Source organism: Rhamphochromis longiceps, linkage group LG6 (genome assembly GCF_057381845.1).
Source record: "Rhamphochromis longiceps isolate RC_006_pf linkage group LG6, R_longiceps_female_GT1.1, whole genome shotgun sequence".
Taxonomy (NCBI): Eukaryota; Metazoa; Chordata; class Actinopteri; order Cichliformes; family Cichlidae; genus Rhamphochromis; species Rhamphochromis longiceps.
In genome coordinates this window covers 27706428-27918043 of record NC_140562.1, presented here as the reverse complement: position 1 = coordinate 27918043, position 211616 = coordinate 27706428, and the positions used below count along the sequence as shown (strand labels likewise).

At 40.7% G+C, this 211616-nt stretch overlaps 3 protein-coding genes and 1 long non-coding RNA gene across 5 annotated transcripts; 3 read left to right on the top strand and 1 right to left on the bottom strand.

Annotated features, from left to right (window-relative positions):
- Positions 1–32322: 32322 nt before the first annotated feature.
- adgrl3.1 (adhesion G protein-coupled receptor L3.1) lies at positions 32323–119217 on the top strand. The gene is made up of 24 exons (XM_085410017.1): positions 32323–32467; positions 38991–39204; positions 56136–56245; positions 62779–62793; positions 64608–65396; positions 76343–76756; positions 77082–77185; positions 77921–78106; positions 79691–79729; positions 86537–86720; positions 90782–90904; positions 91070–91275; positions 93986–94162; positions 95114–95323; positions 98749–98969; positions 101566–101632; positions 102693–102784; positions 106757–106925; positions 108297–108476; positions 109591–109684; positions 115342–115470; positions 116085–116102; positions 116593–116895; positions 117886–119217. Exons 1-24 carry the CDS (start codon positions 32413–32415, stop codon positions 118527–118529), a joined length of 4743 nt encoding a protein of 1580 aa, XP_085266143.1. The 5' UTR covers positions 32323–32412; the 3' UTR covers positions 118530–119217.
- Positions 119218–135800: 16583 nt separating this feature from the next.
- On the bottom strand, positions 135801–153924 carry LOC146668168 (uncharacterized). 2 transcript variants are annotated; one of them, XR_014912129.1, is made up of 4 exons: positions 153657–153924; positions 151901–151933; positions 137137–137297; positions 135801–136917 (listed from the first exon to the last, which is right to left on the bottom strand). It is a non-coding gene; the product is annotated as an uncharacterized LOC146668168 (long non-coding RNA). The 2 variants fall into 2 exon arrangements; XR_014912130.1 differs by lacking the exons at positions 151901–151933; positions 153657–153924 and adding an exon at positions 139142–139318.
- On the top strand, positions 140035–142125 carry LOC146668170 (uncharacterized). Its single transcript, XM_085408343.1, has one exon. The coding sequence runs from the start codon at positions 140035–140037 to the stop codon at positions 142123–142125; it is 2091 nt and encodes a 696-aa protein (XP_085264469.1).
- On the top strand, positions 142144–146902 carry LOC146668169 (uncharacterized). The gene is made up of 5 exons (XM_085408609.1): positions 142144–142360; positions 142696–142783; positions 142862–143291; positions 146411–146570; positions 146763–146902. The coding sequence occupies exons 1-5, from the start codon at positions 142144–142146 to the stop codon at positions 146900–146902; spliced, it is 1035 nt and encodes a 344-aa protein (XP_085264735.1).
- Positions 153925–211616: the final 57692 nt, after the last annotated feature.

Below are 211616 nucleotides of genomic sequence, written 5' to 3'. Positions count from 1 at the left end.
TAAAACAGCCTTAATAGTCATTTGCGTTCTGTGTCTGCTTGGGTAGCTGTAGGCTCGCCCTTTTGACTTTCAGCACCCAAATGGCCATCAGCAAAGAGATTCAGTGTAAACTCTTTGTGTGGATCTCAGTGTTTAAACAAAGGGTGGATAAAATGTAGGTTGCTGGTTGACGTTGTGTTGAGTCAGTGCTGCGGCTGAGATAGGTGTCTCAACAGAATCCACCAAGCAGGTGAGCAATAGTCAGCGTTGGATGATGTGCATCTGTCTACAGTGAAGACATTTTTGCCATTCTATCTGTTAAAGGACAGCTCTGTCTCCAGGACGCTCAAGGACTGTGAATGTTGTGGATATCATTAATATTTCTGCTTATATCAAAGTGTTACCATAGTTCTTTGCTTTGCTTTTACAGACTAAAACGATTATTCGTTTTACAGTAAATATTCATCAAACTGTTGTAAGAATATAGCTTTCTCTTCAAATATTGCAGTTTATTGTCGGTGTCTGCTAAGCTTTCGTTGTTTGTTTTCAGATTAGTTGTAAAACAGTGAAGAAAGATGGGGACTCAGTAGTGTTTACCTGTCCAAAATCACACCTGCTGCGGGGGATGTTTTTGGTTTACTTTTCTGACGGTCTCAGTCTGCCTCTCTGGAGAGAGAGCCACATCACACTGTGAATGCGAGATGTGTCAAAGAGCATCTTAGGTCACGTTCAGTAATGGCACTCACGCAGCACTGATGTTGTGAAGCACCTGAAGCTGTTTAATGTGCAACCGCAGCAATCAAGCATTCTGCTGACTGTGGGTCTATCTGTCTTCTTTTAATTAGGTCACAGATTCCTTTCTGTTTAGATGCACAAGACATACTAAGCTCCTTGCTGGGGAAAACATGGAACGAATTAGGAGGGTTGTGCTAATTTGGTTTGTTCTGCTTGAATGACCAGGGCCTCACTTTCTTTGTTTGGCACTGTTACCGTAACACAATATTTGATTTAGATTTGGAAGGCTCCAATAACAGTGTCTCACCCTGCAATGGAAGCAGCCTGTAATTTAAATAAGGGATCGTATGTTAAGCATCTTCTGCTCACATGGAAACCTCGAGAAATGAAAACACAACTTGGCAGAGAATATAATCTGTTGCAGACAGACAACAAGACACACAAATACACATGGGATTATTAAGACAAGCAGGCATATAATCAGTTTTGTAATAAGTGTTAGCATGCTTGCTTACTAAAGTCTCTATTTATATTGTCAAGGGTTAATAGAGAGTCTAACTTAAGCACTTGTGCAATTAATTCCATTTAGTAGGCATGCAGAATAAAATACAGATTTCCCCAGAAGCATTTTAACAAGTGATTCTGCAAAAAAAGAATCAGGTTCTTGGATTCGGCTCTCTATTTAGTTAAATTATGCATGGCAAAGTAAAGGTTTGTGTTAGAGAGCCTTGTAGATAGAAGGTGATGTTTATTATGCTCAGCGAGGTTGACAGCCAGCCTTCCTGCAGAAATAAACTGTCTGGCTTGAGCTGTAAAAAAATAACAACAAATCCTAGCGCTGTAATAATAAAACATTATTTTCAATGATAACAGAAGCATAGACTTTCAGTGCTCTGTTTCATAAAGTGATGATGATTCACATTCCTGGTTTCAGCCCCACTTTGTGTGCTGAGCTTAACCTAATTCAAAAGCCCTTTCCTGCACTATACGACATCTCCCATTTTAAAACAATGAGACTAGGTCCTTGCTTGCCTTCCTCTGCCATCTAAACCTCTGGCCATGTGTTAACACATCCTTCCTCCTACCCTTTCCTTCCCTCAAACAATAACTCTAGTTTTCTGCATTTTGCACCAGACTACCAGCTCTCTTAATATGTGAAACATACCTCACATAACATCGAACCCTAACAGAGTTTCACCATGAGACGGGCCCACAGTTACTTTGAGCTCTGATTAGATATGTGCTCGGAAAACGGGAAAGCTAATAGCAGACATAGCAGATGATAGTCAGATCTCAGAGCATTCACAGACTCGGTGCTGCTATGATCTCCTAGAATAGTCCCGCAGACATAGATGTCTTATTTTACCTAAAAAAAACCTCTTGAAATATGTTCTGTTTGAACCACCACAGCTTATTATCTGCCTGTACCTTCAGGCTGAAAAAAGGCACACTGTTGGCCTGCTTGCTTATACAGTGTGCTATGGGGCTGTTAGTATGGTGCTGAAAGTGATACATTTTGTCATTCTGCTCAGTGGTTTTTGCATTGTTGAGCACTCTATTATAATCATACCATTAAACCGCATCAGCACTATGATACAGAATCATCTAGTGATTGTAAAGCGCAGGCTTAAAACAGATGATGCACATGGTTCACTGTAACTCACTAGGATGAGGATATAGTGATAATTCAGATATAGAGGATATATTTGTAAAGTTTGTGAAGAAAACCAGAATTAAATTAGAATTAATATGTATTATTTTTGGTTTAGATTTTTTATTGAACAAAAATAATTAAAAAAATAGCTGCACATTTAGGTTTCTTTTTGCTGATTTGATAGTGAAATAATGAATTTGGGCTTTTTGTAATGTCTGGTCAGTTGAAATAAGGTGAGTGAATGGATACTTGGAAATAATACATGAAATAAATAATATCAGTGGGCTCACTAGATAGATAACTTGGATAAAGATTCCTAAGTATAAAATGAGACTAAAACATGTACAATAAACAAGTGTGATCCATGGTCATGAGAAAAATTCACCTTATGTTATCACTTTTGTTTACTTTTGAAAAGTTTTTTTTTTTTACTTTTCAAGAGAACTCTATTTTTGATTTAATTAGGAGCTTTCAAAGACAAAGGAGGGTCTATAGCAGAATAGACAACATGTTCCTTGAAGCACCCCTGAACTATTTTAAAGGCTTGATTACTTAGTTTTCAATCAAAGATTTTTCAAACAGACAAATCAAACAAGATCAAGGGACTTAGGTTGTGAAACGTCTTACGTGGAATGAAAGTAGTTGAGAAATCAGTCGGTGCAAATCCGTTTTGAGAATGATTACACCTCCGTACGGGAAAAATTATTAAGCAATATTTTGATTGACTTATTATGAAAATAAAATGCCAAACATTATTTAGATCTAGCTGTAAAAAATAAATTCAGATTTTTATTAAGTTCCAGTCAGCCGAAATAACGTCAGTGAATACTTGGAAATAATACATGAAAGAAGAAATATTGATGGAATCATTTGGCAATATGTTTTATGGATGTTGCAGAGAAAGTGAGACCAGAACATATTGACAGGGAGAAAGTGTGATCTATGTTCAGGAGAAAATTTTCACCCAATGTTAATTCTTTTGTTTTCCTTTTTTAAATAAAACAACAAAGCAAAAAAAAATTTTTTATTGAGGGCTTTCACAGGACCATCAGTAGTAGACACCCGGATATTCGTCAGGGATTCAGGCACGATTCTTCGAAGCATCTCTTAAAGCTTTGATTACATTTTTAATTTTAATCAACAGCTTTTTTTTTTATTTTTTGATAACAGACAAACAAGCCCAAGGACCTTAGGTTGTGAAATGCCTCACATGGGTTAAAAGTAATTGAGTCAGTGTAAATCAGTTTTGAGAATGATTGCCCCTCAGTAAATGAAAATTAATAAGCATTATTTTGATTGTTTTGATTGACTTATTACGTGAGAGATTTATCGAGAAAAATGCCCCAAATTACCGAGTTCTAGCTTTTAAAATTCAGTTTCCCTTTGATTCTCTTTGCTAATATGATAGTGAATTAATAAATGTGGGTTTCCAGTATGTGGCGGTCACTTAAAATCAGGTCAGTGAACATCAGGAAACCAGAATCAGTGTTTTCTTGCAGTTTCCAGTCTCTATTTTCATACATAAAATATGTAACTTTGGTGGAATCATTAGTGAGGAAGCTTTAAGCTGCATATAAAATGAGACCCCAGCGTGTTGCAAAAGAGCCAGTTTGATTTATGTTCCAGGGTAAAAAAAAAATCACCTGATATTATTGCTTTTATTATTTCAATTTTCATTGAGTTAGCAACTTTCAGAGACAGAGGAGGGTCAGTAGACACATGGATTAAAAAAAATGATGTTCTCTGATGCACCTCTGAACCAATTTAAAGGTTTGATTGCATTTTGTTTTTAATCAAAGTTTCTTTTTAACAGACAAACAAGCCCAAGGACCATAGACTATGAAATGTCTCACACGGGATAAATTACTGAGAAATCAATTAGTGTAAATCAGTTTTGAGAAAGGCTGCCCCTCAGTAAAGGAAAATTAACGTATTATCTAAGATATTTTTCAAGAAAAATGCCAAACATTGATATTTTGACTATTTTCTGGCAGTTTCAAGCTATTTTCGTACATTAAATATGCATTATGCTAGAATCGTTAGTTAGGAAGCTTTATGGGTGTTTCCATTTAAAATGAGACTAGAATATGTTGAAAAACATCCAGTATGATTCATGTTCAAGAACCATGATGTTGCTGCTTTTCTTTTAATTTTCAATTTTTATTAAGTTGATAGCGTTCAGAGACACAGCAGGGTCCCTCGTCGACATATGGATAAAAAGTGATATGTTCTTTGATGCACCCCTGAACCAGCCTTAAGGTTTGATTGCATTTTGTTTTTAATCAACAATTTTATAACAGACAAACAAGCCCAAGGACCTTGGGTTGTGAAAAGGCTCAAGTGGGATAAAAATAATTGAGAAATCAATCAGTGTAAATCAATTTTAAGAATGATCACCCCTCAGCCATTTATTATGATAATATAAATATGTGTTGTGGTGATGTTTTCTGGCTCTTCCCTACCTTCCAAACATAAAAACTCCTAAAGAGATTGAACATTACATAAAATAGCCTACGCTTTCCATCATCGTTATAATAATGTAAACAGGCTGATGGCTTGCACTGCACCATCTTTCCTTTTAAGCAATCAATTTCAGGTGCTTAAGTGGGGAAAATCAATGTCAGATTTTACAGTTATGTTTTTTCAAAGCCAGATGTGTATACGTTTTTCTGACCAGTTGACTTTTTTTGTCTTGTTTGTTGAGTCAGTGTAAAATCTATTTGAGACCCAACTTTTATGTTGTCACAATTGAGTTTTATTTAACATGGTTTTATTGGTTGCACACTATAGTGCTGTCTTGAAGAGGAGAGAGGAGGCTGTTCATGGTACATTTATTCAGTTTGTGCACCGTTATTATGGGTAACAGTCTGAAAAGTGTGTTTACAATGACTGGAAATTTAGTAACTCAAAGAAGAATAAAGAGAATTAATGTTTGTGTTTATGTCTTTGGGCTTTTTCTGCTTTACTCTCCAAATTTGATATAAGCCAGCAAACTACAGTTCTTTGAAAAGATGCGCACAGCCCTTGAAAGTTGTTGACCTTGTGAACGTATTTAGACAAACAAACACTTGAAACAGTATTAATGCATAAAATAATATGAAGATGATGCTTTCAGACAAATTAAACATAAACTTGACATCTAGATTCATCACACAAGGTTCAGGATGAGAATCAAGATTTCAGCTTGGATCCCAATTTGGCCGACCTCTAACATGTAGAGTCTTTGTTATAGTGTCATCACTCAAACTCATCTATAGCTGGCTCAGAGTTGTTAGAGTTTGTCCTGTATACTGCAGCCCTAACAAACAGATCCCAGCAGTGGAGTGTTCATGCAGAAAGAAGCTTCCAAGAAGGCCAAACATTCATCTTATAGGCTCCACAAGTAACTATTGATGTCAAAGAGGGTGTGTTGCTAATCATATTTCATGGTTTTCCCAAACTAGAAAGGCAGTTTGCAACTATGTTTTCTGGACAGATAGAATTGTTTGGCATTATTAGATTGCAGTAAGTAATTCAACTATGAATTCTGCATTATATCAAAGACTGAAGATATGTCTGAAAGTTGAAGTTGAACAGGACAATAGAGAAATCACCATGGCTTGCAAAGATGAAATTGAGTTTTATAGGATATTTATGGTGTAATCAAACCCTTAAACATATTTCAACTGAAGGGGGCAATAGTAGGATCTGAAGACATGGATATAGTTACTTTTTCCATGTAATGATATCTGTTGTGTGGTAAAATATTGAAAAAAACAGTATCGACATTATCTGGAAGAACTGAGTGAAAGATGCTGAAACCTTTGGTCATGTCAAACAAGTCAATAGCTTGCAATAAATGTCTATGACTAAGCTGTTACTTTTTAAATGTGTCCACAGCCCACCAATTTTTAAAAGCTTGCATTCACTATGAAGTTGTTATTATTATTCTACAAAGCGAGAGCTTGTCCTTCCAGTCTACGTATCTTCACACATTTCCTCTGTGTGTTTCACCTCCCCGTGCACCACTCAGAGCTGTCACCACTCAACAGAAATGCACACATACACATGAATTTCTTCCTGCAGATACTCTGAACACACATTAATAATGTACACATCAGCTCCGACCACTTTCTCTGGTTCTCTTAAACACACGTACATTTGTATGCAAACACACGCATGCATAAGCTCACACACTCACACAGAGACGTCCATAGACATTGCCTGCAGCTGTATATTTAGTGACACACACAGTGCCATTAGGGAGCCGAGCGGAGAATCAGTGTACAAGGCCAGAGTGATTGTAAGAAGCCCACTCAAAGGTCTGCCGATTATTTTGGTCTCTGCAGGAAATCATTTACATCACCCATCAGTTCATTTAAACATTGTTTGCTGTTGTGTGCGTTAAGTGTCAAGCCAGTCGCCACAGTATTGATGGGAACTTCTCTGAACTTCTCTGCTTCTCTGCTTTGTTGTTTGAGTGGTTGACTATAGCGTGCTGAGGAGGCCGTGGTTGTTTAGAGAATAGGTTGCATGGAAATGAGTCATACACAATGTGATGCAACACAGCGGATAGATTTGAATTATGGGGCAATGAACAATGAGGTCATCACAATGCTGGGGGCCTAAATCTCTCAGCGCCATCGTATAACACAGCATTTCTTATCAATGGAGGAAACTACAGCAAGTAGGATTGTTTAAAGGCTTATTCATTGGTGTAAATAAAGGACTGGTTGGTTCCCTTCATTGACTCAGGTGCTAAGACAATAGAAGGGGAATTCTGCTTTCATTGTTTTTTGAGCACTGTTTACTGTTACAAGTAACATTTACACTTTATTGCACATTTAAATGATTTCATATTGTTAAATAGTTTCAGTTCATCCTTTTCGAGAGGTGCGAGTCTCTTATATCTACAATACTGCATGCAGTGATATTTTCCATATCTTTTCCTTCTTCAGCAGATTGTCCACAATCAGCGTCTGCTGTAATACCATCATCCCCAGGCCCCTCTTAAATTTCCTGCTTACTGAGCTTTTACTTTAACTGCATTACATAGATCTTCCACTCCCTGTTCATCTGGTTCCTTTCAGCATAAACCAGGCTGAAAGATCTGACTTGAAGCACTTTGATGGGACTGGTCATCTGATGGTAAATAAGAAAAAGGGACAAGGAAAGACAAAACCGTCATTTCTTGTGCTTGTTCATTGGGACAGTTGTGATCATGATTGATATCGAATAGCATATTCATTCCAAGTCTTTGGGAGTGTGAATGAAAGGGAGTATTGATCTGGAGCTTAGCTGCTGGTGTAGTATGATAGGCTGAAGAAGGGCAAGGATGACTAGATAGTCATTCTTGATGGAACAAAGATATTAGCAGATGTAGCAATGATCAATGCCTTGATAATATATGTTTACATTATTTGCGGCATTTTGTCTCAGTCCCAGTGTTATTGAGCGGGCGGAATGTGAATATAGCCTTTTACTCTGTCCAAGGTTGAAGAAGAAAAAGAAAATAATCAAGAACTGAGCTTAAACCTACTAGGTTACTTTCACACATCGTATATGAGCCTAAAATAATCTATCCAGTTCAGTGCTACTCATCTGACATATAACCACCACGCTTTTTTTGCCATGTCTCAGTTTTACATGATACATGGTAGTGTCGCGAAAGACAGATGACTACCACTACGACTTACTGGCCTGGAGCAATAGCTTCCATGCACCGCATGTCTATTTTCTAACCATGTGAGACATTGTACTCTTAGTCTCTTTAAGTGTGCTTACATGCATTTTGAACCCTCTGATTGGTTCTCACTCAGACTGTATGTGTGATAAATGAGATGACATTCAGTACATGGACCTAGAAGAGTGTAAGAGGATATTTAGAGTAAAGGAAGTGTTTGATAAATTATATTTGGTCTTTTAAAACCAATCTCTGCGTGAAAACATATGTCTGGGAATTACTCTAAGCTATGTATAATGGTTAAAATGATATATGTGGTGCATGCAAGTCCTGAAATGTCTGAATGTGTCTGTGCAATCATGCATTGAAATATCTCATTGTCCAGACTTAAGCAAAGTTGATTACAGTTCAGCGGTTCACAGTATCTGGACAAATCAACCAGTTTTATTTATCATGTACACCTACGTTCCTGATTCCCTTTTTTTCTTTCCCTCCCTCTTTCAAAGATTTATGTGGGCCACATAGAGAAGAGTCTTTAATTTTACGCCTGGGTAAACCATATACACTATTGCTCCACATTCCCCGTGCTTATAGAGAGTCTGCTGAAGGACAGGAAGAGAATTGCGGTTTTAAAATGAATATATAGGGGACTCCGCCCTTTAAAGAAAGGCCTTGGATGGCTTGGATTTGCCATAAATCTCCGCCAACAGGCATCAGCACAATTTCCATTGTGTTATGATGCAATTGGTCGCTTAAAGCATAATTACAGAGCGTAATACATGAAAAAAATCATCATGAAAGCATACTGTAGCATCATCCTAATTACATACGGAGAGCTGATGAATAATGGGGATGACACTGGACATCAATACAGCCACTACCTCTCATAATAGAAAACACAATTCAATTGTTTTACTGTGGGAAAATGGGGATCATCTATCATGTAGAATCTACTCTGTTTTTTTTTTTTAGAAAGACATTGAGCCTTGAGACCTTAAAAAAACCCTCATCCACCCATTGTTCATTCACCCCCTCCCCAGAGTCCTCTTGATCAGTCCCCCTGCTTAGCCTGAAGCTATAGCTACAACTGTTCTCTATCTGAGGCCCCTCTTACATTCATTTGATCAAAGTCCTGCATTGATCACCGTAAGTGTACTCAGACTGTTTTAAATCTTTTCCCTTTCCCTCTTTTCTTGAAACACTCACCAGCAACTAAAGAGAGAAACTAGAAATTTTTCAACTGCCCTATATTGTTACCCTGAGGTATAAAGTTAGCATCATTACATTAGCTTAAACATTTGAAGTTAGCTAGCACTTAGCCTTTGGAACATGTTTGACTTTAGGGTGATGCCAGCTTTCTCTCCTTCTCTCTCTCTCTCAAAAAAAAAAGATGAAATAAAAGAGCTATTTCAGGATTGCGTAAGAAAGATGAACTGATTCCTAGTCTGATTCAATTCTTTGGTTGCTTCCCCAATTTTCAATTTACGTGCTTCCCTAAAGTGGAATCATTTCTTCCCTTGGTTTGAAAAGCACAATAGTATTGTTTGTACAGTTCTTTTTGTGAATGAATTAGCTTATCACACCTTGGTCATTTTCTTGAACCCAAAGCACTTCCATACTCAATTCTTGATGGAGCTATCACAATAGCTGCATTAGTCTCAGTCTTCTATGTCGTTTTTCCTCTGCTATCTGCAGTTTTTCTTGTCCTTGTGGCAGCCCTTCTTATTCAGCATACAACGATAGAATACAATGCTTGTAGCCATATGCTGTCACCATTAGTTTTGTAACAATACAGCCTCTGTACTTACGTTGCCTAAGGTAACTACTACAGAAAGCAACTGTTATATTTTTTGAATTTTGGTATAGTTATCCTACGTGTTGATTCAGGTACCAGCTCTATTATGGGCCCATCAGCAAACACATACTAAACATACCTACTTTCCAAATTAAATAAGGGAACATTACTTCTTATAATGGCACTGGAAATAGGAAGTGAATTACATTTAGTGTGAATGTAATTCCAGTGTTTACAGGGTTAGTGATTGCAAGGAAAAAATATACCAAAAATATACTTTATCTAGTTGTAGTTTTCCCTGTGTGTTTCATGGAAACTTAAATTAGACTTTATTTAAGACTTCCTCTGTAGGGATGCAACAAATTGGTGGTGTACCAGTGTTGTGTGCTCTCACTATTGCGCTGGCTATATCTTTGTTTCTTTTTCCTCTTTTGCACTTGCTACTGTTTATGAGTTGTAATGAAAAAATCCCTTCCCCTGTTTTGCTTACACAAACATGGTCTTTCACCACTTCACATTTACATTCAATCCCATTTCTTTTCGATCCCTCTTCCAACACTCCTTACTTGCTGATTCCACCATTCTTGATCATCTCTGTGTGACTAAACATGTTAAGGGAGATACGAATGAGGGTGATGGATAGTCGAAGGAGCTTAAAACCAAACGTAATTTCACTAGTTCTCTGTTGTCTGTAGCACTATTCCTGCACTTTAGTCACATGAATACATAGAGACACATGCAACTACATTAACAGAGAACAGTGAATCCATCTTTTGTTGTCTTTGCCCACCCAACCATAGAGACATTGCTCATGGCCTGCTTTACTGGCTGATAGACCCAGTTCCACAGCCCTGCCTGAGCGCTCCACAGAGGTTTCACACGTTGCATGGATGTGTGTTAATGCGGCTGACAAATGTCTTGCATGACAGTGAAAATGCACACAGATAAAGACTGTCTAAAAGAAAATTCAAGTCAAAACAGTATATACACTGTTGCTTTTCGTTTTATCAGCCTCCCCATAAATAAACCATGTGCGATTTCAGACACTGTACACAGAGTAATAACACAAACACACAAATACACACACACACACACACTGAGGTTGGTTATATTGGTACAAAGTTTATCTCGAAAGAAGTTGGGATTATAGGTGGAAATGAAGGTGGAGAGCAAGAGAAAGAGAGAGAGAAAAGGGAAAAAGAAAAAAGGTTTTTCTAATCTTAATAATAATAACAAAAGAGAGAGTGTGCGAGAGAAAGATGTGAAAACAAAAATACAAACAAAGATGCATTGACAAATACAAAAAAGAACAAAAAACAAATTAAAAAAAGATATGTAACACTAACCATGCATAACTGCCTCTCTGAATTCTGGAAACAGAGCTAACAATTTCCCTTTCTGAAAAGTGTCTCTGGCATTTGGCTGTGAAATGCCACCCATATAAACCAGTTATCATGGCATGAGAGAGCTTTTTAGCTGTAAACTGCCAGCGAGTGCATAGACAGACCATTATAGACTTTGATACCCTGACACTTAAGAGGTCATTATGAGACAGAGCACACACGCACACACACGTGTGCACGTGTATGCACATACAAGAACACACGAATGCTAAACAAGCAATCAGAAGTAAAAGTGGCTTGTGAACTGTCTGGTTCTTGTGTAGAGTGGGTTATGGCTATTCACACAATCTGGAGGGGGGGGCATTATTCACATTGCACCCCACATTCACCACATATTATAGCTATCTGTCTCTATTGTAAAAAATGACAGGGATTTCAGTTCACTGAGCTCGAATAACCCCCACCGTTTTCTCTCTCTCTCTCTCTCTTCCTCTCTCCTCCTTTCTCCCTTTGTGTCCCTCCCTCTTCTCTCCCCCGTGTCTGCAGAACTGGAACATCCGGCTGGCACTGAGATGTGATTCTCACCAGTTTCATTTCACTTTGACAAAGCAAAGTACACCAGTAACAGGTAAGAAAATGCCACGCGTGTCTGTATTTGTGCATCAAGATTAAATGCACACTATTTCACACTGTAACAATTTTTAAACAGTGGTTAACCAGGGATGTTGACTCAGAATTCGTTCTTATTTACAGCAGGCTTTTTTAAGTCACGGGTATAGTCACGCATATGTACACACACCTGGTGCGTTGTTTTTGCCGACTCTACAGTATACATTATGCTTTTTTAAAATCCAAATATGACCCAGTGTTCTCCCCTGAGGTCTCATGGTTCCATCTGTGCCAGGAAGTGCTCTAATTGGCCCAACAAATGCGTCCTCTGAAACTGCTAATCCAATCAGATTTAATCAGAATCAGAATCAGAATCAGAATACTTTATTGATCCCTGGGGGAAATTATTTTTTGTTACAGTGCTCCATTTTAAACCAACATTAAGACAAGACAGACAATACGCTAACTAAGAATAGTACAATATATACATATATATACATACATACATACATAAGTCACTTATAAATAAATATTTGGAAAAGAAACATGTGTAGTTGTAGCAGCAAACAGTGTGTTAAGTGGATGCGTTGTACAGGGAGATGGCCACAGGCAGGAATGATTTCCTGTGTCGTTCAGTGGTGCTTTTTGGTAATCTCAGTCTCTCACTGAACGAGCTCCTGTGACTGACCAACATGTCATGGAGTGGGTGGGAGGTGTTATCCAACATTGTCTTTATCTTGGACAGCATCTGCCTCTCCGACACCACCTTGAGGGAGTCCAGCTCCATCCCCACAACATTGCTGGCCTTACGGATCAGTTTATTAAGTCTGTTGGCATCTGCGACCCTCAGCCTGCTCCCCCAGCATGCAACAGCATAGAGGATCGCACTGGCCACAACAGACTCATAGAAAATCCTCAGCATTTTCTGGCAGATGTTGAAGGACCTCAGTCGCCTCAAAAAATAGAGACGACTCTGGCCCTTCCTGTAAAGTGCTGTGGTGTTTTTAGCCCAGTCCAGTTTATTGTCAATGTGTACTCCAAGGTATTTATAGTCCTCCACAATGTCAACACTGACCCCCTGGATTGAAACAGGGGTCAAGTGTTTCCTGGTCTTCCTGAAGTCCACGATCAGTTCCTTGGTCTTTGCCACGTTGAGCTGCAGATGATTCTGCTCACACCACGTGACAAAGGAGTCGACCACAGCCCGGTACTCTGTCTCATCATCCCTGCTGATGCATCCAACCACCGCAGAGTCATCAGAAAACTTCTGAAGATGGCAGGTCTCTGTGCAGTGGCTGAAGTCTGTGGTGTAGAGGGTGAAGAGGAAGGGGGAGAGGACAGTCCCCTGTGGTGCCCCTGTGTTGCTAATCACCTTGTCAGACACACACTGTGGGAGACGTACATATTGTGGTCTTCCTGTCAGGTAATCAACAATCCAGGACACCAGAGAAGCATCCACCTGCATCGCTGCTAACTTATCACCCAGGAGGGTCGGCCTGATGGTGTTGAAAGCACTGGAAAAGTCAAAAAACATGACCCTCACAGTGCTCGCCGGCTGGTCCAGATGGGTGTAGACACGATTGAGCAGGTAGATGATGGCGTCCTCTGTTCCGAGACGAGGCTGATAAGCGAACTGAAGGGGATCCAGATGTGGTCTTACTATGGGTCGCAGCTGGTCCAGGATGAGCCTTTCCAGGGTCTTCATGATGTGGGAGGTCAGTGCCACGGGCCTGTAATCCTGGGGGCCACTGGGACGAGGCGTCTTTGGTACAGGGACGAGGCATGATGTCTTCCACATCACCGGGACCCTCTGCAGACTCAGACTCAGCATAAACAGTTTATGAAAGACTCCACACAGCTGGGGGGCACAGGTCTTGAGGACAAGGGGACTCACTCCGTCTGGTCCAGCAGACTTGCCTGAGTGAAGTCTCCTCATTTGCATCTCAACCTGGTATTGAGTGAAGGTGATGGGTGGGGGAGGGGTGTCAGGAATCTCACAGGAGGCAACATGTGAAGAGAGAGGCTGGCACAGTGGTGTGGCTCTGGATTCCAGGCTGACTGCAGGTGAGGTTGTGGGGGTGGGAGCAGACACTGTGGTGTCGAATCTATTGAAAAACTAAGCTTTAAAAAGAATACAGAACAACACGCAATATGCAGTGAATGCAACAGGAATAGAATTAGATATGTAAAGATAGTGGGTTCCGTTAGCCCATTGGGAATAAAAGTGAATTTGAATTAATTGCAATCAGCCTGGTGTTCATTGAAGGCATCAGCTGGAGTTTGCCACAAATCCAGACCTTCATCTGCCCATGAAGCCACTCAGCATGGGTTATTTACAGTGTATTTACAAGCTGAGCAGGACCTGTAAAATGTCGAATTTACGAGCTTCCTTTTAATTAGAAATACTGTCTCCTAGAGTTGGGCTGATGAATTGCACATTCAGTTTATTGGTAATCGAGGAGGGTGCAGTTCCTGGGTACTGACAGCTTATCAGAGAATCCTGGTTGCCATCAGTTTTTACATTTTGTTTTTTTTTACTCAGGGAAAAAATATATTGCATCCTTGCTGTAAAAAAGCCCTGAGGTCATGTTTACATGTGGGATCCTATTTGTTATTGATCGAATTGATGAGAATGAGGCTAGTCTCTCTCTCTCAAACTCCTTCTGCTTCCCTTATTTTAGGGTCACATTGTTAAGTTTAATCTGTCATTTCACTGAAGTTTCCGACTGCATGGATATGAAATAAAAGACAAGCCATGATAACATTTGTGTAATTAAGAATGTTATTGTGTGCACGCCCGTTTGAGTTTTGATTGTGTAGGCAGCATATGTGAGTGTGACCACCTCAATGCCCTTCCTGTCTGGTCTTTGTGACTCTGCATGCCTTCCTTGACTCTCACATGGCTCTGAATGCTTGCTTTGAAATCTAATTCTGTGACAGCAAGGCCGCATTTTGTCTTTATTTCACTGAGACAATAAGTAAAAAAGAAAGAACAACAGGAAATGGGATACATCATTGTTCGTATGGGGGATGTGTTTTTTTTTCTCTGCGTCAAACAGGTGTTTCCTGGTCCACACGAACAAACACACAACCTTCAATCACCACATTTCTAATGAGAGTGCAGACTGAAAACATATCCGTGAAGTGTCATTGGTTAAACAGTCATTACATGTATACTGAGTAACACATCAAAGCAGTACACAAACAGAATGCTTGGATAAACAAGCAGATGAATGCGAGATACGGTGCGGTCATGCACAATATAGTCACTCATTACAAAGTTAACAAAAATTAAATATCAAGTGTGAAACTGAATTTAAGAAAAGTGACAGTCTTGACAAGCTTTGCACCTGGAAACCTGACACAGAAAATATATTGTGGAAAGTTTATGATTGAAGAAAAAAACAAATTTGAGAAAAATACAAAGATAATTCAAATTCCAGCTGTAACACCACTTACACAAATCAGTCTCTGTTCTCTGTTTTTCTCTCAATCTCTCTTACACAGATCCATATGCACGCACACACACACACACACACACACACACACACACACACACACACACACACACACACACACACACACACACACACACACACACACACTGTCTCTCTCTCCTCTCCCTTGCTGCCACCCAGTGAGTGCAGGCTCATTGTCTTATAACGTGACCTTTGCCTTGTGTTGAGAGGCCTTTATTCGAAGACAATAGGGCCCATATTGTAAACCATGCCAGTCAATGCGGTCCACACAGCTGCCATAAAATGGGTGCAAATTATCCAGGGTCCAAGTTGAGGCTTTGAGACAGGCACTTGTGGCACGCGCGCATGTGTGTTGTCTTTGCTTGTGTGTTTTTGTCTGTACCATTTGTGTCTGTTAGATAGAGGCCATGTTTCCAAAATCAGCAGATGGACTTGCGCAATTAGACTCAGCCTTGTTCTGTGTACACATTGCACACAAACAGACACACGAAAACCCACGCATCCAATGCATACTCGGAAAAATATGCACAGGGCTGGATGTGACACAGATGTTTCTGAAGTTCCAGACCTGGGAGATGAGGATGGAGTTCTTTCTCTCTAATGGGGCTATATAATATATATTATTGAATTTCATCAAGATTAAGTAAGATTAGATAAACACATTTTTGTTTTCTTCATTGAATTACTAAAAATGCTAAAACAAGCAAAATTAAATCTAATTATTATTTGTAAATGGATCAAATGAGCAAATCATCAAATAATTAGGCATATTTTTTGTTTCGTTTTGCACGTATGAAGTGTTTTCGTCGAATGCAATGAATTACTCAGCATTATTCAGCATATATTTTCATACTGTGAGAAATTACAAATCTGCTTTTCTTTAACAGATAACGTATTGTAAATAATTGATAATGAATCATCATTAGTTGCAGTTCCATTCATCTATTAACAAAGAATAAAATGTTAAAAAATATGATAAAAGACTGCGTGACCATGTCTACACCATCTCTGCATTTATCCTCACCAGCCACGTATTGACCCGCAGTGACAGATAGGCTCAGAGGAAATGAGCTTGTGACTGAAAGGTCACGGTTTAAAATCTGTATGGGTACAGTAGCTGGAAAAATCCCGGCAGTTTAAATCCCTCAACAACTACCATCAGGGCTGCGACCTATGGGCATTAACCTTTAACTGTTTCGGTGGAGCAGCTCCGACTTCGGTAGTGTGAGACTGTGCGGCTGTGCTGAACGAGCTCCCAGGTGTGACTGAGTTAATGCGTGGATGTGGTCCACCCTTCTTTCCTGCTCAGCCATTGAGGCAAACATGAACGAGTTCTTTCCCAGTCAACGAGCCAGGCTAAATGAAGCGCATGACTTGATAGCTTACAAACGTGCTACATTTTCAGCCATTATTTCAGCTTTGATTGTTTACAGTTTCTTTGCTGATTTGGTGTATTCACACCTGACAGTCTGGAGAAATTCTGTTGGACTTAGTGTTTGCTGTCTGATATTTGCCGCTGTCTGGTGGCTCTGCATCCTGTTTACTGTGCTTAAAGTATCATTCTTTCCTTTATGCACTCTTTCATCCCTCCTAAGATCAAGCGAGTGCACCTGGGGAGCAAACACACACACACCTACAGAATAATCAAATACACATGCGGTTTTGACGTAAATGCACAAAGACCCACATGTATACCCCTCACAAGCACAAATACATTGCCACCTGAGTGGATTGGTACAACCCCCAGCAACACAGAAGTACATGCACACACACACACACACTTGACAACAGGGAATAGCCCACAGAGATGCTCTCAGTCAACAACTTGGAAAAAAAAGGCAGCTATTTAAGGCCACCGTATTCCAGGAAGGATAAGCCGTCTTATTTGTGCGAAGAAACAAAACAAGTTATGGCAGTTACTATCACTGTTTCTTCCCTACTGTGTCTTCTCCTATTTGGGATGTTTTGCTTATGAGTCAGTGCTAATTGTATAAAGTAGACTATATTGAGAATGCAGATTTCCAACGGGCTTGGTATGATGATGAGCAGATGCACTCGCAGATGTTTTCCTTCCATGTGTGTGTTTACCAGTTCAATTATCCCTATCGTATACTGTAGAGATTTGTTGTTCTATTTGGATGCATCAGCATGGATTCCAACAAAAACCACGAGTTATTGTAACTCTGTTCGTGCAAGCAGACTTGTTTGATACCTTTGGGAGCGCGACAACGGTTAAACACACACACAGACATCTAAACCATAAAATATGCTTTATTTCACTCTAATGCGTTTTGAAAGCAACAGCTGGAAAAGACGCATTGGTCAGAGATTAAAATCTTACTGTTCTAGTTAATAGTTTAAAAGCAGACCTGTTGCTGCGTGCCAGTGTTTCACATTTCAAATCTACATATATATCCATTATCATAGAGGATTAAATGCTGTGAATGTGCTGTGTGTATTCAGTTATTGTAAAGAAAGTCGCAGACCTCACAAGGATCCAAATGTAATCCTCACATTCAGTTCATGTTTTAGGAACGTGGATCTGTCCAGAATGACTACAGTTATGAAAGGGAATCGATGCTGAAGACTTCTAGCTACAACCGGAATATAAGATCTGAGCAGCATAAGATTAATTTTTGATCATATATTTCTTACTGGCACAATAAAGCATTGATGAAACAAGTGAGAATAGTTTTGCAGACCCTGGGTTTCTTTTATTTGAACTTTGTAACTCTATAAAAATAACTTATTCTGTCAATTTGTACTTACTAATGTGTAATTTTTTTTTAACACAAATGGGCATTACATTGTTATTACACATACTCAAATGTGTCGATTATATTGCAGCGATAACAAATAAAGTATATGTACATGTAGATTTGCATATTGCATGTGTTTCAACAATGCCGACTGAAAATAATAGACATTTATTTCAGACATTGTGAACCACCCACCAGCCTCATTGAATCATTCTATTTTAAATGCATCTGCTTGCTCTGGTTTGTTGATTGGAATATATCAGCACACCAGGGATATGAAACTGCAATAAGATCCAGACCTCTACCCTGCGTGATTTGAATATGAAATGATTAGATTATTGATTTTGGTTATTTGGGTCTCCCGCCCGAGGTGATATTGTGGCAGCGCAATCACCATAGCTGACATTTAGCACTGTGTTTACCTTTGCTGTCCCCATTGATTGCTTCAAAATCACCACCCATACATCCTGCTGGAGCTCATTGTATCATCAGTTTTATGCTATTTTGGAGAAGTGATGGATGCAGCTTATCAAAAATGCAACAGCTGTGGTTTGAGTCAGTGCAAAAAATATCCACGTCGCCCTGCAATCACGAAACACTGGTTGCATTTCATTGAATCGAATCTCATTGTAAAAATGGCAGATGCAATTCACGTGGGTGCAGGTTTACTCCAGAATAAGTCCTTAACATATGTTGATAACATGAAGGATTATTATAGCTTCCTCTGTGAAACTGATGAGGGTTAGGATTCAAACCATTTTGCCCTGCAAACTGAAAACTAAAGCTCAGCCTCAGTCCTGCAGAGAACAGTAATAAGTCTTGATTTTTATGTAATAATGTTCCAGGTAATGTTCTAGCACTGAATAACCACCACTGTGCTTCCTCAATCCCAGTAAACTTTGAAGAGAATCTCTTCCTCAGTTTAGATTTTTTTTGTTTCCAGGGAGAAGTGAAAATGTAATATCTAACAAAAGTGTTTGCTGACAAATACTCCCATATCAGTGTGGACATCTGTCATGAGACATTTTATACGCATCACGGCTCTGAGCAGCATTGCAGTCATAGTGACTCAAAAAGACTGTAATGTTTAATGTGTTCCGTGATATGTGAAGGGAGAAATTTCTATCTGTGTCCACCAGCGCATTTTCCTACACATAAGTCAAGGTGACAGTCTGCAAACGGATGTACTTTTTCTCTTAGGTAGATCTTTCTGTGCTTCCGATGCCATTTTCTCAGCAGTCAGACAATCCAACATTAAGTGCCTCCTTTTATATTTATACACCAGTGTTGGTGCTTATGCATTTTTAATTTATGAACAGCACTGTAAGCACCCCAGAAAGGCCTTTTTGAATAAATATTTCAAGACTCTGATATACACAGTTCATATCTGCTCTATAATGCAAGAGCAAAGGTTTGGTCCTAATGTCTTATGCAAAAATCCCTTTTTTCCCCTCCTAACTGAATCAGTGGAAACCACAGAGTTTTGAAGTTTGCTGATTCTGAACAAATCTTTGAAATACTTGAATGCACGTGTTTCTGAAAGAGTATTGGGATCTAAAATTAGAGTAGCAGGAGTCTCATTATTTTGGTCCTACCAGTCTCTTTCATGTGAGCTTATGGTAGTTTAAAATGGAAAAAAGTGGGTGTAGAGCACCTGAGCATGATGAGAATATTAAATGTTCATAGAGCAACATGGCGAAGTGGATGGCAGAGGATAGAAAGGACATGCAAGCATGTGAGAAAGAAGAAAAAAAAGCATAGAGACAGAGTGCACGCAAAGAAGTAAACAAGGCTGGATGGAGGATAGCAGTCGGCCATGAAAATAAATGGATGGAGAGAACAGAATTGAAGAAAAGTAATTGACAAATGGATAATAAAGCTCAAATGTAAGATGAGGTTTTGAGCATTTTCTCTTGCTAACCAAGCCCAGCTCGTTCACGGGGGTTTAAATCTAGGTCACGAGAGTCGTTTGCTCCCTGTTTGTCTGCCTCCGCTTTAATGCAGCATCACTCACTGCTGAGGTGGCTGTTCTCTGTACTGTACAGGACAACTTTCTCCCTTTCCCTCTCTCTCTTCTTCACCCGCGAACACAATCACACGCATACACAAACTCTGCCGCGCGCTGCCTCTGGCTTTAAGGCATGCCTTTGATGGATCCGTTGTGACAGTACTGGGTTTAGAGCAGTGACAGGGAGTAGGAGAGGGAGACGGCAATGGGGGAGCAAAAAAAGGTAGTATGAAGGAGAAGACAGATGAATCAAAGGGAGGAAAACAACATCAGTGGCGCCGGAATCAGCATCACTGTGTCTGTAGTTGACATAATTGATTGTATCAGAGGAAGTTTTGTACACTATTAACTCCGCTCTTATGGGGGAACTCAGCTGTAATGCCATGCAGAATTGAATGGCTACATGCGCGTGTGTGCACAGGACTGTGTGCTTGTTATCTGGATATTTGCATGGGGCACAGCCATTTTTGGGGTATGGATTCATTTTTTGTTTGTTTTTTTCATTAGCTAAGCCTAAAAGTAGGCCAACCATAAACCGGACTTCTGCTCTATGCATTGAGTACTTTGATATATTTTGAGTGTTTTGAGTATTTCAGTGAACTAACCTAATTTGCTTGTATGAGGTGGGAGTCAAAATAGTATTCCTCATTATTCCACATTAATCTGTGGGTTGTATAAAGCAGATAAGTTATGAAATCAGTTTTCACTGATAATTGTGTTGATTCTGCGTATTCTTAGCATTGAATTAGCAAAACTCTAACTCATCTGCAAGCTAAAGTATTGCGTCAAGAGCGTAAATGATGAGTGAAAAAGCTATAAATTTTTTTTTCTTGTAAATGAAAACTAACAGGCGCTAAAAGCTGTCGAGAACTGAGTAAACTGGCTCTTCATGACTAATCTGGTGAATCTCGACACCGCCAAGTGGGCTGTTTAATACTTCTCAGCATACGAGCTGCAGTTCCACATATGTGAGAATATACTAGTTTGAAGGGGTTAGCAGTTCCCATACTCAGCGGTCATAATAGAGTGATCACTTACAGTGATGGCAAGCCCACAGATTGCCTGTAAATGATGGATATCGCCATTGTGATTTAACCCATTGGTTTGTGAAATCCTTTTCTGGAGCCTCAAGCTGAGCATTTTTTGCCATTGCGATGTTATTTTTTAAACCACATCTGGATCTGACTGGGAAGCCCAGGATGCTATGTGTCCAACTTATCCCAACCTAAACCCCCGATCTGTTCTACCCTATGTTTTTCTTACAAGGAAAGTGCTTCATGGTGCTCTGACGTCCCTTTTTTAAGGTTATGTGGACATGTGAACACTAACCATGTGACCTTAACTTGTCTGTTATTTTAGATGTGTGACAATCATGGTGACAATGTAGGGTCAAGTGAATAAGACTCCAGTCATTTAGGCCTAGAGAGTGGTGAGCATCCAACTGACAACCACCAATCGTTCGGGAAAAATGAGTTTTCCCCGAATGGCTGAGAGTGGTGGCAAGAGGTTGATGGGAGTCACTGGGAAAACAATTGCTAAAGCCCTCCAGTCATACAGGCCTACAGATTGATCAGTGGCCCTCTGGAAACCACCTATTGCTAAGGAAAAATGTGTATTCCCCCCTACGGTAAGACGAAATCCTCCTTGTGACTGCTGAAATCGTGGTTTGAAAGGAAGTGATGGACTTGTCTATAAACACCATCCATCTGCAGACAGTATATGGGTAGATTTTATCTCATTGGAACATATCATGACCTAGCTATTTACTGTACAATTGTTACTCAATTATGAAACTTTAAATAGCTTTTACAGTAAGAGAAAATCTGTAAAGCGCATATCTCCCAGACACATTATAAACAAATCTTATACAGCCTGGGTGTGAAACTCTGAAACCAGAATCGCCTCGAGGGTTTTGGCAAAGACTAAAATCTGGCCAATGGGTGGCATTGGAAAATGTGAAGGATAGAGGATAAATTTAGTACTTTTAAATGTATTTTCATAAGTTTTATAACTTTTCCTGCTCATAAAGACCTTCCCCAATAGCTATTCTTATTACACCAAAGTAATTAAGTAATAAATAAATGATTAGATGACAGAAAAGTTTCTTTCACTATATTCAATAGAAATGTCTGTTTTGTACAGTGGGTAGTTAATGTGTAGTTAAACACTGTTAGACTGATGTAAAAGCGAGTTTCTTCAGTTCAGCCCACTTAACATCCAAATAGCTTGTATTTGACCCCCGATTAGAGCAGGGCGATATGGCCAAAAATATTTATCACAATATATATATTTGAAAATTTGCGATAGCGATATAACTGACGATATAATTGATGAGAGACAAAATACAACTCCACAACATTACTAGCGCAAAAAGACAACCTTCCATTTATTTTCACTTAAACAAGAAGCTGGTTATGTACATTAAAGCTTTATAAAAATGTAACAGTGCAAATGCAAATTCCTTGCTGAAAGTTTAACCAAAAGGCATTTCCAGTAGAAATGGGCTGACATATCCTGAGCATAACCATGTATAATATCCACTGAAGTTAAAAAGAGGTGCTTTGCAACATTAAACTGCAGTGTGCAGTACGCATTTTTCGGACCATAAGTTGCACGGGATTATAAGGCACATTAAGCGAAACAAAGCAGTCAGATAAATCAAACTTTATTAAACTCATTCTTCTTGCTTCCTCCACTTCTGTACCATTGATTCATTAATGTTGAATTCTCTGGCAGCTGCTCTATTCCCATGTTGCTGCAGTATATTAATGACTAACCTCGTATTGTGGATGGATTATCTCAGTTGTTCTCCTGACTGAAGTTTGGTCCGTTTACAGCATCCTGCCATGCGATTGCATTTGTCTCTAACCATAAGGAACCTTCATGTTAACTTTTATAAGTGGAAAAGTGTTAGTGTTCGTCCAGCTTCACTGTTTATGTTATGCTAACATAGCTGTGTCGCTAGCGATCACGTAGCACATCATTATATACCAGCTAGCCCAACTTCAGTAACCCTACAAACGTCACTGCTGTTTAGTTTCCTGTCTTCATTTATGTTGGAAGTGATAGCAGAGCTGTACGTTTGAATTTTTTCAGAAATCTCTCAGTCAGAACATGCTAGATCATGCTTAGGTAACTAGCGAAACTAGCGAGCTAACTTCCGCTAGCTTCCTGCTAACTTTTAACTCCGTTAAATGTAATAACTTTTGTTTTCATGGATGCCTGGAAGTTAAACTTTGTAGTTACACCTGGTAAAGCAGCAATGCTGATCGTTTTATTAAAGATGAAAGAATTTAGACAGTTTTTAACTCTCAGTGATGCTGCAGTGTTCGTTTGACCTGAAGAGGGGGTTTAGGACCCAGATTACTCCCAGATTTAAGAGCATCTTAGTCCGACAAATACGACAATAACAACGGCCGCTTGCATGTTCTGCAAAAAAAATGTGCTTTGTCGTGTATCTGACGGACAAACACCAAACCAGTTCCACATCACGGAAGTTGCATCATTTTTACAAACCAATTCTGGTTCATCTGTTTCACTCAACAATCGGCCATGTGCGTATGAAAACAAAGGCACTGCGCATGCGCGTTTTACTCCCATTCTATCGCGATATTTCATTTTCCTATTGTTGCCTAACATTATACCGGTATTACCGTGAAAGGTATAATATGGCCCAGCCCTACCCCGATGTAAGATGAGTTTGACATGTTCTCGAGAGTCTTTCCAAAAAGACTTTGTTGTAGCCAGGCTAGCTAGTTACCTTTCCCCCTGTAACATTATAGATAGTAACAGCATCAGTATCTGTCTCATAATAAATTAAATATTTTAAAGTGATTAAGCATGTCAAAAAAGTCTACTTTGTCTTAGCTAGCCTTAATTTGCTACTGTAATTGATTTGATTTAGCCTGCTTATTTTTCCATGGCATGATATTGTGTTTCTTTGAAATTCTTTGAAAAGCTGGTCTTAAAAAAGTGATTTTATTGTGTTATATTTAGTTTTCACCCATAGTTATTGTGTTTTGTCTTAAAAAAGTGATTTTATTGTGTTATATTTAGTTTTCACCCATAGTTATTGTGTTTTTTCTTTCAGAACTGGTGCTGTTTTATGTCTCTTTTCACATTTGACAGTTGAACTTTTTATATCACTATCTAGTGTCAGAGAGCTGTGTTTTATGAAACCCGAATCTTTTAGGGCAGAGTCCAAGGAGGAGAAAAAAGATAAATGCCTTATGTTATTAACTTGCTTTAATATTCTGCTCAAATCGCTATGATCGCTTTTGGCACTCCCTCTCTCTCACTGCCTCCTGCCATCCTCTCTGTCTCCATCCCTGTGTCACTCCCGCTTTATCCCATCTTTCTATCTCTATTTCTCTTAGCCATTTTCCTTTCCGACCTTCTTCACGAATCTCCTCCTCCATCTTTTTCCCTCCTCTTTAATCCTTCGTCTTTTTCCTCTCTCCACCCCTCCCCACTTCTCCACTTCTCCTCCTATCTCAATTCTTGCTTGCACGTCTCCACCTTAGCCCGTCTTGTCTCATGAGGGAGGGAGGGCATATAGAGTTGATTAGATTGGAGCATTAGAAAGTTCAGAGCAAAGCAGAGCAGAACAGAGTGTGGTATCTAGCTGCCAGGCAGACAGAATCAAAACGCCTGTGCCTTACAGACGAGGTCATTGGTGGTGGATTTTCAGGCTGGTTTTGGTGCATCAGATTTCTGTGAGCGTTCTCAGAGCAGCCAGAGGCAGCCATGCGGAAACTGCAGTGGTCCGGTCAAAGCCAGAGACTCCCTAGACGCAATTTTCTGACGGGCATAGCATGTCTAACATGGATGGAGAGGATGAGGTGCTTAGCCCAAAGCTTTGAACTCTTATGAGTGAAAATAATTTGAAAAGAAAATGTAGCTTTTAAAAAATAAAAATGTACTTGTGGGAAAAATCTTGAATCTTCTTTGAACAGCAACAGAGGAAACTAGTCTGTCAGGGCGGCCCAGCCTTCTTTGCATGTTTTTTTCTCATGCAAAATATAAAGGTGGCTTGAATTAGCCATGATCTGCTCTGCCACAGGCCTTTATCCCTGATCATGACATGTTAAAACAGAGTAAATGTTGCAGTTAAATTAACAGACTTCCCTGCTGCTATAAAAAAAGAAAAAAAATGAGCAAAAAAAAAAAAAAAATCATACTAAACAGCTGTTGTTCAACTTCACTAAGGATGTCAAATTGAGACCACAGTGACCCATACTGATGTAGGGGTGACCTATACCTTTAAGGCGACGCTGAAGCACTCTGCAGCTCTTTGCTACTGACATACAAAGGATTTACAACTGGCACTGTATAAATTGCTAGCTAGGCCACTTGTCTTCGGGGCACTGGTGACAATTGTGCACATTCCTACAGTGAAGCTGCCCTTCATCCGAGTACTGACATGTGTGCACTCGACTGCATGTATGTACTGTGCATGCTAAAAACAAATGTCCAGTGGTATTAACCATACTGCATCTGGCTGCAGTGACCAAATGTATAGATTTAAAATAAGAGACATGAGCTGACATGACTGTTTGTCACATGTTAGTAGTGGCCAGATCTAAACTCAACGAGACACTGACTTAATTTTAATTGTGATTTTAATGTGGTGCGAGGGGGCTTGTATGTGAACTCCCCCTTTCTCTAAACATGCATACACATGCAACAGTAGGAATACATGTTGTGGTTGACACGTCAAGACATTCACATTATTGGGAGTTGACAGTATGTTTTTCCCGAGCCTCTGGTCACACTGAGGGGCCACTCGCTGCTAATCAGTATCTTAGGCTTCATCAGCACCAAGCAATTATGAGGGAGGACCTTCTATTCACAATCACTCATGCTGGTCTGTGTTTGAATGCGTGCGTGCCTGCTGCATGTGAATGTCTTTAGTCTGTTTGCACAGTGCATAATTGCTATGAGTGTGTATACACGCGCCTGTTGCTTGAATGTGTGTGCTTGTTTCTTATGTCTCTCATTATAGGCCACAGGCCAGACTCCCACCAGGTTCTATCCTGATTAGTCATCTCTTCAGCTCCACACCGCCAAATTAGCTACCTAAATGTGTGTGTGTGTGTCTGTGTCTGTGTGTGCATGGTCACTCTAATCAAAATTCTCCCAGCCTGTCTACCTGTGCTCATGATAATTTGAAACACTACCTATACCGACTCACACTCTATCACCCACACAACCTTATTCCAACCCTTTCCATCACACGCACAGACACACACACGTAGAAATGGTCCATGGTGGTTACCCTAGCAAGCCAACTGGAGGTAATTTACCGTAGCTTGGCGGACACATGCCATTTTACTGAACATGGTGCATAGCCCCCTGAGCTTTGTTCCGCTCAGACTTCTCTCCAACAGAGCAAAGAATGAACAAATGAAGAAACTAAAAAGAGGAAAGAAAAGAACAGGTGAACAAAAACTAAGTGAAGAAAAAAGGAGAAAAAAACCACAAGATGTCCTCTTCCTCTGCTGTCATAGCACACCAAATATATGTATCTATAGATAGATAGATAGATAGATAGATAGATAGATAGATAGATAAGTACAAGAAGAAAAACTCAGCAGGTTATGCATGCATTTACATTTCTCTCCTATTCTTTCTTTCTTTATTTTTGAACCATTTTCTTTCATTATAATTATGGTGAATGCAAAACTACAGGCAAAGATAGATTACAAAATACTGATTTTAGTACAGTATCTAAACGGGTATTCATTTGCTCTCTATGGTTTGTTTTTTTATAACTACTGCAATCCATCTGTTATCTGCTAGCCTAATATGATGCACATATACTCATACTTCAACACGGTATTCTTTAAGGCATGCTCACAGGATAAGTGCAACATGGACACATTTGAGACTCTGCCTGGAGGCTGAGGGAGTAGGGCATCTGGTCTCCTAGTGATAAGCATGTGTGTGTGTGAAAATGTGTGTATGAAGGCACGTGCATGTGCGTGTGACGCGTGTTGACAAGGTAGCCCAGTCCGGTCAGCATTCATTAGTGATAGAGAGAATCCCCGAATGAGGAGTGCTGTGACAGGCAGGACTCGTTAGGGAACTTAACACACACACACACACACACACACACACAGACACACTCAGTAGGGTCAGGCTGCCTTGTGCACAGAATCAGCCCAACATCAATTAGTTCATGGATGCATGCATTATAGACTGTGTGAGTGTGGCGGCTTTGGCGACAGCTATGTTAATGCCGACCCTGTAGGAAATGAAGATTCAGGGCAGAAAAACATGGGACATCGAGGCCACGTCACACATACATGTAAGACTAATGTGGAGAAGATTGTCTTATTGATACAGTAAATAATACAGTGTTGTTGAGACTGTTAACTGCATTAACGGTGCAGTTATAACATTATATATTTATTTTTTTCTTCAAGATGTTGGGAAAACTGCGGTGGCAAAATAGCCAAGGTTGAAAAATGTAGTGTGTGTTTATATTTGTAGCATAATTAGCAGGTGTCTGCTGAGCGGATATGACTAAGCAGAGATGGATAGAAACGGCAGGTACATCCAAAGACTTGGATCCAGTCTGATCTTGTTTCTTTGTTGATGTTTTGCTCAGTTTTATGCAGATGCTGTTTATCTTCTAGAGAGCATCTCCAGTGAGATAGAACTAGTTCAGGATTGGAAATATTGAGCTCATTAAAAAGAAAAAAAAGATTTGATTATTTTCATAATTTTAGCAGTGAGCAGGTTCAGGTGGGGCCTGTGATGTTTGCAAAACCTTATGTGCTCTGATGAATACAGAGTGTAAACGCTTCACATATGTCCTGATAATTAGCACCATTACTGTCTGTTTACTCATTATATATTAACCAATCAACACATTAGGATAATTAAAGGAAGCAGGTTAGGAAAACAGGGCAATGCTTTGGGCAATCATTATTGTCTATGCTCTTGTCAGACTTTGTAGAGGGAACAGTTTTTTTGTCATTATCTGAACATATGGGAGCATGCAGCCCTGTTGAATTATGAACATAACTTGACTGACACGCAGCCATTGTCTGTGTAGCCACCGTGTGCTTGGAGGAAATGAGAGGGTTAATTAACTGATGGGTGAGATGCTGGTGGAGCATACGGGGTGATGGAATAGCTTTTGAATTATGAAACAGCGGAATGCTGTGGCTGGTGGCGTCCGGCCATATGTCAGTGTATGCCTTCTCTGTCTAGCTGGGGACAGCTGGTCAGATTGCTCATGTTCAACTGAGTTAGGGGCCAATCAATCAAAATGGGGCAGTTTGTTAGGTCGTTTAAGTGGAGGAAAGAATAACACAGAGGAGTCTATTGTGAGTCTATCACTTTAGTGCCATTAGGGATTTGTCAAGAACTGTTAACAGATATGCAATCACACTCCAATGAAATCAGTTGCACCGCTTGGTATTTAGAAAGCTGAATAGGTTTGTAGATTAAAAATAAAAATTGAAGGATTTTTGTAAGTAGAAGGATTAAGTCGATTATAACAGACAGTTTTGAGAAATCAAAATTATTCAAACTTTGACTTTTCTTACTTAAATTAGTTGTTTTGCCACCTATTGTCAGCTGACCAATACATTTTATATACTTTTAAAATGATTTTTTTGTAGTAAACTAGAAATCACAAAAAAAACAACAACAGTTTCTTACAGTTAACAATTAGTTTCTTCTGAATGCAAAAGAAAAAAACAGTTTGTAGTTAAGTGCGTCTGTTAAGTTTTTACAGACTTATCAAAGGAAAACTTAAAGTCTCTGCCATTATCCAGAGCTAAAGAATTATGCTCCATAAAAGTAATCTGATTGGATAAAATGCTTGACTACTTTATGCTGGAATGCAAATTGAATTTTCTACAACTTTTCAGACTTCACTAAATTAGGTTTGGCTTGTGTTTTTATCATTAGTTTTAGTGAATTTTCAATTTAAAGGATTTATTTAGACATACAAAAAAGAACAGAACCAATAAAATGCCAGATGACTACACAGGCCTCATCGTCTGTGTGTTTCTGCAGTGTGCATGTGCCTCTGGGTGGCTGTCTGTCCCATTTGCAGGTCTGCGATGAGGCTTTTTATCTGAAGATACGTTATACATATGTTGTGTGATTCTGGTATAAAAAAGGGCCTGTGTGATTCTGGCATTTTCTATAAATTAAAAGGCTTTTGATAACATCAGTTATAAGAAATATCAAAGGCAGAGGATTGTGCCAAAGCAGATATTGCCTTCACAGCATGACATGATGGAAATAGCTGGCTATTGTCTCAGTCTCTGCTGGACAAAAATGATATGGTCACACTGATCAATAGTCTCTGTTACACATGATGTATCTCCCATGGCTGTGGCTGTCTGCTTTGCTCCATCTGTCCCCGGCTGTTGCATATTTCTCCAGCCCCTCTCGCTCCCACTTACAAACTTGATGTGCTTGTTTTTCCGGAGCTGAGTATGAGTTCCCTTGAGAACGGTGAACATTTAAGCACAAAGATGGCTTTTGCTACCTTAGAACTACTCCCCTGATGAAATTGATGTTTGTTTGAAAAGGATGATTGTGTGAAGATTTTATTATCCTTTATGTCATGCACACTTTAAACTTGACATACACACATAATTCTGCAAATTAAATGTAAATGTTGCAGCTTTTCCTATTTAAAACGTGAATTTTGCAGCGCAAAAAAACAAAGAGAGCCACTGAGTTGAGATAAGAGTGAGTGGGCGGTGAGCAAGTGATTGAACAGTGCTGGTCTTTTTAATCTGCTCAGAAAAAAGACGGAGAAACGATGCTTACCAGTCTGTCACTGCTATAACTTATCTCAGAGACCATCCCTGTATTAATTGTTTGTTGCTGATGGACCATGAAATGAACAATTAGGTTGGGACATCAATACATTTCACACTTTGATGCTGATGTGTAATACTAAGTGAAGTGAATCCTAATAAAAGCATCATTATGCAAACATTAAGCACCATTGTATTATTTTACTATTTCTTTTAGACAAGGTCTGCATATAACATTAGTCTTGCATTTTCCAGGCAGATTTGTGTTGTGTATGGATTAATCGGGATATGGTTTGTTGCCATGTGAAATATGGATTTGCACAAATTATTCTGTTCTTGTTGTGTTTAACACACTATCATGGCTTTTTTTTAGCTTAAAAATGTGATTTTAATTCCTTTAGAATCTTTTAAAGCAGATGAGATATTTAGTATGACCTAATGAAGAATATATTAATTTGCAGATCTTAAAAATAATCACAAATTGGACAGAAGTTTTTAACTCCCTAAGCTATTTAATTTAATTGAATTCAATTCAGTCTAATTATACAGCACCAAATCACAACAACAGTTGCCGCAAGCCACTTTCCATTGTAATTTTTTTGACTTTTCCAGTGCTTTCAACACCATCAGGCTGACCCTCCTGGGTGATAAGTTAGCAGCGATGCAGGTGGATGCTTCTCTGGTGTCCTGGATTGTTGATTACCTGACAGGAAGACCACAATATGTACGTCTCCCACAGTGTGTGTCTGACAAGGTGATCAGCAACACAGGGGCACCACAGGGGACTGTCCTCTCCCCCTTCCTCTTCACCCTCTACACCACAGACTTCAGCCACTGCACAGAGACCTGCCATCTTCAGAAGTTTTCTGATGACTCTGCGGTGGTTGGATGCATCAGCAGGGATGATGAGACAGAGTACCGGGCTGTGGTCGACTCCTTTGTCATGTGGTGTGAGCAGAATCATCTGCAGCTCAACGTGGCAAAGACCAAGGAACTGATCGTGGACTTCAGGAAGACCAGGAAACACTTGACCCCTGTTTCAATCCAGGGGGTCAGTGTTGACATTGTGGAGGACTATAAATACCTTGGAGTACACATTGACAATAAACTGGACTGGGCTAAAAACACCACAGCACTTTACAGGAAGGGCCAGAGTCGTCTCTATTTTTTGAGGCGACTGAGGTCCTTCAACATCTGCCAGAAAATGCTGAGGATTTTCTATGAGTCTGTGGTGGCCAGTGCGATCCTCTATGCTGTTGCATGCTGGGGGAGCAGGCTGAGGGTCGCAGATGCCAACAGACTTAATAAACTGATCCGTAAGGCCAGCAATGTTGTGGGGATGGAGCTGGACTCCCTCAAGGTGGTGTCGGAGAGGCGGATGCTGTCCAAGATAAAGACAATGTTGGATAACACCTCCCACCCACTCCATGACATGTTGGTCAGTCACAGGAGCTCGTTCAGTGAGAGACTGAGATTACCGAAAAGCACCACTGAACGACACAGGAAATCATTCCTGCCTGTGGCCATCTCCCTGTACAACGCATCCACTTAACACACTGTTTGCTGCTACAACTACACATGTTTCTTTTCCAAATATTTATTTATAAGTGACTTATGTATGTATGTATGTATATATATGTATATATTGTACTATTCTTAGTTAGCGTATTGTCTGTCTTGTCTTAATGTTGGTTTAAAATGGAGCACTGTAACAAAAAATAATTTCCCCCAGGGATCAATAAAGTATTCTGATTCTGATTCTGATTCTGATTCTAATAAAATAATAAAGAGAAAATCCCAACAATCATATGACCCTGTATGAGCAAACGCTTTGGAGACAGTGGGAAGGAAAAACTCAATTTTATAAGGAAGAAATTGGTTTGCAGAACAAGGCTCATCTCTGTGACCAGTTGGGGGTGAGGGGAGGATGACAGGACAAAGACATGCCGTGGAAGAGAGACAGAGATTAATAATAAAAAACTATACAATAAATGTTATCAAAGTGTTTTTATACATTCATAATCCATAATCTTGTAGTTTTATGTGCTTGTAGGTCCTCTCTGTGTGTCTGCAGAATATCATTTACTTACCTAGCAGGCAAATCCACTTAAAATTGGTCTTCTTTGACTTTTTTTTTTTAATTTTCTGAAAATATGATTGAGGTACAAGTGTTGGTCATTTAGTCCTCTCTTTCTTTCTCTCATTATTGTTTAAGGAAATGATTTTTGTTATTTTGAAGTTTGTTAAAATGTCCATCCACTATAAATCAGTTAAATGTTTTGAGGAAAATCTGCTTCTTTGCTGGATAAACTTTGTCAGTTGTTGTTTACTTGTTTATTTGTTGTTAGAAAGAAAAAAAAATAAGAAAAAGATCATATTTTGGAATAGTTAGTAAATCTGTGTATTGCGGCCTACATAAAGCATCCTAATGTGTATACGTATGGCAAACCAAGTGAGCAGATTCTCTCTGTGTATCAATTCCCAGGTCTGTATGGTGACAGGAAGACTGAGCTGTGACATATAAACAGCTCGCCACAAGACCGTCTGGGCTCAGCAGGAAGTACCTCCATATCTACTTCCAGGTCATCCTCAGACGTCATGTGGACCAGATGCCTGCTCTTGATCTCAACCTTCTTTTCCCCCATAGCCATTGGTAAGGGACACACTACTCATTGCACTGCCCTAACCAAAAAAGGAGAAAAAAAACTACATTTAATTTGTTAATTGAAATGTGTTGTATTGCTCAATTATTACTATTGCTACATTAAAGATTTTCAGTCAAATATCTATGTGACTAAAGTCCATTTGGCAAAAGCAAGAAAAACGTTTTGGTCATAAAACAGCTGTTGATTATTTTAAGCTATAGTCTGCGTTTTTAATAACTGTATTGATAAGAGCAATAGGTAATGTTAGTTAATTTTATAACAGTCACAATTGTCTGCTAAAATAAAGGCTTATTGCTGGACTTCTTTCAAAAAACAAATAGCATTTGTTGCAAAGAGCTGTTACTCAGCAGGCACAAAAAAGCAAGGATACAAATGAGTCTTGAAACAACACAGATGGGATAAAGGAGGCCGACACACAGCGGATAAACAGACAAACCAACAAAGGGATGCACAAGACTACATACAGCATGGGCTGATTACAAAGCAAGGTGGCAACTGTTCAATTCAAGTTTACTTATAAAGCACCACATGACAGCAAGAGATGGCTCAAGGCACTTTATATTATAAGGTAAAGACCTTGCAGTATTCATGAGAGAACCTTAACAATCAAAGGACCCCATATGAGCAATTAGTTTGCAATGGTGGGAATGAGAAACTCCCTCTTAACTGGAAGAAACCTCCAGCAGAACCGTGCTATAAGCTTATCAAAAATGAACGTGATGAGTAGAGTAGAAAGAGCGTAGGTCTCCCCAATCCAAACTGGGAGTTAGTTTGACAGGAGAGGGACCTGATAGCTGAAGGCTCTGCCTCCCATTCTACTTTTAAAATGTCTAGGAACCAGAAGTAAGCACCGTCTGAGAGTGAAGCACTCTGTTAGGATAATATGATACTATGAGTCTTTAACATATGATGGGGTCTGATTATTCGAGAGTTTGTGTGTGAGGAGAAAGATTTTAAATTCAGTTCTGGATTTAACAGGGAGCAAATGAAGAGATGCTAATACAGAGGAAACGTGGTCTCTCTGTCTATTCCCTGACACCTGATAATAATGAATTAAGATTGTCCAGACTTGAAATAATGAATGCATGAAAAATAGACAAGTAAAGATATATAAAACAAGAGTGAAACTAATCAGGATAGCGCAGACAATCATAAAGGAGTGAAGAGGCAAAGGCACAGGAGACACACAAGAAAAAGCAATTACCAAAATAAGACAGTAAGTGGAAACCAGTAGGACAAATGTGTAAACACATAGACCAGACAGAGATGGGCAAGATGGGGAGACAATGAGGACACCATGAAAATATGAGCATAAGAAAGAATAACAATAAAACCAAAAATAAGAATCAAAACTCAGGGCACCATTTTATTGCACACACAGAAATTTTTCACACGTACAAAATGTTCAGTGCAGATGCAGTCCAGTAGGTCAACTTTATATTTCCTCCTTTCCTACATGACTATAGGTTTAAAAGACTCTGAGAGGGAGCTCTGGCCCATTTGAACTCGGTCCTATTAATAGCTCCTGTCACTCACATTGTGTAACTTTGTAACATGCACTCACGCACAAACACTCATATGTATCCACATTTTAAATAGATGTAGGTCTCTACAGCAAGTGATTCCTGGACCACACACACAAACACACCATCAAGCATGTACTTGCACCAACGTTGCCAGAAATCCCACCTAAACACTAATGGATGCAATTAAAAGGCACACAGGGAGTGCTTATAGTCAGGCATATAAACACCAAGGGCTTAGTTTTGCAGGAAGAGATGAGTTTCAGTTAAATATATTTGCATCGATGTCTAAAGAATGAGTTGATGTATGCAAAGTATGTTCCTTTTGCTTTGTGAGGAAACCTGTACAGCTGAAACAAGGACACCAGCTTGAGGGCACACAACAGCAACCACTCAGTCTTCTCCACAGACCCATATTATTTTAGGATTGTTCAAACAAAAAGACATTTAAACGTGAATCTGGGAATTATTTTGGTTGTTTTTTTTTGTTTGTTTGTTTTTTGGATTTTTTTTTTTGGCAGGGTTTTACGGGTTTTTTATACGCTCTATTGGGTGGAGGTGACTGACTGAAGAACATCCAGTTTATTTCCTTTAAGGAACTTGTGTGTGAAGCATTTGCACTGTGAAGCTCTGTCTAATCAGTTTTGCAGAATTTGGCTTATTCTGAGCAGAGGGTCTAGGCCTGTACACTTCAGAATTCACCCTGCTACTTCTATAAGCTATCACACTATCAGTAAACAGTAGTGACCCAATTCCACTGGCAGTCATACATGCTCATGCCTAACCCTCCACCATATTTGACAGATGATGCAGTATGCTTCGAATCATTAGCTGCAACATCATCAACATCTGCAAAAAGCAACTGCTGTTGCAACTAGAGACTGAGGTACAACACATTGAGTGACCTACAACACAAAGACGTCAGGTCTGAGGGGGAATGTCATCATCCCCACTCTCCAAGACTGGGCACCAAGTCCTGAAAACAACTGGTAGATTAAATGCAAGGGCAGCTGACCTGAAACAGAAGACCATGGCTAAGCTGGGAACCTATAACTCTATAAGATTAACAACAGCCACAAGGAGCGGTATCTTCCATGGAGAAAAAGACTTGTGGCCAAGATCAAGGCAGAACAAAGGGACGTTAGCCAACTATCTGCAGGAAGGAGTGATGAAGTGTGATGGCTTCTGGTATACCTTTTAAAGCAATTAGCTTGAACAGTTATACCAGAAGCTGGGAGAATAAACCAAGTGTTCTCCACTGAACCATCCAAGTTATACTCTTGTGCTTCACAGGTAAAGGTGTGGCTGGTTGGGATTAGCTGAGTATGAATTATTGGCAGTCCGCGGCAGTGTCATCATTTATGTCATCTCCATTTAGGTAACCAATCTGTGTCTGTCGGTCTTCTGGGTTCACTAGTCACCATCCAAGAAAAATAAACAGCACCAGACTCTGGCATGATCCACACCTACTGGCTCAAGGATTTACTTCATTTTGTGAGCCCCTGGAAGCACAAATTAACCAGTTGCTAATGGATGAGGTGTACCCGGAATGGCTAACCGGAGGCTAAAAAGGCCTGATCGCCATGGAACCCCAGAAGAGTACACTAAGCGGAAAGAAGGAGGCTGAGGACTAGTGAGTGTCAGAAACACTATCCAGGAAAGAAAGAACAAAGATCCATTAGCACACAGACAGATGGCCACAACTGATCATGTGCTTAGTAAATACCTCAGGCAGCAGAAACCCAAGAAAGAAGAGGCATAAGAAGAGGAAGCATCATGGCTGGACATGCTACTGCATGCCATGGTCTCACTGGCAGGTAGAAGAAGGGTGTGATATTAAAAAATCCTAAATGGCTAGACAAAGCTGGACTGAAAGACAGCATGGAGGCACTAATTGTGGCAGCACAGACACAAGCTCCAAGCGCAAGATTGATGGAGGCTGGGGTCTACCACACCAGGCAAGATCCCAGGTGCAGGCTGTGCAAAGATGCCCCGAGATAATCCAGCACATAACAGGGTGTGAGATGCTAGCAGGCAGGACATACATGGGACCCCATAACCAAGCGGCTGACATAGTATACAGGAACATCTGTGCCAAATATGGCTGGAGGTTACTGAGGTCAAAATGGGATACACCCCCTGGTGGTTGACAATGATCAAGCTAAGATATAGATATATATAGATAGATATATGAATATATCTATATATATATTGATAAAACAATGAGGGTACTGCTAGCCTTAACCTTTAGAATATCTTATGCACTTAAAATAAGTTGTTTTCCCTGTAACTCAAAGCACCCCACATTTAAGACATCAGCATTGGCCAAAAGCTTTGGCAATTCAAGTGAGAGATCACCTTTTAAATCTCTCTCCTCTTTCCTTTCACCCATTCCTTCTTTCCATCTATCCACCTCTTTCGCCACTCTCTTGTTCTTGGCCCAAATGTAAAAATCAATATCCTTTTGTTTCAGCCCCCCGAGGCAATAAGAGTGTCTGAATAAGACTGTCCATACTGTCTGTTGCTGCCAAGTTTCTGTCACCACTTACACAACTAATGACAGACACATTAACATGGACTTGCCAGCTCACACATTATTACATGTAGTCAAAGACAGACAGCTAAATATGTGCGCATAGTGTGTGTGTGCGAGTGAATGCATGTGTATCAGGTGACAGAAATATGTGTAGAGGGTCCTTTGGAGATGGGTTAAGCACAGCAGCTTTATAGGTGAGGCAGCTGATATAATAAGATAAATTAAAATGTGACAGACGAGACAGGATGGCATGTACGAGTCAGTTCATTTACTCCTGCTTACAAAGGCAGAGTGGCTTTTAATGGGAATACAGATAGACCCCTCATTTGAATAGTGTGTGTGTGAGTTTGTGTCATAATGCTTGCTTCATACCCAAAGGGGACCCTGTAAGGCAACACTGTAAGACATCTGATCCAATGCTAGTCTAGACAGCTGCCTTACGATGCTGTTTATTGATCCCCGCATGCTCCAATTAACCCTCACTTCAGAATTTATATTCATGCTCACAGAGTCATGATGCAGCCATTGAAAAACTAATAAACTGACACTTACTTTCACACAGTAATGACCCAGTGCACTAAGACCCCCTGCTTACACAGACAAAACTGCATGATGCCCTGTTAAATCCTCAGCTACTTTGGAGACACACATCCTGTCTGAATGTGTGCTTAAGGTCTAATCATAGCCTGCAGTGGTATACATACGTGTGTGTGCATGTGTCTGTTCATTAGAGAAGACATTTTCAGTAAATGCCACTTATATATCAGTCTTATCTCTAAGCTACCTCCTGCCATTATCAATGTTTTTCCCTCAGGTACCAACACCACACTGATATTGGCTGGCTGTGAATTTCCACCTCTACATTCCATCACTCCGAGCATTTGTATGCATGAGTGTGTGCGTGTATGTGTGTGTGTGTGTGTGTGTGTGTGTGTGTGTGTGTGTGTGTGTGTGTGTGTGTGTGTGTGCGTGTGCTTCCGTGCTTGTGTGTCTGTGATGTGGTGAAGGGCAGTATTAAGTTGAGCCCGGGCACAGTGTCATTGAGCTCATTCAGATTCTTTGCTGCATTTGTGTAACCATGACGCTTCTCTAACCAATGAGAGAGCCAAGGGAGGGTGGACGGGGTTACTATGGTTACCATGACAGGGAGCGTTGCCTCACTTTACACAGATGTTGTATGTCTGTGTCTTTTTAATTGCTTTTGTGTCCGTACATTCATGTGTGTATACATGTGCTTGTTTCTCTGCTTTTAAGAAATGATTTGACAGGATATGTTCTTCCAAAAAGAGCGCTGGGTCTGGCAAGCTTCCACATTAGTTTTGTGTAGATTTAATAAATGTTATTAGTTTATTCAAGTGGGAAATGCATAATATGTATATTGCACCCTGTATAGCAAAAATTCTCAGATGGTCTAGATGGGCAGTGCTATATATATATGTGTGTGTGTGTGTGTGTGTGTGTGTGTGTGTGTGTGTGTGTGTGTGTGTGTAATAAAATCTGCATTATTATTATGGAAAGGTTAGGTGGATTCAGACATGGGCAATACAATTGAGCACCTCAGAAGAATAATCCATGCGACACAAACACCCAGAACCACACCATTATTGTCACTGCACTTCTATGTAATAGCTTCAGTCACATGGAGGTATGTATAAGGTGTTTTGGCAGGACATGAAAATAAAGAATGAGAGAAAGGGGAGAAAAGTCCAAATGCTTATGAGCAAGGAGAAAACTTTTTTTAAACTATTTGTGTGGCATTGGGGGGCTGGCTGGCGGGGACTAACTGGAATCCACAGGAAGCAAGGATTAAAATAAAAGAAGTGATGGAATCGCGATAACAAGAAGAATCCAAAATCATGACACTGTTAAGAATACTTTTGATGAGAAGAGTTTGCCTTTCTTCTGATTTTTGCTCATTTTGTTTTTAGATGAAAGGGAGTTGTGTGGCACAAAAGCGTCCGCCAGTGAAGTAAAAAAAATATCAGGAATGTTCAGTAACTTCAGACTCATTGAAATTAATGACATGTTCCCTATTACAGTACAGTCGTAGTGGATGTTTGCATCACATTTGCAACTTGTGAGAATAATTAGGCATTGCCATCTTTGAATATTATCTGCAGCACTAAATATCTGTTGAAATTGCCAGGCAATTACTCTCTATCTAGAATGATGTCCAATACTGCTAACTGCAAAGCACTAATTACCAAGTCAGTTCACTCGCGACAGTGGACGTGCCCTTATAAGAAGTCTTTTGTTATGCTATTGTTTTCATATAGTCTGAATAATTACGTCTATATGAGAAGGGTACAAATGCAATTTCAGTTGAACACAGCCTATTCTTGAATAATTCAGGCCTTGCAGTCCAAGTAAATTAAAGATGGCTCTACCAAAACGTCTGGAGTATTTCACCAAACAAAGACTTAATATCAATACATATGTCTTTCTGTCCAGTTTATGGCCGTGCCCCCATCCCCATGGCAGTAGTCCGCAGGGAGCTGTCCTGTGAGTCCTACCCCATTGAGTTACGCTGCCCAGGCACAGATGTCATCATGATTGAAAGTGCCAACTACGGCCGCACTGATGACAAGATCTGCGACTCGGACCCCGTCCAGATGGAAAACACGCGGTGCTACCTGCCTGATGCATACAAGATCATGTCACTCAGGTCAGTTTGTATGTACGTGTTTGAGTGAATGTGTGATGTGTCATTTTCTAAGAACTGTAAAACCAAAACTGACAACCACAGTGAACATAATTAATTCTTTGTGTTGCTTTGTTAATTAAGTTTGTCCCATGGTATCCTTTTGGTGCGTGTTGAAGGCTGACTCATGGCACAAAGACAGAGCCAAGACAGGAACAGTCTGAATTGCTTTACTTACTCTAAACCCCAGAGATCCTATCTTTAGTAGGTGTATTGATCCTCATTAAGTACAGTGGTATGAAAAAGTCTTTGCCCCCTTCCTGATTTTCGATTTTTTATATGTTTGTCACACTTAAATGTTTCAGATCATCAGATCAACAAATGTAAATATTACACAAAGATAGGGATGGGTATCGTTTAGGTTTTATCCGATACCGGTGCCAAACCGGTACTTTTGAAACGGTGCCGGTGCTTAAACGGTGCTCAAACCGGTGCTCAAACCGGTGCTTAAAGAATGGAGAACACAAAATTGGTCTGAAAACCTCTCATGTTCAGCTGTTTTTTTTTGTAAAAAGATAACAATGTTAGCCTTTTCTGCAGCTATAGGGCATATATGGTATCACTCTTGGCTGGAAGCAGTGCTTAAACAATGGAAAAAACACAAACTTTGTCCAAAAACCTCTCATGTTTAACTGTTTTCCACTTATTCTTTGGTCATTTTAGCCTTTTTGGCCAGGTTGAAGGGAGTATCTGCCATCAAACAAGAAGGCAGCCGCATGTAACTACGACGGTGTTTGCTAGTTCACCTTACATGCATTAATGTAATAACGTGGTTAGCCTACTCAACGTAAATTACACACGAACAACATTAAGCTACTCACGCAGAGAAGAACGGCTGCTGCTGCTGCCATCATCATCCGTCATCATTTCTGCTACACTGGCAGGGCTAGGGGCCAGCACTCTCCTCTTCGGGTTCTTGGGGGATGTTGCTAACTCCAGGTCCGATAACAGGCAACCCACCCGCAGTAGATGTGCTCGATGTGAGGTCTCGCAGCAAGCTATCAAATATGGCGCATTTCTCGGCTTTAAAAAACCCCCGCTATGCGTCGCCAGGTGTTTCATCGGATTTCAGGTGTTACCTCCTTTGACAGTATCACAGTATCAGCTTAAAGCACTTGTTGCAGGCTGCTGAGTTTGCATATTTTGCTGTAAAGTACAGCCAGACTTTTGACCGCTTTGCCTTGGGCATTTTTAATCTGTAGCTCTGCTCTAAAAGAACGTACATACCTGGACCCGCCTACTATCCTCGGAAACGTAAAATGATTGGCTAGAATTCAAAGTGTATGTCATCTCAGGAAAAAAAAGCACCGAAATAAAGCACCAAAATGTGCGCTGCTTTTCGGTCTGGTTACTACCGTTTATGTCAGAACCGGTACCCATCCCTACACAAAGATAACAAAAGTAAACACAAAATGCAGTTTTTAAATCAAGGGCTTTATCATTAGGGGTATGGCCCTGTGTGAAAACTTGATTGCCCCCACCTTGTTAAATCATGAATAAACTGTGATTAACCATGTCTTTTACAACGCTAAGTTTCCCTCCCACTTTAAGGCCTGATTACTGCCTGTAATCACTTAAACAGAACCTGTCTGACAAACTGAAGCAGACTGAGAAATGCAGCACAACATGTCACAATTGAAAGAGATGAGAAACAAAGTCACTGACATCTATCAATCTGGAAAGGGTTACCAAGCAATTTTGAAGGCTTTGGGACTCCAGCAAACCACAGTGAGAGCCATTATCCACAAATGGCGAAAATATGGAACAGTGGTTCCCAGGAGTCGCTGGTCAACCAAAAAGACCCCCAAAGCGCAGCGACGACTCATCCAAGAGGTCACAAAAGGTCAGAGTTTATTATTCAACAATAAGAAAGTTACTGGGAAAAATACCCCCCATTGGAGAGTTCAAGGAGAAAACAGTCACACAAAGACTTGTCTCACATTTGCCAGAAAAAATCTTAATGATCCCCAAGACATCTTTGAAAATACTCTGTGGACTGAAGAGAGAAACGCGGAACTTTTTTGGGAGGTTTGAGTCCCGTTACATGTGGCATAAAACTAACACAGCATGTCAGAAAAGGAAGTTCGCACCAACAGTAGGGCTCCCACAAACGATTATCTAGTCACCGATTATTTTTACGATTAGTCGACTAATCAGATCGTGCATCCATTGGACGTAAAATGTACAGCTTATTGCACCAGCCTGCATCTGCTCTTGTATAACTATCATTAGCTTACAGCTTGAAGTGTTTAAGGTATGTGCTAACTAAAAATAAAGCTAAGATGATAGTTTATTAAATTTTAATGAAATTTGCAGATTGTTTCGGTGAAGTTTAATAAACTCCTTGCTATCTAAAATATAACAGGACACCGGAGTATATTCTCCAGCATCTCACACTTCTGATAATCAGTTGTCTGCTTGACGTTTATTCAGCTGTGTAAAAACTATAACTTTAATCTCAGCCAAACCGATTTACTCAGGAACAAATAAAATACTAAAAAAAGCCAAACAATAACATTTTTAAGTTATCTAAGTGACTTATATATGTTTAACCTGAGTAGCGAAAGACGGCGGTGGGTTTGAAAACGATTTGCCGGGAGTCCGGTGTTCTCACGGGCTCTAGTGAGCCTTGCCCCCGGCTAGCTATCGAGCTAGTGGGTAACAGACGTCTCCGAAAACGTCGAAGCGCTTTTGAAAATATGTGGTGTCTTGATAAACTGAGCAGATATTTGAGGTTTACACAGCTACATTCTCGCCTGAAAATATGTTAAACGTTTATTTTGTGACCCAGAAAGAATAATAAGAGTAATATTAAAACTAACTAGCTCCTGCCGTTATTGGAAACTGAGCTGGGCTGCGCTATGAATTCTGGGACAGAGCTACTTCTTCTTCGGGGTTTAACGGCAGCTGGCATCCTTGTACATGCAGTGCTGCCATCTTCTGTTTCAGTCCGTTATTACACTCTTAAATCCTACTACTTATTCCTGCGTCTTTTGGGATCTTACAAAGCTTCAAACGACGCGTCGACTATTAAATCAGTCGTCGACGATTTTGATAGTCGACGTAATCGTGACTAGTCGACTAATCGTGGCAGCCCTAACCAACAGTAAAATATGGTGGTGGTAGTGCGGACCTGGAAAATTTGTTGCAGTTAATGGAAGCATGAATTCTGCTTCTACCAAAACATCCTGAAGGAGAATGTCCGGCAATCTGCTGTTGACCTCAAGCTTAAGCGCACTTGGGTTCTGCAGCAGGAAAATGATCCACCACACCATGCTCGAAATCCCCCCTTGTGTTTTTTTTCCCACAATACACTATATATACATCAAGTTCTGAATTAACTATGAATTTACCCACTTTCAAGAAGTTTACACCAAACAACAGAGGCATAAAATGACAGAACTGCTAAACTGTAATGGGGGAAAAGGACAATTGTGACGGATTATTTATAGAAACCAGTGTAGTCTTATCAGACAATGGAAGTGACTCAGGTGACACTTCTCCTGCACATCTCTCTGGTGTGCCTGCCTCCTCCTCTGAGGGTGCTGAAAGGAACACAGCAATCTCAGCGTCTGCTCCATGGAAAATTATCATTGAACAATAGGCTGTAATATATGGATCGTTTAAAAAAAACATTATAATGATATATTATGCCATACAGCATTTTATGTCATAATACATGGAGCTCACAAATTAAGGCTTCAGCAAATTTTCTTTACTTTGTAAATTTTAACAACTGATTTTTCCACTTTTTCTGTGTTTGTGAAAAATACAATATTTTATATTTGGGCTGCAAAATAATAATAATAATAGATTTTCATATCTCCTTTCCTCACTTGAGTCTATACTTAACACGAGTGAGTGCTGTTTTAGTTAACATCTAACATGTTCAGGTACTTTGCTCTGATTATCCTAACATTTATTTGGTGAGTAGCAGAATAGAAAAGAGAACCCAGCTTGTGATTTATTTTACCGGAAATGGTTTTTAATGCTGTTGTGGTCTCTGCACTTTACATATATTTTGTATTTGGCAGGTAGTTAGTTAAAGCTAGTTGGCAAATGATAGCATGACAAAAATAGCAATAAAGGGAAAGCACCGTGCTCTGTAATGAGAATGTCTGGCTATAAATAATTCATTAATGTCACCATTAGTATCTGGATTTTCCAGGTCCTGTGTTAATCTCACTTTCAGTTCTCTTTCTTGCTGTCCTATTATTTTCTCTCATCTTTTTTCCATCTCAATATTGCTGTCATCTTTCCCCGTCCGTCTCCCTGCTCTGTTTCTCTATCAAACCACCTGTCTGTGTCATGTGGTGGTGCTCTCATTGCGACTGCTTTGGCCTAGCTTGGTCTCTCTTCTCGCTCTGGCAGCTGAAGCTTGTGTGGCCACTTTCCTACAGCCCTTTCCATCCATAATTTATACGGAAGCGCGCTCACACACACATGGCTTCTACCACACACAGCATACACTGCCCAGGGGCTACACCAGACTTTAAGCTCCAATTAGCAGAGCCAGAGGCCATACTTAATCTTGAGGGATTCTCTGTGGAGGTGACTCAGACCGGAAACAACTGTTTATCACATATATTTGTGGTGAACGGTTTGCGAGTTCCAAGATGCCGCGAGTCAGCCTTTGTGTCTACGTGCACAATACTCTGCAAAGCTCGGATATGCTCTTGCATACAGTGTGTCCATGTTTGGCATAAATGCTGACAGTGAATCTTTTAATGTGTGCTCATGCACATGTTCGTTGTATGTGTTTTTGCATGTTAACGGGCATTGAAGGCTTCAATTTCGAGTTTGACCGGGGATGTGTGTATGTATATACTTTCAACTCTTCCCATACTCTCACATCCATTTTCTTCAGTCTGTTTCAGCCTGTCTTGTTTCCACTCTCTCATTGCCTCTATGTCTGTATCGTCTCTGGCTTTCAAGCTCTGCTCAACTGGCTGATAAAATCAGAGCATGTTCCGCCTGCCCAGTGTTTCCTCAGTATCACATTCTCTCTTTGTTTTCCTCTCCACCACTCTCCAAGGCCAATGAGTGTGTATGTATGAGTGTGTGTATGTGTTTGTGAATGTGTGCATGTGTGTGTGTGTGTGCTAATGTTTGTGTGCGTGGATGTGTGCGCCTATACCACATAATTGGTCTTGATATCAAAGCCTCATATCTCCAGAGGGTCTCACAAGGCTTCTCAGGCAACCTAGAAAGGACCTGATACCGCTGCATTTCCCAGATTATCTCCCCATTGGGATACACTGGGTTGAAGGGGAAACGAAGCCGTGGCCATGAAAGTTACGCTTAATCTGTTTTAGTGATACAGTGGCCTCAGTTCAGTGACTCACTCTGTTTTATCAGGGTTTGAACAGAGGCACCTTTATTTGAAAACGACTACTGAAAATCCTTTGTTTTAAGGTCTCTGCAGCTTAATTATTTCTTTTTTTAGGTTTTACCTTTGATATTAAATTAAGGCATTGTGAGTATAATTCAATTTTTCATTCTTTGTTAGACTCACCCCACTGGCACTGCACTTCATACTTATTTTCCTAAATGTCAGGATGAATTTCACAGTACCGGTTAGTGCTAGGGTGTGGCTGGGTTGCATGCATATGTGTCACAAGTGACTTATATGAGGAGACATTTGATGGTTGAGTGTGCAGTTCTACACCGGGAGAGAGCTGCGAGCCAAAATGCCGAAGTGCCTTCAGGGATAGTGATTTATTCACATAAAAATGACTTGATGAGTTCTCTGGAGATGCTACAGAATTGGACCAAGTACCTTTCAGCACATTCTCTCAGATTTTCCCTCTTAATCTCACACACATGCATTCGCGCACTTGAGGCTGCAAGTGTCGATAGTGTGAAGAATGTGTGGACGTTACACACGGCCACACAAACTCTGTTTTGTTGCCTCTGCCACAGCTATCGTGATAGAAAATTACTTCTGGACTTCAAACAGGCTTTCCCTCGATACCTCCATACCACCTTTCCCACCTTGTCACCTTGTTGGCCCTTCAGCCTTTTTTTCCCGCTCTCACCTCTCTTTTTCTCGATTGCTCTCGTTTTCTCTCCCTTTCCATGCCTATTGAAGACGCCTCTCAACACAAAGGGAAGGCACTTTGACAAGAGAGACAAGGGTGGGGAGTTGTTCTCCCTTCTCCTCTGTTCCCCGTCTCTTTTGGATGTGTTAAATAACAACATGCTTCATTTATTATTCTCCCATCTGTCACCCTCTTGATATCTCAATTTTTGTCACTTCATTCTTGGTATTTCCTCATTCCTCAAATTGCTTCTCACCCCCTGTTTCCCACCCTCACTGTCACTCTTCCTTTCTCACTTACCATCTGTTTTAGCTTTCATTGGCTTTCCTGTTTTTCCATTTGCTTTTTTCTTTCCTCAACTCTGGGGAGAGATGAGGTTGAGGCTAAAATGCAAAGCCTTATAGGTTACATGTTTCCTGTCTTTTATAGTGAATTCTATATTTTGTCCCTGTTTTGAACCAGGATGCTAGGGGTTGACGGCCAGAGTGACAACCCAGGTCTCCAGATGAATCCTTCAGTGTGTCCCCAAAGATTCTAGGTGCACTATGGCTGTAAAAACACATATTAACACCACCACTGCGTACTAACATGCAGATGAAGGCACGCACATGCATATGTGAAAGCACGTGGCAGCTGTTAAATGCATACTCACACTCTCTCTTGCCCACACACATACTGCGCTCAGAAAGAAATAGAGAGTTTCTTCTTAGTTCTTAAGCCTGCTCAACTTCTCCTTCTCTTTAGAACTGCATCTAAGCCTTCAAAGCTCCAGGCTAGTAGTGTAGCATGTGAATGTATTTGTGTGCATATGTACTGAATATGTGGTTGTGTGTGAACATGTCTGAGTGTGTTCATCTTTAGCTGTATGCATTTGCATACGAGTCCGTATGTGTTATTGAGCATGCACTAGCAAGCTTGAACTACACACGTGGGAGACTCTAAAGCAGCCTCTGAAGTTCTTTTCCTTTGACTCTCTGAATTATAGAAAACCACTTGAATCGCAGACTGCAGTCTAGTGTTAGCTGTGTGCTGCAGTCTCAGACTCTCTAACCAGCAAACTATGCCATGCAGTCTGGCACTTTTTTCCAGGCATACCTGCACGTCATGTTACTTCTCCATTTGAATATAATCCATCTCTGTAAAAGCTGAAGGATAAGAAGAGAGAGCTGGAACAGATAGTGACAGAGGGGCAGATAAATAAATGCTCCAAACATTACATTAATCTAAAGCCCAGTGATTCCAACTCCAAAAACAATATGCTAAATTGAAGTTTTTCACCACAGAAACTGAGACTGTGACTGTGTTTCTTCTCTGGGTGTGAGATTTCTTGCAGAGGTGGACTCACCAGGATATTAACAATTATATCTTGTTATGATATCTATCTCTGACTTGCTCTGTCTCAATCTGTTCACTCTTCTTCTCTCCTCCCTCCATTAACTGTACCCTGCTTCCCACTGAATGAGGTCATATCTGGAAATGTCCTACTTAATGTGTATGTGTGTGTGTGCATGTTGGTGTATGAAAGTGTCTGTGCTTGTGCTACCACCCTAACATAGTCGCCACGGCTACAGGAGATGCCCTGCGGCACCCTGGGGGCCCAACTGTCACCCTTGCTCAGTGTGGTAATTAGGACCCACACACATACGTACGCACACGCAAACACAGATAGACGAATAGGAAAAGTCGTACTTAAAGACTGACTGATTCTGGCACACTGAAACACTGACAGAAACTTTCCCTCAGATATGTGACAGGAATGAACACACGGGGTCTTTTATAATCTTAACAATGATCTTGTTCTTTCTATTGTTCTTTATATATTCCTCTCCGTCTACCCTCGCAAATATACTTTCACCCAAACTGACAACTGTTCTCTTTTCCCAAAACCTCTGTATTTCCACATGTCAAAGTCTCCACCATCTGACCCTGTTCTCCTTTCACCATAGCTCTGCTAACCTTCGTTATCATGCTTCACTGAGCACCAAAGCTGCATGGCTGCCTGAGAACGGCCTGAGACACCACACGCTTTCTCTTTTTCTCTCTTCCACACATGCACACAAAGTCTGACACATCCAGAGAGTAGCATGGCACGTGAATCAGTGCCTCAGACATGCTGGCGTGCTGTAGACATTGACTGACTACCTGACTGACTCGATACTTTGACGCTGACAGTGAAGCACAAATCCAAACCAGGACACAAGGAACAGCCCTCGTCTCCCCTGCACAAGCACAGCATCCCATATTTTTTTATGAGGTGAGGCTGACTAAATTATACTAGTCAGTTACTTGATGTAGCATTGCTCGGTCGTCTTGATGGTGATGGTGTCTTGCACGCTCCTCTGCGTCTCACCAATCAAGAAGACAGCACATCTGTCTGAAACACGCTCATCTTTTAGCTTTTAGGAGGATTTGGGGTTCGTGTAAGCAGGTGGTTTGGATTAAAATGTGTTGGAGTTGGAGGTGTCACATTTAAATTTAGAGAGATGCAAGGTTGGGAGAGACATAGGGATATCAGCTAAGGAATGTTACTAGGTGGAATCAGGAGAAAGACTCTCCGAGTGTGTCCTGGAATCGGACGACGTGGAAGTTGCCATGGCTACCGGTGGAAGAGGAAAGGAGAGACGGTGGAGCTCAAAAACTATACTTGGCAGGCAGCCTGCTCAGAAGCTAGAAGGGTAAAAGGGTTTGTTTGCCTCTGTTTATGATAAGACATACATTGTCATCATTACTATTATTATTAAACAGTCTTTTAGTTGTAATAATCATTAGTTATCCACACACATAACATATATCATACACTCCCAAACTAGGCCACTTCTAAACAATGAATTAACATGCATTACACATTCGGTCTCGTTCCACTTGGAATTATACTCATTTCTTTTTTTCTGACATATAAGAAATTTTAAAATTACTTGTCAGATAGAACACAGTAGGCCCACTTTGCTGGATCTTCTTCCTCTTTTCTTCCCGTATCAAAGAGGCGTGTCCCAGGGGTCGATGTTAGGACCACTGCTCTTCTTGATCTTTGTGATACTTATCAAATGCTGCATTTATTTTTTATGCAAACAACACAGTTATCTGCTTTCATTCTCCTTAAGTGGTACAAAAAACTCAAATTTGCAAATCCAAGTGCATGCTGTTTTTAAATGGCAGAGTTAATATCTAATCTTCCTAAGATCATAACTGCTCAAGGGGCGTAAATTAAAACGGTACTAAGTGAGCTGAAATTTAAATTAGGTTTAATTTTTAGGAACAAAACCTGTTTCTAAGATAAGAAGAGGTTTATCTGGTGGAAGTATATAATATTATGTGTAAATAAAGTCTATAATACTTAAAATTAGATTATCATTTTTTATCAGGATACATTTCATATTATATCTTATTGTGCATGGATGAGAATGACAGGTAAACGAGCCGGTGCTTTGCATTTACAGGAGCTACACACATACAGCATACAGTAATAACAACATCCCATATTATACTGTGCATTGAATATTGTAAAGTTAAAAATATCACATGACACACAGATATAGGAGAAAACAGGAGAGAGTGGCATCCTCCAACCAAATATTAATAATGTAGCACATTTCAAAGTTTTTTCCCAGTAGGGAAAACAACGTAATTTTACCTGTGGCTTGTTTGACAGGCTGTTCGAGAGCTGACAGAAACACATTCGGGGACTGCCGAGGAATGTTTGTGTCTATGTGTGTGGGAGAGAGACAAAGAGAGAGGCAGATCTGTCATTTCTTCATAAGTGTGGTGTGGTGGGGCTGGCAGAGGATGTGCTGCATCTGCTTCACGATACCCCATGGTACACATGTGCTCAGGCTTGCACTAACACATATATAGGCGCCTTCTTTTGCTCCCTTACCTCTGTCACTCACCACACTAGCATCATTTTTCAATTATATATTAAATCACATTTCCTGTGCACCCCTCCACACGTCCTGCCTTTTGTGTTTGTCCTTTTAGGCATCCTTTCCCATCACTCCATTTGTCCATCTCCAAACAGGCCTGTGTATGTGTGTATAACCACATCAGGGAGCTAATAAAGTAGAAATGAGGCCAGTAGAAGAGGAATCTCATATGTGATGTGTGAGGGGGGCAGAGTGAGTGGTCAGCCTAACAGGTTTTTATCCTGTTGTGAGATATAGTGAATGGGCTCTATCTGCTGTCAAATGGGTTTTCCTGAACTCGCACAGGAGATGAAGAGCACTCTGAAATCATCTTCTGGGCTCCCCCCCCTTACTTTCACAAACACAAGAATGCTCAACTCACACTGGTTAATTTTTGCTACTTTGTAGATTTCAGTTGAATTTCTTTATATTTTAAAAGCTCACAAAATGTATGTGATTTATTGCAACAGTAACCAGTGTTACAAATCATAGCAATAGATAAATTTGATGGGGTATTTAAGAACAAAATGCCGCTTCCTTTGCAACAGGAACTGGACCATTCTTGGTAGATTTCTATATTTTTGTGTTGAGCCATATCAGACTCTTCTATCATTGAATCCACTAACTGCCTGATTCTGGGTTTGTGTAGCTGTCCAGCTGTCAAAAAAGGAAAAAAAAAAAGAAATCCAGTCTTTCTGCAAGTTACGTCACAGTGTGGGTGAACAAGCTGACAAAAATAAAATGGTGACATTATGCAGACCACGAGTCCGTGTTGCATGCTTCAAGCTTTGCACAGCACTCCTAGGCAGATCTACCAGGAGATGTCTCAGTATTCTAAACCATCAGTGCCTCTGCAGGTGTGAAAAGAAAGAAGGAAAGATGCTCAATAATGCAGTTATGAAACATGTTGCAAAATCCTCCAAGAATATGTAAATATAAACAATTAGAAATTAACATAACTTATAGTTCTCGTTATTTAATAGTTTTTTCTGTATTATATAATAGTTTTAGTGTCATCACTGAGAGTTCAAGTTGTGTCTATAGTTGCATTAGGGACAAATGGATGCTACAAAAAGGCCGTATTAAAGTTTCTGAAATAGAGCCTGCTCCTTAAAAAGGTACTGCACCCAGTCACACCCTGTGCTGTAAACAACTGTGATGAAACACAGTACTGGTGGTAACGGCGATATTTTTACCAATTTTATTAAATTTTGCATTTAATGGGTCGAAATTACATTAACACACCATCTCCTGTTTTAAATCCCTGAACCTTGCAAGGCCAATGCTGACACAGAATCATCCATTTGAGACTTATCTATGTCCAACCTCCCTGAGCCACCACTTTTGAGTGGTATTCATTTTCAATATGTGATGATAGAGAGAAGAGTTTATGTCATATTTTGCTAACTCACATAAATGTTTTATTCTTGGCACTTAATTGTCCTTTTGAGAGCTTAAGATACACCACCTTACTGTATTATTTTCTTTGAGAAAATTGTATGGCTTTGAAGTGGCTGCAAATGAGCACTTTTCCACGATGGCAACACAGCTGCAAACAAATGTTACATTAACACTTAGACATCCACTGTGAGAGCTCCAGCTTTTGGCATTATGTGTGCCTTAGCCAGAGGCATGAAGGGATACATGAGTCTTATCATCTTACTGATCTCTTAAACCTGAAATGGTCCCTCAGAAACACATTACCTGTAACATGTCGTCATTATTTGCGAATGTTTGGCTCTTTCCAATATTCTCTTCCTTGTAATAATCCTAATCCTTGTACCTGACCATTTTCAGAGGAATGGGTGCTTTACTGGTTAAGCCACATAACACTGACCTATGAATTATTCAAGCATAAAAAGGCACCTAACTCAAACGACTAACCAGGGTTGTCTACGCATAACAAACGAGTTAGCAAAGAAGCAGTTTTAAATGGTATATATTGTCACTTTGTCACTAATATTAGTGGTGACCAGAAACTTATTTGCATTTCTTTAACTGAGTCTAAGAAAAGGGCATAAAATAAGATTTTTAAACTAACAAGGTGATTCCCAAAGAGCTTTTAGCTGAAAAACTGGCATATCTCAGCATGATGTGCAGCCTTTAAAAAAATGAGGAATTTGAACAAGTGGAGAACAAAAAAAAAAAGAGAAAACATCCTTAAGACACAGGGAAAATAATGACTGTTCACTGAAGGGTCTTCAGAAATAGTCTCAGTGGAAGTGACGCGGTCAAAAAGAAAAGACGCTTAAACAAGAAATGGACGAAAATGAGTAGCAACAGGTTTTGTGGAGAGCAGAATCTAAATATGAAATTTCTGGTTCATATCATCAATATGTATGGAGAAGATCAAGTAGTGTCTACAGCCATCTGTAAAAGAAGATGGAGTCTTTCTCGTGGTTTGGAGTTGTATTTCAGCCATTGGTGTTGGGGATCTTGTCAAAGCTGATTGAATCATGAATGCAGATATGAAATACAATCTGGAAAGCAACTGATTGGCAACAACTTCATTTTTCAGCATCACAATGATCCCAAACACACTTCCAATGCAGTAAAAGCATACCTGGATAGAAAAACACACAGTGGAACAGTCGGATTGGCTTTCCCAGAACATTACTGAAGCAGCGAAGAATCATCTTGACAGAGAATGAAACGAAAGGCAGCCAACATCCCAATATGAGCTCGGAAGGTCCTTCAAGGAACCTGGAAAACGAATGCTAAAGAAATTACAAGAACGCTTGTCAAAGAAATTTCAGGCTGTGTTGAATAATAAAGGCGGTCGTACAAAGTATTAACTTTCAAGACTGTTGGAATAGTAGAAAGTCAGTTTCTATTTCCCATTTTCCTAGAAAAACATAAAGAAATGAGTAGTTTCTATACCTGTATGTCTATATTAGTCCAGTTCAAGTATCTTCAAGTTCATTTAATTGTTTTTTTAAGCTCAGTGGTTTTTTTGGGGGGTTTTTAGATTAATGATATTCAGAACGTTTGTGTGTGTTAAGCATGTTCACAAACAGTTGTAGATGACTCACAGAGTGCTCTGGAGTGGTTTCACTGTATTCGAACACTGATTCCAGAGGACTTTGGAGAAGCTTTATGCGTCACTCACTCTCAGACACTTCTTTCAACTCACAAGGATTAGTTCCCAGCTCTCTCTTGTTCTGTAATTATATAGCTCTTCAACACATCTGCATTCTAGCACACGCACACACTCACACACGCGCAAACGCGCACACACTCGCAGACAAACACTCAAATATTTATTCCATTTTGCATCTGCTCACAGACATACATGCGCCTGCACATATGCATAAACATACCCCACACACGCTCCAACAGGCAGCGTCAGCCTCATCAAATCATCAGTCAGTTATATGAGGGATAGAGACAGAGATGGAGTGAAGGGAGGTCTGCCAAACAAAGTGAAAAACATCAGAGACAAGAACAACAGCAGCACCCACTGCAGCATAGCAGCTTTCTCTTTCCCTGCCTGCCACAGCTCGGCTTTGTTAGTGAATAGTTTGTTCGTGTGCATGTGTGTGTTGCACGTTGCAAAGAAGAAAGCCAGCGGGCCAGGCGGTATCCAGGCCACTGCCTTGTTTTGATGTGGTCATGCTAATTAAAAAAAGGAGCTTTTCTGCCAACTCTAAGAAAAACACAGAGAAAAAAATATATAGAGCCATTTTGGTGTTTGGGAAAAAAATTAATTCTAAAGGTGCGCGTGTGTGTGTGCGCATGTTCTGCATCTCCTCCATTAATCATGGGTCACAATGCAGAGAGGACAGGAATTGTAAATTTTTGCTGATGTTCTCGTGTTTTGTTAGGCTTCTGGATAAACATGTTGGCAGTGAGGAAATGAGAGTAATGTTGACAAATAAAGAATGAGATGGAGGTACTGAGAACATAAGGGAGTCTTTTTTGGACCTGACTCAGACTACTGGCTCAGACAGAACGGTGACGTCAGCAGAGGCTTTACTAAGGATGGAGGGATCGAGAGAGAAACAGGGGGAGGCTGGAGATGACGCCCTGAGGGAGGCGGGGATGAGAAAAGTATTAAGCAGGGAGAGAGGAGAGAAAAAGAGAGAACGGCAGCAGCAATAAGCGGCCTACCACATATATCTGGGTGTGACTTAGGAAACTGCAGCTAAGTGGGTTTAAGACAGATAAACAGACGGAAAAAACAGCCAGTTGGAATGAGAGACAAAGAAGGAGGAACAGTGAGGAATAATTCCTAGGCGGGAAGGATGAGGACAAAGGCTGAAAAAAGAAATTGGTTTATTATCTTGGCTTAGAGAGTGTGGGGAGGAAGAAAAAAGGTAGTGCAGACAGAAATAGACAGAGAAAGAAGGAGTGATAGCAGAGAGATATAGCTCGCAAGAGAAGATTATGCCAAATCTTTGCTCGATAGCTTTTATTTAAAATAATAGTCCATAACCTTCAGTGCTCATGATTCAGCCATGAGAGCCCTGAGCCATTTTTTTTTTACCTGAAGCAGAAATATATTGACAATTACCTATACCCATGGCTACTGCAAAGCCTAACATGTCTCTCAGTTTTTCCTTAAACTCATTTTTATCTGTTGTTTTCTTCAGCCCGTGTTCCCTGGATCAGGCATACATGATTTAATGTAATTTATTACACTATATAGTGTAATAAATTACATATATATATTGATTTCAGTTGTTAGTTTTAACAATATGTACAAGAAACAGAAAAAAAAACTTGTTCGATTTTAATGTTTTCGCTATTATGTGTTTTCTATAATATTTGTGTCTCATATTATGGTTTACTCATGAAAGTGGCACCTTTTTTGCACTTTTTGGCACAAAATAATTCTACAGGTGATCAAAGGTGATGTCACTTCCATGTGTAAATCATCGTGTGAGATATGGAAATCTTACAGGACTTAGACATGGAACATAAACATTTATGGGAATATTTTACTCCTTTTTTTTCAGACGGGTTGTCACTTCAGTGAATCGGAGAGTTCAAAGCGCCGCAGCCCACGATAACACATGCAAACACTCGAAACATAACATAACTAAGAAAACATTCATCGAGTTGACATCTCTAGCACCACAAATATTTCCAGACACGAGCTCTAAGTTGCCCAGGTGATAAGAAGATAGATGCGTTTTGTGACTTTTTGAAGCTATTAAAGTTGGCTATTCATTTGTGCTTTCAGCAAATAAGCTTAAATTCACAGCAATTCCTGGCTGGCTCCATCTCTTTTCTTATATTGAGCTTTCTCAGCCACTGTGTCTCTTCAGTGTGAAGACATCATAACTAGCGGCTAGTTGTTGGTTGTTTTTTTTTAACTTTAGAAAGTTATGTGAGGTCGTTAAAGGGAGTTTTGTGCTCTGATTCACCAGTGAGTGCCAGCCATTCGTGACCTTTGGTGGGTGCTGTGAGCAAAGTTGTGGCACTGTGTCAGTTTTGTGTCCCCTGCCCCCCCCCCCCCCCCCCCTCAGCCCACAGCTCGCACTGATGACAGGTGACCGATGATGAAGGTACCAGGGCAAGAAATTAAAAAGCACAGAGGCGAGAAAAAAGAGAGGAGGGAGAGAAGATGGGTGGGTATTGTTAGATTATGACAGACTTCACAACACAAAGACTTTGAAACCATCACAAATTCCAATAAACCCTCACGTGATCTGAGACACGCTGGTCAGCGAGAGACGCCGAGCTAAAAAAATTAAGGCAGTTAGTTCTTTCTAGGCTACATTAGTTCTCTGTGTTACATGTGAATATTGAACTAATAATAAAATTAGCTCCTATGAATATTTCATTATGCAAATTGTTGAATGGTATTGTAGGAAAAGTGACTTGGGGGGTTCTGTAGGCTCATTAAAAATATCTCAATGGGAGAATCTGAATGTTTTGAATGTAAATGTCTTCTGTATGACAGGTGTGCACAGAGGGAAAGAGAAGTTGTGCTAATTAATATGAAAGCATTTTAAAAATAGCTTTTTCTCATTTGTCTGTTGTTGCTATTCTTGTATAAGAAATATGTTTCAGTCGTGTGCTTTTGTAGCTCGTTTAAACTTGGAAGATAAAGATAAAGTGTGTGTTTTATGTTATTACATGCATGCATCATCATAACATATGCACCAGCAAATCTTTTGTGGTTGTGACGAGCAGCTTTGAAATGTTCAGTGAAACTGACACGTAAATGTCATGTATGTATTTTCACAGGTGCTCTTATACACACCTGTAAGCAGAAACCCTAAAAGACACACAGGGTATATACTACATCGTGTGCTGCCTTGCATAACCTGTGTTAATAAGAGTGAGTAATACTTACTTTTTGTGTGTCAGAGGAGAGGGCCCCCTGGTAATTAGAATTAATTATCTAAAGTCTGGGGCAAAATAATCTTAAAGGTATAGGTTATTGCCGTCAGTGCTTCACACACTCGTGCAGGTACACACAGACACCCACATACATTCAACGCAGAAGTGTCCTTGTGCCACAGCACTTCTGTATCCATTGTGGGCCACCTTTGTGTACAAGTGAACTCGGTGAATCCATTACTGTTATGTTCACTTCAGGTACCGGGTAAGGCCGTATCATCTGCTCTAGTGTCAACATGAAGGGTCCTTAAGCACAGAAGACTCTCGAGTGTCAGGATGACTCGGCGGATAAAATAGATCTCGCTCTACATTATATCACATGATATCAGGATATGCGTTTTGCGGCGTAGCGTGCTTGGGCTCCAGCTGAAAAAAAAAAATGATGCAACTCCAGTACAACAGCCCTCCAATAAATCCCGGCTCCTCGATGGCTGTGGTGTTCCGTTTTTGTTTTAAACCTTTTAGAGAAGGCTGATTCAGCTGCGCGATCATTTTGGAAAATGTAGTTTGTGGTGCCGCTGAATTGTATCATGTTACAGGTCTTTCAATTGATTTGTGGATGTTTTCAACTGACGCTATCCATCTATCCCATCTATCTATGTAGATGCAACAACCGTACGCAGTGTGCTGTGGTGGCCGGCCCCGACGTCTTTCCCGATCCCTGCCCCGGCACATACAAATACCTCGAAGTCCAGTATGAGTGTGTTCCTTACAGTAAGTACCCTCTCGCTCTCTCTTTTTTTTTTAAATAGTTCACTACTCTTCAGTATATGAATAAATTGCAGTTTTTGTTATGCCAGGCAGCAGCATTCACAGCAAAAACTTCAGCAGCTTGATCCCACAGTAACTTTACGTGCAAGTTATAATTTTATGCCTCTCCCCCCCTGTGGGAAAGTCAAAGGTAGCAAGGATGAGAAACAAGGGCAGTCTCAGATGATTACAGATGGTGATGTGACCTTTGACCAGGTGGTAAGAGACTGAGAGGGGAAATTCACTAGAGTGAAACAGTCGTGCGGCTTTTTAAAAATCTTTTCCACTAGAATGTGGGTTACAGCTCGCTTCAGAACAAATGCATAAGGGATCAGCGTGATGACTTAGTGGATTAGATTTTTTTTTTTGTCCTTAATGTTTATTTTTCAGTACATTCCAGCAAAGTTAGAATGCAGCTGGTTGTGTCTGTTTAATGAAAAAGTTAAATCTCATGCGAATACCAGCCCCTCAGTCATTTCCCCATCACAACAGGCATCTACAGGTACTTTGTTCAGGCTGCAGTTGCATATGTGAAACCCAAAAAACCGGACAGAAGTAAGGTGAAGCATAAAAGATGAAAAGGGAATGCATCAAAATGAAATTGCACCTCCAATGAAATGAGAAGAGGTATGTTAATCGTTAAGTAAAAATTTCAGGTGAACAAAGTAACGATGCCAAAATATTATTTTATCAGCAAACGCCGCTTGATATTTTCAAACATTGCTGTCAGGTTGGATTGGAGATTAATTTAAATTGTTTTCTTCTTCATATTACCTGACTTTACAAGCCATGTCTGGCTTGTAAAGCTATAAACATGACTGTGGTAGAACAGTTCTAAGCAATACAGTCAAGAGGACATACAGAGTTGGAATTGAAAAGCTTATTTCTGCATTCTTTGTATCAAAAAGTCAATTTCCAAAGAGATGTAAAGAAGTTTAATTTTGCCCTCATAACCCACACATGCTTTATGCAAAAGCCCTCCTAAAGTAAGAAATAACAGATGCACTTTAGATTTGTCTACGGCCTTGGCACCGCAGTCCATACAGACGGCCAAGGTGATCTCCCACACTGAAGCATTCAATTATGTCTGGCTAAACGGCTCTTGCCTGGCGTCTAGAATGACCAGTAGATTAAATAATAGGACTATCAGAGCCCTCTCTGGAGCAGATGGAAACACAACCTGATACCTGCTTAATGCCCCACCACGCACGCACAGCACATACACGCAGGCATCAAAAAGACTGCAGCAGTGTGTGTTTTCACTCGTCTCTCATTCATTCAAGACTTGTCTGCATGTTCCGTGTTTTTATTTGATATAACCGCACACCTGCTTGAAAATACAGCGCTCCTTATTTAATGGATTTGTCAGCGTAAAGAATAGTGATTTAAAAAACGACCGAGTGCAAAAGGAGATGAGTTGTGTTTTTGGATCTGGTAAACAATGGGTCAGTCAGGGTAACAGTGTCCCCGCGAAAATACACAGTATCTGAAATCAAAGTCATTAGCGAGCTCAGCTAACAGAGGGAGGGATGGAGAGAGGGAGGTGATGCACTGGAGAAAAAGACAGCGAAGGAGAGAGAGAGAGAGCTTTTGACAGTACATTAGCATCTGCTGTGTACTGACTGAAGAGTTCAGGCTGGATCAGGTAGCTGTGTGATACACTACCTTGCTCGCGTGTGTGCTTAGCCATGGGAAAAGTCCAACAGGGGAAAAATGTGATGTATAAAAAAAGTGAAACCTTTCACATAACCTTCACACGGAATGGATCAAATATTTATAAAATCAATTCTTTTTTAAAAGTCATAATATTGCTTGTAACTTAGAAGAAGGCACTCCTGACATTTGGGCTGGAGTTTCAAGTTGTCAACATTCACACTGGCGCGTTTGACACCGCAAATCAATGCTGCCAGCGGCATTGTCGTGAAAGATGCATTTTGTTAGACAATAAGTGATGAAATATCTGCAAAGTGTTGTAAATCAAGATGGCTCAACAGAGGAGGGGCTTTTATGATAGATACACTATATGATAGTGTAATGAAATTTGTTCTGAAATGAATACCAGCTGCATTTTTAATATGTCATCATTTATAAGCAGGCTTGGCTTTTGTGCGCTCAGATAACTATAACGTCAAGGGATCCACTCGAGCAGATCTCCCCTGATGCCGAGCGCGCTGGTGGCGGTGCTGTCTGTTGAGTGTAACCACCTGAACCCTTGCAGTCACCTGTAAGGCCAGGTGTTGCTTATCACAGGCCAGCCGCCACGAAAAGGAAATGAGCCGATCGACTTTAAAGCGCAGGCATACTTTTCCTGAGCGCTGCCAATCGAGTAGAGTAGGTGCGTTTCCCTCTGCATAGATATAGTAAACAATTCTCAAAGTGGGTTGTAAAACAGGTAATTTAATTATGTGCGGTTCAGTTTTCAGGGAAATTTTGCTCCTCCATCTCGCCTCCTTTTATTTAATTTTTTTTCCCCAAGGATTTTTTTTGGCTTGCGCTACCCCTCAAAACTCCTCATCTCTCTCCACTGCACTGTAGGTTTTTGGCTGTTGTCCAAAGCTACAATCAAGTGCTGTCTCTTTCTCTCTCCGACTCTCTGTGGTACGAGTGTGTGGCAGTCGTGTGCCAAACTAGCCAGCTAGCTTTGGCAGTAATTAGCCACCTGTGTATACTTGCTCATCGCACTGCAGGCAGACTATAAATATCCATACATTAACACACCGCTGTACAAAGTACTTCTCCAAGGCAACTCTGGTGCGTGGACAGATTCAATCTCAGCAAATGTGTGTTGCTGAAGAGCAGACACATGATACGTATTGTTTCATTCATGTTCATCCGTTAAAAAAGCCAGGAACACTTAGGATTATGTCTATCCGTTTCCTCATCTTTATGTGGTATACCCTGGCTCTCCTGGCTGCTGTTATGAAGCAATTAGCCTACTCCCACATTTAGTGTATTAATCAGAAAAGCCAGTGATATGTTATGCAATACCCATGCAGTCTATTTTAGACAATAGAACTTGGCTCAATAGGAAAGCTAATTAAAAGATAAAATCACCTTCTTGTCTGTCCAATTAAAGACTTCTGTCAGATTGGACCCTTGGAATAACTTCATCACAGTGACATGAGAAGCCCTGTTTGTGTGCGTCTGTGTGTGCTTCCTTGTGTGGGTGTGTGTGTATATGTGCATGTTTTTGTTTTTTTTTGGGGGGGGGGTGCTTGTTCGTTTGTGTCTCTCTCTGTACATGCATGTACAGTATATGCGTGTGTGTGTGTGTTTATGTGGGCACATATGCAGGCATTTCTTTTGTTTCCCAGAGAGAGCAAGGGAAGATGGGAAAGGAACCAATGAGACAGAAGGAGAGACGGCAGAGCGACAGCTGAAACAGAGATAGAGAGAGAAATAGGTTAGACGAGGCCAGCAGACAGGGAACAGAAAGAATGAATTAACTGATAAAAGACACAGGGTGAGAGGTGGACAGGGTTTGGTTTGGGGGAAGTAGGAGAGATACAGAGGAGGTAGTGGGAGAGAATGAACGAGGCGAGTGGGAGGGGTGAAAGAACAGGATGAAATAATGCAATAGAATAGCGGGTGAGGATGAGAGGACAGGAGAAAAAGAATAGAATAATGAAAAAGAGAAAGAAAGTAGAAAACGTCTGCGCCCATAAACGACCTTGGGCTTTAGCCGGCTGAGCTTATTGGAGATCAGAGATGATAGTGGTAAGGCTGCTGTCGCCACTCGTTGTCTGTAGAAACACGCACACGGGCATGTCGGCGCCCCCCCACGCATACACACACATTACACACACTTGTGAGCACACACTGTCTTCCCTCCTAGACGAATACCTACTTAATAAACCATACATTTTCAATAAAAATGCTAATTATCTTTACACAGCAGCACAGTTAGGTTAACACAGCTTCTGTGTGTGTGTGTGTGTGTGTGTGTGTGTGTGTGTGTGTGTGTGTGTGTGTGTGTGTGTGCGCGCGCGGTGGGTGTAGGAGAAATAAAAACAGAAAACAGAGAAATGAACTAAAACGAAAGGCATGCAAGGTATTGGTGTAACGTTGTTTGTATAATTACAGATTTTTTCAGACCATTTTACTGAAGATATTAATGAATAATTGCATGATTTTTATTAAATCAAACTAGTCAGGCGACACATCCTCACAACACACCGTTGCAGTTTGCATTATTGCTAATATTCATTCAAAGCCATGCTAGGAATAAATTAGTTGTTGTTTTTTCACAGTAGCTGCATAGCTAAATATTCAATAGTGCAGTCCTAGTGGTTTTTGCAAATGATCAGTCAAAGATACTGGATAGATAAAAATACGCCGCTACCTCTGCAGAATTCAATTATGAATAACACAGTGTGAGAGAAGATGCTTTCTTGTTGACGTTTTCTTGGAAACAAGGACGCGTTTCTGGCAAGTTGTCATAAGTCCATATTTTTCCCTCCTCTTTCTCTTTTAGCTACACTCAGCAGTTTAATTAGCAGTAGCACAAAAGACTTTTCATCTCTTGCATCATCTTGCATGCTCGAGCTGCCCTTGAGAAAACCTTGAGGTTTCAATAAATATCCGACCACCCTATATTCGCTCTGTCAGACCGTCTGCACTGGAGAGGAAAAAAAAAATCAATGACTGTTATGACAAACTTTCATTTCTTACCCTTGTCCTCAAGATTAAAAGAGAGATACCGCAGAACAACCCCGCAATGAGCTCACCAACAGAGATATCCATTAATCTGGTGAAACAACGAGCAGCAGTACAAATTGAATGACATTTGTCTGACATTTTGTGTGCCATTTGGTTTACTTGTTGCTGCCACACTTTTTCATTTGAAATCTATTAGTTGCTGGCAACCTTGAACTCTGTGTGTTTTCCTCTGTGTCTGCGAGGCTCCGTAAGAGCCTGAGGTAATGTGAAGGCCTCATTGTTTGGTGTCATTAATCCTCGTCTTCTCCACCGCGATGCCTTTCTTTGTGTTATTTATATGTACGGATGCCGGTGTGAGTGAGTGTGTGTAATATCCGTCGTGCACACCCCTCTGCCTAGACAGACTATCTGCTTTCTTTCCAAGATTTTCTCACAAGGGAACTGTTTTCTTGTGACGAACCTTTTTATATCTTACCTCGCAGGGACACACACACACACACACACACGTGCACACGCGGATGTACACACTTGTTTTAGGTTTAACATGATCTTCTTTCGGAGATTGCTTATTTATCGGGAGTTGTGCTAAGCTGCGCCAGTTACCATGCATTTTTCATGAGCTTAGGATTTAATGGTTGCCTGTGTATGAAGGTGTGTGTGTGTTCTGTGTGCCACATGTGTTTGTGTATGCCTTGTGGTTGGGGATAAGTTTGGGGTTTAATGTAGTAAAGAATTAAAACATGCAGCATGCAGTATGTAGTGCATCTGTGATATATGTAAACATGTGAGGTCCTGGAAGTTCTTCCAAATGTTTTTCCTTTGAAGACTCTGCCTTCCTCTCCTCTCCCCTACCCACACCCACACATACACCCACACACACACCTTTCTCATGGGACTAGTTCCATTCAGCAGGTCTCTAAGTCTTGAAAGACACAACGGCACTGCCTGCAGGATTACGTTTCTGCCGTGTTCACATTCCACTCAGTCCCTCTGGGACCAAGGTGGAATAGAATTCATATGTTTAAGAGGTTCCAGGCAATTGTGCACATTTCATTGCCGGGCAACATGAACAATCCTCGCAGATTTTTAAGGATAATGCTTTGAATGTAATAGACTGGGAACCGGTGTTGGGATTGAAGCAAGCCAGCTCTTTTAGTATGCTCCTGCTTGCCCAAGAGATGCCTTCACTCTCATTTTCAGAGGCACACAAGATGACATGACATACACCAAGCATTAGCTCACCCACCGTGCACCAGAAAGCATTTTAATGTGGCAGTTTTGGCTGGTCCACTGAAAAACAATCCCAGTAATCAAATAAATTTTCTGGTTTTCATTGCGCCGCCGCTATTAGCATACATTAAAGAGCTCATTATCTCAGGTCATTTTGCATTGCTCTGTTTTGTCCTGCACCGGGTTGAGGACCACCGCGGACAGCGTGAACATGTGTGCTTCAGCGTGTTGTGCCATGCTCCTGTGTGTTTCCTCTCATTTTGTCTTCCCTCCCTCGTTCTGTGTCTGCCTTACATGTGCATCTCTGTCTGCCCACATGCGCGTGTGCAACATATGTGAGTTGAATACTGTCAAATAGCTTCCCCATTGCAGTGCAGTCTCCTCAGACGCTTATGTAATGTTATTACCAATCACACATGGAGAGCATCCTGGCACTCTCACAAGGTTAGAATGAAATATGAGGCCGATTATGGAGATCTGAGATTGTATTATCATGATTTCCTTATTATTGCATCATTAATCTATTTTTGTCTCTTGTCTCTATCTCTTTCTTTCTCGCTCTTGTGCTTTCTTTTTTTCTTCAAATCTTTTGCCTATGGCTGGTGCAGAAGTAGAACAAAAAGGTAAGTCTGTGAAGCAAGCACGCCCACATTCGCACATGCTCAAAATCCGGGATTGGGCGTCACTTTTTGATGCCAGCGCTTGAAGCGTTTTGTACCTTGTGGCAGCATGACATCTCTTTCATTGTCACTGCTGCTATATTAAGACAGCTTGATCTCAGCATATAGAAGCAATTTAGAACTACTGGTTCTCATTAGACACACTCCGCTCACGTTATTCCACGGTATGTGTAGAATGCTTCTTTTTTTTTTTTTTTTTTTTTTTTTTTTTTTTAAATGTCATGAAATATGAATGTTTGAAGTTTACTTATTCTGTCTTCAATCTGAGAAGAAAGATAAATCAATAAAAGCCTTTAAGTTCAGATTTATAATGGTGTGTGTGATTATTTAGTACTTGCTGTAACAACATATTCTCATGATGATGTCATGATCTCAGGACACCAGGAAGCACAGACGGCAGAAATCACTTGGAAAAGTTCTTCACGAATACATAAACTATCAACACAAGGACACATAAATGGATGCTCTACAAACTAGAAACACAAAGATTCTAACATAGGAGACACATTAGAGACTACAGCTTGCCTGTTTATGTAATTAGACTTAGACATTAGACTTGGACTGCAAATGACTGGCTCCACTCCTCACACCTTGGAGCCTCCCACTACAGAAGAAAAAGAGGAGATAACAGGATGTTAACACACATCTTTGAAACATTAGTTTTAATGTTTTGTCAGTTAAATGTAAAAAAGAATAATGTGATGTCAGACCTTTTTTAGTCACAGGCACAGAAATAGTGAACTGTAGAAAGTCTGTAGAATGCTTCTTAACCAACTCTCCAATGGGCCGAGCACGTTTTTGTGACGAGCCAATGATCAGAGAGTTACGTGGACGTTTAATATTTAAAATGCTTCCCTCATGAAATGAAAACAGATAGCCAGTGAAAATTCAATCAATAGTCAGAGCCTCATGCGTGGGATCTGGAATTATATTATTTGAGAGAATGGGAAAGCCACAGTGCACATCTGGCAACTCTATGTGGATCTGCTCTGTACACACACACACACACACACACACACATATGTATATATATATATATATATATATATATATATATATATATATATATATATATATATATATATATATATATATATATATATATATATATATGCATGCTTATGTGACAACATTCCAGTTGAATTACAAAGGTTCCAATGACTCTTGTCGCACTGGCTTCCCAGAATTTACTACTTCTCCCACATCCCTCATAAAACATGACCCCAGTATTCCAAGAGGAGAATAGTGAGCGTGGAGTGGGAAAAGAATTATTGTAACAACTGCAAAAACAGCAGACAATAAAAGATGTGTTTGGTTCTACAGTTGGTTGTTCCTGACAGAAATAGAAAGGGAGAGAAAGGAAGAAAGAGCTGTGAGACTAATGAGGAGCTGAGGAGGGAGGGAGAAATGGGAATAGAGGGAAAGGGTGGAAGTAGAACAAAATGTGCCATTTTCTCTTCATCTTTTCGCTGTGAGAGTATCGTATTATCTGTTGAATAGAAGGCATACTGTTGCTGTGCTTAACAATGACAGTGACTATACAACATCCAAATCACAACACAGTAAGCCTATCATGTCATCATCACTCACCGGTGGTTAAGTTAAAATACTCTGTTATGTTTTTTTAGAAACACGTATGAATGGAGGCAAACATTTCAAAAGCTCTGTCAGGAACTCTACTGAGAACAGTTGACATTTTACATCAGCCGTGTAATTTAAACTTATCTAATGTGAAGATGTTTTCTTTTGTTCCTCAGTGTTTCTGTGCCCCGGCATTCTTCGGGGAGTTTACCAAAGCGAACATCTCTTTGAATCGGACCATCAGTCTGGTGCTTGGTGCAAAGACCCGCTGCAGGCCTCTGACAAGATCTACTACATGCCCTGGACACCATACCGCACGGACACGCTGACTGAGTATTCATCGAAGGAGGACTTCATCGCAGGCCGTCCCACCACCACATACAAACTGCCGCATCGCGTGGACGGCACTGGCTTTGTCGTCTATGACGGTGCGCTGTTCTTCAACAAGGAGCGGACCCGCAACATCGTAAAGTTTGACTTGCGCACGCGCATCAAGAGCGGTGAGGCGATTATTGCCAACGCCAACTACCACGACACGTCGCCCTACCGCTGGGGGGGCAAGTCGGACATTGATCTGGCGGTGGATGAGAACGGTCTGTGGGTGATCTACGCAACGGAGCAGAACAATGGGCGCATCGTGGTGAGCCAGCTCAATCCCTACACCCTGCGCATCGAAGGCTCCTGGGACACGAGCTACGACAAGCGCTCTGCCTCCAATGCGTTCATGATCTGCGGAGTCCTTTATGTTGTCAAAACCGTCTATGAAGATGATGACAACGAAGGCACGGGGAACAAGATTGACTACATGTACAACACTGATAAGGGGAAAGAAATGACGGTTAACATACCCTTCCCTAATTCCTACCAGTACATAGCTGCAGTGGATTACAACCCTAGAGACAACCTGCTGTATGTGTGGAATAACTACCACGTGGTCAAGTACTCGCTCGACTTCGGCAACAATGGTAGGTCCAAGCCAAAGTCTAAGATTCCCTTCTCTACCTCTTTCTCATCACTCCACCTCGTTTTTTCATCTTCCCTTAATGATTTCCAATTTCACGTTACTATATGTGTGAGCCAGAAGAAAATTATGGCGGTTAGAAAATGTCTTTGGTACTGAAAGTGATGACTAGCCCGTGATGTGATTTCTTTTAAATCTTCGAGTGAACTACCTTGGCTTTTTTAATGCTAACATTAAAGAAAATAAAACAGTTTTCTTGTGACATAAGGAATACTTATAGGCAGTAATCTGCCTCCAATAATTAATTGTTCAAAATAACTTGAAGAGGAAGAAAAAGGAAAGCACCATCTGTGCTGTCATGATTCTCAATTACGACTGTTCCTCCACCACCCCACTTGTGATATCTGCATGTTTTCAGAAGTCAAAAAAGAAAAACGTTTACAGCTGGTCCTACATATACCACTGCCACTGAAGTTGTGGATGTCAGATGGCAGTAGATTCCTCTACGCGTAAATGAAAAAGATATCATAAAGGCTACCTTGATCTCTACCTTTAGAAGAATACTATCTCCAATGATGTAATGCCGTAAATGCCTTGTGGCTCTTAATGTACCACTTGCCAGCTTTCTCTTTAGTTTCCCCAGCTGCTTAACAAATCATAATGCATTCCTCTTGAGTGGAGCCAGGAGTATGTGGAAGACGGGGGAACTGATGGTGCTTTCACATCCATATAAGATGACAATCTGAACACACTTTAAGCCGTTACATGCACTTTTTTGTTTGCTTTTTATCCATTCATATGTATCTGCTCCCAAATGTTCTCACCATGCAAACTGACTAAAATCTGCAATTTCCCTGTGTCAGTGCTAAAGCGCAAAGCTAACTATTACTTTTAAAAGACAAAAGCAGTTTAAATTTTAATAGATATATGTCTTGAGAGACAGGTTGTTTGTATTACAGCAGCAGATGATTACAGCCTGACACCGGAGTACACAAAAGGACACTTTTTCCAGCCAGTGCAGCTTTTAAATTCTTTGGGCACCGCAAACCTGGTTCATTTTTGTGTTTTTTTTCCTGTCAGAAATAACAGATGCAATCAAAATTCTTTACATGATTAAGCGTAGGGGGTGGGGTCATACATGGATCAGGTCAAATAAAGGTCAAAGTATTTCGATACAGGGTCATAAATCCAGCTGATAAGGTGACTCATTAGGGTTAACAATGAGTCACCTTAAATAGAATTGCTGTATCTGTTTAAAAGCACTAGGAATTCTGTCTATCTAACCGAGGGTGACTCATATAACTCTGGTGTGAGGTTAGAGTACACCCTCCCCTCTTCCTTCCCTCTGGATGGAAGGGCTTAGGCCCCTGGAGCCTGAAGGGCTATTTGCCCAGCGTAATTGCCTTTCAGCACCTTTCTATGGAGTGGTCAAGGCAGTCTGGCTGCATGTCTTATTAAATGATGTCTGAATTAACGCATGCTCTTACAAGCAGTTAGGAGGCACAGTACAAGAAATTATAGAGAGAGGCAGCATTAAACTTGGTTTCTACTGATCAGTGTGCTGTATGTGGAAGGGGGCCATGGTGTAAAAATATGCTTATGTGTATGTTTAGACATGCATAATAATATCCATACCCATGTGCTAATGTACTTACAGTACGGGTTTATTTCTCTATTCATGAGCGTGCATTCGTGTTTATTGGTGAGTGTGAACACTCTCATAATAGAGCTCGGGGTGTCTCAGGAGGCTCTAAAGAGGAGATCAATGGAGATTCAATGTGAAGAATGACCTCCAGTGCACAGCAACAAGCCAGACTGCTGACCAGCGGGGGATAAATACATACAATCAATGCTGCTCCGCACTTTTACTTTCCTCCTCGCTTCACTCCGTCACTCAGTGAAGACAAGAAATAATTTAACTGGCTTAACTGCACGAGTCTCTCATTCTTCTTAAAGTGAGGCAATAGCTCATTAAATTTTTATTTTGTTGCATTTTGGCACAGTGTTTTGCCCTTCCTGCCTTCCAAAACTAGAGAAGGTATTCGACCATTTTATTCACTAACTAAATGCATTCAGCATATACTGCTGTGAGTATGATCACATGTCTCTTAGTCAGTCCAGGAAACAGACCAAAGAAAAAGAGCCATTCTGAGGGTTTCCACTCATTACTGATGTGGCTTAATGCGCGCCTTGTTTTTGTTTCGGCTCATATGGACTTCTTAAGATATAAAATGAGGCAGGAAATGGGCCATGCTCGGAGAGAAGGATGAGGTAGGCCACTGAGAGCTGAGTGTAATTGGGGTACAACGCAGAGAGAACCAATTACTTTGTTGTGTCTGGATGACAAAAGGCAAATGGTTTAAAAGAATTCAGTCTGAAGTGCTTGCACTGTTTGCTTTTGGAACACACATTTCAATGTGAACAACAGGGCAGGGACGGTATGCTGAAAGACTGAACTCGTGTAAAAGTACTCTTATTTAAAGCAAAAATGGAAAAGATAAACAGACTTGTATTAGGCCGTGGTTAAAAAATATATATATATATATTATAATCATATTATTTTAGCATGCTGAATTAGGCTACTGCGCAGTCAGAGGTCATTGTACACTAGTAAAACAACCTAGCAGCTAAACATGCAGTGTGGATTTTTTTTTGCTCCCTCCACTGGCAGGGAGAACAATTGCAGAAACACTGATGACGTATAAATGACGTCAGTCACGAATAAGAAAAAGACAGCTGTGTTTTCAGACGATGGAGCGGTTGTTGATGTTCTCCTCCAGTGATTGATTGCTGTTATATTCACCTGTTTGGACAAAGCAACAGCAAAGACACGTCTTTAGCCTATTTTTCTTTCAGCCTCGCCGTTTCACTACACCCTAAAGACAAAAGAAGCATGAACTCTGACAAATATATTTGGTCAAAAGCCACAGAAAGCTAGTGAGGAGGTTGTGTTGAAGTCAACATCAGCCACGTATGCTAGTTAGATGCTAGCTTTTGTTAGCTATGCAGCAGTTTGAGTGTGTTTGATTTGATTCACTGGGAAGGATCACAGGGCGGTACAAGAGAAAGATTTATATTATGCGAAATATAATCCCCATATATAACCATGTTTGATTTTATTTATTTATTTATTTATTTGCATTTGGAAAGATTGCCGTTCAACACAGCTTCCATCACCAGTAATGTCCACAACGAACACGTGAACAATGACACAATGGATATCAGACCTAAACATTTTTGAGTACCTAAATTAATATTTTCTCTATCATATATACATACCATGTCTTAATTCGAGTCATATGTTAGAAAATTATCACAATATGCAGAAGTCTGAAATGTTTGAGGTATTTAAAGGTCATGTTTATTTACCCCGGTGCTGAAAATGTCAGGCCTAGTTTCATATATCGCATTGACGGATTTAAAGGGGATCGCAGGGGAGAAACAAATAAAGCAGGTTTAGTTCAGCATGGGCTAACATATGATGTGCAGGTTTTCTCTGTCGCGTCATTGATGTAACACGGAGCAGAAATTTTTCTTTTTGAAATGCATATTTTATTTCTCCCTTGGTACCTAACGAGAAAGTAAACTGTGCCCTCTGCATTTATTGTTAATGTTTGGACTTCTCTCTGTTAAATCGACATTCTTCCTCTCCCTGCCTCTTACACAAACACATGCCCTCACAATGACAGGACTCTTAACATTTCCTCCATCCTGCTCATACGTCTTTCTCTTTCACTCAGTGTTTTTTTCCTCTGTTTTTCACTCTGTCTTCCTTATCTAGCGCCTAATCTGTCCTCCTTTTCTGCTCCCAACCGGTTCCCACATCACACAGCGCTATTTCATTGAGAGTCCTTTAGATCTATATATTATAGAGTCCTACTGAATGCCTATGTAAAGTCAAAGTCACTTGTCTCTGCATCACCCTTTTCTCCTCCCTCACAATCCCCAAACGTTCTCTCATTCTCTACTGTTTATGGAGTTGTTTCATCACGTCTTCTTACATGCATATTATAGAGACTTGCCCTACGCAAGCGGCATGGCTCCGATGAAACATTTGAATAATTTATCACCTCCAGTCTGCCTTGCCACACTTTAAAAAGTTTTCCCAACAAAGTCACAAAATTATTCATGTTATCTGTATCTACGGGGTAGGAGGGAAAAACATGGCTAAAACTAAGAAGCACTGCCTTCTCTGTCTTTGTTTTACTTGTCTTCACTCTCTTCTCATTTTGTCTTGTGCAGGGGTTTTTTTTCCACCTTACTGCACTCTCACAAGTGCTATATATACTCTTTCTAGTGCTAACTCGCAGCTCTTTAGGATTGTGATCTACCCGAGGTCCTAATTTCATGTCTGACAGTCTGATTGCATATTCTATGGGATAGATGCAACACACTGAAATCGGTTTTAAAAAAAAGAAACATTGCGCGAAACTTTCTGGAGTAATCCTGGTGGATTGTTTTTTTTCTGGCAACTGGAGAGCAGTGCTCCAGAAAAAAAAAAGTTAATTAGAAGACAAAAAGACAGCATATTGTTTGACAGTTACTTCCAAGTGTTTTAGTAATAAAAATACAATTCTCACATTGGCACGTTGCTTTTAAGCAATAGATAAGTAGAAAATAAAATAAAATGTGTGGTTTAACCATTAGGCAACACAATATACACCGGAGAGTCAAAATGATCTGTCCTTGAGAGTAATTAAACACTACTTCTGTTATATAAAGATGACCTTGCTTTCAATACTGTCAGGTTAACAAGATGTAAAGGTTGACCTTTGAACTCTTAATGGCTGAAATTGCATAGTTACATTTCCTAAGGAAGTCCACCTCTTTCCTCTTGTTTCCTTTCCTTTTCTCTCCTCTCCTCTCCTCTCCTCTCCTCTCCTCTCCTCTCCTCTCCTCCCCTTCCTTCTTCCTCTTCCCTCCTCTCCTTTTCTCCTTGACACCAGATTGCAATCAAGCAGCAGTGCTTAGCAGTGCAGGAAATGTTGGAAGCCAGCTTAAGGGGAGAAAGAAAAATACTTAGCGGTTGAAGTGGAGACCATCTTCCACCAGGTCACTGATTAGACTAACCCTCAGAACATTCAAATGCTTTATTAGATAGTAACTTTGAGGAATTTGTCCACTCTTGTCTTCTACACCTGCATCTTTCACCGGCTCCTCAATCGCTGCCTATCTCCCTCACTCCCAAAAACATTACAGCACAGCCATCTCAGCAGAGACTGAGCTCTGCTTCAGAGAGTCTGCTGCACCTGTTCCTTGCCTGGAGTGTGTCCTTATCGATTGGATAGCCTCTGCCAGGCCCTCTGCGTGCATTTGGCCTCAGCACTGCTTTCCTCCTGCCAAAGAGCAGATGCCAAATTAAGCAGGCCTAGCTTGGACAATAGAGTGGAAGGGAAATCCACAGCCCAGCAGAAAGTAAACAGAAACAATAGCAGTTATCGGAGCATGTCCCCATATGTGCATTAGGATTTTACTTTTGACATTTTGACATTAAATGTGCAGGTCAAAAAATGGAGTACTGAGACTGGTTGCCATGTACCATCCTTTAGAAAGACTGGTCCCCCTCCCGATCCCACTGCTGGCCTGCTTTCACACTGGCCTCGAAGATCTAGGCCCAAATCTCCATCAGCTTGGCTCAGCGTATGGATTCCTGTCTTGTGCTTGTTTTCTCTCTCTTTCACAAACACAAATGCAGGGCTGAAAAAAAATACGCTTTTAGAGTACAAGTTTCACGACCTTATGTGCTTTTTGTGCTCATATTTGTAGTTAACAACAATACAGCCATATCGAGGAAGCATTGTAGATCCATGTTTGGGCTTGGATAGCGATCACGCTACATGCATTTCATACCCAACATGCCCAGTTGAACTGTGCCTGGGTTCACCTTTGCAAGCCAGCCAGGGTTGCCCTTAATTTTGAAAGATATGGGGCAAAGCAAACAACTCCCATTCAAATATATTCATTGTATTTTACTAGATGCCTTATAGATAAATTTTCATCGCAGTGCTCATATAACTGACATAAGTTTATAGCCTGCCTGGAAAAGGAGCAATTGAGGCTCTAAAGGAATGTGCTGATGAATCTTTATATTTTAAAACTTAAAAAAAAGAGTTAAAAAAGACAATTTGGTCTGTCCCGTTAGCTTTTTGCTTTGAACAAGGGAGCTTCCTCTGATTAAGAAAGAAGCATGTAATTGGAAAACTTGCTGCAGGTGCCTTAGAGCTCAGCAGAGGGACGGCATGATTATGCAACTGGAAAGCCAACAGGGCTGAGCAGGGATGTGTCTGCATGTGAAGCATTAGCTGTAGATCGTGGTGCGGGTCCCTGGCAGCCATTTTGAGTGAAGCTCTATTAGTGGGGGTTGTTTTTGTGTATGTGTGGTTTTTTTCGTTTTTAATCTTGAAAGTATCGCTACTTTGAAGTGCTCCATTCTGTCTTATCAGCAGACTTGAGCCACTCGCCACAAGCTCTGGTTTTATGTGTGTGTGTGCTCTTCAGCCATAGGGGTGGCATGTTATCGTTGTATGCAGTTCCATTTAGCGCGTGTGCTACCATCAAACCTAGAAAGCGTTTGGGCCCCCAGTCAGATTCATTTTGCCTTTACCCCTCTAGATTCATCCTTCCCCACTGCTCAGAATAGTGTTTGCATGTGTGAGGGCACGGATGCAGTAGATTTTCACTAAATTGTCTCACATTCTCGATAATGTAATAGACACTTCATTCAAGTTCTGCAAAACTTCTCCCTTAATTCAAGTCCCTCTTTGCTTCCGTTTCACTCTGCCTCTCCTTCTTGCCGCCTGTCTGCCATTTTTTTTCTGACAGTGTGGGAAACTTGCCAGGGGAAGTTCGTTTTCCCTCCCCTCTCTCCTCCCTGCCTTCTACCTTTTGTGTTGTGGATTTACGATCCCTCTGTTTACCAAGTGAGAAGTCAACAAGAGCATTCTCTGCAACAGAGCAGAGGCAGCGACAGGCAGTCTTACCCACACAGAAAAACATCACGGCACACACAAACACAGTGCCTGTCTGCATGTCAGATGATCATGTGCTAGCATCCCAGGCTGACTGACAGCATCTCTGTGGCCCCTCCAGTGTGGTGACAGATGACAACTTCAGGAACAAGTTTACTGCCACCCTGCCATTGTCTCTGTCTCACCTTCCCCTGGGCTTGCTACAGGTCAGAAAAACAAATAGAGTAGAATAGAATAGAATAGAATAGAATAGAATACCAAATGTTCTTCAGATGGAGTTTGGCAATTGACATGAAAGTGTAGATGCATTTCAGGCACTTCTGAGATTAAGTGTTTATTCTTGTCCGAGGAAGCAACAGAGAGCACAACTACGAGCCCACTGGGTCCATTAGTAACTGATCTTTTGCTTTCAGTTATATTACGCGAGCTTCCTCATCAGATGGAGTTTGCACAGTAGAATTGAATGAGATTAGAGCTCGGCAATTATTTGATCTTATTCATCAGTGCAACTGTAATCGCATTGTTGCACAAATATGTATTATTTGAATGACTGATTTAAAGAAAGTTAATTCAATTTAAAAAAGGAGCGATTGCAGACCAGGCTTCAGCAAATTGGTCAGTTTAAGACGCTGAAGAAAATCTTGTTTCTTTTGCACAATGGCCATTTTTCATCTCCTGGTAAGCAAAGGCAGGTAAGGTAGTGACTCAGGTTTGCCCTAAAAATATATATGTGTTAAAATATGTCACCCACAAGCATGTGCAAGGCTTAGATACGTGCAAAATCCTTAAGTGACGAGCTTGTACTAAATTTGTCAGCGTGTTTTTGTGGCACCAGTTTTGGCAAAGAGCATAGTGTTTAGGTTAGCTGACATCATGAAGTTGTCACGGCACATTTCCTCAAGGTTCCCTCGGTTTCGATGCGGGGAGATATGTCAGTCCCCACAACTGCAACCTCTAGCCTTCTTTCTTCATAAATGTTTCATGGACCTGTTATGTCATGCTCCTATAGTTCCCTACGGTCTCTTACACAGCATCCTGAGTGATGGCGGTGATGAATTCATAGCATTAGAATGTCGTTTTTAGCCAAAATGCTGCAAAACAACAAGGAAAAGGAGGAGAAAACTAAAAAAATAAGAAAACATAGTGCAGTGCACATTTAAAGTAGTGCTGAGAAAGGCTACAAGATGTCTCAGATAGTGGAAGAAAGTTATGAGTGAGAGATAAGATCGGGTGAAAAATGTTAAAAGAACAGCTGAGGAAGGAAGGAAGGAAGGAAGGAAGGAAGAAAGGAAGGAAGGAAGAGAGATAGAGAGCGATGTGCTGTGGCCCCTTACCTATGATGCTTGCAGACTTTTGTGTTACCTCACCCGGAGCTGCCAGCCAGTGTGTTTGCTGCCCTGTACTGGAATGACAGCAGACATCAACCTCAGTCACGCACACGCACACGCACACACGCACACATGCACACACACCATTACTCTTCTATTGTTGTGGCAGAGGCCCTAATGGAGCTTCCCGTTTGAGTCCAGATAGGCACACACACATACTCTGTCTCTGCTTCATAAGTACACACACTCATACAAACACACGCAGATTGACAGCTAGTCCCTAGGCCACTGCCGCCACGCATGATTGATGGCAATGTTCCGTGGAGAATGCATGAGGCAGGGCGGCAGTGATTCAGGAACGGGGAGCAGCACAGTTTAGGTACGGAAACACTCCATTGAGTTGTGAAGGAACAGAACAGAACGTACAGGAGGAGCGGGATGTAAGATGGCTGTCAGTCAAGCAGACAGACAGAAAGGGAGGAAGACAGAATGATGGAGAGAAGCACAGCCCGGTGTCTTTTAATTAAAGTGAGAAAGAAAAAAAATCCACAGGAAGGGACAACTTTAGTTCACAGGAAACAATGTAAACACCCACTCCATTCAACAACAACCCACACACTCGCACTTTATTCTCCACTCACATCTACCCAACAAACCCCCCTACCCAAAAACAAGGAACAAATTAAAATAGACAACATTTATTAAAACAATGCAAAAAGTAAAGCAAATTTTTTCCACAGTCCATTTATAACTTAATGGGTTGTTTCACTTGTTATTACGTCTATCGCGTAGGTTCACTGTCTAATTCAAATCAGTGGAAAATTAATATGAAATTAAAATCAGTAAGAGCTAAACAGCTGCCACACACACACACGTGTGGAGTTATATTTAGGCTCATGTCAGACTTGCACGTCTTCAGTGAAACATCTGCAACCCTACAGTGTCAGTGACCACCGTGTAATACGTATTATGACCTAAGGCAAACCAATGAGAAACACAAGTCTCCTGAAAATTTTGAAATCAATCATTTTAGCACGAAGGCAGTTTTTAAGCTTATTGTTATTATTTTTTAAACGGAAAATTTTTAAAGAACCCTGTTAACCAGAAATCAGAAATACGAAATGTTTGAAGGCACGTGCAGCTCAGTCTTCTCTAAACAGCTTTTTGGTTATCATTGCTTTGTGTGTTTAAAAAAAAAAAGTCTACAAGCTGACTATTAGAAAATACATATTTGTGTGGAAGAAAGTAGCATAACGTGAAATTGAAGAGTTCATATTTGAGTTGCCTTGTGATCTGTGCTGTGTGTGTTTGCGTGTCACACACTGTGGGATTTGAATAGCAGGGTGAAGCCAGAACACATTTTTAGAATCTTCTATTGATTTTTGTTTAGTAACTAAGTTGTAGCTGAATCTAAAAATACCAGGTGCAAAAGTGCAATATTATTAAATTATTACAGTGTAGTTTGGAGACAAGGCAACTCACATAATGTGGAATATGTAAACTTAATAGACAGATGTCTGTAATTACAATCTTCTAAAAAGTGCTCTTGTGTATATTTTACATATACAAATATGCTCAGCTGTATAGTAAATGTGCGGCGGATGAGACTAATCTGTGCTTTTGTAAAAGGCAAGTAACAATTAAGCTTTAGAGACTAGTCTCCTCCAGTGTACGGTATTTAACTGTAAATCAAATTTAAAAATTGTTCATTTCTTCATATCGTTTTTTAATCGTGCAAGACTGATCTTGCAAAGAGAGTGAGACAGACTGGTACAGCCTCTGCATCCACAATGGCACAGACACTTCACCAATATACTGTACGCTTCCCATCATCTCATTCATTCATTCTTTATTTCTGTCCCCTAAACAGGGTCAATGTGAATAATTGAACCTCTTTACAATTAAATATTGACAATAGAAGAGTGTGCCGTATGCATTTAAGTGGCCTTCCTACCTCTTGTGATGTCATAGTGCTATGAATCATGCATGCCACTGAAAGAATGTTTTTTCTGCCAGGTTAAGCAGCAAGAACCATTAGTTTCCCCAAAGGAAACACAGATGCAGGGAAAAACCAATCACTGGTCTTGCTTTGAGCTGGAGAGTTGCAGTTTATACACTGAAACTTTTTCACAAACCCAACTTTGCCACACACGTTCAAGTTTGTTCTGTTATAAGTGTTGTTGGCTGAACTGTTTAGAAACATGTCCTGCAATTGATGGTAATAAATAGGACTCGATAGTAGGAAACGACCCCACAAAGATCTGGCGCATGACCGCACTGACAAGGATGAAACACTAACATTGGGAAGTCATCAGAAACATGAGCTACTCCCTGTCAAAGCTATTTGGCACCGTGTAAACAAATCCCTGCAATGTGTTTGTGTCCGTTGCTACATTATTTATGCTTATTTGATTGCTCGAATCATTTGGTGCTAATGCGGATGGGTCTTTTAACACTGTACATCTTATGTTTTTTATCCTATGGATGAACCTTGAAGGCGTAAGCCCTAGCCTCCAGGGCTCACAAAACCACCTGTAATCTAATACTGTGGGGATCCACAAATGTGCACAGCACATATTTTTCCTTCTGGCTTTTCGTTGAAGAACTCATGCTTTGTGTGTTTTTGTGAATTTAACCAGTCTCCTCTCTCCTAGACTTTCGCCCACCTCCCATAATCCCCCCAAACCGAGGAGGGGGACCAATTGGTGGGGGAGGTTCCTCTTCATCTACCAGCCGTGCCGCCACCACCACACGGTCTCCCCCCTCCTACACCACTCCAAGGCCTCTACTGACTACATCCCCTGGTCAGCGGTATCGAACAACCACCACTGTCCGCCAGCCCATTCTGGTTCCTCCTGGAGGTTCATCGTCTGACAGCAATCAGATTCCTGACACCAATCAGAAAGTTGGGGGTCGATCCCCTCCAGTGCAAGTCCCTCCAGCACCCCCACAGCCCCCAATCCTCCCTCCTCAAGACTTCTGTAATCCAGTAGTGACAGCCGACATATCGTGGCCTCGCACACAGCAGGGCCAGACGGCCAAACAGCCGTGCCCTGTAGGGACACTGGGTAAGGAGGCCAAATAGTTTCTATCGCATAAACAGTTATACATGGTAACAGTGTGTGTGATAATCTATATATTACTTTTTTTTGTTTTTTCTCCTACCAAGTAATTATTGGAAAAATGATATAACACTCACACACATACACAACACTTTGTCAGGACAAATATTCGTGTTTGGGTCAGTTAATACACACATCAGTAATGATTCACCAATTACACACACACAGGCAAACACAAAATGCTTAGCGAACCCTAAGGAGCTCAAGAGTCTTCCTTTCTCCTTGTGAATGTCAGCGCTGTCATATTATCTCCCCTTTGCTTATCTTGCAGGCGTGGCTACATACATGTGCGTAGCTCATTTGGGCCACTGGGATACCCAAGGCCCTGACCTCAGCAATTGCACGTCACCTTGGGTCAACCACATCATGCAGAAAGTAAGTCTGAAAGCTACCCCCAGACCTCGTGGCTCCTATCAAGCCCCAGTTTAAGCTTAGCGCATGATGAACATAGTTCTGGAGCAATTTTTCTCACGCATGAAGGGGCACTGGTCACAGGGAAAGATTTAGGCCATGTAGCCATCCTCATTTGTTAACCCTAACTCGTGTTAGAGATTTGAGGGATATGCCATAGCTGTAGGAAAGAGGAAATGTTCAATAGCATCCCTAATTCACAGTGGGCTCTTATCTTAAAAGGGTAGCAGACCTCATGATAGGCTTATTTACATACAGTGCATCATTTTTTTATGGAAAACGCGTTTGGTACTTACTTATACTTTTGCTGCCCCATTTTTTATGACAAAACAGAGAAAATCTGAGGTGCTAAAACAGGAGTTCTCTCTATAACATAATGCTTAGCTTATTATATGCTTAGTATATTGCAAATGTATTATTTTTTCTATTCCTTGTGTCTTTTTCAACTTCCACTCTTTTGCACATACATCTCTTCCCTGCCGATCCGTCCTCCCCCCTCCTGTTACTTCTCCATCCGTTGTTGCCTTTTCCTCTGTCTCACTGTGTACTTGTAATGCCCTCACAAACTTTTTCTACTTTCTCAAACTTTCCCTTTACTTCTCACCTTTTTGTTTTATTTGTTTTTTTTTCTTTACTGCCATCCATCTCTTCTTGCACATTGTGACTTTCCCATACCCTGTCATCCACTCTGACATGCAGCTTCGGTCGGGCGAGACGGCAGCAATTGTAGCCAGGGAACTGGCAGAGCAGACCAAAGGACTTCTGCATCCTGGCGATGTGCCATCTACAGTGCGGGCCATGGTCCAACTAGTCGAACTGCTGGACGTCCAACTCAGAAATCTCACCCCTGGGGGCAAGGACAGTGCTGCCCGCAGCCTCACCAAGGTACTGTCTTGAGAAATAAGAGGTAAATGTAGGGCGAGTGAGTGAGTAAAATCGACATTTTCTTGCAAGCGTTAGGATAGAGGGGTTTTGCAGTTTAAAGGCAAGTAAATTAAGAGAAAGAGAATTGAGAGCGAGGGAGACAGAGAGAGGGGAGCAGATAGAGGGAGTCTTTGATGTTAACAGTAAGATGAAAAGCAACAGTTGTTAGTATTTTTGCCTTACGCTCATTCTCAGGGGTTAGGAAAGTCTCTCCGTGCAGAGTTTGATGAAGAGCCATACATAAAGCTGTAGATTTCAAAATGATAAATAGCTGCTTTTAGACAGTATTTTATCTTCTTCTGTGTGTGGCTCTTTGTAACAAGTTTTGCTCGACATTATGGCTGATAGATAACTGCTTTTAGTCTTTGGCATAGTTCCTGAACTCTTTTCAGAGCAAGACCCAAATTTAATAAAAGTCCATCTCAGGCCACGAGGAGTTATTCTCATTAAAACATACGGACATGTTTTACGCCGTAGCTCGTTGTTCTAATGAACTTCAGGCTTTGAGCTATAACTCCGAAGACATTGTTGACAATTAGGCTCGAGCGCTCACTTTGGGATTACGTTAATGGAAACTCGATTCCAAGTATGCAAAGGATCTGTTTTGTTATGGCTGTAGATAAATTTAGTTCTGCGCCATGCAGGCATGTAGGCATTCAATTAAAGTGTGTTAAATCACGGGGGAATGGTTGACTGGCTGGCTTGGCTGGCTAATTGACTGACTGAGTGGATGCTGGACTGTTTCTTGATTGTCTCTGCTGAGGTCAACGGTGATAGGCGGGGTTTAGCCACCGGACTGACAGCTGCTGCCACCGCTTTGGCAGCCACTGCCTTTTTTATTTAGCTTTAGCATCCGAGTCCCTCTGTCGGTGTTGTCTTCCGCTTTTCCCCATTTACCTCTTATTGTCTCACTATCACACACTTTAAATCTCTTCTCCTTCCTCTAAGTAATTCATTAACATGTGGGAAGTTGATACATACTGCAGCAAGTGTAAGTGGAATCAATTAATCTGTGTTTTGCTGTTGACCAAATGGCCTGTTAACTGTTAGATATGTAGAGAGGAAAAAAGCCCTCCATTGAAAAGGAAAAGTGTTCCTCCTGATTTCAATAATGGACCAATTACATATAAATCTAACTGAGTAATACGCTAGCATATTATGCAAATATTTGTTTGGAAATCAAATATGACCAATGACGCACGAGTGGCACAGTAATTAATGCCATCAATTCACTTGACAGTAGATGCACAGAATGAGTGGGGGGGGGGGGGGGGGGGGGGGGGAGAAATGGAGGAACAGAGGAAATTATTAAGACAATCTGGAAGAAAAGAGGAGAAGAAGAATAGAGGGGAAAAAGCATGAAAGGCAATTAGAGTATAAGGAATGACAAAAGGAGGCGAATGAGGAGAATAACAATATATTTTAACCATCAAAGCCTTTTTCATGCAGTAGTAATGAAGTGGGTGTAACTGTCTTTGTGTGTCTGCGCGTGTGTATGATTGAGAGGTGTTATATCGCTAACAGCTGAATTGTTTGAATTTGCAGCTTCAGAAGAGAGAAAGGTCCTGCAGGTTTTTCGCACAGGTATTTCCGTTTCCCGGTATGGTTGATTACTTTGCCACACCACAGTCCCACGTGTTTTTCTTTTCTTTTTAACGCTCAGCATGTAATCTAGCAAGCAAGCTTTTGTGTTTGCGTGTGTACATGTGATCACACATTACAATGCTGCAGTGTAGAATTCGAATTCTACGCTGCAGCATTTGTCCAGTGGTTTGCAACCCAACCCTTTGAAGAGGGCGGCCATTTTAACAGGGGGGACTACCCACTTGTGTCTCCCGGTAAAGTTTTAGTCTCCTCAAAGGGTTTGCTGACATTCTTTTGTTTTCAGCTTTAATTTTTTTTTCTTGCAGTCAGAATCGATAGTACTGATAAGAGGCCATGATCAATATCAATAATAGCTCATCTATTTCGCAGTTCTGTCTGCAGAATTGTAAACAGGCCCGCCTGAAACCAAACGACTCGCTATCCATCTCCATTCAATGAAATGCCCTCTGTGTTGGTGCATCAGAAAGAAAGAACTGAGTATGATGGATATGCTGTTGCATATTTGTTGATCACGGCCTCGCTGCCTTAGAAATAATAGAGGCTTTATGTTTGTGGCTCAGTATTCATTTCATGTTTTCATTGCTGGTCTGCTTGTGTTGATGTTTGTATGTGTTGACGCCATGGGCCGACACCGCTAACAAAACAATCTACCATCATTTAGGCATGTTTCTGGTCAGCTAAAATCACTTTTCAGAACATCAAAAGGACCCCACCTTCCTCATCAATGAGCTGTAGACTAGATAGACTGCAGTCTCGTTTTCTCTGTCGGCACCCCTGACAAACACACACACACACACACACACACACACACACACACATACACACACACCAGTGATGGGGTAGCTCTTTTTCTCCTGATGCAGGCTTTTTTCCCACTCTCCCCCTGAAAAGTCTTAACGTCAGCACCAGTCAGCAATGTCACATCACAGAACATGGTTTAGGACTATATGCAAGCTGACACACACAACTCACACACGCACGCACACGCAATATATAAATATATTTTCAACAATGATCTTGTGCTGTCACATCACAACCGTCAGACTTTTTGATGTGTCTCCTTAATCCAATGCAAGTGCCATGTTTCAGAGAGCGGCACCATTTAGACAACTTGTTACAGGTTAAAATCAAAACCACCACACACTTTGGGTTCTGCAGGGGGCTGGGAGTGATCGATTATATAATTAGCCTTAGTAATGTGAAACAAAATTATACCAACAGTCCCTTACTCTGCCAGATAGAAATGCGCGTGATTAGGGATGTGGTGTGGTGCTGCCCTCTTCTCGTTAATTATCTACAGCACTAATTGCCAAGTGAGGAGAGTGGGCAGGAGGTTTGGGTTCTTAATAGAGACAAAAAATAATTGAATTCTCTCTCTCCTTTTCTTTCTCTCTCTGTCGCTCTTTCTCCTCCGGTCTCACTCTCACACTCCATCTCTCCTCCTCTCTCACTTCGTTTGGGGAACTGGGGACTCGTTTCATGTATACTAAATTGGCAATTTATTCTTGATGAAGTTGGTGGTGTGGAGAGGCTTTGATGATTTAGGGTGGATTGATGGAGGGGGGTAGAGTCTGTAAGGTAGAAGGGAAATGAGAAACAGGGAAGGAGGGACCAGAAATTAAACAGAAAAAGAGAAGAGAGTTACAGAAACAGCAATGTGAGGAAAAGAGAAAAAAAAAACAAACCCCAAACAATGAAGGGGGCAGTGAGAAGACAGCGATGCTCAATGACAATGTCTAATTTGCCCTCCATTTATGGATGGCAGGTCAGAACATGGCATGCTGTGAATTTAAAGCCTGATTTAGCTGCAAACTCATCCTGTCAGGGAAGACAAACTCAAACAACAACTGACAGATAAGCCTGCTTCTCTGATGAAAACATTTTCAAAACATGCACCTTCTCAGAGCTCATCCAAGCGAGTAAAAGGGGAAAAAAAAAAATTCCATTCTTTTCTCTAGTCTCACATCTTTCCGTGCTTCAAGACGTCCTAACTCTTTCAGGTTACATGTTACCGTGCATGAGTGTGCACATACTGTACATCCACGTGCACGCGCTCGAGCGTGTGCTCGCGATCCCCTTGTGTAGCTCGGAGTAGGAGACCAACCCAGCTCTAGTCTGTCTTGCTGCTGCTGTTTACGCTGGATTACCCCAACGCTTCAAAGCATTTCGCTTCTGCCCCATTTACTGGTGTGTGCATGTGAGTACGTGCATGCGTGCTGTGTATATGTGTGCACGCATGCACTCGCCTACCCTGCAAATACGTGGCCTCACACACGCACACATTCACTCATACACACACAAACGAATGACACTCTTATCTGTCTCTGCAGAGTCTCTCCCCTCTTTGAAGACCCCTAAAAAAACCTGTCTCTATTTTAGCCCTCAAGTCCTTATACTTGTGCGGATAGAAATGTCACCAGAGCTTACAGGCGCGCACACGCACGCACACGCGCGCACCCAAGCATATATTCTATCTCTGACTTTCTGATGCTGAGATGTCTGGACCTCAAGGAAATCATACCCCTTCTTCTCCTTACCTATCTTTCTCCTCTTCAGATATAATCTCGGTGCCAGCGAATTAAATTAAATTTCATTGAAAAAAAAATTATATGAAATTGAAAATGCACGATAATCAAAAGTTCAATAAAAAGCAATGGAAAGTTTAATGAGAGTAGAAAAATGGGGTTATCTGAAACACATCAAAGTGAGCGGTTGGGAGAAGCACCAGTCGCGTGAATGAATGAAAAGCTGCGCCATTGCATTCATATCTGCCATGTCTACAGGACATCCTCTCCACTGAGCATCTCTCTTTGCCTGTTCGGCTACTGTACAGCAAGTGGAGCAGAATGATGCACTACAAGTCTTCTCTTAGCTACTTGTGCACACACTCAACTGAACACACAGCCATGAGAACACATACGTTACATGCAGCATGTATCTCAGTCCCTTTTAATATGTTTCTACACCATATATTTATGAGATATGCACATACACGTTCCCACACTCGATGCGACAATAAGGCAGCTGAAGAAGTTAAAAATCCTTTTCTCATAAAGCACAGATCACATAAAATTCTGATTGTAAACAAACTTCATTGCATGGTTTTGCTGCCGGGGCAGCACAGCAGTGTGGTGGTTAGCACTGTCACCTCACAGCAAGAATGTAATGGGTTTAAATCCAAGCTGGGGCCTTTCTGTGGGGACGGTATGTTTTCACCTGTGCCTCCATGGGTTCTCTCCAGCTATTCTGGCTTTCGTCCACAGTCCAATGATATCCTAAGGTTAATCTGTGATTCTAAATCGGTGTGAATGTGTGAATGTGAGTGTGACTGACTCCTCTGTGCTCGCCCTGCCTGTTCCGGGTGTACCCCGACTCTTACCCAACAACAGATGCGATAGAAAATAATACAAATAGGCAAAAGTAAATAGCAAAGTATAAAATCAATCACAGAAATAACTAACAAAGTTATTAACCTCCTAGGACCTGGCGTCCACATATGTGGACATCACATTTTGGATTGTCTAGACCAAAATACTACATTTTGCTCTGCAAGGGCCTGATGTCCACTTACGAGGACATTATGCTGGCACTGTTCTATCAAAATATAAAACGAATGTCCTCATATGTGGATCTCATTTTTCTCAGAGACAAAATCAGGTTAAAAAAAAAAAAATCTGGTAATTCTTTGTTTTTACATTCATCAGGTCCCAATCAGCCCAAATAGCAAAGAGAAATTAAAAATGCATGACATGAAAGAGTTCGGGTCTCAGGAGGTTAAATAAGAAAATGGATGGATTGATGCATGAAATTTCAAATATCGTTTCTATGGATATGCTAAGGTAGTTTGTTGCAGATCATGGCAGTATCCCTAAAAAGAAGTCAGATGGAGCGGGAAGAATACACTCGGGAAAGAAAACTTCCTGCTTTAGCTATGACCACAATGCTTAGTGTAAGATAGAAGTGCTTCTGATTTTTGTTTGCACAATGCACATGCATTTTTAACATTTTTGTCACTGCTGTTTTAGATATGCTCTCCAAAAAGGAAGAGTCTAATCACTGAGAGATGTTTGAAGGGTCTATCTGTCGATATTTGCAAGTATCCAACAATTTTAAGATTAATCATTTAATTAACAAACTAATAACATTTTAAAATGTTAGAAAAGTGTACAAGTGTGAAAAACTGAAAAGCTGAAACCAAAGAATGTTTTGCTTCAAAAAATGGCTCGAATGATTCATTGATTATTGAACTACTTGCTGACAACGAGTTAATCGTCTCGGTATTAGCTTGATTATAATCAGCATCATAATCATTTAGTTGACTGCTGGTGTTTTTCCCCATCTGGTTGGTACCAGATTTTAATACTTTAATGTCTTAAATGTGGATTTCATAACTAATGGGAATTAATGGGCAAAATAACTAAGAAATTTCTCTTTGAAAGGAACTGAAGCTTGTAGTTTCTTGTCAAAGTATCAATGAGTGGATATAGAAATACATTTGCTGGTTTACACAGATGACGTGCACAATGTGAATCAAACGATTTGCAAGACAGCGTGACAATGGTTGAGTCTAAAAAATGTATTTAGTTTTTGTTATATATAGGTTCAATTTTTATTTGATGTCACCAATTTAGCATTGTTAAATCGCTTGTTCTTAACACTGTAAACATTTGGGAAATTGCAAAAGCAGTACCTGCTTTGAAAATAAAACGTTTGCCTGTCTTGCTTGATAAATTATTTCTGCTACCTCATGATTCAGATCCTCCTTTGTTGTATTTTTCAAGTTTTTGTTTTGCTGAATTGGCCTTCCCTTAAAAAAAAAAAAAGTCTTAATACATCCTGTCTTATTCTCTAGGGCACTTTTTTTTGCCTAATCGTGTTACTCATAAACCTGATCAGCTGCAAGATGTTTCACATTTCCTGTCTTCTTTTGCTCTCGTCCATTTTTTTTTTTACTAGTTGTTGACATTCAAAATGAGTATTTATTTTTTTAAAAAGAACATCATGAAACGTTTTCAGCTCCAATATTTAACATGTTCTCTTTGTGTTACTTTAAATTAAATACAGATTTGAAGTGATCTGCAAATTATTACATTCTGTTTTTATTTGCGTTTTACACAGTGAACCAACTTTTTTTCTTTTGGATACTGGTTTGTATGTTTTGCGTGTGTGCTGCATATCCTCTCCTGCTTATTCTGGTTGTTTGCCGAAGCAGTGGATTAATTAGTTCTTGTTTACATGTAGCCCTCCCAAACTCATTCAATATGCATCCCAGCTAATTAACTGCTAGTGCTAAAAGAGGACATAATATTATCATATTAGTTTGTTGGCTAAGCACCAGTTTTTCTTGCGTGAGATATACTGTAACTACACGTGGATAAAGAAACAACAGGTAGGATTAGTTTTGATTCAAAAAGGCAAGTGTTTTGTAGCGCATGCCATCAACACTCGCATGAGTCATCATCTCCACTGTTTCTTTAGGCTTTACTTATCCACCGCGCACACAAAACACATCGTTTACTGCTTCTGTCTCCTCTCCTCCTTCCTGCTCCCTCACTTCTCCTTAACCCTGAGTGAAAGGGACAAAAAGGAAGTCAAACGCTGGATGTGTGAATGCCAATAAACTGATGTCTTTCACTCTTCCTCCCTGCCCTTGCAATTCCCCGCTGAAGTCCCCCTTAGCTTGTATAATCGCACCTGTGTTACTTTTCCCACTTTGCCATCCACGCTTCTCAAGAGAGAGGAGCATTGAAAGAGTGAAGGCAGAGCGAGGGGTTTCTTTGCAGAAAGGCTGGTTTACAGAGCGAGCGAAAGAGAAAATAAAGAGACAGACCGGAGTGTGAGGTGTGTGTGTTTGATAGTACCCGTAGTCGCTTTTCCACCTCTCTTGTTCCCAGTGGAGGCCTGTCACCATGGACTCACTGGACTGTTTTATCACTCTCACATGGCCCTCCCCTTCCTATCCACTTCTGCTCCAGCTCTCTTTTCTCTTTTGTTTCTTTATCTCTCCCAGAGTCTTCTAAGATGTGTGTGCGTGTCTGCGCTGTATGTGTGGCGTTCATGTCTGAAAATAAGGAGGTGAACTCTTAAAAGCATAACAAAAAAAAAGTATGAGCTGGAGACAAAATAAGCATTGTTTTATGGGGAACATTTCATCTATGTGAGCCAACACTTTTCCGTTTAATTTGGTCATATTTTTGGATTCAAACCCGTTCTGCACAGCTGGATATGACCCAGCAGGCATTATCTGATAAAACTCTAATTTCTTCTCAGACCCTCAAGCACAAGTTTTCAAACTTGAAGATAAGACTTTGGGTGAAAAAAAGAAAATGCAGAAAGGGAGAAAGAAACTGAACCCGGTTTGGGGGTGTCGACACATGGTGATTGCAATCAGCTAATTAGCTTAGCTTGATTTTCATAACATCTGTGATGGCTTTTCTATCACAGCATCCTCACACAAAGAGAAGAAAAGGGTGTAATAAACATTAAAAAGTGTAGAGTTCAACTTTGAAGATGTACTTTAGATTTAATAACTGTTTTTGTCTTTGTTGTGTCTGCATGGGAATGCCACATTTGCATTGCTAACAGTTTTTTGGTCTTGATTATCATGATTTATTAACATGATAAATGAAAATCAACTGCATTCTCGCTGATGCATTCAGCTGACTTCAGTAGTTGGTGTGTAGCAGTGTTATTTGCACTACGAGTGGATTTGCATTCCTTTAATAAATAAGTGGTAAATATGTTCATTTCCTCTTTGTGACCTCTGTGTCTCTGCTGCTGCCCCAGGCCATGGTGGAGACCGTGAATAATTTGTTGCATCCACGAGCTGAGAAAGCGTGGCGAGAACTGCCCACCAGTGAGCAGCTTCATTCGGCTACCCTGCTCCTCGACACCGTGGAGACCGGGGCTTTTATGTTGGCTGACAACCTCCTGAAGACTGACACTGTGCAGGAGACTAATGACTACATCCGTGAGTACATTGTTAGGATCCTTCCTGTCCTCTAAACTCAGTTGGACCTTGTGAGCGCTGACGATTGAGATAGCCTGTAGTCAGACCTCCAACTCTTACAGTGGGTCATAAGAGTTGAGGGAGCCAGTCAAGTCTTAGGTTTTGGTGCTTGGACAAGGTCAAAGCAGGATTTGACTGGAACAAAAGTATTTGCTCATCGTCTTTACCTAAATACAAAGTATTTAGAAGAAATAACTTGTTTTGGTTTTTTTTTAGAAAGAAATTGTTAGATTTCACTGTTTTTTCTTCTTTTTTGTTTTTTCCTCTTGCAGAACTTATAATAACATGAAAGAGCTCAGTCTGCTGAAGATCTAAGAACATGATGTAATATCATAGTAAGAGGCAACATTAACAGCAGGCATTATCAAACCCAATGTCTGAGATCTATGTTTCATAATACAGATTAGAGGCAAAGCTTAGTATCTAGCTTCACATTATGTCAAAAGATGGCATCTTCCTTCACTTAATGAACGTATACTGTTCAGCTATGACATAAAAACCACATCCTTGTTTGCTCTTATACTGCCAAAACAGTTCGGCCCCTTCGGGGCATGGATACAGCTGGGATCTGCTGGGATGTTCGCAGCAGATCCGTTGGGCCCTGCGGATTGCTGTGATGCTGTTGTATTGTGATTTGGGATGTTTGACAATGACTGCGGCTCTGTTGCTGAGCAGTTTTTGTGATTTGTTGTGTTGCACTGTCCTTCTGTGTATCATGGAGTATCATGGCCACTGCAGAACATTTCCTTTGTAACAGTAGTTGTACGTATGAAAATAAAAAATCATAAAATCTCATTATCAGGGCCCAAGGTTCTTAGAGCAAAAATGCCTTGCTAATACCAGAGGAGAATAGCCAGAGTAGTATTTTAACAAGGTGGCAGATTATTCACTTCACCTGTCTGTTTGCATCCAGGTTTTGATGTTTTGGCTGACTGATGTTAACAAAATGTGTGTTATTTCTTAGAGTTTTGAGACAAAAGATTGCATGAATACTTGAACAAGTTAATGTTGATGTGAATTAATACAGTCAAAGGAAAAAAAATATTAATCTAATAACATTAGGTTTCTATTCTGTAAATGTCCGATCACAGAAAACAAACAAAAAACACGTAATAAAAAAACATGGCAGGCTTTACAGTCAATAAATGTGCTAAACATAAACATATCACATAGTATATGAACTCTGAAGTACTGCTTTCTGCAGTGATAAAAAGGGTAAACAACAGAGCACACTTTCTTTTTCTAGGATAGTAGCCATTATGCTAAAAAAGTGCTTAAACAACACTGAATTTTGTGTCAGAATTTTGGGACACTGAGTGTTGAGGGACTCCTTGAAGACTCAAAATGGTATCACTGATATGTGACTATGTGACTGGACTAAGCATAACAACCTGTTACACTGATCCCACTGTTATAGTGCTTAATCCTCTTAATACTGTAAGTAGACTGTGTACACATATATTATTAATTCCAGCAAAGCAATTACAATTCTGTGCACAAAAGGGCACTACAATCTTATACCTGTTGGGCTGCTAAAGCTCCTAGTATGCATTTCCTTTGCAAGAGATTAAATATATTTTTGAATGTCTAAATAGTTTGATACAGAGCATCATGTACAACAGAATGCATACAGCTTTGCATGCTAGCTTTAGGTCATGGTGAAGACATCAACGTGAAAATCTCATTGAAAAATATTGACTTCAATGCAGAGATGAATTGGTTTCCATATATTTTTCTTTGCTGAACTTGCAGACAGAATTGACAAAAACAGAACACAGATAGTTATTATAGCATTGTGTCCATCACTTTCCCCCTTTCTCTTCTCTTTTTCTCTCATATTCTTTTCTCTTATCTCATTATCAAACCTTGGAATAAGCGCGTTTTAATGGAGAGTAAAAAAATTTTTTGATTTTCATTTCTTTACATGGAGTATGTACTTAGAGGCATCGTTTCATCTTTGCTCAGATCAGCGAGTTGCAATCTGTTATGTTTCCCTTGGTTATCCTCTTGTTTACACTCCCCCGCCCCTCCACCCAATTTCATTTTTTTTAACATTTCCTCCGCACCATTCCCCCATTACCAACACTCACCAAGTCTGTATGTTACTCAGTCAGAGATAAAAAGCCATGGAGGAGGAAGAAATAAAGATGATAACGAAATAAGAAGGAAGACTGGATGAGCGCGTGCTTGAGGGCGGCGGCGGTGGTGGAATGTCAAATGATGCTCTGAGGGGTCTTTTTGCTCACTTTCACATCAGTAGGCAATGAAATTACAGCTATTTCAGTCACAGATAATGATGATAAAATCACTGCATTTCCAATCAAAGACCGTTAAGATTCCTCAAAGTCACTCCTCACAACACGACTTTATGTTCTCGCTTAAGTTTAAGTACAACAGTCCATTTCAACAACTGACATCCTACACAGTTTCACCTTGCATAATTTCAAACTTGCATCTCCTCCAGTGTTTCCTTTCTCTCCTGATCACACTAAATAAATGTGATTACGTAAACAGTCGTGGAGATGTAGGCTACTGCCTCTCCGAGGAACTTAAAAAACAGGAAGTGATCTTTTTCCTGCAAAATTTCTGCTTTTTTTGTGTTGTTAATCTTCCCTCGCAGCTAATCCAGTGGGCAGATCCACCATGATTATCTCTCCCCTTTATTCATAACCAGCCTGTCATTTCTCTCGTTCTCTCCCTTCATCCTCACTGCTCTCTCTGAGTCTTTTCTCCTCCGCTCTCTCCCGTGCACTTTTTAAGCTCCCTCCTCCTTTTTTTTTCTTTTCTCAAGTCTTTGAGATGAGAGTGAGTGACAAGAATAAATTATTTGACGCATTTTAAAGGAGCCACAGCAGCTACTGTAAGTGATATTATTGTGTTAGATTGTGTGCGTGCGACTATGAGCCACTGTATTGAGCAGATGAATAAATAGTGTTATTATTAGAACCAAAACAGTGATTTGAAAGGATAACGCAGCGGTAACAGCGTGCGCGTGTGATAACGATAATGAACAAGTGTGTTTCTTAGGAGGAGGATTGTCTTGACAAGGATGCTTTAATTAGATTAGACTCAGCGTGTTTTGATACCCCGCTGATGTGTGTGGGTGTGGATGCGTGTGTACATGTGTATGCATGCGTGTGGGTGGGTCGATGTAGCTCATGTGGAAGTGGTGGTGGGGGTGGGGGGTGTCTCAGCCAATGTTCCTCTTTCTTTATGCATACCCACGTCTATGCTCATGTCCATCTTCCTCACTCATCCTCCATTTGCTCGTTTCTATACGTTAGTATCTCTTGTCTGTAAAGCCTTATCTATCATATGCCTGAGAGAGAACATAGTCTTCTTTCTATTTCTATTCCAGTCCTCTCCTTTAAGTGTATCTGCTTATCTCATCCATTCGGCTCCTCTGATTACCCTCTTTTTTACCTCTCTAAACCACTCCTCCACGACCTCTTCGTCTGTCTGCCTTTTCCACCTTTTATCCCACCCTGCCTCCCATTTTTACCTTCATCTCCATCAGAGATGTCCTTGTGTTGTTTATTTGATCAGAGAGGTAGGACTTTTTTTTTTCTTTTACCATGAAAGCATCAGTCTAAATCACCAATTTGCTCAGAAACACAAGATAGCAACACACCAAAGGTATAATTAGTTCTTAATTAGAAACTTTATCTAATACATTACACAGCTGTAATCAGGAATGTGCTAACGAACCTGGACGCTGAAATAATTCCTACAATACAGAGGAGGCCAGATAATCTACCTCAAAGTGCTGGAGCAGTTGCCTGGAGACATTGTTACCTATTTTAGCAGGGGAAAAAATGTACATTATTTCACTTTGATATGTTTAGGAGAAGCTTGAAACTGTTTCGGGACTCATGCCAGTGCTGTGCTGTGAAGCACTTAGTGAGAAAACATGGTTATTACAAGAGTCTGCAAAACAAATCTGATGTAATGCGCTATGCTATAACTTACCATTAGGGCGTGCGTGTTTTGTGTGCATGTGTGCTTGTGTGTACGTATTTCAGTGCTGGAAGTAGCCAGGCTGAGCACGGATGGGAACCTCGCAGACCTGACATTCCCTCAGTCGGAACAACACGGAAACTCCATCCAGCTGTCAGCCAGCACTCTGAAACAGCATGGCAGAAATGGTAGCAGAGAAATCGCATGTTTTCCTCCTTGCACTTACTCTCACTGTGATCTCTGTCTCTCTGTGCCTCTCAATCTTCTTTTCTCACCCACTTGAAGTGTCAAATTTCTGTCATCATTGCTTTACAACAATTATCGAGTGCACTATTCGTGTCCCTTTCGTACAGGTGAGATCAGGATGGTGTTTGTCATGTACAAGAACTTGGGCTCCTACCTCTCCACGGAGAACGCCAGCGTCAGACTGAGCAGCGATGCCATCTATCCTAATTACTCTGTTATCGTCAACTCCCCGGTCATCACCGCATCCATTAACAAGGACAGCAATAAGGTTTACCTGTCAGAGCCTGTGGTCTTCACTGTCAAACATCTACAGGTGAGTTAAAAAAAAAAGATTTCACAAAAGACCAAAAGCAGCTAGAAATTGAAGGTTTGTAGCCAGAAGTTTAAAATCTTAATTCCTCTGTTCCATAGAAATCCACTGTTGTGCCAAAAAGTGTTGCTTTATAGGAAACAATATGAGAAATGTAGTTTACGCCATCAAAGCTTCGCATGTATAGTGTTCTGGTGCTGTAAATTCTGACTGACCACAGCTGGAAACACTTACCGGAAAATTGACTACTTACTCCGATTTGAGTAATGTTTGCTTCAACCTACAGACTTAAGCAATTAAAAAAAAAGAAAAGATTTATTTCCAGTCAATTCTACTTTATTCATGTAATGCCAAATCATACGTCATTTAAAGGTCATTTTAAGGTCGAGACTGACAATATTTGCAGAGAGACCCTGCAGTTCTCCAATATGGGAGGAAAAAAAGAAATATTTTTAGCAGGAAGAAACCTGCGACAGAACCAGACTTAGGGTGGGCGGCTGTCTGCCTTTATCAGTTGGGGTAAGAGGAAAGTGAAGAGTGAAAAGATGAGCAATGAGGAACAACAGCCACTCAGCAAGTAGGTGAGGTCAACAACATACTTGCTGAAAGGTACAGGTAACAAGAGTATAAAATGGATATGTGCAGGTTAGGCTTTAAAAGAGGAATCAAAAATATTCCCTGGATGCTTTATCAGGACCACTTGTCTAGCTGCTCATTAACGCAAATATCTAATGAGCCGGTTACATGGTTTGATCAAGCCGGTCTGCTGCGGTTCAAACTGAACATCAGAATGGAGCAGAAGAAAAGTGACTTAGACGTTGAACGTGGCACGGCTGTTGGTGCCAGGCGGGCTTCTGAGAATTTCAGAAACTGCTGATCTACTGGGATTTCTCCACATAGCCATCACTAGAGTTCACAGACAAAGGTCCAAAAAGGAGAAAATATCCAGTAAGCAGCAATTCTCTGGGTGAAAATGTCCTGCTGCTACAGCAACAGGAGAACACCACACCTGTCAGCTGAGAACACAAAAACACAGGCTCAGGCAAAATTGGATAAGAGAACACTGTGAAAATATTGCCAAATGTCAATTTCTGCCAGTACATTTAGATAGTATGGGTTGGTGTAAGCAACATAAAATGCATCCTGCCTTGTATCAGCGGTTCAGGCTAGCGGTGATGTAATTGTGTGGGGGATCATTTCTTGCACACTTTAGCCCCCCTTAGCTCCAGTTGAGCATCATTTTAAATGCCACAGCCTAACTGAGTATTGTTGCTGACTACATCCATCCCTTCATGACCACAGTGTACTCATCTTCTGATCACTGCTTCCAGCAAGATAACACGCTTTGTTACAAAACTCAAATCACCTCAAACTAATTTCTTGAGCACGACAATCCACAATCACCAGATTTTACTCCAGCGCCTTTCAGAGCTTTGAATAATGGATGTGCAGATGACAAATCCGCAGCGACTGGATGATGCTGTGATGTCAGCATGGACCAAAATCTCAGAGTAATGTACCAGCTCCTCGTTGAATCTGTAGACAAAACAAAGAGTTATGGCACTTATGAAGCCAAAAAGAGATCTAGTTCGGTACTTTAGTTTAGTTTAGTGCATAATTCCACAGAAAGTGAGGGAAGTTTAAAAAGAACTGAAGAAAACTTGTTGTTTTCAGACTTCCGTATTAAATCATTGCATATTGCATGTTCCTGGGTCTGTGACTCAGGGTTAGCTGATCCAGCCCTGACTATATGACTAAAATAGTTTGAATAAAGGCTAGTTTTTTTATTAACCTCTAGTTCACCTCTGCAGTATGCATTTGGGTCCAAACTTCCTGCATTTAATGACAGTATATAGTAGCAGTAATAGTAGTAGTAACCAGAGCAAAAGACATAAGGCATGAAACTGGGGCCTGATTCAGACAAAAACATGATGTATAGAAACCCTGGAAAGGCTCAAATATTAAAACGTTGTTTCTGTGTCATTGCGGGATGATGTTCAAACATCAAAATGTCTTGCAGCCATTTTTGATCACTTGTGTACTAACTTGGCTCGACTCGCGTTGACTTGCCCCAAATGACCAAATCATAACATTAGCAATTACTGCAGACTGAATTCCACATAACTTTATAAGAATTTCATAAGTATGAATTAGGGTGGTCAGTAACACGGTTTTATTTTGTGTTTCGCATCCAAAAAGCAAATACTTATCCAGTTGGTGATCCAGCTAGTTGGCAGTAAAAAACAAAAATCCTCACTGTTTCTCTTGCTCTTTTTGAAAGTAGCTTTACCAACCCAACGCACACAGCTTCATCAGTTTACACAACACAAACAGCTCCTACACTCCAGAATCTCACACAACAAGCATGGACGCAGCTCTGTCACCTCCTCTCATGCCTCTATGTTTATTTGTTGCTGCAATCTCACATTCTGTCCCTTCTGTTTGTTGTTTTGTTGCTGTGTGTATTTGACTCTGTCTCTGTGTTTCTTCCTCTACATCCTTTTTCCACCAATTCCTCCTACCAGTTTCTCACTTTTTTTGGCTCACCGACCACTCCATGCTTTCTGCCTCCCACCTACCCATGACCGAGTATCTATTCTGCGTCCCCGTGTTCTCCCAACCCTCCTGCTTTTTTGTCTCTCAGTTCCTTCCTGTCTGTCTGGGTTTCTCTCAATCACACTCTGCCTCTCTTTCTCTCTCTCTCATCTTCCAGCATTCAGAAAAGAATTTCAATCCCAACTGTTCATTCTGGAGCTACTCCAAGCGCACCATGACGGGATTCTGGTCTACGCAGGACTGTCGTCTGCTGGCCACCAATCGTACACACACCAGCTGCTCCTGCACCCACCTTACCAGCTTTGCAGTGCTCATGGCCCACGTGGAGGTCAAGGTAGGCATTTTTCTCTGCTTGTGCATGCCAGAAGGGGGTGGGCAATATCTATGGGTCAGTTATTTATTATTTGATTAGCAGTGGTTGGTCAACATATTCTGAAAATAGAAGGAGAGGAAGAAAAGAAGAGAGAAAGACCACAACATCTGAAAAGTAAATTATGAATCTTTGGAGTCTGAATAACCACGTTGGCAGGGAAAATCTTTACAATTGATTTGTCAAGCTGCATGATGACATTGATTTGAGGGGGAAAATGTACTTCAAACATCTCAGAGTTCTGGATTACTAAAGCAGATACAAAAATAAGCTTCAGGTCTTATTTTCATTCTAAAAGTGATGCTTGACTGATCAGACAGTGAAAACATGTTTTTGTTTTCAGATTTTGGTTTTGTTTTGGGGTTTTTTAGATATCCATGAGCCTTAGTGGGTGGTTAATAAAAGCATTATTCTCCCGCCATGTGTGGGATAAGTACTTTTTGTCTCTCTCTCTCTTTTGTTATGTTAAGACCAAGTTTCTTTACACAAATCAGCCCTTGTAACTCTGGATATTGCGCGACACCTATTCCCTCCCCGTGGGCTAGGATGTGTGTTACTTCCAAAGGGGTCATGGTCAGAGCCAGCTCGGCTGCTCTGTGTGAACACAGTGTGAGGGTCTGAGCAGTAGATCCATCACAACAGTGCTAGGTTGAACATTGCTCTACCTGCCAGCTTGCAGGACACTGATGGATAGAGCCAGCACACCTGTGCAACACAGCGTAACGCTGTGGCCCTGAACGCTCAACGACACACAGATTTAACTGTCTGCTCCTACAGTTTGTTTCACCTTACAACAGTATGACTCATGTATGATGTTAGCATACCAAGGCTATGCATAGCTATAGTAGCTGTAAATTACATTGTTATTATTGAATTACCAACTTAAACTTGTCTCTCTGTTTGCACATTTCACAGAAAACAGAGAGCATGCACGACGTGCTCCTGGATGTCATCACGTGGGTGGGCATCCTGTTGTCACTGGTTTGCCTGCTTATCTGCATCTTCACCTTCTGCTTCTTCAGAGGGCTTCAGAGCGATCGCAACACCATTCACAAGAACCTCTGCATCAGCCTCTTCATCGCTGAGTCTCTGTTTCTGTATGGGATCAACAAGGCCGACCAGCCGGTGAGGGTCCAGTTCCCCTGTGTGAGCTTATGCGAGTGTGTGCAGTATACGCGGCGTATGGAAGAACATTACTTTGACCATAAATTCAGACAAGTCCACGGCACATGTTGGCATAACTATCCACTGACCAATACCACAAATCATCAGACTGTTTATTAACTTTGTGTCAGTGGTTTACCACACTTGTGCTACTACTGAATAAAACAGGAGATGTTGTACAGTAACAGTGATCTTTGGAATAAATCAAAGCCGTCGTTTCTCATAGTGATTGTGAAACAAAACAATATTCTTACTATTCTATGTAATAGAATTTGCAAAATTAAATGTATTTATTTTTTCTTCAACATGTTAAGTAATCCCATCATCAAAATCATGTACGTACTTGTGCGTATGTAAAAAGAACCTAATTTGCCTGCTTTGCAATCCATTCATAGTCAGCCATGATTTACAATGCAAAGAGCGCCCACAAAGATCTGCCATATAATGCGTTAAACCTTATGCAGCTCAAATGAGGCCGATTTGTGAATATGAGTTCAGACTGCTTTCGATTAACACCTCAGTGCGGTTGGATTTCAGCTGTGACCTCAGTCTGTATACATCAGTACCCAACAGTAGAGTTACCTTGTACAAAAGCAAGGTAAAATAAAGACCATTAAAGATGGCTATTTTGAAAAAATTACTCTTGACACTGAAAGTTCTGGTCAAGTGGTGTTATGTATTTTCTTTATTTTCCCTCCTTATAAGTAGGCAATTCGTATTTGTCAAATACCCCTGAGACTGAGTGAAGCAGAATTTATGTACAATATAAGATAGAATATATTATAATTTTAGTTATTACTAATTATCTCATTATTATAGATGTGTTTAGTAAGATTAAACCTAAGCATTACTGACTAGTTAGCAGTTATCTGCTCTCGACCAGGCTCAGAGACAAACTAGTCCAAGTGAAACATCTAGAGCAAAGCTGGGAATTATTTTAAACAGATTCCTGCGATCCAGGTAAACATTTATATAGAAGTTTTTCATGAAGTCACATCTTTGTGGGCAAAAGTGCTAACTTATTGAATATGCTCTATATACTATTTTAAGAATGGTTCTACTCTCCACAGGCGTAATGGTAGCTCTAGCCTAATTGGTCGCAGTGGTACGTTTGTCAAATGTAGTGTCATTTGCAACATCATTGTGTTTTTCTGCATGTGGAATAGAAATGTGCATTTTCAGAACAACAAATGCATCATTAACTGCACAAGTCCTTGTGACACTCAGAACAAATAGCCCTTCCCTCGAGAGCGTGGAGGCTTTTTAAAATCATGAGACACAATTTGCGAAGCATTTTCTTTGCGTATCACTTAAGCAACCAATCAAACTCTATCCCTGAAGGAATTCAGTGCAGTGCAGTTTTTTGGCTCAACAGTGGGGGATCCACATGGTGTGCATTCCAATCATAGCCCAAGATGTATAATCCATATGGTCCGCATTCAGTACGCCAGTCATGGATTAGAACTTTAAACCTCACTTGGGTACAAGCGTTTTGCACACAAATCTTATGGGACAGATTCTGAGAGGAGATTCTCGCCTTTATTATCTCTGCACAAGGACACCTAAATAATAATCAACACACAGGAAAGGACGAGCTTTTTCACCACTTCTCTCTGTAAGTTAAGGCTCAAGGCTGTATCCTTTACCTCCCCCATAGTATACAAGAAGCCTCAGAACACCTTGAAGCATTTGCATCCTGCTGAGCTTTCAGTGAGAAAACCTTCTCACTGTAAATGAAGAGACAAAGCAAATTGGATGGAGAGCGCGTTTTGATCGTGGCGCTTGTGCGTTTCTCTTTGTCTGTGTGTTTGCGTGGGAGGGATCATGTTGTTTTGTTTTTGTGGGTTTTTTTTTTTTTGCATGTATGTGTGCTGCTGTATTTGCGTGTTGTTCTCCCGTTAATTACCGGTGACTATTCGTGACCTCCATTAACATCTTCAGCATCACTTAGCTCGAAGCCGGTTAATCCAGTAATTCCAGCAGGAAAACTAAATGACTTTGCATAAGCAGCCACTTTTTTTTTCTACCTGTGTGTGCATGCATGTGTGCGCCTTTGCCTGTGAAAGCTACACTCTGCGATCATCAGAAATGGAAATGAGTGACTCCCTCACCCCCTAAACTCATTGTCTCTCAGACATTAGGTAATTGTCTCTCGTTGCAAACTCCTCTATTATAAAAGTCTGTCTGTTAGCGCTTCCACTGAGTGATTTAGGAGTGACTCTTTAGATTAGAACATTGGCATGATTGACCAAGTTTCAGCGCTCATTCGTTTTGCACCTTTCTTTTTCTTAATCAACACTCTTTCTTTGCCATCGAATTGCCAAAATTATTAATGTCTTTTTAGGTTTGATCCCTGGCTTTTGTTTTTTTATTCACATTCTTTGCACCTCTGTGTTTTTTCTTCTCTTCTTTGGAATGAGCAGAGTCTCTCGCAGGGTTTTCATCTATCACTCTAAGACTTACATGTCTTTCGTCCGTCACTGTTCACTGGCACGTCATTTAAAATAGATTTACTCACTTTCAGTGTATAAAACGCAGGGTTAGTTCTGGTAGGTGCAAAACGTTCTAATTTGTGTTTTGTGTTTGATAATTGCAATTCTCTAGGAAGTATGTTAACAAGCACAGTGTTTATCGTATGTAAAACATTTAGTTCTGCATTGGTAAAAGCGTAAAAAAGCTGTATGTTTTCACAGCTTTTTTTTCTTTTTCAAGCTCCGAAATCTGTCAACTTTTATGTGATTTTTCATTTGTCTCTTTCAAACCAAGATGCTGAGTCATTTTTGCAGCAGTTCCACTTATTTTGTTCATCTTTGGCATTGACAAAAATCATACTGTATTTTCAACAGCGCTGGCAAGTAATTCGCCCTCCTCAACAACTCATTGTCAGCCCCCTTTGAAAGTGCTTCGCTACATCTCTTTGAAATGTGGTCAATCAGCACGGGCTGCGGCGCTAACATGTCACTTATATTTTCTCATTTATCTTCCTGGACGACTTGTAGATTGTAGACTGTGAGTGAAGTGCGAGGCGGGGTCTCCAATAATATTGCTATTTTGAAGTGATTTTTTACTTTTTTTTGTCATTCTGCCACCTGAAATTTCTGTCATAGTACACTATGATTGTGACTTCTATTTCACGTTGCCTTATTCTATCCCCTGCCTTACCCGTTCAAGCAGTGGCTGTCCAATATTTAATCACTTACGTTTTCTTCCTTAACTGAATATGATACATTATTGCTTTCTAAATCTGACTCATACCCTTACTGCCTGTACTGTTTGCATCTTTATTTTTCTGCCTCATCAGTGCAAGTGTCCAGCACAATAAATATTTCCTGAGTTTAATGTTACTGTATTTTTAAACCCTCTCAATCCTTTATTTGCCTCACCAGATTGTCTGCGCAGTCTTTGCGGCCCTGCTCCATTTCTTCTTCTTGGCAGCGTTCACCTGGATGTTCCTGGAAGGGGTACAGCTCTACATCATGCTGGTAGAGGTGTTTGAGAGCGAACACTCCAGGACTAAGTACTTCTACCTGGCAGGATATGGAGTACCTGCTGTCATAGTGGCCGTCTCCGCTGCTGTGGACTATAGGAGCTACGGCACCGACCGAGTGTAAGGATGCTGCTGAAGAATGCGTGAAGGAAGGATGGATGACGGGGCAAGGGAGGGAAAGGGAGGGAGGCTGGAGTGCCTGCTGTCATTTTGGCTGCGTTTGCCACAGTGGACTCAACAAGCTGTGGCACTTCTGAAGAGTCAATACAGAGAGAACGAGTGGAGAGAGAGAGGCAAAGAAGGATGGAGAGTGGTAGAGAAGTATTGGGGACACGCAGGGGGAGGATGCACCACAGAGTGCCTGCATGAGCATGGCAGCAACAATGTGTGAATATGGAAGGATTTAACAGGCGGGGCAGAAGGAGGGGGTGTACAGTGGAGTATGCCGAGGGAGAAAAAAAACTGCTTTAAGTGTGAGAATGGAGGGATGGGATAGGAAAAGATGGAGTTGTGTGTCAGGATGTTCACACATCCACACTGGCTTACGCTTGCGCATTAAAATAAAACCAGCTTCTCTGGAGAAGAGTAGTGGAAGATAAGCACATACATTAAAAGCACATACATTAAAAGCACATACATTAAAAGCACAAGGTAACGTATTTGTGCATGCTTGACTTGTATAACCCTAGAAAAAGGATGAATCCAAGAAAGGACAGGCAGCATCTCATTACAGGCTTAATACACAAACTACAGATTCAAAGAGAGTGAACGTAAGAGTTTCACCTGCACACTTCATTCATGCTTTGACTCTGAAAAGAGGCCAACATTCTAATTATTAAGTACATATGCATATGAAATGTATATTGCATATATAATATATATAAGGCACAGTCATGTTCATAACCTGTTCTCCATTCAAATCATAAGACTAAACACTAACAATGTGGACTTTGCACTGAAAGGCTACAGCTTTAGAGGTGTTTCATCCCTCAGCTGCTTATAAATGAGTCGCTCCGTGTTGAGGGTGAAAAATGACGTGTGGTTATAGATATAAATGATTCACCTTCTAAAATGCTCCCAGTCGCTGGTCATTTGGGGACCTTTTGTCGTTCTGACATTGCAGCTTTCCACAAGCTACACTCTACTCGACCAGCTCTGAAAGACGAGGGAAGGGTTGAATTTAGCAGTGTTTAACCATCAAGCCACACCAGTCCTCATGCCACTTAGATCAATATTTCATTGCCTGATGATCATTAAAACATGAGAGTCTCAGTGCCAAGCTTTGGGTGAATAATCACAAACAGAGTGTCGTAAAGGACCTGAGACAACTGCTGTGACTTTAAATGCAAAATGATGTGAAATATTTTGGGACAATGAAGCAGAGCTTATATGTAAAAGGTGCACATAACCAAAAATAAATGCATGAATATAATATTTTCAATATTTTCTTTTGTAATGCTCGTCATGTCCTCGTGCCCCATGGGCCTTGTGGATCTGAAAAGTAAATGAAATTGGAAATTTTTAAAAAGCAGAAACGAACTTACACGATCCATTTATCAGCCCAGGTTTGAAAATGACACTGTGTATCATTTTTGACATAACACATTGAGACAAAACCTTTGAAAATATCATCTGCCATTCCTGCTGTGTCACCTTGTCACATAACACAGACTGTTCTTCTTCACAGTAGCCAGTGGCACTGAGTCTCATTCATGTACCGTAATGAAGGTGGCTACGAGTTAGCAAAGGAGCCCTAATGGAGGATACTGTGACACAGTCAGGGACCCATAATGGAGGGTTCTCTAATGTGGTGGAAATTGAAAGATTAATAATTCAAAAGCAGCTGGTCATGAATCAGTTGGCCATTTTGCTCCAGCCGTTTTTCTCTGGCACCTTTTTCGGCAACTAGTTGGGTCTGACCTCAGTGGAGGGCACTCTTTTTTTCTTCTTCTCCTTCCCCTGCTTGCTGCAGTTGATGAGTCAAGGTGTTTTGGGGTTATATAATTTTGCATACAGCAGTATATCTTTTACAACCAATCCTAACCTTGTGGTCCAAAATGATTGTATGTGTGTGTGTGTGTGTTTGTGGTTATATGTTCATGCGTGTCTTCTGAAAGTGTGCTTGTGTGCATATACACACTGAATGTGCATGCACTTGTGTCCCTCCTTTCTCCTTTAACCTCAACACAGCCATCCGCAGACTCCATAAATAGCCTCGTATGAGGTCTGCATCCATAACTCAGTATTCAAATGAACACAGTCATGTCATATTTTTGCGACTGCAGGATGTGGCCATGTCATATATCTGTGCCCTTAGGGAGAAGTAAAGCTTTATTTATCACAGGTGCTTATCCCTCGCTGTCTCCCCCTCTGTGTGTGATGTATGTTCGAGGTGTGTGTATAGGCTATTTTCCTCCATCTTGCAACACCTTTCTTCCTGTTCTTCATCTCTTTCACTTTTTACATCCACCCCAGTTCTGTTTTGTCCTCGCTCTGTCGTGATGCATTTGATATACTGCGTGTCATAATGTGCTCCTCTTTTTTTCTCCAGCTTGCGTCCTGTCAGTGATTATATGTGTGAAACCGTGATGCATGTCCTATCCTCTGATTGCTACCCTACATCCATCTAAAGAACATGTTTTTTTAACCCCTTTATTCTTCCCAGCGTCCCTCGTGCGTGACGTCTCTCTCTGTCTCTGTCTCTCCCTGTCTCTAGGTGCTGGCTGCGATTGGATACTTACTTTATCTGGAGCTTCATAGGCCCTGCTACACTCATCATTATGGTGAGATGGACACACGTGGATACTCACACACCCTTGACTTAGCACTTCATCTATGAGTAGGTAGATCTATAGATGTTCGTGCAGCAGTGATGGCTTACATTAAGGTATTTGTTAATCTCCTACAAGGCTTGCCTGAGCTCCTCAGAAGTGCAAGTAAAAGTGGAAGCAACTCTATATGTCAACTTAATAACTCCCATTCATGGATTAACTCTCAGGCGGGCACGTACTCCTGCAACCTGGAAATCTTCGAAGGGGATATGGAGAGCAAGCCGCCGTGCGTCACACAGATTATGATAAAAACTCAGCAAGGTTATGTTGCTATTAGGCACTCATTTGTGTGCTGTTTTTCCTCCTGATCTAGCTGTTTTATTGCTTTGCCACCAAATTGACCATTAAACTGGAGAACAGAGTCTCCCGGGAAGTTTGAGCAATGCCAATGATTGATGTTTCATCAGTCATCAAAATGTTCAGAGAAGCAGGAACAGGCATCCTATCTCGAACAAGTAAACTACAACAGGAATAGAGTTTGATGATCAAGCAGACACACATACAAAGACATTTAAAGCAATGAGACGTATTCCCAGTAGCCTGTGAACCAATCCACTGTACTCATTTTTGAAATGTCAGGCAGGCTATCACAGATCTTGCAGGATGTACATGTGGGGAGCAGTTCAGGTGGGACTGCACTGTTATGACACCACACCTAGTGGTAATGTATACAGCCTCTGAGACCCAGTGTATCGCTTCAGACAGTCATTATTAAACCACCCTCTTTATGCATTAGTACTCCAATAGAACAGAACACATCTATGAGAATTGGGTTACCATTGTTACAATGATCCCGAACTGCTGAAATTTTCCCTGATGTTCAAGCTGCTGTATTTTGAGAACATAAAGGCTTGTTGATTGAGGGCCTGATAGGGTGTCCCTAAGCCAATTACTGTTGAAGAGGCAAATAAAGAATCACTCTTTGTGTGAGTGCTGTGGTGACATTGTGTCTTTAATTAGGCTACTTGCTGCAGAAAATTACCTTGTGTGATTTTATGTCTGTGTGTTTCAGCTGAATGTAATCTTCCTCGGCATCGCTCTTTATAAGATGTTCCATCATACGGCCATTCTCAAACCAGACTCTGGGTGTCTGGACAACATCAAGTAAGTTCTTCAATCCTGCTACTACACTTGTGCATCTGATTTGTGATTATGCATGCTTGTGTGAATAAAGCAGAAGGAATAGTTTGACATTTGGGAACTGTGCTTTTTTTTTTTTTTTTGCAAAAGGGAGGACTAATAGAAGACAGATGTCTGTACAGTACAATCTATAAGCATTATTGTGAAAAAGACACAACAGTATTGTGAAACTGCCCTTTTTTCTTTATATTTTAAGAATCCAAACTTTCTCGGCATTTTTAAGGGGTCTTGAGCAATAGTTCTCCAAGCTTTCCAAAGGTCTTCCAATGCTTTTGCACTCATTTTTAATCCAGTCCTTGTACCTGACCATTTTCAGTTAAATGTTTAGGTTTTTTTTAACATTGACTTATGAGTCATTTGAGCATAAACAGACTAATTCAAGGAATGAACTGGCATTCTCAAGATGATTCCCAAAGACTTCCAATGGTGTGCAGTGCGTCATGAAACAGGAAACTGGACAAGGGCAGAACAAAAGAAGTAGCAGGCCTAGAAAAACTATCTACAGCAAATAAATAGTAAAGTCAAGTCAAAAATACACCTGGCTGTTCATTTGATCCGTCGTTTATTATTTAAAGCTTTATCAGAAATGGTTTCGGTGCAAGGATAGTTTTCAAGAAGCAAGTCATAAGGAAAGGAAACAGAGAAAAGGCAGAAATTTGAAACATTAAACAATAACTGGCCTGAAAATCAGTGGCAACAGGTCTTAAGGTGTGGTGAATCAAAATTACACATTTTTTGTTCTAATCTTTATCAATATTTTCTGAGGATGTTCGCAGAAAAGTACAACAGTGTTTCTACAGTATGACCTGATTTTGATCCACCATCTGGAAAACTCCTGTTAGGAAACAGCTTCAGTTTACACCATGACAATGATCCCAAAGATACTGGCAGTGCATTAAAAGTATACCTGGATAGAGAAAAACATAATGAATGCTGTCAGTGATGGATTGGCCTCCCCAGAGCCCGGACCTCAACGTTATTGAAGCCGTGTGTGATCATCTTGACAGAGAACAGAAAAGAGCCAAAATCCAAAGAGCCTTCAATGTCATTCAAGAAGTCTGGAGAACTATTCCTGAAGACTAATTAAAGAATTAAAACTTGCATAAGAGAGTTCAGGCTCTGTTAGAGAATAAAGGTCGGCGTAATGGATATTCACTTCACTTTGTACAAACGTCGTTTTCGCCTTTTATACTGTATGTGTGTTTGCACACGTTTCATTAAATCACTTCAACTATTCAACTTCTTCCTATTTCCTAGCAAAATACAGAGAAATGAGGCATAACTCTAAATTTTTGCGCAGTACTTTTGCTGCAGATGGTTAGCTTAGCTTAACATAAGACTCGAATAGGGTTGAAACACTAAGCCTGGCGCTGCCCAATGGTAACAAAAGCTACAAGTTGATACCTTTAGTTCAGTTAAAGCCTTTATGTTTTGTTGTTTGTATCATTTATATATAAGTGGAAGCATAAACACAAATTATGGAGGTAAGGTACAATACTATTTCTCAGGCAAGAGAGACACGATCTCTGAATTTATCGCATTGTTGGTTTCAGTTTGTTTTGTTTATGGAGTCAGCGAAAGGCTATAACATGCTAATTAGTGAGCATTAGAATGTTACCTTTGGACAGAACCAGGAGTATTGTTTTTACACTAAGCTCATTAGCTGCTGGCTCCGACTTCATCATGGCTGCACAAACACAAGAGTGGCATCAATCTTCACATTCATCTCTGCAAGAAAGTGAGCACATTTCCCAAAAAGTCAAACTATTCAATTAATTCTACATTTTTATGCTACCCTGTCGCATGGAGCGCCTTTCACCTTTATCTTACATAATTTTGAGATGCTACCCTCTAAATTCTTCAAATCATTATTCTCAGGCATGTCCCTACTATTCAAGAGACCCTTAGAGGGTGCCACTGAAATATGACTTCACTTCCATTAAATACTGAAACTCTTTCTACCAAGCTAACTAATCGGGATTGTGTCATTTCTTGTTCGAGTCCAGCTCAAGACAAAAAAGGCTCAGTCTAATTCAAACAATATGCCTTGGCTCAGAGTTCAACGCGTATCCGAGCTCAGAATTTATAATGTAAATCCCAAAAATGACTCGGTTCTCATATGATTTAAATATTACTGCCAATGGAGGCAGTTTTTAAGTAGGACTTCAAGCAGGAAGTGTTTCAGAAGCAAAGGCGAAGCCAGCTGATCTTTGCTTTAGTGCAGTTCAGGAAAAAGTACTCTAATAAGAAAAAATCTGATGAAAGATGGAAATCAAAGAATCGTTTAAAACACGATGCTTTGGATCTTTCCCCCCTCTTCTTAATGACTTTCCTTAGTCTTTCTGAGAACACTGAAGGCTGTCTAGATTTTAATCTATTTCACTTCATTAGTCATGTCTTATTGTGGTTCATTTATTCGTTAATCACCATCATGCTCTTTTTGTCTTATTTTTTTCTTCCTTTTGTTTTCTTTGTCTCTCTAACTCCAAGCCATCATAAGTTATCTTTGTTGTGGATTGGCTCTGGTAAGGCCACTCTCCAATCAGTGTTGTCTTCCTAGAGACATTTTGTTTGGTTTGCTTGTTATTCATGTGTCTGTGGAGTCTTCCTGTAGTCTATGCACACACCTAAATTAACCGTGAACCTGTCTTGTAAAATGGATTTCTTGTTCGTGTGTGATTTGTGAGGTCCTGTGACCTATAGACCTAATGTGCTATTGAAATATTATAAAGGTGAGATGTGAATTCATGGAAACAGAGCTGAGAGAGAAACCATGACTCAAGGGAACGCTGGAGGAAGAGGTGAAATGGTGGGATGGAAAAGAGAGATGAGCATACCCTTTATTGAAGAGGGTCGTCAGACGAGCTTTATTGGAGGTTCTGTCTCGCCTGAATGGTGCCACAGAGGGAAACATCGAATCAATCACCTTAGTCTCACTCACTTACTCTCCTCCTCTGTCTGTCTTCCTTCCTCATGACTCTCCTAATATCTCTCCCGCTGCGTTTTTTCACTCTCTCTATCTCCATTCCTGCTCTCTCTTTCCTTGCCGGTTTTCTTTGTCTCTATCACTTGTGTTAGAGGTGATCACTGCCCAGTCAGCCAATCAAATTAACAGCTATCATCTCGGCTCTGGCAGACACAAATCTATGACCTTTAGTGGGAAATGTCATTTATAATGGCCGTAATGTCCCTCTGCTTACTGCCCGATGAAGACACTCACGTGGACACGCGCGCACACACACACACACACGCACACGCATGCACACACACACGTGCGCGCACACACACATTCTCAGACAAGGACTTACGATGCATACACATGCCTCCGCATGACCAAGTTTCTCTGACATTTGGCCTTTATGACTCACTTCTTCATAGCCTTTATTTGAAATGAAGGTTTGCAGCCTTAAAAACTTTTATCAAATCTACTCCCATTAAACTGTTATAGTCACAAGTGCGCTAACAGACTTCAGGACCTACTTCTGCCTGAAAATGATTTTTTACCTCCTGTCATATACTTTGACTGAGAAAGTTTGGCTGCAGCTTGGGAAAAGTGTGCTCGGTGAAGAATGCTTTTCTTTGTGATACCCGTGGCTGACGTCAGCTCGCTTATAACCGCTCCTCGCTCTCTGGAGATTGGATCTAAATGAAAAGATCCACTCGCACTGCCTCCTCTAAACCCTTTTATAAGGCTTTAATTCTTTTAAGCAAAACTCCCGCTGTTTCCTCCAGTCTACTCCTACAGTGTTGGGGCTCATAATGAACCCTTTCTAACCCCTCTATCGTCTCATGGTCCCTCATGCGTCAGCCTTGACTGATTCGTTTTTTCACCACGGGGGGAAAAGACAAACTTCTCATGTTTGAATTTCATTTGATAATGACACACAGTAAAAGGACGAGCATCTCTCATTTTTCACTGTTTGTCTTCTCCTGTAGGTCCTGGGTGATCGGGGCCATAGCTCTGCTGTGTCTGCTCGGTCTGACCTGGGCGTTCGGGCTAATGTACATCAACGAGAGCACCGTGATCATGGCCTACCTTTTCACCATCTTCAACTCTCTGCAGGGCATGTTTATCTTCATCTTCCACTGCATACTGCAGAAAAAGGTGAGGCACAAAGCTAGACAGAAGCTGCCAGTGTGACAGACACATACAAACACACACAGAGGCACACATGCGAGCCAGAAACGATCAACAGGGACACCAAAAATATCTGCAGAGCTGTCACAGAGGTTTGATTGGTCATTCAGTATCCCTACTGCTCAATTCTCTCACCTTTTCATTCTTGCTACCTAACACTCTCTTTCGCTGTCACTGTCTGTCTTGCCTTGAGGCAGCAGGTAACAAACTGAGTTGCTTGTCTTACTTCTTCTAGCAGCAGCCAAGAAAGTTTTCCATCATCAGGCAGGGTCATCGCACCTGAAATAGCATATTATACACTTTGATAATATTCAGCTCTAATTGTTTTAAATATTGGACCCAGGAAGAGGACATGCATGAGTGTTTTGAAGTCTAATTGCCTGAAACTTGAAGTAATTTCCTCAAGTGAGTTTTATGATTTTATGACTCACATTAACCCACGGTTCGCCTTTCAAGTCCTCTATAATTTAAAAAAACCCCAAAACAAACTCTTCAGTATATTTTTTTGGGTTTCCTTGGCCTAAAGGATTACTGGCATTTGTGAGCACATGTGTGTACTTTTTTTATACTTGAGTTATGTGTGGCTTCCAGGAAGAGCCTACACACACCGGAATACTTTTACAGTCTCCCACACACTGTCAGTGCCTGGGACTCCAGAAGAGGAGTAGGATATGGAAAGAAGATTCATCAAATGCTTAATACTCTCATCTGGCTGCCATCCCACAGACAATTTTTAGTTTCAAGTGCATGACCAGTAAACAAGTGTGGTGTGTGTGCACAGTATACTTAGGTATGTGCTAGGTCACGGGATCAGGTATCCAGAGAGATGTCCTCAGAACAATGATGAGGTTTTCTTTGGCTGCGACCCAACTTGGTTTCTCCCAAGATGCATGGAGCAACTCACCACACAGCTGTTCAAACAGAGCATGTGGCAATATATGCCTGCCAGTCCGACGAGCTTGTTAAAAAGCAATTACAGTCGTATTTGTTCTAACTTGATTGGGATCTAAATGCAGATGTTCTGTGTGTACAAGTGCATCACATCTCCCCCTAAGGAATATGTCCATTTTAATTGAATATGTGGCAGCTTGGGGAGGATGTTGATGGGGGAAAGTTTATGGAGCTAATCTTCTAATGTCTAAATTTATGGGTTTAGTGTTTGCACAAGGAAGAAGAGTTTGTCTTTTCTTTCTCGGCCTGTCATCTTGAAAATATGCATCATTATGTGCAACGTCAAAGCAAAAACATCAATCAATTCCCCCTCTTTTGTACGCGCTGGCTGAGAGTGCATTTACAGTTTCTGACGCTTTTTTCCTCCTCCCACCATCTGGGGCCCAGGTGCGTAAAGAGTACGGCAAATGTCTGCGCACCCACTGCTGCAGCGGCAAGAGCGTGGAGACTTCTATATCCTCCTCCAGTAAAACCACCACCTCGCGGACCCCGGGCCGCTACTCCACAGGCTCACAGGTGAGCTTACCTGCCTGCACACCTGGACGCTACAGCACAGCAGATTCTCAGGTGAGGCCAGATAACGCCATGAGGGTTTTGGATCATCGCTGTTCACTTTCAACTCGTCTCATATTTTAGGCAAACACATTAAATGCGACTTTAAGTTGGAATGCCATTCGGTTTATTTTGGGGCTTTAAATTAGAGCTGCACCGATCAGTCGGCTAATATATCCGATCAAGGGTATAGCCGATAGTGCACCTTAGACAACAAAAACAACTTTAATTGCTGTGCAGATATATTACTTCTGTGAAGCAAAATGTAATATCTTATAAGCTGTAAATGTATCTGGCTTCCTCATACTGCTAACTCAGTTGCCAGTAATCTACCAGTGTAGCCATCTGCCATGTACTCTTTTTCATAGTTCTGCCAATCCATTAGTAATTTCAGAACTCTCTTTTCTGCAATAAGAGCAAAGTCAGAGTAACTTTTGTTTAGCATTTATTAGCTCCAACTCTGACACGATCTGCCCAGCTCAGTTGGCATCATATACTGTTGTTGGCACTGTTTGCCAGTAAATGAAGAAGCTCAATATTGTGTCCAGTAACCTGGAGCACTCGATTATGGGTTTGTTGGAGTGGGAGTGATAGTAGGTTCAGTAACCTGATGTCGTATTGGAAAACATTGACTGTTTCAAAAACTTTTCTATGTTTTATTATGAGCAAAAATGGAAATTCTCCACGAAAGAAAGGTTAGAAAACATAGCATAGTAAAGAAAAATGCAATAGTCCAGTAAAATTACATTCAGTGCATCTCTACTTAAAATATGGATGTTTTGTTGAAAGTGTGAGATCCAAAACCCTGACTGTGACAGACAATGTTGCTTAAAAAATGTATATGGAGTACAAAAAACACTGATGTATGATTATTTTTCCCTACCTGTTTCTCTTTTGTCGGATGTTGCTTTGGGTTTTTTTCCCCATTTACTGCCTCTCCTGCACTAATTTGATCCTTTTTTTTTTTGCCAATCGCCTCCCATATATTATAACTTTCTCACTATATTTCTCTCCCTTCTTTGTTGTCGTGTCCTTTCTCCCTTGATCTGTTGCTGGCTCTTCCTTTGATTTCTTTTCCCTTGCATTTTATTGTTTCCCCTCTACAAATTTTCTTTTCTCATGCGTATAGAGTCGTATCAGGCGGATGTGGAATGACACTGTGAGGAAACAGGAGTCCTCCTTCATCACTGGAGACATCAACAGCTCTGCTACGCTCAACAGAGGTAACCACGGGATACCTACAATTTGCATCCTCATCACTGTCACCCTATCTGCTTTATTAATAGCGGGAGGCACAGGCAGCATACGCTGTCATTTAGCAAAGTAGCTGCGGTCCAGACTACCGATAATGGTATTTTGTTCTTGAAGATCGGAAGATTAGCAGGATAGTGTAAATATCGCTTACTTATTTTTGCTGCTTCAAAAGCTGCTTTTTCGCAGGAAGGAGAGGTCTGGGCAGGCTCCCGTCAAAACTGAAACTACTTTATTGTCACAATATTAAATCTACAGAGTGAAGCGCTAACTGTGCTGTAGCACCAATCTTCTTTTTGCAAGGACAGATGTTTCTTTAACTGCTGTAGGTTTGAATCCTTTAAGTTAGTATGTGTTAAGGACTTAAACTAAACACCATAACACCTTTGTTATAATACAGTGTGCTATGCAAATTAATGTTATATTTTTAGATGAATTCACAGCATTACTCATCACATAGCATCCCGTTTCATTTTAAGTAGAGCGAAACTTTGCAGGATTTGCACCTGAGAATTTGTATGCTATTGTAGTCTCAAACCTTTTAAATGAATAAGCCCAGTTCAGTGTATCCCTACTTTATTTAGAGCTGTGTATTGCAGTCCCTTCAGAGTAGGACAGTGTAATGGACTGTAGGAATGAACTCAATGGGTATGGCTATCCGAGGGCTAGGGTAATGAGGGCATAGATACCCAAATGGCCACACAGTTTGAAATACGTGCACACACACACACACACACACACACACACACACACACACACACACACACACACACACACACACACAAGAGAACACATGCTGCCATTTGTTAGACTCTAAGCTGAGGTGTGGCCCTCACTTTCTTCAGGCCACTAATAAGCTGTTAGCATGACAGATTGATACTAAAGCAGACATGGTGCGTGTCAGCGCTTGAATTATCACACACTTAGTGAGGCAGGGCTTAAGACTCCCACACCTCCTCCTTCCCTCACACTTTAAAGAATGCCACACGGAGCTACTTAGCCAGTAGATGTTGAAATAACTACATACTTTGACTTATTGGATAACGGTGGAATGGAATAAATTGGATTGTCAGATAAGAGACCGACTTCTTGTTATGCCCAGGTCATTTAAGTTATAATGAAGAAGAGAGACCTACACAGCAATGACCAAAAAAAAAAGGTTCTGTGGTATGCTCAGGAATAGAGGAGTCAGTTGTTAGTATGTGGCTGTTTTTCATTTTAGTGAAACTCAAACACTCTATGATATTCTCAATTAATTCAAAATGTAGCTGTTACTTAATGTAAAAAAAGATTTAAAAAAGGGGGGTGTGGGTTGCAAATCAAAGGTATGCACTTCATCTGGAACCCTAGCAGTAAAAGATAATTGTCTATCAGCTAATACTGTTTTCACATGTGTATTTAATAAACTCTGACAGTACCAGCTTACAATAACAGAGTCAGACTAAAGAAGCTGTACACTGAAAAAAATTGATTGGCCATCTCTTGGATTTATGTAAGCATCTTGTGTGTATTTAACACAATTGCCTTATGCTTTAAAGTTAAGTGTAACTATATAGTGTAGAAACTACATTATATGCAGAGAGGCTAGATTAAATTCTTCATATCATGTTCGAGTGAAGTAAGTCAATAATATAGCAATGTTAAATCTTGCGACACTGCACAGGATTTCATGCCCCAGCCCCCCTGCAACCAGGATAAAGATAGGAGGATGGTAGTTGTTGTAGATCCATTCAATTTTTATGGTAACCAGACTCTAGACTTTGTTGAACATTATGTAATATGAAGACAACATGTAGTATTTAAGTGACCGAGTAGTACTGGGGTAAAAGTTATTGAATAGTGTTAAAATAAAATGACAAAATTGTGAAGGATTAAAATATTCCAAGAGCTTTAACTTACTTCATCTAAACATGTTTCAATCGCGTTGTATCAACACAAAATGCACAGGGTTATTGAATATGAATAAGTTGTGTTGATTTAACTCAGTTGTTTAAGTTTCTGCCAAAGCAAAACATTTGTGTGCAACCAGTGTCCACTATTGAATTAAGTAAATCCAACAAGGCCTTTTTTCAGTGTAGTTATATTACTTAGTGTATGTGGCAACACTTTCACAGTCTGTTGTAAAACAGGCGCATCACTGAGCTACATGCCACACTGATTGTTTGGAGGCTTGACCAGAAGGAGAAAAAAAAGGGAATCATTTTCTCTTTGGTTCATTTGTGCAGTAACAACATTAGGAGATGCTACAGTGGGGCAAAAAAGTATTTAGTCAGCCACCGATTGTGCAAGTTCCCCCACCTAAAATGATGACAGAGGTCAGTAATTTGCACCAGAGGTACACTTCAACTGTGAGAGACAGAATGTGAAGAAAAAATCCATGAATCCACATGGTAGGATTTGTAAAGAATTTATTTGTAAATCAGGGTGGAAAATAAGTATTTGGTCAATGACAAAAATACAACTCAATACTTTGTAACATAACCTTTGTTGGCAATAACAGAGGTCAAACGTTTACTATAGGTCTTTACCAGGTTTGCACACACAGTAGCTGGTATTTTGGCCCATTCCTCCATGCAGATCTTCTCGAGAGCAGTGATGTTTTGGGGCTGTCGCCGAGCAACACGGACTTTCAACTCCCGCCACAGATTTTCTATGGGGTTGAGGTCTGGAGACTGGCTAGGCCACTCCAGGACTTTCAAATGCTTCTTACGGAGCCACTCCTTTGTTGCCCGGGCGGTGTGTTTTGGATCATTGTCATGTTGGAAGACCCAGCCTCGTTTCATCTTCAAAGTTCTCACTGATGGAAGGAGGTTTTGGCTCAAAATCTCACGATGCATGGCCCCATTCATTCTGTCCTTAACACGGATCAGTCGTCCTGTCCCCTTGGCAGAAAAACAGCCCCATAGCATGATGTTTCCACCCCCATGCTTCACAGTAGGTATGGTGTTCTTGGGATGCAACTCAGTATTCTTCGTCCTCCAAACACGACGAGTTGAGTTTATACCAAAAAGTTCTACTTTGGTTTCATCTGACCACATGACATTCTCCCAGTCCTCTGCTGTATCATCCATGTGCTCTCTGGCAAACAGACGGGCCTGGACATGCACTGGCTTCAGCAGCGGAACACGTCTGGCACTGCGGGATTTGATTCCCTGCCGTTGTAGTGTGTTACTGATGGTGACCTTTGTTACTTTGGTCCCAGCTCTCTGCAGGTCATTCACCAGGTCCCCCCGTGTGGTTCTGGGATCTTTGCTCACCGTTCTCATGATCATTTTGACCCCACGGGATGAGATCTTGCGTGGAGCCCCAGATCGAGGGAGATTATCAGTGGTCTTGTATGTCTTCCATTTTCTGATGATTGCTCCCACAGTTGATTTTTTCACACCCAGCTGCTTGCCTATTGTAGATTCACTCTTCCCAGTCTGGTGCAGGTCTACAATACTTTTCCTGGTGTCCTTCGAAAGCTCTTTGGTCTTGGCCATGGCGGAGTTTGGAGTCTGACTGTTTGAGGCTGTGGACAGGTGTCTTTTATACAGATGATGAGTTCAAACAGGTGCCATTCATACAGGTAATGAGTGGGGGACAGAAAAGCTTCTTACAGAAGACGTTACAGGTCTGTGAGAGCCAGAGATTTTCCATGTTTGAGGTGACCAAATACTTATTTTCCACCCTAATTTACGAATAAATTCTTTACAAATCCTACCATGTGAATTCATGGATTTTTTTTTCACATTCTGTCTCTCACAGTTGAAGTGTACCTCTGGTGCAAATTACTGACCTCTGTCATCATTTTAAGTGGGGGAACTTGCACAATCGGTGGCTGACTAAATACTTTTTTGCCCCACTGTATACACACATTTTCAAGCAACCTAAATTTTTTGTCATGGCCAACTAAACACCTTACGTAAGCCAGAAACTAGGAAGGTTAAAGTATATATATATATATATATATATATATATATATATATATATATATATATATATATATATATATATATATATACATACACACACATGTACATGTGTATATATATATATACACACATGTACATGTGTATATATATATATACACACACACACGTTCTGGAAATCTACAGATGACATCCGCAAAACTAAGATCAACAATAGTTCCAGTAGCTTGAGACTAATGACGTCACGTCACATAATCAACCAGTAAATAACTCATGCATTCACGTAGCGGTGGCTGACTTTTGGCAGCACCGAGAAAAGGAGGGATCAGTTCAAGTAATTAAAGATAACAGATCCTTAACGTGATTTTCATTTCAGTGTGTCCAGCTATGACAAATTTCCCTCCACCTTTACCATTTTGCAGCAGATTGATGTGTCAGAGCTTACAATTTCTTACGCCGCCGTAATTTGTAGTTTTGATGAATAATTTGTGTAGTCATACATTTGAAAGGATCTAGAATGCATATATTCCCCTTTTTTGAATATTATGACAATATATGACTTATGTAGTTCTTAAATGCTGGGTTATAATGGCATAGGAATCATAAGTTTATAGTTTACATTGTGTAGAAATGAGAAAAAAATGCCTTAGGGAAGTAAAAAATTGCTGTGCCCCTATATTTTTCATAGATTTACTAGCCTTTAGACATGATTTTACTGGGTACGGGATGCATCCGTAGATGTAGCTAGTTTACATAACCATAAGTTCAGATCCCACACAGTCAGTGACAACTGTATAATATTAGCAAGATTGCATTTGAAGCCGCTAGAAAGAGCAGAAAAGAAAAGCAAAAAGAAAAACTGCATGATGCAGACTCTCCACTAGGTCGTCACATACACAGTGGTTGGTCATGTATAATGCCATCTCTGCACCTCATTAGTGGTCCTGCTAAGGTACTAAAAGGAAAAGAAAACTGATAAAGATAATTATTTCTTATCATGTTTTGCTTTGAGTTTATGCTGAAACCACAGAGATATTTGAACCTGTTTTTCCCCTCTCTGTTTTAAAGCTATATGACATGCACAGACAGCAGTAGCACAGCCTGCTTCATACAGTGTCGATAGCATCATGAGGATGAATGCATAAGAGCTGTTGTGCCCATTTGTTGCCTGTATTTTTTGCATTGTCTTAATGTGTATATGAGCAGTCTCTCAGAAAATGCACTGAAAACACTTTCTGTGGCCCCTTTGTCCATTAACTGTCCTGTAGTCATGCTTCTCTGCTCAAGCATATTGAACTGCAGCACAGTCTGCTCCAAGCTATGGCACTCTCTCTTTGTCTCTCTCTCTCTCTCTCTGTCTCCTTCTCCCTTTCCCTCCCTCAGCCTGTATGCAATGGCTGCAAGAATGACTTGTCAAGCTTTTTCTTGCCTTTCTCCCTGAACTGTTAGCCTGTTTGATTTACTTGTCCTCTTCTCTCCCTCTTTCTTCCACACACTCACTCTCCATCTCGCTCTCCCTTCTTCTTTTTTCCTTCTTGCTTACTTCCACTCTGCAATGGCTACATGTTCTCTCCTTTAACCTCTATCTCCACTCTGTTTTTTTTCTCCTGAGTGCTTCTCTCTTTTTCTCTCTTGACTTGGCTGTTGCTTTTCCTCTCTCCTCCTCTCTCGACTTGGCTATTGCTTTTCCTCTCTCTTTCTCTATCTGCCTGTACCAGGAGCCATGGCTAATCATCTTATAACTAATGCTCTCCTTCGTCCCCATGGTACTAACAATCCTTATAACACGCTCCTGGGGGACTCGGCAGTCTATAACAACCCAGCTGTGGGCATGTACAACACCCAAGGTGTGGCTGATGTTCCATTTATGAACAACATTTTTAAATGTAGCATAGAGTTGCTTTATTTTATCTATTTATTGATTTAGTTTGCATGGTTCTTTCAGTTTAAAAGGTGCTTTCTATTTTGATGCATGCATGTTATGGTTCCCAAGTGAGATGATCAATGACACTGAACTGTACATATATGCATACAACTCTATCTAAATTACTATTTGCAGATTTGCTATATCTTAAAAAAGCTACTTGTGAACCATGAAATATTTCTTATATATTACATTTTATATGAATGTTAGATTTACTTTTATTTTTATTTTTACATGCATGTGTCATTTTGGCCTTGTGTTGCTTGTGCAACAGCATGTGTCTGCATAAGCTTAATATCTACATTTATAGCATTTTAAATATGATTCTTATGCTGTTTCTTTCTCTGTCTTTATAACAAAGCACAGATATTTTGTTCTGTAATGATTATGTAAGATTTTTGTGTTTAAAATTTGTCAACTTGCCTTTAGTTGTTGAGCAATTGTTGATGTAACGGTGGCTGAAATGTGTTTCTGTCAATGTCTAAATTCACATCTGTGTTTCTCTTCTCTCTCTCTCTCCCTCATGCTGTCCATTAGCACCATACCGAGACACAAGTATGGACTACATTATTACTCAAACTACTTCAGCTACATAATTATTTTCTTGAATTTAAAGCAATTTAATGTTTTAAATCCAACCTATGCAAAACCTTTTTTCCCCAAAAAGTTTTCCAGTCGATATACAGTATCTATAGTATTAGTCGACCAGCAGGGAGATGAGATGTGATAATAACTCCTGTATAATTACTAGAAGTTCTACTTAAAACATTTTTCAGTGAAATTTTAACTTTTCTTTTTGTATTGTTGTAGTGCTAGCAGCAATTGAAAAAGAAGAGTACTTATGAAGATTCTCCTTAATGAATTATGGACGCTTGAAGCATTTTTCTTTCCAAGAAATTTATCATTGCTAATTTTTAATCCTCAATTCACAGCACCCACTACGATGTGAAACAATAATTAAAATCTTTCATTTGTAAAAAAACCACTTGGGAGTTGTTTTTTTCTTACATCTTAATAATTAGCACTTTTTAAAATTGTTTCTCAGAGGGCATCCTGAACAACGCAAGAGACTCCAGTGTTATGGATACACTCCCTCTTAATGGTAACCATGCCAACAACTACAGCATGGCGAGCAGTGAGTACTTGAGCGACTGTGTCCAGATCCTCGACCGTAGCGCCGGCTACGGCACCCACGGCAACCACAAGGAGACAACTCTAGAGAAGAAGATCCTCAAGGAGCTGACGTCCAACTATATCCCATCTTACCTCAACAATCATGAGAGAGCAACCACGGAGCGCAATCACAACCTCATGAACAAACTGGTGAACAGCAGCATGGCCAATGGAGGTGAATGTGGTTTCATTTATATAATTGAAGGTTTTGATAAACAGATGTAAATATTTCGATTTATTAAGTGGCACTGCTTGTTAACTCACTACAACAAAAATAGTCTTAGAGTAATTATAAATGCGTGTAAACACTTTTTATTTGTTTCTGTGGGTGAATGAGTAGAATCTGGGTTTTTATCTGGTTACAATGATTTATGCAGACAGGTGATTATTAAACTGAATTAAGCAAAAGCCTGTCATTTATAATGATTTGCAGTAACCCTTCCTTCTGAGGGTTCAGGTGAACTCAACAAAACAGCACAATAGAAGTGGTGAGCAACATATTAAAATCTACAATAATTATTATTTCTAACCGTTCGCAGACAGCTTAAACAACTGCGACATATTATCACAGCTGATATGTCAATACCAAACTTTTACACTTTTGGCAGCTATTGTGAAGTGTAGATTTACCTGAAGTTGATCCTTTTTCCTTTTGCTTTGCCTGTGTGACATTTGGTAGTGGGCAGATCTAGCAGACAGTAGTTTTTTTTTTTTGGGGGGGGGGGGGGGTTGGTTTTTTTTACTGGATAACAGACATATGATGCTGGCGAAAATTGCACTGTTGAAAGTGGTGAGCTCAAGTAAAACTGTAATTTCGAAAGCAAGACAACCTGGACAATGACATCAAATGAGCTGACATCCTTTAAATCGCTCTCTTTGGGTCCGGTGTCACATAGCAGGACTAATTTAATCTGTTGTTAATTTCTGAAAATTAGAGTGGGGACTTTAAACTTCACAGAGTGAATGGGTTAAATGCAGAGAGGAATTTCCCCACGGGGGTCAATAAAGTATACAATTTAAAAAATTTAATACTTGTTTTACTAGTAATGCTAAAGTTGCTGCCTTGGGTAGCAGTGGCAGTGCTTTTTGTTCAAAATGATTTAACGTCAGTGGGCTAACATGTTGAGATGTGTGGTGTAATATGATTCTTGCCTGGTTCTTCCAGGGAGCCTGGCAGGGGGCAGCAGCAGCAGCAGCAGCAGTGGAGTTGGTGGATGTGTGGGAGGCAGTAAAGAGGACAATGGCCCCATGGTACTAGACAACTCTGTAGCCTTCCCCCATGAGGAGAACCTGGGTTTGGAGATTATCAGAGAGGAGTCCAATGCACCTCTCCTGCCGCCACGGCCTCCTCCGCCAGACAGCCACCCCCCGCCGCCGCCGCCACCTCACAGTTTCTCCCGGCCACGGCGCATTCCTCAAGAGACCAGCGAGAGCTTTTTTCCCCTGCTGACAAACGAGCACACTGATGAGCACACGCACTCACCAAACCACAGAGACTCACTCTACACCAGCATGCCAGTGCTGACGGACCTCCCAGATGGGCAGATGAATGGTTTAACAGACGGAGAGGAAGACAGCTCCGGGGAGCTACAGCCCTGTAAGAGTGCTACTGCTCCTGAACTGGATGATGTCTATTATAAGAGCATGCCAAACTTGGGCTCCAGGAATCACCTTCACGAGCTGCAGAGCTACTACCACATGGGCCGTGGTGGCAGTGATGGATATATGGTCTCTGGGAGCAAGGATGAGTCCGATTCATCACCCGAGGAGCCGCCTGTAGACCCTTCTCACCTGGTTACCAGTCTATAGAGGCAGTCGAGACTTCTGTCCCTCCCCAGCCCACCTTTACACTTTCAACCTTTCAGTGAAAACATTCTGTGTTGTTGACTGACAGACTGAGCTGGCCCGACCCTGGATTGAGGTACTGTGTGTAACATTAACGGCGGCCCATGACAATATGATTGAGACATCACTGGCCAGTTAAAAGCAGGGATTGAATGTACTGTCATAAAAGGTGCAGACTGAGAGGGCAGCTCTAAAAGACTTTTTGTGAACATCAAGCCAGAATGGAATGTTTGAACTCAGAACAGAAAAGGAACGGGGAGGGATTCTGTAATTTTACCGTACCTGTTACTTTTATTTGGAATCTTCGGATTGACCGTAGCCCTACAAGTTTACCAATATGGACCTCTAGCAGATTATAGCATATAGTCTCCACTACCACCACAACAGGGCCCAGGCCCCCAGCCCTGGGTGAAAAGAGCTGCCTGTCTGTTTGTCTGTATGTCTGTCTGTCTGTCTAACTCTTAAAGACGCATATGTTGGATGACGTTTCCACGACAATAAAGGGTAGAGCAGGACGTCAGACTCTGGTGTTCACAGCATAAACTGGCCCCAAAGAAGCACCGCTACCTGCCAATCAAGTGAAGGATGTATGATATATGCCCTCACTAACAATCACCCAAAAAAAAGAAAAAAAAAAAAAAGAAAAGAAAAAGAACCACTGATATTATTTGGGCGGCTGAACTGTAACCATATCAAACTGATGTTCGAAGTTCTCTTCCTGTTCGTATCTGCTAAACTGGAGTTGTGTCTGGGCTGGTGTAACATTCCTGCAAGTCGTAGTGACAGCGGCTACTGTGTATTTCACTGAAAACAAAGAAGGAAGATCATATTACAACAGACTGAAGTGAAAAAAAAAGTTCTGTTTCTTCTCCTTTCTTCTGTAAAAGTTTTCCGTTATCAAAGGATTATGAAGAAATCACAAACTGTTTCTATGTATTGTACAGAATCCAGATACAGATACAAATGTTGCATATGACCAAGTCTTTTATTTTATAATCCTAAGTTGCAAACCTTTTGTGTGTGAAAACGTTCTGAAATGCAATGATATGTTCTGTTCACGAGAGGACTGCAGAACGAGCAAGAAACAATCTTTCATGTCACTCTCTCGTAATGCAGAGGCGGTCAAGCACCCCTTAATTAATACGCATATACCCTACGCACACTTCATCCTGGTCCTTTTTATAGCAACACCACTGTCACGTACATTTTGCAAATTAGTTGTTACTATATACTTTGCCACTTGTGTAGATTTAAACCAAGCAGGAAACTGAAGTAGTTAAGAGACGAAGGAAGCGATTACTATGGAAATGCTACATTTTAGACTTTTGATGGAAGAGGATCTCATCTCATTTTGTCCCTGCGCGAGGGGCCTCGGTGTGAAAAATTACAAAGACGCCAGATTTAAGACGTAGCACAAAAATAGTTTTTAAAAACATATCCTCTGCCAAATATTCTAGCAACTGATAATAACTTACAGTGCTGTTTGAGATCTTATTGTACAGAAAAATGCTCAGAGAATCTACTATTTTACAAAGGGGTCAGTCTTACCAATGAAATATCATGGCTACACCATATTTGTGTACTGAAAATGTGAAAAATCTGCACACAAGAGCACTGTCCAATGTGGAAAGCCAATGTTTACTTATTTAGCAGGAAAATGAATAAGTGTATGAAGTGTAGCTTGCACATGTATTCCACAAACCCCGCCATGTCCCCAAGAGAGAAATTATTTATTTATCAGTTTATTGGTTTAAATACAGCAAAACAAGCTCAGAGGAAAGAAAGCTGGCAGGAGTAAATAAAGTGGCACTGGGTTTGTTTTTTTTAATTTTTTTAATTTTTGGGGTTTTTCATTTCTTTTTTTAAATTATTATGATCTTGATTATTATTACAATATTACTGCTAATTATTTATTCTTTTTGTATGGGTTCCACGTTGAATGATCTCATAACTAATATTTGTTGTAACAGTGAAAGTTGTTTGCCAACAAATAAATTACTGACATAGCTTTGCGGGTTTCTGCCTCTTGAGTGTTTTCAGTGATTATGCTGAAATTAAACACAAACACAGAGTTAAACCCATCACTGTTTTCACTTCAGATGTGTGTTTCTGACCATTTGGTGAGACTGAGTATGCAAACATCTCGCTGCATGCATTTGGATCTGGTTCTCAGGTGAAATTCTGCTTTTTCGATCTGTCAGAACAGCTTCTGCCAGTTAAAGCTTTTGCGTGCCATAGCTGAGTGTGTGGGAAGTTTACAGAATCATATTAGGCAATTTATTTTTGAAGACTTCTTTCTGTCAGTGAATACATTAGTTCTCCATTGTTTGGAGATTAACATATATTTACATATTCTATACATATAAAGGACTGAACCTCAAGGGTAATGTGATTGATGAATAATTACTTTCACAAAAACTAAGTGTGATATGAACCTCTGCAAGTAACCCATGGTGATCACGCTACCAGCAGAAACTCACTGCTGCACATTTTTCTCTCCCTGTCTATCAAAGTGGAAATCAGTTAATATTTTAAATTGGTCCGGCTTTCTTCCAAGTTTATTCGGTCCATACTAGAGATGGACCGATCCGATATTACGTATCGGTATCGGTCCGATACTGACCTAAATTACTGGATCGGATATCGGAGAAAAATAAAAAATGTAATCCGATCCATTAAATATCACGAAAGCACCTCATAAAACTTGCAACACGCCATAACTCACCTCAGAACGTTAGCACGTCGGAGCAGTATGCATCACGTGATAGAGCGGCTGTGGCATGCGGGACCTGTGGTCTGGATAGCATGTGGAGCTTCGCTAGCAACCTGGCATTTCATCTCTGACAAAGTTATCCCCGAGAGAAGTAAAGCAAGTGTGTAAGTCCATCTCTGAATGTTTGTAAAGCATTCCTGCGTTAAGCTTAACAAGCGACTGCCTCTTCTTGCTGCTACTTCAATCATGAAACTGCTTAATGATCAGCTGATCGGCTTCTTTGTTTTTGGCCCACTTTGCACCAGAAAGTGGAAACCAGCGGCTGAACAACAGCAGCACGTTTAAGTTTGATCAGCTGTTGTTAGAATTTATTTAATATTACTTTCTACACCAGGATCTTTTTCTACGTAGCTGACGCTGGTAACTGTGCAGGGGCGGATCTAGCAAAGTTTAGCCAGGGGGGCTGATAGGGCATTAACAGGGAAAAGGGGGCACAAAGAAATACTTTTCTTTCTTATTCTCATTTAAAATGTCTAGCTTTTAATAAATAATTATCTGACACCCAAAGTTTTAATTTGATGTAAAAGGAATAGAAGTCAATTACTGTATATAGTGACTATTAAGTCTAATATATATACCCTAGTAAGCTATAGTACTTTTTCCTTTGGGAAGGTACCATCTGTGCAGTCTGCAATTTTGTTGAAGAAAGATGTTGAATCTATTTAATATTTCTTGAAAAAAAATTGATTTCTGTGCATTTTTTTTTCACACTGCATCAAATTAAGGTTGATTACGTCGATTAAGCATCATGAGGTGGAGTGTGAGGGGTGGTTCCCTATTTTTTATTTATTTATTTTTGTTGTTGCTGGGAGTTGGAACCCTATTAGTTAGGTTGCTTAATATTTACGCTAAGTACTCTTTAAAATACCAGAATAGGGAGGATGGTGTAGGTTTAAGTTTATTAGATTGATCAGTATTGCTGAACTATGAAATTTTTTTTTTGCATACAGGTATAACAGAATAGCTTTAGTGTAGTTGTTGTTTTAAACTTGAGTGTGAACTTATACAAAATGCAGCAAGATATTTAAAAAAACAGTTTTGTTGATTAAAAAACACTATATCGGATTCATATCGGTATCGGCAGATATCCAAATTTATGATATCGGTATCGGACATAAAAAAGTGGTATCGTGCCATCTCTAGTCCATACACAATATAAACAAAAGTACTGGATCACATACACAATACACTTGCAGTTGCTTCCTGGCCTTGGATGCCACAAAGCTCCCAGCACACAGCTTTTGTACTGATGTTAATGCCAAAGGAGGTTTGGAAAAAAAAGGTTTGTTTTGTTTTGTCGCTCAAGGTCATTGAATTAGCCTGTCAAATCACATAAAACATATTTCTCTACATTGTCAGTTTTAAAGAGTCCTCTGTAGTTTCTTTGATGTTATTTCAGTAAAATTCTCTATTCTTTCAGGTTAATTCAGTGGCTTGTCATTGAATCAAACATTTTAGAGTACAAAACAGCCAATTTCTTCAGAGTTACTTTACACACTTGAGTGCAACAACTTTTTAAAGTAAATCTAATTTTTATGTTTTCTTAAAACAGCACAAATGACTCAAGTAAACCTAAAAAACCTAATTTGTTCAGTAAACCCAGTTTGGGTTTGAATAACTATGGTTTCTGAAAGCTTTCACTTTGTATAAATACCAGTAAAGTTGATCTTAGAATATCTAGAAAAATATCTAATATAAAAAATAATAAATCTAATATTTAAGGAAAATTTTCCTTATTGAGTTGCTGACATCCTTTTATTATATCACGCTCAAATTCATTGTGCTCTTAGATCAATCTATTCCTAGACAAATGTTTTTAAAGGTAGGCTGCATGGCTAAGTGCTCAATTTTATAAGCCTGTGGCAATGGCACTGGATTCAAAGATTCCCATTAAAAAAAACCAGACTACTTGTTTGTCTTTTGCAAACTAAAGTTCGTAGTCCTGTCTTTGTAAAAGTTCAGGTCTTCACATTACATTTTGGATTTTGCTCAATTGTCAAGGTCCTTCCCAGTAGCTGCATCATAGCCAGAATTGTGTTGGTCTACTTGTATATGTAGTTTTTTCCATGTAGTCTGTTCCCTCTACATTTACACAGTTCCACCCACTTAATGTGGTGAAGTTGCTAACTTGTCCTTAGGGCCCATGTGCTTAGTGTTGCCCAGCAATAGAAATTCTTAATGATTCCCTGGGTGGACTTTGGTAAACCCCACTGAGGAATGGCTAGTTACCTTCTCCAGCTAGTGTAGTCTCTAGAGGGCAGGAGTGAGAAGCTTCAACATCCTCTAATTTGGCAACAGGCCTAAGAGTGTGTATGAAGTTAATTTGTAAACAACCTGTTGGCTATGTTCTGCTGTTCCACACACACACACACACACACTTACAGTCCTTTTGATTGTTTCTCTCCTTACTTTTTTTTTTTTTTACACACAAGTTATAAACTGATTTGTATTGAGTGATATAAGTATTTGATCTCTTAGAATTCTGGCTCTCAGAATTAAAAATGTATCAATCAATCAACTTTATTATGTGTATAAAGCATACCTGTCCACAGAATCAATTTCTTTTATTCCAAACTCTCCACCACCATAAGCAAGACCAAAGAGCTGTCAAAGGACATCAAGGAAAACATGGTAGATCTGCTTGAATGGGATACAAGGGTGTTAGCAAGAAGTTTGACGAGAAGGTGACAACTATCAGTGTGATTATTTAGAAGTGGAAGAAATATTAAATGACGATCAATCACCTTCAGTCTGGAGCTCAATGCAGGTTCTTGCTTCATGGAGTGAAGATGATTATGGGAAAGGTGTTAAATTAACCCATACATACATGGGAAGAGCTTGTTTGTTATCGGAAGGCAGTTGGAAAACCAGCCACAGTACACAGTTGGTAACACACTACACTGTAATGGACTGAAATCCTGCTGCATCTGCAAAGTCCTCCCCTTAAGAAGCCACATGCAGAGGCCAATTTAAAGTTTGCCAGTGAACATATAAATTATTGAGAGAGGGCATGGCAAAAATTGCTGTGATCAGATGAAAGCATAGTTCTTTGGCATTCGTGCAGCCTGCCATATCTTGAGGAAGCGCAATACTGAGTATGACCCAATGACCACCATCCCCACAGTCAAGCACGGAGATGGAAACATTGGAGCTGCCAAGCAGCAGCCAAGAAACCTAAATGATTTTGAGTGTTTCTGTAAAGACAAAGGTCCAAAATCCCTGATGAGATGTGTGCAAACCTGGTGACCACCTACAAGAAACATCATGTTTTACTTGTGGATCAAATGCTATTTTCACTCAAGGACATGCAAATCAATTTATAACTTTTATGTAATGTGTTTCTTTATAACTGATCAAACTTGCAAACTCAGCAGATCATGTAACGTATTATTGCAACACATACTGATGGTGTCTCTTACACAGCAAATTCAAAAGTGTTAAATGTTTTGGTGTTAGTAGTCTTCTTGCAAAAGTAGAGTTAATTTTACTCTAAGTAGAGTCACATTCTTTTAATGTAACTCTGAGGTGTAAAATGATAGTAGTTAAAATCAAGTGTTAAAAATGAATGTTTCTCTGTCAAATCTGGAGGTGTTACAATGGAAACATTAACTCTTGACCTCTTAACTCTGAACTCCTAGAGGGGCTATGACACCAATAGAGTAAATTCACAGACTCCGCCCCCAGCACCATAGGCTCCAGTCGAAGCTGAAGTGAAGCCGTTTCAGAACATTTTGCTCTACATATTTGAGTTGTTTGCCATGCTTGGTAAGTCATTTTTTCAAAGATTGTTTCAATTATTATTATTAGCTTTTACTTCTGTGGCTTTTTGGAGTTGAGACAAAGCTGTGTGAAAGGCATTAGCCATGTTGCTCGGTGATAGCATAATATTCTGTTTTAGCTAGCTGAAATGTATTGTTTGTGGACAAATACCACAGCCTTGAAAAAAAGCTTGCATGTGAATTTTCAGTCAAACTTTTGGTCAAATACACCTAAAACAATGTCTAGAATGTGAAATGTTGGTATAATGGTGCTACTTGAAGCCTGAAAATTATCTCCCATAAAAAAAAAAATCCGAGCAAACAGCAGTAGAAGATGTCCTGACTGGGTTCTACGTTAGCAATTGATTTGTGCCATTAATTAGTGTCAACTAATTTTTATTCAATCTCCGCACAGGATATGCTTGTGAAGATGGAATATGGGGGAGAGCAGAAGTGCGTTGAAGTTCCACAAAGTGATGAATGAAGGACATGCATATTGTATTGAAGAAATAAGTGATGAGAATGCTGTTATTTGCATTTACCAGCTCACCTATGTCAGACCTTTTGATAAACACAATTCTAATGAAAGTGAGAACATGTACACTGTTACATCTTTCAGAAAATGTTTTGAAATTGTGGTGCACAGTTCAGAATAAATGTTTTTCAAAAACCATTGCGTCTTTTTAGTAAACGTTTATTTCCAAAAGAAATTTCTAGAAGTTCAGAACAGTAAAATTCCCGCTTTTTAGAATTAATTAGAAGATAACTCTTATGTAGTTAAACTAAAATACTCTTTGAGAGTTAATATATAAACTCTTAACACCTAGTTAGCATTAGCAAGTGTTAAATTATCAACTCCAGACAGATTTGGTGTTTAACACTAAATCAGAGTTAACGTACCAACTCTCCAAAAAGAGTTAAATTAACACTCTGGTGTGGACCCATATAGACACTTTAATAGTGTTGAAATCAAATCTGACAGTGTTAATTTGGACATGCTGGACACATCATGTATCACATCCATAGTCACTGTACAGGCTATGCATCTTGGCATCCTTATGCATCCTGGCAAAAAGACATCACAGCTGTCTATTGCATATATTAAGTCAAATTTATAACCATAGCTGTACAGTTTATTTTATTCCAATGAGAGGAAACATTTTGGAGCAAAATTTACTGCATAAACAGATCTGAAACTGTTATTCTTCACTTGTGTATACTTAAGATGATAAAAACTCAAACCACTGGAGGTGCTTCGCCAGCAATAAATTTGTATTTTCTAAATGGCTGCAGCTCAGATTGCAGAACGGTTGGTTACTAATTGGTTAGGGTGGGTGTTCTTGGTTCAGTATTACTAAACAAATCCTGTGAAGCCACAACAAACTACCACCATGATGTGGGTATATTTACAATGGTGAAGAAAAACTAACAGCAATTAGTGTAAAAAGATTCCAGCCTATACTAACAATATCTCGCTCACACTGACATCAGCTTTGTTCTTTGGTGTGTAGCTAAACAGACCATTTTACGAATATATGGAATTTAAAAAAACAAAATAATTGTTTGTCACATGTCAAACAGTTAATAATCTGCATTGGCCTACAATAGAGTCCCCTTATTTTTGTAATAATAATAAAAAAATAGTTATTTAATTTAATAAAAGTGCACTTGGGCCACGATATGAAAAGCTTAATGAAATGGTTACATGCCCTTTTATTTGTGGCACTGCCCCCACAAATGTTTCTTGTTACTCAGTTGGGTGCAATCTCTGCACAGCATCTTTATATTATTTAAGACTTTTGCCATCTTTTATCTAGTTTGATCATAGATTCAGTTCATGAGCAGGAAATAAAAGAAAATAATACAGCAACAGGATTTGAAAAATAAGAAAAGTAGGGAGACCAACAATAAAGGAAGGAGCAAAAATAAAGGAAAGTGTGAACAAGTAGAATGGAGAAAAGATAAATTTTTTATAAATGTATTTTAGTTTCCTTAAAACTAACTAAAGCCACCTAACACTCAAATTTCCCCTGTTCCTCCCTCCGATTCCCTCTTTCCTCTGCCAGTAGCAGACTGATTAAACGAGTATTGGGCTATGTGGGTCATATCTCTGCTGGAGTGCTCTGATCGGTTAGTGCTGCCTGGCTGTGTTATCTTCCTGCTCTCTCTGTTTCCCTCCTTCAAGGGAAGGCATTCAGTATGTCTTACAAGGTGACATGTCTCTCAGACTCAGCTCACACACCAAAGGCATAAGACAGCAAGGATGAGCAGGAATATAAATTAAAGGGAATCATTCTGTTTATTGTATTTGTTTATGATTAATTAATGTCTTTGGCAAGCTGAGGGAATCTAAATGTGGCAACTGTAGTGCACAGACTACCAAAATAAATAAATAAAGGAGAGGGAAAAGTGTGGAATAACTAATGCTTTCTGGAAAGATACTTATAGCCTAAAATAGTTGCTGAAATAGAATTTTTTGAAAAAATGTTCAGAAATGTTCTTTCAGTTCTTTATGACTATTTGTAGATGCAGCAATATGAAAATTCAAATTACATAAGGTAAGAAGGCAAAAGAAAGAAAGAAAGAAAAAGAATTAGAAGTCATGCTCAAAGGCTGTGCCACTGTGCCACATAATTCTGGATAACGTGTAACCATCCTGTAATGTGATCACACCAGTTGCATAGCAAATGGATTCTCACACCACACAAATCATCAAAGGGGTTTTGGGGAGGTTTTGTACACAAGATAAATAATTTTGTCATTACATATACATACAGAACAAAAAGACCATAGGACAGTGACGTATAAGGGGAAGAGCAATCCATTTCTGTCACTTTTTATTCAGTACACACCGGTCATATCCATCTTTGAGCTCTACCTTTAAATTCACATTCATTCATAACTGACTTTCCACTGAAATAAAATATATAAATAAAGATAAATAAAAGTAAGCCAGTCAAAGTTACTTCTACATTAAAAAAGAAAGAAATATGGCTTCATCTTAACCATTATCATCTAATTTTGTCAATAACCACAAAAGAAGCACTCAAAACTTTACAGCTGTAGAAACATGAAACATTAGGCTAGCATAGACAATGAAGCCCTACTCTATAAAACTGCCATAGGTTTAACTCTGCCTGTGAAGCTTGATTTAAGAAATAAATGTTTACATGTTTTAGAGCATAGGTGTCAAACTCTGGCCCGCGGGCCAATTTTGGCCCGCAGCCTACTTACATTTGGCCCGCGAAGCCATACCAAATTACTATCAGAGCTGGCCTACTGGTATTATACAGCTAATATATATATTGTTTAGTATTAAGCTTTGCTTGTTCCATATTCAGTTTTTCAGCAAAACGTGTTTGAGTCCATAAGAAAAGATTCATTCTTATATCTGGAGGAATAAATATATTTCAATAAATATTAACGTTAGCCCACGACTTTGTTCCAGTTTTGAATTTTGGCCTACTGTGTATTTGAGTTTGACACCCCTGTTTTAGAGCATGTTAAGTGTCATCTTTTGTGTAAGTGTTATCACTTGTTTGGTTGGTTGGTTAGTGCTAGTAGACTTACATTAGTTTATGTTAGCTAACCAGTGACTGAACTAATAACTCAGTGGAAAACAAGAAAACTTAAAATCAGTCCAAGGGTGACATTTTTGTATTACCGCTTTCTGCAACAATGAGAAAACTAATTGTACTGCTCACTTTCACTCTCTGTTTCTTTAGCAGCAACTGGCTCTTCCTTGTTGGCTAGCTAAACTGAAACAGGAAATTCCACCTGTTAGCGGTAATGTTTGGGTTTGTAGAGAAGTTTATGAATGTGCCTCTCGGTACACCCAACCTGACCTGATCTGACTCCATCAGTGGACCTGACACAAACAAGCTCTCTCTCTACACTGTCCTCATGCATAAAGTGCTTGAGAAATGGGAAAATCTACCTGTTAGCTGTAATGCTAACATGTGGATATTCCCATTTCAGTTAAGCTAATCAACAACAAGGAACCACTTTCTATTGTTTAAACCAGCCACCTTACAAAAGTGACTCCCTTAGACTGCTTTTAAGAGTTTTTGTTACCTTGTTTTCTGCTGAGTTATCACTATCACTAGTTAGCTAACATAAACATATTGTGTAATCTATTAGCAGCCACCAACCAACAAAACCAGTAGTCATATTCTATATTGGTACAAGACGTCTTTACACAAGCTCTAGAAACTTTAAACATGTATTTCATGAATCCAGGTTCACAGACAGTGTTAAATCTATGACAGTATTTTAGAGTAGGACTCCATGGTGTAAGCTAGCCTTGATACATGTATTGTTTCATGTTGGCTAAACAGCTGTAAAGTTTTATGAGTGCCTCTTTTCTGGTTACTGACAAAATTAGATAATAATAATTTAGCCCATCATCATCTTTAATTTTATTTATGTAGAAGCAAGTATTTCAGTGAAATTTAGTCAGTTATCAATAAACGTGAATGAATGGCATGGCAACAAGCAGCGTCCACTGTGAAACTGGTGTTACATTGTGGTGTCTGTTAATTTAAGCAACTATGACATTTAAAGCTGAATATGAATTTGATTAAAGATGGAAATTTAGCCCATCCATATACGGTATGACATTTTAATGTTTCCATCCCATTTCCTTCTTCTGCATTGTTAAGCACAAGCAGGACATTTTCCAGCCACACTAGAATCTAGTTGAGGTTCTGATGAAATAAAGCACATCACCTCGCATTCCAGAATTTCAGATGTCACTGGAATTTACGGTCTTAAATTACACATTTTTAATTGTGTCATCCGCAGATTCATTTGTCATTATGTAGCCATTCTTTAGTTTATTAGAGGCTAGCTGTGATAGAAGGCTAATTAGTCTTTCTCCAAGTCACATCATATTAACTTCTGAATCACTAGCCTCTCACTGACCTCTGGAAATACATCAAAATGCAAAGGGGTCCGTCCACTGACCTATGCTGGTGCGGGCATGCCTATGCCAACTCATCTGCTTCAGTTGCCCAGCCTGTGTGCGGCAGCATACATGCTCTTGATCATCTTCTCCTCACCTCAATTTTCTGTGAGAGTGCTCATTGGAAGAAAAACACTTAACAGGTACACATAGGCTGCCCTGAATAATTCACTTTAATTGGTAAAAAGGGAAGACGACAAGCCTCAGCTGAAGAGTGACAGAGGGTGAGCTACAAAGTGGAATGAATGGGGGAGAGAATGGCCATCCACGGGCTTTTTTGAGGTCACGTACACCCCCATGCATGTTTAATTGGCTTTGGGATGGCATGGTGTTTCTGCTGTCTCTGCTGTGAGTCAGACTCACTATGCCTTTTCTGCAGCGTGCCTTTTCACAGAGGCTCAGCAATGGAGACACTATTTTAGGAATACATTAGGAGCACAGAAAACACTGACATTTAGACAGTCTCTGGGATGGCGGAGAAAGCGAGAAGGCTAGTCACCAGTGTATATGACAGACACTGGATTACTGCCAGTGTGTTTTTGTGGAGAGCTAGTACAGTAGGCCAGACTCATGTCAAGTTACTTTCTAAAAAGGATTCATTTACTTCTTCAAACTAATCGCAATTCACTAAGAAAAGAACTGATCTGATTGCCCCAAATGTGGAAAAATCACACCTAATTGTTGTAAATTAAAAAAAAAAAAGCAGTTTGAAAAAGGAATCACATTCTGTCAAGGCTCGGCTGTGTGGCAGGCAGGAGGAGGACCCAAACGCAAAACTCACAGACACGGGGGTGAACTCAAAATCACAGCTTTAATGCTGGAATGGCCGAACATAGGAAATACAAAACTAAACTGGGAAAAGTAAACTAACATACGCGAAGAGACACAGGGAGATCCACACAACATGAGGGACGACGTCACACTGAACAGAGGGAGACGCAGACAGAAATACACAGAGGGTTAACGAGGGAAGTGGGAACACACGGGGAACACAGGTGACACTGATAATCATGACGAGACAGGGCGGGGTGAACTGAACACTGACGGGAGAGGTGAAACAGGAAGTACAGGAGGAGAGAGAGCACGAGTAGAACACCAACGTAACAGGCAGGGGAGACATGGAATAAACACGAAAGGGGACGAGGGCTCATAAATACATAGAGGGCACACAGGGGGAAGAGAGAGCACGGGGAGAACACCAACGTAACAGGCAGGGGAGACATGGAATAAACACGAAAGGGGACGAGGGCTCATAAATACATAGAGGGCACACAGGGGGAACTTAAACATAATGGGCAGGGGAAGCATGGAATAAAATACAAACATACAAGGAAACTAAGAACACTGGGCCAACATGGCCCAGGACCATGACAGTACCCCCCCCTCAAGGGCTGGCTCCAGACAGCCCAAACACAGAAAAACAAAACCAAACAGAAAACAACCCAGGGCGGGCGGCGGGGGCCCAGGACGGAGGGCCCGGAACAGAAAACAAAAGAGCACAGCAAACACCGGAGCCCAAGAAAATAACCCAAACACAGAGCAGTTCAGGGGGCCGACCGTGCGCAAGGCAACGGCGGCGACGCGGAAACAGTTCAGGAGGCCGGCCGTGCGCAAGGCAACGGCGGCGGTGAAGGAGACGACGGAGCAGTTCAGGAGGCCGACCGCGCGGGAGGCGGCGGCGACGATGACAGCGCTGGTCCGGGGGCCGACCGCGCGGAAGGCGACGGCGGCCACCCAGGCGAAGGCGGTCCGGGGGCCGGCCGCGCGGAAGGCGACGGCGGCCACCCAGGCGATGACGGTCCGGGGGCCGGCCGCACGGAAGGCAGCGGCGGCGGCTCTCCAGTGTCAGGCGTACTGGCCGAGGCCCGGTGGGCACAGGACCAGTCGAGACGGGACCAGTCAAGGCGGGACCAGGTGAAGCACAGGCTGAGGCTGCAGCAGACGAAGGCTCTGAGGAGGCTGCAGCAGACGAAGGCGCTGAGGCCGGGCCAGGCGAGGACGAAGGCGCTGAGGCCGGGCCAGGCGAGGACGAAGGCGCTGAGGCCGGGCCAGGCGAGGACGAAGGCGCTGAGGCCGGGCCAGGCGAGGTTGCAGAGGCTGAGGCCGGGCCAGGCAATGACGAGGCGGTCGCAGATGGCGGCTGGACAGGCTCCTCGGGCCCTCCAGCTGATGCGGCGTGAGGCTGAACGGGCCCCTCGGACCCTCCAGCGGAGACGGGAGGCTGAACGGGCCCCTCGGACCCTCCAGCGGAGACGGGAGGCTGAACGGGCCCCTCGGACCCTCCAGCGGAGACGGGAGGCTGAACGGGCCCCTCGGACCCTCCAGCGGAGACCAAAACAACGCCAACAGGCATGAAGTCCTTCGGCCGACATGAGGACAACTGGCGCTGCACTGAGCACTGACTCTGCCCAGGCAATACGAACATGGTGCAGTTCTTAGGGGGCTGCTTAAACTTCAGGGGTCCAGAATCAGCCGGTGACTGAGACCTAGCCTCTGGGGAAGCCCTGGAGTGGCAAACTGTGCCAACGGCGGCTAAACCATGGAAAGTACCCTGAGTAGAAATCCAGTTACCTCTCTGCATGGAGTGGATGAGCAAAACTGGCGACACAGGAGACTGAGCGGAGAGTGGCTGCTGGGCAGCTAACTGAGTTACTGGAGACACGGGTGAGAGCGGGAGCTGAGCTGCTGGACACACGGGGACCTGAGCTGCTGGACACACGGGGACCTGAGCTGCTGGACACACGGGGACCTGAGCTGCTGGACACACGGGGACCTGAGCTGCTGGACACACGGGGACCTGAGCTGCTAACGGTGGAGAAGTAAATGACTGCACAGGGGACTGAACTGATGTCTGTAGTAACGGTGGTGGTGAGAGTGGAGTAGGTGGTGGAGTTAATGACTTCACAGGGGAATGAACTAGAGGTAGTGACGGTTGTGGTGCTGGTGGTTGAGTGGGTGACTGTGCTAAAGGAGACTGCACTGGGGACACTGGAGACTGCACTGGGGACACTGGAGACTGCACTGGGGACACTGGAGACTGCAGTGATGGTTGTAGTGGAGGTGTAACGGGTGAAGGAGTGGCTGAAGTGGCTGTGGGTCGGACGGCTAGTGGCTCAGCTACAGGGTATGGTAACGGCAGGGCTATGGGTTGAATGACGGACTGAGTAGCAGCCTGAGTGGCTGGGTGTAGTGACGGTTGTGGTGGAAGAGAAACAGGTGGTAGTGTGGATGATGGAGCTAAGGGCGACTGAGTGGCAGACCGAACTGATGACTGAAGCGATGGTAGAGGTGAAAATGGAGCTTGTGGTGGAGTTAACGGCTGAGCTAGCGGGGACACAGGAGACTGAGCTGCGGGTGGCGGCGAGGGAGCTAACTGAGCTGCGGGTGGCGGCGAGGGAGCTAACTGAGCTGCGGGTGGCGGCGAGGGAGCTAACTGAGCTGCGGGTGGCGGCGAGGGAGCTAACTGAGCTGCGGGTGGCGGCGAGGGAGCTAACGGAGCTGCGAAGGGCTGCGAGGGAGCTAACGGAGCTGGAAGTAGCAGCGAGGGAGCCGACGGAGCTTCTGGCAGCACAGAAGGTGAATTAGAAGGCCGAATGTCCGGCTGTGGGGTGGCGCGTCGGCGGCGTGAATGCCGTTTCTTTTTTGATGATGGCTCTGACGGGCCGAGCGGCTCCACATCCGGCCCTTCAGGCAGGTGGGTAGTAGCAGCTGGGGGATGAAGGTGGAGCTCGTTGCGGATTAAATCCTGTTCGAGTGGGTGGAGTGCACTGAGTAGCCAGGGAAGACCACAGAACAAGCGCTGTAGTCTGGTTTCCACAGCACGGCGAAATTCCTTCCCCTCATGTTCTAGCCACAGATGCAGGAGTCTCTCCACGGAGTAGATTATGTCCAGACGCAGTTCTTCTGGTGGGTTGAGTGCTGCTGGGTCCATATCTGGTGACGTCGTACTGTCAAGGCTCGGCTGTGTGGCAGGCAGGAGGAGGACCCAAACGCAAAACTCACAGACACGGGGGTGAACTCAAAATCACAGCTTTAATGCTGGAATGGCCGAACATAGGAAATACAAAACTAAACTGGGAAAAGTAAACTAACATACGCGAAGAGACACAGGGAGATCCACACAACATGAGGGACGACGTCACACTGAACAGAGGGAGACGCAGACAGAAATACACAGAGGGTTAACGAGGGAAGTGGGAACACACGGGGAACACAGGTGACACTGATAATCATGACGAGACAGGGCGGGGTGAACTGAACACTGACGGGAGAGGTGAAACAGGAAGTACAGGAGGAGAGAGAGCACGAGTAGAACACCAACGTAACAGGCAGGGGAGACATGGAATAAACACGAAAGGGGACGAGGGCTCATAAATACATAGAGGGCACACAGGGGGAAGAGAGAGCACGGGGAGAACACCAACGTAACAGGCAGGGGAGACATGGAATAAACACGAAAGGGGACGAGGGCTCATAAATACATAGAGGGCACACAGGGGGAACTTAAACATAATGGGCAGGGGAAGCATGGAATAAAATACAAACATACAAGGAAACTAAGAACACTGGGCCAACATGGCCCAGGACCATGACACATTCAATTAATAATCCCACGTTTCCACAGGAAGAAAACCGTGCAAAGATGTACCTTTAAACCTTATGACAGCCATGAATATGTTCTTGCACTGTAGTGCATTTTAAAGCTAAAGTGTGGACTTCTTGTAATAACGTACAGTCTTACCAAAGTAAGATCTGACTTGGTAAACCTGCATTAGCAAAGATTATCTGTATGTTCAACTGCATATTTGTACCTTCTTAGTTACAGTCTAAATGAAGGGGGGGAGTGCTGCTCGTGGGAGTTATCACAGAAGGCTGTGAGAAGCAGGTTGTAATGTAAAGAAAAATGTGTAAATACAGTGTCTTGTCTATATAAAATAAAGTAAAATAATTCATAATTTCCTCTGGATGCTAAACGGAATCAGTGGCCTGGCACAAGGTGCTGCTTTCACCTTGGTCCTAATCTCTAATAATATCCGTCATATGATCAAATTAAATTACAGATAATATGTATCATTTGAACCCCAATCCTCAGTAATTGCATGTGTTACTAAGTTACAAGCGTTAGATCTTGTCTACAGATTAGTCATTAAAGCTGTAATGAAATTCTCCACCGGACAGAAAAGTGGCTCTGGTTTTACTATGAAAGGATAATTGAGCTATCTGTGCACAAACAAGCAATTATGAAAGGTTGTTGATCTTCCAAAAAGAATCAGTAAAGGAAATACGTGCTTTGCTTCTAGACTGTATTGTGTAATTTTGTAGCGCAGAGATACAGCACACAAAGCAAAGTTACACTGATAACCCGAGCTTTCATGTTTAATATAATTTGGAATTTCTTAAAATAGTACTTCTTTGTATTCATTGTTTGACAACCAGAGTATTTTTGTACAGAACTCCACCTCTAACTTATAACCTATATTATTATTTGTTGTTTGAGTTTCTTCATGACCACAGTTTAAACAGATTTCCTGAAAACTTACTCCAGTTATAACTCCCAGAGTACTTGCCTAACACCAACCTTTAAACAAAGTTCAAGTCATTAACATGAAAAATGTAACTATACAGCTTTGCAGCACACATTCACATTTATGTTAGTCAGCCATTGTTTCCACCAAGCAATTCTGTCTCTACCCAGCCAACATTTATATGTGGGGCCCATATGGTTTGGAAATGGGCTGAAAAATGGGCCCCATATAGGATTGTCCGCGGGTTCCGTAATGGCCCCATATTAAATGCCCATATAGGTGTTATGTTAGGAAAATCTGGGAACTAAATGGGCCCCAACTGGGCAAAGTACACAGAAACCCACCTAGGCCCCATCTTTCAAGTTTTTGTGGGTACCATGTGGGCACCACATAGGCTAAAAAGTGGGTTTTAAGTGGGATTGTCCGCGGGTTCCGTAATGGCCCCATTTTATAAGCCCATCTCGGTGTTATATTGGTAAAATCTGGGAACTAAATGGGCCCCAACTAGGCAAAGTACACAGAAACCCACCTGGGCCCCATCTTTCAAGTTGTTTTGTGGGTACCATGTGAGTACCACATAGGCTAAAAAGTGGGTTTTAAGTGGGATTGTCCGCGGGTTCCATAATGGCCCCATTTTGTAAGCCCATCTCGGTGTTATATTGGTAAAATCTGGGAACTAAATGGACCCCAACTGGGCAAAGTACACTGAAACCCACCTAGGCCCCATTTTTCAAGTTCTTAGTGGGTACAACATGAGGAAAACATGAGCTAAAAAGTTGGAATGGCATTAGCAGTGGGTTCTGTATTTGCATCCTATTTCTAGTTTGAATTGACTAAGTTCTGGCACTGAGTGGGCCCCATGTAGTAAAACAGTCACAAAATCAATTTTTCAGACGGCTAATACGGGTTCTGTGACACAAAGACACCAAATATATTAAAGCTGACCGCAAACAAAATCTAGTTTGTAAATAAAACCATTTCAAAAATCACGAGGGTACACAAAACAACATTTTTCACATTTATTTTGTCCAACAACTGTGATTTTACGTAACTGTATTCCAAAGTGCGTAAACGTTTAAAAACTAGAAATGTCAAACTACAGCAAAATTCCTTAGATATTTGGAACCGTAGCAACATGGGGAAAAAGTCAGATGGAAAACTCAAAAGCTTATCTTGAATCAGCAGGGTTTGTTTTTTTACAGAGCCGTAAGTCTATTTTGTACCCTTGCAGCCCTCGGTCCTCCTCTGTCTTTAGCTCCACTGAACCACTTGGACAGAGCCTTCTCTGCTTCTTGCAAGTTGACTTTTGATGTTAAATAATTCTTCAGTGCCTCTGCAAATGAAGAAGAAGAAAAACGGGCAAGCCAAAGTAAAGTTAATCTTAGCTTACTTCATTTGGTGATGATTTGCAAAGAACAATGTTTATTTCACTTTATTGCCTCAAAAAATATATACAAATTGCATGATAACCAATCTCAGTTACACTTTCAAACACTTTATTAAAAAAGTTTAGTTTTCTAAAGTTCAAATGTCTCAAGTGAAACTAACTTACCATACACAACATTAAAAAGACGCAAATCTCTGAACTTTTTTTCCCCCATGTCGGCCAAGCATGTTGTACTCAACAGCCAGCTCAGGTGATATGAGGAATTTCATCATCCTTCTTGTGGCATCGTCTACACTTGTTTCCCCTGTATCTGCTACCATGGCAACCTGAGGGGAACATACAAAAAGGACAGATTAGATACTGGCATCTGGTTAGGATGCCTCCCTGGTGAGGTGTTTTGGGCACGTCCCACCAGGAAGAGACCCAGAACACCCAGGACATGCTGGAGGGACTATGTTTTTCGGCTGGCCTGGGAATGCCTTGGGATTCCCCCGGAAGAGCTGGGCCAAGTGCCTGGAGAGAGCGAAGTCTGGGCCTCTCTACTTAGTACCGGATTGGGTCGAGGGGCAGCAGCCTAAGCTTAAGATAATGGACCGGAATGGAGGATAAATGGACGCTTTACATATTACTTAATGTTTACTGTGTGGTGATAAAAAAAAAAAAATGGTAGTAAACACAAGCTAAACTAAAAAAATTAATTGCGCTTCCTTAACCCTTTATCCCCAATAATGTTACGCAGGATAACTGGTAGGTCTGGTAGGTTTTTTCCTCTACTGTATACTATATGAATGTAATCAAGGATTAATAACAGAAAGAAAAAAGAAATTGAAATTTTGCCATTTTTACTAAAGGCAATCAAAATGTACATGAATAAAATATTTAAACTAGTCAATTCAAATTAATAACTCTAAAACACTGAACAAAATTAAGTATTTGACCCTGTGGTTTATTTTCGGACATCTCTTTTCTTCTAAAAGTCCAGGCGTGTTGGGCCCCTGGCAGAGCTCAGGTTTGACGAGACAGGTTTGGAAAAACCTGTCGCTGGCGACTTTTTGGGGGCTAAAGGGTTCAAATAAATAGGAATTGGCCAAAATTTGTATAAACTATGAAATAGCAGAACAAAAGTAAAAAAAAAAATCTTTATCTGTTATCAGAATCAAATATTTGATTAGAATAAAAAATTTAACTTTCTGGAAGATTTCTCGTTACATCTGTCATAAAAGTAACAACATCTCAGAAAAGAAACATGATAGCAACAGAAAAATATGATAGCAGTGTGATGTGATGGTCCCTGGCCAGATTTTTACACATATTATAAGCCCTGTGACACAAAAACCACAGAACTCTGACACGCACAGACTGTTTTCCTTCGTGCTAATGAAGAAAAATGCTGGTCTGGTATGTAAAAGGGAATTTATTCTTCCAGGACCTGAAGCTCCGTAATGCAGCCCTCCAACAGCCAAACCTATCTGTTCTCTGATTGTCTTGATGCATGCTCAATCATCCAGGTAAGTAAATCTCCAAAAGTTGATTCTGTTCATCTGGACGTAGCGCTTGCAGCATTTTCTCCCACTGAAAATGCTACGTCCAGATGAACAGAATCAACTTCTGGAGATGTTCTCTGATTGGATTGTTTAATTGGTGATTGACATGAAATTGACCAATCAGCTGAAAGGAAGAAAAATAGGGTCAAAATTTGGATGTGTAAGTATAAATCCACACACAGCCAGGAAAGCCGAGCGCAGAGTTGTTTGTAGCACCAATTCAGCCAGAGTGGAGCCAGATGGATTTTCCATCCATCCACACTGTAAAGTCTATAGACCAGCAAGTGATAAATTAACAGTGTTGTTGGTATTTTCTAAAACAGTTGTATGCAATAGGAATTGCTGTTTATAGTCCTCCTGTATATCTGCATGTTCCCTCCCAATTAAAACCTGTGATAATGGAGATTCAAATTCATGTCATACCTATACCAACAGTTATCAAGTATCCAGATCGACCTTTACTGATGTGCTCTGTCAGTGCGCCCCAGGGCAGCTGTGGCTACAATGTAGCTTGCCATCGCCAGTGTGTGATTGTGTGTGTGAATGGGTGAATGACTGAATGTAGTGTGAAGCGCTTTGGGGTCCTTAGGGACTAGAAAAGCGCTATACAAATGCAGGCCATTTACCATTTAAAGGAAAATTGTTATTTCCATGTATTTTCCTGTTCTGCCTTCAACTTTGAGGACTTCCCCCCACATTTCTAGTTGTGACAGTGCACCTACAACAAAAAAAATCTGCTGTGATTTACATTTGTTGAAAGAGCAATTTTGTAAAATAGTCTATTTTTGTATGCACAGTTTACAAATCTGTCCTGTACAGCATGGACTGATTGCATGCTAAAAAGTTGTTGCTTAAAAATAAAACAATAAATTTTTAATTAATAACATCAGCCTTTCATCTTTAATAAAACGATCAGCATTGCTGCTTTACCAGGTGTAACTATAAAGATGAAAGAATTTAGACAGTTTTTAACTCTAAGTGATGCTGCAGTGTTGTTTGACATGAAGAATACGGAGCTTAGGACCCAGATTACTCCCAGATTTAAGAGCATCTTAGTCCGACAAATACGACAATAACGATGGCCGCTTGCATGTTCTGCAAAAAAATGTGCTTTGTTGTGTATCTGACGGACAAACACCAAACCAGTTCCACATCACTGAAGTTGCACCATTTTTACAAACCAATTCTGGTTCATCTGTTTCACTCAACGACCGGCCATGTGCGTATGAAAACAAAGGCACTGCGCATGTGCGTTTTACTCCCATTCTATCGCGATATTTCATTTTCCTATCGTTGCCTAACATTATACCGGTATTATCGTGAACGGTATAATATGGCCCAGCCCTACCTGCTTGTGTCTGCAATGTGACAAAATGTGGAAAAGTTCAAGGGGGGTGAATACTTTTGCAAGCTACTGTATTCCTCTTCAGAATATCTTCTGCAATTTTATGGATTGCCGTACGTGTGAAAATGGCTCACACTTCTATTCTGCACACAATCTTCTGTGTATTTTAGTGAAATGGATTACCTTCTTGCCAAATCACGGACGAGGAGAAGGAGAATTAAAGTTAGAGTTCAGCAGCATTTACAGAGCCTTGCTTTAGATGCTGTGGAACTTGCAGAGAAGGCCGTGGACCAGGCTTTGCAATACACTGAAGATGTGGCGAACAAACATTCGATTGTGGATGAAGCAGTGGAAAATATTGAAGATATAGAAAATAAAGATGAGACTATCAACAAGGCAGAGGACAATGTAGAGGAATATTCGAGTAACAGCTTGGATGAAGATTTACCTCTGGATTTTAATAGTAATGACTTTTACATGGATAGTGAAGCGGATGAAGAACAAAACTGTGACTTTCCTGATGTGGAGTCAAACTCTGATGCTAAGAGGAAACTTGCTGAATGGGCAGCAAACCGAAATGTGTCTCATTCTGTGTTGTCAGAGCTCTTAACCATACTTTTGGAGCTTGGTCTCGATTTGCCAAAGGATCCCAGAACTTTGCTCAGTACATTAAAAGACTGTGAAGTGAAACAAATTGGCAGGGGAAGTTACTACCATTTTGGTCTTGAAAGTGCAGTATTGTCAGAACTGAAAATGATAAATCAACATGAACTGAAAACTGATACATTAACCATTCGTGTGAATGTTGATGGTTTGCCTCTCTTTAAGAGCTCTAATATGCAACTGTGGCCTATTTTAGGTAAGATAGTTGAACTGCCACAAGCAAATGTTTTCATGATGGGTATATATGCTGGTCCCTGCAAACCTGAGTCGGTGAACGACTACATGCATGATTTTATAGAAGATGTAAAAAAGGTCACAAAAACTGGTATTGTTTTCAATGGAAAACACTTCAATGTACCCCTTCCAGATGCTTTTATCTGTGACACCCCAGCTAGAGCTTATTTAAAATGCATCAAAGGTCATGGTGGCTACAGTTCTTGTGAGCGCTGTACACAGTATGGTGTTTATGTTGATGGGAAAGTTATTTTTCCAGATATGGATTCAAGTCTCAGATCAGATTCTCAGTTTGAAGAAATGTTAGATGAAGATCACCACAACTCCAAATCACCTCTTCAAGAGCTAGGCATTGGCATGGTTTCAGCCTTTCCCTTAGACTATATGCATTTAATTTGCTTGGGTATTGTACGTAAATTACTTGCCCTGTGGATTAAGGGACCATTGCAGTGTCGGGTTCCTATTTCTACTCTGTCTGCCATTTCAGATCACTTAAAACAGTGTAGGCAAAGTCTGCCACGCACGTTTTCCAGAAAGCCACGGTCCCTAATGGAGTACAGACAATGGAAAGCTACAGAATTAAGACAATTTTTGTTGTATACTGGACCAGTTGTGCTTTTCCAGAAACTGTGCAATCCACAGTACAAGAACTTCCTGGTTTTGTCATCTGCTATGAGGATACTTTTGTCTCCTTTGTGTAAAGAGTACTGCTATTATGCAAAAAAATTATTGAGATGCTTTGTTGCCAACTTTGCTAAGATTTATGGGACTAAATTCTTAGTTAACAATACACACAGTCTTTTGCACCTAGCAGATGATGCTACAAAGTATGGCCCTCTGGATTTGGTTTCATGTTTTCCATTTGAGAATTATTTGGGACAGTTAAAAAAGATGGTGAGAAGACCACAGGATCCTGTACAGCAAATTGTCAGACGAGTTTGTGAAAAGCAATTGTATCCTCACAGGTCTTGCAAAATGCCAGAGGGTGTACTCACACAGCCACATACATCTGGACCTATGATGACTGAATTTTTTGTCCATCATTCTTTTCAGTACAAGATGTACAGACATGGAAATCAAATAATCTCCACCTCCAGTGGAACAAATTGTTTTGATCTTGAAGGCAAAGTTGCAGTTGTGCGGAACATTGTGCTGTTCATCGGAGAAATACATGTTTTGTTTGAACTGTTTGAGACTGGAACAGCGTTTTTTAACTACCCTATTGATTCAACATCTCTGGGTGTACATTTGTTGTCAAAACTGTCAGGTCATCTTGCTAGTGCTCCTGTAACTAAATTTACAAAACCAATTATTTTGTTACCTTTTCGTAATGCATTTGTAGCTTTGCCTCAGCTACACAGCATGTAACTTAATGGCGTTTACAGGATGTCTTCATTCAGTGTGGTCGAGTTTGTGGATGAAGTTGACTCTGATGGCTGCAAGAAGGTAGACATCATTCCATCAGAGTGGTTCCATGACGCAGAGAGAAAATTATGCTGGTGGCCTCCTGCCTCATTGGTGAATGTGACAAAGGCTGTAAAGGAAGGAACACCACCAACCAGCAACTGGATACTCTGCAATGTCCGTGTCATGGGAAATGCAGGTAAGTTTGACTTTATTTGTACACTACATCTGTATTTCCTTTTCTTTAAAAGTTTATACATGAACTTTTTTTTTTTTTACTTGGAGGCTTTTGAAAATGTAAGGCCCTGTATTACTGTATTATTGTATGTTTCTGTTCTGTGTCCTGTGTACTGTTTGTTTCTATATGTGTCTTTCTGGCTGCTGTTACAACCAAATTTCCCCTTGTGGGACAATTAAAGGATTATTCTATTCTATTCTACTGGAAACCATTTTTTCATTGTCATTGTTTTTGCAGATTTATTTCTTCTTTACATTGTATCTTACATGTTGTATTCTGTACAATTTATGTTATAGCAACTTATGCAAATGCCAGGGCAAAGTTGCATCAAGCAGAGTATTCATCAGACTTGACGGACAATGAGAATGGCATAAGAAAAAGAAAGTAAGTGGTACTAGCATACAAACAAGATGAAGTTTATTTCCTGCAGTGTCATAAATGTTCTGTGCTTAACCTTTCTAGGCCAAGTGTTAAACTGATCAATCAACTGAGCAGCCACACTGAATCAAGTGAGCCTTCTGATTCAGATGAAGAACTTCCACCCACGCCTCCAGAACAACTCCTTCAGCGACCCTCTGGAAAAAACAATAGTGTAGTCGCCAGCCCCGCTGCCCGGAGTGCCGCCAGCCCCACTGCCCGGAGTGCCGCCAGCCCCACTGCCCGGAGTGCCGCCAGCCCCACTTGTGAAGCCATGTTCTCGAAAGTACTTGCCATTTTAGAGGAAGTGAAGGAGACTCAACTGGTTCATAGCAAGATGTTAAATGCCTTGCTGAAGCAGAAAAACGGTTCAGTTACGGAGGTCCCTGAAGGGGTTGTTTTACCTCTTAAAACCCAAGACGATGTTGAGGCTCTTAATGGAAAACTGGAGGACTCCAGTCTCATGTCTGCTGTAGTAAGTTTTTTTTTTTCCTCCCCATTCTGCTTGCCATTGTTCTTTATACAGTAGCCAGAAAAATTCTTTGATATATTTTCTGAAAGACATTCTCCTTCATGATTTTTTTTGGTATACAGCATAATTGGTTTCATTTAACACAGCAAGTCTTACTGGTCCTGAGGCAGCAAAGCAGGCCAGAGACCATCACATCTGCTACCATGTCTTTCTGTTGCTATGATTTTTTTTTTTTTCTGAGATGTTACTTTTATACCACATTAGGGCTGCCACGATTAGTCGACTAGTCACGATTACGTCGACTATCAAAATCGTCGACGACTGATTTAATAGTCGACACGTCGTTTGAAGCTTTGTAAGATCACAAAAGACGCAGGAATAATAGCAGGATTTAAGAGTGTAATAACGGACTGAAACAGATGATGGCAGCACTGCATGTACAAGGATGTCAGCTGCCGTTAAACCCCGAAGAAGAAGTAGCTCTGTCCCAGAATTCATAGCGCAGCCCAGCTCAGTTTCCAACAATGGCGGCAGCTAGTTAGTTTTAATATTACTCTTATTATTCTTTCTGGGTCACAAAATAAACGTTTAGCATATTTTCAGGCGAGAATGTAGCTGTGTAAACCTCAAATATCTGCTCAGTTTATCAAGACACCACATATTTTCAAAAGCGCTCCGACGTTTTCGGAGACGTCTGTTACCCACTAGCTCGATAGCTAGGCTCACTAGAGCCGTGAGAACACCGGACTCCCGGCAAATCGTTTTCAAACCTACCGCCGTCTTTCGCTACTCAGGTTAAACATATATAAGTCACTTAGATAACTTAATACTGTTATTGTTTGGCTTTTTTTGTATTTTATTTGTTCCTGAGTAAATCGGTTTGGCTGAGATTAAAGTTATAGTTTTTACACAGCTGAATAAACATCAAGCAGACAGCTGATTATCAGAAGTGTGAGATGCTGGAGAATTTACTCCGGTGTCCTGTTATATTTTAGATAGCAAGGAGTTTATTAAACTTCACCGAAACAATCTGCAAATTTCATTCAAATTTAATAAACTATCATCTTGTCTTTCTTTATTTTTAGTTAGCACAGACCTTAAACACTTAAAGCTGTAAGCTAATGATAGTTATATAAGAGCAGATGCTGCTGGTGCAATAAGCTGTACGTTTTATGTCCAATGGATGATGATCTGATTAGTCGACTAATCGCAAAAATAATCGGTGACTAGTCGACTATCAAAATAATCGTTTGTGGCAGCCCTATACCATATGTTTACCTTCCAGAAAGTTACATTTTTTTTATTCTAATGAAGCATTTGATTCTGATTTTGATAACGGATAGATTTCTTATATTTGTTCTGCTATGATAGTTTATGCAAATTCTGGCCAGTTCCTATTTATTTTAACCTTTTAGCCCCCAACCCGTCGCCGATGACAGGTTTTTCCAACCTGTCTCTTCCAACCAGAGCTCTACCAGGGGCCCAACACAGCTGGACTTATTTAGAAGAAAAGAGATGCCCAAAAACAAACCACAGGGCCAAAGGTCACAAAATTGTTTTTGTTCTGTTTTACAATTAATAATTCAAATTGCCTATTCGAAATCTTTTATTCATGTACATTATGAGTCCCTTTTTCAGTTAAAACAACAGTAAAATTTCAAGTTTGTTTTTTGCCCTTTTCTGTTATTAATCCCCGATTACACTCTTATAGTATACAGTAGAGAAAAAAACCTAGCAGATGTGGAAACTAGAAGTAATCCTGAAAAAATGGAAAAAAGCACACACACTCACAGCTGATTTTATGACACTTTTACAGCTAAAACAACAAAATATTCACAGGTGTCCTGCTTAACATTATGGATAAATGATAAAGGGGTAAGGAATAGGGGTGGGTTTTGATTATAGATTTATCAAATAAAACCTATTTTAGTTTGGAGAAAGTAAATGAGAGCAGGCACACGCATTCTGCACAAAGATGTAAACACAAAGCGCGGACCCGCCGACAGATCAGAATCAGTGAGATGTGGCCTTTCTCAGCCGACGGCACTTTGTGTTTTTTGTGCTAGATTCTGAAGCTGCAGGTTTTATCTTTTTTCAAACAATATTGACTGAACCAGCAGCAAAAGAAGATCCAAACTACACTGAAAATTTCGCTTCACGTAAACATCGTCATGAATTCCCTCTTACTTTTGCTGTTTTGGTTTTCCACCATGGTGGTTTTCCATGACGGTACTGGAATATTTCTAACATTTTGAGTTATTTTCCAGTATTAGAAAATCAGCACTGCTCAGTGTTAGCCATTGTTAATCTTCAAAACTGACTAGGTTACTTTTAAACATATAACACTGTCAAAAGTGTTAATTTAACACTCAACAGTGTTGTATTTAACACTCTGAGGTGTGGACCCATATAGACACTCTCCAGTGTTAATTTAAAACTGGAGATTTTGCTGTGTAGTATTTTTTTATCTCCACACAATTAACATTAAGTAATATGTAAAGCGTCCATTTATCCTCCATTCCTGGTCCATTATCTTAAGCTTAGGCTGCTCCCCCTGTGACCCAATCCGGTACTAAGTAGAGAGGCCCAGACTTCGCTCTCTCCAGTCTCTTGGCCCTGCTCCTCCAGCGGAATCCCAAGGCATTTCCAGGCCAGCAGAGAAACATAGTCCCTTTTGCATGTCCTGGGTGTTCCTCTGGGTCTCTTCCTGGTTGGATGTGCCCAAAACGCCTCCCCAGGGAGGCATCCTACCCAGATGCCAGTATCTAATCCAGGGGTGTTAAACTCAAATACACAGTGGGCCAAAATTCAAAACTGGAACAAAGTCGCGGGCTAACGTTAATATTTATTGAAATATATTTATTCCTCCAGATATAGGAATGAATCTTTTCTTATGGACTCAAACACATTTTTCTGAAAAACTGAATATGGAACAAGCAAAGCTTAATACTAAACAATATATATATATATATATTAGCTGTATAATACCAGTAGGCCAGCTCTAATAGTAATTTGGTATGGCTTCGCGGGCCAAATATAAGTAGGCTGCGGGCCAAATTTGGCCCGCAGGCCAGAGTTTGACACCTATGATCTAATCTGTCCTTTTTGTATGTTCCCCTCAGGTTGCCATGGTAGCAGATATAGGGGGAACAAGTGTAGATGATGCTACAAGGAGAATGATGAAATTCCTCATATCACCCGAGCTTGCCGTGGAGTACAACTTGCTTGGCCGACATGGGAAGAAAAAGTTCCGAGATTTGCGCCTCTTTAATGTTGTGTATGGTAAGTTAATTTCACTTGAGACACTTTTTTTAATAAAGTGTTTGAAAGTGTAAGTGAGATTGGTTATTGTGCCATCTTATATATTTGAGGCAAGAAAGTGAAATAAACATTGTTCTTTGTAAATCATTACCAAAGGAAGTAAGCTATGGTTACCTTTACTTTGGCTTACCCATTTTTCTTCTTCATTTGCAGAGGCACTGAAGAAGAATTCTTTGACTGCAAAAGTCAACCTGCAAGAAGCAGAGAAAGCTCTCTCCAAATGGTTCACTGGAGCTAGAGACAGAGGAGGACTGAGGGCTGCTAGGGGACAAAATAGACTAACGGCTCTGTAAAAAAACATAACAGACACCTCTGCTGATTCAAGACAAGGTTCTGAGTTTCCCTTCTTATTTTTTCCCATGTTGCTACAGTTTCAACTCTAAGTAATTTGAATGTAGTTTGATATTTCTAGTTTTTTAAGTTCACACTCCTTGGAATACAGTTACTTAAACCCACAGTTGTGTGACAAAATAAATGTGAACAAAATGTGTTTTGTGTCCCCTCTTGATGTTTCTATTTGCAGTCAGCTTTAATATATTTAGTGTCTTTGTGTCACAGAAGCCGTATTGGCCGTCTGTTAATTTGATTTTGTGGCTGTTTTTCTACATGGGACCCGCCCAGTGCCAGAAATTAGCCAATTCAAACAAGAAGTAAGATGCAACTACAGAACCCACTGATAATACCATTCCAACTTTTTAGCTCATGTTTTCCTCATCTTGTACACACTAAGAACTTGAAAAATGGGGCCCAGGTGGGTTTCTGAGTACTTTGCCCAGTTGGGGTCCATTTAGTTCCCAGATTTTACCAATATAACACCAAGATGGGCATTTAACATGGGGCCATTATGGAACCCGCGGACAATCCCACTTAAAACCCACTTTTTAGCCTATGTGGAACCCACATGGTACCCACAAAAAACTTGAAAGATGGGGCCTGGGTGGGTTTTTGTGTACTTTCCCAGTTGGGTGCCATTTAGTTCCTAGATTTTGCCAATATAACACTAAGATGGGCTTATAAAATGGGGCCATTATGGAACCCGCGGACAATCCCACTTAAAACCCACTTTTTAGCCTATGTGGTGCCCACATGGTACCCACAAAAAAACTTGAAAGATGGGGCCTGGGTGGGTTTCAGTGTATGTTGCCCAGTTGGGGCCCATATAGTTCCTAGATTTTACCAATGTAAAACCAAGATGGGCTTATAAAATGGGGCCATTATGGAACCCGCGGACAATCCCACTTAAAACCCACTTTTTAGCCTATGTGGTGCCCACGTGGTACCCACAAAAAACTTGAAAGATGGGGCCTGGGTGGGTTTCTGTGTATGTTGCCCATTTGGGGCCCATTTAGTTCCTAGATTTTACCAATATAAAACCAAGATGGGCTTATAAAATGGGGCCATTATGGAACCCGCGGACAATCCCACTTAAAACCCACTTTTTAGCCTATGTGGTGCCCACGTGGTACCCACAAAAAACTTGAAAGATGGGGCCTGGGTGGGTTTCTGTGTATGTTGCCCAGTTGGGGCCCATTTAGTTCCTAGATTTTGCCAATATAACACCAAGATGGGCTTATAAAATGGGGCCATTATGGAACCCGCGGACAATCCCACTTAAAACCCACTTTTTAGCCTATGTGGTGCCCACGTGGTACCCACAAAAAACTTGAAAGATGGGGCCTGGGTGGGTTTCTGTGTATGTTGCCCATTTGGGGCCCATTTAGTTCCTAGATTTTACCAATATAAAACCAAGATGGGCTTATAAAATGGGGCCATTATGGAACCCGCGGACAATCCCACTTAAAACCCACTTTTTAGCCTATGTGGTGCCCACGTGGTACCCACAAAAAACTTGAAAGATGGGGCCTGGGTGGGTTTCTGTGTATGTTGCCCAGTTGGGGCCCATTTAGTTCCTAGATTTTGCCAATATAAAACCAAGATGGGCTTATAAAATGGGGCCATTATGGAACCCGCGGACAATCCCACTTAAAACCCACTTTTTAGCCTATGTGGTGCCCACATGGTACCCAAAAAAAATTAAAAGATGGGGCCCGGGTGGGTTTCTGTGTATGTTGCCCAGTTGGGGCCCATTTAGTTCCTAGATTTTACCAATATAACACCTATATGGGCATTTAACATGGGGCCATTACGGAACCCGCGGACAATCCTATATGGGGCCCATTTTTCAGCCCATTTCCAAACCATATGGGCCCCACATATAAATGTTGGCTGGGAATAAACTTTCTGAATCCTTTATCATCCGCAATTGAAAATAGTTGTGGATGATTACTATACCTTTCTAATGTGACGTTGTTGTCCTTGGCTCTCTTTCTCTCTCTCTCCCTCCTGCTCTGTTACTGTGCTACTGCGTGTGTAACAACCGCCCCTCCCCCCTCTTCCCAGCGCAAAGCACAAGGCTCGCGTGCAGAGTGAAGCGGAAAAAAGGGCGAGAGAGAGAGGGTGAGAGAGAGAGAAAAAACACGCTTGTGTCGTTCACTTCAAAGAGCCGTTTCGTTTTGACCAACACATCACTAACAACCATGATGAAAAACGCTCATCTGCTTCCATCACCATCAGCTGATTAACATTGAGCTGCTGCAGTCAACACCATCAAACTAATTTAGTGTTTAATGTTATGTTATTGAATGCTTTTATTTTTAAATCTTTACCAGCGCTTAAAGACTGTAGATGTTCACACCTGGTGTTAGAAAACCGAGCTCACAGCAGTATTTTTTTTTATAACAGGAAATTTAAATTTTTATTGGTTACCGTGTTTATTACCACTTTTATCAGTAATGTACTTCCTATAAAATATGGGTTTGATAAGTTACCGGTTTATTGAAATCAGCTAGTGAACACATCGATCACTTTATTGAACTACACGCCTTACACTCTTGTGAGCTCTGGTTACTAACAGCAGGTGTGAATGTTTGGAGTCCAAAACGCAGATAAAGATTAGAATAACAAGGCAATGTAAAATCAGTTTAATGCAGTTGACAGTAGCAGCTCAGATGGAAATCAGCCAATTGTGAGGAGAGCAGAGGACCAAAACTGTCAGAGTTGTGGGACAAGTGAAGAGAACACTGTTGGCATTATTGTTAGCATAAAAGATGAAAATTAAATAAATGTTAAATTTTAAAATAGATCATTGCCTCCTGTGCCTAAATAAATATATATACTTAATACCAGTAAAAAAAAAAGGATGCCCCAAAGACCATCACTTTTCAAAAATAATAATAATAATAATAATAATAATAATAAGATAAGATAACCTTTATTAGTCCCACACGTGGGAAATTTGTTTTGTCACAGCAGGAAGTGGACAGTGCAAAAGTTATGACGCAAAAATTAGAATACAATAAGAATAAATACAGTACACAGCTGTACAGAATAGAATAAAATAATATACTATATACAGTAGAATAAAATAGAATAAAAATATACAATAAGATAAAAATAGAATACGAATGCTATATACAACTGAGTAAAAATATGCCAGAAAAGATTATTGCACTTAGTGTTATTGCACATGTGTGGATGTGTGTGTTTGTTCAGTTAAAGTCTTTGTTGTGGAGTCTGACAGCAGTGGGGAGGAAAGACCTGCGAAATCTCTCCGTCCCACACCGTGGGTGCCGCAGTCTCCCACTGAAGGAGCTGCTCAGTGCTGTCACAGTCTGCTGCATGGGGTGGGAGACGTTGTCCAACAGGGATGACAGCTTAGCCGCCATTCTCCTGTCACTCACCACCTCCACTGGGTCCAGAGGGCATCCTAGAACAGAGCTGGCCCTTCGGATCACCCTGTTCAGTCTCTTCCTGTCCCCAGCAGAGATGCTGCCGCCCCAGCAGACCACACCATAAAAGATAGCAGAAGCCACCACAGAGTCATAGAAGGTCTTCAGGAGTGGGCCCTCCACCCCAAACGACCTGAGTCTCCGCAGCAGGTACAGCCTGCTCTGCCCTTTCCTGTAGAGGGCGTCTGAGTTATGAGTCCAGTCCAGTCTGTTGTTCAGATGAACACCAAGGTACTTGTAGCTGTCCACAGCCTCAATGTCCATACCCTGGATGTTCAGTGGTTGCAGTGGAGAATGCTTGTGCCTGCGGAAGTCTACCACCAGCTCCTTGGTTTTACTGGCGTTGATCTGGAGGTAGTTCAGCTGGCACCAGTCCACAAAGTCTTGAGTCAGTCCTCTGTACTCCTTGTCGTCCCCATCAGTGATGAGGCCGACTATTGCAGAGTCATCAGAGAACTTCTGCAGGAAGCACTGGGTGGAATTGTGGGAGAAGTCTGCAGTGTAGATGGTGAAGAGGAACGGAGCCAGAACCGTTCCCTGTGGGGCCCCCGTACTGCAGACGACCCTGTCCGACACACAGCCCTGAGTCCTCACATACTGTGGTCGGTCGGTGAGGTAGTCCAAAATCCAGGTAGTGAGGTGATGGTCCACTCCAGAGTTCTCCAGCTTGTCCTTCAGAACCGAGGGAAGAATAGTGTTGAAGGCACTGGAGAAATCAAAGAACATGATTCTCACAGTGCTTCCAGCGGTCTCCAGGTGAGCGAGGGAACGATGTAGGAGGTGAATGACGGCATCATCCGCGCCAATGCCAGGCTGGTAGGCAAACTGAAGTGGGTCCAGTGATGAGCTTGTTAGGCGCCGAAGCTGAGCCAGGACCAACCGCTCCAGGGTCTTCATCAGGTGGGATGTCAGAGCCACCGGCCTGTAGCTGTTGAGGTCCTTGGGGCGTGAAGTCTTTGGCACTGGTACAACACAGGAGGTTTTCCAGAGCTGTGGGACTCTTCCCAACCTCAGGCTCAGGTTGAAGAGGTGCTCCATCACCCCACACAGTTGGTCCGCGCAGGACCTGACGACCCTCGAGCTGATGCCATCTGGGCCCGCTGCCTTCTTGCCATTAATCCTCCTCAGTTCCCTCCTAACCTGGGTGGTTGAGAGAGACAGGCTGGAGCCTTGTGTTGAGTGTGTATTGGATGCTGTTGTTGGGGGTGGGGAGGAGTGAGCAGGGTGAATAGAGGAGGTGTGAAGTGTCTGAGGTGTCAGAGGTGGAACAGCAGCAGTGGGGGTGGGTGAGTCTGCAGCCGATGTTGTAGACTGTCTCATGGTTGAATCAAATCTGTTGAAGAAATGATTCAGTTCATTTGCCCATCTCACATCCCTCCCAGGCAGAGAGTTCTGCTGTTTGTGGCCTGAGATGGTTCTGAGGCCTCTCCAGACTTCACCAACGTTGTTTTGCTGAAGCTGGTTCTAATAATAAGTAATACAAATAATATGAAAGTTACTTACATGTCAAAGATGGTGCTTGTGATCTTGAAGAATCTAAACGTGATAAGGAAATGAAAGAAAGTGCATGAGAAAATACAAACATTTTTGTTTTTTCCCAGGATAATTCAATATAAAAGATTCTCTTACTAATGCACAAAATGAACAGTGTAATTAAAAGTTTGAAAGGCACTGCATGTGTTTATATGATAAACTGACTAATTCAAGCAGAAAACACTAGCAGTGCAAAAATGTATCTAACTAGCTGACAGACTTTAAAGTCACAGGAAGATATATCAAAATGGTGACTTATGCCAGAACAAATGACTTGACAGACATAAATCCTAAATTCCTTTAAGTAAAAAAGGAATTACTTTTTTATAAGTGGTCCCTAGTGGTTTTCAAATTATTACATGGCTTGTTAATTTTTTATTAAATTATTAAGAAGCCAGATGAGTTCAAAACATTTACAAATTACTATAAAGCACTATCCAAACTTCAAATCAAGTGGCAAAATCTCCAAATTAAAAGTACTCACAAACTATAAAAATTTGATTATACTTAAAAATATGCAAAAACGAATTTAGTGGAATTTTTACCTGCTCAAGAATACATTGAACATGCAATATTTAATTGAAAAGAACAAAATTTGTGTACTTTTAGAAAGGATTATTAAATATTTGGGGATACTAGCCATAAAGAGGGTCTCGTACATTTACGGGCATCTAATTTCCTGGATTTAATGATTTAAAAGTTTAATAGGTCTTTGAAGTTGATAATAAAATTGAGTCCATTATTAGCAAAAAGAATTTAAAAAAAAAGAGCAAAAAAATGCTTAATATATAATAATTGTTTTAAACTTAAGCTTTGTAATTGTAGCAGATTTCATTATGTCTGCAATTTTTTATTTAGCCCCACAGTAGTAAAAGCCATAAATGGGAGTTAGATTTATTACTAGTATTTTACACAGCATTCAGCTATAATAACATGTTCTGCATTTTCCTACTTCACCATCTGATCTGAACAGCTGCACTCTCTTAATTAATTAATGACCTAACATTTCTCAGTAACCAATAACTAGATGGAACAGCACAGTATCTAAGAGAGTGATCAGACAGTGTTTGAGCTAAAGAATCTGCGTGTTTCTTTTGGGGGCTTTTTACACACTGATCCACCACCGTTTTCCCATAGTACAATGCATATCTGGTAACATTACCGTATTCAGATCAGAAAACCGTTTCAGCTGCAGGGATCTACTCCTGTAATTTAAACAATCACCTTGCTACACTGCACATGAATATTACGTAACATGGTATGACTAGCTCATGTTCAGACATTTAAGATACTGTTCAGCCATTTTGTTTACTGGGTAGTGCATAATGGCCGAGTTAGCTGAGCAGGAATCCACTAAAGCCAAAAAAATAATATAAATTTTTTAAATTAATTACAAAAACCTTATAGGAAAACCCAAGAAACAGTTGCAGAAGCACAGAAAAAAAACTGCCGTGTACGTTATAGTGTGTAAATTCAAAAACTGTATAGAGAGAATGGTGCAATGAAAACAGAATAAGATAAGATGAACTTTATTGAGTAGAATATAGGCAGTAAGAGTTTTGTAATTAACTTTAAATTATGTTTGCCAAAGACAATGCAGTAAATTAACCCAGTTCTACCTGCTAGCTAAAGATGTTATGCTTCTCCCCCTTATACCGTTTAGGACGACTATAGAAAGTTACTAAAATAACCATTGATGAAAACGTATCAAACTTTAAGTATTTACCTTTGTCATAGTTTTCGATTCTTTGGTATCCTTTTGTCCTCCACGTTCTTAAACACCAGGGAGAGAAAAGGCGCAACAGACGAAAGACCGCGAAGACTAGACGCTAGGCGGTGCAATCTGCTCCTCCCTCTTTTTAAACGAGCCAATAGGAGCTGCTCACATTAAAAACAACTTTATTTAAAAAGTCGTTTTACACCTGATACAAAAATTTTAAAAGTCAAACAATGCACAAGTTTAAAAGAACAATTTTATTTTTAAAAGTTTTTTAAGCATAGGGATGGTTAATATGTTTTAAAAAGTAATATATAATATTTATCAAAAATTGTCACCCAAATCAACATCATAATAAAAATATAATTAATAAAAATATAATAATGATAAGAAGAAGAATAACAGTTTACCTAAAAGCTCTTCTAACATTAGACTGGTTTTGAAAAGTTTCAATAGTGTCAATACACCATAAGGACAAGGGAGTTTCACAGTTGAAGTGTGACTGCTTGAAAGACCCCATTCCCTCTCCTTTCCACTAGTTCAAAGAAAATATAAATTATTTCTGGTTATATAATTTGAGGGCACAAGTTTGAAGAGTAACATTTTAACAGATCGGTAATATACTTCAGGAGCTTTACTGGATCTGATTAACCAAAACTTCCATCTTCCATGTAACTAACTGTCTTTTCTCTAATACAGTAGAGTGTGTCTGATCTACTAAAAATCCTCAACTGCATGTTTGCTCAAGTAAATAGTCTTAATTGTTTGAACAACCAGTAATCCTTAATTTGCAAATGCCAAATCTGGATTTTGTCTGTGTAATTCACTTTTATCTTAGGTTTTTTATTCGTATTTTTTGCTTTTCTTTTTTTCTACTCTTGTGTCCGTTTTAATCACTTAATATTGCTGCTGTGACAAGTGAATTTACCTAAGAAGAATCATGAAGTCCTTATTTTATCTTATCTGAGCCTCACCATGCAGCCTACCATGCAGAGTTCACATTAAGTACATAAAATGAAATCTAAAATTAAAAAGTAACCAGTTTCAAACCAGTTATTTGGAATAGTGTGCAGAGTGTTTTGAGTAACATTGAATGTTCAAAAACACCAAAGTTCCTATAGTCTCACTTGACAGCTGGGTTGTAGTGTCTGATAACACATAACATCTTGAGGTCTCAATGTGGACTTTGAGTACATTTGCTAGCCAAGGCTAAATACTGAGAGGGTCAAAAATGAAGGGTCAAGAACATCTGACTGTACGTAAGGGTAGCAAAAGTGATAGACTGAGGTTGTGCCAAATATGTTAAAGTTAGGGTGATTTCTTAGAGAATGGTACCACATGGGTGCCGTCTGCAGGTTATAAAAGAGAGTTATGTTCATACTTTCTTTTGAGATTATTTTTACAATTTGACTTTCAGAACTCCCTGGGTTGTGCGCAATCTGTGATGGGCTTGTTTGGAATAAATCCTCCTTTATTCAAATAACACTTTCTCAGGCTCTTCACAGAAGAAGAATCCTCACATAAGCATGTGCTACCATTTTGAACCAATGTACACATTTACCATCACTAACCCAACTAGGACCTACATTGGATGCCCACCCATATGGATTTGATGTTAGAAACGGAAGTGGGTCCCATATATACTAAACAATCTTGAGCCCATGTAAAATATATGCCCATATTAATTTAACACAACCCATTTGGGGCCCACATAGACATGTTTTCAGGGTCTGACTTGCATTTGCCCATGTGTGATACATATAGTTTGACCAGGTGGGCCCCACCTATGTCATCAGTACCAAAAAATATATACCGATTACCTCACTTTGCCCCACCTGGGGCACACAACAACACCTTTTCTTTAAATGACTGTGTTTGCCCATGTCTAACCCAGGTGAAAAACCCAAGTGGGTCCTACGTGTGTTTCCCATTTTGAAACAAGTGAAGTGTTTCCCATGTTTGACCCAGCCAGGACCTACTATATGTTTCCACTCAGTTTTGCCCATATGGCTTTAATGTGAGAATCAGAATCAGAATACTTTATTGATCCCTGGGGGAAATTATTTTTTGTTACAGTGCTCCATTTTAAACCAACATTAAGACAAGACAGACAATACGCTAACTAAGAATAGTACAATATATACATATATATACATACATACATACATAAGTCACTTATAAATAAATAGTTGGAAAAGAAACATGTGTAGCTGTAGCAGCAAACAGTGTGTTAAGTGGATGCGTTGTACAGGGAGATGGCCACAGGCAGGAATGATTTCCTGTGTCGTTCAGTGGTGCTTTTTGGTAATCTCAGTCTCTCACTGAACGAGCTCCTGTGACTGACCAACATGTCATGGAGTGGGTGGGAGGTGTTATCCAACATTGTCTTTATCTTGGACAGCATCCGCCTCTCCGACACCACCTTGAGGGAGTCCAGCTCCATCCCCACAACATTGCTGGCCTTACGGATCAGTTTATTAAGTCTGTTGGCATCTGCGACCCTCAGCCTGCTCCCCCAGCATGCAACAGCATAGAGGATCGCACTGGCCACAACAGACTCATAGAAAATCCTCAGCATTTTCTGGCAGATGTTGAAGGACCTCAGTCGCCTCAAAAAATAGAGACGACTCTGGCCCTTCCTGTAAAGTGCTGTGGTGTTTTTAGCCCAGTCCAGTTTATTGTCAATGTGTACTCCAAGGTATTTATAGTCCTCCACAATGTCAACACTGACCCCCTGGATTGAAACAGGGGTCAAGTGTTTCCTGGTCTTCCTGAAGTCCACGATCAGTTCCTTGGTCTTTGCCACGTTGAGCTGCAGATGATTCTGCTCACACCACGTGACAAAGGAGTCGACCACAGCCCGGTACTCTGTCTCATCATCCCTGCTGATGCATCCAACCACCGCAGAGTCATCAGAAAACCTCTGAAGATGGCAGGTCTCTGTGCAGTGGCTGAAGTCTGTGGTGTAGAGGGTGAAGAGGAAGGGGGAGAGGACAGTCCCCTGTGGTGCCCCTGTGTTGCTAATCACCTTGTCAGACACACACTGTGGGAGACGTACATATTGTGGTCTTCCTGTCAGGTAATCAACAATCCAGGACACCAGAGAAGCATCCACCTGCATCGCTGCTAACTTATCACCCAGGAGGGTCAGCCTGATGGTGTTGAAAGCACTGGAAAAGTCAAAAAACATGACCCTCACAGTGCTCGCCGGCTGGTCCAGATGGGTGTAGACACGATTGAGCAGGTAGATGACCTTTCCCAATCAAAAACCTTGGGTTGACTCTACTGTCAGGAGAGCTCTCAAAGCACGGACCACGGCCTACAATATGGGGCTCACATCGGGCGATATGACCAACTATAAAGCAGCTTCTTATGGTTTAAGGAAGACTGTGAAAGCGGCTAAAAGGCGTTACAAGGACAAGGTGGAGTCGCATTTCCAATATGGCGACTCCCGACGTATATGGGACGGGCTACGAACAATCACAGATTATAAACCCAGCACTGTGAGATGTACGAAACCGGAGTTAGCTGACGAACTCAATGCTTTTTTTGCGCGTTTTGAGGCGCCTCAGTTTCAATCTCAGAGCCCTGCACCCGCCCCCGCTGCTGAACCAGCACCACTGATACTCTCTGAGCATGACGTGAGGAGAGCTCTGAGGGCAACCAACTGCAGGAAGGCAGCGGGACCAGATAGCATACCGGGACGTGTGCTAAGAGTATGTGCAGATCAGCTAACTACAGTTTTCACTAACATCTTCAATGCCTCCCTGGCCCAGCAGGTAGTCCCCACCTGCTTTAAAACATCAGTGATTGTTCCGATCCCTAAGAACACCCGCCCAGCCAGCCTAAATGATTATCGCCCAGTGGCCCTAACATCTGTAGTGATGAATGTTTTGAGAGGCTCATGAAACCCTTTATTAGTTCTTTCCTCCCTCCCGACTTGGACTCATTGCAGTTTGCATACCGGACAAATAGATCCACTGGAGATGCTGTAGCACAGGTCCTGCACACCACACTGAGCCATCTAGATGAGGGACGTGGGAACTATGTGAGAATGCTGTTTATAGACTACAGCTCAGCGTTCAACACCATAGTGCCCCACATCCTTACGGATAAGCTCCGGGATCTGGGATTCAGCACATCCTTGTGCAGGTGGATTCACAGCTTTTTGACTGCGAGACCACAGTCGGTGAGAATAGGGGATGTGTACTCTCATACCCTTTCACTGAACATAGGGGCCCCCCAGGGATGTGTGCTTAGCCCTCTTCTTTATTCCCTCTACACCGCGGACTGCACGGCCAGATACCCCACTAACTCCATTGTGAAGTTCGCTGACGACACAGTGGTGGTAGGACTCATCTCCGGGAATGACGAGAGGGCCTACCGAAGCGAGGTGGACGGATTAGCAAAGTGGTGTGTGGCAAACCACCTCTCCATGAATATCAGCAAAACAAAGGAGATGGTGATTGATTTTAGGAGACAGAGAGGCGAGAAAACTCACACCCCAATTCAGATCAATGGAAACCCTGTGGAGAAAGTCTCTAATTTTAAATACCTCGGTGTTTATATCAACGAGGACCTTAATTGGAACACACATACGGACTTCCTCATCAGCAAAGGCAGACAGCGCCTCTATCATCTGAGGCGTTTAAAGAGGTTTAAGATCTCCAAGAACATCCAGAGGAGATTCTACACCGGGGTCATTGAGAGCATCCTGTGTAATAACATCACGGTGTGGTACGGGAACTGCACAGTACAGCAACAGAAAGCCCTGTAGAGGGTCGTGCGCACAGCTGAACGCACTATGGGAACATCTTTACCAACACTGCAGGACATCTACGCTGAAAGGTGCAGATCCCGGGCCATCAGGATCACTAACGACTCCAGCCATCCCGCTTACAAACTGTTCAGGCCACTGAGGTCAGGGAAACGCCTCTGTAGCCTGAAAACAAGAACTGAAAGGTTCAGGAGGAGTTTTTACCCACAAACAGTGAGACTCCTCAATCAAAACACAAATCGGACAACATGATGGACAATTCCATACACAGTATATAATTTTCTTTTGAGTTTTATCCTTATTTTTATTTGTATTTTATCATTTACATCTGTATTTACGTAAATACGTACACTATAGCTCTTAACTATTACAGCGTAATATTTTGCACGATATTATACATTTTTATACTTTTATATAGATATTTTTTTATTATAAGTTTAGTAAGATGCACAGTCGGGGGGGGAGTACTTTTTAGCCGGAAAAAACATTTCACTGTGTGTTGTACTAGTTATAACTACATGTGACAAATAAATAAAGAATTGAAGAATTGAATGATGAGCTGTTCCGAGACAAGGCTGATAAGCGAACTGAAGGGGATCCAGATGTGGTCTTACTATGGGTCGCAGCTGGTCCAGGATGAGCCTTTCCAGGGTCTTCATGATGTGGGAGGTCAGTGCCACGGGCCTGTAATCCTGGGGGCCACTGGGACGAGGCGTCTTTGATACAGGGACGAGGCATGATGTCTTCCACATCACCGGGACCCTCTGCAGACTCAGACTCAGCATAAACAGTTTATGAAAGACTCCACACAGCTGGGGGGCACAGGTCTTGAGGACAAGGGGAATCACTCCGTCTGGTCCAGCAGACTTGCCTGAGTGAAGTCTCCTCATTTGCATCTCAACCTGGTATTGAGTGAAGGTGATGGGTGGGGGAGGGGTGTCAGGAATCTCACAGGAGGCAACATGTGAAGAGAGAGGCTGGCACAGTGGTGTGGTTCTGGATTCCAGGCTGACTGCAGGTGAGGTTGTGGGGGTGGGAGCAGACACTGTGGTGTCGAATCTATTGAAAAACAGATTCAACTCGTCGGCTCTATTCTCACCTCCCTCAGCTCCCCTGCTGTTGGTTGGCCTGAATCCAGTGATGGTCTTCATGCCCCTCCACACCTCTCTCATGCTGTTCTGCTGGAGTTTCCACTCCAGCTTCCTCCTGTAATTGTCCTTAGCCTCTCTGATCTTGTCCTTTAGTAACACCTGGATCTTCCTCACCTCCTCTTTGTTGCCCCCTCTGAAAGCCCTCTTCTTGTTGTTGAGGAGGGCTTTGATGTCCTTAGTCACCCACGGCTTGTTATTTGGGTAACAATGAACAGTCTGAGCTGGAACAATGGAGTCGGTGCAGAAAGTTATGTAGTCTGTGATACACTCAGTAAGCCCATTGATGTCCTCGGCGTGAGGCTCACAGAGTGTTTCCCAGTCGGTCACCTCGAAACAGCCCTGTAGTTCCGCTATTGCCTCCTCTGACCACCTCCTAACAGTCCTGGTGGTCACAGGTTCCCTCCTCACAATTGGCACATAGCGGGGGGTGAGGTGAATCAGGTTATGATCTGACCTACCAAGTGGGGGGAGGGAGGAGGAGCTGTATGCATCCTTGACGTTAGCATACAGTAAGTCTAAAGTTTTCTCTCCCCTGGTGGGACAGTCCTCATATTGTTTGAATGTTGGTAGTGTATTGTCCAGTGATACATGGTTGAAATCACCCGAGATCACAATAAAGGCACTCGGGTGCTGAGTCTGTAGCCGAGCTATGGCAGAGTGGATAGTGTCACATGCAGCTGTGGGGTTAGCAGAGGGGGGAACATAGACAGCCACCAAGATGACGTGAGAGAATTCCCTGGGTAAATAATACGGCCTGAGTCCAACAGCACACAGTTCAGTGTCCGGGCAACAAGTCCTTTCTTTGATTGTTGAGAAACCTAAGTGGGTCCCATATATACTAAACAATCTTGAGCCCACATAAAATATATGCCCATATTAACTTAACATAACCCATATGGGGCCCACATAGACATGTTTTCAGGGTCTGACTTGCATTTGCCCATGTGTGACCCATATAGTTTGGCCAGGTAGGCCCCACCTGTGTCATCAGTACCAAAAAATATATACCGATTACCTCACTTTGCCCCACCTGGGGCCCACAGCAAACGCTTTTCTTTAAATGACTGTGTTTGCCCATGTCTAACCCAGGTGAAAAACCCAAGTGGGTCCTACGTGTGTTTCCCATTTTGAAACAAGTGAAGTGTTTCCCATGTTTGACCCAGCCAGGACCTACTATATGTTTCCACTTGGTTTTGCCCATATGGCTTTCATGTGAGAAACCCAAGTGGGTCCCATATATACTAAACAATCTTGAGCCCACGTAAAATATATGCCCATATTAACTTAACATAACCCACCTGGGGCCCACATAGACATGTTTTCAGGGTCTGACTTGCATTTGCCCATGTGTGACCCATATAGTTTGACCAGGTGGGCCCCACCTATGTCATCAGTGCTAAAAAAATATATTGATTACCTAACTTTGCCCCACCTGGGGCCCACATAGACATGTTTTCAGGGTCTGACTTGCATTTGCCCATGTGCGACCCATTTAGTTTGACCAGGTGGGGCCCACCTGTGTCATCGATACTAAAACATATATTGATTACCTAACTTTGCCCCACCTGGGGCACACAACAACAGCCTATCCTTAAATGACTGTGTTTGCCCATGTCTATCCCAGGTGGAAAACCCAAGTGGGTCCTACATGTGTTTCCCATTTTGGACCAAGTTAAGTGTTTCCCATGTTTGACCCAGCTAGGACCTACTAAAAGTGCTCACTTGGGATGGCCCATATGGGTTTAATGTGAAGAACCCAAGTAGGCCCCATACAAAAAGCCCAGTTTGAGCCCATGCCCACATGGTACCCATCCAGCCCGAGCAAAAACCAGATGGGGCCCATATATACATGTTGGCTGGGTAAAAGCCTCCTAAAAGCATTTTTCCAAACTAAAAATATATATACATAATTAAGCTAGACACGAAGAAAGTAAAAGGATGTTACAAACAGAAGTAATTAAATGTGTACAATCAAAAGATTTCTGATGCAATTAAAAACCAGATGCACTGTGTGTCATACAGTCTGAGTAAGTCGTTTTCAAAATAACCACCACAAACCTGCATACTGCATGAGTACCCACGGCTCTGTTCCTTTCACATTCACTAAGATGCATTACATTAAGAATAAGTAGCAGCATGATTCCGAGACATAACAATAATTGGGTTGTAGGCATATCTGCAATAGAGCAGACAGAAGTGACTTTCTTTTTTCACGAGAGGCAAACTTATTTTTCAGTTTACACATTTCACAGCGCTAAGGGTTAAAGAAAATTACAATTGTGGGTGTTTTTCACCCACAATTTATTGTTAAGTCTGTAGAAAGAAAGCTAGAAACAAAGAACGCTAAGAATGAGAGGAAACAAAGCTACCTAGCAACAAAGCAGCGAAAGAAGCAAGGTGTGAATGGCATGTAGACACAGATAACATGAGACAAACAGGACAGAGGATAAGCATCCTCTGTGGTTTATCTACACACAACACCACAGTCAAGAATAGTGTATCCCAGGGGCCCCTTCTTGCTTTTTCTTCTGATTGGTAATGAGGCACAGCTGCCTTATAGTGGGCACAGCAGGCAGGGCCTTGATTGTTACTGCTTACTTAAGCAGGGAAATTGTGGCAAAAGCTACTGGATAGCGATGCAAGTGCAAGAATGGGGACTTTTGGTAATGAAGAGATCCCAATCTTGGTTATCATGATTCAGAACAGTGTTTTCACTTCTGCTAAATATGGTCCACAAGTAGTTCTGGCTTGCTTATTATGTTTTCATTGGCAGTGTATGTGGTGGGCTTTTTATTCTTCCCTCCTTCCCATGAATGGTGTAAATGTGGCTGTGCTTCCTGGAAAATGCTTTTGGAGCAAAAATAGACAGTTGCAAGCCTGAAAGTGGACTAAAAAAAAGTGTAACGGCATGTAATATTTTCATGTACTTAGAGAATATGAAACACTGGAGATGCCTTTTGGTAACAAGGACTCTTCTTCTACAGGCAGCTCATGATTTTGTCCTTTTAATTTAAACACTTTTTTGACTGGTGAATTTAAAAGTCCTTTGGTGTGTATCCACAGGAGCTGACTCACTAGCAAAGCTGCCAGTCTTACTTTTCTCCATCCTTCTGGCATGAAAAAGTTATTACTTTTTACCATCTTGCGATTTGTCAGTACAAGTCAACATGGCTGAAACCACAAGAGGCAAACAGAAAACAATGAGGATGATTGTGATTGTTTTTGTTTATTTGTTTTCTACTTGGCCCCTCCTCCTCACAGCTGTCAGCCTGACTGTCTGGGGGTGGCAGTTTACCTCAGTATATTTGGATTCTCAGGCTGTTGTTGTTTGGATATGAATCATGAATCCTTTTCTCATTCCCTTCAGGAGTTGCTGGGTGCCAGTTGCTATGGCTACAGTACATCGTGGTTCAGAGAGACACCTTGTGAGATAAATTTGACCAGTGAGACTTATTTATTTTGTCTGTCTTTCACTTTTTCCACCGATGCCGTCCAATTTAGCTTCTGGTGAATAAACCGTTTTTAACACATTTGTGGTGTTAGGGCTCAAGTGAGTGATGAGTAGGTAGCATTTAGAAAAGAGTGTTTGCACATTTGGTTAAAATATTTGAAAATTTCGCTATGAAAGCATATTAGAATGCTTTTTGGCTTTTTTTATGATTGAATGAAAACTGTTTATACAGGCAGCACAATGACTGAATAGAGTCATTTTTAAGGAGATTTAAGAGAAGTTTGTTCACTGAAGTCAAATGAATGCAAACTGAACGCCTACACAAAACTCAGCATTTGCCTCAGTAGTTTGGGCGCAGTGCTTATGAAGGACGTGGGTTGAATCTTCTCTCATCTGGTCCCTTTAGGGGTCGCCACAGTGGATCATTTGTCTCCATCTCACCCTATTCCTAGCATCCTCTGCATGTTCTCCTTCACAATATCCATAAATCTTCTGTGGTCTAACTCTTTTCCTCCTGCTAGCTCCATCTTCAGCATCCTTGGTCCAGTATATCAACTATTTCTCCTCTGCATATGTCCAAACCATCTTAACCATGTCTCTATCTCTATCTGAACCTTTGTCTCCAAACTGCTCAACCTGAGCTACCCCTCTCATGCACTCATTTCTAATCTTGTCCATTGTGGTCACTCCTAGTGAAAATCTTGGAATCTTAGGCTCTGCCACCTCCTGTCTTTGTGTCAGAGCCACCAAACTATACACCACAGCAGGTCTTGGAAACCTTCCCATTCACTCTTGCTGCTATCCTGTTATAAATCACCCCCACACTTGTCCTCACCCACTCCACCCTGTCTGCAGGGAGGACCATTATTGGGTGGCTGTAGCTCAGAAGGTAGTGCAGGTCATTTATTAACTGGAAGTATGGTGGTTTGATCACTGGTTGCTCTGGTCTTGCCAAAATACTAACCCCAAGTGGCTCTCCAATGCATTTATCTGAGTGTGAATGTTAGATAGTAAGTGCTTAAGTATAGAAAAAAAGTGATTGTATGAATGGGTGAATAAGGTATGTTGTATATAGTGTTTTTAGTGCTCAGCTAGAGTAGAAAAGCACTATATAAGAACCAGTCCATTTACCATTTAAGTTCTTCTTCATCTCTCTTGTGCATTGCCCATTGCATTGAATGATTGAGCCCAGGTATTTAAACTTGTTCACTTCACTACTTCTGCGCCTTGCAGCCAGCTTCATTGTTACACCTCTCTCTCTGTCATTCACACCGATGTATTGTGTCTTGATTCTACATTCATTCCTCTCTTCTCTCTAGTCTCTACCACTCCAGGCTCTCTTTCACATGCACCCTAATCTCACTAAAGAACACAATGTCATCTGCGAATGTCATAGTCCACGGAGACTCCCGCCCGACCTCATCTGTCAGCCGGACCATTCTATCACTCCAGCCACAAACCTCACCTGTCTTGGTGTCCTCATACAAGTCCTGCACTACCCTCACATACTTATGTGCCACTCCTGATTCCCGCATGAAGTAACACAGTTTTTCTCATTGCACCCTATCAAATGCTTTCTCTACGTCCACAGAAACACAGTGCAACTCCTTCTGACCTTCTCTGTACTTCTCCATCAACACACTCCCATCTTTCCTACACATCTCCATACCTCCACAAATATGTCACTATACCACTGTTCATCCTTGTTATAGCTGTCCTCACTTCTTCCTTACAAATCCCCTGTACTCACTGATTCATTAACTTTTCTACATCTGTCCTCCTCTCTCTCTCTCTCTCTCTCATTTTCAACATTCATCAGCTCCTCAGAGTACTCCTTACACCTTCTGAACACACTCTCTACCCTCATTAGTATATTTCCATCTCTATCCTCAATGACTCTCTTGCATTCCCTTTCCAGCTTGATCTCTCTATCTAGCCAATTGATAAGTTTTTTTCCTCCTTCCTTAGTGTCCAGCGTCACACACAACTCACTACAAGCCTTTACCTTTGCCACCTCTCTCTTTGCTGTATGTCTAAGCCTCCCAGTACTCCTGTCTACTTTCATCTCCCTTTGTCACTCCCTATGTCTTTACTAACCTCCTATGAATGTTATCCTTTACTTCCTCATTCTACTACCAAGTCTACTTGTCCTCTTTCCTCTTTCCAGCAGATACACAAAACAGATATTTTCAGTTCCCTTCAATACTACAGCAGCACTTTACAAGTCATCTGGTAACTGCTACCATGCAGCCTGTCTCAACTCCTCCCTGAACTCTGTCCAATATGCTTCGTTCTTATCCACCATTTAAAGCTTGCCTACATGTTCACCACAGTTATTTCCACTGTTTTTGCAAAAGCCACTACCATCTGCCTTAGTGAATTTCTCTCCATGCCTACCCAATACCTCCTCATTATGTTGCTTTCACCCATATATCTATTGAAGTCTGCTCCAGTCTTCTTCCTTCAAGATTACTCCTACTCAATTTCTCTTCGTAACTTTAGCGTGATGGAATATTATGAATCCACTTCCAATGTTCCTGGCCTTGGTCCCTTCTCCTCTGCACACATTATACACTGTATAGCCCAAAAGTATTTTCTTGTCCTTGACATGCATATAAACTTGAGTGACATTTCCTTAAACCATAGGGTTCAATCACTCTCTGCACTTTGTGCAGGCCAGTCAAGTTTTTCAACACAAAACTCGCTCATCCATGTCTTTATGGACCTTGCTTTGTGCACTGGTGTACAGTCATGTTGGAACAGGAAAGGGCCATCCCCAAACTGTTCCCACAAAGCTGGGAGCATAACATTTAAAAATGTCTGGTAGTGCTGAAGCATGAACAGTTCCTTGCAGTGGACCTAAGGGGCAGAGCCCAACTCCAGAAAAACAGCCCCAGACCGTAATCCCACCTCCACCTAACTTAACAACTGAAACAATGGAGTCTGACATGTACCTTTCTCCTTGCAACCGCCAAACCCAGAATTGTCCATGGGATTGCCAGAAGGAGAAGCGCGATTCGTCCCTCCAGAGAACATGTCTCCAATGCTTTAGAGTCCAGTGGTAGCGTGCTTTATACCACTGCATCTGACACTTTGCATTGTCCTTGGAATGCAGGTGCTCGGCCATGGAAACCCATTCCATGAAGCTCAGTGTGTAACTTTGCCAAACCAATATTAGACTCTGTAGTTTTCTCTGGTCCTCTCGTGACATGTTTAGCCACATGTCTCCTTAAATTGTCTGAGTGGTGTCAAACAATTACCTGGGCTTTACAGATAATTAGGTAACCCTCTGGGGAAAACCTGGTCTTGTTAAAAGAGACGGCACCCATCCTACTTTAGATGGAGCAGCTCTCATTTTTAAAAGATCATCACAAATTTTTTAAGCTCAGACTGCAGGCTAACTTTTTCTTCCCAGAGTATTTCAAAGTAGAATGGGAGGCAGAGCTTTCAGCTTTCAGGCCCATCTTTTGTGGCACCAGCTTTCAATGTGGATTCAGGAGACAGACATTGTCTCTACTTTTCTATAGTTAGGTTTTGATCAGGTGGCCACGAATCATCCATTAGTTATGTTGCAATAGATCTAGGCTGCTGGGGGGGGGGGGGGGGGGGGGGGGGTTAAACACCTCTCTGCATTTAATTATCATAATTAATCTCTGGCTCTCTTCCTTTATCCTATCGTCTTTATCCTATCTTTATCCACTCACCCCAACCGGTCATGGCAGATGGCAACCCCTCCCTGAGCCCGGTTCTGCTTGAAGTTTCTTCCTTTTAAAGGTGAGTTTTTCCTTCCCACTGTCACCAAAGTGCTTGTTCATAGGGGGTCATATGATTGTTGGGGTTTTCTCTACGGTTGTTTTGTATTATTGCAGGGTCTTTACCTTACAATATAAAGTGCCTTGAGGCAATTGTTGTGATTTGGTGCGATATAAATAAAACTGAATTGAACTGAAGCGAGTGAATACTTTTGGCATTATTGTGTATTTACCTTCCTCTTCTCCATTGTCTCAGCCAGCTCCTTCTCTTTACTAGCCATAGTCCCTACATTTAATGCACCTTCTCTCACCTTCCTGCCTTTCCTTCACTCCCATTGTCGTGTAACATGCCTTCACCCTCTATTTTTTCTTTGTTTTGGGCAAACAGTGGCACAGTTTCCACTGACACCTTCTAGGCCAACAGCGCTCGAGGCAGTTGTCGTCAACCTGGGTTCTGACCAATCCAGTCTGGAAATCTTGTTTCCGGCCTTCTCGATGCAGCCCTCCCCACTGGCACTGGCTTGTGGCCCCCTCCGTGGCTGGATTTCGTGTGTTGACTAGTGGGTGCAAACATTTACAGGCTCATACTTTCATGCAGCATGTATCTGCTTGTCATTATTTGCATAGATTATGGATATTTATACAGAGTCAGTGGGAGAGCCGAGTTGGTACAGTACACTATTGACAATAACCAATAGGTATTTTGTGTGAGAAGAGGGTTCTGTAAATGCTGAAGTTTACATAAGAAATTGCAGAAGCATCATCAAACATTCAGTCTGATTACATTTCTGCTAGAATGATTATCTTCTTTAATGGATATGCTTGATTGAAAGACAGTTAATTATTTTTCGCAGAGGCTATGGATAAAAAAAAATGTATAACACACATACAGGCATGATACACCTCTCAGCGCTCTGAAAAGGGTGTGTGATTATCAAAACCAAGCATGAGAGCAGCGCACAAAAATGAAGTGAAGTGCATTTTGATTGGCTGCTTGTTCCTTCCTGAACTGCCTCTGCAGGAACTAGATGCCCTGAGCCCTCCCTCGGCGAGCAGGACAACACATTTGTCAGTTAACTGAAACAGCTCATCTAAATTTAAAATGTAATTTAAGATCCATTCAAATGTATAAGCTGCAATGCACCTTGCAATATTAACAATTTACCAACACGCTCACAGCATGAATACAGGTCACCTGGGAAGATGTGTGAGTGTGTGCGAGTTACATTGTGTACATCACTGTGTGTGTTTTGATGAACTGAAGCCTTTTTCTTGCACTTGTTTAGCATCAATTCTGAGATCTGGCCAAATTCAAAAACCCTGACACTTCTATGTGTTGGTAGATATTCAAGCCTCACAGGCAGAAAACGGATTAAAAAGCTAGCTGCTTGCTGTAGCATCCAAGGACTCTTATTATGTATCTGCTGCCTCTTTTTAAATCACTGATGCAAAAAGTATGCTCTCATATGACAGAGAGGGAGGGTGCAATGTTTGTGTGTGTGTGTGTGTGTGTGTGTGTGTGTGTGTGTGTGTGTGTGTGTGTGTGTGTGTGTGTGTGTGTGTGTGTGTGTGTGTACACACGGGTGGTGCATATATGCATACTGTGTGGAGGAATGGAAGTCCTTGTGCTGTTATACTCAAACAAAGGTTTCCACAGCAACCACATGCACCATTAGTCCCCTTGTAAAAACTCAGGGATAAAGCACCTCAATTACCCCTCATTCTCATGTACACACAGGCACACGCGCACACATGCACTCTCACCTTTAGATCTGCATGTCAACTTTTGACTGTGGATAGCTTTGTACAAATGGTACCACAACATCCTATAGGACAATAAGGAAATGAATGGAAGTGGCTGGTTTATCAAAAAGCAATGCTGTGAGAAATTAAAAAAAGACTAGAAAGGGCAAGTAATTTGCCTTTTACAACAATTATCAGCCTTATTGCAATTAAAAAAGATTCAGTTCTTTAGACTCCTAAAGAATAGTGACTACAGCTTGTCATAAAATTCCCAGTGATCTTGACAAACTAACTGTGCTTTACTCTGCTTTGATTTGAAAATGTTAAGAACTCCAGTTTACAAATTAAAAGTAACAAAGCTCTATTAGTACAAAGAAACTGAAGGGAACCCAGTTTATGGAGAGAACTTTAGTGCTGGAATTTTTTAATTAAAAGCAACAATGCCGAACATTGCTTCCAGCAACTGGCCTTCAGGAGTTGAGTTTACTCTCATGCCTACACAACATAACAAGACCCATTGTTACTGAAGGGTTTCTAGAAACTTACAGCCATGACATACACAAATGCTAATGCTAAAGCTGTTTCTGCATGAGCTGAGCAGCATCGCTGTTCTTCTTGTACAAATTGTCTCATGCCAATTCAATACTGTTTTTCTGATTCACAGAGTTGTTGTAAAAGCAGTGTATCTGTCTTTTTTTTGCCTGTGGTTTAGACTGACAAATGTTTCTCATGTGATTCAAGTTTTGTTGTCTAACATACTTTTTTTGCTACATTTTTCCTGTTGTTGTTGTTGTTTGGTAATGAGCAGTGCATGTGTCTCTTTCATTTTAATTAAAATGTCTTCCATTTCTTACCCTGTGACAGTGCAGTAAAGGTTTTAGCATGTCAGCTCAGTCTTGCAAGGCAGTGTTGCCAATTTGCTAGCAAACACCAGACTTCTCTCCACCAAATGCCATAATTTGACTGCTTTCACTCTTGTACCAACTGCCTCCACCACCAGTTTTTCATCTTTTACAGACCGCTGCTGTTACTTAGAGTACTCCCAAGTCACTATGTCTCTTTTAACATGGCACAAGGCTGACCGCATGGTCACATTAAAAGACAGGCGCAAACAAACATTAGGACTCCACGCACATTTCTTCTACTGCATGTCTGTTTCACCATACCCAAACTAATCTCACAAAAGCCTCAAAGCCACTCTTTTATTTAAAAAAAATGTTATGTGAATAGTCATTTTTATTGCACATAGGGCAAAGGGTGAAGACAAGGCTGTTTCAATATTTTTTGCATTGTAACTGGTCCACAGAAACTCAGTTTGCATGCTATTATTTGGCAGCGGTGCACGCAAGCCTCTCAAAATCCATTAAAAAAAAAAACCTGAGTTTTCCCTCATCTGTTTTTTGCTCCACCAGTTTTACACATTGACATCTTTATTAGGTTAAATTTTACAGTTCACTGATGAATCTGTGACAAATCAGATCAACAAAACTCAACAATAAATACACTGACCAGCCACTTTACTGTTGCAGGGTGTGTCAGAAGATGGTTGGAAGCATCAATCAGAAGATGCTTACACTGTGGTCATAAAAAGATGGACATAGTGGCTCATATTTGTCATGGATTTGCTGTGTGGCAGGCAGGATGAGGACCCATATGCAGGACTCAAGACGAAGGAATAAACTCAAAACGCCAGCTTTATTGCTGGATTAACTTCATGTCAAATACAAAACTAAACTAGAAAGACAAAACCCAAACTAAAACACTATAAACCAGGAACTGCGAGCTAGGAATTGACTAGGAGCACAGATGGGAAAACCACAGCATAGTAAGAGGACAACGCAAGAACAGACAGGGAAAAACACATGGCTTAAATACACAAGCAGGACAATGAGAGGATGGGGAACAGGTGGGAGCACAGCTGGGACAAATCAGACCTAAGGAGGCAAGAGGAAGCAAGATTAGACACACTGCACGCAGGACAAGGACTATCAAAATAAAACAGGAAACACACAGACTGAAGACATGCAAGCTTAACACAGTGACTGGGGAGACAGGGAACATAGCAATGAGGGTGAAATGAAACGTGGGACACAGGAAAAGCATAGAGTAGACATGGGAACAGAGACTAAAAAGAAGCTGAGAAAAATACTAATGGGAGGGATAATAAGATCACTGAGAACTAAAGAAGAGTAAAACCAAGAATAACAATAATCAAAGAAAATAATTATAAAGTCTGAAACACAGATAAGAGAAGGACAAGTGGGTGAAAAATTTGTCTGACAGACAGAACTACAGAATCAGCAATTAGAAACAACAGCATTGCAGATGTGGAAGCGGAGCAACTGGCGGTGAAAGTTTTGGCCTATCTTAGCAATGCAAAGGACCGCACATCTAATATTAGCATGCAGGAGAGGAAGCCACTCGCATTGCTGAGTAAGGACAACAACATCATCATCCTTCCAGCAGAATCGGGTAGGTGCTCAGGTTTGCTAAACCAGTAAGATTGCCGGTTGCCGGTTCGATCCCCAGGCTCTCTGTCCTGGTCGTTGTGTCCTTGGGCAAGACACTTTACCCTACCGCCTACTGGTGTTGGCCAGAGGGGCCGATGGCGCAATATGGCAGCCTCGCTTCTGTCAGTCTGCCCCAGGGCAGCTGTGGCTACAACTGTAGCTGCCTCCACCAGTGTGTGAATGTGAGAGTGAATGAATAGTGGCATTGTAAAGCGCTTTGGGTGCCTTGAAAAGCGCTATATAAATCCAATCCATTATTATTATTATTATTATTAAGACTATCATGAGAATATTGTGTCCGCTATTGACCTGACCTGATACCACAGGGTATACCCGGGGTAAGCTAAACCAAATCTGTATGGTTTACCAAGGTGTATCTTTAAGACCTCTTGTCTATTTGATCAACTCAGTCATCTATAACATCACAAAGTTTCCGGCTTTGATCCTCAACCCGTTGATAGACATCTCTAAACACCACATCCAGAACAACTTGGATTTTGTTGAGATGATGAGAGATGTCATTATGGAGGCAGATGAAATGATGGTCTCCTGTGATGTAACATCTCTCTCTATTTTTGTAGAGTGGTACTTCATAAGAGATTACTGGATGACTCCAACCTCAGCAACAGGAGCACTCTCAGCACCGACCAAGTTTATTTTCTCTTGTTTTCTCTTCTCGTGGCTTCATTTCACATATTTCACATACAAGGGTCAGGACTACAGGCAGTAACATGGGTATGTCATGGGTTCCCCAGTTTCACCCATTGTGGCCAACTTGTATATTGAGTAAGTGGAAAAAGAGGGCTTTGCTATACTACCCTGGAATACCACCAATTTATTGGTTCAGGTATGTGGATGACGCCTGAATGAAAATCAAATCTTAGGATGTACCACAGTTCATTGATACCATTAACTCTGCGGACAAACACATCAAATTCACCAGGGAGGATGTGACAGGCTAACTTCCTTAGACTGTGAGATCAGGCGACCGTGGCTCAGGGGGTTGGGAAGCGTATCTGTAACCGGAAGGTCGCCGGTTCGATCCCCGGGCTCTCTGTCCTGGTCGTTGTGTCCTTGGGCAAGACACTTTGCCCTACTTGCCTACTGGTGTTGGCCAGAGGGGCCGATGGCGCGATATGGCAGCCTCGCTTCTGTCAGTCTGCCCCAGGGCAGCTGTGGCTACAACCGTAGCTTGCCTCCACCAGTGTGTGAATGTGAGAGTGAATGAATAGTGGCATTGTAAAGCGCTTTGGGTGCCTTGAAAAGCGCTATATAAATCCAATCCATTATCAACTGTGAGATATTTAAAAGGTGACGTGCGCCATAAACCATCACATACGGATCAGTATTTAAGGTTTGACTGTCATCATCCACTGGAGCACAAACTGGGTGTCATTAGGATGCTACAACACAGAGTAAACACCATCCCCACAGAAACAGCGGCTAGTGAAGCAGAGGAACGTCATATCAAGAAGGCCCTGAGGAAATGTTGTTTTCCCAGCTTCACATCACATGAGCTTTCCAAGCTGGGAAGGCACCTAAAGGAAAGCTCCAGATGATCCAGGAGAGAAGGACAACTGCTGTCTAAGAGAAGACCTTTAGTTCAATACTTGTGTCTGGAGTATTGAAACAGCTGAGAAACATTTTCCCTAAGCACCGTGTCTTTTAAACTCTTAAACACGCTGCGTCAAAAACTGGTCCACCCCAAGGATCGGTCCCCCAGCACACTGTACATTGTTAAGTGCCAGAAGGATTGCAATGATATATACATCTAGGAAAGTTAACAACCTCTGTCTAAGCAGATGGTGCAACACAGTAGAGTTAACTCATTAGGCCAGGACTTCACAGTCTATTTACACCAATAGGCCAGCAATCACCCTTTCAGCTATGAGGATGTACATATCCTGGACAGGGAGGAACACTGGTTTGAGCGAGGAGTCAAGGAGGCCATTTATGTGAAAAAGGAAACCCGATCTCTGAATTGAGGAGGGGGCCTAAGGGTACATCTTTCGCCATTTTACAATGCTGTGATTGCTGCCATTCCCCAACTCTCTATGAATGGTATGAATGACAATTTGCATATTAATGATCATGAAACTGACCTCACAGGCCATTGTTAGTCAATGGTGCTGGTTTCAGTCATTATGCAAATGTACTGTTTATAAGGTTGGGGAAACGTGCAGTCAGCTGAGACTGAAGAAGTCACTTGGATGAGTGACGAAACATTTCTCCCACTGAAAACGTTACATCCAGATGAACAGAATCAGCTTTTTGGGACATTCCAATCAAGTCAAACAGATCAATTTCACTAAGATTAGTAAGTATTTGTTATACATTATCAGTGGCACTGATACAGTGTCAGTCAGGATCTACCGGTATACGTAACTAACTTTATGTACTTTACTTCAGGCGGGTAGGCTGACACATAGTGTCACAATTTATAAGCGGTTTTAGAATTTTGAGATAAACACTACCTCCTGCATGTGTGCCCAGAGGTAAAATGTCTAATTTTCAAGCAACTTTCAAAATATAGCCAACATGCCAAGCTTTAATGTAGTGTCAAATCACATCCACAGTACATGACATCACATTTGTATTGTTGTATCACTGGTGTGGATATGTTGTCATGAAACACTGAAAGTCATTAACCCTCTCCAGGCAGACGTTGCAGATTTGCAACAGTTAAGAACTAACAACCTGATTACCCCACATACATATTTTATGAGTCTTTTTTTACTCAGAAGTACCACTGCAGGACTTGGTTGTGCATTAGCAACAAAACACTTAATTTGGGCCTGAGAGGGTTAATCTAAATGAGACATATGTCTGAATGACAGAATGTCATCACAGCAGAATTATGAAGCCAGTAATTGGCTTTTGTCATCCCGAATCTCAGAAGCTCCAGGGTAACCATGTAATCCTTATTAACTTTGCTGTGAATGTGTTTACATTTTCTAATTACCAATGGTTGCATGATTGCAGCAGGAGATACCCTAAGTCTGTCTGTTCCTTCCTCACAACTTGTTTAGTAAAAAAGAAATAACCCGTGTCACAATTACTAAACGTCCGACAGCATTAAAAAAATCTCAAATTTTTTCGCTTTATGAAGTACTTACTCAGTTGTTTAGTTTAGGGGCTTTTTTTTCTTTTATCAAGATTGTATGTGCTTCCAAAAATTTCTCATGACTGCGACATTCTGCAGTCTCCAATCTGAAAAGCAAACTAGAAGAAGAAAAAGGCCTTCATGATTTCTCCATTCACCATCCTTCCAGTACTTACATTTAAAGCTAGGTCCTGGACTCTCAGAAGTAGCTGTGGGGACATTCTGTCTGAAGTTGCTGGAATTTAAAAAGGCTTATAGTTGATTAAAATGGCAAAAAAAAAGTATGAAAAGTGAGCCACGAGGGAGGCAGATGTAATTAAAAAAGAGAATGAAGGTGTACATTTTCAGATTGCTTCTCTAGACTTTTATTGGTTCAGATGAAATTACCACAAATATATGCATAAATAATGAAAGCAGAGAATTAGAAAGAAGAGTATGAACTGTGACTTATCTCACCTCCATATATATGAATTTTGGATAGCTGTTTTGATAAAGTTGCAGGTAGATGATGCATATACCTTCTTTTCAGTGTCAAAAAGGAGTTTGAACTTGCCTGACTGACAGATGGATAGACATTTTTTCTAGTGTAATAAGGTATACTTTATTGATCCCTGTGGGGAAATTCCTCTCTGCATTTAACCCATTCACTTAGTGAATCAGTGGGCAGCCACCAATCTAGCACCCAGGGAGCAGTGTGTGGCAACGGTACCTTGCTCAGGGGTACCTGAGGGTAGTCATTCAGTGGATTCAAACCCCTGACCTTCCCATTGTGGGGTGACCACTCTACCTACTGAGCTATTCCTGCCACATTTAGTGCTTTTAAGCACATATACTAGAGTAGCATGACAGATTTTTGTAGTTTTCCTTAGCTCAAAATAATAAAATTTTACATTGATAAAACAGATGGGTCCATTGCTCCATAGGCTTTAAAAAATAAATTAATAACAATGGTTAATTGATGGAGGGTCAAAAGTATTATCAGCTCCACCCCAAAGCACTTTATTAATCTGGCCATAGGAAAGAGGCATCAGTGGTCTTGAAAGCAGGTAATAGGCCCATGTTAATTAAACTATGGTTGATATGATAAAGTCTTTCATCAATAAACTAAAGAGCTGCTTTACTTGTAAATTCATCATATGAGTTTTCAATATGAAAGCATCTCATATTCCAGCTAACAGGATAAATGCTCTATTAGAATCCGAATTTCAGAAGTTAAGAGAACATACTCTAATTGTCATGGTCCTCCAGTCCCCCTGTGCTGGCTCACCCATTCTCTCCATATCTATCTTCTCTGCATTTTCTCATTGTCTCATTTGCTCTCTCTCTCTCTCTCTCTCTCTCTCTCTCTCTCTCTCGCTCTCTCTGACTTTGAGGCTTCTCCTCTTTGCCCTCACCTTACCTGTTTGTTATCTGTTTGTTCTCCTCTGTACGTGTTTCCTGGACCAATTGTGAGTGAGTTACTGAGAGAGTATTCCAGTTGAGAGATTATTCAGTAGACCTGTCTGCACTGGAGCCTTGGATCCACTAACTATAAATCCTCCTGTCAAACCTTGCCTTTTGCTGCATTGTAAATACATTTTAAGTAAACTTCAGTTAACTTTTATCCTCTGAGTCTGCGTCTTCAGTCCCACCGGTTTCATTAGTTATGACACTAATGCACTATCTGTTAAAGCACAAGGGGTACACAGGCATGTAGAGTAAACAGCAACGTACTTGTTGCTCTAACTAGTAAAGTACAGCACATTTATGTGTAAAATATGCTGAATTTTGGTGTGATTTCTTTTTTTAAATCAGCCATCAAATTGTCAGTGATTTTGACTTCCATTTCACGATTGTGCCATTCACCATCTTCTTGTAGATCTATTGAGCAATTTAAACAGTGTAGATTCCTTGTGATGGGAGTATCTTGTTCCAAGGAAATTGCCATATCTTTCTTGGTGCCATTCAAGTGGGATAGGCTGTCTACCAGTGGGGGAGAAACCTCAGCAACATGCTTGCTGCTTAAATACAGGATGGCTGATCACAATGGCTCTTTTGTTTCAGGGGTTTTAATGTGTTCCTTGCTAATACTTAATAAGCAGGAAGCAATAATTTTGTTTTGGGGGATTAGCCCACTCAGCAGAACTGTTGACGTTGATCGGATTCATTGAGAGCTCTCTCTAATAGCAGAGGCTTTCCTGCTTACTTTAACTGCATAACCATTTCCAGTAAGTAATGTGACATAAGTGTCTGAGTGAAGTAAAGCAAAGCGTAATTTAAGCTGTGCAATGAAGTCTTCAGCTGATTGGCATTAGTCATCCCATATCATTAACGTATTGTTGCAGGATATGTCAACCTGGACAAATATGATAGGTTAAGGTTGCCAATTATTTCCATTTAACAAGCATCTTGGGTAACATTTTAAATTCTATTGTGCTGGTCCTCTAACAGGAGTGCAGGTTGCCACAAAACTCCCTCCAACATCCTGACTCCGCCTTATATCATGAGCTTAGTGAGATAAGACTCTTGTATTATCTTGCTAAGCTCATGTGTATATGTTGTGCTGTCTAACAGAGTGAGGAATTTGCTTTCTCATGCAAGGTTTGTTGCCACTCATATTCTTTCAGAGGTCATTTAAGCAAAGTTTATTTTGTCAAAACTAAAAACTAACCAAATAACCATTTATGATGCTCGTGTCAATGCCTGAAACTTAGAGTATATAGTATATGTTATATTTTTATAATATTTAGAAATGAAGGCAAACAATTAATGGAAAAATATATGAAATGAAACTGCATGAGAAAAAAAAATCAAAGGTTTTCAAAGGGCAAAGCTTTTATTTTCAGGTCACACTTGCACACACATACATGCTTGGTTATCTAATCACAGGGCCTGGCATAGGACAGCAATCTGGGGACTGCACCATCATCAAATCCTCAAAGAATCCCAGCTCTCATGTGACTCGACAGCCTTCTCAGCTCATCAAGACAGGAGCAGCAGAACTGGGCTGAGTACCGATACCCTGATTTCAGACTGCTGTACTGAATGTGAACAGACATCTGTTAGATCCCCATTCAGTACATTAAACTGAATAGCTGACTTGTGATTCATTTATGAATTCAACAGTTCAAATAAGTGTTTTTAATGTGTAGTTGTTGTTTTTTTTACATGATTGATATGAGACCATAAATTGCTGTTCCCCATTCTCACTGTGTTCTCTTGGAATTATTAAACTTTTTTTCTTTTATTTTCTTATTTTGGCAGGTGGGGCATCTAACATGTTTGGCCACACACTGACCCATTAATCAGCTTGATTGGCTGGTTGGCCAGTCCATCTTAAATATCTAGACAAGTATAATTTCAAAAGGAAATGCAGTAACGATAACTGTGCCCCCAGAGGATGAAGCCTGACTTTGATTATCCCATTACTTCCCCAAAGACAATTTAATTTGAGCATTTTTTTGAGTTGAGAAAATTTCTTGGCAACCAGCCACAAATGAAGTTACAGATATCCATGTTTCTAATTTTATATTGTGGACCACATGCAACCCAGTTTGATCTTAAGGGGGCCAGACCACCAAAACGTCCCTTTTTGTCAGTTAAAGAACTTTAACAGCCCTTTTAATCCCTGAGACATTTTAATATAAGGAAAAGAAATGTATTTTCAAGAATAGTATCGGTTTGTCTACATGATAAAGAAATGCTGTCTTAGTAAATGAAAGAGGTCTGCCAGCATGACTCTTAAATTGTAAGAAATAAATGTGTAAAATTTGAGAAAAATTCTTCTGATAGCTTATTGCTCAGACTGTTCTGTAATTATAAAACAAATAATTTTTTTTGTTATAATTGTAATTGTAATTGACAGGGCCGATCTGATCCCCAGCCCTAGGGACCAAAATCTCATATCCTGATATAAGACATCTATCGTCCGATAATGATCTAAATCACAAAAATGTAACATTTTCTGTAAATTCTGTGAATCTCGGGCAGCTCGTCTTGTGGGAAGTGTTTCCAGCTGCGCATCATGTAGCTGGAGTCGAGTGTTTTAATCGATGCGTGAAACTATATGTTAGGTATTTTAGTACCATGGTAGCATTTACTGGATATTGTTTTATAGTGACATTATGCAGGAAAACTCTGTCATTCAATAAGGCCCCTTTGTTTTAGTTATTTTTCTCTTTGACCCAAGAATTGATGTGTGAGAATCACAGGCTGGTACAAGGTTGAAATACCACAGAGATCACTCCCTCAGCTACATTAGTTTCTTAATCTTTTAGGAGACGCCTGTTGAGGCCAAATGGTTTGTTTCAGATTTCACTAATGTAAGAACTCTTTGTTTTGTGCCTTGAAAATATGTCGCTGAGATAATCACAATTGTAGCTGAACTAATAAACTACACAAAGGATGCTTCTTCACCCAAGGGCAGGAAGACGCTCCCTTATCTTGGTCTGTACTGGTTTAAACTGATAATCTGCTGTCTCATGAATTTTACCCTCTATATAAACTGTTGTACTTGTGAATAAAGTTGAGTCACTTTGGGAAGACAATCTAAAGCAGTCTCTGTTTTCTTGTTCTCCCAAGCTGCTCCCGAGCTGCTCGTACTAACACGCTGAATGGCATGCTTGAATATTACTTGAGAATATATTTGACTGTGTTACAGACTAAGGGACATTCTCTGCTGATAGGTGAAGGTACATTCTCTGCTGATAGACGTCCACGCCTCGGAGGAAGCCGATCCACGGAGTAGGCCCTGGAAACAGTTTCCTTCACTATACATTTTTAGACACAAGTTGTAACGGCTGCTTTTCTTTGTGAGTATTTATTACACGGCGTGCTGCGGGGAAAAGCCTGTTCTAACGTTTGAGTCTAAGGTTTATTTTTTAGCACCTGCCGGCTCTTTTTTATTTCTCATCCGTAAATAATCTGCTCTTTCACGTGATTCAGTTTATTTTGAAAAGTCTCAACAGGATCTTGAGCTTTATTGTGAAAGGCTTATGTGGAACATAAACAAGCGGACATCCGATGGTGTTACCGTCCTTGTTGCTAAACACAACTCATAAAAACAGGCGCTTGTCCGTCAGTAGTGTGGTTATATTAAATATAAGAGAAAGAGAGAACTTTAAGAAATTAATATAGCCACTACAGTGACCATCAAAACGATGAAAAAGTATTGCCGTAAACAGTTTATTTTGCGACACCACGAAACAAACGATAGCGTAAAATGAAACGATAGACGTTTTTATATCGTCATCCGATATATATCGTTATATCGAACAGCCCTACCCAACCCTTATGTTTTAAACTCCTGCTCCAAATTGTAATCACAATGGTGAGCCCCTCATTGTTTTTCTAGTACTATAATACAGTCAGAAAATCTGTTTAAGCAACTTGTTTGTTACCAAAAATCTACATATTAAGGAAAATGCTAACAAAAAAAAGTATTACTAAACATTGGAAAAATTATTAATTATAAAATTATATATATTGGTCAGAGATTGCTCTGCTTAATTGCAGCCTCACATTAGTCCAGCAGTAGACTCATAATGAACTAGTAACCGCTTCTTCAATATTGTAAAGGCTTGGAAACCATCTGCCAGCACAACTGTGTATGAAGGTGGAGAATAAATCACTTGCCTTCTTTTTTATCACACCACCATTTCTGTCATTTTTTGGTCTCACTTTCAGCAACCACATGCAACTGCATGTCAGGTAAAACAGTGCAATGCTACCTTACAGTTGCTGTAATGTCAGGCTTTACATAAGGTATGCTCATTTAGCCATTTTACTCCCTGTTACTGCTTTTTTTTTTCTAATGTGTGATGTTTTATTTCTGGAAAGGCTTTTCTTTTCAGAGTGGGAAACTTACAAGCACGAAAGCGCAGTGGCTGTTGGGATATGATTTTCTGCTACATAAATCAATTTGAACTTTCAGATGGCAATAGATAATCGCAACAATTAAAAACAAACCACACAGTAGCAGTGTGTATTGTGTAACCACTATTCCACCCATGAATATGAATCACCTTTCTGTTTGTGTTTTTAATGAGCTTGTGTAGGCGGACAGTAGCCTTAAGACAAAACCCAAAAACACAGCCAATACATCACATCGATCAAGCCGTGGACCTGTTGGCCTTATAGCATCTTTGTTAGAAGATCTACATGTTCCCTTTTTGGCATAAGGATCATTAAGCTAGTATTGTAACAGAAAGACTCTTTTAGAGGTATTTTCTCTTCAGAGCTTTAAAAAAGACTGAAAGAATAAAGAGTATATAGAAAATTTGCCATCATGGTGTACGAATCTATAAAAACATGCATTTACAAACTGCTAGATTTACACACACACACACACACACACACACACACACACACACACACACACACACACACACACACACACACACACACACACACACACACACACTCTTACCATCAAAAACACTTAGTATCACCATGGAATCTACAGATTGATTGATGGCTCAGAGATCTGCTGTGCAAAGCTTCAAATATTTATCATACACACTTGTGGTCTCTCATCTACTGCCATGTGTTCATTGACCCAGTGCCCCTACTAACATGAGTGTGTATGTGCATGTGCATTTGTGTTGACTTTCGTTGCTATGTTTTTATGATTATCAAGACAACATCTGAAGCTGCTGACTTTCTATAATAATACTCTAAACACTACAGATAGCTTAGGTTGTGAGATATGGTGAGAAAAGAACATAGAAGACAAAGATGTATATGGTTTGAACATGTATAAAGGAGGAATGGTGGATATACTGGACAAAGGATGTTGAAGATGGAGCTGTCAGGACCACACTGTAGGAGGGCATGCAAATGATTGGTCTAACAGGAGAGATGGCAAGAGGTGGGGTCAGAGGGAGGGGTACAATCTGCTGTGCTAGGTTAAACAAATTAGCCCATTAACACATGAAGTCTTTTTGTCTCACATGACTGAGTTCTCTGAAACATGATAGTTTGTTTCTACAGGTTTATCTGTATATACATACATACATACATACATACATACATACATACATACATACATACATACATACATACACACACATATATATAGAGAGAGAGTAGCAAGTGTTTATTTTCAGACGTGGCTAAATAAGGGAATGAAAGAGATTACTGTTCACCATCTCATTATTTAATGTTGTTTACAGGTTAAAATTATTTTTAAAAAAACATATCCAACTCATATCCAAAATAACTTCTGTTTGTTGATATGATAGTTTAATGAGGTTACTCTGCTAAAGCTAGAGCACTGTAGGGAAGCTGAGACCACCCAATGAGCTGTCAGGGTCTTCATGAGTTTTATTCATGATGCTTTTTATTTTGTAATATAAGAAGTTATTAGAATGTGCTTGTTAGTAAATCCTGTTTGTTTGTATCTATGATTTAGATATATTTAGTTATAGAGTTTTAGTATTTTGTTTAGGAGATTTGTCTTTCTGCTGACAGTATTTATGAAGCTTAGTAGCTCACCAACTGCAGACTGGTAAATATACTTCCTTTGCTTTTCATGTAAATGATTCTGACATGTAACCTCTGTTTGTTCAGATGAATTTTTGAGTGAGCAATGCGGTCAGAGTGCATTCAATATATATATATATTTTGATAGCTGGAAGAAATGGAAGGAACCACTGACCACTCTTGCCTTTCCCATGGTTTTTTTGTTGATTACAAACCTAATTTGAGAAGAGGCCTCATAACTGAGGTTTGTTGAATTATAGGAACATTTAACTTAAGTATGTCACACAATTTTTGAAGTTTTGCCTCTGTACACTAGCACAGTGGATATCAAATCATTATTGGACTTTATTTTAGCAGCCTTCAGCTGCTGCTTGCTTGTGGCTCTCTCTGCATTCAGTTTTGTCTTCAGTCACTGTAAAACATGCTCTGTTTGGTGGAGATCACGTTACAGACTTGGCCATTGAACAGTATCCCATTTTGTTGCCTTGAGAAAGTCTTGGATTGCTTTTGCAGTATGCTTTTGGTTATTATCCATTTACAGTGTGAAGCTCTGTCCGATCACTGTTGCAGCATTTGGGTAAATTGGAGTATAGATTATAGCCCTGCATTATCCGACTACAGTCATAGAAATAATTTAATCACTAAACACTTGTGTGTTTCCACTGGTACCCTTCCATGCCAATGCCATAACAGTGACTTCACTGTGTTTAACAGATAACGTGTTATAGTCCTTGTCATGGGTTTTTCCTCACACTTCTTCCGACTTTTCTCTTCCTATCATTCTTTTTTTTTCTTTTTTTCTTTTTTTTTTTTTGTGTCCCGTTTGGATCTTTAGCCATCAGAATTGTTGTCTTAAGGCCAAGAAAGATGCCAAGCGGATTTATTTTACCAAGTGGAACATCATGGCCTTGCCATATTGGTCCATTTGATTGACCTTTATTATAATTATGTATTTATTTTATTTTCAGTTGCTACAAACGGGACAGACATGACTGGGGGATAGGACAGGGAGAAAGAATGAAAGAAAGAGAGGGAGAGAAAGAAAACCAAAGGGGAGAAGAGACAATGAGAAGGGGGGGGGGGGGGGGGGAGAAAGAAAAAAAAACACAAACAAAACACCTGGATCACCTGTATGGAGAAAAAAAACAGAAGAGAAAGCAAACAGCAAAGAGCAACATAATAAAAAAAACAGCACCATTACAATAAACTAGCTAGCAGTAGATAACAGTAGATACTAATTAATAAACGATAGCAGCACGCAAGATAGACAGCGCACAATGTGCTTTGAGGCAGCAGCCAAGAAAGCTGTAGTCCGCGTCTGTGAATACCCGTGTGTACACCTGTGTGCATACCTGTGTGGATCAGCACGCTTGTATTCCAAAGGTTTCTCCATGTAATGATCTGCTAGGGAGTGTGGGGAGCCACAACCCCATCCTCCAGGGTATGAAGCAGGTATGGAGGAGATCCAGGCCCCAGATAACCAGAGGCCCCAGAGTACAAGGACTCGAGGAGGACCACCAAAGGGGGGGAACCGTGCCACCCTCCTGGGAAGAGCTGAGTAGAGCCCCAAAGGAGAGGTCACCCCGCAGCTACGGAGCAGAGGCCAGAGGGGGTTGCAGTGGCGTGCCCGTGGGCTCTGCCGGAAGCCAGCTGTGCCAGAGAGGACCGAGCTTCAGGCCCAGAGGCCTGAGGGCATCCCACCCCCCGGAAGGAGCCCAGCCGGGCCACAGGCGCCCGGCCCCGCCAATCAGCCACCAGGAGTGAGCCGGTACATACATGAGCGCCCTGCCCCTCTTCCTATCCTTCTAATACAATTTTATCTTGGTTTCATGTTACCTGAAATGTGAACAACACTGGCTCTTTTTAGATTTCTAATTCTCTGAATGTAACCAGTGGTATGCACCTTGTTGTAAGCCTTCTATATTTAATTCACGAAGGCCTCCTTCACAGTGTTCTTGGCTTGGTTAGATGTTGTGAAGTGATTTTTTTTTTTTTTTTTTTTACCATGCATATAATTCTTCAATCATCAATTTTAGCTGTTGTATGTGGTCTTCCAGGCCTTTTTTGGATGGGGGTTAGGGTTAGGGTTTTCATTCTTTTTAAACATTACAGTAGATTTTCTGTCTCTCTGATAGGTTTGTTTTGGATTTTCACTCTATGATGGCCTAACTCGCTTGCACTAACATCTCTTTGCACCACATGTTTAAAATCACACTGATAAGATAAACATTCAAATTCACTGCTATCATTTCTATTTCATTAGTCATGAAGAGAACTACAAGAGTCATTACAAGAGAACTAGCCTCACCTGGCAATGAAACAAGATGTCAGTCAATTGTCCAATTAATTTTGAGCTTCTGAATAAAGGGAATTGTGAGTAAAAATAGCTGTAACTCGGTACCAACAGTTAATGCAAGCATTTTGAAAGTCTGAAATTAAATCTGAAACTCTGTACTTGATTTAAAATTGAATGTGATTGTGTACAGAGAGAAAAATTGTGTCTTTGTCCAAGAAGTCAAGGACTTAATTGTACATAAAAGATTGTGTTCTAATCATCAGCTTGTATGCACCTAGCATGGGGGTATTTAGTGTGTTTGCTGCAGTGCCAGCTTTAGAGACTCCATGCTGGTCGCGACCTGTAGCGCCAACATCTGCTGACTGCTGGTAGAAGATGTGCAGATAAATCTTTGGTCTAAATGTCACTTTACATCTTTTTAACAATCTTTCTTTAAATCCGGATCTGCCTCTTGTGTTCTCTTTTTTCGTCTTTACCTTCCCATGAACTCACAGGTAACTGTAAAGTCATTTTGTTCCTAATGACACCATGTGAAAGTAAAGAATTGGACATGTTAAAATCTAATATCTGTTCATCAATTAGATGGTGAAGCTGACCTGATAAATTTAAAATGAGAACTGGTGAACTTGATTTAACAGTTACCAAATTCTGTATGGAAATTTGTTTTAAGTTATTTTTATTTAATTATTTATTTTTTGGAATATCACTGTGGGGAACATCGTGCTTATTTGTTATGTTAATATAAACCACAGGAATAACTATTTAGAGAGAACTAAAGTAGTTACTTAAGTAGTAGTAGTAAAAAAGTTGATGTTTTTCAGACTGTGGCTGATTCTTTCCAATCTCAATCATTCTTTACTGTCTGTTTAGAAGGCTGAATAGACACAAAGCAAATATAGCGCATTTACATCATTGGATGCAAAGTCAGTAACAACCAAAAACAGACCAGTATTTAGAATTGTTGGTGATGCAAACTAATCCTCATCAGTGTATTAGTAAGTTTTTCTTAATTTAAAAAAACTGTCTTTAGATGTAATCTGAAAATGAATTCACAATTTTGAAATCACGTGGAGTTTGGCTTTGCATACTACAGAGTCCATCTGGCCACCAGTCAGCTGGATGAATGCTGTCTAAATAAAATTTAATCAATCTTACCACTTGAAATAAATTTAAAGACAATGACTTATTTTACCCTGTATTTTCCTGGCATTGTGTTTTGTGTCAACTGTCTCCTTCATTACTAACCCACTATACTAAAATGTTTCCCTTTGTATTTTGTTATTTCTGGCTAAATTATATGACCTTGGATGGTAGAGCCTCCTATCAAGAACATGCCAAGTTAAATCTGGCAAGCTTGATTTGTCACTGATACCACATGCCTGAAATTCTTATTTATTTATGTATTTATTTATTCTTGTGAATAACCGCTGTGTCCTCTTAATCGGTTTTACTTTCTTAAGAACTTGTACAAATTTCTCACAGTACTTTTCTAATAGAATATGGACAGTACAGTTAGGTACATACGTTTTTCGACAACAACATGTTTTTGTAACTGTACACCAACACAAACAGTCAAGTTGTGTTTGAAGTGCATACTTTCAGCTTTAATTTAGGGAGTTGAACAAAAGTATTGGATTAACTATTTTGGAATATCATTCATTTTTATACAAAGTCTCCCATTGTCACAGGCTCAAATGTAATTGGGCAAACTAACATAATTTTAAGCATTCCTGTTAAACTTCTTTGAAGTCTGCCCTAAAGGCACATGCATAGTTGGTGCTTTGTAGAATTATAACATGTAGTGTTCTTTAAGGTGAAAAATTACTGGCAGGGTGTTTGCACAGACCCTCATGCCTCTCTGATCCTTGCAGACAGTTGGTGGACTGAGGTGGCACCAGCAGATTTAAAAATCAGCAACTGGAGAAAAGGCTAAATTTCAGACCCCCTTTTCACCATCCCAGCTAGGAAGATGTTTCAGCCAGAAGAGGTGTAGGCCTCCAGAAACAAGGCCTATCAACTGGAGCACTGCAAAGTAGTAAGAAACTGGGTTGGGAAGCGCATCTATAACCGGAAGTTTGCCGGTTCGATCCCCGGGCTCTCTGTCCTGGTCGTTGTGTCCTTGGGCAAGACACTTTACCCTACTGCCTACTGGTGTTGGCCAGAGGGGCCGATGGCGCGATATGGCAGCCTCGCTTCTGTCAGTCTGCCCCAGGGCAGCTGTGGCTACAACTGTAGCTTGCCTCCACCAGTGTGTGAATGCGAGAGTGAATGAATAGTGGCATTGTAAAGCGCTTTGGGTGCCTTGAAAAGCGCTATATAAATCCAATCCATTATTATTATTTATTTATTTTCTCTCTTTCTGTAGGGATATCAAGTAGGTGGTTCCAGAGCATCATCAAACAGGAAACCCAACTTGTGCTAGCTGACTGCAGAACAGTCTGGTATTCAGGAACGCGCGATCCTGTGGTATATGCTAGCAATCTGGATACGATAAATGTAAGGCTTCTAGCTAACAAAGCAGAAGCTAGTTAGCACAGAAGCAGGTTGAGGCTCACTAAAATTTGACTCAGGAGCAGAAACAGCCGGGACGTTAGCAGGACAGTAGCTGGCTGACTCAGGTGCTGGAAAAGGTGAACAGCTGTCAGGTCGACTACTGTGAAGCAAGAGCTACCAGAGATGTTGCATTTTATGAAGAGAAGCAGGCCCCATGAGGAAGAATAAATGAATGAAGGAAGGAATGAATGAGTGAAGCAGCCATTTGAATTTGGGTAAAGCATGCAAAGCACTGTTGAATCTACCATGTGTACATTAAAGAACTGATAGAAACAAAGGAAAACACACTTGGCTAAATGCAGGATAAAGTCCTATGAATAAAAAATCCTTTGGGATGCTGTGCATAATGTAAATAAAAACAGAATGCAACAATTTGAAAATTTCATAAACCCACATCATATTCACAATAGATTATAGAAATCATATCAATCACATCATATCACAGAAAATGTACTATTTTGAGAAAAAGACTGGATCAACAAGACCAGGTGCTGAATCTTTAGGTGTAGTATGTTGCCCTATCATTGTCTGATATAGGTGCAGACTTTTGAAATAAATGCTAATAACAGGCTGGGTGGTCTCTCTCCCCTTTAGTGTGGAAGACGTGATGTCCATGTTTTCCAAAAAGAATTTCTAATTTCGATTTATGCAGCCATTGGACAGTTCTCCACTTTGCCTCAGTCCATTTTAAATTAGCTAAGACTGCAGTGCTTCTGATCATCTTGACATACAGCTTCATTGCATGACAGCGCTTTAACCTGAAAGCATTCTGAGCCCATGCCATGATTTCTGTGTAAGAATCGTAGCGGGTTTTACTGCAGTGTTACCTTGGGCCCAAAGATTATATGCATCCACTATTGATTTTCGGCCTTGTTCCCTGCACACAGAGATTCTCTCTGAATCTTTTGATGATATTATATACAGTAGATAATGAGATATTCAAAGTCTTCACAATTTTATATAGAGGAACATTATTCTGAAATTGTTCCTTGATATGTAAATGCAGTTTGGTTGCATCTTTACTTTTAAGAAACTAAGATGCGCTTTTTATACCCAGCCATGTTACTGACCTGTTGCCAGTGGAACTAATTAGTTGCAAAATGTTCCTCCAGCTGTTTCTTTTTAGTGTCACTGACTTTTCCAGCCTTCTTTCCTCCTTTGTTCAACTGTTGGTGCCTTCGGATTCAAAATGAACTAACATTTTTGATGAAATAGTAAAATCTCTCAGTTTAAACATTTGATGTTGATGTATTCTGTTTTCTGTTGTTAACAAAGTATGGCTTTATAAGATTTTCAAATCATTGCATTCTGTTTTTATTTACATTTTACACAGTATCCCAACTTTTTTGGATTTGAGTTTATAGACAGAAAGAAGAATTAATAGTGGCAGGAAGATAAACAACAGACAGCCAAATCCAAAGACCAGGACAGTAACAATATGTAGTGAACAGCATGTACATCCTACTCAAAACATGTCCACATTTAGCCTGACTAAAAATGGAATAGATGCTGATGTTTTGGTAAAGCATGCACCAGCAGCTAGTATGAGCCACAGCAGTAAATCTATAGCTCATAGCTGTGTCTGTGTCACATATAAGTTAAAGTAGGCTTAACAGTCCAGGTGGCCATTGCAATACAAATGGCATTTGAATCGAGAGTTTTGCCAACACCAGACATTGTTGTCTGCCCACATATTCATTTCATGTCACACTTTAAGTCAGAGAGTCCACAAACAAACAAAACAACACATTGGACCTGAAAAAGTCACACCTACAGACACCATGGATCTCAGCAGGCACATGTGCATTTAAGAAAAAAAAAAAAATATATATATATTTATACAATGGTAATGTAAAACTGAACTTTACCATTGCCACCTCCTACTCTTTGTCAGTAGTGCCACAGAGAAAAAATGGACAAGACTCATAATTTATAAGGCCAACAGATGGCTATTTAAAAAAAAAAAGATTCTCAGACAACTGGTACAGCTGTCTCAAATTAAAAAAGTTAAAAAAAAGAAAGAAAAAGAACTAAAAATCTAAATCAAAATGCAGAATCAGATCAGCATATAAGTGACTGATGAGTAAAAGAACCTGATGTGAGGTCATCATTTTAGTGCAACCCCTCAGCTGTCTAGTAGACACATCTATGGTATCACCTTCAAAATCTTACATCGGCTTGTTCCTGAGTTGTCACATTCACAAACTTGTGTGTGATGACAGGATGACGACAATACCCTACCAGCCATCAGAAAAAAGTAGATGTAGATCTTTTTTTTTTTTAATATATAACAAAAAGAACATGCTTTGTTTCAGCAGCAGGCATGGGAGATGTTTATGTGACTTCCTGTCACACCTAATATTAAGGGAAGTGGCCACATGAGAAACTGGGAATGTTGTGGAGGGCTGAACTCCTGTAATCAAATCACATGGCTTCCATCAAGACACACCCTATATTATAAACATTCGTATCTGTATATTTAATTAAGGATACACAATAAACTATAAAGTTCATTGTGTCTATCTTATTTATATGCTATAAAGAAGATACAGACACACACAGTTACTCAAAAGAATTTGATATAATTTACACAGATGGCTATGTGAAAGTCTGTCTCGCCCTGTCCATTCGTCCAGCCTCTGTTTCTCACTCTCTACCTCTCCTTTTCTGTTGTGCCGTCTTTTCTATTCATTCTAAGACACCCACACAGTACCACACTCTCCCACCCACTGAGAGTTTTCGGTACTATACCACATAAATTTGCTGCATAGTTAAAGAGAGAAGGAGGAATGACACAACATAGAGAGAAAGCGTGAGAAAGAGAGAGATGCAGGTAAGAAGGACTGAACGCCTACAGCAAATGCATACAGAACGGCATCGGCACAGGCTGAGATATTGACACCCACATCCCATCTGTCAAATGAGAACCTTACACCGATAATGACATTTTTCTCTTGATATGACAGTTCTCATAATCCTTTGAAGGGAAAGTTTTGTTACACCATGACCAGGCACACGCACACAAAGACACAGCATACACATTATCAGTTTAATAATGAAAGCATTTCTGTAGCTGTCATTGTTGCTGTCACAGCGGCCACTTTATCTATACAGCTAGCTAGCTAAGTTATGCAATGACTGCAAAAAATAAAATAAAAAAATCACAGTAACAGTTTAGTACATTTTTAGCACAGCAGGGAAAGCAATATATAAAAATTCCCTTCTTGCTGCTGTGGGCGGTCTTTATCCTTCAAGTTTGGGTCCTCAACCAGAGCAAAAGCATCCTGCATCAGTATCTTTGCTGTTCTAGGACTGAGCTCTTCTGGACAGAGATCCTGGATGTTGTTTCTGGAATCTGCAGGAGCCACTCACCTAGCTTGGGGGTCACTGCACCGAGAGCTCTGATTACAATTGAGGCCACTGTTGCCTTCACCCTCCACATCTTCTCGAGTTTGTCTTTCAGCCCTTGGTATTTCTCGAGCTTCTCATGTTCCTTCTTCCTGATGTTGCTGTCACTCTGCATAGCTACATCTGTCACTGACCCCAGGACTCCCAGGCAATACTCAGCACAGATATTTCTTTATACTATGCCAGCCACTTGGTTATGGCCATCCATGTGCTAGCATCTTGCACCCTGCTGTTTTACACTGGATTGTCTCAGAGGCATCTTTGCACAGCCTGCACCTGGGGTCTTGCCTGGTGTGCTAGATTCCAGCCTCTATCTTGTACTTAGAGCTTGTTCCTTGCTGCCATGATTAGTGCCTCTGCACATGTGTTTCACTCCAGCTTTTTCCAGCCACTGGTAGGATTTCTGGATGTCAGCCACTTCCTCTATTCACCGGTGGTAAATACTGTGCAGGGGCCTGTCCTTCCATAATGGTTCTTCTCCTTGCTCCTCTTCTTTGTTGGGTTTCTGCTGCCTGAGGTATTCACTAAACACACAGTCTTCCTGATGTGCTCATGGACATTAGTTGTCTCATTCTAGACAGTGGTTCTAACACTTACCAATCCTCAGCCTCATTACATTCGCATAGCATACAGTCTCAGAATACTGGGTTTGGGATGAAACCCTCCATACATTGTCAGGAGCTTCCTTCTCTTAATGTCAGTGGCTTCTATTTCCTCCTTTGGACAGCTTATTATCCCAGTAGGGAACCTGATCATCGGCAAGGCGCAGAAATTGATTTTGTGCTTCCCATTTAGCTGACTCCTCAGAACTTGGCTTGCCCTCTGCAGGTATTTGATGGTTGTGGATTTCCTAGAACCCTTTTTGTGGTTTTCATTTGCCTGTTGGATTCCCAGAACCTTAATTTAGACCTATGCAGAACACCAGTGGTGACAGGGTATCTCCTCGGTAGATTCTGCACTTGATGATGACTTGTGTTAGCCTCCAGTGTTGTTCGCCACATCCCACTGTGTTCCTGATGAAGGCTCTAAGGGTCCTGTTGATATTGTACAGGTCGAGGCCTTTCCAGGATCCATGTGTGGGCCATTGAGTCATAGGCTTGTAGCCAATCCAAGCGGTGCACAGGTTGGCCAGTCTGGTCTTGCAATCTCGACTGACAATCAAGTGACTGCTTTATCTACCAGTAGCTGGTGTGTCACCCGTCTTAGCTGCCATGATGCCTGACTGGTAGCTGGATGGGACTGGTCCCTTCTGGGTATCTGTGGGGATCAGGCCTTCAGTTGGCCATTCTGGGTGTTTCTTGTTGAGAGTGCTGTCCAACTCTGGCACTGTGATGGTTACTTGATCCTGTTTATTTTTTTCTCTGTCTTGAAGTCTTAGTGAGGAAAATGCAGTATGATCATACTACATCAAATCCTAAAGAATGAGTTAATCAGAAATAAATAACAATCACTTGAATATCCTATTTTTTTTCCCCAAAAAATCACCAAAATATTATAAAAATCATACAAAAAGCTAAGATGACTAAAAAAACTACAAAAAAAGCTTGTGTTCTCCTTGCCCAGTTTTCCTGTCTTCTCTCCACTATCATGATAAAGGTTAAAAACCTAAAATATACTAATAAAACAACAGCAACAACATGCAGGCCCTATTTAGTTGCATCTTTTAAAGTCCTCTTGAGTACATAATTACAGTTGTTTTTTAAATTATGTTTTCATGAGGACAAAAATAGACAATAAAGCAGGGAATGCTTGAGAACAGGCTCACCTACAATTTTTGTCATATCAGCATGGACTGTCCTCTGTTGCTCCGGAGATGTGCTTTCAATAGACTTAGATCGCAACAGGGACGCAAACCAATAGCTGACATGAACACTGCTATATTCATCTTTTACATATGAATCTAAGACTGCACCAACATGTTGAAAACTTTAATTTAAAGCTTAGTGCTGTTTGGCAGCTTATGTAAATGAAACATTGTCATTAATCATTTCATTTCTTTTTTTTTTATTATCAACAATTAAATAAATAATCTTCCTCCACTGTTTGTTTGGAGTGTCAACAAGTTAGAGTAGAGAAGAAGCAGATGGTAATAAGTAATAATTGCTGCTAAGAAAAAAAACATTTTATTTATTACATTTTTTTAAACCACTTGTCTGCATTTCCTTACGGGTATTTATTTTTGTTGTTTTTTTTGACTATAGCAGCTTTAAACATCCATGACCCAGCTCACAACACACCACCTACCTACAATTTGTGTATCCTCCAAAACATCTTGAATATCACACAAAAGCCAATCTGGCATAGGATAACAGATACAAGCTCAACATGAACTGACGAAATATATACACACAAGTTTGTCATGCATTGTGTGTGTGTGTGTGTGTGCGTGTGTGTGTACGCACACACACACGCACAGTTACATTAAATAACTAAATAGTGAACTTGTAACTTTTAGGAGTCCTCAGTACTATTTTTCCAACTTCAATATTTCAACAGAATAAAATGCTGTGAGTTTGAAGAAGTGACAAATAAATATTCTACTAAAATGAAGTCTTAAATATCAGAACGCTTTCATGGTGGACTTTTTCTGCTTTCTTGCAGCTTGTCATCTGCATGGAGGCATTTACTGAGATTAGTAGCAGCCTTTTGGAGTTTTTGTCAATAAATATTTGAAAATAATGTGGCTCTAGTTCTACCGACCCTGTTCTACTACCTCTTGAATGATGCAGTGAATGAGTTTAGGGTTGATATGTTCATCAAGGTGTGGCTGTTTCTCTCTGTCAGCCCTATACAGCAGCTGTACCATCATTACAAAGACATGAAATTGTGCTTGTAATTTTTTTAGAGAAACCCTTCATTGCTAAGCTTTCTAACTGGAGGATGTCACAGACAGCAGCCTTGGTGCATAACTGCAGTTTAACAAGCTGAAAGAACAAGCTGCGCATCTCACCGTTGTAGGAAATTCTGACGTCAGCGATCAAGCAAGTAGTTCAAAAGCAGTAGGAACATTTCTAGGAATTTTTTCAAGTCTCCTGATGCTCTGAATCTGGTTCATTTCTCTTTTATTTAGTTAACCGTAGTTTTCGCTGTGAAACAGCAGTGCTTAGTGGCTTTATGAGAAATTGGAATTGAACAGGATTTGGTTCATCTCCCTTCTACGCAGTGTCATCTCTACTATCAGGGGATCGTGAGTGCTGAAAGCGTAAGTCTGCTTTTGATTTGATTGCTGTTTGCATTGTACACTGAACTGTGCTCCCATATCCTTGTGTTATTTAGTTGCCAAGGTAAAGAGGCAAGGAGAGAGGTGTGTGTGTGTTGATTTTAACAACAGTGACAATTCATGAAAGCTGAAGTTCAAAACATAGAAACTAAGCTTTGGGAGACGTTCTGCTTGTCAACAACACCTTCTTCACCTCAAACTAAGAGACAATCAGAAGCATATTTGCATTACTGAGTGCCTTCTGGAATTTACAAAGATCAACATAATCCAGTACTGTATATGTGTGTGAGAGCGAGTGTGCGCACGTGTGTGTGTTTGTTTGAAGTTTTTCACTCAGAGTGTGTATATTCACTTGTACATTAAGTGAGTTTTGCAGTGTGTTGCTTCCCCTGACAAATCCCCCAGGTGGACTGCTTTATTACACTCCTTCTCTGTTTCTCATGCGTGCATGCGCGCACACACACTTAAATGCTTTCACAAATGTGCTCAAACACACACAGCATGGTGATAGCTGAGTCACTGATCATCCCTGCTCTTTTGTTCCTCATACACCTGCTCAGCTTACCACCTCCCACTCATATGTATGGACTGACACAAACATACACACAAACACACACTGGTAAACACTCAACACCTCCAAAAAAGCTCAGGCAACTCAGAACTTAGTTCCCATGAGAGGAGCAGTGGGGGAAATAGAGACTGAACCAATGTAAGAAAAAAAAACCCAAAAAGCAAAAATCCCTTTATTCTGCTTTTCTCTTCCTTTTCCTACTTCCTCTCCCCTGTTGTATGCTTCCTCTTCTCGCCTCCTTTCTGCCTCACTATTCCCAGCTACTTTTATGTCTTTTTTTTCTTTCAAATCTTGTCTTCTTTATTCCTGAACATCCTATTTTCAACTTGTTGTTTTTTTTATTGGATTTTAAACTCTTATCTCTTCTCTCCCAAACATTGAGTTACTGTTTCTCTTCAGGTAATAATAACAACTTCCTTCATGACAGAGATTTCGTTTACCTTTTGTTGTTTACCAAATTTAGCCATTTCTCCCTCCATTTCTCAGGAGAATAGGACCAGCATGAACACACAGAAAGAACCTGCTACAGTGAGATGTCACCCATTTATTTTACATCTGCCACTGTGGCTTGCTACTTTAGAACACACGTGTGTGTGCGGTCACTTCATTGCACATGCTAGCTTGCCCGTTCGCTTCATTGGGTGCCAAACAGTTAGCTTTGCTCTCTGAGCACAGACGTTTTCCCCTGCCAGAACAGTTTGTCCCAATTTCCCACTGAGAAACTCTTAGAGATTTTTTAGGGAAATGTGTGTGTCTGTTTGGTGTGTATGTTGGTATGGAGACACATTCGAATAGCTCCATATTACCTACAAAAAAATGAAAATGTTTAAATATAGCATATTAGCTGCAAAAGATTTGAAAAACCTTGGACAATTTTAAGTGCCAGATTGAGGGAATTCAAAGAAATATTGCTATGCCTGTAGTTTCAGGTTTAATCGATGTAGGAGAAATAATTGTTTTATGCAATGCTGTCCCTTTCAGAGGAGACTGTACCATCTACCTGAGGGCAAAAAGGGCAAGTGATGATTTAGAGGATGAATGAATTTTACAGCTTCTTTGTTATTACAATTTCATATCAGGAGCTGTTTATAGTCTAAAATTGCATCATCCTGTTTGACTATTCTGAGGATTATTTTTTGTCCTTTTGACGATCAGCTATTGAAAAGATGCCACCTTTCTACTACGTGTAGATGGGTACAGATGGATGTTTACGAATAATGTTAGGTTGTGTGTTCACATGGGATCAATTATAGAAGGCAAGTGTCATCTTTTGCCTGTAGACAAAAACAGAATCTCAGAACATTAGCACTGCTGTTGTTTATTGCCTGTCTAGGCTTACAATTAGGTTTCAGCTCTTGCAAATCCCATCTTCTGACACTGCATCTCTTTACCTCACTTACGCTTCTCTTCCTCACATTACTCTCTTGCTATATTCTCAACATACCTAGCCTGTAGGGAAATCAGATTTGTATAGTTTTATAACTGATTATGCAGAATTCTTATATAACCTGACTATTTTCCCATCAAAATAGTTTTATATGGTTTTTGTAATAAACTGCGATGAAACGCTTCCTGGTGACCTGTCAGAGAGATTCATAAATGAGTCTTTAGGGAAAGTATGCAAATGAAAAGCAGCAATCTTAACTACTTAAAGACTAAATATGAAAAAAATAAGCTGCTCTGGTTTTGAACTTTATATATCCACATATTAATTTCTACAATCTAACAAGGAAATCTAACCACTAACTACCACACAGACAGACACAAGGCATGTAAAGAAACACAAAGAATCAGCACACTAATTGGGAGTGTGATTGTCAGAAAGGAAAACACAATATTACACTGTAATATTGTGTTAAATTAAACAGAGGAGAAAAGCTGAACATTACCTGAAGCAGCCAGTAATTGAGGAGGTAAATTTGGGATTTAGTGAAATCCAATTTCGCCGAGGAGGAGAAATTAGACTTGCACCATGTTATCAGTTTATGGAAGGCACTCATGTGCCAGTGGGTTGCAGTAATGGTGAGGATGCCATGATGAATCTAACGGTGAATGGTTTCGCTGAAGCTCGGGTCAGCCTGTTGGAGAGGGGCAGCTGCTCGACAGAGTGGATTCTTTCTGTTCAAGGTAACAAAGGAACATGTGGTAACAAAATAACTCAACATTGTGTATTGGGGATTGGACTTTTAGAGGAATAAAAAATGTTACTGACTCTGTGATTTCGAGCATTAGTTATGTCAACAAAGAGAGGTTGGGTCTAAGAGAGAGAGATTTTTTTTTTCTTTATGGAAGTCATTTTCTGCCTTTAAGGATTTTTTCCTCTCAAGGATATGTGTTTGTGTGAGGTTAATGTGAGAGCTCCCTTTTTTTCTCTAATATGCATTAGATTAGGGGGAACAATATACATCTAATAAACCATCTCGAAGCTCCTGGAGGTATTAGTTACCAGGGATCTGCCTTTACACAGGAGGGGAGCTTCCTGGTAACTAGTGATTACACAATTTGCTCTTCTGACCACTAATCACTTTTTAATTACCAGAAGGGCTCTAGAGTGACTCTGGGTTTTTGTGTCGATAAGCTGATGTAGGGTTGAAAAGCGTGAATGGAAATGGGTGATAATGTGCAAGTCAAAAGTCTTGTAGCTGACTGTCTTCACTTATGTTATTGTTGTTCATAAGTTTAGTGTTGCTGGTTTGATGCCCGGCTGCTTCTGTGTCCTTGGGCCGAATAAACCCCGAGTTGCTCTGTGATGTATTCACTGGCGTGTGAATGTATATGACTATTAGAGAGAAAGCACTATTATTGTAAAATGAGTTATAGTGGGTGACAAGATGGACTTTTTAAAATTAAATTTGACAGAAACTAGAAATATGTTTTTCTGGAGACGGTAAGCAAACACAGTTAGACTCTAATTAAACACCATATTTGGGGTATGACACCTAAATTCTCTAATTAGAAACCATATGTTACACCACTCGTTCAAAGAAAATATTAAAATTAAATTCAAGCCACATCTGGTCTTTACAGCTCGACTTGTTCCTGCCTGCATGTGTTCTCATATAGTTTGTAGGAAGTAGTACCAACTTTTTTACTGTGTCCTGGACAAGTTAAAACATCTCACACCAGTAATATCAGACAAAGGAAATGACAGGACATTATTGAATGTTATTCCCAAGTCGTTCCAATATCTCTATCGAATAAAGACACAGGTGTCAATAAGATAACATTCATTTTTAATTAGCAAGGAAAAATCTTTGACTTGATACATTGTCCTCACTTTCAGGAGATTAGGAAATTACTATTATTTCAGTTTGCACACATAAGGGAAAAATACCCCCATTGAAAAAATAATCCCAGATTCCACTGTAGGTCTTGCTGGAGATCTTGGGATTTAAGATGCTGTGAATTCAACTTCAGCCTCGCAGTTACATCTATGAGTATTTGTTACTTACGTTTTTTGTAATTTTGCCTCCGTATGTTACAGTTTATTTTAAATCAACCAGACCATCAATATTCAGCTATGATTACAGGCTTTTTACAAAAAAGGTATAGCATTATTAACTGTTTGGGAATTACTGCCATTTCTATATATACCCTGTATGCTTGTTCTTTCCCATCTGCCATTAGGCAAGAGTCAGTGACAGATGGATGGACAGGCCACCAGTCCATCACAGGGCCACCTTTACACCTACAGACATTTTAGAATCACCATATCACTAAAATGCCTGTCTCCGGAGTGATGGATGGAGCTGGAATACCGAGTTAAACCACACTGTGACAACAGAGACACAGGAAGGCCCCAGCCAGCTTGCAGGTTTGAACTCATAACCGAACACCGTTTTCTTTTTGCTCTGAGAAAACAGTGCTAACCAACCTTGCGCCACTTTAATTAGTATGACTGCTTTGTTTCTCCAAACGCTTGCTTGGTGCTGTAACATTTTCTGGCATTCTTGCACTCTCAAGCACTGCTTACTGATTGGTCACAGGAAATCTAGCTATGGAAACATTGTACTTACTGACACAGGACTGCTGGATGTGCTGGGTGTGGAGATATGGAGTTATATTTACATTTTTAAAAAAAATAAAGGATCCATCTGTTATCACTGACTAATTTGAGAGTAGGAGCTGATGATGATGAAAATGACTTTGACTGAGCATCTAAGAAGGAGGAGTGTTTGCAGTAGATCTTTTGAATGTTCTCAAGACATGTTTGGTCATGCAGGGGACACACAGAAAAGACCACAGGCTTTCAGATGATTCACCTACAACTAAACTATACCTGGGTGCATGCACAAAGTTTGAAATATGTGTAGACATTCTTGTTGTTGCATTAACAAAGATATGGTCTACCAATCTCAATCATGGTAAATATGTGAATTTTTTTGCCACATTTTCACTTTTTCATATCTTATCCACGTATAAGCTGTAGATATTCCCTTAATTCAGAGTACTCTGAAGTTGTGTGTTTGGCTTTGTTGGCAACCCAATATTCAGTCTTCGTGAATAATATGTCTTGCCTGGCTTGGATGTTCGCTAACATTACTATGATCTCACCCTTAAAAAAACATCGCCTTTTCTCTTTCGATTCACAGGTATCCCTGACTAAACCCTTATTTGTTCTCTTATATGAGGGGAAATCACAAGGCGGTACCAATTTAAGTAGATCATATGTGCTTAATTCTTTGACTTCTCAGCACCTTTTTTGAAGTCAGCGCTACTGGAAATTGCTTTAACTCCAAGTTCAAGTATATATATTTTTTATCAATATTTTCATAAATGCAGTCCCTGGCTTTTGGACCTTGATTTGGAGATTAGATGGGGGCTGGAGTTTGAAGTCGGTTTAAGCGATCTCTGCAGTCTGAGGTCATGTCATGTTTTAAGTGTAACAGAATGACAGCCACTTAGCATAGCAGAGAATCTTTCCTTGTATCATTTTTCAGAATTTCAGTGATTTTTGTGCCATCTTGACAGGACTTGACACAAAGAGAACCAGCCTGATATTTTACATGAAATCAGCTTTGATTTTGAGCATACTGTGAGTTTAATAGTGTTAATGATTTGTAAACATTTGCTCAAAATAACAGTTAACAATCAGACAAATCTCAGCAAGATGCCTATTGCCTCAGCTGCACTTATCTTGGTTGGTAACTCCTTAATGTGACATAAAGTATGGTTCTTGGATAAGGTTGCATATGATTTCTTTGAAATCACTTACTACTTGGCTATAATCCCTGTGACTTAATTATCGAGAACATGATCACTAGTATTATGTTCCTTCAGAGAACTCTTGAAAAATAAAGCACACTCGTTAAAAAGAAAAAAGAAAAGTTTATTAATATTTACTGCATCTGTGAATTGAGTTTAATCAGAAGATGACTCTCATCATTCATCACGTCCACCTTGTTGTGTGTGTATGCGGTATATATGCTTACGGTATATACAGTAAGCATATATACATAATACAATAAGCAGTAGCGGTGGAACAAATATCTGATCCTATGTCAAGTGGCTGGTAATAACTCTTGGTAAAGGAAAATAGCCAGCATGGTTTAGAAATGCAATTTAGAGACTGAAGTATTTCTACTTTTGACCATATGCTCATTAAATCACCACTAATATAAGTTATTGAAAAGAAATGAACAGAATCCACTGGAAGTAGAAAAAAAAACAAATATACAAAAAAACTTTTTATTTTTGTTTTGCAGCCACAGGCAGCACCAAAATGTGGAAACAACACTGACTGCAGAATGAGGCATTTCATTTACAGTTTTTTTCAATCGCTAACAAGCGCCTACCCATACTTCAGATACTTTTTCTAAACTCTTAACACAGACTCACACCTACAAAACACAATTGGCCAAATGGATAATTTTCTTCTCAAAAATACATTTTGTTAAATATATACTAACTCTTCATTTCAAAATAGAACACATCTTTCTCTGCACACACTAACTGTACAAAAACACTATAAATCTGACTCAAAATGAAATTAGTCTGTCAAAGAATAACACTTGTTTTCACTTCACAAGGTACATGCAGTCAATCAAAGTACACCAGGTTTCAAAATACTGGCTATTATTGACATTACAAAAACTGCATAGACTTTTATGTTTCAGTTTTACAGGTATTTGCATGCGAAACATGCAATCCACCATTTTGACACCAGAAATGTCTTGGTTGGTAACTGTATGTCCACATGTACAGTAATGTTCACATTCAAAAGCATTCCAGTAAAAAGCAAACAAGTTTATGTTTCTTTACTGTTTACTACAGGAGGTACAGTAGAAACACAGTATGATAGGACAGAGAAAGTTTTACAGTATTGCTTACAGTGAACAAAATATCCATGAAACACACAAGAGCATTCTGAACAAAAAAACAACAGCAAAAAGCCAAGATCAAAAGGGGGGGAGGGGGAGGGGGGCTAAAAAAAGGCAAAAACTTTGCATCTAATCTCTGCGATCTTCAGGGTTAGGCCACATTTTTTCATCAACATCACATCTGATGTTATCCAAGTCGATGCACCTGGGATAAAACCGCCTGGTATGTCGGATCCACCCTTGGCAATCGTCAACTGTGATGTCCCTGGAGCCAGCATCCATGGCTTCGAGGAGGGACATCTGGTCATGTGGCTGATGGTCATAAACCTTCCACCTCCATGCAGAAAAGAACTCCTCTATGGGGTTGAGGAAAGGTGAATAGGGTGGAAGGAAGAGACTTACCAGTCTTGGGTGGACTTCAAACCATGTTGATATTGCTTGCGAGTGATGGAAAGCCACATTGTCCCAGGTAATTACAAAGGTCCTCATGTTTTCACCCTCCTGACCCTGCTCTGGAACCAGGCGCTGGTGGAGATCATTGAGAAAGGCAAGCAAGCGCTCTGTATTATAGGGTCCAACCTGACATTTGTGAAGGAGTAATCCTGCATTTGCAATTGCTGCACACATGGTAATGTTTGCCCCTCTCTGTCCTGGCACATCAACTGTGGCCCTTTTTCCAATTACATTTCGTCCACGTCGACGCCTTTTGGCCAGATTGAATCCTGCCTCATCGATGTATATGAATTTATGAGGGGCCTGGTTGGCCTCCAATTCCATAACTCTCTGAAACAAAGTTTATGTAAGTCATGTTATTACTGTATACCATACTGTACTGTAACCTAGTATTGTGTAGGTTACCTACTTGCAAAGTGCAAAGCTTATAGAACTGGACATTGGATTGAATATACACTATACCTGGACATATTGTCGTCGTAGCTCCTTGACCCTCTCACTGTTCCTCTCAAAGGGAACAGCGTAGAGCTGCTTCATCCGCACTCTGTGTTTGGACAATGTCCGCGTAATGGTTGTGAGGCTGATTCTATCGATATTGTCAAATATCTCATGGTCCGCCACAATTCTAGTTTGAATTTCACGCAGTTTTATTGCATTATTTGCAGTAACCATTTCTACAATGGCAAGCTCCTGATCATTACTGAGGAGCTTTCCTCTTCCCCCAGAGGGTGGAAGACATTGCATTCTTTAGAAAGACAAAAAATTCAACATATGCATTACTGTATGACCATATTGACATGTCAAGTGAGAATAGAAACAATCCATGTAAAATGCAATACTTACCTGTTGGTTTGTTGAAAGATGCGTATAATGGAGGCAACCGTTGACCGCCTCAAATTGGGCTGCACTCTTTCACCAGCCTCTCTTAGTGAAAGACCATGGTTGATTACATGGTCAATGATAGTGGCACGAATTTCATCACTGACTACTGTTCTTGCAGCCCTTGGAATGCCACCACCACGCATTCTTACACCTCTACCTTGCCCTCTCCTTGGGCCTGCTCTTCTCCCTGGGCCCCTTGCTCTTACTCTTCCTCGACCAGACATTACAGTGTTTGTCTTTTTTTTGTTTCCAAAAACATCACTCCTCAAGGTCTTGCCTTATAAACCCCACTGAGTCTAAGCCAGAATGGAAGAAGCTGTCGTTGGCCCAATTTACCCAACATAAATCAGCTGTGTGTCAATTATTCAATTGTTTGTTTATTATCAGCTGATATATATTTTTGATATTGATATTGTTTTTGTACTGATATCATTGCAGAAGCAGAGGTTTTTATACTGTATCTACGGTTTGGAATATTGTTTTTGCTATTGTGGGATGTTGTGTGTTAACATTCGTAAATACTACAAAAACAGTCCATAATTTTGTTGGGAGGTATAGCTTGTCTGTTAAGAAAATGTAAGCATTGTGGAAATGTGTTCACTGACTGCATATTGGGTGAACACGACATGAAATGTAAGAATGGTATGGCCACAACAGACCGATGCTGTGCTAATTGTGTTTAGAGTTTTGCAAATGTGACAACTGTTTGGACAAACGCTTGTTAGCGACTGGAAAAAACTGTAACTACACCAATACGGAAACCTTGTAAACAATGTGACATTCCTCCTATTAAGATGCAGCACTCAATTATTCACCTTTGGTATGTGATGTACTTCCCCAAATGCTAATACGAAACTTGATTTAGTTGGATATAAGACAATGAATATGTCACAAAGTGATACAAAATACACACAACATGCAAGCAGACGTGATAAAAGCTCCACAGAATGATACTCTTATTAGGCCGACAGTGTGTGTCTGTCTCAGCAGGATTCTTTTCCGTATCTCTACACACTTCATGGAACTGAATCTCATTGTGGGAGATTCAAGATATAGATCTTGATATATCCATCCATCCATCCATCCATCCATCCATCCATCCATCCATCCACCCATCCATCCATCCATCCATCCATCCATCCATCCATCCATCCATCCATCCATCCATCCATCCATCTTTCCACCTAACTGTTTTTGTAGTTTAGGATTGCAAAGGGGCTGGAGCTTATCTGGTTAACTGGACAGGTCACCATTTATCACTGGGTGACCTTGATTGACCCATTCAAAAGGTACCTTACCTTAACTGCTGAAATCCCCCACCCTTAACACTTATCCATACACATGTGCCCCACAAAAGCACACATTGTCATCAAAACGCACACTGATAAATTGTCTATGGAGAAAGGAAGAGAGAGAAAATCCTATGTGTGCGTATTCATCCTCCTTACTCCCAACATCCCTGCACCTGACCTTCAGTGTTATTAGGGAGCCTTCTTTATTCCTGACACTCTCACAGATCTTCCCTGAAGAAAGCAATTCATCCATTTTCCAATAACTTACCACCCAAGGCAATTATGTCTGTTTTCCTGCCACCTCTCCGCTTCTCAATAAAGTGCTCATAAATGGGGAGGGCAAAGATGTGAGAAGTGATTTTGAAAAGATTGCTCTGTGTGTGAGGAAATGAGACAGTGTGTGTGTGTGTGTGTGTGTGTGTGTGTGTGTGTGTGTGTGTGTGTGTGTGTGTGTGTGTGTGTGTGTGTGTGTGTGTGTGTGTGTAGGAGAGAGGGTGAGAGAGTGTTCTGTTAAGAGATGTGTGAGGATAGCAAAAGTGAAAGTGATATTAAAAAGCAGAAGTTAAAAGGAGACAATGATTGAAGGGTTGGGTGGCAGAAGTTGTGAATTTGATATGTCTGAAGTACAGAGTTTGTGTTCAGCTCAGCTGGGTTCAGGCATCGCTTCAAGGCAATGCAGTCACATGAAAATAAAAACTTTGGAAAAGGGGAAAAAAGCTACATAGAAATTTTATTGGTTTCCTATTAAGAGTAAAGCATGTTTTTATTTAAGTAGTACTCAAAAACAAGTAAAGAATTTTCTTTAGACAAATATCCAATAACATACTGTACAAGTTTCAGTTTAATCTCAATATAAATTTACTTGTCAGTGTCTTAAAATATAGAAGCGTTTCGCATGCAGTGACTTCCACCACGCAATCCTGTGTGTTTTTAATGCCGTACAGCAGGAAAGCCTGATGATCATGTCTGTACAAAAGTGGTTTTCTGTCTTGTCTCTTGTGTACAGAGGTTATTCCAGATTCCCACAATCTTTAAATGATATTATGTAATACAGATGATGAAACTCCCAAATTCATTGCAACTTGAGGCTGAGAAGAGTTATTATTAAATTATTAAAGCATTTGCAGTTTCTCACACAGTGCTGAAAACCTCCCCGTTTTTACTTCTGAGAAACTCTGCCAGTCTATGATGCTCCTGTTATACCCTATTATGTTACTCCATACAGAAAATGTGTACATCTGTGTGTCCTTGAAATATTTTTCAGTTACATCTCTGCTTTAATGATTTACCTTTGTCTTACTTTTGTTTTGTGTGGCTTATTTTATATTTGAAATATTGGGTTGTAGCTGTGTGCTGATAAGTGTGTTTACTGATCTAAAAACATTATTCAGTTAGGGTCAATAGCACAAACCAAACACTGGATCTACATTAAAAAAGAATAAAAATAAAAAAGAATAACGGTGTGTTATTCTAAGCAGTTAAACAACAGTGTTAAACAACATAATGAAGAAATGAAATACATCTTATTCATCCGTGATTTCCCAAATTGTACTTTTCAAGCTGTTATGATAGCCTGTGGGTACATTTTAAAGTCACTATTGGTTGTCTAAACAGATATGTAGAACTAGGCATCCCAAAATCCTTGCTGTAACTCAGCTGCGTTGCTACTTTAGATGCTGTGTGTAACCATGTGTGTACACGATATGCACACATGAGAAACCCCATTTTCTCATTCTTTAAAGGTGAAAACCCCCCAAAATGCAACTCGTTTATTAAACTGATCGTTTTATCCTTTTAAAAATAGAAACTCTGTTTAGATTTGATGCCAGCAAAACGTTCCAAAGCGATGATGCAGGGGCATGTTTACCAGAGCGTTACATCACTTGTGTAAGTGTTTGGGAACCAAGCAGACGAATTGCCACGGCTTTGAAAGTGAAATGTTTTCCCATTCTTGCTTGATATAGGATTTCAACTGGCCACTAGTGTGGGGCCTTGTTTATGCTGTGTGTGCTTCAAAGAAGGACCAAATACAGAACGTGAAGAAACAAATTATCTGAAAAAGTCATCTGAAGGAAAGATGCAAAGAGGAGATGAGAAGGGAGTAACACAAGAATGCAGGTAGGTGGACAAAAGAATTTAGTAAAGGAAAGGGGAAAAACAAAGAGGCAAATACACCAAAGTCACTAGGAAAGGTTCAAGGTTATTGTTAGTGTCCCACTTGGTAATAGTTGATCTGCAGCAAGAGTTTGCATAACAGAAGACTATAGACACAAGGGCAACATTATCAACAACAGCAACAATAAATCAGAGAAGTAATGCAAGAAAAGTAGATAAGAGCAAAAGTGCAAGTGTGAAACCATTAAGTGCAGCACTTAGGATGAGACATGCCCTGAAAACATGGCCTGAGGGCAACAGCTCACACTCACTATAGGGTGGATGATTCAAGCACCCTCATATGTCAATAGTCATCCTAAGCACTATCTGATATTAATGGCCTTATCATTTCATAATTATCAAGCAAAATAATGATATGAAATCTTAAAACAGATATTCTGTGAAGCAGCAGAGACATTCATAATTATTACATAAAAAATGAACTGCTTGACTTAAATGTAGCATCAGCATGGGAATGAACAACACCCAACATTGCTCATTTTTTGTGTTGTCTTTTCATTATTTTAATGTCAATGTCAAAACCTCTGGTAACAGTTTGTAGCAATCTTGGTGATTTTTAGATCTTTTGATAGATGGAGGAAAGACTGCTTTCACCAAGCCACTAAGTCATCCGTCATATATATGCATAGATCGAGACATGGTTAGATGCTTAAGCATACACAGCTGTGAGCGTATAAATGAATATTTACTGGATCGTCTTCTGAATGATCTACAGCTGCATGTGCTCAGCCCCGCAGAGGCTTCAGCCGGGCGAGATGAAGGGGAGAGTGGGTGGAGTTAGGAACTCTGGACAGAGGCAATCATCGTCTCACGATGACTCTTAAATCTAACCCAGAATCAAAGATAGCTTGATCCTTTGCATTCAGCCTCCAAGGCCGGAGCACCAACTTCTTTGAGGACTGCATTCATTATGCAACAGCATGAACTTTGTTTCTATAACTACCTATCAGATAAACTAAATCTCATTTCTTTGCTCAGGCTGCAATTTATATTTTTTATAGTATGTAAATAACTTTAGGTACTACTCAGTCAGTATTTTTAGAAACGTTCTAGTAATGACTCTGACTACGAATGAGCAGAGAGTGTGTTGAATTATTTATTTGTCTATTTTGCAGTTGACCAAATGAATAGCCCCATTTGTAATGTGAGGCTGCCGCTCACAGTGACAACCTCACAGATACAGTAATTATCACCAGCTCAGTGTTTCACCTGCTCCTTTCACTGCTTCTTTTTTTTAGCCTCCTTAAGCTAATTGTTTAGCCCACCAATGCTTATCAACCTTGTTTCAAGCAGCAGCAAGCACTTGTCTTCGCACACACACAAAAACACACACAGGCACACGCAAAGGTTTGATAAAGCCATGGATACTACTTGCAAGGAGACAAGATGTTAGCAACCACTTAGGAGAGCATCGAGGGTAATGACACGTATAGTATTTATTTTTTCTCACTTGTGGGTGGAAACAGATAAAAGGAGAATGACTGTTGGACCCACATTTACCAGGTGGATGGAAAATATCTCCAAATGACTTTAAATTGTACATTCAGTATATGTTATAGTCATTTTATGCTCTTAGCAAAAATTATTAACGAGCACACAGAAAGCTATTTTTGTCTGCTTTCTTATTCACAAGGGGTCACCACAGCCTCATGTTTTGATATGGCAGTTTTTACACTGACACAACCCCAAAGGGACTGTGTCAGGAAGGGATCTAATGCTTGTAAAGCGAATGTGCAAACCACTAAACTAAAGAGCCACTCTTAAGCATAAAGCAAATAGCAAGGTATTGTTTAGAAAATGAATGTGCCTATTCTACTGTTTTTATACTGTTTTCTTTAACCTTAATATCACAACTAAACAGTGTGTTAAGATGCTCTGTTTGCCTCATTTGCAAAGGGAAAATATGTGATGTATTGTATGAGATTATACTTCATTATTCAATTGGTTTTCCATTTTGGTCTGGGAAACACTTATAAAAAGGGAAGAGGATTATGAGAGAGGCTGGGAAAGTAATGTGTGCCAGCTGATATCCAGGGAATTCCTGAATAAATTAAGCACACAATCTCTCTTTCTCTCACAGACATACAGGCACAGAAACACATGCGAGCACGCACACAATCACAAATACACAAATGACTGACCCTTAGTGTTGCCACGACATCTGTTACAACAGAGTTCAGCTAGTTGTTGTAGAAAAGCCAAAGTGACCCACCCCAGAACATAAGAGGACTTCACAAAAATATTGTAGTGGTTTGGCACACAACAGAAATAGATGAGTGGATATGAGAGGCTTTAGTGGGACTGGGCCATTTTTGTCGTTTTATTAGCAAGTGATTAGCAGTACTTTTAGTATATTTATACCATGGATGACTCAGGCACTCTTAGCTTATAAAATACCAATTTCTCTCATTTAAAATATAAAAACAGGGTGGGTCTTCTCTATTCGCATGAGTTCATCATAACATTAAAACAGCCTTTCCAATATTGTGGAGGTCACCTTCCACTAATACCTCTGGCCTGTCAGGGCATGAACATTGGACCTCTGACACAGGGAAATTGGCAACAGATCTTTGAGGTCTTGTGGATGTTTGACTTGTGATCTGGGGTGTTTTGGAGGCTGGGTCACCGTAATCTCATTGTCATGTTCTTCAAGCTGTTCCCGAGATGCACGCGGTTCTAATGGGGGAAGCCCTGATGTCTGAGCGTGCTGTTGCCACGGGAAGCATAAATGTGTACGTGTGTGGTCTCTAGCAATGTTTACATGGATGGTCCGTGTCAAAGTAACATCCAGATGAGTGCCAGGTCTCGATCTTTCCCAGCAGAGCATTGCGGTGTAACACGACGATCAATGTCATTCACTTTAACTGTCGGTGGTTTTAATATTGCAGCTGCTTCGTGTCCTTTACTCTATAATCAATAAATCCAATAAAAACCAAAAGCCAACTTCACTACCCAGTTTTTGGCACTCAGCACCAAGCACATTAGTTGTTGTAATGAAGATGTACAGTACATCTTTAAAACTGCACATCACAGATAGCAGCCAGCTTTTGTCAGGAAGCTTTTTTGGGGGGGGGGGGGGGGGGGGTATTTTTTACTTTTTTTTTTTTTTTGCGTAAGTTGAATATTAGGTGAACAAGCACATTTTAGGTGCAGGTGAGGTTAAAAGTGACAACTGAATGACAACGTCTGGACCGAGCCAGACACGCAGACACAAGTTGTCAATTAGGAAACGTTTTTATTGTAATTACACTCAAGCTAGATCAGAGGAAGATTAGATGGCTCTTTGGAGCGTGAATAAGCACAGCAGTAGGCTCAGCTGGCAGAGCTTGCAGGTGGACTGATTTGGTAGCTGATGGCAAGCAGGTAAATAGAGCTGTACACAAATGAAGAAGTTAAGACTAGGAAGCAGGCAGACAGATGAAGAGAAGTTGCAGCTTGGCTGGACTGGGAGTCGAGGAGGTGGAGTAGTCCAAGTACAAGAAAATAAAATTACTTCTAAGCAGAAAACACAAAACAGACACACCTGAATAAGAGTGACTGGAGGCCTAGCAATAGATATGCTGCTGGTTTGATTGGCAACAGTTGTGCATGTTAATTGGAGCAGAGCTGTGGGAAGACGAAGGGTTTGCTACACCTATGACATTCAAACAGACAAGTAAAGAAAACAAGAGTCACAATGAAAAGGGAAAGCAAATGGTGAGAGGAGAAGGTATGCAACCACGGCTGTGACACATGAATGGACCACCTATCCAGTGTATCTGTGTAATGTTATCTCATAAAATGTGACACACCACCCAACCATAAACAAACCCCAATGATCATCATTGCTAACGGGTTATATATATCATCGTGATAATTACTGTTCTATTTATCACTTGTAAAATGTAGTCCAACTTACGTTTGACAAGCTTTAGTTGCTATAATAAAAGCACATGTCAAACTGGATCATCTCGTCAGCGGGAAGAGAAAATAGAGAAACTATGCTTGTCCACTTTGTATAAATTACACAAAACGACACAGTAAGAACACGCAGGGCAAACCGCTAAGATGTGATTTTTTGTAGTCCATCTTTGAAACATTATTTTTCCACAGCAGCCCCACGTAAACAACATCTGCTGTTGCATAATTAAGTAGTCTAGTGCAAGTGCAGTTGGATTTCTCTGTGCACCACAGGCTTTTTTTTTTCATCAGTCCATCTGAATTCTCCTTCACATCTTTCTGTGACCTTATGGTGTTTTCCATGGAGGTTAAGAAAAAGTTTTTAGGAAAAGGTAGAAAGGTACTTTTAACTATTTGACCACAACCTCTCATTTCTGTTAGTGCCACAGTGTTGTCTCCCACAACTCTGTGACATTGAAGCAGCCTACAGAGTCTAACAGCTCTGAAACTGAAGCAGCTCAATACAATTAAGAAAGTCTTAGTGGGTGGCTCAGTGGTGCTGTGGTTAGCACTAAGACCACAAAGAAAAAGGTTGTGGGTTTGAGCGACAAATAGTATAACGGTGAACACAACTTCCAGATCAGTAAAATCACACCAACCCAGAAGCTGTTAAACATGAAATAAATCATCATTTTGAACATGTAACAATAAGAGTAATAATGTAGAATCAGGTCAATAAGGTCACACTCCCACAGGCCTAGAGAGCAGTCTGCAACCATCTGGTAGCTGTTGGTTATGAGGGAAAAATGCATATTCCCAAACCAGATGTGAGTAGTTGTTGGAGTCCCAGTCCCACAGGCCAACCACTGGTGGCTAGGAAGAAGCATGCATTTCTCAACTGGTTGGCAAAAACCTCCTTGGGATCACTTTGATCGGTAGCATATTGCTAAAAATGTGTGACAAAGTTGATTGGTGTGTGATTTTGGACCAACTTGCTTATTAGGATGATGGTCAAGCTTAAAAACTGTCTGGAATGTTCCCTGATGGTTTACATTCACTGACTGAATGCCAAAAAGTGAGGCAGAAGCAGTGGGAAAACACCAGGAAAAAGGGGAATCTATCAAAAAAACAAACTAAACACATCAACATTTCTCCTCAGCCTGCATCTGCGATCCAAATGAGCGCTCCTCAAAACATGGATCACGTATAAGTCAATTCATTCAAAAGGGTAGATTCTACTGAGAGACGTTCGCATACAGAAACTACATCGCAGTTTGAATGGAAGTGAAGACCTTGTCAGAGAAAATGTCCAGCTATTCTCTGTAGAGTAGAGAAACAGTGAAAAGTCTAGTGCAGACAGGAAATGGAGACCGTTTGCCTTCAAAGTAAAGTTGCGCCTTGTGAAACTTGCTGGCTGCAGCTCTGAGGCACAACTTTTACTCGGAAGGCTAAACTTCTGTTTGCAAATTGTGACATGCCTCTCTGAAGTTGTTCAACTGCTTAGCTAGTATTTGCAGAAAGACAACATGCAAGTGTGGCAATCTGCTACCAACCAAAGTAATCAGGAAGTTTTTTGGTGCTGCATGAGCCAGCAAATTCCAGGAACCTCTGCCAGCCAGTCAGAGAATACACATATTTCCCTAGCAACCAGTGATGGTATCATTTCAAGCAAACACTCTCTAAACATACAGGGGTTTTTTAAGCAAGATGGCAGTGACCCCACAACTCGGAATTAGATAAGTGGAAGATGATGGATGGATAGGTTTTTTTTAAACAAAGCTGGCGATGGCCCTACGACCCTGAATTGGATAAGTGGAAGAGGATGGATGGTTGGCTGTGGTGAAAACCAATGGATGATGTCGCAGTAGCAATGGCCATCTTTTACACCATCTATTTTCTGAACCTGCTGGTTGGGTGGAGTCTTTCTGTGTTTTCAGCTTAATCTGACTTCCTCTGACAGTCAAGCGTCATGCATGTTAGGTTAATTGGTGATTCTTAACTGGTGATTCCAAACTAGCCATAGATCTGACTGTCTCTCTGTGTTACCCCTGTGATTGAATGACAACCTCTCTAGGGTGTACCCTGCCACTTACATAAAGTCAGCTGGGATAGGTTCAGTCGATAGCTCAGCAACTCTGAACAGGATAAACAGTTAAGAAAATGGATGGAAGAGGGTTTTCTTTAATCACTTACATCTATTTACAGCTTTTTTGACTGTGACATGTAAAAATGTCTCTGGTACAAAGGAAGAAGATATGGCACAAAAAAAGGTTTCAACTTTATATGTTTGCAAATGTTGCCGGGATCAGTTTGTTATAGTTTATTTTAAATGTGTTAATTTACTACAAATATAGAACATCACCAGCCTTATCCTTTAACAGTTCCACCATTGGAATATTTCAAGTGAAACATAGTCCATTTGCTTTCCACCTGCACTTATAAACCATTAGTACCACATTAGGTTATGTAACATTATAACTCTGAAGGCATTTTACTCCCTTGGTAAAGCCTAAAAGTTTTAGCCTCTTTTATACTAATGTAGCAATTGCCTGAGGTGGAACTTTTGTTGCTGTAATAATTACAGTATTGTGTCATTGTGGGAATTCAAAGGGTAAGGCAGCCCGCCGTGTTGTGATTGTCATGGAAACAGTTTTATAAACTGCACTTTGGCTTTATTTGTGCAGCCCCCTACCATCAATGCCACTGCCAGTCACAGTCTCACACAGAGTTTGGCTCTAAAAGCTGTAAATATGAACCTTTTATCAGGATGTCCCATACACGGCATGTGCCGTAGAAGCATTAGAGACATTTAAATTGTTTTCTTTTTTATCTAATGTTTTCCAAATTGTACAAATTGTTTTGTTTTGCAAAAACCCACCTCAGGTCCTGCTCAGTTTGAGACGCTGACAATTTTGTGAAAGCTGTATTTTAGTGTGGTAGCTAATGGAAAAATCAATCTTGTATTATAACTG

Coding starts and splice junctions, on each gene's coding strand:
- LOC146668169 (XM_085408609.1), top strand. CDS start 142,144: ATGTCTTCATTCAGTGTGGTCGAGTTTGTGGATGAAGTTGACTCTGAT. Junction 142,361..142,695: donor CCGTGTCATGGGAAATGCAG/GTAAGTTTGACT, acceptor TTTATGTTATAG/CAACTTATGCAAATGCCAGG. Junction 146,571..146,762: donor CCTCTTTAATGTTGTGTATG/GTAAGTTAATTT, acceptor CTTCATTTGCAG/AGGCACTGAAGAAGAATTCT.
- LOC146668170 (XM_085408343.1), top strand. CDS start 140,035: ATGGATTACCTTCTTGCCAAATCACGGACGAGGAGAAGGAGAATTAAA.
- adgrl3.1 (XM_085410017.1), top strand. CDS start 32,413: ATGTGGACCAGATGCCTGCTCTTGATCTCAACCTTCTTTTCCCCCATA. Junction 86,721..90,781: donor GGAGACTAATGACTACATCC/GTGAGTACATTG, acceptor TACGTATTTCAG/TGCTGGAAGTAGCCAGGCTG. Junction 94,163..95,113: donor TGGCCCACGTGGAGGTCAAG/GTAGGCATTTTT, acceptor CACATTTCACAG/AAAACAGAGAGCATGCACGA.